This window comes from Aythya ferina (assembly GCF_964211825.1).
Source record: "Aythya ferina genome assembly, chromosome: 3".
NCBI lineage: Eukaryota > Metazoa > Chordata > Aves > Anseriformes > Anatidae > Aythya > Aythya ferina.
In genome coordinates, this window is record NC_140298.1 from 71,890,000 (window position 1) to 72,149,910 (window position 259,911).

Consider the following 259,911-nt stretch of genomic DNA (forward strand, 5'->3'; position numbering starts at 1 on the left):
TTTCTGTCAGCTCAGTCCCTGAAGGATGGGTGATGCTGCCTGAGCACGGTGTGTGGTGGGGCCCTGCGGCAGGTGGGGACCCGATCACACCTCAATGTCACACAGTGGACACTCGCTCACCAACACGGTGCCAACCACATTTCTTTGAAATCAGGCCCAGTCGTTAGCAGGGAACTGGCTTTGTGTGAGATTTGCTCCTTTAGGTAGAAGGAGGTCAGCAAAAGAGAAAGGGCAGGGCACAAAAACAAGAGCTCGGAAAGGAAGGGCTGTAACTCCGCTTCAAGAGGCGCTAAGTAGAGAGGCAGAGTGCATAAAATAAGAGCCATTCCCTTTCTCCCATAATATCATATAACTGCCTCCGGAATGATAAATGGCTTTTATCTCTCCTGAAGCTTAGGAGAGGTTTCTTTAAAAATTACCATAGTTATTGGGCTCTTTTCTTGCAGGAGATGTATTTGCTACAGCCTAAATGGCTCCTGACACTACCTAGCAATCCTGAGCAAGAAATGTGACGAGGGTACACTCAGCTCTGAATCTTGGGCACCAGGATGGCCCTCCAGTCCTTTTCTATGATTTACATATACATGTAATTTATGGTTTTTCTTCACGACAATAAATGATGAAAGGTTCGCATCCTTTTTGAATTTTAACACCTGAAAGAGAGCGTCGCTTGTCTTTCTACCTCTATCTTTTGGTTTCTTAAACAAATGGTAATAAGCCACCAGTCCAGGTACTCCAACACTTATCAGCAAGAAAACCCTATGTGGTGCTTGAGCCTATATTTCTGTGCTTTATTAATAAAGCCTGGCCTTCTGCCATCCCGTTATTTGAAAAATGGAAGGGGCGCCATTCTCTGATGAACAAAGTGTGACTGTTCCCAGCCAGCTTTCTAGCAGCTTAGCAAACCTGGCACCCTCGCATTTTAATGCTTCTCCTTCTGGCCCTGCCTCGTGGAACAGTCTTAGCACTTAATGTACAGGGCACGGCTGTCACAAAGAAGGCATTTCCCACTCATTTTCGGAGGTCACAGCTCTCTGGGGTTACCCTGGGGTGGCAGTATGTGGGCTCTGCTCCACCAGGCCGCGAAGCCCTCGCTCCCTGGCCCAAGCAGGGTGTGCAGGAGCAGGCCCAAGCCACATTTGTACCAGAAACAAACAAAAAAAGCAGTGTAGGATAAGTCCTGCTCTAGCTGTCCCTGCTTGAACAGGGAGGGGGCTGGGCCAGATGGCCTCCAGAGGTCCCGTCACGCCTCAGCCATGCCGGGACTGCATTCCCAGCCTTGTGGCAGGGGCTGGCCGTGCCTATTCACCACACGCTGAGCTTCCAGCGCAAGGTGGCTGCATCCGAGCTGGCCTTGGCTTGGGCTGACTCCCAGGAACTGTCTGGGAGGGTCCCTGGTGGCCTGAACCAAAACTGTGCCAGGGAACTCATTAATTTAACCAGGCAGCCACGGCCAGGGCCTGCGATCGCTGCCTGCCACCGCTCCATTTTACCAGCAGTCCTGGCCTTCCTCCTTCTTCCCCAGCTGAGGTGTTTAATGCGTGAAACTCGTACGAAGTTGCCTTAGAATTAAACCCCACTTCAGAAAATCCCAGTGCACCCAAAGAAGCGGATGTGTTTGTTTTTAAAAGGTGATAAAAATGGGATTAGAGAGGCAGTAACTCCCTTCACACAACACAACAAGGTGCTGTCAGCAGGACTGAAAGGCAGCGGATTGAAAATCAGCATGCCTTTGTTAAAACAGGCAGGGTTTGACATTTATCACAAGTTAAAATTTTGGATGTGACTGAAGGAAGGCTGATACGCTCCTGAGTGCAGGAGGGCACAGAGCTGGCTTTCACTGAAGAGATTAAAATCCTCTCCACTTCCATGAGCCCTGCACCATCATCAGAGCAGGGTTTTTCTGAAGCATCTTCCAAAGAAGCCCAAGGTGTGTGGCCTCCATGGTCACCACTGATGCTCAAGGTCTGATTCACTCAGGCAGTTTCGGGACCCACGAAGGGCTCTGAAGGTCCAGGTGGGGAGGTGGACGGGCTGTGTGGCTCCGTGCCACCACAGAACAAGAGGAGTGGGAGGAAGGCTGTCACCACAGCTTGCTGGCCTCTTCTGGGAGAAAGGCAGCTGAGATGAAATGCTGAAGCTGCTCCTGCTGGGGAGAGCAGACCTTGCCTGCACTGGGGTAGCAGATGCCCTCGGAGAGGTGGGAGAGGAGGAAAGATTCAGGAGAGAGAGAGGAGAATGACTTGATGTCATTTACCTGGCAAAGCATTGGCTCTGGGAGAAAGCTGTCTCACCTGGCTGGAAGGATGAGCTCCTGGAGCTTTTTTCCCCTCTGGAAGCTCGCTGAGGTCCTGAGGGCATGGTGGGAACAACACTGGGCCCTGCTCTGGGAGGGAGCAGGTCAGGGAGGTGAGGCAGCAAAGAAGGTGAAAGAGGAATGAAGGGTATAAAAAGGAGAGGGAAATCAGAAGATTACAAGAGAAGGCACAATACAGGGACAATGAGAGAGACCTCCTGAAACACAGTGCCGGACTGAGAAACACCAAGGGGAGGCACACCGAGCCCCATGGAAGTTTGAAATCAAAGGTAGTCACAAAGCACATCTATCAAAGACACAGAAACGGTGTGATCTGGTATTTCAATGCAAAGTTTAATGTCAAAAATCTTTAGAAAAAGAAACAATTTGCTATAGACTTTTTAGCTCCCTGCATTGCTTAGCTTCTCAGGGAACAGCCAAGCCTGGCTGCTGGCAGCACCCTGCAGGCAACCTGGTGCTCAGCGTGCCTGCAGAGCAGGGCACGTCCCTACACCTCCGAGGGCAGGTGGCCACTGCCTCTGTGAGTGCCTGTGCAGCTCTGAGGTCTGTCCTGCCCTTGTCGGGGAAAGGCAGGCTGGGCCAGGGAAGCTATGTGCTGAGAAGCAGCCAGGTGCAGCACTGGAAAAGGCACGCCGCAGATCGTTCACCCGAACCCAAAACCAAGCTAAAAAAGAGCAGGTTTCACTTTTAAATAAGCATCTCACTAGATGAGAAACCATTTGTCACAGCCATTGCAAGAGCAATTTAAGACGAGCTGTTCTTTGAGCAGGTAAACTAGTGAAGCCTTGCCTTCTGTGGCTGGCATTACACGGAAAAGGTCCCTGGAGGGCGAGGAGAGGGGCTCTGGCGGCAGCTTCTCCTGCAGCCGAGTGTCTGTGTCCCACTGCCAGGCGTGTGAGACAGGCTGAACTCAAAAAGCCGCCTTTAGCTTCCCCAGACAAACCTTTGCAGAATGCCTGTCCTCTAAGAAGGTATCCTTGCTGGCAAATACACTGCTATACCTACAGATTTACAGCAGGCATCTTCTCCTAGTGCCAGATCTTTTGACAATGCCCAAAAATAAAAGCCAGCCCATTTAATCAGCAACTGCTGTATGCATATTTAGCAACTTTAGCCAGTGACTCCAAGGTCCTCTTCAGTAATGGACAGATGGCTCGTGGTCACACCTCATCAATTCCTTCCTGCTATTGCCACCTCGTATTCACCCAGCTCAGCGTGTAACAGCTACTGGCATTGAAGGCTGCCTTTTTCAGGAACATCTGTGGTTTCGATAGGTCTTTGTAGGTATGGAAAAGCCTGAAGTCCTTCAGCTCCAGTTCCCGGAGCAGACTGTACCAGTACCGCACCACGGTGCTGTCGTTGCCGCTGACCTCGAAGCCAGGCCAGTGGATGTGCACCTCGAAGACCAGCTGCCCGATCTGCTCAACAACATCCTCCAGGATCAGGTTTTCCAGAATTTTCCACTCGGCGCTCTCCACGTCTGCCTTGAGGACATCAATCTGCAACAGAAATGTAAGTGCTAGGTGGAAATGCTTTGCATTACTGGCAGCAAGTCTGAGGCCTGGCCCTCCCGTTATACCATATACGTAATTACTCCTATCTACAGTGGCCTTTGTGTTTAAAAATAATTATCTCAGAGCATCCTAGGGCTAATAGTGACAGGACAGCACGTGAAGTTTCACAGCCCTTCTCCTCCTGCCTCCGACTCCTGGTATGAGGAGCTTTGTACTCTGAGCTGCTCTTAGAGCCAAGGCGCGTTATCGTTCCCTCACAGATCTTGTGGTGGCGGCGGTGAAGCTGTGGAGAAAATTCACCCATCTCACTAACCAAAGACACTAACGCATCGCTGTCCCTTGTTTCTCCACCACAAAACCCTGTGACAGAAAAAGGTGAAATAGCAGTGGTTACGTGCACCACGAGCAAGGAGAACGAATTCAAAGGAAAGTTACGCAAAGGCCATCCTGAGTGTGATGGGCAGCTCCTCCAAACAGTATGGGATGACAGCAAAGAAGCCATGAAGCCTGAAAGGAGAATATTACAGCAAAGTACAAAATACAGGTGCCTCATTTTGATTTTCAGCCATTATTTAATGTCGCGGTTGGCTATTCAGAAAACCAACTTGCACGGCCCACCTCGACTGCAGACTGGCTTTGCGTTGAGCTGGGGGAGGGGAGCTGGATCTTCTGCAAGCAAAGAAAGAGGATTTTATCCCAATTTCACACCTGGCAAGACGTGATGACCTGCCACGGTGTGCAGATGCCGCCAGGCTGAAGTGTGCTTCTTCCCCAGAGCGGGACCGGGGAAACTCCCGGGGGAGCGCAGTTTTCCTGCGCTGTTCCACCTGAGCTGCTGCTCGTGCCCATCTGTTCACGCAGGGGATGCGTTTGAAGTGCAAACTGAAGACTTTATTTAGAGAACAGCAAAAAAAAAAAAAGAGAGAAAAAAAAAAAGAAAAACCTGCAGAAATGTTGCAAGTCAGCAGGCAGGCCCCGTTACAGCTGATGAGGTGCCATTAGCGAGCTGAGGCAGACCCTGAAGAGGCTGAATTTAAGGGCACAACAACACAGCTGTGAGCAGAAATATCAAAGTTTCATGAGGCTGTGCTTGCTGTGCTTCTTTGGGGTGCTACCAGCGGGACTGGAAGATGAACTGGTCTGCATTGATCCCACCTGGATGCCCAAAACTCTGCAGCCTGGGCTCCCTGATTGCCTGAGGCAGGCAGGGCTGGCAGCAGAGGGAAGAAGAGACATTGAGGACGAAAAGTGCAGAGGCTGAAGAGGCTGGGGGAGGCAAAGGGCAGTGGAAAATGGCCGCGGGATTAGGGAATTAAAGCCTGTATTAGGGAATTAAAGCCTGTAACGTCTGCATGGGGAGGGGAGGAAAAGGTTGCTGTGGTCCTGGTTAAAGGCAGCCTTTCAGCAGCAAAGGATGCGAACCTGCAGAAAGAAGACTTCCATCTCCACCCCAAACACACTGGCAGATGGCTGCGGCTCTTCTCCTGCCCAGAAGTCCCAGAAGAAGTGGCTCTGTGAGGATCCCATGCTCCCTTGTCCCTCAGACCTCCCCTACGGGCATCTCCTTCCCTGGGGACAAAGGACATCGGTCTGGGGCTGAGGCAGGCCCCACAAGGGCTGGGATCTTTGCACAGCTAAATTAACGGCCAGGGAGGGAAGAGAAACAAAAGCTAGGGGACCAAAGCAACATCCTTCTGCTAGCCAAACGTCATCTCACAGTCAGATGACAAATTTCAGGGGCAGGAAGCCTGCTCTGTCTGCGCTCTTACGAGCCGTGTGGTTTGTAATGCACTGTGAGTAATCGTTACAGAGCTTGAAGCATCAACCTTTACAAGACATTTATTCTCTTTTTCTCTTCCAAATGTAAGAATGTGAGCAATTAGAACTAACTAGGTTAGGAAAGTAGAAAAATGGGGCTTTTTTAATGTTTTCTCAACGCTTTGCTGCTCTGCAAAGCCTTGTGCCGGTCCCACTTGAGGAAAAAAACGATGGCCTTTCCTCATGCACAACCAAGCATAGAAAACATCTGAGAAGGAATGGGTTTCAAGGAGTGGAAGTTACCACCTGCAGCACCAACGCTTGTTTCTCCTCTTCAGGGTAATGACTTGTCACTGAGAGTGCCTCCCGAAGCACAGCCCGGAGCTCTGTCTGCCCTGATGTCTCTTTGAAGCACTGGGGTTAACAGGGATCTCACCCTGGGCTGCCCCCTGGGCAGCCTTTAAAGCTCCTGGTGGAGCAGAGTCGATTGAGGGCGAGCAGCCGGGAAGCAATTTAGCCACGTTACCTCCAGCACCAGCTCAGCATGGTGAAACGGCAGCCAGGAAAGCAACAGGGTGTCGGTCAGGCAGCCGGGGTCCCTCCTGGCTGGGGGCAGCGAGAGGAGACGTGGAGGTGTCTGCAAAGCAAGAGGGGAGCTCCCAAATGCCCCATCCTTCTGCATCAGCACCGTTTCCTGTCACAAACATCTTGAGCAACTTGCTCCTCCACCTCTTCAAACAGAAAACAATCTCCAGGACAAGCAACGGGCAGCTCACTGCTAGCTGAGGGCTCCAAGTGATGCCTCCCCGGAGGAAACAGGGCGAGGAGCCACCCAGAGGACACGGGGGCTCTTTAGCACTTCCCCCAGCAGCAAGCTCCTCGCCTGCACAGAGCATCAGCAACTCCCCAGTGCACATCCCCACTCTGCCCCAGCTCCTGGTTGCACCCTGTTACATTTTCTGCTTTGTGCAGCTCTCCCACCGCAGAGGAAAAATCCAAACGTTGCCTCATCGGGTCCTTAAATCCCTGTGGAGAAGCGGAGAAGTGGAGAATTCCCACCAGGCAGCTCCAGAAAACCTGATCTTGAATTATTTATCAGCCTGATCACCAGCAGGAGCTCTGCCCACGAAGCCAGGAGGAGCTGGAGCTGCGAGTGTGTGTGTGAGCAAGGGATGGAGGGCTGGGGCTGCTGTGAAGTGGTTGAGCACAGCAAACAGCATCCCGGCTGCCAGACCCTCTCGTGGGGTGTTGTTGCTGATGCAGAAATGATGTTGGAGCACAGAGCTGTGCTGGGGAATGAACACAGCCCGTGCAGTGCTCCAGGGAAGCCGGGGGAAACAGACTCTGAATACCTGATTTTTCTGAGGGGCCTTCCTTAACAACAGCAAAGGCAACAAAGATAGAGAATGAAAACCTTACAAAACCCTCCTCACTTTCTAATTTTTAGCAAACGATGCCATGCCTTGAGAGTTGTGGGGTTCCCTTCAGAGCAGACCCACCTCATTTCTGTTTCAGGAGCAAAATGCTTTCATTACAATTCAGGCACCGCACCAGCCTTTTTCCTAGGGGAAGCAAAGGCTACAGGTTGTAGCTCTCCCAGCCAACATTAGCATTTAAAAGATCTTCTCTCCGTGCCTGCTAATTGCGTACAAAACACCACCTGTCCCCAGAAACACCACTGCTCTTATCGATACCTTGAGGATCGGTGGAGAGAATTTAAAGAAGGTGCAAAGATCTGCAGGAGAGGAAGAGATGACCCCGCACAGGAATGCACGATGCATTTCTAGTGCCTGATACAGGTGGTGGGAGAGGTGGTGAGCAGGAAATCACCGATCAGAGACCCAAAACCAGCTGGAAATGGCTGCGCCAGCTCGATTGCCACTTGGTTTTCAGCAGCAGGACTAAAATTCACAAACTCACTGGCACACCCACACAGAGAAAGGCACACACACCAGCTAGTGCTCGAATTGCAGCTCCGGAATAGCAATTGGTCCCATTACACCGCCAATGAATTGGGCCCAGCATGTACAAACATAACCTCAAAGGGCCTGAGTGTGTGTGTTACGGGTAATAAGCCTTGCCTGAACCCATAAATCAATTTACAGAGCCCGAGGCAGATGCTTATTGTAGAATAACACGCTCTCCAGCACTCCGAGCCTTCGCTTTAATGGCATGACTTAAAAAAAAGATCCTGCTTTACATTTTCTAGCTAGCTTGACTGAAGTTATTATCTCTGGTGCTCTCCCTTTCAGCACAACCAGCACAGAAATCAGGCGTGTGAGACATCTGCAGAACTCGGGACTTGTAAGACAGCTGCTGAGCACGCAGCTGGGTTTGGAGGCACCGCCACAGCTCCCCACGTCCTACAGTTTTTCCTCTCTGCACGCCTTGAGGCTGCCATCCACCTTGCCTAATCCCTCTTGAATTCATCCTTATCTTTCTGGTTACACACAGAAATCCAAGGCTGGAGCTGGAGCAAAAAAAAAAAAAAAAAGAAAATCAGAAAAGGGGAGGTGTGGAATTAAGACAGAGAATTTTTAAGCATGCTCTCCCTCCCTGTGGTCTCCCCAGGTCCCCTTCCCAGCCCCGTGGCATTTGCTTGTTGCACTGCTCACCGCCCGCACCGCTGTCGGAGCACAGAAGCAAGTCTCCCTTTTTATCCCCTCTGTTTTTCCTGGCTCACTCCCACGTGCACGCATTAGCAGCGTGGCACAGGTCACATCTGGTAGTATTTCCCTGCTACTCGCTCAAAACACAACAAAGGCCCCAAAACACACGCACGCTGTGTGCGACACCGCAGCAGAGCTGGGCCGCTCACGGCCACGTTAAACTCTGCCTTTCTGCAATTACCACCCCTGTAGTGAATACGGAGCTGCAAATCATCTTCTTAATTAAAAATGATTCCAACGATCACGTCGGAGGGCTGCTGAAGTAATTCCCTGCCAGGAAAAATGAGACGGAAAAGAGAGTCCTCTGGATACCTCCGTAATTTCATCTGACTCTGATGAGAGAGGAAACGATTCTCGCAGGTCTGGGGAATTTGTTTCTCATTGTGCTCGTCGCTAATGGAATTTTCTCACGCTTCAGCACTTACCCTGCTTTGTGGTGACACTCTGAAGTGGTATTATTTAAGAAAGAGAGGAGAACAGGATGAGGAGGCTGCCTGACTCAGCTGGACTCTGCCTCTGTGCTACTAGGGCAAACCCCTCGAGGTGGGATGCACCTCGCCCAGCCTTAGCCACAGCAACCCAAACCAGCTCTCTCTGGAAAGACCACAGAGAAAAAAAAGGATCTTCTGAAGGGCAATTTGGGACGGGCAGTTCGTGCCACCCAGCCCATTTTACGTGCCCACCCTTGCATGGGATGAACTGCACCTTAAAGGTTTGCCTTGAGTTTACGAGGCCCTCAACAGCTATCTCCAACGCAGACGTGTGAGTTAAGGGAGAGCTGCACGCTTCTCCATCCCTTGGCAATCCATTTGTTTAGTTTGGGGTCTTTGGGTTATGGTTTTGTGCCTGCCTGACTGATAAGAGGTGGCAGGGGAGGCATTTCCAGGGCAGGAAGAGAAGTATGGCAGTGACAGCCTGAGACCCCACCAGGGCTCTGATCACTTGTCTTCCAGCTGCAAGAGGGCAAAAACTAAGAAGATATTATGGAAAATGCAAGATCTCTCCTGTCAGAGGAGACTTAGAGGGCAGTATGACAGCCCTACCAAAACGAAGGCTGTTCTGCACAAATACATCCGGGGAGTAAATGGAAGCCACAGAAAAAGGGCCACGTAAGCCTACGGTTCTGAAAATAGTGATGCTAGCATCAGATGAAGGCTGTCTTTCTTCCTTCTAGAACTAAGACTCCGGAAAAAAAAAAAAAAAAAAAAAAATAAGCACAGTACAGCAAAGAATAATAATATTAAAAAAAAAAAAAAAAAAAAAAGCCCTTTCAACAGAACTCCAAACAAAACATCCTGCAGTCCCACGGCGCACATGGTGATGAGTAGCTGCATGGATCCGGTTGCTCCAGAAGTTGAAGGTGGGCTTCTCCCAATCTGGAGAGTTAATTTTTTGATTGGTTAATCAAATCCCCACGCACAACTAATTTGCAATACAGTTTTCCTGGGCTTTTATTTTGTATTTATTTATGTCCTACCACCATGGAGTTGATTTTAAATCAAAAAGGTAAATTGATCTTTAATCTTTGCTCTTCCACACCACTCTTCACAGAACTGGAAGTGCAGCATGAAACGGAGGCTGCAGTATCTGCTGTAGGAGATGAGGCAAGGGATAAATCACTTGCTGAGGAGGAGATGAGGTTATTAATCAAAATGGCTGCAGGGTGTAAGGTTTTGGGGTTGTGTTGTATTAACAGGTGAAAGGGAGGAGTCTTTTTTTTTTCTCTTAGCCAGGTTGTCAAACAAACGATTCTTCACTCAGACACCAGCATAAATTAAAGCCTTCTAATCAAAACTGGGACTTACAGATCTCTTTGCATTTCTTTTAATAATAAACAATGGCACAGTTTGGTCTCCTATGATTTGTTCAAGATGACTTGAGTGGAACAAGTTGAACGCAACTCTGACATCCCCCAAAAGATATGCCTATGAGCACTTCCTGATTAAATGAAGATGATATTTTGCATGCTCAGATTCTCCTCTCTAGTTTAATTTGTTTTCCAGGAAAGCACCTTACCCACTGCTGCCTTGTGCCAAAAGAATGCAAATTCACAGCCCTTACTGATGGCAGCATGTGAGGTTTGACCTGCAGAGCTCAAGAAGGCGGCAAACGACTTCTTAATTGGGTTCATGGTGCAAAGAAGGTCAACAACATCCTGGGATGCTTTAGCAGGAGCACGGCCCATTGACCAAGGGACACGATTATCCCCCTGTATTCAGCACTTGTGACAGTACATCTAGACACCGTGTCCAGTTTTGGCTCCCCAGTGTCCTGGTTTCAGTTAGAACAGAATTAATTTTCTTCCTAGTAGCTGGTGGAATGCTGTGTTTTGGCTTAGGATGAGAAGAGTGCTGATAACACCCCGATGTTTTAATTGTTGCAGAGCAGTGCTTATACCAAGCCAAGGACACCTCAGACTTTTGCTCTGTCCTGCCAACGGGCAGGCTGGGGGTGCAGTAAGAGCTGGGAGGGGACAGACCCAGGACAGGTGACCCAAACTAGCCAAAGGGGTATTCCATACCATCTGACGTCATGCTAAACAATATATAGGGGTGGCTAGCCGGGGGGAGAGGGCCGGACTGCTCGGGGTTAAGCTGGGCATCGGTCAGCGGGTGGTGAGCAATTGCATTGTGCATCACTTGTTTGTACATATTATTAGTAGTAGTACTATTATCATCATTGTATTATTATTATTATTATTATTATTTTCCTGTCTTATTAAACTGTCTTTATCTCAACTCACGGGCTTCACTTTCCATTTCTCTCCCCCGTCCCAGAGAGGGAGGGGGGAGGGTGAGCGAACGGCTGCGTGGTGTTTAGCTGCCAGCCAGGTTAAACCACGACACCCAGATATAAGGAAAATTTTTTTTTCCATGATGAGGACCGCCAAGCAGGACAATAGATTGCTTGGAGAAGTTGCATGGTCTCCACCTTGGGGAAAACTCAGTGCTTTTCAAGATTGGAGTGGAAAAAACTCTGAACAACCTGATCTGATTTCATAGCAGGCCTTGTATTGGGCCGGGGATTGAACTACAGGACTCCCAAAATCTCTTCTGACCTCAGTTACCCAGTGATCCCATAAGAATGAAGTTCCCCATCCAGTTATCAATGATCCGTGGGGAACACCAGTACCATAGCACCCTCGCCCCAGCAGTCTGTGAGAGAATATGAAAAAGCTAGCTTTCACAAAGCCGAACCGTGATGAAATAAGAAAGGAAATCTTAAGCATTCGGTGTCTTTCTCCCTTTTCTGCACTATTCATCAGCAGTGCACTGGAGAGTACCCATACTCAGAAAAAAAGGAAAAAAAAAAAGAAAAGATTAGGAAAAAAATATATGAGAAAGATCGATTCTTACATCTTTATCCTCTCCAGTGGCTGATAAAATACTGAAGATACAGGTATATGAAGATACTGAAAATACTGATATATCTCAGAAGATATACCAGCAATTTTTCAGTCTAGATCTGTGCGCCAGGAAACAGGACTCTCACTACATCCTTTGGAGATTATTCCAGCACTTAAAAGATTTCTCTCTCTCATAGTTCCCCAAAATAGTCTGACTGCATGTCTCCCTCTTCAATCTCATCCTATTACAGAATGAGATGATTCCTCTACCTCCAGGCTATTTACACTCCTCAGAGAACAGAGGACTGTTATGTCACGCAGCCCTTTAGGAAGATCAAGTTCATTTTAACGCTTCCTCAAATCCACTCCAACAGCAGAAGAACTGTTTGTGTTCCTTGTCATAATAACAGAATGGGTTTCCACTTCTGTGGGAGGGCTCTCAGTACTGACTGCAGAATAGCAGGTGTGCTCTCATTCGAGCCAGAGAGCGAAATAAGCCCGTCTTTGATGTCTTTGCACACAAACCCCCCAGACAGCATGGTTTCCTTTTAGACTGCAGTGGTAAGATCTACAGGAGGCCTTGTCTGTCCCCTCTTCAACAGTCCCTGACGTCAGTGGAAATATTCTCATTCACTTGGAGGGTCTTGGATCGAGTCCCGAATCTTTAAGAATAAAAGCAAGGAGAAAATGAGGCATTAACTTCACATGATGTTGCTCGGAATTCCTCCCTTGAAGTGGGAAGAGAGCAGCTTTGAGGGTAGGCGTCAGGATTTTTAAAGCTAAAAAGAAGGGGCCCAAGAGCATGTTCCAAATTTCTAACTGAAAAAAAAAAAAAAGTGCTTTGGAAAATATTATGGAAACTGTTTTGAATTAACTTATTTATTTAGTCAAGGGAACATTCCACTTGCATTCACCGGAAAAACGAAAATGTGAGTGTCACAGCAGTTACTTTGATGTCCCTGTCGTAAATTGGAGTGTACTGGTGTCTTAATGCAAGACACAACTCTTCAGGTGGCCTTCCAAGCAGACAAAAACTAAGTAGAACAACATAAGTAGAATAGGTTTATTCAGGTATTTCCCAAATAGGAAGCATCAGAAGGCTGCCAAGCGTGTGATGGCTGCACACTGACTGGGGAAGTCAGCTCCTGACCTCACTAATGGCCTAATTTGCACGGGGAAGCCATGTGAATAGGCTAAACGGCCACGCATGGTGTTCACCAAACAAAATCCTCTGCTGTGTGTGCACAGCTACAGAAAAGCCCGACCCCACACGTCATGTGTGCACTGTGCCCTGCAGCTGGGTGCTTTCATGTCAGGCAGCTCTCACCCAGGAGGTCGCACGCTCAGACTCGTAGCTACGCTCCTCTAACTCACAGCAGGTCTCACGAGCCAGTCCATGACAACCAACTGACTGTTCCCAGCAGGTCTCGTGTGTCACAACATTCGTGGGCTTTTTCTGGATCAGGTCATTAATCATTTGCTCTGTGAGTAATTCATCTACAATCAAAACAATCAATGTGAGGCAGACGTCAAAGGGAAGCCATCTCCGTCTCTCCCCAGATGTTTCACTAGTGCACAACCTAGGACAATTACGGGATGACTAAGAAGCAGGAAAAAGATGCTTTCTCTGCTCTTCTCTTCAAAATGGTTCAATCAGGAGAGCTGAACCAAAAGAAAATGCTAAAGAAAAGCGAGAAATGAACTGAAAAGGACATCTTGAGTTTTATAATAACAAACCAAACAAATGTTGCACTGCTTGCTTGCTTTGTAAATCCTACAGAAAAGCTCATCCTTAGCTCAGGCTGCCTATTTCTTAAAAAAATGAAAGAAAAAAAAAAGAAAACAAAGACATGCAGAACTAGCTGCAGGCAATGAAGTATATTAGCATTTCAATTCATGCTAGTATATCCTCTGAGGGAAAATCTCTCTTGAAAGCAACCTAATCCTGTGTGTCAGGAACTTCCTCAAATGTCTTTTGGCAACAGTTAGTTGAGAATTGAAGATTTCTGATGTATTTACAGTTCCTTTAAAAAAAAAAAAAAAAAAAAGAAATGTTAAAAAAACAGAGCACTGCCAATTGCAAAACAGGATGTTTTTGTTGATGAAGACTGTGGCTGGGACTAGTAACCCTGAAAATGTAAACAACTCATCCATTACTTCTTCTCTTCTGATTGTTGATGCAAATATTTTTGTCTTTGTAAACTGTGCTGCTGGAGGAATTTAGTGCTGTTACCCAAGCGATGACCAGAACTTCCATAGGACCAAAAACACAAATGCCCAGTGTCACCAGCTAGCTGAAGGGAAAAGGAAGGGAGAAGGAGGAAAGTATTTGGCTCGTGATTTAAAATCAAAGTGGCTGTTTCCAGCGCACAGGAAAAGCAAGGTAGAAAAGACACCCCTAGAAGGAATGCCTTGCAAGTGTTTCTGAAGAAAAAAATGTTGTCAGGAGATAACCTTGGAAAGCTCCTGAGCTCCTGAGACAGCAAGAATCACAGAATCACCTTACCTTCTGGTGTCCAAACTCGTTCAATATCGTGCCCAGCTTCTTTGTGTTGCTGTGAAGTCTGTGAGCAGCAATGGCTGGGTTGGGATCCCTCCAGTCCACGGAGAGGCGATGGTACCAGAGGCGCCGACCCTCCTGGATGTGCGCTGACTTGATGCTGGGGTCGAAGCGATGCACCTCGCAGCCACTCTTGGCCATGCTGACCTCAAACTGGTTGTCATCATTGCCCAGCCTACGGAACAAACAAGATGCAAGTATTAATGCTTCAAAAAGGCCTGCTGGTGAGGAGAATATCCAGAGGACTGTGGCACGTAAGAAGGGAAAATCCAACCTCTTAGATTCTGAAGCAAACTGGAAGAGCTGTCATGCTGCTTCTTGGGATTTTATCCACAGTGCTGAGTATAACCTAACCCTAATTCTGATAACCAGAAATAAGGCTGAAGGACAACACTGCCTGCTGAAGATTTAGAATAAGTGCTTAGATAAAGAAAACTTAGAGGAACATGCAGAAGAACAAATATATTTAAAATGCCTACAATACTGTTTTGTAAAAATCAGGCATATTTCCTACCACATCAATACAATGATGACCCACAATGGCTATCGCTAGGGTTAAGAAGCAAAAACCAAATTCCTCTCCTTCTCTGTGCACAGGAAGACACAGATTAAAATGCAAATTTCAAAGCACCTCCTTCTCAACAGCAGCAGTGTTTCTACACTTAGAGAAAGTTTGATGATAATTTGAAAAAGACCCCAAAGAAGGACAAACAGCCCCATTGTACAGAAAATAGTGCCATCACAGTCCCTGTCACTGCAAAGAGATGATGTGCTTTGTGAGCCTGGGCCACACTCCCACCTCCCATAGCCAACTGATTCAGACAGGATACAACAAACCTAAAAACTCTGGTATTTTCCATTGAAATCACGTATCTGGACCTGAGGCTTTCCCTGCTGTGTAAAAGATGATGTCCTCTTCACCTCTTCCCCTCCAAGCCTGTTCCAAGTGTGGTTCGAAGCATAAACTAAACCTGAAACTTAATCAAAATCAGGCTGCTGGATTCACACATGTAGCACTGGGAAGGGAATCAAGGTTTTCTAATTCTGCACTTCAACCAGTTGTACAAACTGAAAATATCCACTCTGTACGAACAGCATGGCCTTCATCTACCACAGAGAAACCTTTGTAGGGCACTACTCTTAGAGGTACTGACAGAGCACCTGCTATATGGCAACACAATTATGCTTAGGCATATTTAAATTGGTGTGAAGCTGAATTAATTCTGGCTATTTGCATCAATGTGTAAAATGTGGTAAATTTTACATCATGCTACACTGGGCTACCATGTTAAGGCAGCACTAAATGTTCTACGCAGGTGACATGTTGGTAAAAATGAATCCAACTGGTAAAGCTGGCTTGGTAAAATATTGGTAAAGTGAATCCAACTCCTGACGCAAAGTTTGGATATGTTTTGGGAGTTACCAGCACAGTGTGACATCTGCCAAGCCCAAGGTAACAGTGCCCTGCTCGAAGGTCCTCCACTGAACCTTCTTCCCCTTCAGGAGTCCTGGGTGAGAAGAAGGATACGGGGATTGCAAGAACAGCCCAGCAAGCTTTTAAGAACGATTGTATTTCACACGACTCCAGCCCCTAGAGATGTGTAGGAGGGAAAGAGGGCAGTTTTCTGTTACTGCATTCAATAGACACCAGGAAAAAAGTTCAGAAGTTAACCAAGTGAATCGGCGTGTTTGTTTGCACATGGCATTCTACAGAAGGGGCGCAGACGAACAAAGGGCAGCGTAATCCCTCCGGAATGAGAAGCTGGCTGAAAAGGAACAAAATACAAATTGTCTGGGACAAATGCAGCATTAGAGCAATGAGCCTACCAGCGACCCATGGACACATGCATCCGTGACACACTTCCAACAGTTCCAGCTGGTGCAAGCCAGATGCTTTGGATGTAGGCAGGCTTCAAGCTGCCTCCAAGCAGATTGTTGCTCGTGTGTGGACTGCAAAGGGAGGCTTGCAGTGGTGCAAAACAGAACAAAAAATAGTTGAGGGTGAAGAAAGGGCTGGTGTATCTTCTGACACTCAGGCTAACGGCTCAAATTTGTGCCTGAAGAGAGATCTAATCAATCACAAGCATTTACAAGACAAAATAAGGTCGCTACAGAACTGCAAACTGGCTTGAAAAATGCCAGGCTCACATGTGATCATGCCAAATGAGAATGCAGCACAAGAGAAGTAAACAAACGAGGTTTCTTAAGAAAGCTTTTGTGATACTTAAAAAGGAAAAAAAGAAAAATAAAAAAAAAGAAAAAAGGCAACCTTAAGAAATATGTTGAGGTCACAGAAAAACAGCAAGGCCATCAGGAGAGACCAGCTGCTGTCTCCAGCAAGAGACAAATAAAAAATGCTAGAGACACCAACCTATTTATACCGCAGAGAAGAAGACAGAGCTTGGCTACAGAGACCGGGGTTGCACGTGGTCCCCTGCAGCAGGGGTAAAGGTGAGCCTTAAAAGCAGCAGCAAACATCCTGCAGATGAGCCCTGTGCAAGAGGAGCAGAAATACTTGCTGGCTCTGCTGCCAGCTCTCATGGATAACTGCAGCTGCTCCAGCACGGGGTGCTCCAGCTTCCAAAGGGACCACAGGTCAGAGGTGTAAAAGCATGCATCTTAAGGTCCAGCTCTCCCTTTCTGGCCTCTTTTTCTTCCCCTCTCTTTTCTTTCTCAAAGGCCGAAAACCAATTCCTGCATCTCAGAAAAAAAAAAAAAAAGAAGCGTCCCCTGCCTGGATCCTAAAGCTACAATTTAAGATCCTCCTGAAATAGGCTTTTACGTGGTGTTGCAGCGAGACTCTTCAAACCTCAACTGTTAAGTTTCTGAAATCCTATTAATTTATATTATCCCAGCTTGAGTGCCTGCCTGTTGTGTTTGTAACAGACTTAGCTTAATCTAAGCAGATTTAGCACTAATAACTACAGCTCACTAATGCACACTGCAATTACACATCACACTGGGAAATCCTACCCCCGAGCACAAACATTGCTGCCTCCCAGTAGTGGAAGCCACTAAAGCTCATCTAAAAAGACCTCCAGACATTTCAGACAGTGCTTGCTCCCATTCAGAAGCAACCTCTTCTATAGTATTCACGAGTGCGAAGCCTAAGCAGCATGCTTTCTTCAATTTTTAATGATTTATGGATTTAATTCGAGATTCCCAGCAACACTCACACTGAACTTTCACATTTGTCCTCCATCCAAGCAGATGCTTCCCATTTGCTCTTTATGAAGCGTATGAGATAAAGAAAAAAAATGTTTAAAGAGGATTTTTGTCTTACTTGGAACAAAATTATTTTTCTGCCTGTCACAAACTAAAGGAAACGAGTCTGACAGAAGAATTATGCAGCAACCAGCTCCAAAGGCTGCGGAAGGAATCCGAAGGATTAAAAACTGCTCCTCCTTAACCTCAAATATTTCTCTTTTCTATTTTAGCTGTTTCGTTAGAGGCTGGGTACTCACTGCACATGTGTATCTGATGATTGATGGAAGAGCCGACATCAGTCTCAGTCTCTGCTAAGCCCTGCTGTCCTGCCACTACAGAAAATCTGGCATTCAGGCTCCCTGTACCATATCAAAAAAGCACCAGAGCACACACACCAGTTGAGATTTGTTCAAAACCATCTGCAAGTTACCTCTGTGCTGCTCACCTTTGTGCTCACCTCTGTTTCCCAGCGCAGACGAAATCAACTCTGCATTGTGTCTACGTGCTAATTCAACAAGAATTTCATTCACAATATCGAAAATACCAAAAGGCGAGAGGCTCGTTAATAACAGAGCTCGGGTCTAATATTAATGATCATGTAACTTGAAAGGTAAGGTCTCTATCTTAATTCCACTGAGCTACAGGTACTTTGCCAAGACTCCTGAAGCCAGCAGCCGTGTTATCCTAGACTTCTTCTATAACCAAGTGAAGGCTGCAGCTACCTGCAGAAGGTTACTCAGCTCACCTGGTTTTCCACCCAAATGTGCCCACCTCTCCCTGCAGACTGCCTGAGGCAACGAGCCAGATCTGCAGCTGAGCAGATACAGACTGTGCCTACGTGTGGGATAATACAGCAACTCTCCTGTCTTCCACAGGAAAGTGAAAAACTGAGCAAAACCCTTCGTGTAAACCCATAGTTTGCATTAAAACCAAGTAAGCATCATTTGAAAAAGGTTCAAAAAAACATCAGCAAGGAAGAGCAGTGCTCAGAAGGAGTTTGCTCTCTGCAGGCATGATTCATCCCTGAAGGGCTCGGTGGTGTTGTTCTGCCACAGCAATATTCAGCAGCATAGCTGAACAAGACCTGAGAGCTCCTCGCTCTCTGAGGAGCTTGTTCTTCACAGCTCAGTACAAGACTGATCCAAATAAAAGCCCACACAAATTAATAGAAAGCACTCCCTGTGAAAGCAGCGTACCCTGGATCCACTTCATGTTAATTGCCGGTGTTAATTGCCATGTGCTCATCACTGGGAAATGCCACCCAGACACAGGCTCTTTGCCGTGGACCATTTCTGAACCCACAGCAGCAAAATCACAGAAACAGCCTGTGCTGGTTTAAGGGAGAAGCCCTCCAACACGCCCCCAACCTAAAGCTGGCTCACGGGACCCCAAAGTCGCATCGGGCAGCAGCCACGTGGCCACCTGTGTGAAATGAGGTCCCGCTGATCACCCTCCTGATGCAACTGTGCACTGAGGGACAATGTAAAGGGCCAGTGGCTCGACCAAGCCTGAGGACTGAATTCCCTTGTCCTTTCAAGAGGCAGAGGCATTATCATCAGGGAAACAGGCTGCAGTTGTGGTTTTGCTACCTGCAAATCCACTTCTACTGTCGAGAGGGAAGACTTCAATCTCAAGTGTTGTAAACATCACGCACACTACAAACGTTTTCAAATCAGGCCACAGTCACCTTCACTATTATCACTTCGGCACACCTCACCCCTGAAGTGCTCAGCAACCACGTTCTCGTCTGGAAATGTACAATTTCGTCCCAGGGGGAGTTAATGAAGTTTTAGAAGTAATGCTGCTGAAGTACCTGGCAATTATGCAAGTCACTTCTGCTCAGGGAGACGCTGCACTGCTCCCCAGTTTATCTCACTAATTTCCATCTTCCTCTGCTGGAATTACCACTCACCGCTCACCGTGAGGCAATTTATTCTCATACTGACAGAAAAGCGAAGGGAAATGAAGACCCTCCTGCAGGAAGGTCTCTCCCTAAAAACAGAGTTCACAGAGGCACATCAGCACATCCTAAACACACCTGAACGGAGCCAGTATTTTAAAAGACAGCTTTGGTGCAGTCTGTGCTACATTTAGAAGGCTCTTTGATGCTCGAATGCACCACAGAAAAATCTGCTGTCTATTAAACGGAGCGCTTACCCAAGGGAATAGAGCCGGCACTGCTTGCTTCTGATCCGATGGACGAGGCCAAACCTCTCATCCAGGCAGACTGACCAGGGCTTCTTTGTGGTTTCGGCGTCCCCTCCCAGGCTGCTCAGGTTCATGCGTTCACACGAAACCTGTTGCAATCCAAGCATGTTTTATTTTAAGACAGAACTTGCAATTTGTTTTTAATTCGCCTTCTGGGGAAAGAGTGGAAAGAAGTTTCATTTAGATCTGCTTGTCAACCTGATCCGCAGCTATGGAAATTGGACCGCTTGTTTCCTTGTTTGTCTGTTCTGCTTGGTGAAATTTAAGGCTTACGCAATCCCCCAGAGAGCAACACCGTTTAAAAAGCAAATAATTAAACATTAATATTATACCCTGAAATCAATTTTCCTGAGAACATGTTATTGCAGCATTAAAATGCTTTTTTTTTTTTTTTTTCCCCTTTCAAACCTTGGAGTAGGTTCCTCATTCTGAACCATGCTCAAAGCATGTCACAATTCAATGTTTTAATCACAAATTGCAGTGTCACTGCAAGGCATGCTATACACTACACCTGCAATGTCCTGGATTTCCCAAAGAGGTTTAATCGTGACCTTACAACACCCCCTGTTCAATTACAAAGGGATTTAAGCAAGGGTTTAACTAAACAGAGGAATCATAGCACGTGTCTGTGCTCTGCTGGCTTATATTTCGAGAGCCTCAAGTCAGGATAAAAGCATTGCAAAAGAAGAAGGGCTACAGACCCTGCAGGAGCCCTGCTGAGCCATCACAATGAGAAATTGTTCTCTGAACCCAGCACCAACTGTGGCTGCAGGGATGGGAGCTGGCACTGCCAGACAGCCAAAAAAAAAGGTAGAAAAATGCCAATAGAGACAAAATCAGAGGGGAGAATGACAACTGGAATACAGCCTTTGCTGTGGTAGGCAAACTCCACCACGCTCCTCAAAACAAGTAAATAAACCTCTAATTTTTCAAGTTGTTTAAGCTTTGAAAGATCATTCTGCAGAGCATTGCATCCACAGTGCTGCAAGCTGCTCCACCACCTCCCTACTCCTGCTTCGCTCCCGATTCTCATGGAAAATTCATAAAAGCTAATACAGCATCTCCTCATGCTGCTCTCGGGATTTACTAAGTTTTAAGTGCTGATTTGCACTGCACCCCACTACCCATTTGCCTTCCGTCACTTCACAGTCAAGGAATAAATGGCATTGTGATAACAAGCACTAATTTTAAGCTACAGAAGAATAATGTGCTCTCTACAGAAAAATAAAAGATTCTGCAGTGCTGCCACTTAATTGACTCACGGTATTATGAGCAATTCCAACCCTCAGAATTCGGAGCAATTTTAGCGAGCAATAGCTCTTGCTATTAAAATAAAACCCCAAATCACAACACCTGAGCCCTACCTTTAGCACCATCACCCGTCTGTTTACAGACACTGCTGCGCTCAGCTCACATCCTGCTCTGGGCTTCCCCTCGCTGCTGTCATGCAGCACGTGTAAGGTGGTTCTTCTGGTCGCCAGCCACTGGCAAGAAAAAGCTTTCTCTGGCCATACCCTGACCCGCTGACACGGCATCTCCTGCCCCCAGCAGTGAGAGCTGCTCCACGCTGTGGCAGGGAGCTGGACTCCAGCAGAGCGAGTAGCTGACACTTGCTCAGCAAGCAGAGATAACGAGAGCCCATCCTCATCTGCATAAGCAGGATCCCATTTCCAGAAATGCTCCCACTAATCATGGTGTAACCCCATCAGCTGTTAATCCTGGAACAGCTGCCAGGGCAGAAACAAGAGTTTCCCTCATTTTTTTTTGGTTTTCACTTAGGCTTGTCCCCAGGGTCAGTTACTCTGGGATCAAAACTTCTTGATAAGTGTGTCAGAAGCGATAAACTCCCTGCTAATTGATGTCCTTGTGGGTTTTGACGCGACTAGCAGAGTTTAGCAGCATCTGCCACTGTTTATTAAGTCAATGAGATGAGGGACGTTCTCAGCTTAACAGTTTTCCTCAGCCTAAAGTTGTGCACTGTAAAACAAGCAGCCCTACGCACATCTCCTGCTGTGTTGTCTTGCCTCCTGCCCTCTCAGTGCCAGCACCAGGGCAGACAGAGATGCCCTCTGAGTTTCTGAGCATTTAGCCAGAGGTACCATGAGCAGGAGGATAAGTGACTGCTCTGCTGCCCTCCCAGCTACCAAGCTGTAGGCACAGCAGCAGATTTTCAGATACGCTTCAGGTGAGTCTTCTGTCTCAGCCTTGAAAGCACTGCACTGACAAAGAACTTCTTCTGTGGATGGCATTTCAGTGTGCTGCTTTTCAGCGTGAGCAAATGGTGCAGTTAAATCTGCATTCAAGGGCCAATCCCTGATAGACCCAGGTACCTAAAGCACCCACCCCATCAGAACTGTGGGTATCTGGTACCTTTTCCATCCTTTATTACAGGAAATACATGCAGAAATGCTGCTGTGCATGAGGACCCAACAGCCCAATTTTCACATAGGTTGAGCCCTGGAACTATCTGTCAGTGCACGCTGGATTTGGAGATATCACCTTTGTAAAAACACATAAAAATACCAATTCTCCAGGTCATCATCCCCTTTTTCGCCCTCAGGCAGTCAGAGTTCTCTCAGCACTATCTGGAAAATCCATCCAAGCTAGGGACTGATGCATTGCTCTCATTTTACTGTGAACCTCAGATGCATCCTTTTTTAATGAACAGGACCAGGGTTATTGCATTGTTACTGAGAACAGAAGTGGCTAAGCACACAGCCCTCTCACTACAGACTGCTCAGTGTTTTTCTGTCTGAGAAAGAGTGAGAAAGAGACAGCGGCTGGGAGAGGAACCACCGCTGGGATTTCAGCCCTTTTGTACTTCTGTCAGGACACAAATAGGTCTGTAAGTAAAAAGCAAGGCTATAATGCATGTTTTCTACCCTGCATTTTGACCTCGACGTTCACGTTTACCATCACTGCAGCGCTGAGCGACTTTAGAAACAAAGCATATATCCAAAAGCAATTGCAAAAACAGTTTGGTGTGAGATTAATTCCTTGTCTGAGAGGGCACAGCCTGCGTCAGGCAGAACCATTTTCTGAATGGAGGCTGCAACGCAAACCTACCTGAGAAGTGCTAATGTACTTCAGGAACCTCAAGGCCTCAGAGGTCAGGGAAGGAGTTGGACTTGCCCATGGTTGCAGATCAATGTGCCACCTTACGGTCTGCAAAGAAAAAAAATAACACAAAATAAAACAAACCACTTAAAGGAACAGCATTCGTTTCTCAGCACAAGCACAAAGTGCAAGGGCTAATAAATTAAGGAGATTTCCTTTCAAACAGAAAGAGTTTCCTAGGGGCTTGTCTGCACATGAAAGTTATTTCAGAACAAAGTAGGGCTTGAGCTACAGTGAAAGAGCATCTAAGTACGATTTATCATAATCAACTTCAAAAGCAGACGCAGCTAATTCAGCAAAGAGGGTTCTTTATCCAGAATACAAGTGTCAACACAGTTATTCTGGGACACCCAGGTAAGCCTTGGCTTATATAAATGCAGGAAGAAAAACAAACTCTGAATATCTAAACCCCCTAGCAAGACGACTGAAAACAGGGAAATCATTTTTATCTCTGTTGTATTTTCTGCCCATCATATCTCTCTGCTCCGGTGTCCGCTGAAAGAAGGATTTGTACTGCAAAGAGCAATCACCAAAGGAAACTTCTGCAAACAAATCTCTTTCCTTTTTTTTTTTTTTTTTAATTCTAAAAGATTTTAATCTCATTAGAAAAGATAGCTTCCTGCACTCTTTGAGAAAAGCCTCCTTCGCTCCCCACACTTGCCTGACAAGATACACCAGAATCCTTTGTTTTCCCAGAAAAATACCAGCGTGGCTCCCCTACAAATCCTCATTTTCATAACCACGGGGAACTAGCTGCAGTGGATGCTCTCTGTGCTCCCCATGAGGCCCATCAGCTTTGAACCTTGGGGACCCCATCACTTTTCCAAACAACACCTCCCATGCAGACAAAGTGGGACAGAAAAGGTCTTCCAGGCATTTGCTCACACACCAACAGGGCTCTGCGCTCCCATCTGTGGCACCTTCCCCAAATTCTGCCTGCTTTTGTCATGCTAGGAAATGTAGACGTGTTATCTCTTGCCCTCAAGTAGATATAAATACAAGCAGGGTGTTGAGGTGAACTGAATTAAGATCGATTCCTTGCGACTCTTCATCCTCAGGTGGGAGAACTCACTGCTGTGGCTGGGTAGGTAGTTTCACACTTCCCTTTAATCAGTTGTGATTAGCTGGGCTTCCATAATGAGTGTGTTTTCTATAAATTAATTTCAACAGTCAATAAGCTACAAACCGAGCCCCCTGGACATGGTCCTGGGCAAGCAGCTCTGGGTGTCCCTGTTTGAGCAAGGGGTTGGAGCAGATGGCCTCCAGAGTGTCCTTCCCACCTCAGCCCTCCTGCGATGCTGTGAAAAAAAATATTTGGGATTCCTACAGGATTTTATTTCCAAAAAAGCCCTGGAAAACATACAGGGGATAACAATCAACAGGCCTGGGATGGAGTCAGATGACGGAGGGGAGCAGTGGGGAGGCAGCAGCCAGCCCTGCTGGGGACCACGAGCCCATGTGGTGACAGCAGGCATCCTCTGACACCAGGGAGAAAAGCAGAGGGCAAAACCAGAAAGCAAAGGTGATGAAAGAGGACCGTCAGACCAGATGGAGCTTGCCTTGAGCTGATATTATGAACTGGTGTTTCTTCAGCCAGAGTAAACATAGGCTGGAGTGAATGCGAGCCAGGAGGCCTGCATGAGCTTTACTGTTCCTTTAGGGTTTGCTTTGTTTTGTTTTGTTTTTTTGTTTTGTTTTTTTTTTTGTTTGTTTGTTTGTTTGTTTCTGTAAAAGAGATGCTAAAAAAGACATTTGATAACATATTTTCCAGAAATAAACAAAAGCAGCATCTCCCACCCTGAAGCTTGCTGCCCGCGGTAGCAGGGGACCGCTGTATCCTGCCTAGCACAAGGCTGAACACCAGCCAGCCCAAAAAGCTCTGCAGCAGCATGTACCCCAGCACGCTGGCTTCAGACAGCAGCCTGCAAGCAGCTAACACAGCAGGAGGATAGGTGCACGCTCGGGAGGGAGAAGTGTGCAATCTTTCAGACTGAGTCGCAGTACACACGGCTGAGGACCGCTTGCCATGGCAGGAATGCCGCTGTTTCAACAGGCTGGAGAGCTGAAATGAAAATGAAGACTGACAATCATTTTCCAGCAGAAGAAACCCCAGACACCTAAACATCTGTGCCCATTTGTTCTGAGATCTATTGGTATGAGAAGGATCTCATTAAGGAGTGGAATTACAGGGCAGCCATTGTGGGGACAGGGAAGAAAAAGAAAAAAAGAAAAAAAAAAGCCACACTATAATTAATCACATGAATGAGGTTCTTTTTCAGAAGCGTTGGGGTATCAAAGAGCTAACACGGCTTACTCTCAGCTCCTTAAAATGTTAAGGATGACAAACTGTCCTTCCACTGATAGGTCTCCAAAATTTACCAATAAACACACGAAAAGGAGGTTAAAAACACGGTGGCTTAGTAAGTCAGATTCACTACAAAGAAAAGAAAGAGACCAACCTTTTCTATAGCCCTTTATATTTCATAGCACCACACAAATGGTACTTTTGTGACAGAGCTCGGGATTCACGGCAATGCTTTTGAATCGCTTCTCAAATGTCACCTTTGGTCCCTGGCCCCTTCCAACGAAGAAACCCATTTCTACTCGCTAATTAACACATTTAAGGTGGCTGCTCAAACATCTACTGCACACCCATGCTGGGCAGATCAGTGGTTCCAACACAATGAGATCCACAAACGATGAACGGGGATGAAAACAGAGCACGGCTCTTCAATCAGGTTGCCTGCGGGGGGTAACCCGCTGCTTTGGGAAAATCAGGTTTATTCCTGACAAACTCACACTCCTGATTTCCCTACAAGTTCTTGCCCTCTAGATTTTGTACTCTGTCTCCTGATGGTCAGGACTCATCCAACAAGGCACCACGACACCTGAACATGAGGATGTCCTGAATCCATCATATAAAAGATGACACCAGCTGGAAAGTTACAGCACCACTTAAAAATATCCTACTAAATACCCCAAAGTATCTCTATACATCCATCATTTCACTTGTGGGTGCTTCACCTGAAATTAGCACTGTAACAAAAGTCAGTTTTCAGACAGACTTTATCGCAAGCACTGGTCAGAAACCAACTTCAGCAATCCCAGAAGTATAATGGGTATCAAGAAAATGCTACCCAGAGTCATATCTAGGTTTTCAAGAGATGAGCTAACCGGAGAACATAGAAAACCTTAAATCAATGCCATTGCTTTCTTACAAAAGCTAGTATCCATTTGAAGGTCTGACTTTTTTTTCCACATATTTCACACATATGGACTGATGTTTCCTTCAGACCAATTTGGCAGTAGTATGTGGTGACTTTTCCCCACAGACCACTTATTTCTAGTTTTTTTCCTCGCCAGCCATCTGCAATAATCATCTGATAATCCCTTAATGATCCATAGCACACATACGGCACCATTGTCAGAAAAAAAAATCTGAAATTATAATAAAAAGTTTAAATAAGCATGTGCAAAAGGCTCACAATCAGGTGTAAAATTGTAGGTCAACAGAATTTCTGGCTTTTCTAGCATTAGCTTGGGCACAAAAGTGTAAGTCATGAATTTTTTTCCCAGATCAATTGTAAAGTTTCAGTCCAGTAATTCAAACAGCTTCCTTTCCCTTCTGTTTAAATGTGAAAGGGAATTAGTCAAGAACTTTTTTTTTTTTCTTTTTTTGATTAAACCGTGAAACTCTATGTTTTTATATTTGAGGCAGAACCAAATATGAGTGGAAAGCGCTTGTGGCAATAAACTCCATCAATAACCGTAAATATTTGCTAGCCATAGAAACGAATGACATACACATCCTCAGCTTCAGCTGTTCCGGCTCTGCCCTAAATATCGCTATGTTCACCTCCTTTTTGGAGTGTATATCTGAACAGATCTTGCTCTTGGGTGAAATTTTGCAGAATTCTTCTTCTCCTTTTAAAATGCAATGGGTGGGATTCAAATTGCAAAATTTCAGACGTCTACAAAGCAAACGTGTAATGACTGGGTCATGTTCCCGAAGGCTTGAGAAGGATACCCCTGGACATGATGGACACGGCTTGGTCATCTTCTTTGGGCTGCCTGTGGAGCCCTTGAGCATATCATCTTTGTGGGTTTTGGTGGTGCTGTGGTGTTTTTTTCAATTCAAAAGCTCTTTGAATGCTGAAATTATTGTGTGGCAGCCCACCAGAGTACTGCTGTACGCCTTGCAGGGGACACGTGCCCAGCGCGAAGCCTGCTGAGATGCGTGGGAGGCCTTCTGAGGCCGGAGGCAGCCAAACCTGGTACATCGCTCCTCACGCTGCCAACGGAGCAGCTCTTGCAGCAAGTGATCCCTCCTACGTCTGGGTTTGGAGGCAATTAGCTCGTTGACTCCCAGAGAGAGCCAGGAGTGAAGGAACACGAGGACAAGCAGGGCCCAGGCTCCTGCAGGCGGCTGGGAGGCCGGGCTGCGTGACAGGACAGATGAGGCAGACGGGCTCTTTGAGGGTGTGATTCATCTCACTACAGAGCAGACGTCTAAAATAAGGAAGATGAATCACACACTGGAAAGCTCCATTTCTCTCCATTAACTGCAAAAGCAGCCTAGAGGACTGGCTCAGACACCTCGACACCGTAGACATTTAGCTTGGGAGACGAGGAAGCCCAGACCAGAACCTCAAACATGCCACGCTGCACAAAAGCTACACCCTTGTGTTTTATAGGGCCGGGTCTACTCGTCAGCTGCGAGCCCGACCTAATGCTTCACTGCACTTTATTCCTCAGCAGGGCCGAATAACTCCAAATGTTTTACATCTGGAGCAGCAAGATGTGGCACAAGGAAAAAAACTCCACCTCAGAGCAGAGGTGTCAACAGGAAAGAACAAGCACGCCTCAGCCTCAGCACAGACCTCCTTTAGAAAAACCCTGGAGAAAGTTCCCCTTTAGCTAAACATAATCAGCATTACGGAATACAACACACAGAATTACAGCACACACAAGGTTCACAAGAGGTATTGACTACAAAAATTACTACTCCACATCATTAAGGTCAAAGTAGCTGGGCCAAGCACAGGTTCAGTAGGCTGTAACTTAAAATATGGACTTCTACCATGACTCTTATTTGAAGATCTGAGTGAAATAATTTCTAACATGGCTGCTTTTATAGGTATCCCATCTCTACATGTCTGACCTGTTTCTTTTTTTCTTTTAAAATTAGTATTATTTTCTATTTTTCTTTGCTGTTTGGCTTCCTTAAACATGAGTTTTGCACCAAAGAAACCATACTGCAGAGATCTCATTTGAAGCATAAGCTATGGAGAGTGTCACAGGGCAAGCACAGCTGGCATCTGATCTTGTTCATGAGCTTTATGAGGTCTATAATGAACTGGGGGAAAAAAAAATGTACAGGAAAGATTTCTATTTCTCTATTTTAAGCTGACCACGTATGGGGTCCCTCCCTGCCAGACCCCAGTGCTATCAAACTGCCGTGCATTATCCTGAGGTTTGACCACGGAGCATCAGGCTGAGGAACAGAAGTCCTGTGCCAAGACAAGCAAGCAACGTAATTAATGCAGGCTGGTTCTCCCCTGCAGCAAGGCTATTTACCAAATCAAATCCCGCCGATGGAAAGCGGTACTGCGATAAAAATGCTTTCTGCATTAATAAGGGAATGCCTTCAATTTAAATGAGGTTTCGACGTGACTGGCGCTTGAAGAATTTCAATGGCCAGGGGTGTAGAGATGCCTGGATGGGTGTGTTGGATTTGATTGAAGAGGGAAACCCTAGGACGCACCTAGCTCCCAGGCACTGTGCCCAGGGGCCTGGCAGGACCCAGCACGCATGGGGAGAAAAATAAAGGCCACTTGGCACCCCATTAAATGGCAGAATGTACGCCACTTGAGGAATATAACGTGGCTTTGGGGAAGTTAGGAGTCCTTTCCCAAACTAACACAACAGGGCCTGATATGCAGAGGATTTGGGGTAACTGATGCTCTGTTGAATTCAGCGTGAATCCCTGGCTTCAGTAGGTGTTGGGAACCAGCTTGCCAGCCTTAAATTGGCTGCTGTGGACACCCCCTTTTGTAAATCCACCCGTGGGCCTGGACTCTGCTTACTCACCTGCAGCAGCCTGGGTGCAGGCCTGTGGCTTGCAGTAAACACCTGTATCAGAGCTCCAGCCCACACGTTATTTTGTAGATGCTTACGAATTCAGAAAGCGCCGCATCTGATTTATTCTTCATGCAGCACAGCAATTGGGGTTTCTTTGTTCTGGTAAAAAACACTAACAAGTCGGGCAGCAGAATTCCAGCACTATCCAGAGGCTGACAGGGTGATAATTCATCCGATGGAGATAAAACCAGGAGCTAGAACAGACTGAAATTTATGGAGGCAAATTCTCCAAACCGCTTAAGCAGTGTAATACTCAATCAGCTGAATTATTTGCAGTACCTGCTTGCCAACACGTCAGAATAAGAGCCAGAAGCAGACAGAGCAACCACTGGCATTCATTGCCTGTCAAACTTATACTTTTGCTAAGCAGAGTCAAGACCAGGGTTTCAATCAGTGTGCCCACCTGCTTTAAATGAAGTCAAGATTCCTTGGTTGAGAGAATAAGGTAGATGTCATAATCCAAAAAGGGAAAGAAAAAAAAGAAAAAAAAAGAAAGAAAGGGGAAAAAAAAAAAAAAAAAAAAAAAAAAAGCTGTCTTCCCCTAGGTTGGCTTCATCTCAGTATTCAAACCACAGGCTACAACAAACAGAATTCATCAGTAAATACTCAGCTAGCCAGATAAGCCGAGTTTATTTTGTGCAAATTCCAGCACTCTAATCACGATTTACAGATAGGGATGTTTCTGGCAGCCTGTCTGTTGGCTTTGCCTAAGGCTAAGAACCTGCCAAAAAATAAAAAGTGCTTTAAAATAAAATTGCTTCCACGGAAATACGAGTGTTTCACACTTGCACAGCTTTCTCTCTCTTCCAAGTGGAGTGCAAGTGTCTAAAAGGAAATGATCCACCACACTTCTTAGCCCACAGAGCAACCTGAGGCATCAAAAAACCCCTTCACCACCAGCCTGTACTGGTGATATACCCACACCAGGGGCAGATCAGTAGGTCTGTGTAGCCCCAAGCACGCCAGCTCATCCCTGAATCTCATCCAACAAAGAGATACAAAAGGTGCCACAGCCATAAGCAAAACATCAGCTCCAGCAATAAATCACATGAACAGTCCTGCTCCTACTGCTACCAAGGACCTTCTGTGCCTTGGGAAGGGAAGGCGCTATTTCCAACTGAACTTCTGTAAAATCACAAGGGAAGTAAACATTAATTCTTAGCACTGGGTAGACTAAAAGGCTGCAGGACTTTTCTGCTTTGACAGCATAAAACATCTCATCATGTAGAAGTCTTTCAAACAAAGCAAGACTGACCAGCTGCTGGTCAATTATTTCCCTCCTTCTAGAAGAGGAACAAGAACTGGTGTTTAAATGTGAGATTGCACATCGCTGTGGTTTAACCCCGTCAGGCCGCTCAGCCCTTGTGCCGTACCCCGAATTCCCACAGGCATCATAGTGAATAACAACCACGAGATCAAACTACTCACCACGACATCTAACTGAGGAGAAACACAGCAGCCAACTGACACATAATTGCTTCTTAATTTTCTCAAAAGAGTAAGGGAAAATGAACAAGATGCTATTACTTTGCCCTATTCAGGATGAAACAAAGTTCACTTTTATTTTGAGATTTCCAGTGCTGCAGAACATAAACGAGCAAAGTCCAAAAGGAGACACATTGGTATTAACAAATTTTATCATTCCTTTGTTGTTTATCTTTTCTGACAGACTTCTGACTTTGTCAAAACCAAGCGCACCGAGCATCCCCTGTTTCAGCAACATCCCCAGGAGACGTGCTGCCTCACTCCGCAGGCCTCTCCTTGTTAGGCACACCAGGTTTGTCTTCCACACGCCACAATGGGCAGCGTGTTCAATTTCTTTTGCCGGCAGGAGCCCCAGATCAGTCCTGGAAACCATCCAGGATTCAGTCACCGCCAGCAAACCTGCAGCAGTGCACCTGAAGCTGCACCTCAAACTGATCAGGGGGTGGAACCTGAAGCCAGCTCTTGGTTAGCTCTTCCCACAAGCAGCACATAAAACCAGAGGTGTTGCATCTAAAACCCCAGGATCCTCACAAGGGTCCCTCAGATTTGGGTTTTGTGCAGACAAGGCAGCTCTGTGCTCCTGAATTTCAAAGAGCCCCGCAGAGCCATTTTCCTCCCATCTGCAGAGCAGATGGAGAAGACTTGGGTAAGAAACAAGCTCTCTGCACACGTGGGAGCAGCTGCTGGAACTACAACGTTTATCATTACATAAAGAGACAAGGAAAGGTTTATTTACCGGATCTACAAATGTGTCACGGAGGGCGTAAATCACAGGGCTGGTTTTTAAACATTGCAAAAAAATGAAAAAGAAAGGGAAACAAATAAAAGGAGGGCCCCCCGCAGAGCCAGCGAGCTTTCCAGGCCCAGGTCTTGTGATCTTCAGGCCAGAAGACACCACGGACACCCTGTCACCCCCTCCCTGACACCACAGCTCCTCCTCAACCAGCTATGGAAATGCTGGGGTTTGTGAAGTGACTCACATCCACTGCGCGCAGCTCCGGATTGCTGAGCTGCCCTCCAAGACAAACAGATTCCCGAGCTAATATTACAACAGGCGATATGAGGGGCATGCTGTAGATGCCATGAGGATTAGTGGTGGTTTGCACCGCCTCTCTCACCTACGCCTTCGGCCTTTTATCCAGGCTGTGGTGTGAGGGACAGCCATCGCTGGCACGTGCTGGTGTCTCTGGAGCACAAGGCCGCCCCAGGTCCCACCCTGCACCACCCACGTGGATGGAGGCTCTGAGGAGATGTCAAAGCACGTGGAGAAAATCCAGGGGGAGTCGCTGAAGCCTTCCCTTCAGCGTGGCAGAGACGTTTGGCACACCAGCACCTACCTCTGCTGACAGATGGGTCAGTGCTGACGTGAACTGACTGAACGCGCCAGGATGAAACCCTTGCTGGCTCCCAAGTTAAATATTTGCTCCATCCCCACCCTTTTTGGGACCTACAGGCCATGCCCAGAGGTCCTCAGCCACTCACTGCCCAGGCTGGAGGACAGGAAAGCCGGTCACTTCCCTTGGCAGCAGCCCAGTTTGAGCTGAGGACAGCAAATGGGATGGGGTCAGCATGGTTTTCTTCCTCCCTCAGCTACCACAGTCATGAAGGATCCAGTTTCTGTATGAGGCTCACAGACTGCCCAGGTTGGCTCAAGAAAAAGCTGGAACAAGTGTCAAAACAGCCAGTTATGGAACAAATTACCAACAGGAGAATTTGCCACCTCCAACTCTGGGTTATGTCTTTAGATGGGGAAGCTTATATACTCTAAAAACAAATTTTCTGTGCCACAGCTCTCTAAGAAGAGTTATTCTCTATACAGGAGAAAGAAAGTCTGAGTAGGTATTGGAAAGAAACCTGTGTTGTTGGATATAATTACACCTCATACAGCTGTAATGACTTTCTGAAAGATAATATTCCCCAGGCAGTTCTCCAAAATTAACGGAGGACAAACCTATTTCAGGTAACACAAAATGTGGAAGAATCAAGGTTATTCTGGGTGACCATCTACCTCACAGGCCTGCGAGCAATATTGCTGTCAGAAACAAGACGACCACCTCCTCCTGATGGTTTACCACAAACACATTTATTTGGTGGTTGAAATATAGCAAAAAGCCAGCGATGTTCTTCGTCAGAGGCAGCAGGAGGGATCCCTGTGCTCTCCCCGTACCTTCTGGTCCCTCAGCTGCCCCCACGCAGTGGCAGAGCTGCTCCTGAGATGTGATGGTCGGCTGTTGAGAACTGCTTTCAACAAAAGTTTGGTCTTTTCTTCCAAACACAATAACCTCTCCCAGTCTGTGCTATTAGCCTGAACATCTGAGCAAAGACCAAAGCTCCCGCAGCTGTTCCCCAGGTACCGATGGCCCGAAGCAGCCAGATTTGCTGCCTGGTGCAAATCTTACAAGCTTAGCAACTTTGGGGCAGTTTATCCTTGGTGAGAGACCTCCAAGGAAAAAAGTTGTCAAGTAATGCTCCTTCGGGGGCCACTCAGTCAGCACAGGACAATTACGGAGGAGCCTGGTCTCTCCTGTGAGGTATTAAGCCACAGCAACGACCACTTAGAGCCTTTAAAGACCCCATTACCTCTTTTTATTATATTGACGTTGGGTCATTGTTCAGGCTCAACTCCAGACTGGATAATCACACTGCTCACCAGCCTGCTCCGCTAATTTTGGGGCAGGTAAGCGTGGAAGTGACCTCAGGAGGCTGGCTCAGCTCCACCTCCATGCCGGACGTCTCGCCAAAGTTCACACTTGTGCTGAGGGCCCTACCAATTGCTTACCCAACTGGAGAGTTACAAGATTTTCCTAACATCTTGCCCGAAAACGAAGCCAGGTACTTCCTGTCCCTCTTACGGCGGACCTAGGGAGCAATTGGTCATTATGTCCTCCAAAAAGTAACCCCTATCCAAGTCGCATCCAAAGCTTACCAGATTTTTGAAGACTTAACCTGACTTTACCTAAAAATCTGAGTGACCAGATTTTTGAGGACTTTAAAATCAGCGAAAAACAATTAGTCTCTGTCTTTGAAGAACAGAAAATGTAGTTGTTTCCTTCTAGCCTTAAAGAAGGTACGCTTCCAGAAATCCACCTGTGGCTACAGCCTCGTGGCTTGAAGCATTACACCAAGTCCAGCTCCTAATCCAATCCTAGACTGCAAAACCCAGCTAAACCCGTGCAGAAAGCAGGAACCTGAACCTCAGTTTTTAGGAGAGACGCAGTCACAGAGCTTGCCAGCATTGGCAAGGACAACTACAGGAACTTAAAACATCTGCCCAGACTAAAATCTGCTTTTTTTTTTTTTTTTTTCCCCCTGTGCATAACTATACTGCACCATGTAAAACTTTATTTTCCCTCTCCTCCTCCTCCTACATGGAAATAAATCTGCCTGCAAGTCAAATAACTCCAACTTTTCCTAAGCAGACTAATGGAAAAGGCTCCTCCCCGTTTCAGAGCCCAACACGGCTTTTTTACTGCGACCACTGTGATAAGAATTTGCTGTTACTTCAAATTCCAAATGCAATATTTTACTTGGTTGTTGTTGTGTTGTTTTTATGTGTTTGTTTTTTTGTGTTTGTTTTTTTTTTTTTTTACGGTCACTCCCTGCAATAACATTTTAAAACTTGCCCCCTGTGCCTGTGGCATTATGTGGGTGCAGATCTCACCGATGCCTGCCACAAGAGCTGGCACACGTGTCAGACTTTCAATTGCTTACATGTAGCTGGAGTTTTGTTATCTGCTCTGTACATTCCCATACCAATGCCCAACACAAGCAGAGCTCAGAGTCAGTTTATAAACATATTTGGTCATTTTATTATCAACAGCACAGTCCTACGCACTCCCACCAAACTGCAAATGGGATTGCAATCTTCTGTTTGCTTTACATTTGCAGCACATCGTGTGACTCTCCACGTTCTTCAGAAGACCATCAAGAAAGCCAGACATTGACTATTATTTTCCAGCAAGAGCACCAACAGCGCCTTTATTCCCTGTGGCTTTCCACGAGAATTTTTCATACGTGCACCTCAGGTGCTAAGGAACACACAGCCACTTGTAACCTCGGTGGCAAACCCCTTCCATCTGCCATGCAGTCCCTCCATCCACTCAAAGAGATATATCAGTGATCAAGAAAAGCACACGTTTACACCAGCAATCTCCTGCAGGCACAAGGGCCACTTATGGGCGAATCTCCACCTTTCCCACCCAGTCTGGGTCTTTTTTTTCCACCCTTTTGGTGTTGTTGTTTGCTTAACTGCAACTCTGCTTGGGAAATAAATGACAGAGCTCTGCTTCAGGAAACTTTAAAGCGATTCAAAGTAGCCACCAGATAATTTCCCTGTATGTTTTTGCAATTTCTTTTATAAGGCCAGCAAGTAGGATATTCAGCTAGACCTGTGGAAACTTTCTGTTCATCAGCCTTTTCCTTTAATTTAGTGCTGTAAGCTGAAGCAGGGTTGTAATGAAACAAGACTAAGGAAACAGAGCAGGGCTCACCCTACCTGATTTCTTACTGCTGCTGTCCTGCTGGCTCACATATCACAATATATTGCAACAACAAAACCAGCAGTGAAGAAAAATATATCTGAAAGCCTCTGCAGACTCCAGAAACGGACCAACAGTGGTTTATGGACAGAGGGAAGACGCAAAAGCATAGAAAACCCATGGCAAACAACAATCCCAAGCTGGCACAGCACAGCTGGGCTGGCTGCATCCCTCTCCACCAGCACAAACCTGCGCACAGCAGCCAGCTGCTGGCAGCAGTCTGGTGCTGCCACCTCTCTCCAACAGGGCTGGAAGAAGCCGCAGACCGCTGGTGGGAGCAGCCCTGCCTGAAAAGAGCCCTCACCTTGTCCTAGAACAGCCTGAAGTGACCTAGGGAAGGATTTCCTGGCGACAACTCCAAAAATAAGAATAAAAATAAAATGAATCAGTCCTCCTCTTCAAGCTATCGTACCTGATCACCACTTCAACATGGAAAAATGGCAGTATGCAGACCACTTCCCCTACATCTTCATTTACCAACTCTCTCCCCAGACCAGAAATTCCCAGAATTTCACTCCCACTACCTCCACAGCCTTATCTTCACTTCAAGGATTACATTTCCTTAGCCGGGATCAACATGCTCCAGCCAAAGGGCTGAACATGGAGACAACTTTGCGGTCTCAGGCTTCACCAGGCGACCCCACTGTACTCTATACTTCCTAATATTTCTCCCTTGAGTTAATTACTGTGATTCAACTGAAGCCTCATCAGCAATGTGCCAGACACCATGACCCCACAGCAGCGATGCTTCAAGCACCTCACCTGGAAAGGCACAGAAACATGATGTGGGATGCGTGAGCCTCGATGTGAGAGCCTCTCCAACACCACAAAGCACTGGTAGGTCTCCAGTGAGACGAGAGCTCTCTCAGATTGCTAGTTTTCCCCTTCGATTTCCTCAAAAAGATCATGAAATTGGTTTAGGGCATGGTTTACTGTTGTCTCACGTGTCTGATGCTGTGCTGAGCGCGTCTTCAAGAAGCTACCTGAATCCACGTGATTAGCATTTTTTTCCTATGAATGCAAAAATTATCCCTTAATGACAACCGTTCAGAAGCTGGGCTTTAGGAGAACACCGGGTAAGCCGACATGGACCAGAAAAGCCCCAAAACCCGGCACTGAGCGATGCAGACACAGCAGCGAGGTACCATTGCACCACCACAGCTCCCTATGAACAGACGAGGCGAAAGATGAGAAAACCCAAAATTCACACAGTGCAAGCGCTCACTGACCCTCTCTTCTTTCAATAAACTATTAGGGGAACGTGTACAAAGAGCAAAAAGCGGATTTGTACCCAGGATCACCAGGGGACACCTGCCCGGGTGGTGTCCAGAGGGGACCACGAGGTCTCTCCGCCCAGGCGGTGGCCGCACGTCCAACCCCCCGAGCTGCCACAGAGCCACCCCCCGGCTCCTGTCGCGACAGGGCTGCCCTCTCCCGACCCCTACCTTCCTGCGGGGGCCGCCCGGGGGCTGCGGGGGGCAGCAGCCGGGCTCGGCTCCCCGCCGCCGGCCGCTCCGCACGTAGGTGACCCGCCGCCGCCCGGGGGGCTGGGGGGGACCCCTTGGGGGAGCCCGGGGGGGTCCCAACCCCGCAGCCGGCCCCCGGGGCTTCTCCTCCGGGCACCAGGATCGCCTGACGCCCAGCTGGAGGCAGAGGAAGAGAGCAGCCGAGAGCAGGCAGAGGCGGAAAGCCGAGCCCCGCCGCAGCGGCCGCTCCGTGGGCATCGCGGCCCCGCCGCAGGGCTCATGTCGCCGGCCCCATGGGGCAGCGCCGAGTCCCCGCCCCGAGCGGGGCCGGCCGGGGAGGGGCCGCCATGGGCCCTCAGATCCCGGCCCTCAGCCCTCAGCCCTGAGCTCCCAACCCTCAAACCTCACAGCCCGGCCCCTGTGGGTGCCGGTGGGGCAGTGCTGGCAGGGGGAGGCCCGGTGGTAGCGGGCTTGGGGCTGTGGGGAAGAGCCCGCAGCAGCGTGAGGGGAGCGAGCGCCCCGAAGCCGCCCGAAGGTTAAACACTTGAGGGAGCAAAGCTGTGCCAAAGGCTCTGTCAGAGCACAGTCAGATAAATGGGGTCCATCAGGAAAAAAACATCGGGTCTTCCCCATATCTAACATCAAATATCTGCTTCAGTGGAAAGCTCTGAACATCTTCTGGCCTTTGCCAAGCCACAGCCCTAAACAGCGATCTCCTCTGGGTCCCCGCCAGGCTGATCGGCCTCCCTCCGTTCGTGAGGGAGCAATCCTCCTAAAGATCAGTCCGTTTCCTTTATCCTTTACGTTTTAACAAACTGCATTTCTCATGCCTCTCCCCCATCTCCTTTAAACATCGTCTGCCCGTCCCAGATACTGCGGAGGGTTTGTAACCACAGAGAAAAAAGCAACGCTGAAACAAAGATCTCAGGAAACCTCGGGTACCTGGACTAGCACAGGAATCGATGGGACAGAAAAAGTCTTTAAAAATCTGAAATCCCAGCAGTATTCCTGAGTTTTCCTGGCAGCAGAGTGCTAAATTTCTGGAAGGAGGAGGTTTAACACTAATGGGAGTTCATTGCTTCAGTCCTGTCTCTCCTGCTCATAAATGAGATCTCGCCTGGGATGCTGTTGTGTGGCAAAACCTCTCCTGACTCTGGTGAGCTTTCCTACGCACACACACCAGACTTCAGCAGATCACATCCTAGTTCAAAAAAAAAAAACAAAAGTCCATGTGAAGCAAAAGCACACCAGGCTGACAGCACTAAGGGCAGCACCACCTTGCTGGGGTTGGTTGTGGGGCTTATTTAAAGGGGTCAAGGTGAGGCTCTCTGTTTGCTCCAGAGGACCTGCTGCTCCGTGGCCAGCTGAAGCCAGCCAGCTCAAGGAAAAGGTTGATCTTGTGGGTTTGAGAACATCACAGAAGAGGCAACACCCACTGCCATGATTTGTGTTCATCGTCTGGCTCGGCAAAATGCCTGCCCAGACCTCTATGCAGAATTAAAGCCCAGGCAGGAAAAACACCACTGGGAATTTATTGGATTCTCCAAGGGCTGTTAATGGAAGTAAAGCATCTATAAAATGAGAGAATGATTAAAAATGCTCTTTTCTGCTCAGCTTAACAGCCCCATTTGCTCTGAGCCGCATGCCAAAATCTACAGGACAGAGCGAAGGACGACCTTTTTTCCTCTCCTCCCTCCTACACTCCTGGCTCACGCTATGAAAGCTGCAGTGATGTTGGTCCGTGTGCCTGAAAACAGAGAGCTTTTGTGCAGAAACTTCCACAAGGTTGCATTAAAAGCAGCTGCATACAGCCAAGCACGGCGTCCCCCTGCAGAAGACGTGGAGCTGAGCGTGGGGACTCAATCCTGAGCCTGGAGGAGGCAGAGCTCCGAGAAGGCTCTTCGGTAAGAGATGCTCTGCAGCTCTCTGCTGTCCCCAAGCCTTCTCTTTGTTAATTCAGGCCCAATCTTCGTGGCAACTGCAATGAGACTGTTGCCTCCAGCAGCTGTGTTTCTCTCCTAGGAAGGAGCAACAGCGATTTTGCATTCTGAACGAGCAAAACTCTGCCTGCTCTTTGCAGTAAGGGCTGGCAATTTCATTGAACGGTTTCCAGTCTACAAATTGAAAACATGTACTGTTTTTTTTTGTTTGTTTGTTTTTTGTTTTTTTTTTTTTTTTTTAAAAAAGGCATTCCAGTTTACAGGAATTAGGCAGGCATATCTCAAATTCAGTTCAAGTGCTATCGCAGAAAGATTTTTGCGATATGAATTTCTTGTCTGTATTCCCCCTGTATCTCAGTATCACTGTAATCCCAGACAGATGTCCAGTTTTGCTTAAAAATTACCCTGAGTTTCTACTAGAAACTCCATTTTTCTGTATGTTTTACAGATTGCCTTGGTCTTAATCTGGGTGCAGCTTTCTCGATGCAACCAATCTTACAGGCATTTTCGCACTTCTGAGCCTGAGGATGAGTATCTCGCATTAAAACACGTGGTTTGGCAAAAGGATTAATCTATACCGCTCACAGGTCTGCCAAGCACCACAGCTGGGTTAGTAATTATGGCTTTAAGAAGTTACATAAGCCTTTCTACTACGGGCTTTTAATGGGTTTACACAGCGCAGCCCAACAGGAGCGCTTGTGCAGGGGGTGGTCACAGCGCTGGAGTGGCGGAGCAGATGTCGGAGTGTCCAAAATCTGCTCAAGCAGGGACACCCAGAGCTGCTTGCCCAGGACCACGTCCAGGTGGATTTTGAGGATCTCCAAGGAGGAGACCCCACAGCCTCTCTGGGCAACCTGTGCCTGTGCTCTGTCACCTGCACAGTGAAGAAGTGCTGCCTGGTGCTCAGAGGGAGCCTCCTGTGTTCCAGTTTTGCCCACTGCCTCAGGAAATCAAAGGCTTTTTGCTCAGTCTTTGTGCCGGAGTGCTCAATCTTCCACCAAGACAAACAGCAGCAAGATTGCTCTCAGAAACCCAGACAAGAACATTTTCGGGCATGATTATGTATGAGATGCAAGGGAATGAAAAAAAAAAAAAAAAAAGAGAGAAAACATCTGTTCACATGGAGTTTATTGCCATTCACTTAAGAGGCCCATTAAATGCCACAAAAAGCTATTTATCCTTCTGTTTGAGGCAATTACCCTGCTGCACGTCTCCGTGGCAGTTCTCCCCGTGATTGCTGCTGGAAGCCTGGCGTTGTGCAGGCACACGTGCAGCACGGCCAAAAGCCCGGCCACAGCAGAGAACCAGGATGAGAGTTTTCCAGGGCATGGTCAGCGGCTGAAATCCAGCAAGGAGGTGGTTTAGAACAGGGACGTGAGGATGGCAAAAATACCTTGTCCGAAATACCTTGTCCCCTTGTGGGTAATGCACAGGGGAGAGTGAGCGAGTGGCCACCTCAGCACCTGGTTTCTGCTCTCCTCACATTTCTGTTTCCTTGATGCTTTTTTTTTTCTTTTTTTTTCTTTTTTTTTTTTTTTAAGCTCTCCCCATAAGATTTGAGGGCCCTAAATGACCGTTCAGCATCACTTCGTTTGGGCTTTGCGGGTTTGGCTGGGCAGCTGCTCGATCCAACACCTCCCTCTGGTGGAAAACAGGGAATAAAGCAGGATTAAAAAAAAAAAAACCACCGCGCAGCGTTACACAACTCTTTAAAAGAGCTGTGAAAAACATCATCCATCTCGGTCCGGGCCCTGATTTCCCCTGTAATTACTGCATTGACTCCAAACCAAAGGAATTTGAATGTGTCACACTGAAGTTTAGTTTATTTCAAGCTGTACTCGACGAGGAAAAGAATTATAATGAATGGGGAACTCCGATTTTCCCACGTTTTTCAGAAATTTGGCGATTTGTCTTAAATATAGGCAAAAGCCTGCATCAAGACAATGTGTCTTTATGGCTTTGTTTTCACAGAGAAAACCAACAAAACCCCCCTCCTGCAGCAAACTATTATTTTGCGCTCAAGTCCCAAACTCCGCCAGGCAGCCCATCTGCTGTCGGCGAGTCGTAAGGACGGATAAAAACGCCTCGCAATATAATTGTTCCTTTTTCTGTGCCATAATTACGCCTCTGAAGTTCATTACGAGCGTGGCAGATTGGTTGCCATCTGCCGGGAGTGCCTAGTCAGCGGCGACGGGAAGGCTCGGCTCCAGGACGGTCCCGTTAGCTCCACGGGCTTAGGAGCAGCTCAAGGTTGGTGTTGAAACCTAATTATCTCTCCCAGGGATCTGGCACAGCCAGATTTAGAACCAAAACAGAGCTTTGAAAATTGTTTGGATGTCGTCTTCAGCTGGAGCTGAAATGCTCACAGGGGCCACCTCTTCGCTTCAGCTGCTGGCAAGGACCTTGGGTGAGGAGTGGAGACTCAAGGATGCCTGGTGAGATATCACACCGACCCAACAGAAGTACCAGAGACGTTCCAGAAGAAAGACAGTTACTGGTTTATCGTAATACCATGATAAAAAATTACATGGGCAAGAAGCAAAATAAATCACGTCCAAAGGAAGAAATGGAAAATAACTTGAACTCTTTCAAACGAGAAGTAGAAACAGGCAGAGTGAAAAAAGACTTTGAGGAAATCAGTTCCTAGTAGACCAAAAGCTTCCTCTGACCCGCCAGGAGCAGGGGGCTGCCAGAGGGGCTGCAGGTGCCCAGGGAGTGCAGTCAGCAGTTGATCAGGGTATCAAAGGCGTTTGGGAGCAAACAAGCCCTAAGAGAACAGCCAGACAGATCACTTGTCTGCATCCAGCACAGAAAAGCTCAGGGAAATTCCCACAGCACAACCATTTGCTAAGGGGATAACGCAGAGAATCTGCCTCGGATTGAAGGGCCATTAGAGGAGGTTTTAGGCGAAATAGATGAGAGAGATAGCAACAAATTCAGGAGAAGCAGATGTTACTCACTCGTGGGTCTTAAATGAATGCTAAGGCGGGGTTGTTGTGCTGTTAGGGATGGTGTGCAACCTTCTACTTACAGCAGCCACGTCAAAGAGGATGTGACACTGGAGAAGGACCTGGAGAAAGGCAATAAATCTGACTCCCCATGGCAGGCAAGTGGTGAAAGCCATGATAATGAATCAGTTGCAAGGGTGGATGTGGCCTAAAAGGGAAGGATCAGCAGAGCTTTGCAGGAGAGACACAAGGGTGAAGAAGTGCCTCCCTTTATGGAGCCGTGCAATGTCGGGGACTGGCTTAGGCTGATCCCAAGCACTAACTGCCCCGTGATTTAATGGGATGCTGCTCCTTTTGGCAGCTGTCCCCTGTGCAGGGTGACTGTCCCCGTTCCCCACAAACAGCAGGAGCTGGCAGCCACTTCTGAGCCTGGCAGTTACACCACGGCCTTGCTTGGCCCTCTCAGGCCCCTCCGAGTGAGAAAACCCCTTGTTTATGAAAAAAAAAAAAAAAAAAAAAAAACCTACAGAAGTGACCTCTGCTCTGCTATTAGAATTTTATTTATCGGTCAATTTTAAGCGTGCTTTTTGGAAAGATTTTGATTCGTTTTGTAATTGTAAGGACAAAGAACTACCAACACTTTAATAAGCCATTTAAAGTCTAACGAGCAGTTTAATAACTAACAGAGATTCATCTTGCACGTGTCAGTGCTGCTGTTGGGAGGAAGAAAATATCTGTGCCTGAGAGTAATGTCTGCGGTATGTGGAGCAGAGGAGTTGCAAACAAGTGTGAAAGATGCTGTAGTTCACATGGGTTCACACCAGCAACTTCCTCTCAAAGAAATGTCAAGATAAAAGGCGTTTAAAGGTGTTTAACCTGCTCTTAAAATCGAGCTGTCTGGTCGGTGTGCCTGAGTGGCCTAGTATTGCTTTCTGCAGGAGCCAACCCGGAGCGCTGTAACGCAGCTCTAGGCAGCGTTTCCTTTTTATTTTAAATCATAAAGTTTGTCAGCAAGGTGGCAGGAGAGAGGGAAATCCTAGATCAGATTTGGTGCAACAGGAGAGAAGGAGATTTCACCGAATCTGAACCTAGCGCATCCAAACGCCTTTGCAGGCAGATGAACGGTGAAGATTCACAGCTTGGCCCTGCACGAGGAGCCCCGCAGGGCAGCAATGCACTCTCCCACCAGGCGAGTGGCCTCTTTGGCTGTGCCTCTGTGCACCGAAAAGCCACCTGCCCCGTGCCCGTAGTTGTGGACCACCGGGAGCTTGGCTCCTCCCCAGCTCAGGACCTCTCTCTGCAGTCTCACAGCCGACCTGGAGGGCCTGAGGCCCACCTTCACCCTGACACCCTCAGCTCGCTGCAGGGACGGCTCAAGAGAACAACATCTGCTGAAAATATCCCTGGTAGTAGCAGGGTCCGGGGACAGGCTCCAGCTCCCCTTCTCCCGGGTTCCCCCCAGCGTTACGCTGTGTATCCCCGGGTAGATGTAAGTCGAGCCGTCCCCGTCCCGGATGAAGTGTTTCAGCCAAGGAGCGTGCACCTGGAGAACCTGTCCCCTGGTGGGGAGCAGCTCCCGGTCCCCCACGAGCTGCTGGGCTCCGACGCCCGTGCAGTTGACCACGACGTCGTACTCGCTGCGCAGCTCCCACAGGTCTGCAACTTTGCTGGTGCGCAGCTGGACACCGTTTGCTCTCAGCCTGAAAAAACAAACAAAAAAACCCACAGAAGTGAGGTAGAAAGGAACCTCCTAGAATCATGTGTGAGTATTGTACACACTGAGTAGGTGAGATTGCCTCTAACCTACAGAGCAAAACCAAGATGGGACAACAGATGGAATAAAAAATAAAGGAAACCACCTGGGGCTTCTGTTGGTGACTTGATTGATTTGGCCTGATCAAAGCTATTTTTAAAACTTGTTTGGAGAGGAAAAGGTCCAGCAAGTTGATGGGTATTACACAGCAGGGTCTGCCATACAACCCTAGACAGACAGACAGATCCCCATGGACTCAGCAACCCATTTCTGTAATGATCCCAAGCTTTAACAGCAAGCTGAGGGGTGAACAAGGTGCAGATCCAAGGCACACCTCGTGCTCTGGGGACAGGGCTCTGGGTGCAGCGGGATGCTGAAATACCTGGTGAGACCTGGGGAGGTCCCACGCAGCCACCCTGGCTCAGCAAATTGCTGGGAGAGCCCCCGAGCACTGCCCTTGGGATGCTGCCATAAAAAACACACCAATAAAAAGCTGCTGAGAACTCCTGAAGTCAGGCAAGCGAGCAGGAAAAAATTCCTGAGGTCCATTTTTGGAGTGGCAAGGTGGGCACGAAGACAATTTTCCTCGTGGATTGCCAAGAGAAGGGTTTATAAATACAGCTCAGATCCCCGGGGTTTTGAGAATTAGTTACATGTGTTAGCACGTTCTCATTTCTCGTCACCAGGGAGAAGAGAGCGAAAAGGAGCTCGAGCATCTTATTAGACTGCGTCCTTTGAGGAATAAGAGGGCTGTAACAGGAATAAGGCGAGACTGGGTATCACGTGGCAGATCCTCAATGGGTTTAACAACTCGCTCCAGCAGAGGTTTCCGACTCGGTGAGCGATGAAATGTGACACTGTGTGTAGAGGAGAGGGCACGGCCCTGGTGTGGCCCTGGTGGCACTGCTGCACGCCCTGCTGGGCTGCCTGCTGGAGCAAAAATGTTTTCTCTCCTGACCTCAGACCAGTGTGCAGCCTGTCACCTCCTCTCAAGTGCAGACAACCGCTCTCTCACTTCAGAGGCACTCACACGGGCTAAATGCACGCCCCAGCCCTTCTCCAATTTTGCCCAAACCCAACAAGCTCCCCTGGGCCTGGGCTTTTCTCCCCAGTCCCATCCTGCAGCAAACCGACCTCCTCTCCAGCCACAGCAGGTAGGGCGGGCAGTCGCACTTCAGCGTGGTGAAGGCCTGGCCCCATCGGTGCTGAGGGAACTTCTGCAGCTCCGCCGTGGACATGGGTCGAAACCCCAGGACGACGTCAGACCAGAAAGGCACCTCGTCCTTGGGAGGGGTTTTAAAGACCTGCCAGCTGGAAGGACACGGAGAAAAAGCTGCCAAACTTTGTAGCTCTGCCCCGTCGCTGCAATCTCAACGCAAACCCGAGGATTCAGGCGCCTGGGCTGCAGCAAGGAAAGCCTCTGCCTGCTCCAAAGGGTGCCCCCGGGGCTGCTCTTACCCAGAAACCAGGTGGATGCCAGCCTCTGACGCCTCGGCTGAGTTGCTGATGGCAAAAAGGTACGCGAAGGTCTCCTTGAACCACTGCTTCTGCACGTGGATCGGCGTGCCTGCGTGCAAACACAACCAAACACACAGTGAAAATGCAAAGAGGAAAGGCATGCAAGCCAGCACCGAGGAGATAGGAGAGGTGGGGATGCAGGGAGTGGCACTTTTCCTCCCGAATCGCTGGGCGTTGCTGCACCCCGAGCGCCGATTCGCACGCACCTGGGTAAGTGTGCGGGATGAGCATCCCGGCCGCCACGTCGCCCGTCGTGTTGGGGCTGAACTGCTCCGCAAGGACGCTGAGGGGGCAGCTGGGGAAGGCCTCAGAGATGCAGAGCGCGGTGGACAGGCCGACGAGCCCCGCGCCCACCACCGCCACCTTGGGTGCTGCCATCTCCGGGGCGCAGACCCGCACCTACAAGGCGAGGAGCAAGGCACCAGCACCTGCAAGGCTCCCAAACTGAGGACTAGAAAAAGGCAGAGCTGATAAAACCTCCAGATTTAGCTTTAATTAACTTGCTAAATCAATTATTAAAGTTTTCTTTGTCAAGGGGCACCTGCTGGCTCAGGCATCCCGGGGTGGATTCCTGCCAAAAGCTGAGGATGCAGCCAGGGGAGAAGTCTCCTTTGCCTGTGCCTCACATGTTTTTCTGGATCATCTCACAATATCGGCTCTTGGGCGGGATGCTGGCTGAGACAGACCTTTGGTCTTGCTCCCTCTCAGTCCCCTCTCCCCCTCCCTGTGTTCCTGCGGGACTCGCTCACCACTGCCTGCAGAAATCCAGCCTCATGACTGCTCTCCCAGAGCCTTTTCTGGAAAATGGGGCCTGCAGTGATACGAGAGGGGCTGATTTCACATTTCCCTGGGGCTTTCAGCACCTTTGATGCAGGTTTGGGCAAGAAAACTGCAGGATCACGTTTGTTTTCAGGATCCTTGCTCGTAACACTTCACGGCTTCTCTCTTCCCCCTGCGGTTTTCCTGCTTAGGGTTTGCTGTCCCTGCCGCGTGGGAAGGGAGGGGGCTGTTCAGAAAGCACGACTGAGCTGCTGGGCAGATAATGGGCAAAGGGGGACCTAAGGAAACCCAAAATGGTCATTCTTGCAGTCCCGCGGTTGTTTTTAACCCCACTCCCCTCAGACCCAAGTGCTGAAGCGTGCCCTTAGCCCCTGAGGCCTGCGGTGCCTGAGGTGGGCTGGGCGGGCTGCTCGCTCCCTCCCTCTCCCTGCAGAGCAGGCTTTTTGCCTCACACACCGCCCCGCTGACAAAACCCCAAACCCCAAAGAAGCAAAATCAGAGGGAAATACCTGGGGTGGAGAGGCCGGGCTGGCCGGGAGAGCTGCCCCGGCCCCGAGCTGCGTGCGCCAGGCCCAGCGTTGGCTCCCGGCCCGGGCAGCCGCCGAGCTTCGCTCTGCCCCGCAGAGGAGGCTCCCTGCCCCCCCGTCCTGTTTTAAGGACACGTACATAATCTCCAGCCTTTATTTTTCCTGCATTTTTCTTCCTTTGGTGGTGAAAGGAACAGGGAATAAATCTGTGAAAATTATAGCACAGCTTGATTGTTCTGCAAGTTTTGAGAAAATAAAAAAGGGAGTTGTGTAAGGCAGGGAAGGGGGCAGAGGAACAGAGAAGGCTTGCATGGTTAGGGGTGAAAATGTTGATGGCTTGATGTCTGTATCATAAAACATACATTATTTTAAATCACCGATGGGTATGTACAGTTTTGGAGAGGAGCCTTTTGTCTATGGAAATCTCTCCCCCTTCAGATATCAACAGAGGTCGCAGTGCCAGCTAAGATTAAAATTGCCTGTGATTTTCCATCCTGAGATTCTACCTCTAGATGCTTACAGATTTGCCCAACTTAAATGACTTGGATGGAAGTTTTCTGTATCAGATGCTTACACACGGCTGAGCGTTTCAGGGAATTCCCAGTGAGCCTTCTCCTGAGAATGAGATTCAGAAAACACACGCTGGGTGGTGATGCTGACTCTTGCAGTAATCCCATTAAATAACTCGCCTCCTTCCATGCACTCAACTATTTTGGAAGGATGAACACACCGTGCTTTGCTGAAGTGCCCATAAGGAATGCATGCCGTATTTTAGGGTGTAGGAGGAGCTCTGTCTTCTCTTTCTCTGTCATCTGAGCGTGTGACTTCCCACTGCAAAAGTTTGTTTATCCCTGCAGGGCTTTAGTGCTGTTGTTTTTCTTACCCCTGCTCTTCACTGATACGAGCAGCGTGATACAGAACGTCTTTGCTCTAACTCCCAGAGCCCCAGCTCACCAAAAATTAGCCATTCTGTGCTGAGGCCTTCAAGATGTGTCTCAGAGCACCGTCAGCCCAGCTCCAGCGATGCTCAAGAAATGTTGCTCTTTGTTTAACTTAGCAATCGCCTGGCTTTGTGCGTGCTCTTGAAAACAGCAGCAATGACAAACAGAACCGCCCTCTGTGAGCACAGCAGTGCTAACCTGCTGCTGATCTTATCAGTGGTATGGATCCCTTCTCTCCCTCTTCTTTAACCAGTTCAAAGATCAAGTCAGCATCAATGTCCGTGGCGAGTTCGCCTTTCAGCACAGAGGCTACCCTGCTCCTCATTTTACTGTTTCCACATGCTATTTACTCACTCCTTGAGTATTTACTCAATATGAGAAAGACACCAGCAATACTGACTCATCTACTGAAAAGCTTTGTGAAAATATTGCTCAGAGATCATCCATTTATCACTGGTTCCTTTGCTATATCCATCATCATCTCAGTGAAAACCACTTTTCATTCTCATCAGTGGCAACGAGACCATGGAAATAATCAATTGCCCCTTGGTGTTGGTTTTTCCTAGCCCTGTGCAAGCCCACAAGGAACATTAGGAGGCAACATGAATAACGAGGTGCCTGTGAGCATTGCAACTAACACCCAAGCAGCATCCGAGCCTGGGTCAGACAGGAATGCAGAAGGAGAGTTGATCTGTCACTAGGTGGGGAAGTGATTCCTCACTGCTTCTGGTTATCCATAAACCTAGGCTAGTAATTTATTTGAAAGAGCTGGTTTTGTGTCCAAACCTCTTTGCAGTCAGATTAATATATCAGACATATTAAGAAAAGGACACTTCCCCATTTTTAGGCTTTTTCTCAGCATCGTTGAACTCTGTTCTCTTGCAATCAATATCAGAGATTATTCAGATGTCTCATCTTTAGCAAGCAAATATTTGAACAGGCTTTCAGTGAGCTGTTCTTATTGTTTTTTCTCATCTCCTGCATAACGTTTCTCTTAACAGAATCATTCACTATGGTTACCTTCAGGGAAGAACCTAAATCACCTGGCAGGGACATAAAAAGCCATCAAAAATACGCACGATGAAGCCAAGTGACGGGTGTAACTTGATCAGAATAAATAAGATTAATAAAATCTTGGTGCAAACTGCACTAATTTGAGAGTCACTACTGAATTTGTCCTAGAGACTACTGCCCCAGCCAGCCTATACAAACACTGGCAAAAAAAAAGACTGACACAGGTTTTGTGGCAGGAGGAGTGTCCATGAAACACCAGAGCACCAGCCCAGCTCCTGCCAGGAGTTTGCACCAAACGGAGAGCTGGTGAGTGTCGGAAGTTGATTAAATTACATCCGGGTGTAACGATTAAATAATGTGCTTGTCTTTATTATTGCATGTGGCTGCAGATAATAAATACACATTTAAAAACTCATTAGTCACGTATATTGCATTAAACCCACATAGTCTGGGCAAATAAACTCTTCCCCAAGAATACCTACTTCTCCCGTGTTTCCAAAAGGCACACTTCGTCTGGTACACAGCCTGGTACAAAATGGGCAGGTTAGCATTTTTTATGTGCTCTAATTCTTCTTCACGAGAGATGAAGCAATGTAATACAGCTTGATTGCATTTCCCTTGATGGCAAAAACTTGTTCTTTTGTCCACACTCACCATTTTCTTCTTAATCTTTGAATTTAATTTATCTTCTACAAATCTGTTGCAGGATTCAGGCAAGCATCTTTAAGATATGTTTGTGCAGGTGCATAGGATGAATCCAGACTCTCCTTTTAGCAGCCCCAAATGCCGTTCTGGCATCGTGCCTCCACAGTACATGCGACCTTGCATTTCATAAGCCCTCGTGAAAGGCACACGCAAAGGCCTTGCGTGTTGCTCAGCCCCCCGCTCTGGAGGCTTCCTGAGTGACTGCACGTAAGGAGTTGGTAAAAATAAACCGGGAGAGATGCAGGAGGATGCCAGTGAGACCTCCACCCCTTTTCGCCCAGAGTGGGGGTGCCAGACTGTCCTGGGTTTCCACAGAGCTGTTACCCAAAACCCCTCAGCCCCCAGGCAGGGTTCACTCCCTTGTTCAGACACTCCCGAAGCGTTCAACACAGAGTGCACATAGTTTGCAGAGGGTTTTTTTTTTTTTTCTACATGGTTAAAATTTTCTTAAATCGAAAATCACGTCAGCTAGTAAAGTAGAAAACAAATCTTTTCACATAGTTTTAAAATACAGATTCATAATAGCAAATACATTTCCTTAATCCTTTCCTTTAGTTATCATTAAATTCATGGTAATTGCTCTTATTCCTATTTTTAACTCAGAAAGTATGTGCCTAAAAAATTGCAAGCCTGTTTAATAAAATATTATATCAATTTTAGGATAAAACAAATTATTATTGTTCCAATAATGACCAGCAATTAAGATAGATGAGAATTCTAATCCAATATCTCATAAAACCATTATATATCTCCAGAGCCATTGACCAGCACAATAAATTTGCACTCAGACAGAGATGACAAATACAAACATAAAAGAACTGAAGGACTCAGATTCAAAAAAAAAAAAAAAAAGACAAAAATGAATTCTTTTCATGAGCCATGAGAAGAAAATATGCCCCCAAGGAACTTAGAAGCATTTGTTCTCAAACCCAGTGCTCTCCTCTGAGAGGATTTAGATCATCTGTGAATATTTAAGAGAAGTAAATCAACTCGCTCTGCCTATGCTACATTTATAATGTATGACTAGTGTTAAACATTCTTCTCCACGTGGAAAATGCAAGCAAACAAATTCTGCCGGTACATATACACACATGCTATTTCCTTTTTTTACAGTCATATGCTTCCTCAACTGAAAGAAAAGGATACCCCAGAGCATCCTCAGAGCTGGTCATGCATAAAGTCACAAAAAGTGTACCAGGAGAATGATTAACATTTTATTTCCAGGGGAAATATGTAATATATATATATAGGATCATTGGGTTAGGGAAATTCAGGTCTCACTTAATCAAAGATCGAATACCAGCTGACTTCAGTGACAGGATGAACTGGCCTTAAGGGCTAAAAACTATCAAGCTGCACTGTGTTTTAGAGTCATAATTAAAATCGTAGCCTGTAAGGATTACTTGGTGTCATCACGCATTTAAGACTTCTCTATTTTTCTTATTTTCTCTACCTCAGATACACCAATGACAGATGACCTGGTTCTGAACCCCTCAGGTGACAAGAACATGTAACTGTACTTTAGCAGTGTGACCCCCAGATGAGTTATTCTGCAGCTAACAAAGCAGACAGATTACTTGCTCCTTGTTCAAACACACTGTACTGCCCCCAGTACTCCAGACTGAGGAGTTTAAGATAGGACCATGTATGACAAAATAAAAAGGATCATGTGAAAGAACCCCAAAATACTGCAATTGCTTGGAGCTCTGACGGGACAGCGGTTGTAATGCCAGACAGTATCAGTTTCGTTCCCTGTTAGGGATATTGCATGACATTCTTTGGTGTGGTTAAGCCCTTGTTTAAGGCAGGGTTTGGCAACAGATCCTGCAGATAAGGACGTTTGTTCTGCTCTGGGAACCGGGGCGGGGGGATCTGGAAGCAGTGGAAGAGTACTGGGTCTGCTCCTCGGCAAAACAGAAAGCCACAGCCTGTGAGTAATCCTATCTGTAGCCATCAAAGGGTGATTTCAAGTGCTCCTCTGAATAATGACGGGATTACTCACATGGGTAAGGTTAAGCACATACTTTTGCCGAGCAAAATATATCTGGACAGAAGCCATAGTATTTATTCTATGCAGTTCTCTTCTGAAGTTTTCTCTGCAGATACCGGGACACTCACATAACTGAAAGGAGAGTACACACCCCCTTCTGCTTTACTTATCACCCAGAAACACTCTAAACTTAAACTGCCTGACTTTTGCTGGGCTTCAAAGCACGTTAGTCCTCACACAGTATAGGATCAAATCCGAAGTGCAGTACCAAAAATGCTACTTCCACTCCAGGACAGTGCAGTGAAGAAAAAAATATTTTACAAGGGGATATAAATCATTATTTTGGTTTCAGAAGTCACTAAAACTAATATGCCTCTGCAGATATAACAGAAAAACATGAACAATACAGCACACAATATTTATCTACAGTAATTTAGATGTCTGAATTTAGGGTACATGTCAAAGAAGTAAACAGGGCAAGACGTGTTTTGATGAGATCGTGTCAGCTAGCATATGAGTAGGTGCCTAAGATGAGAAGAATTTTGTTTTCAAATCAGGGGTGGCAGGGCTCACACAACCCAAGCTGTCTGAACCCCAACATGCAGAAGCTTCCCGTGCCAAACTCCTCAAACAAGGGTGGCCAAGAGGCTACAGACTCACAAGCAAAGAATAAACTCTCAGGTCTGGAGGTAGACCGAAAAAAAAGAAAGCTGGGACAGAAATCCATAAAACTAGCAGCCAGAATGATGCTTTCCTACCTATCAGTTTTCTGTGGTCCACAGTCACAAGGCATGGTCGCTGCACCTGCAAGTGAGTGTTGACACACGCATGAGGTGTAGCCACAGTGGGACAGCTACAGACACTTGGACAAAAACTGCCAGAGTAACTGGTAACTCGGTGTCCTCAAGCTACCATTTTTTTTAATTTGTATTTTCACAACTGATTTTGTGTAGTGTAAATTAAAAATTGAGCTACAGACTCAATACAAGACTGTGGAGTCTGATACAAATGGCGCACAGATACCACGTCTACTAATCTGTCATCAATAATTAAGCCCACCTCTGTGCAGAGAGCCTGAATAAGGCTCATGTGCCACTTGCTCTGTTCCACTGAGGACTAAGAAGGGCTGAACCTTTATAGAGGCACGTGGCAAAGTTGCTGGTGTTGCTCTTAAACCTCATTAAGAATCTGATGCTAGACCTGAGCTGAACTAAGCGAGAAGGGGTGCACTGAAATAACCACCTGGAATGAGTAAGACTTTCAAACGCATCAGGCATTTTAGTTTTACCTAAACTAAAAAGAATTTACTAAAACAGCAATAAACCCAGTGAATATTTTTTTCTAAGCCTAATAAAAATACATTTGCCATTCGACAGAATGAATAGTATACAAACTATTTGCACATTCTGCAAACTTAATTTTTCAATCAGAAGCTGTTCCACAGAATACTTCTCTTTGTTAGAAATGGCAGCTTTTCTAGTAGCAAATTTGAAAAAAAAAAAAAAAAAAAAAAAAAAGGAAAAGAAATCAATTTAACTTTGAAATTATTGGTATGATTTGATGCAATGCTAAGGCTTCTCTCTAGAATTATAACTGTGTGTTGAGTTCACCGTGTTTTGAAGTCTCAAGTCTGTAGCTGTCAACTGCAAAAGGACAAGAGTGGACAAGGCACTTTGTGGTGGGTTTACAAGTGTAACTGCAGAAAATGTGAAGCAAGGAATTGGCCTGTTTTTACATACGAACAATCAGCTGGGTTCCAAAATTTAGAGTAATCTTTCCAACTGGTCACAGCAAGTCAGATAGGTTTCCTAAGGGCTAGGTATGTTTGAGAAGGGATCTAGAAATCTCATCAAATTTTCTGCAGCACCTCAGTCACGTAGAAAAGGTTTCATAAATTTGCTCTACTGAAAAAGCAAGACTGGTTACAAATTAAAAGGCACAGGTAGTATAGAACAGTCACATTTCTTGAATAAAATGATCTTATAAGTTATTTAACTGTTAAAATTGGGAACAGCCATTTTGTTCTTGCTTTATTTCTCAGGGCTAACTGTTTCTGGACCACACATCTCTATCTTTTCCAATGCTGCACCACTCTGTGCCGGAGGAGTCTTTTCTGAACAGCTTTTCTCGTTTCTTCCTATTTCTGTAGCTTCCTCCAAAGTATTAGTCAACGGTTTTCCAAGTGTTTCTGGTAGCATTATTGTTAATATTCCACTCAGCAGAGCCATGATTCCAACAAGTAACTAGAAGAAACAAAAAGTAGCTGTAAGGGTAGAAACGTCTTTCAAGTTACGCACATCTTTGCTTTTGCTTGAGAGTACACAATATAAAACTCAAGGAACAGTAATGTAAAGATCATAAGTCTAAATGTTGACTGTATACTGTATAGAATATAGTATACAGTGAAAATACTTTTTTTTTTGCTGTTGTTTTGCAAATGAAAGATATGCAGCAGAATTAACAAAGAGAAAGTGAAGTGCTTTGTTCCGTAAGGGATCAATACAGTGCAAGGAGCAATAATTCTGTTTGAGAAAAGAGAATACGTATATTTTCATTTGGTATTTCTACTACCAGGTATGTATTTACAAATGGATTCTAGGGTTGCATACATTTATCTTTACATGCACGTTCACAGATAAATCCCTGAACTATCTCTGCCACCTGCAACCTCAATTCTTACTCTAGCTCCTGAACCTCTGCCCCTGTACTTGTGCACCCACTCCTCCTTTGTGCAGCCCCAGCAGAATTTTTCAGTACAGACTGGAGCTACGGGAGTGTACATCTCAGTTCAGGAGAGCACTTCAGCAGATAACGTAGCTCTCAACAGGAATAATTTGCTGAATTGACATCAAAGATCCGATAGGGGTGCTGACACATGTTGTGGCAACCTCTTGGATTTGTCCACGGTGTACGAGCTACCTCAACAACAGCACGCTTCAGCGTGATGGAGCAAGGCCCAGGACCATGTGGGGCAGATGCAGAAGCATGCACATGCTCCAGGACTCTGTCTTCTTCCCTTGCATTTCTGTGCCATGTTCAGTGAGAACAATTTTCACTTTCCTCCTTTGCAGTACAGAACAGGCATTAAAACCCTGACATTCTTCCAATCTTAGATGATAAACGATCCAAATCTCTCTTGATTCAAATGCTTCCACACAATACATCATGCCTGGCCTCAGTGTTTTTCCATTTCATGGCTGTGTACTTTGATACTGTATTATCTTTATCTTGCCCTAATTCTCAGGGCTGTCCTGTTTGTTTAATACTCGCCTTCCAAGTGTGAGAGGGGACATTTGGAATTACTGTGCTTGTGTCCCTCACACAGTGCTTGAACCACCCAGCTACCATCTGCATCTAAGTGGGATTTTCTCCTCAGGTCAGAAAGCAGCTTTAAAATTGGAGTTCTCCATTGTGACCTTGCACAGAGCTGTTTTCATGCAAATGCACCGTCCTGGTTTTCCTTCCCCCTGAGTGAAGGGGACAGCTTGTTTCAAGCAAGCTTTTGAGAAGCAGAATTCACTCTGTTCAACAGTAATAGGACCAGAGGAAATGGTACTGAGTGACAAAGAGAGGGAAATCCTTGCAGACTGCAGACATATACATGGCAGGAGTGATATTTATAAACATAGTTCAAACCATTAAAGTCTCACCTCTGAGCGACAGAACTCTCCTGTTAAGATTTATCTCCTGCCATGGTTAAGACAGGATGAATTGCAACGTGTCAGCTATTCCACACTAACCTCTCTTATGCACTTCCTTTAGGCTGTCATAAGATTATAATTGAGAATATTGAGGAATATTAAGGACATTGAAACTTAACCATTACTAATTTATTTGGATACCCATACATTTTGAGTTTATGAGAACAGGGTCATTATTGACACCCGACAGCAAGATTAAAGCAACACTCTGTGCTTTGAGTATGTGTCTTCTCTGTTCCAGTTAGCTTTTCAGACATTTTACATTCTTCTCATGTTTCCCTTCCTTATGAAACTACGTCTTTTTCCCCTGCGAACTCCCACTGTCCTGGATGCCTGCACACTACCTCTCCTGCCTTTTAATCTCAGCTCTATTCTTTTCTGTATTCCACCACCATATTTTAGGTTGTTGTTTCTTTTTTTTTCATTGTGAAAGCTGCTGCACACAGACTTATTCCCTGTGTTTCCCTTCTCCCTGGCTTTATAAAGCATTTTCCAACACTTCCTATGAAAGACAAAATATGAAACAATTAAGTCACAGTTTGTTAATGAATAGACTTTTCAAGCAGCATTTATTTTTTTTTAGGAGCAGTATCCAAACTTATCCATGACATTACATTCAGTTAAGCAGCAGACTTTAGATCTTTAGCAGACTTGGCATCCTTCTTCATAAGGCATTGGACAGAATTTAGCCCTTTGTTCATAACAAATGTATACATTATGTATGTGTGTAATATTTTCCATATATAATTCAGCATCAGAAAATGTTTTTCTGATATAGCTAAGGAGCCAAATGTTTATGGATTGAAGTGTACTAGTGTGCAAAATATTCATCAAAGTTTATGTGACAGCTATACCTATTTAATTCATTGCTTTTTTCAGGGTCTAAAATTGAAATCTGACTTTCTGCTTTATCAAACTTTCAAATTATTCCCAACACTTCAGTGAAGTCAGCAGCTTCTAACACCTATCACGAGTAACTTCAAAAAAGATTTGCCACCATTTTTCATGTCTTCCACCCTGCCTGGAGCAACAATTTTAATTTCACACTGGTATAAGGCCAGAACTTAATGTACTTGGACTAGAAAGAGAGATAATTTGCATTAAATATTCCTACAAAATAACACTTTTACTTCTGAGAACAAATTATTTTTCTAGTCTGCCAATCAAATATATTTATATCCACCACATCTGATTGCTCAGGACCAATCTAAAAACGTGACCTTATTTACAAAATCCCTACACCAGCAACAAAAGAGAAAAGGTTAAATTTTGTCCTGAAAACCACTGATATTAGATTTAGGCTTTGCATTCATGTAACTTTACTGACCTCGGTGCAGTTATTTTTTATTTATACTTTATGTTCTGAACAGCCAAAAAACACCAAGTTTATACATAGAACAACTGCCTTTGCGTAAGTTTTCTAGAAAGTTGTCACATGAAAAACATATTTAGCAAGTTATTCAAGATTTATAGACATTCAAACGAGATGCTTGCATTACTTGCAGGTGGCTCAACTGTACGTGAGGCAGGCTGTCAAACAAATAGCAGTATTAACTGCTCGACAGTGTGTGGTGTACACAATAGGTCAGCGTGATGCAGATCAGTTTACTCAGAAATGTAATCCATTTCATTTCACTTTCATTCCGAAGCACTTACGTTACCTGAGACTTGGCAAGCTGTGCTCCAACCTCAGACAAGCCTACTTAATAAACTGACAAATGCTTTATAGTAGGAGCTAATAATGAAAATATATTCACAGTTAACTACTACACAGTTCTACACGTACTATGGACACTTTTTGTACTCTGAGAGTTGCTCATAGCTGAAATAATTCCTCTGTTTATACTGCCATTTGCACTGTTCTCTGGCATGTTTGGACATTCATCATCTGTGGTTTGACTGCAGCTCTTCTGCACAGATAAAGCTTATCTCAGCTAGTAAAGGAAAAACATTGACTAGAGAAAGAGAATGTTCTCCCATGGCTGCTCTGTTGTGCTAATGTTGTTTTCTGTGTAATTTCTGGGATGCTATCCTGGTTAGTATGGAGGCATTACTAAGAAAGACAACAGTTTTTAGGAGCTTGAGGGAATAAATAAATTTGTGGTCTGCTTCATCTTAATAATTTTCATCCAAAGCAACTGAAAGTAATTAATCTAACTAACAAAACAAGTTCCTAAGACTTCTCTCAGACTGATCTCTAGCATCTATAATTTAAGATTTTATAGTTGCAAAATCAAAAGGACAAAATGCCATTTTTTCAGGAAATTCCAATGTGGTAGACAAAATTAGTGTAAGAATCTAGGCCAAAGACACATTCCATTACATTTTCACCTTCTGACATGCATAATCTATATATAATGTTGATGTGCTAGTCACAGTGAATTCTAAGGGCTTTTGAAAGAACTCAGACTGTTTTTAAACCATTAATAAGATCCTTTCCACTTTGATCTTTAATGTAAGCTTTGTAATTGTTTGTATTTTTGCATATATGGGCATAAATTATCCTTCAAGAAAAAAAAAAAAGAAAGATTTCTAAGCAGCAAATGCCTCACCACAGGATTGCAATGAAGAAATACAATTCATTTGTGAGCAGGAATATTATATTATATTTGTGAGCTGGAAATATTTTGTCTAAAATGTATTTGAAGCTACATAATGCAGAAGATCCAAGAAGGAATGGTCCCACCTGTTTTTTCCTGGGGCAATTGGAGGTAAGGATCCAATAGTAATATGATCTGGAAATCATCTACGTTAGGGTGTGCTCAATGAATCCAAGGTTCTTTTCTTTGCCAAAGTCACCATTAATTTCATTAATATACCATTTGTCTCTCTTTTTCCATCTCATATATTGTTTTCTATGGTTCATGTAAATGAAAAATGCAAAAAAGGAGCTATGGGACAGATTTGAAGACCAAGCAGAGTAATTCTTCATCTATTGGAAAGCTGCTCCAAAAGCGAAGTATCCCAGGGAAGCCAGGGAAAAGATTAAAGAAGAATATTAAGAAAAGATAGCCACCGTGGTGAATTCCATGAACGGAAAAACCATGCCTTTGAAAAAGGGTAAGAGTAAGTTATGAGCATGGTCAAGAACTGCTAGGCCTGCAGAGTAAAGAAGTATAGACCAAGACACCTCTCAAATATTATATAGGAAATAAAGTATCATTGTGTGGAATATATTTTTGTCAAATTTATACTAGGATTCAGTGCATGCATATGTTTGTGCATCCTAGCAACTTCTCAGATTTCAGTGATTCAAAGTCTCCCTCCTGCTTTAGCTGCATTTTTTTTAACAATAGGAAGTTACTAAACTATGAGACCTAAAATTCAGAATAAGAATGGTTCATTCAACTTCAAAAGAAAAGTTCAGCCTCTTGTCCTGAAAACAAAGTAACATACATACTTTTTCAATATGAGAAACATTTACCGTTGAATAAATACTTACAAGTGGCATGAAAATCCAAACACTTCTCAAATACACACAGAAAGGAGCAACCACACTGCCTACACGGCACATCATGCTCCCGCTTCCAACAGCAAGTGATCTACACACGAAACAAATATTTGTTAAGAATTCTGGCAGATATAGCCAAAAATCAGAAATGCATAGACACTTATCACATCATTAGGATAATACAAAATTATACTAGGAAGCTATTGCTATGCCAATGTAAATTTAGGTTGTTTGTAGTGAAATTCAGCTACTTCTATAATGATTAAAAATACAATTGGCATTCAGCATAGACTATGAGATGAATGAGAACTTTTAAGAAAGGTATAACTAACATATAAGAAAATATGGAGTATTCTCTTTCCTCACTGAAAGCAATCAATGCATATGGAAATTAAAAATAAATTAAAAATTACAGTACAGCCAAATATTAGGCAACTCTGAGGCAGCAAAGGAACTCATCCTATCCTGTCTTTTGGGCCACTGCCATTAATGTCAAGAGCTGCTGGATATGGCCCAAGAGTGTAAAAACTGAAATAACAACAAAACAATAAAAAATACCTGCCTGGCAAAAATTCTTACCTTACAATTGTTGGGTACAGTTCTGCCGTGTAGAGGTATATAAGGCCAAATGCCACACCTATTGAAAATTTTCCAGCCATATTTGCCAAGATAATTAGTACATTAAAATCCTATTGAAAGAGATCACAAATAAATAAATAACCTGAAAACATCATTGTTTCAAATGTGAATTAAATCCTTCAAAAGATGTGACTCTTCTTTAAACACAAAGCAGTATTTATTGCTTGCTTTTTTAAAAATTGGTTTCAAAAGGTAACTTAATGTCCATAAAACTTTACCAGTCCTGGTTCACTGAAGCCCTAGGAACACTTTACATCTGACTCCAGCAATGATAGCGTGAAGTCTGTCTGAAAATACAGAAATCTATCCTTGACTGGCAGCCGCGTTTTTAAAAAAGCCTTTAATCAGCCATATCATTTAGCAAGAGCAGCTGCATCTACAGACTTAGGGTTCTATAAAATAAATGTCTAGTATAGGAACACTTTCAACAGTATGTGACTAACCTGAGGTATGAACATAATTAAAACACAGATCAGTGCACTTAAAATAAGGAACGGAATGAGTGTGTTTCTCCTTCCCAGTTTGTCCATCCCAATGCAAGCAATGATATAGCAAGGCAACTCCACAGCACCTGTCAGTATGAAATTATTCGGGTTTAAATCATGATTACACATATTCATTTTACATTCCCCATTCTTTATGGGGATTCATTTAATCTAGGAAGTTAGCTTGACCTTACATGTCACGAGTACGTCAAATCTAGAGGTATTCAATGTGTTGGGCAGCTCGTTTGGTCACAGAAATGGCAACAGACATCAGAAAACATGGCCTAGGATATGGTAGTGGGGGGTGAAGAAGGACAAGTGGAGCAGGTTTTACAGCACAGAGAAACTCCAAGTCTCTTTGGGGTGGAAAATTACTGAAAACAGCAAGGCTCTCTTTGAAGGGAGGGCAGCTGCTTACAATATCCCACGTGTACACAGATTTTCTCTTCCTTATGTCTCTTTCCGTGGAAAAATTTCTGCAGCCATAAGGGAGTGGCATTTGGTGAGAACTGTTCACAAATGCTGTTTAAGCACGGTTTGCCCCTAGAAAAATTATATTGAGCCCATGTCTGTCTGGACATGTTTTAAACCAACCTGCTCATGAAGAATGCTCCTATGTCTGGTGTAATGACAGGGAAGAATATAAGAACAAATATGCTGCATGCCTCTACTGAGCACGTGTACTGTGTTGATGCACCTATAATATTGGGAAACAATCTTTGAGGTTGGTATCGGTAAAAGAAGAGGCAGCTAGTCACTGTATGCCAGTCTGCTAAAATATTTTTGGAAGAGGTGGGTACAGTGATTTACACACTGCACTCCATCACAACAATTTAATTATCCACTCATCCACTCTTCACCACACCAGTCTAACAATATCCAACAAAACATGACAACCCAAACTGAACTCCAGAGAGTCCCAGTCCTCCTGCGTGCTGATGTACCTGGACAGTCACATGCACTTCACTGAGAGCACTGGATTGCATAAAACAAAGCACATGACTTAATCCTCTGCTGACTCACAGCTATGTGCCCTATTTGAAGTCTTCTGAAGTCAATGGGATATTTCCACTGATCTTAATGAGCTTCAGATCAGGCCTTGAATGCACCAAGCAGCCTTTATAAACAACTGACATACCACAGGACGATTACAGGCAGACCAAAAGAACACCCTGACTAAATTAAAAATACATGGCTGAGAAAACTGAAATTATTATTGCTTTTGAGTACTGTGATTCTATTTTCTGGACTGACTGACGTTGTATGTTATGACTGCACATGACTATAGCAGTAACTTTTTCTGTCGTTTCCTAGTTTATGCTTCTCACAGAACAGTATGAATTTTGTGCTGCTGATCTGCTGCCCCTGGCTTTTGTGTGAATCTGCTAGATGCTTGCAGGGCAAAGAGGAGAAAAATAGAACATGGTTTTACAATCACAAAGAGAGAGAGAATTTTGTATGCCAACACATTCTCAATTCTTCTTTTTTTTTTTTTTTTCAGAAACAGTGAAATCAGGCGTGCATGATATCCTTCCTGTGTTAATCAGCTTTATGAACAGTTAACATGAAATTTTTTGATCAAAGTCCATAACTGAAGGAACAAAGTTTAAAAAATAGCCATCAAATCTCTAGACATTTCTGAATTTCATGTTCTAGCTCTGTCAGAAACAACATAAAATTCAAAAAATATTTACCTATGAGAAACAGATTTAAATATTCATTGCCTCCTAGATTGACAGAACTCAGGGAGAAGACGTAGTACCCCAGGCTCCCAGTGAACCAGACCAGCCAGACTGTGATGGTCCTTCTTGCAATGTACCAGTTACAAAATAGATCTAAGATGTTGTGCTTCTTGGCTGAGGGCGCGTCATTGTCACCTGTTCTGCCACTGACTGGACCATCGTGTTGGACTGAGTACAGTTCAGCCACTTTGCAGGGAGTGCTTACTTTGTTCCATCTTGCCATTGTATTGATTACTTTTTGTGCATCTTCGTATCTTCCCTCTGACAGGAGCCAAAAAGGTGTTTCTGGGAGCATCCAGCAACACAAAACAAAGGGAAGAGTTGCTATGGAGAGAAATATCTGATAGACCCACCAGGTCCGAACCAAAAATCCCACGAGTGCCACAACCATAATTCCTATAGCAAAAAAAGCATGGACATGCATAGAAGCCCAGGTTCGTGCTTTAATGCCAACAAATTCAGTCACATAAACAAAAGCCACAACCAGATAGCCACTCGAAACCTGGGGAAGGGAGAGAGAAAAAAAAAACACAGTGTGAGGTTTGTATCTATTCTCCATGTGCAACAGCTAGCAGCGTTTACAAATGTACACATTTGTGTACATTTACTTGGCACTGCACTGGCATATTGCTCATTGACAGAAAAAAAAAGACAACCCTAAAAACAAATCAGCTGGACAAAAAGCTCGCTCAAATTTTCAGAATACCTGGCACCGCGTTTAAAGATGTGAAGGGCTTTTGGATGCTCTCCTTTAGTGGGGTAGAGCCAGCAAGAGATACCTGGAAAAGAGCCTAATTTGCTGGTGATACTAAGTTCTTCACCTCCAAAAATCAGGTCCTTAATCACATCACAGACTAGACACTCAGAAAAATGAGGTCCCCTGAAGTAAGTGCCATTTCTGAAAATCTTGACCTTGGCTGTTAAGCTGACTATTAAGAGTCTGCACGTTACAGAGCAACAAATTTACTGAGAATCACCTTCCATACCACTTTAAATTACCTCATTAAATCAATTTTTTACAATGTTACTAGAGAATCTCATTTACACAGTTGCAGGTTCTCATACATTATCTAACCATGCTCACAGAATGGAATTGCTGGCATATTCTGCATTTAACTATTTTTTCATTCACTGTATATATATTTGAATATATATTTCAATTTCTTTAGTAACACTCTAAACTCAAAGCATTTCAAAACACAGCTAGAAAATCTATGCTAGAAAATACTCCAGTATATTATTTTGATTAATCAATTCAAAAATTGATTTTCTGGTTACAAGTCTTCCAGTTAATAAATTCTGATTCTTAACCCACCGATGCTGACAGGAAAGCTGCACTGATCTCAGTGGCACAGAACTAGAGCTTCACACCTTCACCTCTCAAATCTATCCTAGCGAGCAGTTAAAAAGCATCAGTTTGGTCAGAGCTTTTTGCTTGTATAAACTAGCATAGTCCCTAGAATCAACAGCCAGAGAGTCAGCGGAGGGACTCCTGCTGATCTCACTGATCAAGGGTGAAATGACCATGCAGTTTTCCTGCTGGGAAATCATTCTGAGCTCTAACCAGGCAAAGGGAGCTCCAGGTGCAAGCTCTCTCTTGACTACCCACTCACAGGAAAAAAATAAATGATGGGATTATTTTCAAATTTCCAATCTCTTTTAAATAACTTATATAATTTTTCTTGTAACAACCTTCTAATTTCTTTCTAACATAGGAAGACTATAAATATACTTCTGGATGTAAAAACATAATTTAAAGTTGTTTACCATACATATATTATACAGATGTTATATATATGTGTGTATAGATCCACATACACACATATACTGGAACAGCCTTCAGTACAGCATAAACATCTAGGTGCTAAACATGTCTACCTATATATGGAGTACTTCAGATGTAGCTTAAAAGAACAAAGAGATGCACGGAAGAGAAAAAGTGCATCTCTCCTCCATCGCTGAAAATGGCAGAGATAAAGATCATACTTATATTAGATTTGTTACTTTCAGAAAAATATACTCCTTTGGTAACAGCACGGAGAAATGCAATGCCAGCTGCAGTGCAGAAACCAGAATTCGCTGCTCACACTTGGTATTTAATTACCAGTCCAGCAGAGGTTGGGATGGAGGAGGTACCAAACATTGCTTCATACAGATGCTTTCTATTAATTCAAAGAGGAAAAGTGCTGTAGTCCAAGAATATTCAGACTCTCCCTGCTCTGCTGAAATAAGTGCAACAGAGGGGGCTTTAGAATAATGAAGTAAGGGAGGGAAGAAGGAATAAAGGGAGGTTTTCCTGAGAAGGGGTAGGAAATAACACGTAAAAGAGACAGGGTGAGCATCCTTTCTTACCATGGCAAGGAGAAAGCGCACAATCACGAAACTGTAGTAGTCAGACGTGAACGCCACTGCGACGCCAAATACAAACTGACCAGCACTTGTGAACCATATGACACGCTGTCTTCCCAGCCTGCAAATCACAGCAGCAGGAAAATGATGAGTAAAATGATAAACATCCTGTCAAAATAAAGCTGCAACTTCAGAGACCCTGTCTGGAAGTGAGTCTGAAAATACTGTACTTAAAACTTTCACTCACCACAGAAACATTGGATTAGTTTCCTGTATTTTCCTTACCATGCAAGAAAGAAAACTCTTAATATTTCAGTAAATTTCCAACGAAACCAAAGAGAAAGGAAACTCCTCTGGAAGGAGCTTCCACTCCAGAATTCTTGGCTGGAATCAAAGTGCAGAAGTGGTGTTACATATGCTCATGTCCAGTGTCAAGCTTAACTTCTACGTAACTAATCTACAAATTTACTCTGTCTTATTTATGACATCAGTACATAAGAGTCACTTTTTCAGATATTTTATATTAGATAATATCTAGTTAATAAGTTAGTAATTTCTAACAACAGTTATCTGTGATGACATATGCCTAGCATAGTCACTTGTACCTAAACAAGTGAGTGTGTGCTAACAATGAGAAGCTCAGCCAAGAAGACATAGAAATCTGCAGTAGATACACAGCACCCTACTGAGGAATCATTTTATTCCATTTTGTCTACAAAATGCGCAGAATCATTTTTATCCCGTGATAATATTATATCTTGGGCTCTTCTTACCTACTCCAATGCAAACAGCTTTTCACAGATGTAGACATTACGTTTAAATGGAGAGTTTGAGGACTTTCAGGGGTGGGGGCCCGTTTGTCTGTTCTTCTCTGTGAGTATTTGGTACTCCAACAAAACAACCCTGGGAAGTGACATTGTGAGCAGGCGACATGGCACAGCTCTTCCCAGCGCCCTCCCATTTTTCTCCAGCCCTGACCTGGAAGGTCTGGGAGGAAGGAGTCATCGTTCACATTTGGGACTCTGATCCCTGCCAGAAGAGATCCCAGTGAGTCCCAGCTGTCCGGGCTCTTCTGTTGGGAAATCTGTTAATTGGGAATGGGAGGAACCCACAAACTTATTTCTCAGCAGCCAGGATGTGTCAGAAAACAATAACTTTCAGCTGTAAATCCATGGTTGTAAATCTGCAACTCGGGATGTGTGCATTATCTGAACTGGCTGTTCATGGCTTGAATTAATGGAAATGAGAACAATATGGTCGTAACCTCATAAATCATGTCTGGGTATTAATTAATAAAGCCATGAATGATTTAAAGGGACACAGAACAAATGTTGGCATTATATTCTGGTTTTGTATTAAATACGGTTTTACAAATCCTTGAATAAGGAGGAAGGATTGATTCCATGTGCTCCAGAAGACAAATTAAAGGAAGATCATCTTTGATTTGCATTCCCATGTTGTCACACCACAGTGTTGTGATAATGAACAATGTGCCTAGTCTTCTTTTCCTGCTTATGCTTTAGCTGTCCACTTAACAGAGCTGTTAGTCAACAAACTCCTTTATGGAATGAGGTAAGTAACACTGAAGGAGTCTTCAAATCAAAACACAAGTATAGAAAGGGTCTAGGACAGTACAATGTAGCTTTGAAATTAGAATAGTCACATGGACAAGTACAGCTAGGCATTCTTCTGAGGCATTTGTGTTGGGAGAGAAAACAGAGACGCAGGAGGACAGAGACACACCCTCACTGCTGCTCCTGAGTCTGTCTGTGAAGCTGGCTCTCAGTGCGTGACCTCAGAAAACACCGAGGGAGGCAGAGCCAGAGGGGGCTGGCTGAAGGATGGCCTTGGCACCACGACCACGGGACAGTTCTGATGGAGGCACTGCACCGGCTGCCACTCCTCGAGCCCAAACAGAACTCTGATTGTGCTAGGAAATAACTGGAACCACTGCAAAGCTCGCTGATGACCAGTTTTCCTCCTGTCTGGACCAACCTTCAAGAAACTGAAGCTTAAACTAACCTAGTAGGGAAAAACTGCAACTGGACAGTAAGGAAAAAAAGGGGCTTGGTCAAACCCTCAAAGCCTTGGATCAGTCCCACAGAGCTTTATGCATGACGGAAGTTGGGATGAAGCCCTTCAGCTGTTCATCATATCCAGAAATAAACAGGAGGAATCTTTCCTCATGGAAAATGAGGTGAAAACTCACTCCCAGGTTTTATTGTTGCCAATACCACTATTACTATTCCTGTTAAAAAATAATAACAATAAAAAAAATAATCTAAGGGCAAAACACTAGCTGCATAGGACAATTAAAGGGATTAACAGTGGATGATACGAAGTAGGAAATAAATTTGAAAAGCAAATGATTTGCAAACACATTTTAAAACTTATACTTGCAATAGGAAAAAAAAAAGAGTTAAATGTATCTGTGAATAAAACAATATCAAAACCTCCTAAATTCATACACAATAAATAAACCAACAAAACAGATAGATACATGTGGAGTTACTGCAGTCTGAGCCTACAGTGTTCAGAGGATGGAACTTTACCTGTCAGCAATATCACCAAAAATCACTGCTCCGATCAAGACTCCAAGCATGAATGTAGGCTGGATTAATTTTGCAAGCCATTCTCGGTCACAGACCAGATCCCACTGCGTAACAACAGTGCTCTTCCATTTTGTATCATCATAAAGAAATCCATCAGAACAAGAAAACACGGACTTGTTGCCTTTATATTCATATGCTAGATCCAAACTGACTTCTCGTTTGGCCTTGCTGCATTGATTAAGCTCCCAGATTTCTCCACTTTCCAGCTGGACTACAATGTAATTCTCCGTTGCTGTCCATACTGTCCAGATGTCCTCCAGACTTGCTTCAGAGGAGTTGTAGAAGAGAACACTACTCACGTTCCCAGGGATCCCACAGACGAAGTTAGGAGTAACAGCCATAAACACAGATGCTAAGTAATGGATGCCACATGACATAGCTTGAAAGACAGATGCAAAATAAACACATGCTTGAAATCTGCAAAGGGAAAGAAAAAAGGTTTACTGAAGAAAAGCCCTCTGTATGCACAGAACCATCAACACAATCATTTTGCTAGAGTCAGCCCAATCATCTTGGCAAAGTTGTAAATGGAGGCATCATCTAGCGTTCAGTGGTTTGTTATGTTATGGCTTCAAAATTAGCTGAGCTCTGCAAGAGACCAAAGATGAGAAAAGATGCTCAGCAGAAGTCACCTATCCTCAGGAAACATCAGGTGTCCCTTTTGTCAAAAAATAAATGCTCTTAGACACATGTAGACTAAAAAGAAACAATTCTGACCTTAGGAACACGATCTGAAGTAACTCCCCACCCTGCGATCCCATCTAGTCCATCCCTCAAAACAAGGCCTAAGATTACCGGAATGGTTAGAGGAGCCAAAATGTCACAACCTCAGTTTCTGAGGGATAGAGATGTGCCCATCAAATAAAACAAAGCAAACACATAATGCCCTTCATTTCACCTCATGGTATCCACGTACCTGTACTCCACCTATCTCCTACCTCACTTTATTGCCTCTGAAAGACAAAGAGAGAATGCATGCAGACACTTGTAAGAAGAAGCCAGAATGTGAACAGTGCGAAAGGCTTTGTACCGAAACACAGCTGTAATCTGGGCTGGGTTTTCTCTTAAGCAGGGTGTGCAGTTATGCATTAAAGATTGTATCATAAAACAAACATACTAAAAAAATGTTTTCTACATAGCCTGAATTCTGGCATTTTAACAGCTTTTCAAATATGCTTGAGGTGCAAGCAAATCTTTGTGTATAAAATGCACATGCATTCTGAATGGCAAAAGACTTGCAACGAACTAGCATCACAGACTGCAAATTCTAGGATAGCTTCTGATAGCCTAAACATAAGGAAACAAAAAGATTTTTTGAACATGGTCAGAGTCTCTGCTGAAGTTATGGGAAACAATGTCTAAAAACCAGTTGCCATGAAATGTCTTGTGTGCCTGTAAAAAACGCAACTCCTTTCTGATATGTATCCAATCTAGCCTTGAGTTCCTCTGATAAATTATGCAGCAGGACCAGGCCAAGGACCTTCAGTCATCTGTCACCACAGTTTCTAACAAATTTCTAAACTACCCAGAGCCAAGGTATTTACATAGAATTTGCTGGATACATTGTCTTAATGTCCAAATAACATTTTCATGGAACCGTTCTCTAGTATAACCTAACTCCACTCACCATCCTCATCTCACACAGCTGTTTAAATGCAATGGGTTTTGTCCCACTTTCTCTTGACAACAGCTTTATTGACTATTAAGCCTAGTGATACTCTGTCAGGAGAACAGCTTCTTGAGGACTAAGTACCTAGGTGTAAACTACAGCAAGGGTAAACCTGCTCTGAAAGGCTTTTGGACTATCTTAGACCACCCAAAGACAAAGGTTATTCTGAAATGTTACCTTTGTCCCCCTACTAATGCAAATATGGTTAGCAACATTTTTTAGTTCTTCAGTGTCAACTTAATTGCAGTGGCTCTCATCAAAAGATAAACCAAAAATAGCAGAGCAAGACCAAATTCAGTAACTTGGGCTATTTTTGCCGCATGCAGAATTGGCTAAAATCAGGACTAGATGACCTCTAGCAGAGCAGCAAATTAAATCCCTACAAACTGTGCTGTTACATCTTCTGCTAGCTAGTAAAGAGTAGCATGCTTGGAGCCGGGATGTTTTGGCAACATTTGTCATTATGCAACAAGACATCGTAGTGCCAGATAGCCCGGTTGGTATTTCCCAGACACAGGAAGAATGAAATAATTTCAAACTCCCATACATTTATCTTGAGCTTACTAATTAGCTCTCCCAGCACAAGAAACATCAGGTTCATCATCTCTCTTCTGCCCAGTAAGAGTGAGAAAAAAAATAAAAATGATTGCCCTTCCTGTTGGAGAGGCTCAAAAGAAGATACAAACCTGTTAGGATATGAGCTGAGAAGATGGCATGAACCAATGCTCTGTAGCATTTTTGTAAAACCCAAATCCCGAGAGCATCGCTGGGGCCATAATTTGCATCATTTCCAGCTAATCTCTGCACTAACTTCTCCCTTGAGAGTTTCATTTTTTATCTTCCCGAGCACTTGTGATGGCGCTTCTATAACCATTTTGACAGACTGCTCTGCTATCAAAGCTTTCTGTTGGAAAGTTTCTCATTAAATCTAATCTCAATGTTCCCCTTTTCAGTGTAAGACTATCAGCAGCTTATAAAACATCCTTGTGCAACCTTGAATAAATCTTCCTTGTCTTCTATCATTTATTCATACAGAATTATCAGTTCTCCCCCTCTGGTTGCTATCTAAACCTGTATGAATTGCAATCCCTTGCCCTTTCCTCATTTTTCCTTTGTGTGCTATAGAGCAGTGTCCAACTCTATAAAAAGCAACGCAGGATTTATTTTAGAGAAATATCTGTGCCGTGCCACTTTTCACCCATCTTTCAAGGGTTTAACTTAGCACTAGGTATAGCTGGTTCTTGTAAAAGTGTTCTTCAGTTTTCAATGTTACGAAAATCTTATTCGGCTCCAACAAAGAAATCCACTCTACGGTGTCGTTATTTTTCTGACTTCAGCAGGCAAGGGAAGCAAGAAGAGGAGAGCACAAGGCCAGATGTGAAGCTACACAAGTGTCTGGCAGCACTGGTGGCTGAAGGCACCCCACAGCCCTGCCTCTGCACTGAGCTGCTGCTTCCCTGCCTGTAAAAGCTCCCTGCTGCTCTCTCCAGTAAAATTCCACAATGCGCTGGCCAGGGCTCTCTCCGTAAGTCCAAACATAATGAAAACCTGAAAGCCCTCCTTTGCTGCAAAGGGAAATTCACTGCTGAATCCCTGACGATGCTGGATGAAAAGCACAAGCTTGTGAACTGTGGCGCACCTCCTGGGGGCAGGAAGAGCTTTTCTTTTAGAAAGACTGCTTGTGTAAAGGTCAGGAAATTCATTAACCGGCGTAGTTAGCAAAAAGGAGTTAATTCGGCTGTCAGTGACAACATATAGAAAGCATGACAAGTATGTAAGGAGGATGATATGTGGGACGGGAGAGTACTATAGACGCATTGAGCTTTGCCTGCCAGAGCAGCTGCAGAGTGGATACAGGCCAGAGAAAGCCACAGCAGCAGCCTCATGACGGCCACCGCTTTGCCAGACGTGTGGACAGGGCAGCAGGTGGTGCTGAGCAAGCCGCAGGCTGGGCTGTGGCGGTAGGTGACGGCGGAGCCTGTGCACCTCGCTGCCCACGAGGCATGGGTTAAAGTCTGCACTGTCCTCGTTACCTGCTGTCAATGATTGACTTCTTCCCCTAATGCTTGAGTTGAGAATGCTGGGTTGGTAAGAAAGCCTCTATTGCTAAACTGAAAGCTCTCGATCGCTGGCAACCATGTCATATAACCCTTTGAGTAACCACACCTAACTGCATTTTAAAAGTTAAATTTCCCTGACCTAAGCGAGTGTTGCTCACACCTCAAAATGTTAAGAAAATGACATTGCTGGAGGAATAAATACTACCAACATTCACCAAGAGCAGGCAAGGCTTCTCTCAGCAAAGTCTGAGATCTGTTTTCCTGGGCTGATTTCAAAAAAAAGGCAGGTTTTGGAGAGGGTATTTTACATGCCAGTTATCCTCACATACACACATCAGATTGAGCAATGCATATCATTGCAAGCAGTAATTTTCAATAGCTTTTTATATGTTATTTTTCTTTTTAAAACATATCCTTTTTGCCATTTTTAAGATCTGTGAACATGATGACTGTCCTAAAAAGTATGATAATCTCTGGCTCTCCACAGTATTTTTCCATCTCTTCAGTGACTTGCCATGGGAGATAATTATTTGGCAAGTACATTTTGTCACTCTTGCCAGGAGTGTCAAATATAGAAGTCAAGAAGACTTTGTAGGTTACTGCTCCAGTGTAGAGGCGCTTAATGAATGCCAGAAGTCAAATGAGCATAAAACTGTCTTCAGAAAAGTTTGAGCAAGACACAGCATGAAAATGTGCCAGTCCTTCCTAAAATATTTTTGTGAAATTTCTCCCCGGTTATTCTTTTTTTTTTCAGTTTCCTGCTTTCAGAAAAAAAAAAAAAAAAAGAAAAAGAAAAAAAAAAAAACTTTGCATTTTCTGACTCTTCTGCACAGGTTTTATGATCTAAGAAAAGCAAAAGTTAATATTGCAATTTCAGTACCTGAAATGAAACAGCCTTGCATAAAGATAATGAACTAGATCTCAGACCACTGGCTGTATTCTCATGACACAACGTACCCTGTGGCACTGTCATCCTAAAATATTTCCTTCCTTCTCGTTTCCCACTGTTTGTTTACCCCCTGAGACACAGCGATCCCCTGAGACTCCCCTCAGATGTGGTGGTGCTTTTTATGTGGCCCGGCTGTGGATTTTATCTGGAAAACTGATCTCACTTGAAAAAAACATCAGAACAGATGATGATTAAAATAACAAAACCAAAACCAAGCCAGATCAGTTGCTTGATCTGATTTGCTTTCCATCCAGGCAAACGATCTGCAGCAGTCTATTTGCAAGGTGGTACATCTGGGATTGACACGTCGATGTTAGAGAATAAAAAGGCAGATTAGAGATAAAAAGATAACAGATTAAATGCAAATATATTAGATTCTCCTCAAAAGCTAATACATAACTTTAAAAATCCTTTCAGTGCATGATAGAGAGACAAGGCTGTGCTGCGATTAGCAAGAGACTTGTACTATTCCTCAGGTTTTACAAGAACTATTTTGACTGTTTGCCTTTTCAACCACCTTGTTAGCAAACCGCTTAGTCAGAAAACACAGTGTGTTTCTGCTGTGCAGTCTAAACTCAGCAGGATGGCTTCAGCATTTACTATTTCTGAAAGAATTTGTGTTCAGTGACCACTTTCAGCTCTATATTCCAAGCCTTTTTTTTTTTTTTTTAATGTGAAAAAAGCCATTCAGCATTCTTTCCACTCTAAACCAAAAAACTGTTTTGCACTTACATACACTTACACGTTTATTTTTTGAGAGGAAAGGAGCTGGATGAGACTCAGGAGCAGTATTTGTGCTGTGGTACAGAGAGGCAGATTTGGAAGCAGCCTTAAATACACAACTGACACGGCCTTATTTGCCTTGCAGCATCAAGAGCAAACTTCCTTCCCTCCTAGGTAGGGGTGGTTTAAACTCTGCAAAGACTTGGGCTCAGCCCACATCAGCAAAGTGGTCGTTCCCAGAATTGGTGTTCAGAGGAAGAAGGTGCTGTGTTGGATGCAGATAAACACACCAACATGCACTCACCCAATAGCAGCCACCAAACCATTCTTACCATCCTTTTAGAAATTATTTTCTGAAGAACTCTAACACCTCTATCCCGACTATCATTTCTTTATGGATCTGTATCTACATGCCAGATGAGCAAACTCACTCAAAGTGATGCCAGCCTTTGTTGAGTGGCATGAGGAAACGCTTTCCGTTTACCCAAACAGCCTTTTCTCATACACTTTTTATCCATATGCATCAATTTTACGTTGTCTGGAAGAATCGTTAAAAAGACAATGTTGCCAGCTACCATCACAAAGTGGTATCTAAGATACGTTCCCTGTGCTTGGGTTTCAAGGTTTTGCAAGAAGAGTACCATTAATTTTCATACTATCTTTTGGGAATGTTTACCTTTAACAGCGGCTATGGCAGGTACTTTTTATTGCAGTGCCTATGTAAATGACTCTTGACACGCACACAAACACGAGAGGAAAACTCTGCTTAAATTAAAGCAAGTATAAATCAACCATCAGAAGATTCCAATAATTACTGCCTCTGAAAGGTTTTTGCTTCTCATGAAGTCTCCTGATTTTGTTTTTATATGTTTTTCTGTATAAGTCTGAAATTTAAAGAAAATCAAGATTATTTTCATTTTTTTTGTATTGCATTACTTGATTTGAGGTAATTGAATGCACCCCATTACTTATGACACAGTACTCCAAAACATATTAGGAACTCCTTTTTGAATGCTGATTCAAACAAATCACATTGATTTCTAACTTTCTTCGGGTCAACCTTATTTTTGATGACCAAAGTCAGCACGAAGCACCTTTTTGTAATTTTTGTGCATTTGCACCCATCCAGGCGCCAGCAAAGCAGCCCCCCAGCTGGCGGTCGTGGCTCCATGTGGGGCTGCAGCAGGATGGATATTGGCTGGAGTCGGCCAATTTCATTCTAGTTACCCACGTGTCCCTTCTGCTTTACGTGTCTCAAGGACATGTACCAGGTAATTAAATTAAAAAAGAACATGACCATGCAGCTTTCAAGTTATTTCAGTTTGGTTTGGAATTATTTGGATCGGTGCTAAACACAGTAGGTAACTGTTCAGGAGTAACTGCTTCCAGCTCTGGACTTTGATGCTTCCTTTCCAGGGGCAGCATTTGTATAAACATCTACCATTTAGAAATACAGCGTGTACTGTACTTCATAATATATTAGTAGTGTTACTTCTTACAGGAAAAACTGAATTCTAATATCTTCAGTAACACTGTTTCCTTTTGGTCAGCCTCTTTTTTGGGGACAAAGCCAAACTATGTCCTTAATTCCCTTCTGTGCTGTAGTGTTTCCATCAGCTGACGTAAGGAAATCATTTCATGCCACAATCTCCAAAGTGTCTACTAGAATTTAAATGTTTTCACTGACATTCCACCCAATTGCAGGCAGAGGCACTACTTTGCCTATAAACTGTTAGCATGTTTCATTCCTCCTTTCCACTGTAGTAATTCAGATGTTTTCTGCTGTTTAACCTGATTACACCTAGCACTAATTTTGTTCAAACTATGGAAGTTTATTTGATCTGATTTTTTTCCATCTTTAGTCCTGAAATAAAACTCATCAGTTTTCATATGAATTCTGTGCTTACTTATTTGTTTATGTATTCCTATTGCGAGACCAAGCCTGGTATAACTGAAGGTGCAAACACATGGAGTGAACACTTGCCATTGCAGTGATTAAATGATGCTTCTTAAGAATTGTTTCTTTGGTCTGTATTCACAGTAATGCCTAAGAAAATTTGGATGGAGACAGCTCATTTTCAGTCTTAATTCCACATAAATTCTCTTGCCATGCCACATATTAGTAAGCAATAAAGGCTATAAATTTCTATATAGGAAATCTAATTCCTCCCCACTTGGAATATGATTATAGAGTTTCTCATTCGTCACAGGTTTTTGAAAGATCTCATGGGAAAAGGTAAAACAAGCAAGAAATCTGCATAATCAATTCAAGCATACTGGAAGCCACTTTCCTAGCATGTGTTTATAATCATTCTCGCATATACTAGTATATTCTGAGTTTCCGCTTAAAATAATAAAGAATATTAGCTCTACAAATCAAATTATATTTAAACCATTTCTGTGAGTTTCTTCTTTAATATAAGCAATGATTCTACCCATAACATGACTTTTGCAGCCAAGAATATGATTAAGATGACCTAGGCCATTTCGTGGGCTGAATAAAGCCTTGTATCACCTGGGTAATGGGGCATTTTTCTATCCCTTGATCCCTTTGAAACTTTTACAGTGTTCTGGTGTTAACTGTGACTTTCAACACAGTGAGTCGTCATCAAGAGCAAACAGAATCACTTCAGATGTAATTAGTTACACTGCAGAAATTAAGTGCTAGATAATACGGTGCCTTCTAAAATTTGCGACAACATATAAATCAAAGTATTGCTGGAGGAAAAGCAACTCGAGTTCAGCCAGAGATTCTTTGCTGCCAAAGACAACACAGCAAGTTGCAATTCTCCATGCATACAATTCTACATATGTAATTCTACAATTCTTCAACTTGGAGAAAGGGAGGCAGAGCAATCTGCGGTGTGATATGGCCTACGTAATTTCTGTTCAACTTGGCTCTTGGCTCTTGCAAGGTCAGATGGTGGGTCCCACCCATGTTCCTATTTCTCAGCCAGGTTGTTATCCCCGACGGGCTATCTTCTCCAAGACAAGCCAGGTTATCTCTACACTTACATTAAAAGAGGTTGCTGAGCTCAAGATGACTTTCAGCTACTTTTGCAGGCTCACAACTCACCTTCCCTCCAAACTGCCCCTACTCACTGTAAATGTGCAGCCCACTCTGATTAGAAGTCCTCAATTGCTTCTCCCTGGATGGTCATGGGAATCTGCCCCTTAAGAAGACGTGATTAAATGATTAATTCCCACTGGGGAGTTTTTCAGTTTGTTTTGTTTCGCCTAGCAGCCTGGTTGTGAACTGCTGTGCAGTCCTTATTTCTTTAGACCCCTTCCAGTTTCACTGTTGGTATTGGTTCAGCTAACCTAGCTGTGTCTTCACAGGACAAGAAATATATTTCTGCTCTCTCTCTTTGTAGATCTCTCTCTGTAAATCTCAACGATTTACATCGTTGACTATATAGAATACTATGAAATGTCAGAAATTGATTTAATAGACCTTGGATATTTGAAATACTGCCATTCATTTTAATTAGACAGAGAGCTTTTTCACAACCTCTCCAAAGAAGAAAAGTCAAAATCTTAACAGCATTATTGATCTTTCCAAAGAAAAAATATTTTCATTAGTTTTATTGGTCATTTGTCTCTTCCATCACCGACAGACTGATTTTTTCTATACTGTTCTTGATTTCTTCATGGAAAGCAGACAACATTTCTATTTCTTCTCATTCAAGGAAAATGATCCTACCACCTTTCTCATTAAACGCTTAAAATTAATTTAACTTAAAAACAAAGAAATACAGATGATGGATTTCACTGTTTCCAAGGCCACTTTAACATCTTACTAAACATGTTCTGTAATGTCCTTTCATCTGGTTATACCTCCACAGTAGAGTCAGGTGCTTTCTTTGAGTCTTTCTCTTATGGTAAAAGGGAGTGATCTGGAATAATGCTGTTTTCAAACCTTACATAACTATTTGTAAGAAATACATGGGGCTCCCATTCTCCACAAGAATCCAATAAAGAAGCTGGATTCTGCTCAGACCTGCCAGGACTCTTCTGCACAGATCTGATTTTGTACCATCCGCATCCATTTAGAACAGAGACCAAACAGAGCTCACTCAGCTCCACTGATCTACAAAGGTCCCTGGCCCAAACACAAACTCTCCCTCAGAAGGGTGGAGCTGAAACAAGTTTCTGGGTAATTCCCAGCTCTGCTGACCGAAGCCAGTTCCAAAGATCTAAACAGCAGAAAAAAAAATCCAAATGGTAATTTGTTTTGGAGTCTGAGAGATGAATAAAAGTTATTTTAATGAAATGTGGTCTTATCTGTATAATTTCACCATATATTCAGTGGCTTTGTGTCAGAAAATGCTTTTGGATATTGCTTGTCTTATTGCTTATTTTCCACCTTTCATATTTGACTTTCTCTCTAGTAGTAGACAGACATTCAAATGAAATACTACATCATAGATATGGTAACATTTACTTCTTGAGCAAAGGCTAAATGAATAGTGTCAGTAATATTTTCTAACTTTTCACCAAGGACACAAAGATCTATTAGCAATTTAAGAGTTTAAAAAAAAATGTATTTTTGCCTACTTTGTAAGTTCTAAATGACTGTATTAATCTTCCTTCTTTCCTTTCCATGAAATCAGTTGCAGGTTTTGTTTCCTCACTTTCCATCTCCTCAGGACCCCACTGTTTTCAGAATTGGCTTGACCGCTTTACTCTGATCTTAATGCTCTCAATTCAATCTCTGGCCAGAATCAATCTTTCCTGGAATTACCTGCGTTCAAGGAACTGACAGCAGGTGTTGCTGACGGAATGCCAACAAGGTGGCAAGCACTGTAACAGCAATACAGCTGCATATCTGATGGGTTTTCTGCGATCTGACATACAGCAGAGCAATGCAAGGCTCACGGTACCTGCTTTGAGTTGTCTTGAGGGAAAGATATTGGCTAATGCTGTGACGCAGAAAGTGTGCTGCCAGAAGCATCTCCCACATCCCAACCTCCTCGCTAAGCCTTAGTTAGTTAATATAAGTTGGAAGTGAAGAAAGAATCTGGATGTATACCGTACACTCGGATGCAATATACGTTATACAGTGTGCAATCATACATCTGCAATTCTCTAGATCCCCTTTTCACTCAACGAGGAAGCACAGACAAATCTAGGAGCAGCACTCATCCTGTCCTAAAGCACTCATTGAAAATCAGACATGAATTATGCCCCTAAAGGGCATTCTCCCCCTTGACAAGGTGACTAATGCAGGTGTCTGAAGTTTACACTGTACACCTGTAAAGTCAGTGAGATGAGCTCACTAACTTTATTTTATTTACTCTATTGAGCCTTGATTTGAACAGCTAACTTCCCTGCATAGCTAGCATGGACTTATATGGATGGATCAGGTGGGAACCTAGATCCTTCCAAATCTCCTTCACTGCTTAGAGAGGAGGAGGCTGCAACATGGCTGGAAAATGCCAGGCTACATCCATCCATGGAGACAGCATGCTGAAGTGACACTGAGCCCATCCAAAGTGTGGTGCTGACTGCTCTTTATAGAGCAGCAAATTACTCCCAGCTTTCTGAAGCATCTGTATTCTTCTTCCTGCTGTCTTACCTGCTTTTTCCATCTGTTCTCCAGGCTGCAACCTCTACTTCTGTCCCAGCACCACTGCTGCCTACAAATAACAGGAAGAGGAATCCCAACTTCTCCTCTTAATGAAAACGTTTTCTTGAGGAAAGGGTTCAGTCTCTGATCCAATGGATGGTGCTTCTAGATTCCTCAAATCACCTTTTTGTTGCATGTGAACTTCAGAAAACACCTGGTCTGAGTAAGCTAGGCAATACAATTTGTTTGTCAATGCATGATATGAAGGCATACATCAGCTGTCTAGGTAATTTCAATATTTTTCAAGGAGATGAGATTTCTCCCCAAGTATGTGGACAGTCTGTCCAAGCAGCCACCATTAGTACCTGTAAATCTCTGTCTCGTTTGTCTGCACACTGTTTCTAGTCTTGCCCTTGTAATAGAGACCTCAGTTGGTATTTTCTGTCTTGCTATTTTTTCCGTATTTCTGAGAAGCTGATAAGCTCATGTTCTTGCTCAGCCGCTATAACTTAATGCCTCCAGCCACCTGAAACGAAACATCAGCCATTCTTGTGCTATTCATGTGCCATTCTTGTTACATACAGCAACATGGTAGCACAGAAAATTTCACAGCATGTGCTGAAGCTTTTTGGGGCCTTAGACAAATTCTCTAAATATTCTACTGGAATCATTTCACTTCCCACAATAAACTGCTCAAACTTCTTGTGAGTAAGCTCTTTCATAAAACATGTCCTTCCCACTTTAGAAAACCTTTGTGCTGTTGAAAATTGTGACAATTATGAGAAAATTACTGGCAGAGCTTTTACAGAAGCAATAGAGCTTTCACAGGAGTGACATATCACGCCCCAAATTACAGAGAACACACTGTGCAGTGCCTTGCGTGTTTAATTTTCATTCATACCATAATATTTGGGGATGAAACAGCTGATCATCAGCTCCTTGATGCGTGTGATAATCGCCTCATGCTGTCATAACCCTGTCCATGCTACAACTTTGTCCAGAAGCCACCCTGGCAGGCTGCTGACATTTCAGAGGTGCAATCTGAATCTCAGCGGCTGGCTTACAAATCTTAACTGATTTACTATCTTCTGTGATTCTACGATTTTCTGGTATCGTGACCTACCTTTTAATTTCCTGTTGTAATCCCCTTTTTCACTCCAGACACAGGCAGGGTGAGGTTGCCAGCACACTCGGGTGCAGTACAGATTTGTCTATGCAGATCCTGTGCTAGACTGGCTCCGGTACGACCTGGATCCCAGCAAATGTTTGTCAGCACCTCTTGCAGACAGCACTGCTAGCGATTTTTACCATTACCAGGAGCACTTGCCAGTATCCATCTTTGGTTCTGAGCCCTGAGAATATTCCTACTTTTGCCTAGTCAGGCATAGATAATAAGAGCTTTGTTTCAGCTGCTAGAGCCTGCTCTGTGAAAACACATGGCTTGTCTCACTTCTCCAAAGCTATGATGATGCTATGCAACCAGTGGGATCGAGTAATCTGTGCAAAATATCCAGACACCAAAAAAAAAAAGTCAAAACAAAATGAAAAAACAAACAAACAGTTCTTACTGAAATGGAACTAAGTCCACTTATTTTACCCAATGGGCACCTGAGATGAGCACAGGCTGCTTCAGACGTTACAATATAGTACAGTTATAAAGCTGAAGGACTTTTATCAAGCATTTCTGACAAACACCACCCCTGACTAGGAGCCAAAGGAGGACTTAGATTTGAGATTCTTCTCTCTGGCACATTCCAGTAAACACAAACAGCTGTCCACTGACACAGTTTGAAAACCAAATGGCAGATACGTTGCTATAAATTTGTCCACTGCATAAAGTACCTAGCATATAGGGGAAAAAAGTTTTTCCAAAAGCAGTATCTATACCACCAGTATTTTGCTCACTTTTGGGGAAACTACTCAAAGTTTAAACAGGGACTCACATTATTTTGTTTACAAATACCAATATTGTGTAGGATGCACTAAACACTAAATGTATTAGTATTCAGAAAATGCTTGTAATGTTTCTTTCTTTAAAAGCAAATCATGTTTTAAATGCTGAATATGATTACCTCCTTCTCCATACTATCCTGGAAAAGAAGTGATGTTTTTGCATGTGCAGCAAGAACACTTCTCAGCTTGAAAAATGTAGTTCTGTTGGGAAAAAAAACTTTCAAGAAATCTATTAAATAAGTGAATTTGAAAAATCACTGTTTGAAAATATTCTTATTTTCTTTTCCATGAAAAGCAATGAGCGAGCATGTTCTTTGAGGTACTCAGGACTCTGGTATTTGATACACACCCAGAAATTCCTGGAAAATTCCTGAAAGTATCATGTACACACCACAGTTTGCAGAAGACATAATCAGATCTCTACAAGAGCTGGAAGCTATGAAACAGGAGAGGGAATATGGGCATCAGCCTGTAACTAGGAGCCTGGAAAAGTTCTGAGATGTGAAGACAGATGGTTTGGTGAAGGCAAGAACTCTACAAAGTGGAGAGAAGAGAAACTGTGTTAGCACCAAGAGTTCAGACATTGCTTTTATGGCACTGACCTGCAGGGACTGCATTGCAAACACCCATTGCCTTGACTTTTGTAGAGATTCTTTCAGTCTTTTATGAGCTAAGCATGGTCTACAATCTATTTATGCACACTAGAAAAGTTCCAGGGCAATTAACAGAAAACACTGAAACTGCTGAAAAATGTGGCCATCTCTCCTGGACTCCATGTCTGGATGGAACAGGTGGGCACCCTGTCCTGCTTCCCTCCTTTCCCCAGTGCTAATCCTGGTAGGGGTTGCTTCTGAAGTCCAAATTGTAGCAGCTCCACTGACCGGGCAACAAGCTTGTATAAGGCAATAGCGTGAAGGTGTTAAAGGCTGAAGAAATGCACTAACATTTCACTAAAGATGAAAAGCAGTCATTGCTAATTTGTTAAATAGCCTAACTGCTGATACAACATTGCATTTATAAAACCAACATATGAAAATCTGGCTAACGTCATTTTGTTAAAAAAAATAGTTTAAAAGAAAAGACATTTTTTAACAAGATTCTAGAAATACTTCATTACAAAACCTGAGAGGCAGAGAGGGAGAGCCCACAGGGACAGCCTGGCAGGAGGTGCTGCATGGGAGAAGGATGCAGCCTGATGCAGGTAAATCGGGAGCCTTGAGGTCCAGCAGCTCATTAGAGATGAGGCCTCTTGGGGCAGACAGGACTTTTTTTTTTTCATTCACTTCTGCAACAGCGAGCAGGGATCTCATGCTCCAGAGACAGACTCAAGAACAACGTTTAAAACAACTGTCCTGAATTTATGGGCCACAGATACCTGAATTCAAAGATGGGCTGCAGGGGTGGCCTCTGTGCAGAGCTCAGCAGCTGCCCCAGGTCAGAGCAGAGTCAGCTCTATCCAGCTCCAAAAGGTACCCCCTGTTCAATTTTTAGTTTTGTTTCTCACCATCACACTCTATTTTAATTAGCAATCAATTAAATGAATCTTCCCCAAGGGGAATCTGTTTTGCCTGTGACAGTAGTCAGTGAGCAGCCTCCCTGCCTTCACCTCCACCCAGGGCTTTTTTCATCAGATTTTCTCCCCCCTGCCTTGCTGTGGAGTGGCAGTGGGCACCTGGTGGCCAGCCAAGGGTAGCCCTGCTGCAGGCTTACAGTCTGCTTGTAAAGGCAAAGGGACACAGGAACTGTTCCACTTTTGTGTCTGTCCACGCACGTCTCGAGACCCCTCTGAGAATTACAGCATCACTGAGACTGCTGCGGGAGAGTCTGAGGGAAAGCAAGATGTTGTCAGCATACGTGTGAATGGCAATTCTGCAAAGGGGAAGGTTCACACATTATATGGAGATGTGCAATTATGTACGTGTAGTATTATAGCTATATATATATAATGCATACATGCTCTCTCCAAATATATATTTATATAAACAGCTGGCCATTCTTTACTGCATCTGTCAGAGTTTTGGATAATCAGAACAGTCCCCAAATGCTTGGACTGCTCAGAGTGCTTGGACTGCTCACAGTCTGACTGTGGCAGACCCACCAGATCTATGTGTAGTGCCTGGCTTGCACGGGTCTCGTGAGAATTGCTTGAAATGAAGAAACTATTGATTGCCTGTGACTGTCACAGTGATGCATAAATGCAAACTAATCAGAACTTGCTGCAGCTACAATTGAGAATATGTTGTAGCAGACATTTTATATGTAGCATTTATCCAGCAGTATTGAAGGAATAAACAGATTTTTTACAACATTTTAAAAATAAATTCATCCACTATAACCCACATTATGTTTACTTTTAGTGTGTGGTGTTTGGAATCTTGAACAGCCATGAGGACAGCACGGCTGTGTGCGTTTCAGCAGTCTGCAGTTCACTGAAAGGTCCTAAAGTGGGTTATCGTTGTAGAATTATTCTCCCTTTAATTGCGAAACGTGGTTTTATCAGTACTTCAGACAGAGTTTTCAAATGATCTCAATTAGGAAAACTACTTCATTAGGAATAACTACTTTCGTGTTATGTCAGCATTCAGTGTCAAGTGCTTGTTTTTCACAAACAGCATGCAAGACAGAAGAGCAACAGCAACATAAACAGTTTGCTAGGAATCCCCTCCTAGCTCACACACAACAAAATATTTTTGTTGCTGACCCAGAACGGATCATGAATGAGATACTGTTCAGAGGGCTACGCGTGGAGATCGCAACTTGGCAGGTTTCATTTTAAGCTGAGATCCCAGTTAAGGAAAGAACAAGTCCTTCCATACTACGCAACCACAGAGGTTATTGATACCGACACTGCTTGCACGTGGCGCTAGGAGCCTAGGCTGCTGTGGAGCACAGGTATGTGCTGCTACCATTAACAGGAGCTCCAAGGCTTTGCTGAAAAGGCTGCTGCCTGCCCCTGATGGGGACCAGATCCCCACCGTGGTGTGGGCTAGCCATTGGAGACTGAGCCAGAAAGCACAAAGCCGTGGTTCGCAGGCAAACCATAACACGAGGGGCTGCTCCAGCAGGACACCCTAGTGAACTCCACACTGCTCAGTGCATCAGGACAGCAGCCACGGAGGGTCACACGCCTTTCAGTCGCGTGATTGTGCATCCTGAAGTGTCATCTCCGTGTCCAGCGCTTCTTTTCCATCCCCTGCCCTACCCACAGCCTCACCCCCGCGTACCCCCTGCAGCCTGCGCGCCCCACCTCACAAACCGAGGCTGCTGTGTGCACGCAGAAGACCTGCCGCGTGCATTTACCACACCAGTGTCCGTGTGCTGGTGTCTGTGTCCCCGCCCGCAGCCCCGCTACCTGCCGAAGTGTCCCAGCGAGTCGAAGAGCCGCTCGGAGCCGGGAGCCATGGCGGGACGGCCGCAAGCCGCGAGCCTTCAGCGCCGCTGCCCTGAGGAGACACCGGGAGCCGCCCGGCCCCTGCCCCACGCCCCCTGCACGGTCCCAGCCCCGGTCCTGATCCCGATCCCGGTCCCGGTCCCGGCCCCGGCGGGGCCCCGCGGCCCGCCCCGCCCCTGCCCCGGGCCCCCCTCGCCCTCACCCGGCCCGGCCCGGCGCAAGGTGGCGGCTGAGGGGCGCCCGCCCAACGGTCGCGCCCCAACGGTCGCCGCCCGCCGCCAACCGTCCCTCGGCCGCCTTCACCCCCCCCCCCCCCCGAGCAGGGAGCCCCCAAATTGAGCTAAAGGAAGCCCTGAGGTGCCTTCAACCCCCCCCGAAACAGGCACACGATGTAAAACGCTATCAGCATTCAATAAAAGTGAAGTATGGGTCCCATGTAACACGGCTGTCACTCGTAACCCAATTTAGTACGTTTTTTTTCTGACAGTTTTTTTCACTTTTTCAAATAGTAAGGCTTTTTTCACCCCCCAGAGCACGTAATTTCCCTTCTCGGTTAGACCCAGCCACGCTCCGAAATCTCCTTCAGAGCCAAGTGCCCCTGCGGTCCGGTGAGGCGAGACCCATCTCCAGCTCTGACTGGGCTGCTCTCCTGAAAAACAGGAAGAAAAGTAAAAAAAAAAAAAAAAAAAAAAAAAAAACAGCCAAAACAATTCCATCTTACCATATTTGCATTGCATATTTTATTATTTCTTTTTTTTTAGGAGGCGCAGAAAAATCTCCACAGAACAAACCCAGGCAAGTGCCACAGCTGCGGCTCTGCACGGGGCAGATGTTCGTGCTACGTGGTGGCAATCTGCCCCGCTGCAGACCTACAAAAAGCAGATGTTTGTCGGCCCCCTTGGCTCCGAGCGGCTCCCGAGCGGACCAGCAGTGAGCAAATAGCACAATACGCAGCCAGGAATCTGGAGAACAGGGCCAGGAGAGGATTCCTCCTCATAGCTACTGTGGTGTATTCCCCTCATCCCACACAAGCTTTGAAGCATCGCTGTTTGATAATCTCTCTGTGCATCTTTCTGCATCTGCAACAGATTTTTTTAATACACAGCCTGGAGTGTGCTGCTGCTACCTCCTTAGGGTACGTGAACCAGCAAGTCCAAGGACTGATTTGTTGGTTTGTGGTAAAAATTTTTTGTATTTGTTGGTTTTTTTTACCTCAAAAATATCAACATTTAACTTAATCGACCTTGTTTTTCTCTGGAGAATGTTTTTCAGGTCGAAGTGGTACGTGCTGGAGTGCAGCACTGGTACTTTCACAAAGCGTTTCTTTCTCCAAAGAGCCACACTAGTTAAAGAGTTATTTGCAAAGCCAAACAGCAACGAATAGTAAACACTCTGGCTAAATATTGCATTGCTGCTCTTCTGCCTGGTTTTAGTGTCTTGCCTCCTACAACAAGTAAATTCATCAGGTTTCAGCAGGAAGATCTTTTTTTTCGGTGTAAAGGTCAAGCAGGAAAATAAGAGAGAAGTCCCTTTCAGCACCATTTTTAAACCTAAAAACATCCAGAGTTCTCCCTTTGCAGAATCTCTCATAGACATTCCTGCACACATTTCTCTCTATGCCTGCATCTTTGCAAATATCATGACTTTACTCCCTGTATCGGGGTAAAGATAGGAAATTGGAAATCTCTCCTGCTGAAGTTAATACCAACTCCCCCATGTCTGCATTTCCAAAAGTTATTAATGTAATGTCTGCAATGCCAGCTCTCTTAAAAACGTGATGGTCACATATTCACCTCCTTTCTTTCAAGCCGCAGAAGATGCACTACATGCTTTAAGGCTGCCTTCCCCCTATCCTGTTACACCAGTGCTACATGAAGCAGTAACTGTGCTTTTAGCCACTGTCTCTCCTCACCAAGTTGGTTTTCACCAGAACCACCTAGAAACAGTTACAGATGTCCTTCACTGGCTTTGTTCACAGACAATACATGACTTTCTTTCACTTTTTGCTGCATGATGAACTCTCGTGCTACAGAAAATACAGGGAACATCTGAGGAAGAAACGGAAGATGTCTGTAATTAATATGCTGTCAAAACAAGACCATCCACACCCATGCTCTACTTAGAATTTTAGGGATTTTGTTAGCAGAAGGAACTGAAGGGAGTTTGTGTTCCCTTTCCTACAATATCTCTAGAAACCACTGGGATGGGATGATTGAGGGTGTTTGCAACACTATCCAGGATATTCCAGAGGTTTAAAGTGTTGGTTTTTTAATCCCACAAGGGGAATATTCTGCCGCTCATCTCAAAAAAAAAGAACTTTAGTTACAGGTTTAACCTCATTTCTGGCACTTGCGAACAAGTTGATGTTCAACAGAGGCATTCAATGTTGCACAATCCTTGAGGAAGAAGTGATCTTAGCAACTCATAATGGGAGAAGAGAAGGCTTGCAAAATAATCTCCCTTGGTTTGTCATTCCCACATGGAAAAATCTGTTGTCTGCTGGTACAGAGTGTTCCTGGCCTCCCCTTCTGTAAGTCAAATTACAGTGTCACCAAAATACGGAAAGTGTATGAGGAACATGCCTCTGGTGTGAGTTTACTGTACGTGTTCTAATGCATTCATACATGCATGCTGAGCTTCCAATTACAGCTGAACCCCAAATACCAAAGTGGTGCGGCCAGTAGGCAACTGGTAGCATCACCAACACCTTCTGGTAGACACAGCTCTGTTTAAGAACTCATTACCTAATTTCTGACCCAGCTGTTTCCCACTCCTGACATGGCTTGCAACCCACAGATGAGGTATTACAGGGAGCGCAGGAACTGCAGCTGTGTCAAGCAAGAAACACAGGTGGTCTAACTATTGCCACCAGCACTCAAGCACACAGGTAGAGCCCATCCCTGAGTGGTCTCCAATGCCTGTTTTTGTCACACTAATGAAAACCAAACCAAACCAAACCAACAAAACCACTGAAATCAGCCCTATGATAGTTTGAACATAACATTCTCCCCCCCTGTTTTGAAGGTACCTACCTCTGTTCCCTTGCAAGGAAAGCCAAGCAAGGGACTCCTAGATGTGCTCTGGACATCTGCAAGGATACGTTTTATCTATGGCCCTTCAGTGTGTGCTGCTTCAGCTTCATATTTTAGTTTTTTTCTTCCTCCACAGTACTTATAACTCTGTGATATCTTTAAGACAGAGTTCTTCATGGGTGCCTTATAAAAGTCAGAGAAATCTTGTAGACATCTTAAAAAATGCATCTTTTAGCAAAGTTCAATGTAAAGAGAGTTCCAATTAAACGTAACATGGTACACTCAAAATCCCAAGTCTCTAATTTTGTTTCAATTATTATTCTCTTAATGTGTTTCTTCCCTTCCCGTGAGCAGAGGGATCACATATGAACTAGGGCACAGCATCAGAAAGCTTCCACGGGACACAGGGCTTAGTGGCAAGGTCTGGGCAATATTTTCTCCAGCTCTGTGTGCTCCAAGGTTTTCAGCACAACTCCCAAACGTTAATGTGAGACCAGGAGAGTGACAGCTCTGCCTTGTGAGCTCCACAGACAGCAGAACATTTGCTTGCAACAGCAGTGTTGTCAGGGTTATAAAATTGCTCCCTGCCACTCCATATTTAGCAGGGGAACAAAAAAGGCATCCTTAGGATATGCATCATCTAGAATACCCTGCACTTCATACTGGAGAGATTTTGCTGGTTTGTACTTCTTACAGTTTTTTATTCACAGGAGAACAGAAATACAAGGTATTGGGAGGAAAATGCTTGCAAGAGGGGGAAGGGAGCTCACAGTTTAATTCTGTAATCTCATTAAAGGTTAAATAAAGAAGTGAGTAAAAGTTATGCTGCATTAAACCTGAGTAAGGAAAACATACAAGTACCAAGAGGCTCTTTATACTATCAGAGACTGAGATAAGCCAAAAGGTAAAAGTTAAAGGCAGATTTACTGAAATGAGAAAAACAGGTCCATGTCCATAGCAGAAAGTGTAACTAATAATTGGAACCATGAACCAAAGGAAGTGGTGGATTGTCCAACCCTTGAAATTTTCTATCAAACGTCATCAAACGAGATGTTTTTCTCTTTTGCAAGTAGGCAGCTACTCTCATATGTACAGACCTTCCCTTACTTATGGGTATTCCATTACACGGAGAGCGATGTGTCAAAACAAGTCAGTACTAAAACAAATTGGAAGTCTACGTCCTTCACTATGCAAGCGATCAGCCGTGCAAGTAGAGCCTTCCAGCTTGTGAATACATTTAGTGAGAAAACTGGAGAGAGGACAGCTTTGCTGCCACTGATTGATGAGTTAAACTGGCTGATTGGTGGTGCTGGCAATGACTGAATTCCTGTTGCAGCTTCAATGCCGATACGTGGAGCTGGCTCTGAGAGCTGGAGTGTCTCCGGGACCTCACAGGCAACCGCTGTGGTTTCTTACCAGTGCAGAGCAAACACGGCCGGCAGCATATCATGTTAGCTTGAACTATTCAGCACAAATAACCAAGGACTCAGTCAAGAGAGATCTGACAGATTTAGATGGAGTGACTGAAGATGATACCAATACCAGCTGTCTGCTTCGTGGCCCTCTACTTGATGCCTCAGCGAATATATGGTCTGTGAAACAGGCTGGCTGAGGCACAGATTTCATATTATTTGGCCCTGCCTATGCTGGCAGAAAGGTGGGTTGGACCCGAGTGCCAGTGATGCCTCAAACCGCTGCATTTTGGGCTCCCAGCGCCTGTCTGTTGGTGGTCTGCAGTAATGAGGATGTGGCAGCACAGATTTCGGAGCAGGAAGGACGCCAAGCACAAGCGCCTCGGGGATCTGGAGTGCACACTGTGTGCGCTGTGTGCTGGGAAACAGCACCCGGGCTGACGCAGCAGACAGGCAGAAATTACGCTCTGCACATCAGCAGGAGCTACTTATTCCCTCACGTACAATGACTTAAATGCGATCGTGAAGAGCAATGAAGCAAAATGGTTTGAGAAAAACACTTCCTTCTTCCAGGAAAAGCACTAGAAATGAGAGGTGTGTTTTGTGTGTTTGACAAAAATCCATCAGAAGCCTACACCGGTAGGCAGCCAGGTAATGTCAGGTGCTCTCATGAATAATCCACATTTAGAGGCAGAAATGTTAGGTAACTTTGCCAGCAGATTCAAAAGCTATTGCTACAGAGAGTTAGAGAATCATTCCCCCCCTGCACACCAATTAGGGGCACAAAATGCTGCTGGTGAGTTTGTATTCACTGCACTGATTGCATTTAGGCTACGAGGAGGTGAAGGAAAAAGAAGCTGAATCTCCAAAGACACATCCAGGCATCCCTCAAGCCTGAAAATCCAATCTCAGGCTGACGTTGGCCGTGTAAACACTTTAAATCTTTAAAGATTACTGCGAAACTGAGGCAGGTAAAATCCACAAATGGCTAGAAAGGAAATCCAAAATCTAAATATTGCCATTTCGTCCGAGCACAGCCCCACAGAAAACCTCACGCAAAGCCCTGTTGCAACAGCCATCGCTTCTAAAGAGATGCAGAGCGGCCGCCCTCATCGAGCAGTGCTCCAGATGGGTTTCCCCACACAGAAGTAGTGCAAGTAAAGCAGGAGCAGATGAAGACAGTGCCAAAGAGATGCTGCACAGATGGCAATGCTGCAGCACGGACTTTCCAGAAGTCCTACCAAGCGACAGCCTCGTCTTTCCTCAAAGCCTGTAACCCTACACTGTTTCTGCTGTCTTTACGAGGGTACTTTGCTTTCCCTTTGACACGCTTGCTCCTTAAATCCTGCAGTGGAAATGAACTGGCTTACACCGATTTTTTTGCAGGTGTTTTTCTCCCAGTTGACCCAGTTTGTCTTTTACTGGATGTGCTGTGTGTCGCAAGAGCGTAGCGAGGCAGGTATGCTCAGAAAGCTCTTGCCAAACCTTTAGGATTAACAGTTTGTTCAGTATTCCTCCTACGGCCCGTCACGCTGGCCTGTGTGAGATTTCAAGCAGAAAGCAGCAATTACTTAGCATGCTGCCGCTGTTGCTGTTAAATTCGTTTGGCTGACTTGAGAGGGACCGAACGAGGTCTGCCCATGCTCGGGGACTTCCAGTCCTCCCGAGGCAATTATTTTCAGGTCCTAAACATCGTTTCTGTTCAGACCAAATCACAGACAACTGGATTTTCCAAAGGATAGCGTCAAAGCACACAAGGCTTAACATAAGCACTTGATTGCAAAAAAAAACCAACAAACCAAACCACTTGGTTTTTTGACACCTGTAATACAAGCAAGTCAGGAAACCAGGGGAGTGACTTTGTGCACCAGCTGTACAGCTTGTGCTTCTCTGAGAGTCTCAGGGGTGCAAACACAAACCGTCCCAGCTCCGTTACTCCTGCCATAAACTTGGGTGGAAGAAACTTGAAGAATCAAGTCCCCCGCTCCTGTTGCTGCTTCAGTTCAGGTGGAGAAAACAGGCAGCATTGTGAAATGAAAGAAGAAAAATAATGAGACTCCGGATTTTTATTTTTTTTTTTTGACAAATATCAAATTATGATTGATTTCAAGCCCACGGAAAAGAGGGTACAAACTCAGCTGGTTTTGGCTTTGGCTGTGTTACTGAAGTCCCTGTTCCAGCAGGCTGTGCCCCTTCCCTGGCAAAGCGCCCTCTTCTTCTGTTTCCTTTTGTGCGTCCACATAATTTCCTGATTATGCAAGTGCCCAGCAAAAACAATTCGCCTGAAAATGAAAATCAAGACAAAACACAGGACTGAGCTGGTACAGGAGGTTTTCGTGTCATCTGCCTGTCATGCCACAATGGAGAGCTGGGCAGTCTGAGTTCGAGGGGACAATATTTGAGCGTGAGGGTGAGCAAAAGCATAAAGAGCAGAAGCAGGTGATGTTCCAGCTTTCTCCTGTACCCTTTTCCAGCACAGCTCCTGCTGGACTGCTGAAATTTCTGTGATATTCCCCAAGGGTTTCCCATGTTTTGGCTTGTAAGTTAATGTAAGTAAGTTAAGTAATAGGTAATGTAAGTTAAAGTAAGTCAAGATGACACAATTAAAAGGGGCTTGGAAGTGCCCTGTCAATATTAAAGCAAACTGAGCATGGAGGCAGGAGGGCATTGAGATAGTCCCCAGAGCCTGGCTTCTCTGCCTAAACCAGAAGTGCCTGCAAAGGGATTTTTCTCCTTCAGCTCTGTGGCATCTAAATGGAGCAGATGAAATTGAGCTGCCCTGAAAAAAAATAAAATATATCCCTTCTGTTTGGAAAGCAAGTATAGTCCATTTAAATCACTAACAGGGCTATTAATTGCATGTTATTTTTAGTGCTGATGGTGATGTGTAGACAACTAAGAAGCAGCATTCCCATGCATCGCTTGAAATAAGATCTCCATCAGGATTTGCTAACGCATCTGAAGGACCTGTCAAAATAACAGAAGCAATATTTGCATTTGCTGACAAGATTTGCCTCTTACGAAGATAGGGTTAACGTGCCTAGCCACAGTTCTTGGCTTCACAGTCACTTCACAAGAAACGCTGGGGACATCGGATAGGAAACATATCTGGAGGCTGAGCTTACCAGTTTTCCCAGATGCCGCGAGGATGATAAAAAGAGGCAGGGAGTGCTGAAACATCTCAGCAATCCATTTTCTTGCTAACACTGAGTAATGCCATTTTTTTTCTCTCTGTTAGAAAGATAATGGCTCTTTCCTGCCTCCTAGTTCTGGAGCAAATCCTTTTAAATAATTTAATGGGAAGCCTTTTTCTACCGAGTTTCTGAAAATCTGCAAGGAAACGCTAGGTACGATAACTCTTAATTACACTATATGGAACTAGATCCCTCCTAGAAATCAAGTAGGTAATTATAACCTAAACCGTAGGAGGCACATTTTTAATCCTAGCTACCTGGTATATCAACATCAGTGCTACTTACATGGATGTTACCAGCACAATAATATGAAATCAGTCCTCTGCTAGCAGGGAAATTGTTTGGATTTGTAGCAGAGCAGCTGAAAGCAAGTCAGAGCCTCATTTATTGAGCTTATTCACTTCCAGGGCAGCCGTTGACACCAGGGTAGCCATAAACCCTCCTGCTGTCGTTAAGCGAATGAGCGAGACTTTCAAATGTATTTCTATTCATAATTTTACAGCTTGCTGTTTGAAGCAGACAAATATTTATTTCAGGGTTATTGTAGTAGGATTATAACATGTCTAGAGACAGATGTATTTTTTTATTTTATTTTTTTTAATATCAGACAAAATCCTTAAATCCTGAAATATTTCTTCTGCCAGAGAGCGATTTGTAGTTTGCATCCTGATTTCACCACTGACTCAGCAGAAAGGTACTCCAGGGCAGCTTTTCCAAAAGCACTTCGCTGTTTTTGCAGTTTTTTACCATCAGGGCTTGGGTTCCTAGGCCACTGGGGAGCTGCCAAAAAGCAGCTCTTCCTGGGTTCATGTCCATGCACTGAGTGGGGCGGCTCCACAGCTCTGAAGCACCCAAGAAATTCATGGGGCCTGAAAGCTTTCCATGCTCTTGCAAATATCCTTGTGGTGGAGACATTGCTTTGCAGTGAGCAATACTTTGGTTGAACATAACAAGTCACAGTCACACCAACCATAGCCACGGATGCTCACTGAGAGAGGGACACTCATGGGGTTGAGAAGCTTGGTGTGAGGACCTCAGGTGAGGCACACTCTTGTGCCCGAAAAAAGATGTCCTGACAGCACTCTCCAGACTATTCTTCCTCCCTGCATTTTGAAGCAACGAGGAGAAGGAGAAGGAGAAGGAGAAGGAGAAGGAGAAGGAGAAGGAGAAGGAGAAGGAGAAGGAGAAGGAGAAGGAGAAGGAGAAGGAGAAGAGGACAAAGCCTAAATTAAGAATAAAAAATCCTGCAAGGCAAATGGTAGTGTTTCAGGGTTGTGTAACTGCTGAACTATGAGCAGCTTTAGCTAAAAGCAAATCTTAATTTTCAAAGCAAATCTTACCCAAGTGGTCATGCCCAGCGTGGAAGCTCTGATCAGCTCCTCTCTCAAGAAAGAGAGCAGGGCATGGCTGGCACTTCCCTCATAAGCATATATATGAAAAATGTGTCAAAATAATTTCTAGCCTACAGCTGTCCTTAGCTGGCCTCCTCAAAGATGGAGATTTTTGGGAACATGGTGAAGTCCCAGCTGGTCATCTCCACATTATCTAGAAGTGACAAAATGACCCCGTTCCTGTATTACATATTTATTTTCTTCTTCACTACAGGAATCAAAACACTGTTATATTTTGTTTCCAACTGTTGTGTACCATCCTCGTGTACCACCCAAACCCCTGTGCTTGCAGGGTGCATGAGTTGGAGATGTGGGCATTTGTTAAAGTGTCTCTCTTTATATTTATGGTCTTGCATTTTTCTTCTGCAAAGGAGTGAAGAAAGCTTTATTAATAAGGTGTTTTGAATGTTGATCTGCTTGGCACAATCAAGTGGGCAACTGAATCCAAAATAGTCACTGCAAAATATATTTCGGAACATATTTTCCCTCTGATCCAACATCAGCAGTTGCCAACAAAACAGTGAAAGATGGCTGAGGCGCAAATTTTCATATTAAAAATATGTGTTGTTTTTTTTTTTTCAGTTGTTGGGCATTTTCACAATGCTTTTATTTAAAGTTTATGTTGTGGAGCTCTTCAGAGAAGCCCAGGATAACCCAAATTCTCAAAATAATGCCTGATTTGTTGATGCCCTTGAAAGCCTGCTATTTTTGTTTTTCCTTTAGAGGGACAGTGAAAGTGAACTGCAAAAAAAAAACACTAGTGCTGGAAAAAATAACAAAGTGGACGTGGACAAGCATTCCCAGTGCAGTCCCTGGGATAGCGAAGGACTTTTTCAATGTGTAAGGAGCACAAAGCTGGAGCTAAGTCTCCCTCATATCTCACAGTGGTACAAGGGGGGAAAAACAGTAAAGAAATGCAGCTCTAGCCCTGAGATCAGGCATTACCCATTTGCAGTTCTCATCATCTTCATTTGGCTCCAGTGAAGATCAGTCAAAGCAAAATAACCTGAGAATAACAAAAAGCTTAATGGTTGTAGCAGCAGCGACCTGGTGAAATGCACCTCTGCCCTCCTCTGCTCCTGGGAGAGGCAGGAGGCTGCTGCAGCTGCCCTTGCTGTGGGGTAGGAAAAGCTTTGCTGCACTTCCCAGCCTGGTGGGGTGTCCCCGTGTCCCCACACGTGCTTCTCCACCATCCCAGGACGGCTGCATCGCCAGGAGGCTGCAGAGCCAGGAAACGTCGAGAAACCAGATTTAAAGCCATCTCCGTGCTCTTGCTCCTACACCTTCAAGCATTTGCCCCGGGAACTGACCGTGTAGCAGAGTCCTGTAGTTCAGTGCCATATCATAAGGCGCAGGTTGAGCAATTTGCGAGGGTCACCTTTTAAAGTTAAAGAAAGATTTTAATTTGCAATTTCAACTCCCTCTTCTCATGTCATGTGCTACCCACAAGAGAAGGGTGGGTGAACTGGGGAGCCCATGAGTTCCAGGCTGGGAGACTCGCTGCCTTCCCCCAAGAAAAGTTGATATACTGGGTTTTTTTAGTCCATTGAAACCCAAAACATTAAACTGTGCTGTGACAACATCGGGGGAGCCCCCAGCACTGCCCACTCCCTCCTGGCTCAGCAATTGCTTCTCCAGCTGCCCGGCACAAGGGGCAGCAACTGCTCGGGCCAGGGCAGCAGGCTGTTAGTCCCTTTTTTGTCTTGGGAAGAAGCAGCACATCTCCTGTGCACCTTTACTGACACCTGGAACCAACATAGGCACAGCGTTGCCTGCCCACACTGAAACCTGGTTGCTGGTGGCAGCCTTGCAGCAGTGACATGAAGATCAGCAGTGATCACGAAGATCAGCACAAGCTTCAAACGAAGAAGCACACGAGACCAAAGAACTGCAGGGTGAGGAGGTGCAGAGCAGAGCTCTGAGCTCCTTCCCTCCCTCTCTGCAACATCTCACACAGGTGCCTGGCCGAAGCACGGCCCACTCCATCATTTCATTACCTGCTGCTTTATTTCACCGTTATCCTTTTGGCCGCCAGTAGATGGTGATGGTTTATCTGCATCCAAGATGCGAGCCCACATCGGGGAGGCAGGGAGGCAGCATTACAGCCTGTTTGGGGAAAGACTGAGAAATAAAAAAAGAGCATATAAACCCAGGAGTCAGTCAGGCAGTCTCCAGGCAACCTCCTGCTTTCCCAGAGCTGCAAAAACTGCAGCTTTGACGACGTCCTCGCTTCCTGGTGTGTTAAAAGGAGCACGTGTGAGAGGGCCTGGAGGCCTCGCTCCTCGTGGACACCTTGCAGTCTGGAGGCCAGAGAGATCAAGCAAGTGTGTGTTTTGCTGAGAACGCAGACAGCATCCATCTCCATCTGCAACGAAGCAAGATCCCGGAGATCACGAGAAATAAACCCAGCAGACCTAGCTAAATGCCGCCTGAAAATTGCAATGGCGAAACTCTCGCCATTCCTGATGGACTGATACGTCATTTATTTCAGGACGAGGCTGCCGTGCTCACGAGCTACATAATTTTATAGGGCCAATCATTTTAGGATACCATAAAAGAGGCAGAAACACAGCCAGGCAGAACCTCACAGAGAGACCTCCAAAATACAGCTACAAAAATAGGAGGCAAAGCAAAATTCAGTCCCTGGGAGCTGCTGCCCATAGCAGTGAGGTGGGGCTGTGCAGGCCAGGCTGCGCTGTGGCGATGCTCACCTGCCGCGACACTTGGGAAGAGCTCGCTGCAGCAGCTGGCAAAGGGCTCTTATGAGAGCTGTAGGAGCCACCATTAAAACTAAAAAAAAAAAATAAAAAGAAAGAAAAAAAAGTGAAGCAACAGATCCGTTTGACAGAAAAATCGCTCTGGAGGCAGGTTACGGGGAAATGCCTGTGGAGAAATTGTGGCCTGGGGCTGAAGCAGCACCTGCTGTGCCCATCGTTAGCTAATTACCTCGGCCCCCAGCCCTTTCCTGGCCAGGGGTCCGGCCCCAGCCCCTCTGCCTGCCCCTTTCAGCTGAGAGCCCCGCCAGCAGGCACTCAGCATCGGGTTTATTATTAATGACCAGCGTCGCTCTGACACGGCACCTACAGGCCCCGGCCACCCAGCAGAGCCCCGCGCAGAATATTAAAATGCTGATTTCCCTCTCAGATGAGGCCTCGCTGCTGCCTCTCTGCTCATTTGCTTGCAGATGCTGTCAGGGCCGTGCTCCCTGCAGGATACATGGCCGAGGGTGCCGTTTTCTTCCACAGAGTGTGGCGTGGCCGCCCATACAGAGTTATATCAGGGCACAGCACGTTTCTCTGCCCCATCAGAGGGCCCCGGTGCAGCAGCAGAGCTGGGGAGCTGCTGCCCCTTCCCCACACACACTGAGCTTCCCCAGAGAGCTGCATGCGAGGTGCTGACGTCCTGAGCATCATCCCAGCATCAGCCCCCCAAGGTTGGGGCAGCCGTGCTTGTCCCCTCCACAAATTTCCCCCCCCCAAAATCTCACCAAAATCTGTTCTGCACCACTGGCACTGCTCACAACCAGGGTCCGGCACTACTCCAGGCTGTCCAGCCACAAAACCCATCCTAATTCAGTCCTGGTTGGGGAAAAAAAAAAAAAGAAGAAAAGGGAAAAGAGCAGAGAAATAAAAAACCAAACCCACAACCACAGCGGGCAGCACTGAGTGGTTGAGTGCAGCCCAGCTTTTCACGGAGGGGGACGAAGGGAAGCAAGAAGGAGCCAAGAGTAGGACCAAGGTCTGGGTCTTCTGCTGCAGCCCCTACATGAGGGCTGCCCGGTGTCCTCTGTCACCAGCAGGATGCTCCAAGCAGCTGGCACAGCAGGAGGGGCAAGCAGAGGTTTTGCTTTTTGCAGCTCCCTGCCGAGCCCCAGCCATCCCGTGGGATTTGCCAGCAGATGGCAGGCAACCCCTGGCAGAGGTCCTGCTCCCCCTGCCTGGCTGCCCAGCTCCTCAGCCCCATCCACACGGCAAAATCCTCTCCTTCCAGCCCTCCTGCCCCTTCCCCTGCGGCCCGGTGCCAAGCACAGCACCCAGCCGGCCAGCTGGAGGTGAGGATGGGTGCAGGGAGGCTTGGTGGGAGCTGGCAGCGCTGTGAGGAGGTGGGTGAGGAGCCAGGAGAAAAAGAAAAAAAAAAGAAAAAAAAAGGGCAACTGCTGGGGCATCTATTTTGTTTTCAAGCCTCTAGCAAAAGCCAGATCAGACTGCAGCAGCTCTGCTCTGAGGCCAGGCAGCGCAGCCAGCACAAGCCAGCTCTCCAAAAGGCTCTGGGAAAGCAATTGGCTCCGACCCGTGCTCAAGCTGCTTGTGGTTTAGGCGATGGAGAGCCCTCAGCCAAACTCCTGTCAAGAAACGTGAATTTCAACATCGCACGGAGCTCTCTATCAGGAGGGAAACCCACAAAACACAACCCCAAACTGATAAACAGCACTGGCTGCCTAAAGAGACACCCGCTGCTGGCAGGGCGGCAAAGCCCCGGCTCTCCCCGGCTCTGCAGGAGGACGTCCTTTTAGGAGGACATCTAGGAGGACGTCTAGGAGGACAGACATTTCGGGGGGCTGGTGGGCAGCAGGGTTTCAGCTTGCACGTGCTCCAGTGTTTCAGTGTCCAAATGTTTCTTCCAAGGGCTTCTCAGGAAGGTCTGGCTATCTTCTCGTGGAGTGGGAAGGTCATTGGAGTCGGTGCAGGTCTTTGGATGTTTGTCCTGCCCAAAGCTCAGGGTGTGCACTACAATGTGCCGTAACCTTATGCGTCCTGACCAACAAACACCAGAGCTGTCAGGCAGCTCCCCGAGATCGCCAGGACCCAGCAGCACTGGGTCTGGGATGCTGCAGGGAAGCAGAAGGACATGCTTCAAATAAAAACCCTTCCAAAAGTCCTACTGCCACCCAAGCACGGGACTTGCTGGGCCTTCCTAGCAACATCAGCTGGCACATCGCTGCGGGCCCCAATCCTTCTCACATTTTCAGCTGCTTGCTCTCTCCTTGGCAAAGGCGGGACTCACGATCAGACTTTGGAGAGTTCAGAGAGTTTGCCTGAAGAGTCAGAGCTTGCAGAGCGTCCAAGAGAACAGACCTGAACACTGGGGCCTCTCCCGCCCCAGCCGCAGCCCCTCCCGGCTCACCTCGGGGACTTCTGGCACCTTTCCTGCGACTCCCACTCACCGCAACGTGCGTTGACAGCTTGCATAAGGTGGGCCCGTTGCTCCCGGGGCTTGGGTAATCATCTCCCTTTTCCATCTCCACACGTGGGCCTCGCAGCTGGAGCTGCCCCGTGACCGCGCGTTGCATTGGAGCAGCAACCCCAAAGGCAACATCTGTGCCACCCGCACCGCTCGTGGAGGACCAGCTCACTCAATGCTTTGCAAACACCACAGCCAACACCCAAACGACTCTTGCAGACAAGATGCTTTGGGCTCAGGGCACTGGGGGCTCGCTCAGGACACCGAGTTTCCCAGCAGCAGCTCCAGCGTTACGCGGTGGGGGACGTCTGGCCTGCAGCACCCGAGGCTGCCGGGCATCGTGTAAACCTGAAACCCGCCCGAGGACGGCTCAGCACTGTTATATTTAGCGTGCACTGCTCTTCTGGCTACGCAGGGTATCCGGTTCTGTCACTGCATTTTTGGGGAGCAGACTATTCCTTAACTCCGTATTCGGACATGTGCACGAGAGGAACGAGACATAGGAAATTTGTTTTTTTTTTTTTTAACTCAACAGAAGACTCTCAATGTCAGCATGGTTTTATTAGCCACACCAACCGAAATAAACTCAGGACATTTCCTAATAATTAATATAAGCACACTACTGAAGTTCACCTGTCTGGCAAGAGCCCAAAATCCCGAAGCACAAGTGTCTTTTGCTTTGACATCCACCTGTGGCATATGCAGAAACCATCCCCGATCCTGCAGAAGTAGGGATCCTTCCCACTCCCTTGCCCTGTCCTCTCCACATTCGTGTCACATCCCACGCACTGGAACCTCAGGCCATACAAGGGCAAGACTGAACACCGCTGTGGTGCTCTTTGGATTTGATTTTCCAGGTAGTCCGCAGGCTACACAGAGCCACAGACCAGTGGATTTGCTGTTGTCCCCACAGCACCAGGCAGAACATCACGAAGGAGCCAGGTAGAACACAGATGGATTCCCTCAGCTCCGACACAGGAGAAGTTGCAGCGATAACACGGTCTGGGAACAGCAGAGCCACTGTGTATTAATAACCGCATGACGCACCGCGGCTGATATACGAGTTTGGCACGTTACGGGGGGGAAGAATATGCCTGCCTCTGATCTCGCTGGCAGGGCATTTCTTACATCTTCCAGCACACGCAGCCCACTGACAGCTGTTTTATAAGGCTTCCACTAACAAACCCGAGCCGAGCCTTTCTCCGCAGCCCAAATATACGTACGTGTTATCACGCCAGGCTGAGCTCTCGGAGATGAAAGCGTGCGGCCAGCGCGCAAACACGGCACACATCAAGATCTCGGGTGACTCAAATACACTTACACAGCTCCAGCATCACGCGGGCTGATAACAGAAGTTACTGCACCCCTGCTGCCCGGACCTGTCTCCAAGGCACAGGGGACTTCCAGCTTTCGCCCAGCAACCCTTGTAAATCCCCGCTGGGACGTACCCACCAGGGCGTGTTCGTAGATGTCTCCATTGTTTTGTTTCATGGGTCGGGATTTGTTTTCTGTGCTTGCGGGATACTGCAAGCTGCAAAAAACACCCAACAATAACAAGAAAAGCTCTTAAACAAAGGCTCTATTATTACCAGCGGGAGCATTTTGAAACCATAAACTATGCAAATATTCATGCATTTATGGGCTGGTAAGACCAAAGTCCATAAGCTTTTTGGCAAGAACGATTGAGTCGGTGTGCTGGCTGTGTGCACAGCAGTCACTAAAGGTTACTCACTTAAGTCAACTTACCTATGTATGGCTTCTGCAGTTGTGATCCTATTCTTGACATAGATGATGCTCTTCAAGACCCAAATGATTTCAAAGAACTGCAGTCATTACACAATGCCATAAAATAACTCTGCCTGCCTGGGCCTCTGCTGTAACAAGAGGGCACCACCAAGGGAGAAGCCCTCATCTCTTCGTTAACATTCAGACTTTTAGTGCCAAAACCAAAGTATTGGAAACTGTCCTTCTTTCTCGTGCACCACTGCAAGAACGACTCACACCGTTCCAATAGGTTGAAAAGAGAAATCACAATTTCACAAATGACTCGTTCTACATCATATTAGATAAAGGCAAGACCAAAACCAGATGTTTTTGCGCTGTACAGTCTAGCAGTAATAACATGATCTGACGATCTACAGACATCTTCTAGCACTATCTATCAAAGAGAGCTCCAGGAGACTTGCGGTGAGACTTTGAGCCTTTTATTTTGCAGTTCCTTGGCTCCCTTTTCAGCCAGGAAAGTATGTTTTCTTTAAAAATCAATCGCTCCTCCACAGACCCGTGAGACCTAAGCGCAGGGGTTAAAGGCCAGCGTCCACTTGTGTAAATTGCCTACCAGGCTCCGAGCTGACAGCCGTGCCCCTGGCCGGGCCACGCATTCAGAGCAAGAGGTCATCTTGCCAGAGCTGGGCTGTGCCACGTGGCACTGATAGCAGTGGGAAGTATTTTTAAGAATGTATATGTTAAAAATACATTTTCAAATGTATTTATTAGCTCATCGTGTTCTGGGGAACTTCTGCTGCCCGAACTTGATAGCTTTATAACGTATATGGTGATAGCACTGTAACTTGTATGACCAAAAGGCCACAATATTGTCACTCCTTTTGCTTTCTAACATCCCAAGAAATTCCTGCAAGTGGAAGGAGGGAACTATCTTACCAAGCCATGCATCAGTCAGCAGGACCTGGTCCATGATTAGAACTATTTGCTGAGGAGAGCTGCAAAGAATTCCTTTCTTCAGTGCTTCGCATGCTGTTTTTTTCATCGTGTAAGACACTTCATTAGGCTTGTGAGACGTAATTACATTGAGGAATCGGTAAAAGGCACCTGCTTTCTTCGTTCCTTATTTTTAAAAATGGTATTTTAAAAATAATGCAGATTCTTCTTTAATAATGTGTTATATTTTTAATAACCTTCACTGCTAATGTTCACAAAGCAAAATTGCATTCTGAAAACAGACTGGGATGGAGTTGGAGGTTCACGTAACTTCTTGCCAAGCAGCATTAGAAGATGTATTAGGTAAAGGAACATATTGCTGAATATTACCTGTAGCTGTGTGTTCACTCCATGCAACATGTGTGTATGTACACGCTCCCAAATTCTCTGTCCCCTTCAAGAGACTTTGAAGAACATGCTACAAATCAATCACAGAAACGGCCTCTTACAGACCATGCAACACACTTAGCAGCACAAAGCTGGACAAACATCCTATAGCATTCCAAGAGAAGCACATTACATAAAAATTATTAGGCAGGTTGGCGTTGCTTTCAGACTTTAAATCCTAATAGCTCTATTTTTCAAATGTATCTACCCTGGGTTATCTTGAATATCTGCAACACAACGCTGCGGTACTCACACGGCAATTTCAACAGCTCAGCCATAACCACACACATATCTTTCATAGCCTTGGTGGTGGTTTTAATCTACCTCAAACAATTATTGCTCCAGTAAGTATTTATTTGGCCACTGAAACAATCATCGTAGTCATCGTGCAATAATATTTTTCTTTGTTCCTATAAAATAATAAAATAAAATTAAGCTTTTTTTTTTTTTCTTTAAAGTCTTAAACAAGGACATGAAGTTCTCTGGAATGCAAAAGAGCAGTACCTACCTGTTAAAAACATAACAGGTAAAGCACCAAAATGTTTTGGCTATTGGAATGATGCTTGCTGAAGCTCCAAGCGTAGTCAGATCAAACTGATAGTATTTGGCACCAAGACCACGTTTTCTGTGTTCAAAGAGCACGTGAAAATTGCTTCTCACGCTACTCCTGCACATTGACCTGTAGTAAAACAACAGCGGGTGTGCAGAGAGGTGACGGATGGATGGATGCAGACAGACTGGGGGGTACAGCGAAACGCCGAGGCAGCATCATTAACACAATAGGTACGTACGACTCACACCACACCAGTGGCTTAAAAGATTAAGCTTCCATAGATATCAAATTAAATATTGGCATTCCAAAACACGCCACTTTCCTTTCCTAAAATTACAGCTAATGAAACCTGCCATTCAGCTGATCATTTAGGATTACATATGAATCCTTCTGAGGATCCTGCGCCCTGTAAGTATGGCCTAAAATGCATTTCCATACTTCTTGGAGAAAGACATTACAAGTGTAAAATCAATCCCTGGAAATATTATGGACAAATCATTCATAATTCCTCTGTCAGTATTATCCTTGTGCAAAAGGCTAATCCTGATCTTACCTTTGTGCAGGGAAGTGAATCGTCTTTATTAACGTCATCTCTAGTCCAAGTAAACCCCAACCACTCTTACCCGCGTATCTGTTACGGAGAAAACAGTGGGATTTTTGGAGTAAGTTTACATTCTGTCTGCAAAGCAACGACTAGATGGGATAGAAATACACAGATAAGCAAAGCACACAAAAATCCCCTTTGAAAAACAACAGTGTGCTCTACCTCGTACTGTCCACGTTGCCAGCTGAAATCCTTGAAACCCTGCAAGGTCCGGTGGGAGGAATAAACAAGAGGACATTTAGGCGCAGCATGCAGTAACAAAGCGTTTCTTTCTATCCCATTTATTTATTTGTTTCTCCTCCCAGAAGACAAATCTGTAGGATCGTCACGCTGGTAACAATGAGCCTTGACAAGCGGCATCAGCGTGGCACGCCGGAACAACTTTTCAGCAGAGGACAAAACCTAAAGAGAAGCGTCCCGTCCTTTCTGTTTTCCACAAGGCTTCATTCTGTTCCGATAGACACATCACCATGAATATCCTCGTGGGCATTTTAAACGCTATAATTTCAGCTCTGAGGTTTCGCAAGCTTTGTTTTGTGTGGTGCATGCGATCATAAACATCCTGAATATAATTACAACTGCAATTTTGCGGGCTGTATTTTTCCCTCTTTGTAGCCCAAAGCCAATGTTTACAGAAACTTTTCAGCACGCTGATGTGATTTCAACTTTTTATTATTATTACAAATGTATATTATTTTATTAAAAAAATTCACACTGAAGCAAAGTCAATTCCATTTCATTACAACCAAGAATATAAAATAAATGCGATGAACTCAGAGTCTCGTTTTAACAGTCATTTTGAGAGTGACATCGGGACAACTTAAAAGCAGTAAACTCTTCACTCTAGAATGAGAAAAGTATTTCGCTTTGTGGCTTGGCTAACCCACCGGCACGGCCATCGCCGAGTGTGGCCACCACTGGTCGGAGGCGGCAGCGCTTTGCGGCAGCACAGGGCGCGTACACAGCAGCTCCTAACGAAAACTACAGAAATGAAAGATGCGTGCACGAAGGTATTAGGAAAAAAAAAAAAAAAAAAAGTAACTGAGTAGAGACAGGCACACTTCCACAAAGAGTAAACATGGGAAAATACAGCTAGAACAATTTTGAAAAGTATACTACCTTACATATATAAAAAGTTCTTTAAATTGCTGTTAAAAAGGACACGTTCTGTCCACATTTTGTGTAATACTTTTTAGTGTCTACACAAGACAAATTTTTAAAAAAATTAAATAGTATTAATTTACTACTAAATATTTAGGAGATAACAGTGCATTAAGGACTTCTTTTCATATAGTAATACACATCGCTCCTGTCTGGCGACATTTTTTTTTTTTTTTTTTAGAAGATTACGTATGGCCTTATGTACAATACATTTATTTAATCCTAAAACAATTCTTTGCTTCATGGTGTTAAAGTACCATTCCTGAAGATTACGAAGGGGAACTAGGCTTATTATGTTCATATAAAATATTATACATATTGGACCACTTCTGGCTTCCCGCCACCCCTCCCCGCTAAGGATGCTCTTCCCTCCCCCTCCCCGGGTACAGTGTCACAGCCACAGTGCAGGACTCGCAGCTTTCCTTGTTATTTCTCCTTCCTTGTGCAGTTCAGCAGCCTGCCCTGCCCTCCTGCACACAAAAAGGAGCGACCACCCCTGCTGGGGTCCCTCGCCTCGCCACGTCCCGCTGTGAAACACTGCGGCAGGGACAGAGAGCTGATGGGCGAAGGCAAAGCTGGGAGTACGAACCGAACTGCAGAAACTAGCATCAAAATGATGTGGTCCTGGCTTCCCGTGACACACCACACCGTTCACTCCCTAAAACCTCAAGACATGACCCCTGAAAAGCAAGGCTTCTTTCACAATGACTGCCATCGCCCCCAAAACGCACAGCAAGCACGCAAGAAAAGGCAAATTATTCCCCAACCAGGAGACAGAAAGAAACGAGAGGAGCGTGCACAGCGCACATTTCCCAGCAGACTCCTTTGCTTTCGCTCACTCTCCTTCCAGTTGAACCTTCGAAAGCAACAGGAGTCAGCTCAGCTCCGTGTGTGTGCACAAAATCTAGAAGGGACTGGGCAGGGTCCGTCTACCTGGTGTAGCAGATGCAGAAATATCCGCTCAGCTTGGGCACAGGGCATGGCAGTTGCTCTAGAAGCTGGAAGCTCACTCAATCGAAGGACCTTACAGTGCTGGGAAGGCTCACACTACACACAGGTTCATCTACACCGTGGTTTTGCCTTGCTGGCACAAGAGCCCGGCACAACCACACGGTAAGGGGTCTCCCCGCCGCTGCGTGAACGCTGATCCTCAGCCTCAGGTCACAGCAGGGAAAAAGAAACGTCAGGAAGAGACAAAAGGATCTGGGGCAAACTGAGAGGCACAGGAGGGGACAACAATTACTCTGCCATGGGTTAACTTCCAGAGATGTGAAATGCATTTCACAAATATATTAAAAAAAAATGATGCTTCATGGCATTGGCCGAATGTCCAGTAGCTCAAGGTACCTCAGCTAACATCAGTAAGGGGTGGGACGTTGGATTTACAGGAAGGATGTAACCCCAGATTCACTGCAATGAAATAAACAATTAAAAGCTGACCTTCCCAACAGCCCACTGGGGTGCATGTAGCATTTCAAGGGCTACACATCAGAAATATCCTCTGGGAGACCATTTTTCCCCGGAAAACAAATGTGATTATTTTTCTTTCAAATTGCTTCCTTTCCTTTTCACCACCTTCTTACCTATTTGATGACAAAAGCAGGTTTTGGTCACTCTTCTAGAGAAGCTGGGTGCGGTCGAAACCACAGGATGGTGGACATGTCCAAACTAAGCCAACAGCTCGCAAAAAAGCATGAGAACAACACATTTTTGAGGGGGAAAGGGACAGTAAAGGTGATCAGGAGATCAAATCGAGTAGAATTAAGTTCCAGCCTGGCTGTGATAAAAACCATTCTCCTGACAGCAAACAGATCCAACAGCATTTTGCTGGGGCTGATCACAACTTCAGTGTGAACGTGTGCAGGTATATACAATTATTATTATTATTATTATTATTTTTGTATGGGTACAGGACAGAGGAGGGCACAGTATTATGATTGTAACATTGACTGTTTACACATAAACTCATCTCACTGTACCTCTTCTCTGAGCACCAGCTTTAGAAGCTCACCGACGTGACATTGCCGGTAGCTTTCTAACCGCATTAATAATTTTTTTTCCAGATTTTCTGCAAGAAGAATCAGCCTTATTTCTGAAGGCTGAAGGAAAAACGAAGCTGTCCCAAATTATATGTTGTGTCTCTCCGAATAACTGTGGTTACAGAAGTTGGACAATGATCCTCTGATTATGCTTCTGAACTCTGCTTATTTACTGGGGATTTTCTGCCAGCTACCCATCCACTTACAGTCCTTAGGCACAATCAAAACATGTTTGCTCTAGGGAAAAAGAAACATTTCAGTGCAATCAAGCGCATCTGGTGTAACTAATCTGGGTTAATCACAGCAATGTGAGGGACACAGAGTATGCATTGCAAACATGAAAAAGGAAGAATTTTCAACATGCTTCTCAAACTGCACAAGAATTTCTCTTCATTATTAATTCTAACATAAAACGATTAAATGTATTTGTTTTTATAAGTCTTGGTATTTCTGTCACACTCGGGAATGTGAAAGAGAAGCTACGTTGATAGAACTCTCGCATACATTAATCAGCTGCTTAACAGAAAAACAAGCCACCAACCACATTCCTCCTGAAATTTGAGGGCAGTAAATACATTTTCCTGACTATTTTGGTGTCCAGCCTGGGAAGACATTCCTTTCTTCTGTTTCCAACAAATCCTGAAAGCATCTCCTTGTTCTGTGACTGTCCTGGTTTCATTTAAAACAACGCTTAGTTTAAAACTAGTCAGAGCATGATCACTGTGATTTCAAGAATTCAATGTGAATGAGTTAAGAAATATCAGCAATCTTCTGTTTGGTGTTCAGTCCAGTAGCAAGAAGCATATCTGTCGCTGCAGAGACTTGGGTTGTTTTTTTTTCTTTTTCCTTTTTCTTTTTTTTTTCTTTTTCTTTTTTAATTTTTATTTTTTTTTAAGACCTCGCCTGAAAACTAGACTAATAAAAACAGAATAGTAAAATACTCTGGAACAGTAAAATTTTGCTGTTCTTGACATCCATGAGCAAAACAGTAATATCCTGTGAAAATAACATAGTGCTTTAAAAAGGTGCAATATACCTGTATAGCTAAACTGGTTTGCCTAGTATAAAACTAACTATATACAAGCTTGAAAGCCTGGGAGTTCAAGATTTTAAAACTTTAAAATCCCATCAAAGAGATTGAAAAGACAGATTTATGGCAATCACTACAGCATAAGGAAGGTGCACCAGGAATCCTTCAAAATTCCAAAGGTTAAAGAAGTTAAGTGCTGGGTTCAGATCAGAAGGGTTCATTAGAGTAACCACAATGGAGCACATGCAAGGGAGGGAGGAAGGAAAACTTCACGAGAATCTCCTTTATGGCAATAAAGGGGCAGGAAAAAAAAGAAGTCTTCAGTAAGTAAAGTTTTCCTTTTGCAATTGTGAATTTTAATTCTGCATCATAGTTTGTGTTTTTGGTTCTTCTCGTCGTTATGAACTTCATATTGCTGGAGTCTTCTGGCTTTTAGTCCATTCTTTTTTTGAGTGCAGTCTCTTAAGCCTCTCAGTACCTGTGAGACTGGTGAGATTGATGGTACTGAGAGCTCTGCTGAGATGATGTGGAATAGCCCATTGTACTCTGGGACTGAGAAGATCCCTGAATGTTGCTTTGGTAACTCAGGCGTGAGCTGGAGTGCTGGAGAAAAAGAGAATGGGAACAGGGGAATGAAAACCAGCCTGTTAGGACCACGCAGCACAGGAAACTTTCAGCCTCTCTGAAGCTAATTAAAATTTGACTGTTGGAGAAACTAACTAAACAGTGTTGCTGTTTAAAGTCCCATAAAATCTGCTCTGTAATCAGGCTTAACACACCACAGAAAGTACACCACGTCACTGGCAGATATCTGAAAGTACTGCATGGGCACACCTATTTCTGAAGGAAAAATACACAAGACAAAGCAGAAAAAAATGCACAAGACAAAAGAGAAAACAGCTGTTTCTTTAACTCACGTCTCTCATTATTGTAAGCACTATTAATGCAACAACAAACAACTACCAGTACCAAAAGCACCCTTTTCAAGATAGGCAATACTAAAACAGTACAGAGAAATACCTTACTCTGTCCCTTAGAAAAAGAAAATCATAACTTAGGAACTACTTAATTTATCTAACCAAAAAAATGTCCAGTAAGATAAAGTATTATAATTTTAGGTGAGTCTTTCAACCTGCTGCCTTATCTACTGGAAACAAAAAGAGCTTCTTAGTGATGGGCACATGTATGTTCAAATTTGTATGTATGTGCTAAATATTTTTTCCCCCTCCACATCTTTGAGATGTTAGCTCAGTGGACCTCAATCTCAGCAAGCCAAATTCATGGATCATTTGTGACCTCCAGCCTGCTTAATTTGCATGTTTATTACCATATCCATTCCTCGTTAAGAATTAATAATGATCTGCAAAATCACTTGTATGAAAAGAACTGCTCTAGCAGTACTTTTAGGAGACTCTCTAGCAAGGTAAATCTCACCCCAATCCACAAGAATGGAGCGTCTACAAAAAAATATACTATTTAAACAGCTAACAATTTCTTTTCAACAAAACTAAGTGCAGGGTCCTTCAATAAAGATCTCTGTTCACTGTCTAGGGGATTGTTCTACCTGGCTACATGCAAGAGTCATCAGCAAGACTGTGGGAAACTATGAACATCATAAAAAGAGTGTAAAAAACTATATTCTGATTAAATATAAAAATTAGGAGCTACAGAAAACCTCTGGAGAAGTTTGAATTCTGAATGGAAATCCCACAGATAAAGCAGGTCCATAACACAGCATTCTCCACAACTGCTCAGCAAAGGTAAGAGCCAAGTTGGTGGTTTCATCTACCCACCAGATCCCAACTAGGAGAGCTGTGGAAGCATCCTGGCAACTTCTCAGCTGGATGATGAAGAGTAAAAACCTAAAGTTCAGGCAATGTAAAACTTCTGCCCTTTGTTTCCAGGTGAAACACAGCACTGCTAGAGACAGAACTGTCCAGTCCTGCAGACCACCGTATCTCAATGTGGTATCTGGATAACCAGTAGATTGCACTGAGTAACTTCACTTGTTAGCAAGGGTCAGTCTGGGAGGTAACAGCTTTATAGGAACTAGTTCTGGATGGAAAGCATCAGCTTACTGCGATAAGCAAAAAACCTGAGGTCTCATAAGGAATGCTCAGTAAAATTCAACAAAAATTCCTACTGTCGTTTTTAAAAGTAACATATATTGTTGCTGGTGAACTACAAAAAAATCTCAAGTGCAATTTTAGATCACTGTCTAAAAGAAGCTCAACACAAGAGGATTCTTCCTACTTTTGAGTAAGATAAAAAGGAGTAAAACTAATGCCATAAGACTACAAGAACATATTAATTTGCCTGTGCTTATTTTTGTTCTGCAGAAGAGAATTTGCTGCCTTTTTTAAAAAAAACAAAGTCAGACTTGTACAAATTGCCGACATTCCTTTTGCAAACAGAAGACAGCTAGAATTTAAGGGCAGATAGCCAAATACAAGTGCAAAAAAGGATAATCAGACCATATAATTTAGCAAGTGACGTAACGAGAACATACAGATCATTATTTTGATGCCTATGCTGTTAAAGTTTAGAAGGAAGGACCACAGGGGGTAAAAAGGAGTCTTAACTATCTCAAAAAATGGGATTTAGACTGCTAAAAACTTGTAAGTGGGAAGCCTGCCAACATTTCAGAGAGCTCTGTAAAGTTTCTATAATGGACATCATCAAATGCAGCACACCAGTCCTCAAAATACAGACCAAAACAGGCCAGCCATAAATACTGTGCAGTCAGACAGCTGTAGTGATCTGTCCAGACCTCAAGGCTGTCTGCAACTTTTCAAAACAAAAAAATAAAACAACAAAAAAAACCAACCTTGCTGTCTTTACCCTTAAGTTGCCCTCAATGCCCTTCATGATCATTTGTAATTAGGAGTAAAACAGAACTGAGAGAAAAATGTCTGGCACTGAGAAATCAATTGTGTGTGGAGGAGGTCTGGATGGGTAAGTCGCAGCAATTCCAGAGCTGCTTTTTTAAAAAAAAAATATCATCTGCTTATTTAAGTTTAAAGTAGCCTGAACAGCATTCTCCAAGGTGGTGTCCTCTTGAAGCAGACAGAATCCCTAACATCTGTCAAAATATACTCTTACTAGCTACCTTTCTATTATTCTGCTTTCAACTTATTACTGTTCTGGTGAGCAAATATTCACCGGTATTGAAGAACATGGTTCAATCAACACTGACTGTGTTGATTTACAAACATACATGATTTTATAAACACACAAACTGTATGTTTAGTGCAAGTCACTTTTTCAGTGGAAAATATTTTAGTAAGCACTGACAAGCATGCGAGTCAAAAAAAAACCTCAGTGATGCTGCTTTTACTTCTGAATGTTACTGTGCTGGAAAACAGGAAATCCATTCAATGGTCGCATCAGAAATAATGCATGTTTATGCCCTGCTTCAGCATGAATCATACTGATGAACCAAAACATCATTCCTGTGCTAACACACGTTTTCTCTTTAACTTTAGAAGTAGATTTAACAAAATATTAGAATAAACTACAGAATTATTCCATAGGTTTGATGATACGAGGTAGAACGAAGCAGAAATCAAATGGAAAAGCCTAGCTCTGATTTTGCTTTTGCTTCTCAGGCTCTGCTTCTCACACAGGATTTCATCTTTCCAAGAGCCAAGCACTCTGAGCTTGATCTAATGCAGCATTTACATTCATGAAATAGTTCCCCTGGTTTCAGTATGATTACTTTCAAAGAAACCTAAGCACATGTTTAAGTGCTTTCCTGGAGCGGACCAGTCCTCAACCCTTTACAGGGCGCAGCGAATCTAACTCATATTCCATTGAAAATTACTCACCATAGCACAAAACCTTTTTACAGCCCTAATAGGCTTTAAGCCTGCATTTTTATCTCATGTATCAGAGCATGCCTGCTCAGGTTACAAGAAAAAAAAAAATCATTAAAATACAATCCCTTCTCGCAGCGGGGAAGGGAGAAAACGACATTCTGGCTCTACGTTATCGGAAGGGGCACGAACCCGAGAGGTACCTGATAATCTGAAGGCATGACAGGCCCGCCTGAGTTAGCGCCTGAAGGCCCTATGCGTGGTTTCTTGTTTGGAGGCACCTGGTTGAGGCTGGAGTCCTGGCTGTGCTGGAGCCCGGCGCCCGCGCCCCCGGCGCCCGCGCCCGCGCCGCCGGCCGTCCCGTTGGTTTGGGTGCTGTTCTGCTGCTGCTGCTGCGGCGGCTGCGGCGCGGCCTGCGGCTGCTGCTGAGGTGCTGCTTGCTGCTGATGTTGGTTCTGCTGCTGCTGATTCTAGGGGGAAGAAGAGACACCACGCCGTTACCTCCGCCGGGCTCGGCCGTCACCGTGATGGGGTCGTGGCGCCGTGCCCACGGGGCAGGCCCAGCCGCTCTCCAGGATAGCACGGCAAGGCTTTCAGGCCTCAAACGGGGGTGTTCAGCTCGTGGTTCACCTTCGTTTTTTTGTTGTGGTTGTGTTTTGTGAACGAAGCAAGCTCCACGAAAACTGGAATGAGAGCCTGGTGATTTCTGCAGCGAGCACTCAGCCCTGACGAGCAGAGAGGAGGGTGGAAGGAGCTCTCTATAAAGCAGTAATCACCTAATGAGCCGAATCAAAAAACCCCCAAATTTCACTAGTGCTCAGCGGCAGATGTGGTGAACCACAGTCAATTATTCTAAAGTGCTTCAACAGCCCCGTTCGCTCCGAATCCAAACCACTTTTCCAATTTTCACAAATGACACAATAACGCAGTCATGCAAATAATCCGAAGGAGGCTGGCAGCGACACTGCCAGAAAGGTAAGCAAACCGAGGCCGGGGAAATCACATAATTTCTTCCAGGTTGCGAGGAAATTTTGTGGCAGAACCAGTGTGGTGCCGTGCCCCTTTTGCTCTCCTGCGTTTTCAAAAGCACCTTGGAAAAAGCGGTGCGCTGGGAATGCAGTCCATGAGACTGCATCTCAGAAACGATGACGATCAATTGCCACCAGCACAAAATTGATGCTCTCAGCCCCGAGAAGGCTTTTCGTTACCTCAGACAAATGACATAAACATCTGTGTCTGTGACATTCACCACCACGGTTTCCCAAGACACATTCAAATCAAATTTGCAGTGATGTATTTATTCAAGATTACAAAGAAGCCTTGCATCTCCAAGGAGTTGGAGATGGCTTGTATTTCCATCCCACATTTAGCAAGAAGAGTAATATATCCTGCCAGGAGCAGTCCTCAAATCCCATCCCGGTCAGATTCTGCTTCCAGGGAGACTTACTCTTAAACGTTTACGTCACGCTAGCTTGTCATAAAATTTGTTAAGAAGCAATTTATCCTTTAAATAATGGTTTGGGCTTCACTTATACAAACAAGCACCTATAACTAAGGCAGTGCTTGTGCTAGATTCTGAGCTTTGTGTTTTCATAGGGATGTTGGGATGCGAGTGAGGTGATTGCTACTGTGCGAGCTGAAAAACTGCAGTTTTGTTAACTGTAAAAAAAATACAGCAGGAGCTCTCAGAATCAAGCACCATGGTTCATCATGGGTCTGATGTTTGGCTCTTTGGACATTAGCACAAAGTTTAGCTGACTATATATATCCACAGGTCAGTTTATTTCATGGTGATTCTTAAACAAACACTACACAAGGGCTAAAGTTAGCAACATATGCCCACGTGCCATTTATCAGACACGTTACCAAAATTAAATTCTGATCCTAACACAATTTTAATGAGGGAAGACTCCTTTCATTTTGTTTTACAAACTCTCAGCTTAGCTTTGCTGACTAACAATTAGCCACGCTGAAGAAAGGATGCTTATGTTAAAGATTATTCAATTAAGATGGGAGTTCCAAATAAACAAACAAAGAAAACTCCTCTGTGTTTCCTAAGGCTATACAAGGGCTTTTGTTTTAAAAACAAATCAGAAACTAACTCTATCATAAATAAATAAATAAGGCCTTTCACTTGCAACATCATCAGAAAGAAACAAAGCATGGAACAGATCCAGTTTTGAGGATATTCTTTACCTTCGCATTTTCTATGCTGTGAGAACAGATTCAATGAGTAATGCAGAACTTGAGTTACCTACACGGTCTGAAAAACTTTTATTTGGAGTGTGCATAAATACGTGACTGTCCCCAGCGATCTCAAAGATTATTTATATAATGGCTGTTTTAAATATAAACATTCCATTGTTATTTCTTCCCAATGCTCCCATGGAAAAGACAGATACTTACTTTTAAATACACTGCCTAAACAAAAGCTAGAGTCATTTTAATTCATAAGGCTTGTTCTTATTTTTAAAGTTGTGCGAGTTAGAGCAGCACCAGTAACTAAATTACAACCAAATCAGTATCGTATCATGACTTTGATTTTATTTTTGCTTAGGTCTTTCAGTTTCCTCTTTTTGAATAACTATCTGGACAAAAAAATCCAGGACATTACCACTTGTTCTCAGTACAGAAGAATCCACAATTTCTGTTCTGAAAACAAAATCTGCTGTCTGAAATGCATCATGAGAGGCACCCGTTTAAACTCAGCTAGTTTCTCATGCTACAAAGAAAATCTGAAAAGAGAAGGTGCACGTAGTCTAAAAGTTTCTCAGAACAGTAACAGTCCTCTTGTAGCCCTCAGATAATTACAGTTTATGGTTGTTTTCTTCACATTTTGCTAGCCATACCTTTCAGTTGGTGCCTCATGGTACACTATCACACACTATAGCAGTCTTGTTCAGCCTCCACACCATGATGGGGCAATCACTGCTGTCACGTAGCACGGCTGAACTCAGATAAGTTGCAAACACACCACAACTTACTACGCACGCAAACAAGCTCTTACTCGTGTCTAAGGGGACTATGGGAAAGAGGGTATTCAGAGTGGATTGTCACTACAGAACAGTTCATGCTCCCTAATACTCTTTTGTCTGAGGGCCCTTAGAACACGACCAGGAAACAGCGTGCAGATGGATGAAATGTTCTGATGTAGTGCCAGAAGCAGGCTGCCACTATTTATTGGAGACCCTGACAACCATCTCCTTTCAAATGGCTGGATGCATGCCATTCATACAATGGAAATGCCATTCTTTTCTTGTGAGCGCAGTGTATTTTCATTGTGCAGGAGGAGGTAGGCAAGGTCCTCCTGGAATGAAGGCAGCTGAAAGCAGGCAACCGCTGACAGAACTCAGCCAGCTCATTCCCCGCAGGTCAGGGCAAACTCTTGGTGATACCACCCAAGACACCCCAAAGTCATCTGACACTTCGAATCTCACTGGAAAGTGGTTTTAAGACGGCCTTGCCTGGAAAACACATTTTTGCTTAACTGTTCACGTTTATTAGTTTTCATTTCAGTGCCGTAACTCTTTCTTTTTGCATACTTAAAAAAAAAAAAAAAAAAAAAGCTTATTATACCTTATCCCCTTTCTCTTCAGGTTCATCTTCATTAAGGAATTCTCGTTTAGGATATGGAATCTGACAGCCAGCAAATACACTGGAACACAGTAAACACACAACAAATGCATATGACATATATTTACTTACTGTTATATTAAAATTATGAATATAACACAATTTAAATTTCTTTTATTTCACGATTCCTGTTTCCATGAGCGAGTGGCACTGAACACCCAAGCTGCAGATCCCAGCAGCTAGATGCTGATCATACTGCCTTATCTCTTTGCTGTTGGCACGAGACCATCGTTTAGAAATCGTGGCGTGGTTGAACATGCCCAAATGCCACAGCAACCACTTGTTGATTCCAATGGCAAAATACAGTGTCACAGCAGCCAGATGTTCCACAACACCTGGTTGGAGCATGCATGGCTCACTGAGTAAAGAGCCTGATCCAGTGAGAGTTAACACCTTGTAAGCCCCTACTTGATTTACAACGATCTTAAATGTATTTGCCAAATGTATTTGCCAATCACAACTACTGAGTTACGTTCAATTAGCTTCTCAGGTCTTGCGTAGAGGGAAAAGACAGGTTTTAAATTCACCTGGCTAATAGGATTTGGAACATTCCTTTATGTTTATGGCAGATACTTTATCATAATGTTATCCTGTAATCCCTGAGGAGCTATAGACCTACGTAGGACAGCATAAAGTAAATGCTACGTAGAAACTTACTGGTAGACGTTGACCAGTATCAATTTCTTATACTTCTGTGCCAGCATTCAGAATTGCTAAAGGCATTTAGACTGTGATACAATCAACATGGCATGATTTTCTGAAGTGTCTCAACAGTGCCTAACCCAGGTGCTAAGTAGTGTTTTGGCTCATCTAATCAGAGGGGAAAAAAAATGAAGGAAAAAAAACAACTAGTTTCAGCTCAACTTCATTTGCACTCCAGCGACTGCTCCCTCCTTCCAGTGTTTGTTGCCTGCTTGCTGAGGAAACAGTGAAAGCAAAGGTGGAAGTCCCTCTGCATCCAGCTCCTACAGATCATACTCCTCCTGAAAACTGGGAAGAGAAACTAGAAGAGGAAAGTCTGCCAGTAGCAACTGCATCTACCATTTGAATGTATGAGAGTAAAATATATAGATACACAAAATGTGTACTCTCAAGCCCCTTGAACAAGGAACCTGGGGGACTTGTGGTAGTCATTGATCCCTTTTCTCTCCTCATACTGTTATGACCCTGCACAAAAGGGCATGGGAACAGGCTGTAGATCAGAGAATGGTCCTAGTCCTAGTGAGAGAGACAATGAAACCAAGTAATGGAGAGCAGGGCTCTGTGAGTTAGAACAGAACAGGGCACAGAGGAATTCTCTAAATACTGGCATAATACTGTCACTGGCTTTGATAGCACACTCAGAATTACAACACCAGTGCAACAGGGGGTTGTTGCCCATGACCACTCAGTTCTGGCACCAGTAGATAAAGACGTGCAGCTCTACTGAGCTACTACATCTTGTGGACACAGGTGGGCACCTGTGAATTTTTCAGTTGTCATCTCGTAATAGGGACTGGCATTTAGCAGAAAGTAGGCCTTCCTGAAAAGCACAGAAGAGGGAATACATACTCTGATGTAGGCAGAGGATCCTCTTGGAAGTAAGGGTCCTGCAAAGCCTGCTCTGAGGTAATTCTCTTTGTAGGGTCCATAGTAAGAAGTTTCTGAAGCTGCAAACATAACATTAAAAACAGCAAAAAGCTCATCAAACTATCAAACATACACAATTGCACAATTGCAAACAATTACACAATTGTTAAATTATCTGCAGCTTTCCCAGACAAGCCTAAATTAACATTTCTTGTTAAGTACCCAAGAACTAGAATGCATATTCCCAAAAGCCACAAAATACTATGGCTGTGAATGGCTCTCACATAAAAACAGCTAAATGTAGCAGGCAGTATTAATTGCTAAGGCCAAACCACTGTCCTAAAGTAACATTAAATCCAGCTATTACAGGTTCATAAAGCATGATTTCTAAATAACAGTGTTGTGACACACATATAACTTTTATACTGTTCCCTAGCACAGGAAAAGCGTGTCAGAAGAGACCGAGTGTGACCAGACTCTCCGTATCACTTTCAGCCATAAAGAATAAATCTTTACCTCCCTAACCAGCAAAATTTCAGAGTCAGAGCACACAGGTCCCAGCCCTACTCTAATTGGTTTTGAGATGAGAAAGAGGAATGTACCCTTCCTAGTAACCTTTCTTCCTTACCAGGAGGAAAGCAATAACAAATTTATTAGCTAGAATGCTGCTGAATGCAGCCGGCTATAAAAGAGGATTATAATATATTAGTAGTATTAAACGGGAATTATAGGGATAACATACCCTTTCTAGTCATTTATCACATTCTGATAAACTCACTGTGGGAAATTTGGGTGCTCAGATTATATTGCATGGTGTCATGCTTTCACATAAGTCTCTCCTAATACAAGTTAACAGTGAAAATAAAATTCCTTCTGTGAACGGCACTGTAGCTCAAACTATCCTCCATGCCTCCAACACAAATACTCTGGAAAGCCAGCAAAAGAAAATGGCATACATGTATTTCATCCTCATCAAAGGCTGCCTCCAAATATGTTTTGTATTCTTTTTCATTTAAGGACAGTGTTATTGTACCACAGCAGAAAACGTAAAGATATCCAGGACCTTTTAGTGATCTGCTCACAATCTTAACCATTCCCCTCTCACCCAGAGGATATAACGAATTTGTCCATCCCAGGTGATGCCACACACAACATCACTCTAAGGGAGGCATCCTGCCTATCAATGATGCTACTGTGAAACAGCGTTCTTTGTCTGTTTTTCTGTAGCTTCTAAGAAAATGATTTTTTTGAAAAAAAAGTCTGGATGCAATTTGCTTGCAGGTTAGCAAGTGCTAATACAATATAGAAAGCCTGTGAGACTGGACTTCATCAGAGTCTTGTACATCTCAGCAGTTCTCAAGCTCACTGATTGTCAGGCTCTGGCTGGCCTGAGATGATAGCTATAAATACTATGCTGGTGACTTTTCCAGAGCAGCAAGAACAGATGGATCTCCCTGGACAGAAAACATTCCCCCTTGCACGTGGACATGAACATTCAATGTCAGTCAGCAGAGTGGCACAGTATCTGCCTCTTTGTCAAGGGTCATTTGGTATCCTGAACTGTCTACTTGGTACCATGTTCACCTACTCTGTACGTGCCACACATTCTGCAAATATTAGTGCAAAGTCTTGCCCAATGAAGCAGATGTCTTGTAGGTCATCTTGCAAGGTGCAGGTTACCTCAAGAAATAGCATTACTACCTTTGACATGAACAAGGAGCTTCAGGGAGTCTGCTTCAGAAGTAGATGCATTTCTAGTCTCTCAATTTGGAGGCCTAATGCACACCTTACCTTCAAACTCTGCTGTTTTGAGAATCTTTCACAAGATAAAGCAACTACTGAGGCCCTTTGCTATAGAATGGTTAAGGAAAAAAACCTACAGAAAACCTACCTTGCTAAGTGAACTAAGTTTTCTTCATGATGTTCAGAAAGAACCCTGAGACCTTAGGAAATCCCAGTTCTCATGCTCACGATTATACAGCAGAATACATGGGTAGGCACCTACCTGTTTCATCACCCTGTAATAACCCTGCCTCACTACTTCTCCATCATGAAAAGCTTATTTGCTTTTTTAATATATTTTTAACACCCTATGGTAAGTTTTTATTCTTCAGAGATTTAGTTAGTATTTGCCCCTGGAAAAGCAGCCTACCCACCCCAGATGATTCAACTTGGCATTCACAGCCTTGATGAATTAGCCATAAAATCTGTCAGCAGCCCATTTCCTTCTTTGCCCTGCCACAAAAGTAGGCTTTCTGGTGGCTTTCACCATCAGTAGGAAAGCAGGGGAATTCAGGGGCTTACTAATTATGTCCCTTATAACTTATTCTCTTCAGTTAGACTCTTCCTCCAGATCATTCCAATTTTAGCCCAGAAAGCTGAGTTCAAGAAATTTTAATTATTTTTTTCTTGAAGTCTCACACTTCATATGTGAATGCCTCCCTTCACAAAACAAAACAAAAAATTCTTCAAGATGTTCTTGAACGTGCACATTTATTTTCCTTTCCTCTTCCCTTTACTTCACAAGAGTTTTGCACTCTTGGGAGCTTTTTAGCTCTCTGAAACCACGTGGGACCAAGGGTTTGCTGAGGCTGGGTATACAAGTGCCTTGCAGATAATAATTACATAAAAGCTTCAGATCTGGAGTACAAGCAGTTTAAGCACACCCTCAGCACAAATGTAAATGAAGAAAATAGATCTCAAAACTACCCAGTTGGTGATAACTAGCTTTGTTTTATGTCAGTGTTCAGTAGAATGAGGTGGTAGAACAGACACAGACATTAACATCAGAAATGCATTTCACTCCTGTCATCACAGAAGAATAAAGAACTAAAGAAGACTTAGGTTTGTACCTACCAAAAGAAAAACTTTGCTGTCAGGCTTGACTTTGTGTTTCTCCATGTATTTTATGAGGCTACTATTGGCATATCTGAAAAATATTGTTAAACAAAGACATTTCTGAAATAATATAGCATTAAAAATATAGGAGTATACCAAGCGACCACAAAACCACCAGCCTTTAATAAGTGAACTGTAAAAAGAAGTGCTATCAGAAAATACGTCAGATACTTATCAAGCAGTTGACACTGTGTATGCTTTTCACTAATAGCATTAGTATCGACTGTGCGCAGATTATGTCCACAGACCATGCAACTTTTTATAGCATATGGATAAGCTGTTGACATTGGCATATGACAGAGAAACTCAACTTGAAGTTCACACTTGTTTTCCAAAGCAACTCCACCACAGAAGGTGTACAGCAGTTTCTAACAGTTAAGCTATTGTTTCCAGTTGGGATTTGGCAGAGAAGTTAACCTTTCTGTCTCCCCAACCTGCAGCAAACCACACAGTCCTTATAGTTCCCAAGCTCAAAAACGCCCCAACCATGTATGACCTGTGCCTGGCCTTGAATCTGCAAATCCAGAGGTTAACTACAGCCACTTTCAAAAGAAAGAAGCCTTGTGTACAGATAAAGCTTCACATCTTGTCTAAAGCCAACATAATGAATCCATGGCAAGCTGGAAACAGAACCCCAAACTCCCAAATCCCTGTCCCCTGCATTATAGCATAAGTCTGTGTTGTTCCTTCTACCTTCTGATCTATCATCACCACTACTGACTAATTTAGCCAAAGCCCTTGGCAACAGTAAAAGAAGGAAGTTCTCAGATCCCAGATAGGCTTTATATCACAACCTATTGAACGCATGACCTTTGTACAGAAACTTCTGCCACTACTTTACTGTCTCCAGGTCTATGCTGGACAAAAGGACCAAGAGGTGTTTCCCTCTTCCTTCTCTCACAAAATGAATGAAGTTACCTTGAACATGTAATACAACTGGTTAAACCAACTCTGTTTGTCTGTGCCTGCCATAAATTGCACTTCACATGATCCCTTCTAAACAAATAAGGAGGTAATTCAGCTGATGCTTTTAACAAGTACCTGAGGGAGAGAACTCCATTCAAGCAAAACAGCTAATTCAAAACAGAACATCTGTCACAGCTTTGGAACCCCAACACTCCAAAACCCCACCCCCCTGAAAAAGTTTCAAGACAATAGGGGCCAATTTCTGCCTCTCCCCCACATTCACTGAAATGTGCTTTTATCATCACTTACGTTGTTCTTCTAAAATCTTTCTGAAGAGTCGGGTATTCTGGCATCTTTCGTATGTCTTCCCAATCTTTATCTTTGGTGGGGGGAAAAATAAGAGAAGTATTTACAATTCTGGAAGTGATGTTAAGTAACACTCAAGAAGGAATAACTACAGAGATTGTTTAAGTTTGTTGGCATGTGCTATTGTTCCATACCCGTCAGCATTTCCAAATCTATCAAACTGACAGTTTCTTCACACCTATGCAAACAACTAGTCATTTCCTTTAGGGAAAAAAAAAAAATCAACCTAGTAGCATTATGCCTGAACCTTTAATGAAAATAAATTACCTGCAGGGAACCCCATTACGCTGAAAATGCGATCTAGTTGATCGTGATGAAAGGGATTACTTGTTTTGATGTCCTCCTGACGACAGTGAAATATAGGTTCCGATGTCAATAGTTCAGCAAATATGCAGCCAATTGCCCAAATATCTAAGGAAGAAGGAAGATCGTTCATGTAAATTTACTGCACATTATCACTCAGATATTCATTTCTGTATGGTTTTTCAAAAATCTGTATAATCATAGTAAGATAAAACGCCTCACTGTATGATTTCATATAGTATTTTAAAAAATAATACGTTAGTATAATAAATTAAAAAGGATAAAATCTGGGGAGATGGGTGTTTTTTTTTTCCCCAAGCAAAATTAGACAATCTCCAAATTCTGTTTCAAGTTGTATGCTGGCAGTCCAGCACCTCATTAATGTATTCACAGTTAAGGCAGAAACCTATGCAGTATTTGTTGACAACATACCTTAAGCGACATTAAACTGACCATCAAAACCACAACATTAATCCCCCACAAACATACATTGATCTAAAAGTTGTAGCACATTTCAGAACAACTCTAAACAGATAATTGGTAACTAAATACATACTAATAAGGAAAGAGCCAGTGATTCACATGCTTAGACAAATAGCGTAAGCTACTTTAAATGGAGAAAAAAAAGAGCCTAATTTTAATTAAGAGTAGAAGAGTGATTAATAAATTAAAAAGAAAAAATCATACTTGACAACTAACTCCCAATGGAACAACACTGGAACCGTTTCATCTGTATCTCATGCACATGCACAGAACAGCATAATTTACTGATGCTTTTATGAAGGTATCAACCTCTTTTTCATAAATTTCTCATTAATATGCTTTCCAAAATTAAATATATTGTGGACAAGAACAATAGCTTCATTCACAGGAGAAAAAACCTCTCGGTTTTATATAATCACTGCAGCTATTACTATCACCACCATCTTAGTGTTCTGCATGACCCAAGTGCTTTACTATGCATCGGAAAACAAAAGTGTGAATTTGTCAGTGAGGAAAAGGTTACTAGCAGAAGAAAACAAAAGAAAAAAAAAAAAAGGAAAGAAGAAAAGGATTTGCTACATTGACAAATGCAATGTGTCTGGGGTATACCTCTGGAAAAAGATGTTGAGATCAGATGAGTAATGACTGTGGAGCCTTGCTTAATAGTTGAGGTTAAACTAGATGACACTGAGAAACCTTCTGGATTTTATTAAATTATAGGATAAATGCAGAAAACAATTTATTCCTATATTTAAAATCTAATAGATAAAAAAAAAATACCTAACTGGAGTTTGGTTTATTAGATTCAGGCCAAAGAGAGCACCAAGAAAAGTCTCTTGGTTTTGTTACCTGTTTGCAATTAACCCAAGACCCAAAATCCCACCTCCTGTCACTGGTGCTGTTTAGAGTATGCCACCTAAGAGAAATGTGGTCTTCTGAAGAGAGGAAAACACAGCTCTCTCTATGAAATCATAAGGAATGAAGAAGAGATTACACACTCTGTGCAAAAACATGTCTGTTCCCTTTCCATTATATTACAGGTATGGAGTTTGGGCTTTTAGGGCTGTCCCAATATCTAAGCCTTTCCGCCCACTTCTTTTACTTTACAGTTTCAACAGGATATAACTTGCTCCGTGCGTTACATCACTTTTTCAAGCTTCTATCTTCCTTTGATTCTCTCATTAGCCTTATCTGCATGAAAACAAGATCTCCAGCTCTTGAGATTTTATCTGCTCCGGCAGGTAATACGGCATATTAATCACAACTCCTACTTGGGCAGTAGGTATAACTTATCTACTCCAGTATGGAAATTATTTATTATTTGAAGAATAACATGTTAATTTAATGACATCTATTGACTCATTTTCACAGTAGATAGCAAGCCCTTTTGGAGATGGCTTATCTAGAGGCCCAAGAGGTTTTAACCCCACTGGTTACCCTGGCTTTCTGCAGTGCTCGTTGTCATAGTTAGGGAAAATCTGGGCCTCTGCTCATTCTTCTATTTGCAGCTGCTGCATCCAGACTGATCTTTTCCATCTGAATAATTGGAAAAAAAAAAAAAAAAGAAAAAAAAAAAAAAAGAAAAAAAAAAAAAGACAAACACAACTAACACCTAGTATTCTTGTTGACAGCAAAATTGAACTAGGAAATGTCCCTGACTTGACACAGCAAACTCTGCTCATCCATGAGATGAACCGTGCAAGAGAATTGTCACTGTGGCAATGAACTCCCACTCCTGCCTTTGTGATTAATGCAGAGAGCACATTTTAAACCCTCTGAGAACTCAGTATTAATAAAAAAAAAAAAAAAAGACATCGTAATAACTGGTAACTGAAAGTTGCATCTGAACAAACACTGACAGCTCCCAAGTTGGTGTTTTATTTGCTCTGGGATGGCATTACTAGACAAGTCAAGCATGAAAACACTTCAACCAGTCATCCAGGAGGTCACAGTGCTGGGGCTCAACCCTCCAAGTTTCTTGCTAGATACTCTGCAGCTTCAAAGTGCTTGGGATAGAAAACCTGAAGCTTTCATTTCCGTAGGTGAAGATTAAACAGCTGGAAAAGGCCTGATAGCCTTGTAGCACAGGCAGATCAGGCTCTTCCCTTTGTCAACCTAACTCCTTTGTAACCTGATCTGGAGCACATCCTTGGCACATATTGAAACCATTCTCACAGTTCATGCTGTTCTGCCAAATTTGTCTAGGTTCCCCCCCCCTTCCCTTTTTTTTATTAATAGCATTCATAATTTACCGTGATTATTTACCACATGTGGCACTCTCCTAGCAGGAATACCTTGTTAAATTCTGGCCAGTTTAAGAGCTTCTTGAATGCAAACATCCCTAATTGGTATTTATCTCCCACATTGCTCATGTTAGGCAACCGAATACAAACTTCAGATCTGACTGCGGAAATATGTGGCAACAATTAGAAATTTCCCCACCAGGTGCCATTTCAAATGGTTTTGGTCTGTGGTCCTTAATAAAGATTAATGACTGTTACATCCTATTAGAATCAAACAATGTAACCCAAATAAGAAGTGCTGCCCCTCAAAAGATGGCCTTTAGTACTTATGTGTTTTAAGCTGTAATTTTCAGCCCCAGTGCATTATTACTCTAGTGCACGTCTACCTCTAACACAACAGGAATTTCTTATAATGTTTTATAACAACAAAACTGTGACCGTGATAGCTTTATAGGTCAGCAACTAAATCTGAGAAAATCCTACATGACCCGCTCCACTTCAGTGCTGTAGCCAAGGAGCAAGTACAAAAGGATGCCAGTAAAGCTCATGTAATGATAGGGCTGATTAAACACACAAATGCTCGTGTATTCTTTCCTTTCTACGGCAGAATAATCTCACTGCTGCATTTGTTTCAGTATTTTGCAAACATTCTTTAAGAATATTAAGGCAATTTAAGACAATAAGACAATTCATTGAGCAACAGCCTTGATTCGCAAAAACGAAACATCTTTTCCCATGCATATTAACTAAAATGTTTCATTTGAAGACAGGACTCATTCTTTAATAAAACTGTTGAAGAAAATAAGTTAAGAAATGGGAAAAAAAATCATTAGTTCAGCTGCAACCAATAGGGAGCTCAACTATGGCGAGGTTTCATTTAACAGCATCAGTAGCTCAACCAACCTGGAATCTTTTCTTCTGGTTTGAATACAAAGTCTAGATTTTAGAATATGTGCAAACACCGGTAAAGGAAGAGAACAGAAAAGTGGTGCCAGAATACAGCTTCTCTACGTCTGTCGAGGATGAATTGGTACCCTGGTTGTAGCATTATTGTTTTCTACTCTCTTCATCAGTTTTGTTGTTCTTTGAACGTGTTTCAGTGACTCAGTATCCTTTGAGTAGTGAGGGGCCCAAAACTGAATACAGTAGTCAAGGTGCAGACAGTAAAGGGACAATCACTTCCCTAGCCCTGCTGGCCACACTATTTCTGATGCAAGCCAGGATGCCACTGGGCTTCTTGGCCACCTGGGCACTCTGCTGGCTCACGTTCAGCCAGCTGCCAACCAAGAGGCTAGCCCTTTTCTGCTGGGCAACTTTCCAGCCACACTTCCCCTATACCACTGTACTTACAAGCACAGAGACCCTGTAAGAGTTCATTCATTTTTAGCCTCATTTTAAATGCCTAGACATTAGATTTAAGAAGAAATAATACATTTTTAAAGAGAATTTCTCTTTTTTTTTTTCTCGATTATGGTGAATACCTGTTTCTATCACATGCACACACAAAAAGGGTCTTCTCTTTCTTACGAAGAGGTCTCAGTTTTTGTGTATTTCACTTAAACTTCAGTCAGCAAGATAGAAGGCTGAGGAAAGAGAGGTCACTAGTCTTAAACCTGACACCTAGGAAGAATTGATAATGGGTCGAGCATTTAAACGCAACAGATTTTTCCGAGGGAAGCAAAAAAACTGTGTCAGGCGGTGAGCAAAGGGTCAGAAATTGGATATCGTTTGTTTACAGGTTAGGCAACATCTTACTGATCTTTAACAACCAGCACTGCAACAGCACTTCAATGAAAAACAGTTTACACTGTATTATTTTAAGTTGTCAGATTATTTACACTCCCATTTAAATTTCTATTTTCTATTTCTAAATTTCCTCGGTATATTTGTATTAAATGAAGAACCTGGGATCATACGACTTCAGGCTTCTGCCGTGCATTAGACATTAATTGGCAAGACTACACTTAACTTATTACAGTAAGCATGACAACACAGCTATAGTAGACTTAGTATGGGGAGTGGCAGTAAGATGAGGGGCACCAGTAAGTCCTTTTGTGAAGCAAAAACACAACTGCAAAGAATCCACATTAAAGAACTTAAATTTTAATTTACAGACATTCACGTCCCAAAATTTAGAAATTCCAGATTTATGAATTTCTATGCAACTTTCTGTTTTCCTTGTGCAATCCATGTCCTGCTGCAGACAGGCATCCTCGAGGCAGGCAAAAAGGCAAACTTAGCAGCAGTTGCAGCACAAAGCAAAAAACCTGAACTTTTACCAATATTTTTCTGATGTAGGGCAGGGAATTAGGTCACTGGGGCAAGTGCTGAGCTCTGGGGAGGGCAGCGTGTTACAGCCTTGTTTTCTCCCTAATCCTAAGCCTTCGGATGCGTCAGAGAAGGCAGAGGGCTATGATTTTTATGCCAGCTACGGTACCTCCAAGACGTAGCGAAGCACGTACTGCTGCTTTTGTTCCAGCAACTGCAGTGCTTGCACCTCGCGGGGTCCAAGCATTACGCGGGCAGGCTGCCAAAGCTTCGCGGGGAAACAAAAGCAGAGGAAAAATGTTCTTTTAGCGACAACTCATCAAAAGGAGGAGAAGTGTAACGGGTGACACAAAGGGCAGCTTTGTAGCCCGAGGGCTGCTTCCCCCTACCAAATCTCAAACAAGCGCAGCAAGTAAAGGAAGTAGGAAAGAATTAAGGACTGGCAAGATTTGCCACCGTTTGGTAAAACAGCATTTACAAAGCTTTTCAGGGAACACCCACAGTTGTGCACGTTTGCTTCATCCCATGCAAAAATGCTCAGTGGTGTCACCTGGTCACAGGGCTGGAAGGCCAGGAACTCCTGACTCCTAATTACAGGGCTTTACCATTCATTTCCATTTCCCACTCCACTTTTTTCCATCTTAGTCCATCGCTGTAGGTAACGTCTCCAATCCTGTGCAATCTCTACTGCACAAATAGCATAGCACATCAGAGAATTGTTGCCGTTTTCTGCGCTCTCCTGAACTGCAGTGGATGAAAAGACAGCAGTACGTGCTCTTTGAAAGGGAAATACACTTTTTTTTTTCCTCATGCCTAATTAAATGCAGAATTCTGTATCAGAGTATCTTAACAAACCAGCTTTCTGTTCACAATGGGGCTCTTTGGAGGTGAACTCCATGCTAAAATGCAGAGGGACAAGGAGTTTATGGCCTGTCGTGTCCTCTCATTTGGTTTGTGTCAGTAACTATTACAACTATTTTTACTAGGTCCAGCATGTCGACACCTTCTAGTGCTAACATAAGACGAGCAAAAGCCCTGCTATCCGGTACTCTGAGTTATTACAAGGAACATGTGTGAAGAGTATTCTCATGGCCTCTTCCATTCACAAGTCAAGACAGTCTTTTTTGGGAATCACTAAAGGTTTTGATGCCTACCTTATTTCAGTCAACAGGGACTGCACATGAAGGAGTCTTGCCCCTCAGATGCCCGGAGAGGCCCCTTTTTCCTTCCCAACAGAACCCCTCATGATCCCTTAACGCTTCTGTTTCTAAGGAGCCCAACCTCACAGCTATTTCTAATAAGGCACTGGGAATCACTCCTACATAATTATAAGCCCCTATATTGGCCAGGCAACGAAGCGAACGGCTGTGAAATGCAATTCTGCTGTCAGTCACAGCTAGTGCCAAGGCGTCTGCTTGTGAAGCAATCCCAACTGTCCTGGTAACGAGTCGTTCTGCTGAATCAGCGCTGCCGTGCTGCAAGTTTCAGTTCATGTTGCTGCAATAGCTGTGCCTGAAGACCAAACCGATGAATTTACCAAAATATCCCCCCGCACCGCAAGGATTCACCTAGTTACGATGGTAGATTGAAAGTCTGAAAACCAACTGTTGTGAATGAACTGTCTGGATTTGGCAGTAGATAGGGCACACTAAAAGCCTTCACTATTGTATTAGTTAGCTAGAGGAAAATGTTTACAGAACCAGGTTTTGTAACAGACATCCTGTTGGATCTTTAAATGAAAACCTTGTGTTTAATTTAAGAAAATAAGATTAGCTTTTGGTGCACTGTCTTGTAAAGAAAGGAAAAAAAAAAAAAGCAGTGCCAATCTCTTTAAGATGCATACTTGATTCTGCACCAACCCATTCACCTGTCCATATATACATTAAAGGAACAACGTGCTCGCAGTACATTCCAAGGAATCACAATTTATCCTGACACATACAAACTGAGTATGAAGAGAAAGTGGGCAAAAAAGGGTTGTTAGACATTGGAACGGGCTGCCCAGGGAAGTGGTGGAGTCACCATCCCTGGAGGTCTTTGAAAGACATTTAGATGTAGAGCTTAGGGATATGGTTTAGTGGGGACTGTTAGCGTTAGGTCAGAGGTTGGACTCGATGATCTTGAGGTCTCTTCCAACCTAGAAATTCTGTGATTCTGTGAAAATGAAGGGAAGGGAAGGGAAGGGAAGGGAAGGGAAGGGAAGGGAAGGGAAGGGAAGGGAAGGGAAGGGAAGGGAAGGGAAGGGAAGGGAAGGGAAGGGAAGGGAAGGGAAGGGAAGGGAAGGGAAGGGAAGGGAAGGGAAGGGAAGGGAAGGGAAGGGAAGGGAAGGGAAGGGAAGGGAAGGGAAGGGAAGGGAAGGGAAGGGAAGGGAAGGGAAGGGAAGGGAAGGGAAGGGAAGGGAAGGGAAGGGAAGGGAAGGGAAGGGAAGGGAAGGCTTGCTCCTGAGGCCCCATGATTATTAACAGCTGGGCAGAACATGAAACCGACAGGCTGAGGGGAAAAGAAATTAGAAAGAAAAAGAAATGGGCAGATTGCTGTGGGCAAGGAGGGTTTTTTGGCCCACAAATGTCAATTTTTGATGTACACAGTGCTAAGCATAGCTGGATGTTTGAAGGCATCTCTTGCTGAAAGTGGTTTCTCAACAAAGTTATCGCTACAAAAGATATTCTGCCTTCTAAATATTTGTTATTTTATTATTTTATTTCTCCTGCTCTAAAATAATCCACATACGGTTAAGTCAGAATAATCACCATGCAATAGCAAATCTGCCAAAGTATTGAATAAAAAGCCTAAAGCATCTGTTTTTTCCCTTCAAACATTTTGAAGGAGAGGAGAGAATCATAAACATATAAAAAAAGTATAGGGTGACCACAGGTAGAAATTTTTAGATTAATTTATAGAGCAATCTAAATCAGAATAATTGGCAGATTCAAGGTGTGACTGACAATTCAGTGGGATTTCTTTGCTTGTTTTTTATTAATAAGTCCATAATGTGTGTATTTCTTAACAGATGCTAAATAACATCCCAGTTTCTCAGGCAAATTTTTACAAAAAATTTACAAAGTTAACAACAACCAAAAAATTGATAACACTTTTATAGGAGCTCCCTATTATCATTAACTGGTTCTATCTTCAGGAAGCTACCATTAAGTAGCATCCCCGTTTTATAGATAATGGAGCAGCACGGGGGATGGATTAAATGACATGGTGTGAACTACACACAACACTTGGGACTGAATTCGTATTCAAATCCATGTCCCCTGAGACCCAGCTTATTGTCCCACAAGATAAACCTTTTGTCTGCCCCACATTACAGAACATCCCCTGGATTTACATCAGAGACAGGTCTGACCCACTGCACTGAGAGTCAGTTCTCATTCTCCTAATTCTTAAGCAACTGGACACTTGAACACATATCCCAGGCTCTTTGGAGTTGACAACTGCCACAGGCTTTACCAGCTTATTTCTAGACATCAATATCTTTGAGAATATATAATATACATGAGAGCAACAGAGCAGTTAGAAGAACTTGTATGCTGGATCTCAAAACAGTTGAAATGTGTTGAGCTGTGTATCAAACCTGTGGATGATATCCCAAGGATGATATCCTTGGGATGCTGTCAGCATCTCAAGTTTCATAAAATACTAATTAATGTAGCTTTCAAATGTTTTACTCAAATAACCTAATGACCCTATACAAAGCTTCACTTTTTTAGGTGACGGCTATGGTAAGACTATGGAGGATAGTAAATGATTTTTTTATTATTTTTTTTAACAAAGTGTATACTATTTTAGAGATCACTGTCAAGCAAGAGGAAAGAACCAGCAGTAAATCACCTAGTACCTGCAATAACTAGATAAGAGAGCAACAATTAATCTTCGGTATTCAAATGTTTTGCCTCTCAGAAAAAAGAATGAGAACAACGGTGATAATCAAAATGAAGAAAGTTTACCGCATGCCAAAATAAGTTTACCACAAAATATCATCTGAATCCAATTACTTCCCATGTCATATAACGTTGCCTAGGGCATGAACAAGGCTCCCTTTCCTAGTGTATCGTGAGTTTTTCTTTTCAGAGCACGTAAATTGAGTATTTTTTAAACTTCTCTTTTTCTTTTCTAGTTTTCCAACAACCCCTTTTCCCCCAAAATGAAAGTCTTTAACAAACAAGGATGCAGATCCCTCTGCAGCAAACAGAACTGACTATGGATTTGCCCTTCTAAATGACCTCAGGGCCATTTAAAAGCACTCCCCATACTCCTATGGTCCACAGACCACAGGTGGGGAACCCCCCTCCTGCAATCTTTTTCTTCCTAAAGACTCCTCAGTCTTCTGGTTGGCCCCATTTGTAGTTTCTGGTTCACCAAGATTTCCCAGATAGGCCTCATTCTGATGATCGAGGCATTCAGATACCCACCTATACCTTTCCCACATTTCCAGCTTCCATATCCAGATGTCAGTCTGGAAACAGAACAAGGTGACTGTGTGCAGCCAAAGCTTTAAATTACAGCTTTTCTATATGTAAATCTTGCTTTGGCTGGAAAACACAGTTGCCACATGGCCCTGCTGACTTACAATCTAGACAAGTGAGGAAAGGGAACTAAGCTGAAGAGATACCTCGGGTTCTCAGGTTGGTTTTTCATAATAAACAACCCCATCCTTCTCTGGGGCAGGACAGTGTTTTAGTCTTACCAAAGGGGTGGTTGAGGGATCACGCTGAAGAACTTTTTTGACAACAAAATCCAAACTATCTAAAATTCTGTAAGTCGATACCATTCATCAAATATACTAATTCATTAATTAGGGCAAGTGATAAGGAAAGGTAAGATGATGTTACCTGATAGCACTGCTAACTATACAAGCTACAACTTGATAAAAACAAGCCCTAACCGTGCTCTTTGCTTGGTATAATGCTATAAGATGTCCCAGAATGAATCACAGTAGAGACTTATATGCTTTCTTAAAAGCTTATGATAGAAAAGTCCTTACTTATTTTACTTGCAAAGTCATTTTATTGCCTATTTTGATATGCCCAGAATGCAAAAACTCTGACTAATACCACTTTTCAACCTGACAGCCAGTTTACTTTGTCCTTCATTTTACATCAATCATTTCCTTTATTTTTCCTTAAAATTGTATTGCAGAAGTCTTTGCCCATCAATGAAAGGAGTATTGAACCGTGAAGCTTCAACCTTGTTTCTTTAGTATTTTTCAACATAACAGCATTTTCTGCTGTACTGCAGAATTTTTGAGAGTTCAGTAATTTTATTAATGTTTCCATGATCACAAGCAGTTTATATTTTCCCATGATCACAAGCATTTTATATTTTCCAGGTCATGTGCTTTCACCTGAAGTTTGTTCAAGTTGCTTTTCTCTGCATATTGTACGGAGCAGTAGGATCTAATGAACATATGGGAACAGATTCTGCTTTTGAATGATGGTGCTGGAAATTCAAACCAAGGCTTCCACAGGCTACAATAAATTTAGTACACGTTTATATTGTGGTAATAGAATAGAAAGTGAACCTTGACTTCTACAACACCATTTCTCCCAGTTTGCATACCTCTGGTAAATTAGTTGCTTGTAACTATGGTAGCAGATTATAGAGGAAACTTTATTAACAAGTAGGGCTTAGATTATAAATGTTCACAGTTCAGGAAACTCGTATTATTCCCCATGAAACTAACATAGACTTTGTACTATCCTTTTAACATGCAGAAAGCAGAAGATACTTCTCTGTTTTTAGCAACAGTACTTTCCTGACTCCCGGGTCTTCCTCCTCAAAATATGATGTTATACTTGTTAAGAACGACTTCATTTATTTGCTTGCTGAACAGGAAAAGTACAATATTTCATGAGGATGAAGGGACATGCTAAATAAAGGGAAAAATGTCAGTAAAAACCCTACCACTTAATTTTGCGTAATACCTAATTATTTCTATACAGACTGTATTGACTCCAATTTTTCCCCAGAGTTAAATCCACAAAATGTAACTGACATCAGGTCCATAAAACACAACAAAAGTCAAATTGTTTTCATTCTTTGATCACGTACAATAATTATTTAAATGCAAGCAAGCATATACAAAGGCTTTCATACAAGAATAGAAACAAACTGGACACTATAGCTGGCAGTGTCCAGGATATTATGAATACTCTACCAATAATTTCAGAAGCACACTCGCTGGTATGCACACTATATGTGAAGCTACAATAAAGAGAAGTATGAGATACAGACTATAGAAAATACACCAAAAAAAATTAAAACTAAAAGCCAGTAAAAATTATGCAAACGTCTGAATTTTGTAGCAACTGTGCAGGACAATGTTCAATGTTTTGCCATAGAGAACCGATGACAATGCATTCCTTGTAAATTCAAACAAAAGCATTTCTCACAGTGACAACATTGGAAAAGAATAGACCAAAGTAGATATGACCATGCTTTTAGCCTGATTTTATTGATATTTATTATATTTATACAATTTTTGGTACTATACATAAGGCATATGAAAACAGCTATGTAAAATAAATGATGCCGAGTATCCTGCCATTTACCTTTTCGTAAGTTGCTGTATCAAATCACATTTCTTTTAAATGAGTATGTTAAACTGAACAGCAGTTAAATTAGTCTTATATAATTTATGAACAATTACGCAAAGTGATACATTAGGGCTCCTGAGGATCATGTAAATTTTAAGAGATGTTAAAATTGTATTTCTTGCATGGAGATTTAAGAGAGCTTTAAGAATTGCATCCTCTGCCAAAAACCTTCACGTTAAACTGCAACTCTCACTAGTGTGATTAGCTTATTAAGTCTGCATTTTATAAGTACACATAATGCCAGAAGCAAAATACAAGTCTAGACTCATTAAGCGCGTTAACATCACTGCTGTCATTTTGTTACTAACTTCTCCCCTTTACTGAAAGCTGCAGACAGATAGCCCCTATTCATCTTTTTTTCTTATTCTCTTTTGTCATATACTCTTCTCATCTTCTATTCAACACACAAACCTTACCTTGCAGCTCTCCTCATTTCCATTTCCATATTTTTTTACTTTGCTACCGAAGCCATTTTGAATGCCCTCAATACCACACTGCATGCTGTGTATTACCCATTCACACCCCTCTTGGAGATTCACGGGTGTGGGTCTGCTACAAGAAATACAAGCCTTAGAAATAAGAAACTGCTAAGAAAAAACACTCTGAAGTAGCATTAACCTCCAAAATTTCACAGGGACTCCTGTCTGTGTTATAGTATAGACTGCAAATCCCTCAGGACAAGAACCAAGCAACTTAAGACATAATAATAATAAACAACAACAAGATAATGGCATTATACTAATTCATTCTTCAAACAGAGATCCTGAGATAATGTTACTCACCAAACCTGCAAACAATACACTACCTATCAAAAATGGGTAACTGCCAGGTAAGGTAACTCATCACTATCGTGCACACAGATCAGCCAGTACCCAGCTCACATCAGTGTTTCACAAGATCAACAGGGGCAGGGCAGTTAAAGTATCTCATTAATTTATAAGCATTAAAGTAATTCCAATGATATTTTCTTTAAACGCTCTTAGTAACTGTTTTCACCCAACACAAGGTGCATCAAACAGACTTTAGAGGTCAGCTGGCCGGTCTGCATGGTGGCAGACGCAAAGCAGGCCCTAAAAATCTGCTCCAGACAACGAGGGATTGTGCAACACTAAGGAAGGAGCAGGGGGACACACTGCAAGGCTCCATTTCCAGCACCCACTGGAGAAGATACACTGGGAAATCAAAGGCCTCAACAAAGGCAGAGCCCCAGAGTGTGGTGACAGAGTGGTGACACCCAGGACCCTGGCTGCAGGGTGATGCTAGTGACCCTGTACAAACAGGAATGATTTCTTTCAACAGAGGGACACTGCTTCCTTAGCAGTTCTCTTCTGATACACTCACCTGCACAAACAGGACACCTCCTGTGCATCTCAGTGTTTTTATTCTCTGAATATTTGGACACTAAGGCTGATTGTGCTTCTGGAAGTAGGGAGAAAGACGGGAACCTAGCTACCAGCATTTCCTAAACATGGAGCTTCAGAAGACCTCAGGAATGAGTGATCTGCAGACTGCACACATTGCGGGAGACTGCCCTTCTCTTTATGAAGCCATCCACTTCACTGAAGCATCTGGATATGTAGCACTCTAGATGAAAACCATTTAAAGAGCCAAACTCTTTCCCTTTTGAAGATTTTAGAAGACTGTTCAAGTCCATAACAGAAAACCATATAGACCAATCCAAAGAATATTTTAATAAAAAAAATGAAGAACAAAATACGTTTACAATATGTATCATTAATCTTAACTCATATTGAAAAAATAAAAGCACTGACTTTTCAAAAATTTTCGATCTGGGTTAATTTTTTGTAGATTGGATCTATCCACTATAAATTGGATCTAACCACTCTATATCTACTGCTACATCAGGGAAAAAAAAAAAAAATTAGTTGGTCAGCTGATCATCATATCTACTATAAGGCCACCTTCCAATAAAAATTTAACAGGTAAGCCTCATTCTTACACCAGAACTTACCAATAGCCTTTGTGTAATGTCTGGCCCCAAGAAGCAGCTCTGGAGCTCTGTACCAGAATGTCACCACAACTGGATCCAAGTCTGCCAATGGCTTCAAAGGTGAGTTGAACAATCTGGCAAAACCCATGTCAGCTGGAAAATGCAAAACAAAAACAGAACATTTACAATTTTTATATAAATAGCAAGTCAGAATTTAACAATATTGCAAAAAGACTATTTGAAGAAAAAAAAAAAGCTCAAAAACATTAGAACATACAAATTGAAGTTTCTAAGTAACCAACACGATACTCATAACAATACTGGGCCAAATTTATCTCAAGCTAAATTCCATTTACTTCCTTTATAAGACTATGAAGGAAAACATTTAACTTTTAAGTGCTTCCACCATGGCACTGTTAAAACTATTCATAACACAGATGCCCATTTATTTAAATAGAACTGAAATAGAAACCTGCCTAACTAAATTCAATAGGATCAGGTCTCTAAATCCAGCGTGCCTTTTCTCTTTCATACATACAAAGCTATTCTGAAATGATATGCCTTGTGACTGCTACGTGCTGATCTAAAGTGCAAAAACAAAATAACTACAGCATAGATTGTTTTGCCTCATCTTTGATCTGGATGGACTGCCGGCAAGATCAGGAAAAAAATATTTTCTCTTTCAGAGGATCAGAATAAACAGAAATTAATGAAATTAGCTAGAGTACACAGCTACAGAGAGATATTTGAAATGTTTGCAGGGATTTTATATAAACCAAAAATTCTCTCTAGAAACATCCTTGTAAGTAACATTAAGAAATGCTAGAAGGGAAAATACAGAATGCGTGTGTGTATTCAAAAACACACATTTTATCCAAATCTGAAACTTATCTTTTACCCAAACTTCACCTCTATCTTTCTGCTTCCAAAGTTATGAAATGCCACGTATGTTTTTCTTGCAGTTACCTATCCTAATACAAGTATATGAATACGAAACGGTTAACTGAACATTTTGAAATATGACAGAAGTAAATGCATAGAAAAGAGGATCCAGTATATTACTACTTTCTTGATGATTGCCACATGCTTTATTAAAAAAAAAAAAGTTTATATCCATATGACTAAGGCTTAAGTTCTGCACAGGTAATTAGATTTTGGATAAAATCCATCACAATTACTGTGGTTTTCTACCTTGATACCCAATAACCTTTTCCACAGAAAATCTCTGGACCTCTGCAAACATATGCATGATGTTTATATAAAAATAGTTCAGGACAAACACAATATATAAATAGCAATCCTATAGTAACTAATCTTAGCTGTGCAATGAAACTTTCTCAGGATGTTTACCTATTTTGACTCTTCCTCTTTCAGGACCTTCACCCATTACCAGAATGTTTGCTGGTTTCTGGAAAACCAAAAGCAGAATATTTAGTTGACCAACTTTTGATGATTACCTTTAGGAATAACAACAACAGGTGTATTTATTTTGCAGAAATAAGCATGTGCGTAAGTGAAAAATAAACATTTCTCTAAGTACTTTTAGATGTCTAAAATTACCACACATCAGTTTTGCTGACATTTGGTTTTTATTCCTAGCTACCAATTTCACAATTAGAAAAACTGTGAAGTACTTCAACGTTTCACAGCAAGAATTGCAATCTTTATTTAAATTTTCACTCCCATTTTTACCTGAATGGTCAGGTTCATTTGTGAGACTTTATTCTACAGGAAAATTTTATACCAGGTAATGTTTATCCTACACATCCATAATCCAGGAAGAATTACTTTTGCCAGTATAGCTTATTGAAAATTATGCCAAATCTTAGTATGCTCGAAATGTATGAATGCTAGAAAATGACCTTAGCAAAACCAGTTTTTTTTTCCACAAAGTTGATTTCATGTGAATTTAGAGAGATAATTTGAGAGATTCTGAAATGAGAATTCACTTAAAACAAGAATATAACACAGCTACATCCAGGAGCTTTTTTGCACTGTAGACAGAAATATTTACAGGTAGAACAAAATCTTTATGGGCATTTTGTGCAATCTACCGTTGTTCCCAACAAGCTGTTTGTGAACACCACATAAAATCTGCACAAGGCATCACAGCATTTGTTCTGCATTTAGGATCTAGATTCCCTCAAACATCAACAGGCATTCCTTGGAAGCTTTTGCCCTATTGTGCTAACAGCTGTAAAAAAGTGAACAAGATTGAAAACATTAAGTGGTTTGAATGAAGAGATACATAAACTTTCAAAGCAGAACTTTTGGAAGGTTTTCATACAACCATTAATTATATTTTAATACACAATCTACAGTCTCTAGTGCCCAAAGAGGTCTGCTCAAACAGGATTTGCTCAAGGATCAGAAAGAGACATCAGAATCCGACTTCACTTCTCAATTCCTAATGTTTGCCATCATTTACCTGAATTAAAGCAGTCAAACTAGGATTGCTAGTTTGGCTCAAAATTGCATGCAGCAAGTTATTACATTTATTACGATTTTTTTAAAAAACAACAAAAAAAAAGCTCCTTTTGCCCCCACAAAAGCAAAGATAGCACTACTTCAGCTCTTTTGCTTCAGTTATTCTTTCTCCTTACTATCTGGCCCCGTGAAGTTGTTCCCCCTTCTCACCCCTGCCCGGTGCCAGACATGGCCTCTTCCCTAGCTCCAACCATGGTTCCTCTTTTCCCTCTCCTTCTAACCCTGCTCCAGATGCCTCAGTCCTCCTCCACTCTTTAAAAATGAACACTACCTGCTGTTTTGTTTTGTTTGTTTGCTTTACACATCTCAGGATAATTTCCTGAGGGAAAATGCACTCCCTTCTTGGAGAATGCAACAGGTATTTTAATTACCTGTAAGTTAACACTCTTCAAATTAACTACTAGAAGTTTACTCATTAGACACTCCTTTCCTTGAGTTGATTAACACTGATGGATCACTGATCACTTAGAAATAGGTTAATATTGGTAAATCAATAATAAAAATTTAAAAAAGTAAGGAAGGGCTTTTCTGCTAACTTATCTTGAGTCATCTGTCACCAGCAAACCTGGGGAACATAAAGATGATTCTTGCTGTCAGCAATATTTAAAGATAATGAAATAAAGCACTTCAAGGCAACTGGTCAAACTCGGTTTTTATATTTATGTATTATGCTAGATTCAATCTTCTAGAGAGCAGAGCAATCCCATTCTGCAGCAATGGAAGTACACAGGTTTGTAAGACATGATCTCTGTCAGGAATCACACAGCTCTAATTGTCCCAACCAAGGCAGCAAAATTTCAGTTCCCTCATCAAAATTCTTCCCTAAACTCCTACCCAGCACCCTTGGTTGAGACTTGAGTAGAAGTTAAAACCACTTCTAGAGACCTTCAGATTCAGGGTTGGATTCTAGGAACTACAAAATGGATTTATTTTTCAAATAAACAGAGCTGATAAGAAAGTGGTTATTGCACTAATTTCTAATGATTTTTTTTCTATCAAAGAATTTTGTTGGGAGAAATAAACTGTATAACACCAGGAGTTGTGCTAAGATAAAACTTAAAATCTAAAACTGGCCTGTAGGCCGCTGTCTCGCAACAGCTCCTGTCATGGCAGCTGAGAGGCCTTAAGCCAGGAGGACACATCCAAACCTGCTTCTTATTTCCCACATAGTACATCAACCTTTTCTTTTTTTTTTTCTTATCAGCCACTAATAGATTATAACTTTGGAAGTTCCTCGTGGTAATCATGGCCATTCTGGTTAGAAAAGCATTTGAACTGCAGGAACACCGAGCCACATGAAGAGGAGCGCTGCCCCGATAGGTAGGACACGCCTTCCTGAGATGAGACACGAGATAGCCAGTTCCTGTGCCCACAGAGTTTTATTTAGCCGAAATAAACCACTTCAAAGGAGCTCAAAGCATAGGCTGTGCATTTTGTGGTTGTTTTTGTATAATGATGGCTCAAATACCAAGCAGTAACCCCACACGCACACCTCCCCAGTGTCTTCATGACATGCAAGCTACACCACAAGGAGCTCAGGCCTTGGCTTCGCTGGCAGCACCACGGCAGGGTGGCAGACCTTCAGGTGCTCAGGAACAGGGACAAAACTGTGTTATTTCATGGGTTTTAATTTGGTATCAGAGAACCTCATTGCTGTCATGAGGTAGGAGAGAGAACTGCTGAAGGGAACGTGAACAACTTCTGCTTTTTGGAGAACCAAGAGTGTTGGTCTCACCTCTGGGTATGTAGGAGTTGTAAGTGACAAAACATTTTCCTCAGAGATAGTCACTGAAGAGCCTATTAAAGAGCCTATTACAGTCTCTAATATAGTTACTGGACAACTGCAAAAATCTTAGAAATGAACTGGCTCCATGCCTCAGGTACATTCTGAGTACGTGAAGGTCATAAGCACACTTCAAGTTACAGAAACAAACCTCACTGTTACCCATGTGACGATGAAAACTTCACTTTAGGTGGAAAAAGGCCCAAGCAGCTGTAAGATCCAAATTGACACACAAGAGTAAATCACGTCTCAAAAAAGTTTGAGACACCCTACTTAAAATCCTTAACTAACTCCTCTGTCGAAGGTGAGGTAATCCAACGACTCCCCTTCTGAACCAGTTACGTCCCAATTAAAACACCCCCTATTTTCATAAAACTCCCCTCTTGCTGGGAACACAAAAACCCCAGCTGCGAAGCGAAGTGATACTGCTGCATTTCCACATCTTCAGTTGCTATAGAAACTACCGAAACAGTACGGGTTCGGGGTCTCACGTGTAAGATCAGCTATAAAAATGAACAGGCTAATCCCTGCAGAGAAACGCGGTTGAGGTCTGACTGTCTACAGAGCACACGAGAAAAAGAGCAAGGTCAACAGCAACCAGAGCAAAAACCTGAAATATCTGCAAAAAAAAAGTGGATGTAGATGACTATGATTTAATGGGTCCTGTAGAAGCACTGAGAATAGATACTGGTATTTACTTCTCTGCATCACGGGGACAGTGGGAATAAAGCAATTAGAGGAGCTTGGTGGGAGAGGACTGACAGCGTTGTGCTAACAGGCATGTTTTTATAAATAACACAAGAAATGAATCCTCATTGACATCCAGATCATGTGAATCAATGGGCTCCCCATTTAAACATTTAGGCAGGGGACTAGAAGAAAGGTGAAGGAAAAGAAGCCATCTCGTCTTGAAAGAGTAATGGGTCAAAACAGGAACAACAGCTGAACAATAGATGGCAACGCTTCGGTTTTAATGGTTATTGTTGTTATCTCCTTGAGTGCAGTGGTGACACAATTCTTAAGAGATTTGGTGCAGAATTGCATTCCTATGAGAAAACCTCCGCAGGGACATGCCACTTTCCATACACCATTCTGTATTGTTTATATCCAAACAAATGTGTTTCCCTTTTGGAATGTATCACTGGACAAAGAACGGGCTGAAATTAGGAGGCTTCCATTGTAAGAGATATTGCAAGTCTTCTAAATAAAAGCTCTCCCCACAATTAAAGAAAACTGGCTTGTGATGAGGTCCAAGTCTTAATTATTTAAAAAATTGCAGACAGCACAGTGTCACACATAGATGCACTTTCAATTCACTAGCAAAAAAATTAGAGAAGAAATGTAGAAATGTTCCCAAAGAAGATGACACTGTTCCACAGCACGGGCACTGCTCAGAAGACCACTGAGCCATAAAGTTCAAAATGCAGAGGGAGCTGCAGAGTTTTCACATAAATTTGAAAAAAAAAAAAAAAAAAAAAAAAAAAAGGCTTTTGCTCTTCTCACGTGCAAGGAAACGTAGGCACGTTTCTGTTTTCACCCAATGCTATTCAAAGCCAGACATTCTCTTCAGATAAATATTGCGTACTGCTACTACTGCTTTTGATAGCAATCAATTATAGGATTTGAAAAAAAAATCTTTCTTTAAAGCTTTTACCATGTACTGCAAAACTCCTAACCATTATCACTTCCATTTCATTTTCTTCCACATCCTGAAATACATAAAGAAAATGTGTTATCATCACTTCCCTCTCCTTTTTCAGAAAACCATTTGGTCAACATTTTTCTGATACTGAAGCAGTAGACAGAAATGAACCACGAAGAGGAGCAGATCTTCACATCTGTTTCTCTTTAGGACCCCTACATAGTGTGAACTCCTATCAGACTCACTGCTCTGATCACACAGCATCACTCCCAACTCATTTTTTCAGCTGAGTTAGCCTTAACTTCACAAAAAAACATTATATTATCTGTCTAAATGTGTAACCCATACTGTTTTTTTCCTCTATTTCTCTATACCATTGAAATTCTTTACCTGGCAAAGCACTATCATTAACAAATCCCAACAAGATATTTATCATTTCATCCCAACCAATAATGTTTCTACAGGTATTATCAAATTGAGCAAGGCCCAAATATAAAATCGATCACTACAGCACATGGACTAAAAAGGCAGTGAAAAAGGACTGCAAAAATGTTTTGAAGTAGCACTCATTAAATGAAATCAAAACTTGTTTAAATCTAAAGAGGAGAAAAAGAAAACAGAGGCAAACAAATTAAGTAAATACATGACAACACAGGAACCAAAAAATACCACGGAAAGCTTTTAAAACTAAACTAAAAAAAAAAAATTTAGAAACAGTCCAAGAGCCACTATGCGATAACAATGAAAATACGAACAAATGTGGACACGTAAAACTTTACAGCTAAGTGTTGCCAGATTTCTACCTTTAAAATGCTTCACTGGCATACTTGATAATCACCAGAGGGATACCGGTGACAACAAAAACATTTTCAAATGCACTCACAGCAGTGATGCATACAAATGTTTTTATTAATATAGTAATAAATATGTGCTAAGACTATTTTTATCTCCACGCTTGCTTCTTATAAAAGTATTTTTGATATGAAATGTATACAGAGACACAGAAACGTGTGCCACTATTTGAGAGCAAAAAAAGCCTTTTGCATCTTTCTGAGCAATGGAAATTAAATGCTCCACCACAAACCATGGTGTCAGAGAATGGTAGGGGCTTCTTTATTTCCTAGCTGCTGAACTGCTATGGTCAAAATAGTCATTAGCTTCAGATACCAGAAATTCCAATAGCAACAAGGAGCACAGAATTCATCTGGGGCTCCGGGACTACCAGTGAAATGAAGTACTGCGAGGAGCAAACTGCGGAGAAGATATCTGAGACATTTCTTTGGAATGTCTTAGATAAAGATTTTGGTTAAACACATTCCTCGCCCGTATCCGTTACGTGTTGAGAGGGGAAACAGAGTGTTTCCATATCAAAGCCTATCTATCAAAGAAATATTTTCATGTTTATATATTCCTACAGAACTCCTCTATGCAAAGAATGCAAAAGCAAAGGAAAGCAGGAACACCAAAACCATGCCCACAGTGCAACCACGGATCTGCACATATTAAAAATAATAATAGTAACTGAAAAAATATTAAAGAGGCCCTGCAATAAACTTGATATTATCTAGCCTACAGCAACAGCAAAGATGCCTACGTGGGCTTCAACATGGACCGATTTAAACAAGCCTAGGTCTTTGAATATTTATCTGGAGAATGGGTTAAAAATCATACAATACTTCGAGGGGGTGGACCTTGGGAGGTCAGCTGGTCTCCACCCTGCCCAAAGCAGGGCCAGCTTCAAAGTTACAGCTGGCTCTGAAGCTGCATCAGGTTGCAGACTCATAACCAAGGCAGCTGCAGTTCTCCAGGGCTGGAGTTTTCTCAGCCCTTCTGGGCAATCCACGACCACCCTCACGATGAAAAAAACGTGCCCATCACCTAATCAAAATGCCTCTTGTTGCAATTTGTGCCTGTCCCCCCTCTGTCCTCTGCATACCTCTTGAGATTCTCTGTCACCTCCCACTGGGCAGTTCAGCCCCCACCAAAATGCCGCATGCTGCTGCCTGAGCTCAGTGGCAAACGTATTTCACCATGGGAAGGAAGGACTTGCCCATCTTTTTACCCAAATCATGTATAACAGACTCATACAAGCTAATCCGTTCTACTCAAGTTGCTGTGCCTTCACTTACTCATAAATATCCATCCTTATGATAATGAAACCAGTGGGTAAGTAAAGTATTAATTTCTCAGTTTTACCTCATTTTTCATAGGTTGGATGTTCTCGTGAGAGCTGTTCAAGCACATACCTCAACTGACCGTAATTCTTTACATTCACTTCCATCAGCACTACCCAGGCACTCTCCAGAAATGGCCAAGATATTCCTGCTCCTTGTAAGAATCCTCTGCTTCAAAATTGATTTGAAACAATGGCTTTGTAGGCAATTGCTAGAAAGAGCATTTTATTTCTAAACTCAAGGTGTTTGGTCATTGTTGACACAGGAGAAGTCTATTAGCCAGACTCTATCCCCTGGCTAAGCAATGGATAATGAAGTTGCAGCTGTGTCACTGGAGAGCGGGCTGCCAATACAAGGGTTATATGAAATAGGAGTAATCACAAGAGGAGAATATAATGTTGGGCTACATAATAGCTCAGAAACGAAACCATCTTCCTTTCATACACCATTTCTTGCAGGTTTCTTATGGCAAATGGTGCATTAAATTACTGCAGGACAGAACTGAAAACTCCAGACGACTCCGGACACCGGGCACTGCTTCCACTGAAATAATCTGCACAATGCACTCGTGGTTTCAACCCGATCCATGACAATGCAGTTCAAGAGAAGAAAGAAGAAAAAAATGAATGACAAAAATGCACATCAGGAGAATGCCAAAACATTTGACACAAATTAAAGTTTATGTTGCTATGCAACATTATCCAGAGCCTTCTGCTGGTTCGCAGCAGCACGCCTGAAGAGAAAACGTTACGTGTAACCTTGAGAAGGACAAAGAAGGGGAGAGCCAGATGGAAATGAAGAAAAATACCGTCATAAATCATCAACGAAAACTGAAATGTCATAAAGCAAACGTTTAAATAACACGCTGGATTCACATGGCTCCTGGGATTTTCCACACGAAGGCCTTGCTGGGCATCCTTTACCACGGGCTTCACTTGGAATAGCTACCTGAAGGCGAGCAAACTGAGAAGGCATTTGCACGCGTGGGACACTACAAACTTCTTTACCCTTTTAAAAGCAAAACCTGAGACCCAGGTCTGCTCGAATGCCAACGTCAGAAAGCTTACGATTGCACTAAGCTTGAAATGAGAAGCAAAGGACATAGGGTGCTTTATACCTGTCTCCCTGCTGCTGGGGCTCTTTGTTTGCATGACTTTGTTTCTGCTACAATATCCTAAAGATTACAGGCCGTAAGTGCTACGTCTGATAACTCTTCCAGCTACAGCACTGAGCTCCCCTATTGTCAAATTCTGGTATTTGTTTTACACAACACGCTGACTACTCCTCCCATTTCAGCAGGGTTATTGAGACAGACAGACGAAGCCGCTCGCCAGTCAACGTACAAACAACTGACAATGAGACTACTGACACGGCCATAAAACATTTTGGTAATTGCATTTCACAAAGTATCTTCGGCAGTAAAACTCCAATACCTCCGTTCCCCCGGGACCCTGGTAGAGGCAAAGAATTAACAAAGCTTTGCAGAGCGCAGTAAATAAACAGATAGAAATGTAACCCATTTTCATTACAAATACGATTCTGCTTGGATAGTTTAGATTGATTGAATTAGGTTGAAATATTAAATGTCCTTTCATGGAAATTTCAAAGGAGAAAAAGAATAAGAAGGTAGCACAGTTATTTAGAGAGGTCGCTTCCATCTTGAGTGGGTTTTAAATGTGCCTTTTTGTTTGCACATAGACATAGGAATATAGCTTGGGGGATACAACTACAGAATTATTTTCTTTTATTTTAGGGTAGAAAGTTTCAGCAAGATTTTGAAAAAATAAGTTTTGAAAAAATCAAATATTTATGTCTAATATTTCATATTGTTAAATTAACTCGTCAGTTTACTACATACACTATTATGCAGTATTACAGTAGATTATTTAACCACTTTTCATATATGCTGTCTTCCTACATTCATAATCTCCAGGAAAAAAAGATAAGGATCCGTCTCCCCTTCCCTTTTTTCATGGTGAGTATGAAGACTAGGAAATCTAATCCTTACAGAGGTGATCAATGTAGATGTCTGTTCTACTGTACAATCAACTTCTCCTTCATGTAGAAATAATTTAGACCAGCAATTTGCAATGTATTCCCAATCTTCCTGCAGTCTTTCTCTGAGGATCTTCTTGAAGCAAGCGCTTGCCTTCCAGTATCTGGAGGGGTTTCTCATCATGGACCACCCAGCAGATCAGTGCCCAGGCTTCAGAAGAAATGCTATCACCCTAATACAAGCCTTGACACCTACAGCAACACCAGTTAGGATTTAATAGTCCACCGGAGAGCAAGGGCTCAGACTAACAATCAGATTAAATCTCTCTACATCTCTCTGTCAGTTTACACTGAAACTATACCTTTACTCCTCAAGTTTCCTGACTTTTGGGGGATCCTCAGGCCCATTCAGGCTCTTATTTTTAAGAATAGCACCAGTGGCCATGTTCTTTAGCAACAGTGATACTTCAAATCCAGTCTAGTGTCACCAAGCTGGAGAACACTGCTTCTCCTAGTTTCCCTCAGAAGCTGTGTTTCCACTGGAACAAGCAGCTACGGGGTTTAAAAAGTACCTGGTAAATTTGGGCTGCTTAAAGATGACCTAGTTCCAACCCCAATCTTGAGAGGTTCTCTCAAGCTAAAACAGTCTGGGAAAACAGCAGAGTTGGCAGGAGCAAGGGAAAGACAAAGAGAATGAAGGATCGTGTCTGCAACCACTGGCTGAGCTGGTAGAGATGGAGAAAGGGATATGAGCAGGAGGGAAAAAATGGCTCAGAATACAGAGATTGAAAACCCGAACTTGGTTCAGAAAAAAACACAGCTATTTGAAGTTAAGATTTGGTAAGTCAATTTAGAAAGTAATGGAGACCACAAATTATCTTTAAAAAAAAAAAAATCAAGCATTTACTACAGTTACTTGGCTGCCATATGTATAGCCCAAGATAGCTGAGTTTTCTTATCTAGGAAAGAAGAAATATTTTGGTCTCTCAGTTACCATAGTACTTACGCAGCTTGATAAATATTGATTTTCAATATCTTTTTTTAATATAAAACAGTTCTCACTTTGTAGAATGGCATTGGTAACTTGTGTTTCAGTACCAACAGTCATAGTCCAAGGCAAGCTGTAATGCCAGGACGTATGCCGGCATCTTGGGCACGAAAAGTACGTTTCCCTACCCATAACTGCTTCTACAGCTCCCAGGTTTTAACTCAGAAAAACACCCCACCTTTTCTGTAATATTTTCTCACTCAGAAGCTGTTTTTCTTTAGAATACTTTGCAGCCATTCATTTCAAACATGGGTCTCCAAGATTTCAAAATAAAGACTTTTCATATACCATTTTCGTATGCACACGGTATTACCATTTGAAAGTTGTGAACACTGCTCCTTCCTTTCTATCCCATGCATCTCTTACTAACAACTGAAAAATGAGACTGTGTTTGCACAAGAGCCTAGTCCTCCTGTTCTTGAATCTATGAACGCTGAACACGAACAGCTCACAGGGCACTCTAGTGCCTTGTAGGAAAGGCACTGTTCACTCATACCTTTGGTAGAGCAACCAAAATGCAGCAGTCTTTGTACGTTTCAACAGCATGAATGAGGTTAAATCCCTTTAAAATGGTTCATGTATGTATCTGTTAAATAGTCACAGTTACATTGTTAATCTTTTCCACAGGCGTTTTTGGGTGCAAAATGACCCGGTTGGAATAGCCTTGGAAATTCATGCAGCTAGATGAAGAAATTATCTGGGCTAAGTGAAAGCGTGAGCTGTCAGCACCTCAGCTAACATGTGGGGAGCTGCCATGGGCACACTCTTATCCTGTGGTATCTTGCAGCAAGCACTCAACAGCCTGCTTCTTTTCATGCAGGAATAAAGGTATCTCTTATTTACCACAGGATGCCACTGGTAAAAGCGTGCCCACAGGCAGGTAGAGCAGCTAAGAGGCTTCCAGCGCATATTCTCACTTGTACTCACAATAAAGTTGTCTCCACCAAGAAAACATGCTTCTGTTCTGACCTGCAAGACTCAAATGAAGAGGCTCTCCAGTTTAGAGATCCCATGTGTCTGATAATCAAGTTGCAGCAGAGTAGGGGAGAAATCTCTTCGGAGTAATAATGGGTTTATCTGTCTGCCCCGGTTTCTCACTGTATTTACAACGTCGATGTATGATTGATCAACAACACTCTGTCAAATTCATGAATATTAATGTAAGGCTTGCATAATATTTACAGCATCTCTCAGCCGTCAAAGTAAAAATAACCAAGGTAAGTTGAAGACGAGCATTTGTACAGAGCATATTTGATAGAGTGATTTGAAGTGTTTATAGAAATGGCAACAGGTCATTAAAGTTAAAAGCTGCGCAGTAACTAGTAAAATGTTAATCTTTCTGTCCCAAAACTGCATCTTGACTCCTGAAAGAAAACTGAAGAAAAAAAGATGTTGGCAATCAAGCCAAAATAATTTATGGAAAGAACAAGTAATTTCTTTGCTTCCATTTTGGAGAAGTGCAAAAGAAATTAGGGGGAGGGAAGAAGGAGATACACTAGACATACTTATTTCACAATATTCAGACTTTCAGATTCCAGAAGTTTATTTCCTTAGTATATTGCTAGTATCTTTATTTTTTATTTTACTACCAAATAGAAATGCATCAAAATACAATTACGTTAACACATGCTTTTATGAACAAATATGATAGGTATTACTCGTACTCATTAACGTAAACCAAAAAGTAGTTCTTGGCAGGATATAAACGGGTGGTGCTTAAATATTTTAGGTAGCCAACTTAAGAAAAGTTAATAGGATCATTCAGGTTGGAAAAGACCTCTAAGATCATCCAGTCCAACCTTTAACCTAGTACTGACAAGTCCACCACTAAACCATGCTATGAATTTCTACATCTAGATGTTCCATGAAGACCTCCAGGGATGAAGACTCCACCGCTTCCCTGGGCAGCCTGCTCCAACGTCGCACAACCCTTTTGGTAAAGAAATTTCTCCTAATATCCAACTTACACCTCCCCTGGCACAACCTGTGGCCATTTCCCCTCATCTTATTATTTGGTGCTTGAAAGAGCCCAATTCTCACCTTGCGATAGCCTCCTCTGAGGTAATTGAGTGTGACAAAATCTCCACCGAACCTCCTGTTCTCCAAGCCAAAGAACCCCAGCTCCCTCAGCCACTCCTCTTAGGACTTATCTCGATCCCTCACGAGCTTCATTGCCCTTCTCTGGACATGCTCAAGCACCTCAATGTCCTTCTTGGAGTGAGGGGCCCAAAACTGAACACAGTACTCGAGGTGTGGCCTCACCAGAGCCGAGTACAGGGGGACAACCACTTCCCTAGTCATGATGGCCACACTATTTCTAATACAAGCCAGGATGCTGTTGGCCCTCTTGACCACCTGAGCACTTCGCTGGCTCATATTCAGCTGGCTGTCAGCCAATATCCCCAGATCCCTTTCACTGGTCAGCTTTCCAGCCACTCATCTCCCGGCCTGTAGCTCTGCTTGGGGTTGTTGTGCCCCAAGTGCAGGACCCGGCACCTGGCCTTGTTGAAGTTGGCCTAGGCCCATGCGGATCCCTCTGCAGAGCCCTCCTATGCTGTGGGAAATGGTGTCAAAAGTTGTGGGAGTCTTTTGAAGATTGACTACTTTCAAATGACATACGCAGCACACACACAAAAAGTCAAAGTCGTCTTATAAGATTTTAACCTACCATTTTATCAATTTGGTTATTAACTTGATCATGTCTCCGGAGTTATTTGCAATACTTTTGTAAGAGTTTTATAGTAAACATCAAGACTCCTCTTATATCTTGTACTGCTCCGTATCTAATGCCTTGTGAAAGAGCCAGTTAATTATTGATGTGGAACACCTTTATCGAGTTTTCAGCAGAAAAGAGGTTTTAAAATCAATCACTAATCCAGGCCAGTTCTGAACTGAAGTCCATGGTTGAAGATTTTCAGACACGTTTACAAACTTGCTGCACAAAATGTTTACAAGTTAATTAATGATGATTTGGGATCAGCTTGACACCTGTAAAAATAGTTTTCACGTATACTTCCCATAATACAAATACTACAAACATTTCTGGAAAGTTAATTGTTATTGGGCATTTTCGTTAGTTGCTTTTTGTCTTTTTTTTTTTTTTTTTTTTTTTTAAATGTAGGACAAAAAGTCCACAAAATTTAAAATGGATAGACACCTTCTCATTTCATAAGGGATTTTTCCAATACCAATTTCCAGAACCACCATGGTCAGGCCCATCACCAACTTCAGAAAAACAGAACTTAGAGACCTTCTTTGCATTTTAATGAATCTTTGAAGTTTTCAAATGGTAACTTTTAACTGGATCCTAAAATAAAGGAGGATGAGTGCACCTGGAATGAGCAAGCTTTCCCTCCCATATTGGTCAAGGTAAGAAATGCAGAATTCTACCTGCGATAGCCACCATAGAGCTCGAAGTTGTGAATGCCAAAGGGAGGAGCAATAATTACTGCTGTGAAGATGAAGAAAGGGGAATATTTCAGGAAAGTCAAAGCTGAGTCAAGGTTATATGAGTAATGTTAAAGGGATGGCAAAAGGTAGATCAACAGATACAGGAACGTGGGCAGAGGAGCAGGAAGTTGGAAGCAAATGAAAGATTTGTGTCAAGAAAGAAAACAGAAAAGAAGAGTTGTGAAGAAGGCTGTGCCTGCCAAAACCAAAATCTGAAATAGTTCAAAACTAATTATAATATTTTTCCATTCAACAATTATGCCATTTTTAAAAATGAAAAACAACTTGCATAGGCATGCAGTGGCTGTGAGATACTGCCAATTCCTGAGAAACGTTCTGTGATTCACGCCAAAAACATGAGCGTGTTCAAGTGTGGCAGGTCAAGCTGTCCTAATTTTTTATTTTATTTTTTTAAATTAAACAACTCCAAACACTTTCAAAGAAAGACGTGATTGTCCCAGCAGCAGCAAAGTGGCCTCAACTTATCAGGAAAAATTCTGTGTTGTTAGCGCTCCAGATTTATGCCTTACCTTGCTATTGATGTTGCCGGTAAGTCCTTGGACATTTTCACAAAACACTGAACGCTTAAAATGCAAATAAACTCCCTGGGGGATTTTTTTTATTATTATTATTTTTCAAACTGCATAAATAGGCTAGGGGCTCAACTCCTATTCCTCAAAGCCAGATTATAACTTCTAAAAAGCCTGCTGTGCAACTAGTTATCTCTGAAAAAAAACTACCTTTCAGAACATACCATAGGAGCACTTTTACTCTACAGACGTATGTCCTGGTTTCGGTTGTGATAGAGTTACTGGTCTTACTCACACAATGCCATGCTTTGGATTTGTTATCACCCATATTTTCATCACACGGGGATGTTCCAGTTGCTGCAGAGCAGTGCTAGCACAGAGCCGAGGCCTCTCCTGCTCCTGGTGCTGCCCGGCCAGCGAGGAGGCTGGGGGTGCCCCAGGAGCTGGGAGGGGACACGGCCAGGACAGCTGGCCCAGGCTGCCCAAAGTTTTACATTTTTTTCTGATTCTCCAGATTTCCAATTCTGAGTGGGATTCCTCATCCCACTGAGGAGGGAGTGAGCGAGCATCTGTGTGATGCTCAGCTCCCTGCTGGGTTAAACCACAACATACTCTGTTGTCTTATATTTTGCATATGCTGTGCCCACCAGCTAAAATTCTTCCTTGTATTTGCAACAAGCATTTTGAAAATAGTCAAGTTACAAACTTCAGAATGGGGTGGAAGACTAAGGAAGACTTACCGACTCTTTACTAGAGTCGGTAAGAGATTTAACGACTGTAATGTCGCTACTATTAAAAATCCAAAAGCTATCAGCTGACACGGCAACTTGAAATCTGGTATTAGTAAAATGAAAAGGAGACTGAACCCTGCTCCTGAACACCATTTTTGTGAGACTGAAGTGATTGTCACATTAAACACTAAACTAGACGTGAACTATAGGACTGTGCCCTAAAGGATCAGTCAAGCTGAGCTCTACAAGCTCAACGTATGGGCACCAATCAGAAAAAAAAATATGCCATGAAGTCATTGGTAACTAAAATATATGCCATTTTAATGAAATAACCATCAGAAACAATGTAAAAGAGACACTTGAACAATACCACAGTATCTGTCCAGTTTTAACACTGGTAAATATTGGGCAGTTTTATCTTACTCATTAAGCAGTGCAGTATCAAAGGACCGTGCATCTTCTGCAGGACAGAAACACGCGGCGAGCAGTCAGCACAGAGCGGCTACCGCCGTGCAAACCCACGCCCTCGGCTGCCTTGCTGCAACTTGTTCACGCAGCCATACCCTCAGCGTTAGGCTAGGATTTTCGACTACCCTAAATTAAGACTACCTACATGCCGAAGGAGGGTTCCAAGTTGCGTGCACCAAGGAAAACAGCTGCAGCAGGTGAAGGCGTTGCTGCCTGCAGCAGCCCGCACCGTCCCTGGGCTGGAGATGAGCGCCCCGACAGCAGACGACTGATGCGAGCGCAGAGCAGGACGGCCCCAGACTTCAGCATCTTCAAGTGGGACAGCCAAATCGAGCACCTCTCGGGTTTTCAGGCTGCTCAGAGCAACCCCAAAGAAGGCTAGTGTGATTTAGGTGACCTATTTCAACAGTTAATTAATGCTTTCCTGAGCGCTGCTGTGCACGCAAGCCCACAGAGGGAGAGGTGAGGGTCTCGTATTTTCCCAATGAAGCAAAAATAAAAATGATGAGTGACAAGGACTGTGGGAATCTTAGCAAACTACATATTATTGAAGAAGGAGGAATAAGCAAGAAGAGACTGTGAAATTATTATCCTACCAAGATAACCAGAACTGGGAGCACACATGATCTCCAAGAATTAAATGAGTCTGCAATTTTCTTTATTTCTACTACCAGGAATTCAAATTAATATTTGCTTGACAGGCAAGCAGATCTAGGGCTGAGACTGAAATTCGCATCTCGAATTTAGAGAAGTAAAAACAACTTAAGGGTCTCATTTAGAGCCTGACTTTCAGCTGAGCTGGCAAACAGCTCATCATGCCCACAGTTGAACGGCCATAAAAATAATTTTCATAGCATTACAAGTCGATATCAGCTCATTAAAACGTAGCCTACTGGATTTCGCACACATACTTCTAAGAATCACCATCCGCAACTGCTACATCAAAAGTAATTATATTAAAGGCAAATCAAAGTAAGAATGTACAAGCATGTTTCATGGAATCAAGGAAAAATTTAGAACAGAAAGACACATTTGTGAAAAACCCCCTCTTTGGCAGCGATTACAGCAGAAGACAAAATGGCTTGGGCAGCTGAACACCGAGGGGAATTTAGGAATGCAAAATATTGTCTGCAGAATTATTTTCACAGACATGAGTTATATGTGAGAACAGCAGCTATACAGAATATAACCACGTTACAGGTTGGGATTTTGGCTCAATATTTGAGCAAGTACAAACACTTAATACCATCTTATTTAATTTTTATTACTATTTGGACTTTTTTTTTAAATAAAACTCTATAAAGAAGTGGTTAAATAGAAATAAAACTAATATAAAAACCCTTTCATTCAAAGCTTATTATACCAATGAGAATCAAAGCAACACAGTGGGGGATTACCTCTGGGGGTGTGACATTTGTTTGAGACTGCAGTATCACAATCCCAATATAAAAAAGCATTTTTTAGATGTTATTAGCTTCGTTAAATAGAACAAAAGAATCTCTACACCGCTTTTTGTGTTTTTGTGATGATTTTTCTTTTTGTACTTTACAAAGTAGCACAGGAAGCTAGTGAATTGCTGAGTAAGTGCTCCCCCAAGACACTAAAAAGACAAGCGAGGATAAAATTCAGTTGTGCTTGGGTATCACTGGGGCACTGAGTGAAGGGGAATAGGGGCCTATCTAAACGCCTGTCACACATCCAGATGGGCTTTAACTTGCAGAGAGCAGAGAAACAGAAGAGCAAAGAAATGGTTGAAGAAAAATCCTGTTACCACCTGGGTTTGGTGTACAGAGAGTTTGGTAGCGCAGCTACAGTAGGAATGATGATTTCTGAAACATTAGGCAGAAAGCAGAAAAGGAGGGATGCTGGAGGAGCCAGCGAGGCCTTGAGATGAGCTGTCAGTGAAATCCCAGCCCATCAGCCACTTACTGCAGCAGGGTGAGTTTCTCTGACAAGGTTCACACAGAATCAAACTGAGAAAGAAATTAACGGCCTTTGTTAGTCACTGCTGCTTACTGGATCCCGGATCAAAGATGCTTCATTGAAATGCAAGACAATTTGCAACGTTATTACAACATCTTAGCAGAGCACTAATGACTTCGGCATGCTTGCAAATGAAGAGAAATGTGTAAGAGAACGCACAAGAAGGCAAGCAACACGAACAAATGCAAGGAAAAATGAAAACGCTGCATTCTCATCTGTATGTTTCATGTTCTTGAACATTCCCTTGTTTCATGTAACTTTGAAGTGTGTTAAAACCACTGAAGATAGCTAAGCTTCACTAAATTTTATTATTGTAAGTAAGAACATGTCAGCGATGTGGTGACAACCCTTTTAACCCTGTTCAGAAAGAGCAGCGAATCCAAAAAGAAAAGACCTGACAGATAACCTTGCAGCCATTGATATCAGCCCAAAAAAAGCTACTTTCTCCAAGGAGGAAAAAAAGTGATGTTTGGTTTTTTTATAAAAGAAAAACTTCTAAAAGCTGTTCGTGAACTTTGCATTTCTCATTTGGAACATAAAGCTCAGTTGGCTCCCTCCAAGGGTCAGCTGCACCAGCACGATAAATACATCGTGGATTTACTAGAAAGCTTCCCAGAGAGGACAGGTCCTGAATTGAGGCTATCGGAAAAGATGACATTTTCCTTCTGTTTTCCATTTACCGGAAAAATAAATAAATAAATTCTGGCATTACTTTCGTATTTTTGTTCCTTTCTTGCCCTTTTCCTACCTCAGGAAAAGAGATACGAAGCTCACAGGAACCATATGTCATCTGTTGACTTTAGCAGCAAGCCCCAGCCAAAAGAACATTAAATCAGTACCTTTGTTTCTTCTGACTCATCTGAATTTATATCCAGTCAGGGCTTTATGGGCGTAAGCTTGTTTCAGAACCTGGGGCAAAACATTTTTCTTCAACTGCAATTATTTTTATTAGTAAAAATTAATCTACAAACATCTTCTTAATACTCCTGCCAGCAACCAAAGGTATGCATTAGTCAATCTCTGAAAAATTGTTGTTTCCACGTACTCAATGGATGCGATAACTGTGTGGGTCTTCTCAAGTTGTTCTACACCAGGTGACGATCAGTTTTTACAATTGAAGGGGGAAACAAAGCTCTGAGTAATGAGAAATGTGTCATTTCTAAGTGCCCCTCAATATATAGAGTAGAATAGCTCAGTATGAAGGGACCTACAAAGACCATCCCACTTCAGGGATGAACAAATGTTAGGGCATATTACTGAGGGCACTGTCCAAACGCCTCCTGAGCACTGACAGGCTCGGGGCATCAACCACCTCCCCAGGAAGCTGATTCCAGTGTTTGACCACTCTCATAATACAGACTTTTCTCCTCATATCCAGCCTGGTTTAGCTCTGTGCCAGCCCCATGCATCCTGTCTTTGGTTATCAAGGAAAAGAAATCAGCCTGAACATTTTGAAAAAGAAGAAAAGCATAGGCTGATAGAACTGTTTGCTATTCAGCATGTAAAACTTTAGGTTTATTTATCTGTCTGGAAGCACACATGCACACTGACAAATATATAAGCACACATACACTGTTGTTCCTCAGCAGTAAATTAAAAAAAAAAAAAAAAATGTATCTTCTCTCTCTAAAGGGATTTGAAAGAAGAAAATTGTGTTAGTCTTTCTTGCGTTAATCTTTCAAACACCAAATTCAGATCACTTTCTAAAGCCTCTCTCTTTGAATACAGACAGATTTTCCTTTATTTTGGAAAATCTACGAGCTGGGTATAATCACTAATAAGGTTTTTTGACAGCCAACAGCCCCCTTCACAGTAAAAGGATCACACAGATGGAGCAGTACCAGCTTCAGAGGCCCTAACCCTGCCTGCAGAGCAGCACACGGGGCTAGGCAGGAGCGTCAGCCAGGAGCACGTGTAGGCCCACGTTCACCCGCCCTTCTCTCACACACTTACACGCAGGCCCTGGCCATAAAACGGTGAGGATGACAATTAGAAACCATTTATAAGAGTGCGAAGACACTGGCAGGCAGGATGACCTGTTACTTATTTATAGGAGCTGGGCTGCCTGAGGGCGCATGTGGGGCCAAGAGGCTTCCCGAGCCAGCACAAGGTCCCTGGCAGGGGCATTCCTGGCTGGCAGGAGAGGGCTGCAGCAGCCCACAGCTAAATTTACTTCTGATATCAGCCTGGAAAAATCCTTTTTTTTTTTTTTTTAGAAAAAGGGGTTCCCGCACGCGTCGTTTCACGGTTTGTCTTTCAGAAGCACAGTTCGCTAGCCTAGTTATATACAAAAGCAGTGTGTTCAAAACCCACGTCGGTCCCACTGCAGTTGTGGTAGCTTCAATTATTTACTGGCCTGGAAAAACTTCTTGGGAGGGCCAAGGGATTTAGAAGACAGAGTATTTTAGTGTTATAAACCAGTAGGAATAAGCATTGGAAGTCTCTCCTCATTTCAAAGGCTTTGACATGAAAGCAGAGGTAAAGCGTCAGTATCCACTTAAATATATTTTTTTTCTATTTTTTTGATGTCTTCATACAACGTGTAATTGACTTTAATTCCTCGCCTTTGTTAATACTTCCGTCTCATTAGGGTAAGAGTATCAAACAAAAAAAAAAGCTAACGACATAAACCACACATACGCCGCTTTCATTCAAAGATTTGGTAGCACGTAAAGCAGTAAGCTACAAATTAAAGCCAGAAATAGCTACCAGATTGGGAAACGGAGGCTGAGGCAGGTTAAATGAGTTGTGTAATGTGAGAGCAAAGTTCAGAGCAGGGTCCACGATACGAGACTGCAGATTGACATCACGGCTGGAGGAGCATTACTACGAGGAAATGATGACTGCCTTAAAAGCCAGCCGGTCAACTGGAAATCTGAGAAGCACTGGAGCTTTATTGGATTTATTAAAATTGAAACGATGAAAGCCTACTGAAATGTTGCTATCCTATACAAATACCATGAAGGGTCATCGAAAATACTCATTTGGATAATTTTCTGAATGATTTAATAATAGATTTTTTTTTAATATCAGAAATTATCAGCGGAGTTGGATGGAAACACCGATCAGCTGAAGGATTCCTGAAGACGCTGAGCCCTTGAGGGAGGCTGAAGTTGCCGATCCCCACAGAAAGTCACCTGGCTGGGTCAATTCACTTCAGGCTTCCCCCTTCCAAGAGGGGGAAAAGGAGAGGCTTCAGCTGGCTGCAGCCTCCAGGCAATCCCGTAAGAGAACAACCACTGCATCTTCCAGCTTCACAGGAGATGCTGGGCTGGAATAGCAAAGCTTGCTCCACACACCATTCAGGCAAGGTTGAGCCAGCACCAACCACATCACTGGCTTCTGGTGGCTCTGCTAAAGATGTCCTCGTTGAAAGAAAGGCACTGGGCTTGTTGCTGCAACAGCTGGCTATTTGGGGGTCCTGTTAAGAAGCCTGGATCTGGGAGCTTACGTGTCTGTCTGTATGCTGCCTCTAGGATGATCAATCTCTATATGAAGAGACACGCTGGCTCAAAATTATATCAAACCTCAGCTGTCTGCTATGTCCTTCCACCAAAAATCACCAGATTAGCACTCCCTAAATTCTGCAGGTGACAGAAGCACATGAGCGCTTTGTAATCCACTCCGGGAAGAAACACAAAGTGATTAGCTTAAGCACTCAGTGAAAATAGCATCAGCTAATGCAGATGACATAGTGCAGTGAAGAACGCGATTCCTCCCCCCTGCTTTAAGAGATATGGGGATGGTTAAATAAATTAAAAAAAAATGGAGATGGAAAACTAACAGCAAGGTTTTAATCCACCACCGTTGGATTTGTCCTCTGTCCCCTCCCCCCCAAAAAAGAAAAAGTGGTCATCTGCTGTCTGAAATTAAAACCCACCTCTATGATTTTTAGCTGCCGTGGAGGAACTCTGGGATGAGTTGATCAAAGCAGGGACGCACAGTCAGGAAGGTGCACTGATCACAGCCTGCTCCCCAGGATGCTGCACTTGCTAGGAAAGGGAAACGATCCTCCCTACTCATTTTTGCTAGTCTGAAGCTTTACACTGGCCAGGGAGAGGCAGCGAGGTGCAAACGATGAAGAAAGCAAAAAATGAAGGCAGGGAAAACAAAAAGCTGCACACTGGGAAACCAGATCTACAAAGTGAATTTACTGAAATGAAAGGCAGAAAGTTGCTTTGGAGAGAAAAGGTTACACTGAGAAATACACATGGGCATGGAAGTATCACCAGCTCAGCCCCACCTTGCAGCTGAAGTAGTGAGGAATGGCCAGTGCAGGTGAGATTTGGGTGTGACTGGCATGATGGGGTGGAACATGACAGAAATCCTTAGAAAAGCAAGCCTTCAGCGAGGAAAATGATGCACAGTGGTGTAGCTCACAGGGCACGTACACAGAGACCGCTGGAAACCAGAACTGCAGAAAGAGGAAGGCTTTCACTGGTTCTCCCTCCTCCTCGCTCTCTCCTATAGCTGTCTTCTGAAAATACCCATCTTTGTCTTAGTTTCTCACGGAGAGTCCTTTTACCTGTTTTTCTTCCCCATTTTTGATTTCCATCCAATATCTCTTAGTCATAAACCAACAAGACACTCAGCTGATGTGCGCATTACCTTCAAAACCCTAAAAATTTGTTCTCTAAGTGACAAAAACAATTCTTAAGCTTTCACTACAGCTGCCTTTTTCACTGCATATTACCACTAGCAGTGCTGTTCAGTAGTGCGTAAGGACCCTACAACCAGAATTTGCTTCAGGGGGAGGATTATAGATCCTAAATGTAACACTGCCAGCAAAATATGACAGTGGCACTGAAGATGGAAGATGAAGATCCTTGTCCACTTGGTTCCCACACACAAAACACCTCGCCCATGTATCCATCTAACGCCAGCATTTGTGTAACTGCACGCTGAACCAGATCAGGGAATGCACTCGCACGCAGACCGACACTTTCCTTGCGAGTCTCCTTTTAAGTCAGCTTAGTTTTGCAGCCCCCAGCTTGGAAGGAGAGGAGCGCAGGGGAGCAGGAAGGAGCAGAGGCAGCACGGCCTCCTGTGGCATCGCCAGCAACTCGTACATCAAAGAGCTGAGGGAAGCACCTCGTCTAGGATCTCCGCCGCCTTGTGCTTGAAACACCTACAGCTTCTCCGAAGGAGGAATCACACAAATGATTGGGATGAAATGGAATGCTGTACATCCCTGCAACGTTACGACTCACGGACACCTTTTGTCGGAACATGTTGACTCTGCCCTCTCTATGCAAATCAGAGCTGCGAGTCTGCAGGCGTGTCAGCTGCCGAGCCTTTTCACCCATATCGCTTTGTTCCATCTCTTCAGAGATTTTTTTTTTTTGCTCTAAGCGCGCCTCCTTAATTGTAAAATGACACACGGTGTCAATTTAAACGTTCTCAAGCTGCAGAGAGGCAAAGGAGAAAAGCTGGGAAGTTATTAGTCAACAAGTATTTAATAAAGTAACAAAAACACTTCAGGAGGGTGGCTCATTTTGTCAAGTTAATCTTACAGGTCTACTACAACCAGCAAGTTTCCAATCTCAGAATGCTGAAAGCAACTATTTAACACGATCCTAGGGGAGAAAAACAAAATCCTTGTTTCTCTTAATCTCCAACATTTGTTTTCAACCAGTAGTTTTAACAACATTAGGCATTATTCTAGAGACAGGCTCAAGGACATGAGCAGAATCTTAAATGAATTCCTCAGTATGGTTTCCATGCACTTAAAGCATCTTGTAGATAATGTCCCCCTCCAGGAGGATACATCCTATTACAAAAAGAAATTACTTTTATCAAGTTCGAAGGGAAACGGTCTCTGCCTGTTTTTATCCATGAGCAACTAACAGCATCTACCAAAGGGTTCTTAACACAAGAAAAACTGCCAAATTCCTTTCTTTTGTTTCCATGAACCCACACTGTGAACGGTACATGGAAGATCTCCATTTGCAGATGCCTCTGCGAAGCAGGAAAATACAAAATTATCTTCCCCCAACACCACACAATCTGATAACCAAATAGCATTCCAGGTGACTTGAGAGGACAGCAGATGTATGTGTTTTTATAGACTTACATCAATTCCACGCTGAATAAGCGGACACCATGCTACCCAAACCTATCAGAAACCCTAATGATCCTGTCCCATATTCTGCACTGATTTCAATCTAGAAGTACAGAAAGTTACTGCAAAATATTTTTTAAATGACAGATTTTAACAGCTTAGTAAAAAAAATTATACCTGAAAGCCAGTGAGCTCTTTCCACGATGAGAAAACCAGAAACAAAATAGCCCTAACATTACAAGAAATTAAACTACACACGACCTTAAATTATTTTTATATTTCTAGAAGTCTGAGTACAAGCTTCTCTGGTACTATCATTTGCCTCAGCTTGGGTGCTTTCCTGAATTTGGACTTGTGTTGACAGTTTAATCTGACATAAATTTTACACCAGAAGAGATTAAAGGCAGACACAAATTTAGAATTGCAATGGAACGAGATCTGTTAAACACACTTGCACTTTCCCCTAAGTTTAAAAAAATGCATTTTAGCAATAAATTGATCCGTTCTACTTGTAGGTGATGCCAGAACAACCTGTTCTGCTTTCTGCCACTCTCTGCAATCTCATGCTGCTCTTGCACCAAGCAGCTCCTGCACACATCCCACTTTCCAGGGAGCTAACCCCACAGAAAATTCATGCTTTGGGAGAAAACTGAATGCTTTCTCCACATTTAACTCCCTAAATGAGCTTACCATGAGTTAGACGAGTGTCATCCACCAGCTAATTAAAATGGGTGGCAATGCCTTGGTGGTACTGAAGAGGAGACTGAGACTGTCTCCTTGTGGTGGAAACTATCGCTTAGCTCAACCCAAGGACATGATGATTCGTATTGCAGGTCTGGATTATCACTCTATAACAATTTTGCTGATCTTAAAAATAACTTTAGGGTAACAATTTTAAGGTATTTAATAATACGGATCCATTGAGGATGAGACTTTTTTAAAACCACATGTGGTGTTCTGTCTTCTTTAAAACGTCTTTTGATTTCAGACAACACCAATTTAAGATTTAAACCCTGTTCCTGAAATACCCCCAAGCAAGTACCTAACCTCTCATGCCTAACCTCTCGTGTTTGTTTTTTTATTGCAACACTTGTTAAAAGGTCATTTCTGTGGCTGAGGAGAATTTAACTAATATTACATGATATATTCTTAGAGAACCTAATTTTCAAATAAAGAAAAAGCAATGAAATAAGCATAACACGACTTTTATGGATGTCACCATCTTTGGTCTACATCCAAACACATGCTAAAAATAGTAGGAACAGAGTTATATTAAACCAGGAAAGTACAAGGTGTCTTGATGCAAAATATTGGCTTGTATGAAATAGAAAAATATTTTTCCCGTGGAACTAAAGGAGCTAAGGGAAAAAGCATCAGATGAACTGTGCTTTGTCTTAAGACGACACTGAAGATTTAGTTCTTGTTATCACACAAGAAGCTGAACCTAGTGAAATTGGGCCTGAGGTATGATTCTTAGAAGCAAAAATCAGAGATATGAGTGTATAAACAAAAATAATACATATATAATCACTTATTTGAATTAAAATTGATTACTAACTGATCGTATTAATACTAATTTCAAGAGCAGACATGACACATGCAGAATACCATCAATTGGTTGGTGTTCCAGATACAAACCAATGATTTGAAATACCTTCAGAGATCTGCAATGATTAAAAAAACTAAGAATTGCGAATATACCTTTAAGTCACCACTGTACCAAAGCAATTCTTAATGTTTTTCCTTTCTCTCACTGAGGGAACCAAGAATTAGTTTAAACTTACTTGCATAACAAGAACACACTAGACTTCACAACTTTCTATTCTTCTCCCTTTGCAAATATAACATCAGTCAAGCACTATCATTCCAGTGATATGAAAAACGGTCTTTTTCATAAAAGCAGCCCTTAATTCCCAAAGTTCAAATAGAAAAGTGGGAGACAGTATGCACCAGCTTTGCTGTAACACATCAACAACTAATACAACCTGTAAAGTAGCAGCACTGGTCATGCAAAACACGGGGTGTTGCAGGCTGGAAATACAAACACTTGAAAGAAAATTCTCTAGGGTATTTGTTGTTGTTATCCTAAATACCATCTTGTATTTCCTATCAAGATAACAAGTTCATGTATGGCATTTGACTGCATATATGAATACATATGTTTCCCTTACACATAGCTGAATATAGACTTCTCAGGTGTTCCTTTTAACTACATCTTACATCTCAGAAATCAGGCAAAACAGCAGCTGTCTCCTTAGGAAAGCAATAATTGTAGCATGAGAGCTGAAGATGTACTTGCTTCCTGGTTTTGCTCATGGCTACTCTTCCAAAGGAAAAAAAAAAAAAAGCCTACAAATATACTAACATCTGGAATTTCACAGAAAGATCAACAACAAATCCCAGAGAACAAGGTAAAAAATGATCCATACCAAAACCTACGCCCCAATTCTGGCCACTGTTACCAGGTATTATGACTAAAATTAAATTTATTTCAGAAGACATCTCTAACTTCCATTCTGGGACTGTCTTAACTTACTCATAACCTTTTAACAAAACATTCAACGTGCATCCAAAAATGAATATAAAACCCCTTAATTATTATTAAAAGACTTGAGAACACTCTATGTTTACTTATTAAACTACAACAGTGATTATAAGCTCCTGGACACGCATCCCTGGTTTGATTTACCAAGACAACTGAGAAATATCCAACCAAATGAAGACAGTGGCTTCATACACAGATCACATTTTATTTCCCACCATACCTACTACTGATCTTACTCTACCAAGGCAGCATAACTACTAACAGATTTATCGTATTAACCACCATGTTGTTTGTCTCACACCAAAAATTCTCGTTATAATGTACGTGGCAGCAGGCACTCTACCCATATGAATATTCCTCTTTTTGTAACCATTGAGAGCAACTCGCCTAAGTATTAGGAGTGGTGGGAAACTTCAAGGGGAAAGGGTAACTAAGACAAGGCAACTGGCTGCCCTCGTAATCTGCAATCAACTTAAAGAGCCACTTCAGGTCATGAGAAATTTCTACGATGACAACTCTTTCAAAGTTCTCTTCCCACGGTCAGAAAAAATATCACATGGAAAAGAAATATTCCACGAAAAAACTCCTCTTTCACTAGCTTTTATGGTAACTTGCACGTAAGCCAAACAATGTACAAGAGTATCAATCACTTCCCTAAGTGCCTTTTCAAAGTAGTGCACAAACCTATAAGAAAGTTCAATGAATGTATACCAGCTGGCTCATATACTGTTTTCGGATATTGGTATCTGCAGCCCTTTCACCGGATCTAGCGTCATTGTCCGGGCTCAGATGACTCAGACAAGAACAATGTAAAAACATTGTTTGTTTTCATGTTTAAAACCCCCATCGGTCTCCCACAACAATAACAGGAAGAGTGTACGGATCGATATGCAAGATTACTAATAGGGACTTTTCTCTTCCTACCCCATGACAGGCAAGTGAAACTTCCTTAACCAGGTGCAGCATGCAACACTTACCAGATCTCTGTGAAGCACCCAGTTTGCATGGAGGTAATGGATTCCATCAAGGATCTGGTAGAGTAGTGATTTAACCATAGATCTTGGCAGCTGCATGGGCTTTTTGTTTGCTTTTGAGGCACGGTGAAACTTGATAATATGCTAGAAATAAAACAAGTAGATACATGAAGCTTGTTAGATAACAACACTTTTTTTTTTTTTTTTAATAGTAACACTAAATAATGAAATGAAATACAAAGTTTGTTGAAATTTGCAATTAAAAATAATTGTGATGTACTTTCAATTTTCTTAAATCATTTTTAGCTTCCAAGTTGCTTTAAAAATAGGTGTCAAGCTTTTGGTAACTTCTGAAGACTGGCTACTTACCTCCAGTAAAAGTTCTTGGACATTCTCCTCCCTCCCTCCTACCCATTGGGGATCCTCTTACCCACACCACTGCTAGATCAGAAGCTTCCAAACCAGCAGCATATACTGGAAAGAGGCCTGTGCTCTATGCTCTCACCCCCTTCCTTACCCTCCAAAACCACCCAGGACAGAGTACCTATCACTACACTTTAACATTTCCCCCAAAATCAGAATCCAGCAGAGAAAGATGAAACAAAATCCCACATCATTAGGGTGAGATTATGTGAAAACATCTAAAAATGGTTACATTCCCACTTCCAAGTTTTGGCCGTATACTTCATTGATGGTGACAAGGAAGTCATTCCTAGATTACAGAAGTCAGTCAGTCCACAAGAGGACAAGTATCACTTGAAAAAAACATGGAATGCAAAAAGGGACCCTCGCATTAGTCAGTTGAAATAATGAAAAAAAGATAATGAAAAGACTGCTGAGAGATCATGAAATATTCATACACTAATTAATATTTATTGTAAGATCAACATGGAGATGATGGGTTAGTTTTGGTTTTGCTGCACCATGTAACGAGCGGGGTGAGGCCCTTCTACCTGTTCAATCCTCAGGTGAGGTGATGTTACTCAAGGGGCTATGCAATCTCAACATACTTTCATTAAGCAAACAATGAAATCCATTCATTCAGATGAAAAAATATGCACCCTTTTTGAAGGAGGTTCAAAGAAGCATCACAAATAACAAAATAGTTTCCAATTATGTGCTTTTTGTGAGACAGAAGCTGCAAAAGCAGCTTGCATTTTTAATGAAAGTGATTCAAAATGCTAATCTGTACAGCAACAAGACTACTGATTACCCAATTTTTAAAACTGGATTTGTCTAGCTCGAGATCATCCCCCTCCAAACGTAAGAGATAGTCAATGGCCGTGCTTTCATTAGACCTCTGCTCCCGCCAGCAGCACCCTCCACTACATCTGTCACTAACGATCCCAAGGAAAGTGGTTACAGGTTAACGTCACCTCTGGCTTTCACCGAACTTCAGCCACTCCTAACGCTTCAGTCACTGTTAAATTGCACCTGGTAAATGTGTAGATATTGTTTAAAGAGAATTTTTTTAAAAAGTAAATTTAAAAAAAACTGCTTAGTCCCTATTAAAATGAAAGTGTCCATGGATCTTTTCACTGCTACATGTAACACAACAGTGGCTGTCGGTATATTTAAAAAGTTTTAAAGAAATCTGCAAGAGTATTAGATTAATATATAAATGAGGACCAGCAAACAAAGCTCTCAGTACCTGATTCTGTAATTATGCGATCACTCTGAAAAGTATACTGGAAAGCTTTAAGGAATTACTTCTCCAGAAGAGTTTTCTTGCTGTCATGTCACAAAGTGATCTTGTGTCACATTTTCAACTGGGAGCCCCTACCTTCCAGTACTGTACAATGCTCACAGGATAACCACCTTCACAGGTAATTACAGTATGATTTACAAAGCAGTAACCATACTCTAACATCCACAATTATTATCTTTATTAATACACAGTATTAAAAAAAAAAAAAAAAAAAACACAAAAGCACCAAAAGTCACGGGTTACATACAACACACAGTGCCCTAAACCAAGCTCAACCCTGGTAAAACAATGCACATGCAACCACTAAAACGGATTTTTATGCCTATTTAAAAACTGTCTAGGATCCACAAAAAACATTGTAATACAGGAACACAGAAAATGAAATTGCAAAGGTTCTCCTAGGCCACCACGTGACTACATCAGCACCTGGTACTTTCAGGAGGAACTCTACCCTTCTGGCCCCAGTAGAGCTGTCTCAGCTGCATCCCCTGAGTGCAAAGGCACTAGGTGGGCCCCCTGCTTTCTGTCCCTGCCCTCTCGTTGTTGCTAACTTTCTTCAAATGAACCATGAACCCTGAGCTGAAGGCTTTGTCCCTTGAAATATTAAAGCACTAAGACTTTTAAAGTAATGGGAGAGCCACAAAGGAGCAGGATGCTATTTATTAATGAAGCAACTAGTAGCATGCCAAGGCCACCCACTGGAGCAAGACTTTTTTGAGGGTACAGGATGGGAAGGTTTCCTCTTTTTCTGCTGTTCCATGAGCATGCCTACATGAACTTTTGAGGCACGTATCCAGCCTTATGTTGAATGTGAGGTACCTCTAAACCAGAGCTAGCACAACTGTATCAATGCAGAGCTAAGGTAAAGCACCCTGCCTCTCAGCCAGACCTCCTAGCTCAAGCTACCACTTCAGCACATGGAAAGGACGAGCTTGCTCTTTCTTGACTGTCAAATACCACCTAGATACATCATCCTACATCATCTTGCTTATGTGCTGGTTTGTCCCAGTCAAAGGCTCCTTTCTGTCTGCTTTCAGCTCAGCTACTTAAGTGACCTTGTTTCTCTCAATCCTCATAGCGTTGTCATTTAGTGGGGATCCTCAGGGCTCTGAGGATCTGAAGGGTCTGGAGGGCAAGACATGTGAGGGGCAGCTGAGGTGCCTTGGTGTGCTCAGCCCCGAGCAGAGCAGGCCGAGGGGAGGCCTCATGGCGGCCTGCAGCTCCCTCACAAGGGGAGCAGAGGGGCAGGCGCTGAGCTCTGCTCTCTGGGGACAGTGACAGGACCCGAGGGGACAGCATGGAGCTGGGGGTTAGGGAAAGGGTCTGCACCCAGAGGGTGGTCGGGCACTGGGACAGGCTCCCCAGGGCCGTGGGCATGGCACCAAGCCTCAGGCATAGTCTGATTTTTGGGTGGTCCTGTGTGGAGCCAGGAGTTGGAATGACGATGCCTGTGGGTCCCCTTCCAACTTGTGATATTCTGTGGTTCTATGATTAAAAGCCCTGCATGCTGCTGGCTGTGAGCTTTTTCCAGTCTTCTTTTCTTGCAAAAGAATTAGGAAAACTCTTGCTTGCAGCTATGGACAGCCCCCTGTCCCCAGGTGCTTCAGCATGAAGAGGGCCCCTGCTCTGCCAGAGCCACACACAGCAAATGGCCCACGTCATGTCTAGCGAGACATCCCATGGGACAGGTTTACATCACCTTCAAAATTTCCTATCCTCATTACAATGCACAGGGGAAATAAATGTCAAAAACACCACAACTTTGACAGCAGCAAGATCTTCAAAATTAATAATACCAAGATAAAGATAACATAGCTTTATCCAAACAGGGTTATCTTTACATGTCTAAGTTTAAGTCAATGTCTACTGTACATATTTCTGAATTTCAGATAATTACATCCGATAGTTTTTCTTTCTAGCAAGCAATATCACCACTAAATAACATTCAGTTTCCTACAAAAGTAAATAAAAATTATTATTGCATACTTACTGATATAAACTTGTTTATTTTAGTCACAAGAGCTAATTTCACCCCATCACAGTTTAATTTCTGTTCAGTTCTCAAAAACATACCACAGGGCCAAATAGTAAAAGGAACTGAAAAGCTGTATTTGCCCCATGCCACTGGAATGCACCCACAGTGCTTGTGATCACGGCCAATTCTCAAGGGGGTTGTTTAAAAAAAAAAAAAAAATAGTTCCCCAAATTTCTCATATGCAACTACCCAAATATATATTTTTTAAAAAGAGCATTACACACAAGCAGCACTGAACAGCAATTTTAATGCTGCTTTAAGAAACAGAAGGGGAAACTGGTGCCATTACTCACCGGCATCTTTTCTACTGGTGGCAACAAGCCCAAGCTTTTACTTATTACTCATTTCCTTGTAACTTCAGAAATATAGCTGTATAGTCCCTACCACTGTTGTAGGAAAATATTCCTCATATAAAAATTAGAAATGAAAAATAAGAGCACTACAACAGAAATAAATGAATTGTCATAATTTGACAGGAGTTTCTCAGATCAGGCAGGTCAGGCGCATAGCCAAAGATTCTGTACCACCACAGCTATACATGTACTAAGGGAATTTTCACCTGAGCAATTCTGCTCATTTTTGCATGGCAAAACCATTTTAACTTTAGCAAATCCAAGACCATGCAAATGGCAATAGATAAAGAAATGAAATATAATTAAGCATTCTGAATGAAAATACAATTGCAACTCATGAAACAGTATCCAATCCAGTAGTTCATGTGCCTTCTGTGTTGCCCACAGTATTGGAATTGGCTTGAAAATTGGCTCATGAGGAGCTACACACATTTTCTAAAGTTTCCATTGTAAGTAATACAAACAGAATGCAAGAAATATAGACCAAATTGAATTAGTTTGTTCTATGAAACCCCCTAGCATTTACATCAAGTAGTTAAATGAGCATTCAAAAAAATCCTAATTTTATTTTCCTTGTAAGGAAGTCAAGCTGATACAAACACACACTGTTTGTTTCATCCCATTCCTAATTTCAAGAACTGCTGTTCAGTATGACAGTGGTTAAAACAAAGCTAGATGTGGAAAGTTTTCATGGAAGCGAGTCCCTAAAGGAGACATTTCACATATGTCTTACTAAAAGAAGTTACAGTACAAGCTGTCACCTCAACAGACATGAGATGATCCCTACAGGAGCTTGACCTCAAGACACAACTCCCTAGAAAATATGATTTTTTGAGTTCTACTGCTGAAATAAATTCTTGTTTTAAAACTACACGCATTTCCATCAAAATGAAATTTTATCTTGTCAACGCAAGTGCTTCTCCCCGCTGATGGAAATTGTCTGCTCTGCTTCAGCAAAACTCTTCTTTCTATCCAAACCCTCACCCAACTTTTGAGAATAAAACACAAGCATGTCAGACAATTCCAATGCACCAGTAAAAAGTAAAATTAGGCTTTATAAACAAAAGTGATGGAGGTTACATACACATTAAATCTGTGCCAGGGTCAAGAAAAAGGTTCAGAATATAAAGCTTCAAGTCTCACTTTAAACCTCTCTTCAGCAATCAATACTCAAATGAAGGTGATTAGCATTGTTATGTGTTAAAGCACTTCAAAGGATATGGAAAAATAAAATCCAAAAGTGGTACAAAAACTAAACGTGCATTGTTTGCACAATTTTCAAAAACATGAAGCAAAGACAGAGCCATGTAACCTGACTAACATTTCTTGTTGCAAAAATAAATCACAGCTTCACAAGCCTAAGCTTAGAACTAATTTCAGACACCAAAGTTTAGACACAAAAAATCTGTCCAGGGTATATCACAAGCAAACTAAAATCATATCAAAACAAAAGCGGGTAAAAGTATTTCTACAGAGATTAAGTCTCCAATTTGGGGTGCATTAAAACGTCACACAGTGGTCCTTAGAAAGAGGAGGAGAAAAAAATAAGCTTCAGCACCCTCTCTCTAAACAGTGCTGTTCTGCCGCCATTCTCAAGTATTTTCTTTAGAGTCCCATTAACCACACTGCCTGAAAAATAATCTATTTCTGAGTGAAAAGAGGTCAACATTTTAAGTAATTTTGAAAGCATCTTTAATACATTACGTTTGCTAAACGTTACTCTACATACCTAAACTTTGAAGCAGAGAGTAAACGTGAACAGAAAACAGATTCAGTATTGGTTTCGCAGAAGTCTCTAGTTTTTCTAGATCTTTAAGAGCTAAACATGTTAAAAAAAAAAAAGTCCATACAATAATCTTAAGAAGTCAGGATTCAACTATCCTTTCAGTATATATCTGAAATACCAAGTATTCCTGCTACTGTTAAACAAACTACCCTCAACTCCCTACAGCTTTAGCAGAAGAAGACAGCAAAATAATCTAAGCCTTTCGTGATATGACAAGTGCGTTCTCAGGCCAGACAGCTATCAACAAGGAATAGTGTTGCTGTCTATAAGCCCAGCTACCACTTTTGTGTCAAAAAAAACCACCCTATCTACTATAATTGGAACGGATAAATCATGGTGTAAAGAGACAGCCTTCTCTAACAATGGCTGATGATAGAAATTGTAACTTCAAAGCAATCAAAAACTATTCCAGCCCACTCCCTTCAATAAATCTTACTTTCTTCCCTCATCTAGCAGAATCCTGTACTGGAAAATATGTACACGACAGATGAGGCTACAGGAAATTAGAAGAGAAAAATTAAACTGCTACACTGAGAAAGCTATCTTCAAGTAAGTAAAAATCTTTGTGATTGACTAGCATTTGGATCACTCTCATGATTAAAAGCTAAACTGAAGCCTAAAGGAAGTTAAGAGTTACAACCGATTGCACTAGATCTGAAGACTTAAAACCTCAGATCTATTAGAAAATATTCACATGATTAAACAAATTTGCAAGGTTATTGCACAAATCAGTATGCAACACCCTCACCATTTTATTTAGTATACAAGAACATAATTTCAGTTATTAAAGTATATTTTTTCAGATATTGAGCGAGGAAGAGTGTTATGAAATTCACATACAGGAGTATTTTCTCCTTTTCATTACTTGATGATTATTTTTTTAAGTACACGTGACTACCCTTATCCTAAATTTAAGTACACATGACTACCCCCTATCCTAAATTTTTAAAAAAACAGAATATATATGCAACAAGTATTCCATATAGCACAAAAACAGTCTGCCTATATATTTTTATTATTATCAAAGCTAACTTTGAGCTGAATTTTTAGTTTCTCAGTGATATATGCTATTAAATAGTTACTTCTTGGAGATCAATAGAATGCAGTAAGATACAAACATTCAACAAAACCTAGAAATGCCCATTGTTTAACTGGTCTTTGATAGCAAATGTATGATCACATTCAATATCATCCAATACTTTTCAATAATTTAATCACTTATTAAGAACCAGCAAAGTTTTTAGAGTTATAAAACACATTCAACACATTTTACCATGATAAAAGTGTCACTAGTTTTCAGAAGTTAAAAAAATAAATTTTTTGAATCATTCTAAATTGTTACAACACAGATTTCCAGAAAGGGGGGGACCTTAAAGCTTTGAAATTACACATACATGTTAAATAAGACTGTGAATTAACTCTGTACTCTGCAAGAAAAGGAGACACCCTACTAATTCAAAATATAAAAATGAGTTACGATATCTTTTTTTTACAATGTTAAAATCCTTTTTAAAGATACAGAGACTGTGGAATTGAACACATTGATCACATTGTCTGCAGTACTTAAAAAATGTGCGCTTGAATTACTACCAGCATTAAAAAGCTGATGGTATAGAAGTATAGGGGACTAGTTGAGAGTGAAACACAATCTCTCAGTATTATAACCTCTCCAATAGCTAAAAGTAACTACACTTTCAAGAAATAGAATTCATCCCTAGTGCAGATCTCACATCAATCTTTAAGAGAAGTCCAATTAAGTAATCACCATGCATTTAATGCTTTTAATATAATTTTGAATAATGTCTCAAAGTTTTACATAGGAAGTTCTGAAACAGCAATACACTACTTAAGACATAAAGGAACATACATGAAAGTTATATACAAATGTTATTCCTTACTGATAAAACAACAAAAAACATGCATTCAAAATAACTTGTTTTTTCTTTTAAGTCATTAAAGAACATAGAAGTAAAATAGATGTTATCAGTTAAAGAAATGACACTTGTTCATCCGTGCATAGTTTTACTGTAAGACTGTGAAGTCTGCGTACTGGAAAAGGTAACTTAAAAATAGTATCAATTCCACCCATAGACTTAAGGACTTAAGATTAATTGAGGCATATGTTAACTATTAAGTTGCTAATATATATATATATATATATTTAATCTAAACATTAATTAATCGAGAGAGAAAATCTGGACACAATTTGAATGAAAAGCATCTAAGACATTATGAGTAAATATTAAAAAGGGAATGTTCCTTGCTAGAGAAGTAACAAGAGACAGTTGGTTCTCTGGCTGTGAACGTCTGCAGCTGAAGCTTTCAGACAATCCAAGCATATAGCAAAGGTGTGAGACTGAAGCAAATTATCAAGAGTTAAGAAAGGATGTGGCCCATAATGGATGAGGTATTCAGTAACAGCTGCGGCCATGCACCTTTATAAACCTTGTGTCAGATGCTTCCTTTGCACATGGTGAGGTACAAGCTAAGGAATCCTGCATTTAATTCATAGCGTAGGCATATGTAAGCAGTGATGACAGTGTAGACAATAGGCTGTAAGTTAGCATATGTGGCACATTCAATATCCTAAGAACTTTACCAGCTGAGGCTAATAGCCCAGAAAAATCACAAGGAAATCATTTGTGAGTTACACTGAGAATTTTGGTAATTAAAATAAACACAAAGTATAAATCGTCAAACGATATACTAAATTCTTTGACAATCTCCGCTGTAATCTCATGAATCGTTTACACATTGCTTTGTATAATGTAACTTGAGAGGTGATGAAGGAAAAATCCGTGATAGGTTTAGCAGTCAAACTGAGCATGTTTGTAGGCAGTAACAACACAGTAAGTCTTCATCAATACCTGTCAAAACTAGTTCTAAATAAGCATAAGCTTTCTTCATCCCCTGGTAATGATATCAACAGGAATTACAGCACGTTATAAAGTATGTTGCTATCTTAAATTTCAGATTTGAGCAGTCTGATCCTTGGAAATTAAATGCAAAGTTTAAAAAGAAAAAGTTGTTGCTCACCATAAAAGAACTTTTTAATAAGCTTAATTGGCACCATCACTTTTCCTCATTAGAATGGGACAGTTTTTTTCAGCATTACAAAACGAACAGAAAAAGATAGCATCTAATACAGCTTATTCATCTCTTGCCAAATGGTTCCAGTACAGAAGCTGAAGATGTAATGATTTTAATTAATCTGATGCTTATAAGTAACGAGCATCTACTCCTCTCATTGAAGCCGGTAAGAGTTACTAAAGCCGGGCAGCTTTGAACATGGACAATTCCCATGCTTAAAGACAAATCTTGGTAAGTAACTCGAAGATACCTGCATTTTAAACTGTTTGCCTTTGGGAATCCATGTTTCTCTAGAAATGGCACATCTATCAAAACTTAAATCCTGCACTGATACCCACGATGACCAAACTTACTTTGTTTTTAAGTCATGCTGGGGGAGCACGTGGTGCAAAGCAGTAACACAACGTGCCAATCCCCTCGTACAATTTCTACCCCAAACTGCTGAGAGGGCACAAGCTGTAAAGCACAGGAAATGCAAAACACAACACAACACAGACAGAATGGCAAGTGGTTGGTATTACTGAAATGCGTTACAAGGTAAGTGGATTTTTAGGAGGTTTTTGAAGGAGGATAGTGAAGGATCTTTACGTACGTTAATTGGGAGGCTGTTCCATGTGTAGGAGGCAGCGTGGAAAAAGACACAAAGTTGGGAGTGAGCAAAAGAGACAAAAGGGGAATCAAGAGTGATGCTTGGGAAGTGCTGACGGTAAAGGAAATGAGGACCAAGGTTAAGCCAGAACCAAGAGTGCCTTGAATATGGCCAATTTTATGCAAAGGAGGGAAAAGAATTCCTGTAAAGGCTAAAGAAGCAAGGAAACATGGGCATTTATACAGGAAAGGAAAAATGATTTGTGTTGCATGTCCCATAGAAAAAAAAGTAAGAGTGTTAGGAAGTAGGAGACCAGTTCACATCAAATAACTAGTACAACAAACATTCAATCTCAAAAAATGGAAAAGAATTAACTTCACAGAGATTATGACCAATACCCAGCCAGACGTAACAAGTGGCAAGAACATCAGACCACAGCGATTCTTTATCTAAAGCGTTAAATGATGTGAAAAATCACCATGTAGTGTAAAAAGCACATGCCCCAAATAAATTCAAATGGAAAAAGTTTAGAAAAAAAGGTGTTTTAAACAAGTCACTCAATGTAGCAGTAAAATGTGGTTGCTGTGGTTGGTCTTTAAGATGAGTAAACCCAGCTGACGCACAAATAATTTCTATCCATACAGGGTTTTATCTGCTGCATTTCTGTTCATCTTCACTGTCACCAGTTGTGAGAAATACACAAACTCTGTGTACACTGAAATTTGATGAAGAAAACTAAAATACAAAGCTGCTGCCGTACAACCAAAATCCGATTATTTTTAAGCATAAGATGGGGCTGAAATCTCATGACTTCAATTGTTCTGAGCCAAAAATATCTACTTGCATGGTCCAAGTTTGTCTTCCAGATTACATTTTTGTGTCATTTACAAGTGCACATGCTCTTGAACAAAAATGAGCAACCAGTATCATTATTAATAGCAACTTGTGTATTACTGAAGCCTTGAAAAAGCATTATCAAAATTAATATTACCACCTTCTCTCCTTGACAGTACTATCAAAGGAAGAACAAACATATTGGCTACTCTTAGTAAGTGTTCGATATCTTTTGGGTTTAAATTCTAACCCAGCTCCAAGCAACTCACTTCATTGAAAGGTTTGAAAGTTTTAGAGCTTGAGTATTTGTATCTGAGTTCAGCTCATGCTGTCATTCATGTCCACCTGTACAGTAGATTAATCAAATCCTATTGCACTTTGCTTGAAGTTTACAACATTACATGGTTGAATGTTGGTCACTTCCACTGTATCTCAGTGAGAGAACTCAGTAAAGTAATTCCTGTCCTTTTTTTTTTTTTTTTTTTTTTGGCAAAACTGGAGGGAAAAGAAAATATTAAATGCACTTCCAATCCCTAGTTTGCAAGATTTAATTTATTCTCTTTAACTCCAATTAAATGTTAAAATAAAACTGTTTTAGCTTTAAAACGAAGTTTGACATTAAATTAAATCTACAGAGCTTTTTGCATGTTTTAAAGGAAAGATCAAAGTATACTAAGAACAGGATGTCAGTCAGACCCTTAATTACAGAGCAAGAAATGTATGCATCTGTGTTACATGAAGGTACACCACACACACTTCAGTTTGTTCAAGCTTATATTACACTGTCTCAAATGCTCAGGGAAATCTGTACTTACCCACAAGTCATGCTCAGCGTAATCGAACAGCAGCCAAACCTTTCTGTCACTGTGGGAAAGGAAAACCTTCTGTAACGCAATCACGTTAGGGTGCTTCAACTCTCGTAAAAGCTGCAAAGAGACAGACAAGCCGGTGTTATTTCCATGCGTGTTAAAAAGAACAACACAACAGAAAAACAATAATGGTGTCCTACCACAACTAAACAAACCAGCAATCCTGAAACAGGCCCTAGAAGAAAAGCTGCCACTGACTCAATACCTTGCTTAGAAATGTCAAAATTAGGATACAGATAGCCTCCATAGGATGGGCTTCTTGCTCTGCAAGCACAGGTGGCCATCACTAGCCATGCTGCCCTCTTCCCAGGTTATCCCACCTGTCCCATTCACCCTCAGCTTCTATCTTACATATGCGTTAGACAGTCCTCTTGCCAAAAGCACACATCAGAATTTAAAAATGCCAACGTGAAGCTTGTGTAGCTTGCCATCCTTCATGTGAACAGCACAGTTCCTGATTACCACATAATTCCTGCATTACCGATCATTTTTTGCATTGCACTCCTGCCTCACTTGCCTCAAAGTCAATGAGGTTCTTGTTTTCAGAAGGGAAGTTTATCAAAAACTGTTTTTAATGGTTCTTTCAACTACTCTTTGATAACCCAGAAATAAATCCGAGCTTATTTTTGCTTGCCAGATTAAACTAGGTCTCGTGATTATTACGCTGATAATTAGAGAGCACAGTAAAGCACACACTGCTGCTGGAGTCCCGGCTCTGACAGATTAGATCAATCCTCAGTGGGAGCTAGGAAGAAATATTTCCAAAAATATCATTTCCATGGAATCTTTTCTGAGACACTGTCTTCCCAAAAATGATTGATCACTTCTGTTTTATCTGGAAATTGCTTGCATCTGCAGCACTACTATATAAATTGCCAAGCATCCATTTCAAATGGCTGAAGAGTAAATAGAGCATGTTACAAGGCACATCTGAGAGACAAATCTACCCTTTTTTCCACAGAAAAAGTCTTCATCTTCTGATGCTTATTTCATGGGAAAAGATAAAGAAAAAGCTTAATTATAAATTAGACTGTCCTTTGGCTATAGAGATATCTGCCAAGACAAGAGGTCTGACGAGGTCTTCTAAAGACGATTAAAACTGTTTAAATCTATTCCACTTTTCCAACAGATGAAATCATTTAAATATTTCTTCTACCGGGCAGGAAATATTCTTTGTTTCTTTGTCTCCCTAACAGCAAGGGCTTCTAGCTCTGAAAGAAGTTCCTGCCTAACAAAGTGATCAGTAGTCATTCCCACGTATCACTAATATGATGCAGTAAAAAAATGTTATCACCTAACAAATAGTAATATTACTTCTCAGAATTAGAAACTACCAAAAACTTAGAGATTAAAATTGCAGCTCTTTGACACGTAGCAACACATATTGCCGTATTTCCTTGTTTTCAATAATACTCAAAAATATTTCCAGTAGGGATTTGATGTGATGCTTCTGCCTTTTATATAATTTAATAAAATCTTTTAGAAGGTGATTTTATTATTATTGCTATTAGTTTTTTCTTAAAGACACTGTTAGCAGCAATACTGATCTAAAATAATTTCAAGTTTTCACATCATAAATGAGACGAAGGAAAGCAGTCTCTCAAAAAAAAAAAAATATAAAAAAACAACTTTGCAGGAAGAAACAGCCCAAGAACATACAGTTCCATATGCTAAACAACAACGCTGCTCAAGCCAGTCTGAACAGAGGACTTTTAGGCAGCAGTGGTCACCTACCAGAGCAGCCTGATTAATAAGCAAAGCCTGAAACCTTTCCTTTTCGTGGAAGTCATGAAAAAGGAGGATGTTTTCATATTAACAAAAGTGGTAAGTTCCTTATCCATGACAATATGTGCTCATTTATAAGGAGCAGATTATTTTTAATGCATCTTTTGATTCACTTCAGATAAAACATCTTTATTTAAACAGAATTTTTCAGAGTCAAGCTCCTATTGATTTCTACAAAAAGCATGGGGAAAATGTTAGCTTTATGTTAAACGTGTTGAGCTTCTATCAGAATTTGTGTGTCAGACCTGAAGTTGAAGAACAGAATGCTGTAAGGGCAAAGAAAGCAAAGAAAACGTATTACATGTGTTTTTAGCTACTGAATGACAGTCTACAGTTGCTTTCCATATCTACAGATACGGAAGGAGTTTTCACCAAATTGACCAAGTCTGCTCATGCACATTACAGACACTCTCTGCCTGCCTGCTTTTTAAGTCTGCTCTGAAAGCAAATCAAGACTCCTAAAGAATTTCAAGAGGCTACCTAACATTTTTTTCCAAGTCATATTGTAAATGAGCATATTAAAAGCAAAAATATTATTTTTGAAGTTGCGATAGAAAAGACTCTGAGATGTTCCCAAAGCTTTGATCACAGGGGTTACACCAAGCTTATAAATAAAAACATATTTTATCCTCAAGAGAAGCAGTCACAAAGCACACTTCACAGGCATAAATGCTTACCAAAACCTCTATTAACAGCCGTACTTCAGGGGATGTTTATAATTTAATACAGAACATTTGCAGAATTGATTGCCTGACCTTAAATCATTCTGTAGTTATATTAAACACCAACAAATGTTAAAAACTAGACCAAAAACTTGTCAAATCGCCTTGTTCTATCTAAAAATATGTAACAGAAATTAGCCATCAGTTATTATCAAGAATATTTAAACAAGGTTGTTACCTACACTGTGCTGCAAGAGATGAATAAATACATTGAGTAAGGAGAACGACAACTCAGTTTTTGTGTTAGTCTCATATTTCTACCTCAAATGAATGCTTTAGTGCTTACCATGGGTAATAAATAAACATTTACATGGATTACCATGGATAATAAATAATTACCACGGATAATAAACAAACATTTACATAAACATGGATAAATAAACAAACATTTTGGAAGTTCTTTTGTAGTCTTAGAGAAAAATAGACCTTTATACCTTCATCTTCTGAACCACAACCTCAACATAACAGCAGGCCAAAGGAAATTTCATGTAAAACTCAAATCTTCAAGTGGAAGAAAAGCTTTTCAAGGCTTTGTTGCATTCTGGCCATCAGAAATATTGGTCCCAGAGCAGCTGCTGCATTACTGGCAGAAGCCAGACCAAAGAAACAGTGACTTTGAAGTCCAACACATTGAGTCAAGAGCATGAGATCTGTTTTTGCTAAGCTGGGTTTGCAGTCATGCTAGATGCCAACTAGAAGAGATCAAAAACTGTAGCTTAGTATAAAAGCTTGAGTCACGAGTAGAACTGTTAGAGGGACACCTAAAAATCATCTCCTCTGGAGATGGTCTGCAGGTGAAGAGAGGGTGGCCACAGGGACCGAACTGATATTGCTCATGGGTGTTCAGAGAGTGAAGGGGAGGAGAAGGATTCAAGAAGCACTGGGAAGATATGTTGGGCAGAACCAAAAAGCACAGCCATGGAAATCAGCACATCTGAGACGACTGTTTCAATGACAAGTATTGATCTAAGACGTAGCTGTATGAAATCACAGACTTTGGAAACAGCATTTTCATTACAGCTGACAGGTAGGAGCCAATGATGTATTTAAAGCTATTTATAACTTACTTGTACCAACTACATACCCTAATGATTTCCATGTTTAATTAGAATTTTGTCAAAACACTTACCCACTACGCCAACCATTGAATCATTGTTTTGTGACTAACTGGCTTTGAAAGCACGTGTTACTTTAAAGGAAGCCAGGGTAGCATCCAGTTCTTCAGTTACCCCTATCTTGGGCAGAACAGCCTAACTCACCTCGTGTCAGATTTGCCACTTGTGCTCTCAGTTTCTGCTCTGATGGGCAGGGGTTGCCTCTTGCCTTCATACAGGTTGAGAATTAACCCAACCCGAAGTTCTTCGAATGAGGGAACAGAAGTCATTTCTAAATGCATTATCCAAACAGGAGATACAAGGCAGAAAAGGAAAAAAAAAAAAGATTTGGAAGACTACAGTTAGGTAAAATTGCAGCCTAGGGGCTCTCTAATAGCTCTCCTTGCAGTTTCACCCCTCCAATACCCACTTTATGAGCTGACACATGACAAATACGTCTACCAGTGAAGCCATGCACCCTTTCTCTGAAATGGCTATATGTCATTCCTTCACCATAAACACACTTCACAGATGTGCATTTTAGTTACTCCTAGAATCCTAAGGACAACTTCAGAGCCCCAGTAAATCACTCTCTACAGCTTTTCTGCACCACGGATTGCTGTATAAACTTTAAACTTATAAACCGGATTAAAAAAACAGAAAACCATTTTTCTTAGGTCTTGTGCTGCAGTAAATCAGCTTGGAGATTTGATTAATTCAAGTCAAACACCAGAAGGAAGAGACTAATACACTGTTATAGTACTTGAAAGATTGCAGTGCACCTGATGCACCTTAATACAAGGCAACAACCAGAACACAAAATGGATCTGCAACTGCTCGGGTTTATTACTAAGGGAACAGAGCATCTTATTTCAGATAGCCCAAGCAGCATGAAGCAGCTTGCAGGATTCCTGGCAGCTTCACAGTGTATGTGGAACTGGCGGTCATTTCTGCTATTTGATGAGTCAGTTCTCTCACTAGGGACATTCAGCATTTCCCTCATATGTGAGCATCTCTTATAGCAGGGGAGGGGTGGGGGCCACGATAGGAAAGCCTGCCATGTTGGAGAAAACATTCAGCTGGCAACAGAATTGGTACAAAAGCAGAGAGGGCTGGAAATCCGAGCTGTCAGGGGTCAGGCAGAGCTGGACTTGGTGTGGAAAGTCAAACAGAAAAGACTGTCTAGCCAGGGAGACAGCATAAGAAAGAGTGCAAACACAAGAATAAAAAAGCTAAAGTGGGACATTATCTTGTTAAAAGACAAAAATAAGTATCCAAATTAAAAAGTCTTCTGCGATACAGTTTTGAAATACTACGTACAGTTTTTAATTATGTTCAAACATCTCCCCATCCACACACACCAGAGATTAACTCACCCTTATACAGGGAAAAGGTGATTAAAGGAGCATACAGTCCATCCCTCAACAGGGAAGGAAAAAGCTTGCTCAATTACTGTAACAAATCAACTATTGAAAGGAAATTAGATTGATATCCACCAAAATACAAAGGCGTGAGCAGCAAAGACGAAAGACATAATTATGCTGAATGGCAACAATGGTTGGAGAACAAACAGATACAACTGATAACAGATGAATTTCCCCTGAAAGATGGCATCTCAGGAATATGAAGGCTCAGGAACAGCTTCTCAACAGCAGAGGAAATGGCATATCTCATTCGCAGCTCGATCATCACAGGAAATTCATTACCTGATGAATTTGATTTAACAGTCCGCCGCTAGATTCAGTGATGCAACGTCTGTGTAGTACCGTGTTTTTACAGAGGATGAACAAAAGGTGGGTTTGGTGGGGTTTTATTGATGACACCTCCAGCAGATAAAAAAATAAAAGTACCAACAGCCAGCTCCTACAGGAATTTGTTTAAAACTCTTTGAACATAGCCTGCAAATTGTCTATCACTGTAGTGTACAAGTAATGGTTGCATGACTAGCAGCTAGGAAGTCTCGTGCTCTCTGAGGTATACAAAGTTATTTATTTTTTTCCCCCAAAAAATTAAAAACAACTTCTGGGAGAAGGATGGAGAAGAGTAATGCTCCTACTACTATAAACAAAACGATCAATTAGGAAGGCGTTCAGCGCTTTAATAGTCAGAATGTACATTCCTCAAGGAAGTAACTCTCACAGAAATTTTTTTCACCATTGGATAAATAATGCTTTCTACCACCTCCAGAAGTGAGGTGAAGACAGACACTTTCAACTTACTGTGAAGGTAAACTAAGAAAAATCAGAGAAAACAGCAAGACTTACACCAGTAAATCTTACCATAAACATATATTTCTGTGTCAGTGAAGACAAAACTCATAAGCACCTTCAGAAAGGCATTCTGAGGTCAGATCATCTCCTCTAAGAGGTCTTCCACTTCTTCCCCACAGTTTACTCTGGCCTTTTGATCTACTTCGTTAATCTGTTCGGGAAAATTTTGGTAGTTTCTTCCATGGAAATGCAATGGGCGATACATTGACTTGCTTCCAAGGTTAGAAGCAAGCCCTTACACTGGCAGAGATGTGGATCTAAGCCATCACAGGAAAGACCAAAGCATAAACCTGATGGCTCACAAGAGACACTTGGAAGTTGCAAAATTTTAAAGCCATCTACTTGTGTGTTGAATATATTCAAAGCCCCATAGGTCACAGAAATTTACAGGCTGGATCGGGCTTTGAGCAACCTGATCTAGTGGGAAGCGTCCCTGCCCTGAGAAGTAGGGGGTGGTGGCGGGGAATTACATGGTCCTTAAGATCCCTTTCAACCCAAACCATTCTGACTCTACGATAAATTGGTTTTAAGTTGAAGTTGAGATTTTCAAAGGAACAAAGATCATCATGTGACTCCCACACAGGCTCTTTAAAAATTCCAGCCTGTTCAGATGCCATTAATCAAGCCTCCATCCTTTCCTCCCTCTTATTAATATTATTCTTTTCACATAGACCCTCTGATGCCTGTTACCATACTGAATTCATGCTGCAGCTTTTCCCTCGGGGAAGTAATACGGACATCTCTCAAAATTAAAAAACAAAAACAAGCATCTATTAATTTTACTAACCATGTAAAAACCACCCTTCGTTAGCTTCAACAAGGATGCTACAGATCCAAAAATTACCAGTCCAGAAGAAAAAAAAGAAAAAGAGGGAACAGGGACAGCATGCCACATTAAAAAACTCCTCAAAATCCAGCTTTGTTGAGCAACCGAATTGATTCTCAAGCTTGCGTTTTTCCAGTTTGGATTCCCTTTTCTAGCTGGGGAAATTCCACTTCCAGAGCTACTGCAAAGCTGAAGTAAAAAAAGAAAAAAAAAAAAAAGTCTTTGACTCAGTCATGACTTGAAACCAAACTGGTATAGAGGTTGGTTTGCCAGCCCATACAGCTGTAAGCTGCCTGTGGCAGGCACACATTTTAGAGGTCTCACAAAAAGTTGTGGGCAACATATACAAATGGATATGCAAAAAGAGGGGGGAAAAAGGGAAAAAAAAAAAAAGAGAAAAACTGCCAGAGAAACTTGAGGAGAATGCTCTGCTTCAGAGGGGAGATATCTTCTGTGTGCTGGTCTGTTTTCCCCTACCCTTGGATAGCCACTGGCACACAAAACCCAGGTGGGAAGGCAAACTGAAATGCCAAAAATACAACTGGCATTCGTACATGAACTGCTCTGAGTTATGCCTCAGTTTACAAGGCAGACTTCACATGAAAATTGACAAGCTGAAGTATCCTAAAGCATGAGTTTAAGCAGTCTCATTTGCTCTAATTCTCCTATTTTACCCCAAGCAGATCCTTGAAGCATCCCCCCAAGGCTGCTTTAGCTTCCTTCGGGCTTTTCCTTCCACACTTCCATCCATCTAAATCAAACAGCCCCTGAGCTGCTGGGACTCCAAACTTCCACGAGAGAAAGACAAAGTAAATTCTACAAAATAACTAAACACAGAAAGACCTTGAAGGGAATTCTAGCCAGTAACTCACCAAATGTCAGGACAGGAAGAAGACAGAAAAGCTGTCACACCCTGCTCCTATGACAAGGATCAAGCAAGCATTTATAGAATAAATATTTTCATTTCAGGAGCTCAAAATGGTCTGGCATGGCTAAATAACATTATTCAGAAACAAAAGCTTGGCAAAAGACTTCTCCAAAATATTACATTTTAACTAATATAAATGAATAGAAACTAGAGGAACTGCATTTTGAATTCTTGAGGTTCCCAGAAAAAAAAATAAAAATAATTAACTTTAGCCTTTTGCTTTAAGAACATATGAAGAAATACTATTCTTTCCATTTCTCAGTAACCAGTATGGTGTAACATGGCATGGATTTTCAAATAGAAAGAACTATTATAAAATTACACCTAAAACAAGGAACCTTCATTTTAATACACCTATGTAAGGAAATGCTGACGTTAAGATCATACGATGTTAACTTGGCTCCAATGCATAGGTTATGTGTATCACTTATTTTCATGGCTTTGCTGTGAAATAAAACACATCTAAATGAATACTGAATATCTGCCTCTGGAAAAATCAAGCTTCCTTTATGATGTTTCAAATATATTAATTTATGAGGCTCAAGAAATACATTATTTCAAGCCATTATTTCAAGAACCAGCTTAGTTAAATCAACTGAGGGCAAATTTGCATTTTTGGAGCAGAGGGAAGAAGAAAGGCACATTTTAAATGGAACCTCTGGTTCTTTTTTCTATTTTTGTTTTGTTTTTAAATCAGATGCCATGCTCTCTCTTCTCTTACAAGACCGGCTTTGTAGTCAAACTCGGTCAGCCTGCCACAGAATTAACAACCATTTTCCTTCCAATGGAAAAGTATAGAGAAACTTAAGCTCTCTCTCTCTTCTGTACAGAAGATTTTTCTCCTTAGTGGGCCTACAACAAAATAAAATAACATTCTTCCACTCAGATTATACCAACAAATAAACTGAAGACATTTAGAGAAAGTAAACTGGTGAAAAGCAATATGGCTTATTTGTCATTCCTGAAGATTTTCAGATATTTTCAGATTTTTGGATTTGCCTTTCAGTTGATTAGAAGAAATGCTCCTGTTACTGAAAAGAGAAAGGACTTTCCCATCAACGTAACAAAGATACTTAAACCTAAAGCCATCTAAGATCAGTCTGCATAATGAGGGGGAGGAAAAAAAAACACTTTGCTAACGTACCTTTAAAATTCAGAGGTACATAATTCCACAAACCTAAACTTTCAGTCTGGGTTTTTAAACTGCAACTAGCCTACACTTAGAGTGCTTATCCTAATGTTTCTGCACTTTTAGGATTCCTGACAACCTCTGCTCTTCACTGTATCTCCCTACGAACAAACAGGGCCAGCAACTGATGTTTTCCAAAACACCTGTAGAAGGTCAATGAACAAGATTAGATACCAATTATGATCAATTTTCAATTTTTCTAAGGTTTTCTAAGGCACTCCCACGAAGGGGAAACCTGTGTTCCATTTTCTTCTCTCCTTCACTGCTCTGCTGAGTGAAAGGACACAGTGGCTGGAAGGACTGGGCTCAAGTGCAAAGACTTCACGACAATATTTCCCAGAAAAGGGAGGTGACTCCCTGCAGCTTGAAGGAAGGTAGCCCAGCCCTGGGAAGGCCAGGAAACGTTGCACACACAATGTAACTTAAACCCGGGTAGCAAAGTGACACACCTCCTCAACTGGGCATGATGAATGTGGTGAAACCATCTCCAGAATTTAGCTCTGCCCCTGCTTTGTAAAGGACAAGTGTATTACTCAAGGTCAAAGAACACCCTGCCGGGGAGTACTGTCACTGGAAACAATTATCAGATACAAAAACACAGGGGAATGTAAATTAGGTGGTGTGATTAGGAAACGGGCCAACAATAATTTTCCAACACTACACGAAAAAGGCAGTCTCATAATACAAACTGTTAATTCAACACTCACCTACAATTCAGAACTATCTGAAAATTTGTGATGGCTTAATTTCATATTCACTGGTTGCATGCTAGGTCAGTATCTGCTATCTTGCATAAAGCCAGCAAAAAGCCCATGATTCATGCTCTAAGAAACTAAAAAGAAATGAAATCAGGTGTTGGTGCCCCATCTGGATCAAAGACTGATGGGTGACCCAGCAACACAACAGCAATCTCCAGGTAGGGTACACTTCTAGGTTCTACTTCCATGATATTTAACCATAAAAATAGCAGATTTTTCAAGAAGAAATAATAAAATCTTGGATACTTAACTAAGTGTTCATTGATAGTACTACATAGCATAAATTTCACATACTTTTGTTCTTCAGGGTTAAATAAAAAAATATTAAATTATTGCAGATAGAGAAGGAAAAAAAAAAAGGAAAAAGGAGGGAAAAAAAGGAGAAGAAGAACTGATAGTTATTCTTCATATATACTCCAGATTTGGAGGCAGAAGTTTAGATATATCATTTATAGTTCGAATCATCATTAAATGGAAAATTAAATCAAATCAGAGCTATGAATTCAAATAATATTAAGCACAGTAAAACTGTGTTCCCTGCATGAATCAAGTTAAAGCTCCTTTAGCTCTGAATGACAGCATCCATTAAAGTTTGATGTACTTCAACTGATCTGCCTAATGTCTTACCTCTCGTTAAGCAAGCTAGTAGACAAGCCCACAGCTACAAATATAAATTCAGTTTAGCACCATGCTCACAGCAAGGAACATGCCTGCAGACTTGAGGAGAGAATATTTTGGGGGTCTTGACTTCTTTTCGTTAATTTGGGTCTGCTTGAAATAGCAAAAATTTTTCAGATAGTTTTACAATCAGGTTTCTTGCTTGCTGTTCAGGATAACACTCGTTTAAGAATATTGCTCTTTCAGAGCTTTTATTCAAGAATTATAGAAGTGATTCGTCTGTTGACGTTCATTTACAAGAAACTCAGCATTTCTCTCTGGAAGCACAAGGCTAGAACGTTCTTTGAGTTTATTAGCACAATTACCCATTAAATTCGTTATGCTTTTGCCCATAGGTTTTCACTTCTTACCCAAATCTTCGACAACCTTTTAGACACACGTTAGATAAAACCAACGTGCGAAGCAAGCTAAAACAAGATGTTCACTGGCTGTCTCCCAAGTCATTAAACGCCTACCACCAGATTCCTCTCATACTCTCAGGATCAGACTGCAACTGGAAAAAAAAAAAATCCGTTTGTAATCTAAAGCCTGCAATTTCCTCATTCTTCAATTAAATATGAAAAGTGCTTCGATGAGGCGGTAAATGCAGCAAAAGCAGCATTTCCCCAGTAAATACTGATCAATTCGGGAAGGCTTAAAAGGTGGCTAAATGCAATTCATACAATTCAGTGAGCAGAGATGAAAATAAAAGCAATGTACTTAAATATGGTCTTATGGCAACCCGTGAGGACTCAAAACAATGCCAGTTTTCTGAAAGAGATTTCTAAACATTAGGTAGTAAGATGAAGAAACTAGTAACCGGCTAGGATTTAGCACCATGACAGCATGTGGTGTTCTGCATTCAATCTTGCACTGAATATAACCTCTCTCTGAAGTAACTTCTGCTGCAAAGAAATGGGTACTGAGCTGACTTCTTGCCCAAGGCAGCAAAAGCAAAGGGGAGCTGAAAATAACATACTGTGAACACTCATGTTAGACTTTCTTCCTGAGAACCAAGAGCAAATACTTTCCCAGATATTACGCAGAAATGAGTAATTGGAAGAAGTCACTCTTGAGCCCTACAACAGGCCCGGTGCATCTCATTAAGCGTGCAATGAGCAGTACCAAACAGCATTTTCATAATGCCAACCAAAATGATCAGAGTTCATTTCTCTGCACCATCCTTCTGAAGTAACTTCAGACTGCCTGCAGAAAAAGAAACAAATCTGTCAGAAATTAGCAAAGTTTCTTACGCAATTATGCCATAACCCACTACTAAATCCCTGAGACTACAGCAGGCCTCCTGCCTTTTTGCTACTTCTAGCTTGGCCAAACGAATTGTTTGGGCTGACGTTTTCCAGCCTGGGTGCTAGTGAACGCTGATTGTTCGCAGAAGCCATTTAGGAGCACACCATTGAGGACAAAATATGCAGTGCACGCGTGTTCTTACTCAAAGAAAGAAAAGCTGCTGTACTCGACTCAGACTCCAGATTAGTTTTGAGCCTGCTTACTGTCCTGTCCCTGATGCAACTGAGGCCAACGCCAAGGAAAAGAACCCGTAAAGCAGCGCGGCCGCAGCGCGAGCCTTCGTGGGATGCAGCAATCCAGCAATCCTCTGCTTCAGGGACATGAGAACCACAGGTTAAATCAAGGCCCTTTGCTGGTTTTGCTTGATTAGCCCTCAAACACATATTACATAAAACATATTCTTAAATGTAGCCCTATCCCTGTTCCCTACAATTCTTAGAGCTGTATTTCAAAATTCACAGTGTACTGGGGAGAGGTTTTCATTCAGTTGTTGTAGTTGTTCTGATAAACACTGAATGACCATTCCCTAATTCACTTTCCCATATAGTTTCTTCATTTGTAGACCTACTTTTTCCTTTGGTTTTCCCCCCTTCCAACACATTTTCCAACAGAAGGAAAGGTTTGCTTCCCCATCTGCAGATTCCCAGACAACTTTGTCTCTGTTGATAAGGGGGTAGTTTTGTATCTCCAACTTTGTTGGCTCCCCTTCTCTTTACTTTCTCTAGTGCTGGTGTATCCTTCTGAGGTGGAAGGGGATCTGAGTGACAGACACACGAACACACAACATCTGAATGCACCAGGGATTTATGAGGCAGACCAAGTCTGCTTTGTTCTCAGGTCTTGACTTCAGTAACTCACTTGAAAGTAATTCTAGTGACCTTGAATTTGCCTTTTTGACTGCTCCTGAACTTGGAGCTGTGTGCAGAGGAACAGCGATAAAAATCCTCCCCCTACTCCACCAGTGATGATCATTCAGATCCATCCCTGTCTGTACGTAGATAGGGTGGTTTCTCTCATTTCCACTACACGAAAATTCAACGCTGATACACGCAAGCATTTTTATCCCACAAACTATGTATTTTTGCACTTCTACATAGGTTAGTAGAGAAACACAACTGAGGAGCGGTTCTGCCTTCTTCTGGAGCAAGGGCGATGGTCACGTCAGGAACAGGAGAGGCAGGAAGAAGGCGTAGCAGGAGCAGGCGAGGAGAACCACCCCAAGGAGGAGGAAAGACAAGCAGCAGGCAGGAGACGAGGACACAAACTGCAGCCACCAGGGACAGCAGGAATGGCAGAGCTGGAACCAGCAGTGAAGAAATGCAAGGCCTTGGAGAAGGGCACCAACTAGAAAAGAGACTGAACTGGGTTGAAAAAGGATTAACTAGGAAAAAAAAAACAGACTGAGGCAAAAAGACTAGTGCAAAGTGAAAATAAAGGCGAAGATAGAAAATGTCAAGGGGATAGAGGCACGCAGAAAAGCATCCAATACAGCAAATCCCCCTCCTACCCTTGGTGCAAAGTCCAAAGCCCCACCAATCCTCTGGCAAACATGCCCTCCTCCTTTCTTCTTTTACACTTCAGCTACTGTCAAAGGAGGGCTTCTTCAGCCAGGATGCTAAAGTCTGTGTTGAGCGCAGAAGGGCAGAAAGAAGAACAGAAAATGGGGTATAAGAGAAGGGAGGCACTGCAGAAAAAAGTGGATGTATAAGGAAGAAGCTTCCATTTCCAGGATACACAGTGGAAAAATGTACAGTAACTGTCAAATTCTCTTTTTTCCTTACAGCTTGACCTTCAGAAATGAAATCAGTCAGATTCATACAAAAAGGGAAGACTGGAAAAGCAGACGGCTCAAAGAATGTGTCAAGGGTGATAAGAAGAGTCTGGGACTGAATATATGTAATACAATTAAACTGCAGAAATAAAAAACACTTGTGAAAGCAGGTGCCAAATCTGCAGAAACGGATTGTAAAATTTCATTAGAAGCACCCTGGCATAGAAATGGAGAAGCCAAAGTAGCAAATCTTGCTGCTGACAGACCCTGTGACAGAATAGGGAAGCATGAGGAGAATCAGAAAGCACATCAACAGAAGAAAAGCAAAGTGGAGCGAAAGGATATGAGAAGTCATGAATACTTACATACCAGAAACCATAAGGAAGTCTAAGCACCAGGGTATGAAGGATACACCGTGTTCCCAGCCATTATACAACAAGGTTTTAGACTAGGAATGTGAGAGACAAAAATGTTTGACCAGGACAACAAAAGAGCAGCTCTGCTAGTAAATGTGAGCGTTTAAGTAGTGTTTCCTCTGACTGAAGAGGCAAATTCAAGCTAATAGTCATGGCTAAGAAACCAGATGCATCATCTGTATCAAATTATAGAGGATGAACACAAGAGTTCACAGAAAGAGAACCAGGAACCAGAATCAGGGGAAGGATAATAAGCAAAGAAGAGCAGAAATTACATACAAGTAGCCTGGAAAGAGGATTAGAAAACCCTACAAGTCATATTTCTCCCTACTCCGACCGCAAATGTTTTACAATGGTTATTGAAATAACTGAACGTATTAAGACATTTTGTCCCAATCAACATGTCACTACTATACAATGGGACAACTTGGCCAAATGATCCAAGAAGTGCAACATGCATTTTGTTTCCACTCATTATGACATTTTGCACAGTTAGATAAAAATCAAAACCTCACGTCCTTTATCAGAGCCGTATAAAAAGAGAGCAGGTCAAGGATTCTTCCTTTATCCTATTATTGCCAAGACAGAAAACATGTTTTTGCAATGCCCTTCCTAAAAACATAGAAGGGACCTTTTACATTTGGCAAGAAGCGTGGAAAAGTTCAGGCAAGGGGCCAGATGTTTTGTTAAAAATGCATAATGGTATGGTTCAGCTTTGCTGAGGACCCAAAACCATGCCCTGAGAATCCGGCCCCACCGCCCTCTGTTCTTCCGTAACGCCCAGCATCAGACTTCATTCCTAAGGTGTAAGAACAAATTTTATAACAGCTTTTGAGGAGCTTACATAAAGACAAGAGCGGAGTTCACTAACCTGGGCTGGAAAGGCTACAGTAATTAGCCAGGAACACAAACCTGTATTCACAAGCATATTAAATAGTGTAATTTGTACATGAGCTTACCTGAGCACAATGTATTGCTGAGGAGAACTGCAGTGAGAGTGCTTTGGTGCTCCTTGTTCCACACTGCTCCTGTCCCTTGCAGGTCTCTCCTTGTCTTTTTAACCACTGTAATCACCTGCTTTTCCCACCAAACACATGCTATGTCCCCACCTAGTAGGGTTTCACGTACACACCTCTGTTTGGCTCTACGTGCCTCTGTTGCTCCAGCTTTGGATGGCGCAGCCCCTATCAGAGCAGCCGTACCTGAATTTTGCCACTGAACACCAAAATCTCAGAAGAGATTTACCTAATTCAGAAAAGGCCCCCAGTCTCCATTCCAAATGTCCTTTTACCCAACTGGCCTCAGATTTTTAGGAATTTTAAATAACGAAGGTCAATTAACGTGATATTATTACACTGGCTTGATAGAGCAAAAGGACTCAAAAATCGTGAAGAAGACATTATAAAGACTAAATAAAAAGACTGCATGATACTGAAGAAAATACAATTATAAATGCAAGTGTGAAAAGCAACTCTGATGAGTGCTATTTTAAAAATGGCATACATTTTTCAAATACCTCATTCAGAACATGGCACGGAAGGAAGATCCCTTCCTTTACATTTTCTTTACTATTCATAGCCTGTGAATCGGACCGTAGGCAGCAACAGAGCAATTAGTTTCAATAGTGCCCATATTCTCCCTGGCGATAATTGGCTGCTTCTTGTAGGAACATCTGTTCGTCTTCCCTAAGAAATGAGGCACAGACCCTGTTACCTAGACAACAGAAGCCTTCGGAGCATCGCTCGCTGCAAAAGGGTAACCCCGACCCAAGTCTCACTTCTTACTCCTTCTCCCCGCCGTTCCCTCATCACATAACCAAACATCACTTTTGAGCATGTCCTACCAAATCTTGACATTTCGGCTCTGTCTCCTTCAATGTTGTCCAGAACCATCTTTGCCACCGTGGCCGTGGATTACTGGAGTTAATTCATCCCATAGGGGTGGGTGCTCACAGTGCCCCCCAGGCAAAATTAAGGAGGGTAGCAACAGGTTAACCTTTGGGGGATGTCTTCTGCTGCCTGAGCAAATTCACCACAACTTCATAAACACTGATGCCAGATGAACAACGACGTGCACCAGACGACAGATTCCCTCACGTTTTAGTTAGTTGGAGAGATTATTTTCCCCTTATGTGCACGTGATGGAGAACCAATGAACACAGAAGCTCATCTGATGTGTGAAACCTAAGAACTAAGCACTCATAAAGGCAAAGACACAACCAACTCACCATCTCTAAATTCATACCATTTCATCCTCCTCCTGGCAATGCCCAAAGCTACTTTCCCTCCTTTACCTTCTTCCCTTCTTGGCTGAAAGAAGAGGAGGAACACCATTGTCCTCAAATGCATGTGCTGTCGTTGTCCCTGGTTGGGATGGAAACTTCTGTAGGAGAACCCTATAGTTTTTAGGGTTGGTTTTGCACACACAATAGCAAATCAGGCCTTGCGTACGTGTTTAAGGCTTCGAGTGAGTCAGACAATATAAGGCAACAGCAGCAGAAAATGCCAAGTAAGAAAACAAGGAAACACTATTAACCCAAAATATAAACAAGCAGTTCACCACAGACCACAGGAGAGAATTTAAATTCAGTATTTTAGGACTCTCCTAATGCCAACATGACTGATACTTTCGGGAAGAGCTCCAAGAAGTTGTATTTCCACGGACTTCCAGCAGCACACAGAACAGCACAGACGCAATTACTTGAACATCTGATAAGTGAGGAGATGACATTTTGAACATTCACTAGAGTAACCAGGAATATGAAGTTTAACCATAGAAAGTAAGACTGGCTTTCATTTGTTTTGCACATTTTTGCGTTTTTAGAGGGGTCTTCCAGTCACTTAACTTGTAAGAGAGAACGGGAATGGTTTAAAGGAAGACTTCTGTGGCAGCACCTTATGCAGCACTGTTTTATAGGAGAAAGGTAGCGCTGAAAATAAGACAAGTGGGATTCTTTTTTCAGTTCTATATGCACCGAAATAAAAAGGATTTCTGCAAGCACAAAAAAACAGCGCCAAACCAACAATGCAAGAGCTAGAAAACGGTCCAGATTTGAAATACCCAGAAGAAGGAGAAATGAAATAATCCTGCTGGCCTCAGACTGAAAATCTGAACAATGGAGATAGCTGAAAACCATTAAAACTTAAAATCACAGAAGAATTCCTTATTTAGACTGCAAGACTTTGAGCAAGTTCAGAGAATTTCAGATGTGGAACAGTACCAAAGGAAGTTTGCTACTGGTAAAATATTTAAGCCACAAGTATAATAAATGGTTATAGACAGAGAATGTAAAGCTGCAGTGATCCCTCCACCTCAAATAAATAAATAAATAAATAGATAGAAACCCTAGATAAAGCCCAGGCAAAAACAGAATCCCTAACCCATGACAAAAATCACGTGTCAAAAAGGAAGGAACAATTATTGCTCTGAAACACAAAGATGCTAAGGCAGACAAGGATAGAGAACAAACCTTGGAGTTTGGTCAGAGAAAGGTCATTAATCACAGTAACAAGAACAGTTTCATTAGAGTAGAAGCTCAGAGAAGTCAAATCAAAACGGATCCAAGACGGAGCTAGTGGACAGGAAACCACTGTATTGCTTGCAAATATTAAAGGCATTTGGAGATAAAGGGCGAAGAAATCAGGGAAAATAGTACAAAAGGCAACTGAGATAAAAAAGAAACTAAGAGTAATTTAATAAGTAAAAATACAGAAAGACAATGAGAGTTGAGAAAAGCTCTGCAGGGGCCAAGAGATGGGAAAAGCTTGTTAGTAGAGAAAGAAAAGGCTTCCTCAAATGACTTCAAGAACTGGCAGCATGTGTCATACTTCGTAATTTGTCTACAATCAAAATTATTTTACCAATAACTTCCTTTAATATGCTGTTCACATACTCCAAAAAACGACTTCTTTGTCTAATGGTGTGGCCTGTCAAGACTACCCTAATTTTAATATCCTCAGATGAATGCATAGAAAAAAGCTCAATGCCAAGCCACTGACCATCAATGCACAGCCACAATTTAGTGCATGCACAACATACAGGCAAAGAGCAGGTGTAAAACAACATCCTGATGCTGCTAACGAGGGTAGGAAGGGTGAGCATGATGGTATTTCTACAAGGCAGGAGCATTTAGCTAGTCAGATGGCAAAATGCAGCAGAGAACAAATCTGTGATGCTCATGGTTTTTTATTTTTCAAGCTCATCAAATGCTACACAGTAATAACAGAATTTGAGATATCCAAGCAATTTGGATATTCATTTGGTGACTGCTGTACTGTTAACTGGTTTGCACACAGACTTCGGAGAGCACCCCTGTGTCTCCAAATCCCCATACAATAATGCATCAAAGCCTTGCGAAGACGAGGAAAGTCACAGGAAGATTTAATGGAAGCTGTATTTAAACACAGCTGGTTTTCAACTTACAGAAACAGGCACAGAGGTTCCCATGAAAATGAACACCATACTGAAACTTGGAACGTAATGAAATTCAAGGAGGTTAATAAAGTTTCAGCGCAAGGTACCAAGACATCTTGCCTTCAATAACAAGGCTGGCTACAGCTTAAGATACAAAACCTGTAGAGTAAACACAAACATAGACCCCATTTATTTAACCATACACAGAGTTGAAACCAACACCAGGTGAACTACTGAAAAAAGTTACCTTTCCATTAACGTTTGATCAAGACCTAAAGATCTCCCCACTGATGTTCTATTCTCAGTCCAGCCATCTCTGTTCTGTATTAGTTTATCCAGCTAAGGAACTGCCAATACCATTTTATTTCTGCCTCACAGACTCCATGGGCACAGAACAAGAATGATGAGCCTCTCTATCCAGTGTGTGGAAATACAGGAACACTGATTTTAAGAACTGTTGTTATTACATATTATTTTAATAAGAACGTTTCATCTCTAGCCAAGTTAACTAGCAAAACAGTTGTAGACTTGATAACACAATCACAAATTTTAACGGTGATAAAATCAAATGTAAAGAATGTAAAAATCAAGACTATTACCCTTTAAAAGAAAAAAGAAAAGTGCTCCGGGGCTCTAACATTCAGTACTCTATAGATTAGCAACTTATTCACAGCACAAAGTCGTTCTTATTTTACAGTGTGGGACAAGAAGCCACGAACAGGGATGCAAAGCAGAGGGTGCACGAAGAAAGGATGGCACCCCTCAGGACCAATAAATCAGAGCACACAGATGCCTATCTCAAGTATACACGCTGATGTGTGCCGTCTGGGGAGCAAGCAGGAAGGGCAACACAACAAGGAGCAAGTAATCCAGGTGTTTTCTGGAGGACATCAGGGACAACTTCTTGATATACTTAGTGGATTGACCAAGAAGCCTGGCACACAACTCTTCAAATAATGAAGAGCTGGCTGGAGATGCAACAACCAAGAGTAGCCTGGTGTGTAGCAGCCAGCAAATAGTACAAATGAAGATCCCGAGTAAAGGAGTCAAGCAGCAGAGTACAAATCCAGGGCTTTACGAGAACAGACTTCAGCTTGTTCAGGGAACTGGCAGGTGGCCATGGGAGGCAGGCTCCGAAGAGCAAAGGAGCCCTGGAAAACTGGCAGGTCTACCCAAAACTACAAATACCACAAGTCTGGCTTCCCTAACCTAATTGTCAAAGTAGCAATGGGCAGTTTAGGGACAGGGCTGAAAACAGGGAGAGGCTACATAGGAACAATTTCAAAGCATCACCCATGCATGTAGGGATCACACCAGGAAAGTCAAAGCTCACAGCTGACACTCACAAGGAACATCAAGGGCAACAAGAAGAGCATCTGCTACCACATTAGCTGTGAAAGGCTGAACAAGAAAACGTGAGCCTGTTGCTGCAAGAAGCGGGCAGAGTAACTGAATACAGATGATACAGAAGAGTCCTGCCTTAAAAAGAATCCGTCACCTGAAAACCTGTGCGCTCACCTTCCAGTCTGAGGCATCAAAACCACACGTGTTAAGTTAAAGACTCACAGAGTTGCACAAGTCAAGATACCATGCAAACAATTTTACAAAGCCCCACAAAATTAACTGAAAACATATATAAACTAATTTTCATATATAAACTAATTTTGCTTGACGACAGAGAAATCATAAATGGAAGAACAAAAGGACAATATGTAACGAAAAACATACAGAAGTGAAAACAAAGGTATAGGACAAATTCAGAAAGCAAGATTTTTAAACTGTACCATCTGAAGCATTAAAACATATACAGATATGTTTTTGTACACACAATCTTGAAAGGAATATTTAAGTTTGGCAAGTAAGTATTTAGATTTTTTTTCCTATGTTATCTGTGACTCTTTTCTTCTTTATCTGAGCGATAAGGCAGCTGTTTCCTTTCAGTGTGTTGCTGCCTACACCTTAACTTAAAGAGGCTTGGAGGTGCTCTTTTTGTTCATTTCTGTCGAAGTCACCATCTGTTTGGGTGCTTCAGAAAGTACTCGGGATGCCAAGTCAGTAAAGTGAAAACAACCAAATTGCAACAGCATTAAACATCAAATTCCCCATCTCAGCTTCATGGGGAATTTGGATGATACCCTAAATGATGTCAAGTACCAAATTCATCGAGAAGGGAAAAGCTTTCTTCTTAAGAAGGTTGCCACTGGTTTGTTGATGGTGTTTTCCTGCTCTGAGCGCAGAGATTTCAAGAAAATGCAAATAACTTGCCTGAAAAGTTTCATATATGGTAGTTGGAAAGCAACTGGGTGCTGAAAGCAATGCTTCCCTTTTTTTCCCTCCGCACGCCCTTTTTGTTCACTGCTGAAGGAGGTGGTTGTAGTTAGATAGTGGAGCTGACCGGCTTCTTCAGACGACACTCTACTTTTGTCATAAATGACAAAATATTATACTCCAAGCCTGTGAAACCTACTTTCATAAACGTTACAGTGCTTTTATGTGCTGATAAAAGTCAACTTAATTGATTAAAATAAAAAATCTCTTTTTATTCAGCAGATTTATTACCTGTGTGTTTTTTCTGTTTTATGAAGTCAATTTTTCTTTCAGATAAAATAGAGAAGGACACAAAATGTCCACAGAACCCTTTAGAAGAATAACCAAAGCAGGAACTCCCTTACACAAAAAGCATTTAAATTACACAGATTATACAAGATTAGGGCATGTAATTCAGAGAGCTCTTATTCATCCTATGGCATGCAAAACATGAGTTGTCATGTAGCTGAACCAAAACCTCCCTTCCAGCTGATTCATACTTATAAAATCATGATAGGCAGATACCTCTAGCCAACACATGCCCTAATTTTCTAATAAAAAAATCCTTTAAAAAAAAAAAAAAAAAAAAAAAAACAGCACACGCCTTACACTTATTTCACTACCTCCAGCTATTGAAAGAGGGAGCAGAGTTTCAAAATTTCCACCAACAGAAATGTAGCAATCTTCTCTAATTAGGTCGTAGAGAATTTATGGTGAGATTTTATACTGCCAAATATTTTACATGTTCATATTATCTTGGCGAAGGGAAAGAAGTTCTGACATTCAAAAGGAATCTCCTACAGCAAATGTACTGACAGAGGCACTTTTTTTTTTTTTTTTGAACACCTTGTTTTACCTAGAGTTGTCTTAAATGAAGACAAGGGCCAAGGTTAAAAGCCTATTTGTCTACGTAACAGTAAATATTGCAAGCTGCTGTGATGTTTAAAGTCAAGGAAAGGGTCATATAACCAAATCAAAGGAGTGTCAATTATGAAATTCGACGTAACTGTACTTGCAAGGAGTCAGTGGTGCTCCACATCTTCGGAGTGATTTATTGATACCCAAATGTTATCATTAGTCCTGTCCAGCTGACCTCCTCTACATCCCTAAGAGATGCAGACAGGTCAAAAGGTTATTAGGCCAGCACGATCCGGGGGCTCAAATTAAGTAGCCTCATGCTTAGCTCATTTGACCGTGTGATTGCCAGCCCATGAGGCTCTCAGCAAGGCACGACCTTGAGCACCGTGCACTGTGCTGCCAGGAAAAGGAAGGAAAAGGAGAAGAGAAGGAAAAGAAGAATGCAAATATTGAGGGGACTGAGCCTCACTCAAGAGATTTGAACACATAAAGATTAGAAAACCATCGTTTAACGAGCCAGGCTTCTGAAACCTTGCCCACCCTCGGAAACCGAGGAGCCCAAAACATTTGTACCCTCTAGCACTTTGTAATATACTTTGCATCAAGAGGCAAAAGGCCTGAGAATAATTTGTGCAGGCTAAATTGTTTGAATGAGCTTTCAGTAACTCATTTAACGTCGGCCTGAATTATTTTAGCCTGTACCCATAAATGCAAGCCTGAAGACAAAGGGCAGCTAATGCTCCCACCAGCGTCCCACAGCGCGCTGGCACCACGTCAAGGTCTCCCAGAAGGAGCAGCCTCGCTAACAGCCAGCACGCAGAGGAACGGGTTACGCATCCCAGACCCCAAACTAGCACAGGGCACAACTGCAACAATTCAGAGAGCTCATAAGCAAGGCCAGGAGAAAAATGCTGCCGTTTCGTGGCTCTGCTTCTCCCGTTTCAGCCATATGGAATAGCCTCATCCCCCCCGCCCACAAAAAAGGCTACTGAGCTATAAAAAAGTGCTGAAACAGAAAAATCCAATGAAGCTCCAAACTGAACTTACTTCTGATTTCTCATCGACTTCTTTGAAAATATTCTTAATTCATACCAGGGAGCTGCTATAAATGTTAGATAAATGTGTGTTTTGGTGAGAAATAGATCAGGACAAAAAATAGGGAATAGAGTTCAGACCTTCAGAAAAGTTTCCAGGAACTTTGCATAAGATACCTGATTTCAGTGACCAGGCAGAAACAGCAACTCAGGGTAGGATCATGAGACCAAAGGGATCCGTGTCTTTTATTGGAACTTATCAAATGTTTCTTCATTATATTTTACTGCAAAGTAGTGTATAATTATTCTGTTTTGTTAGTACAAAATATTTATCTGCTTATTAGAAATACATCTTAAAGGTGTGGCTCTATTTCCAATAAATGGAGAGAAATACTAGAAAATTGTTTTACAGAATCAGAGAATGTTTCAGGGTGGCAGGGACCTCTTAGGATCTGGTCTAACCCCCTGCTCAAGCAAGGTCATGCAGAGCAGATTGCCCAAGGTGTGTCCAGTCAAGTTTTGAGCACCTCCACCAGTGGAGACCCCACAACCTCTCTGGGCAACGTGTACCAATGCTCAGTCACCCTTGCAATAAAGAAGTTAAGCGTTTTGTGGTTGTCATTAAATGTTCACATGGAATTTCATGTGCTTTAATCTGTGCCCGTTGCCTTTTGTCTTGTTACCGGGCTCCACTGAAAAGCACCTGACCCCCCTGAGCAGCACAAGGCTCTGGCGTACCTACTGCTCCTCCAGTGTGCATCACCTACAAACCTGTTGAGGGTGCGCTCTGTCCCAGCATCCAGGTCACTAACGAAGGCTGTGAACCTGCTTCTTGCTGTGCTCACTTCTCCTAGGATCCCAGACTCCACCAGCTCACCTAAATAAGCCAGTAACAGCCATGCTGCAGCTCCCTGTTGTTCAAGACTGGAATCTTTCTGAGATTCTCCGAGCACTGAGAATCCTCTGCTACATTCAGCCTTTGGTTTCTGCAATCCCTCATGTGAAAAGCAGCAGAAAACCACAAATTCTGAGTGACTCAGCCACTAACTCTCATTTATATTTTCCAGTTTTACTTTTCAGAAATATTCATGCTTAAGCCCAGCAATAAACTGTCTGACAAGAACACACAAATAGTTGGCATTTCAGTTATCTTCAGAGCAGGCTCTAGTTACAGACAATAAATTTGCTTTTTTTTCCTTTGTTTTTGTGTGTGTGTTGTTTTTTTAAGATACAATTCTTTACCGTATAGGACTGTCCTCTACCATTTGCACATTCTGGCACAACAGAATTGGCTGCAATACGGATTCCTGCTTCGGCAGGTATCACCCCACAGTCGAAAGAAAGCAATCATCACTCGCCCCGGGAACCACTGCCTGTCTGATGTTATCACTGACATACGCCTTCTTCCGTGAAAAACCCATCGTAATAATGGCAAAGAGGCTTGATGTTTTCCAAAGTGCTAAGCAAAGACAACCCAATTCGATCTGTAATGCCAGAAGAGATGAGTAGTCTGCCTTTTATCTCAGGGAAAGATATCCAGTAGATCTTACTGTGAGTGTGTAGGCAAGACTACACACAAACCAGTCTTGGACCACAACTCTGAATGCCTTCCAGTTCGGCAATTTATTTCTCAAGTACATTGGCTATGTCTACAGGTTGTAGGACTACTGAAATATTCTGAGTACACACAAGAACCAAGCACATGGATGTTTCTTCCATGTGACAACTGGGGGCGCTTGTTAAGTTAGACATCAAAAGAACTACCCACAGTATTTTAAACGTGGCCTTTCTGGCTTATAATCATTATTTAATCAGTAAACACTACCTGTTTTGTTACCTGCTTATGCTTTTAAACACAAGATTAACTATTAATGCATTAATTATAAGTCTGCTTCTCTTTGTGGAAAATACACTTGATCCTGCTTGTTTTTGTAAGGAAAAGAAATCAGATTGTGGTTCTTTTTCAACTATTTCACCTTTACCCTTTACATATTTCTAATATTTGACTAGCCTGAAAATTCACTGAGGCAAGCAGTGATTTGCTACATTATCTCAAGTTATAGTTTTACTCTGAAGTTTGGAGAAGAGTAAAACAGAATCCATGGAAAAATTAAAGGAGGAACCATTCAGGGGATTTAAACAATTTATGGTATTTCCCATGTTTTATTGATCTTTTTGTACAAAGCTCAACCAATTTTTTAAAATTAAATAAATAATCAAGAATGAAATGCTGATGTACGGTTAGAGGACAAAATAATTTGACACTATTTCCTCGCGATGTTGCCTCCAAGTATGGCAGAAGCAGCTCCATACCACAGTGCTATCATGGCAACAGAAAGGTCTCCTTTGGGCTATATTCCACACACTGATTCTTGTCTTGAGACCGGGCTGCATGTGGCTTTGAGCAACCTGCCTAGTGGGAGGTGTCCCTGCCCATGGCAGGAGGTTGCAATTAGTTGATCTTTACGGTCCTTTCCAACCCAAACCATTCTGTGATTTAGTTTTTTGTCTGTTTTAAATTACACCACTATGGAGACAAAGAAACTGAATAACACTCCACTGCTGTCAAAACAGACTGTAAAATAAAAAGAATATGACCTAGTCTTAATGTTAAAGGACTTCTTGTTCCCTCCAAAGGGAGAAATATTACCCAAAAGGTGACTGAATAGACTCTGTATAAATTAATGGACAGCAACGGAGCCACCTCTCAAATCTAGGAGTGACCTTGACCTTCTAGTGACAAGCCCTTTGAAAAGATAGCACTATTATCTGCCCAGTCTCTTGATACAGCACTACACTGAACACAACACAGCATTCTGTTCAGTTCATGAACATCACGAGTTCCTAACACCTCACGATGAATGCTGTATTTCTGTGCAACACTACTAGATCATAAAAGGCTTTGGGCACAAATCCTGTGTTACATTTCAACAGCCCTCAGCATACTGACACCATTCAAACAAGGTAAATATTTAATCAAGAAAATGCACTTCTTTTGCAATGCAAGGAATTCTTGCATTGCAAAATTTTACTAAGTGACTCAGCACTTTGACAAGAATCAAAGTTTTATACTTTAATATAGTTATAGAATAAGCATTTAAAGATTTAAATAGATTTAAATTCTCTCTTCATATAAGAACACCTGATTCTTACCACCTCGGAAGGACTTAAATATATACACACACACATGCATGGACACTACTGTGCGCAAAAGTGAATCCATTTTTTCCTCTTAAGATACATGCAATAAAAATACAATTAAAGGTTTTTTTTTTTTTTTTTTTTTTTTTTTTTGCTATGAAAGTTCTCTGTACTTAGTAAAGCACATAAAGAATGAGGGGAACAAACTGTCATCAGGTACCAAACAACAGTAAGCTACCATTAGTCTGAAATAAAACACACTGTTAGCAAGCTGACTGGTAATGGCAGTTGTAACCTTTCAGAACCTTTTTCCTTCAAGTTATTTTAAAAACATCCAGTTTTAAAATAAATCTTCATTAAAAGACTCTCATTTATTTCCCTCTCAACACATAAAAGCATATAAAACACAACAATACCAGAAAGAGGCGTTACCATTAACCTAGCAAGAACACCTCTTTCCACACCCAAGAAAAAAAACTGTAATATGTACAAAGCATTTTATGAAAAGCGCATGTTTGAATAACTTTCATGCTTGCATACTTCAAGGAAAACATTTACATAACCTTTCTGTTATCTGGTGTAGAGAAAAGAAAATATCTGTTGAATAATAATGTCAGTAAAAATACTTTCATTTATGCACACTTACTGCAATCTCTCTACAGGCCGACATGGATATCCCTGTACCTTCAATTTGCTTCAGTGCATACTCCTTTTCATCTTTTCTGTACGAAAAAAAGAGAGAAAGAAAGAGAGAGGGGAATATTTTTAGCTCTGATTTATGTTGCACCAATCAATACAAGTACAATGATTTATTTTGATTTTGTCTAGATCAAGAAGCTGAAAAGCTAATCTGTTTTTATGTATAAATTACACTTAGATATTAAAAGCAGGTTTCCTTTTTAAGAGACTTCAAAAAATACAAACAAAAACTCCTGCGTAAATAAACTTCGTTAACCTATTTCCACTTCTCTCTAAACCATATTGTTAATGGCAAACACATCCATAGGGTATTTTGATGGACATTTTTCCTGAAATTTTTGAATCCTATAGGATATTTTGGTATTTTCTTGACATTTTCAAATACTGTCTGTCATGAAACAGCAGCACAGTCGCATCCCATGCCTGGAGGACTCCCCTGGAAGTACCTAGAAACTACAAGGATCTTACTTGATTTTATGAGCCAGTGTCAATTGACTTTTAAATTTAAAACATAACAGTATTTCATAAGTAATTATACATTGAAAGAACATGAGTTTCACTGGGCAAGTCTGTGTTTGCCAGCCACAAGTACAGGACTCCTGTCAAGGACTCACTACTACAGACCCCTACACAGTACGTGAAACTGCTCTGCCTGAACAGAGCATTATCCTTTTAAATAAACATAATTGGAAGTAATTTCTGGCTGTCAGGGAAGACAACCAGAACAAGAACACGAGGAGGACCTCAAAGCCCTTGTGACACAACATAATCACTTTAATACCCATGGTAAATTTGGGTAGGATTCAGCTGGAAGCAATGGGTGTTGATGAGCAGCATCACCCTCAGCGCTGATGCACTTATGTGGGCCCACCGATTACAACTTCTGGACCACTCAGTAACCCAGAGTCTCCCGTCCAAATTCCCTACAGCATCTCAAGTTTCCCCCTTTTCCAGTCCCACACCATTTCATTTTGCTGCCCTGGTTTCAGTTCGTCTTGCTTCCACCTCCAGGTCCAGGTCCTGCCCAGCTCCAGCCTCCTCCAGAAACCCCATCTCTGAAACTGATGGGATGAGCAGAGCGATGTGGGGAAGGCATGGGACTGACCAGAAATTAAAACCACCTACACACGTTAGTAACTACAGAGGATCATTTTTATCAGCAATTTTCAGTAGCAATTACATCCATAAAACATATCTGTCGTTAAGATTGTGGTTAGCTCCCAGCTGACCAGTTTCACACCACATTTTTTGACGTGAAAATTCAGCAAGAAAAATTCCAGTCTTGCTCAAATTACAAATTAAGCTGGTGCATTGCAAGATTTGCAAAAAGTAAATCCACCTCTGAAGATGAGTCATCCAGCAGCTGTTCCAACTGGAAAACCTGGGCGCTGTTATTCCACCCTCGCTCAAAAGCAGTTGTTACTCCTCTCTCAAACAAGCACCTACCTGAAGTCTTTGTAAATCACTTGCTATGTTTGAAAAGATATCCCCTCCAAATTAAAAACAGAGAAAAATCAGTTGTGATGGGGTTACCATCTGCTTTATTTCAAGCTGGGCGTTTCATTGTGCTTGGGATTTGATGCAGCAGTGCTCCCAAAGCAAGCAAGACGAAGCACGTTAGGCTACAGGCTCCAACAGGCCTCTCTCTACTGATAGGCCTGGAGTAACAAAAGGCCCTTCTGCAGCTGAAAAGAAAGCAATGTGTTACTTTAAGGTGACCTAAATGATGCTAGAGCTGCCAAAAGGAAGAAATACATGCATGTCCTCGTTGTGCACTGATCTTCTGTGGAGAAATACAACGGCCAGCAGCTTACACCATGCCTTGTAACTACACCAGAAATATTCGCTTATTCGGACACTTAGACACAAACCTCAACAACACATATGACAAACAAATATAGCAAGATTAGACCTTCCCCTTCTAAAAGAAGCTTTTGTTCCTTTATGCTAAATAAATTAAGTGCTTTATAACATGCTATTTTGAAGGTATAACTTCAGATTCTGCACTGAGGGGAAAAAAGAGAGTTTCAGAAGTTACCGTTACTAAGATTAGGCCAAACACTGCATTAACAAAGATAATCCGTACGAGCTGCTCACCAAGGACCCTTTCAGGAATAACTTCACAGGTTTATCTCCTTCCTATGCAGGAGGACTCACCAGGATCTACTGACACGATAAACCAGATTCCATCTTTGCTCCCCATAGAGCAGCCATTTATTTTTGTGAATGTCATTTACAAGAACTTGGATCAAGACACCGATACAGAACCAAGAAATCTGTGCATTTACAGGTGATAAGCTCATATTTTGTCTTTTAGAAATTTAGATTTAATTTTTTAAAAAGTGAATAATAAATGGTCGTCCCCTCTCATAGAGGGTTCTACCTATGCAGACAGATTTACATGAAGTGCAAAGTATTAACTTCATTATTCAGATCATGCACTGAAGCTATGAAGACAAAATTGTGTTGTCAGCAGAACCAAAACCAACTCCAGATATTTAAAATTGCTCACAGGTTTTGAACTACAGTCATGCTCACACTGCATGGTACGGAATGATCCTGTGCTTACCAGCTGAAGTCCCAGTACAAAACGGTCACTGCAGAAGTGAAATGCCCCCTTCCTTCGGCACATCTCCTGAAGAGAGCACACCGCCACACGGGTACAACTACAACTAGCTCGGCAAGGCAAGCATTAAATTCAGTTACCCAGGCTTGGGCAGGCTGAAGGACGCTGCAGAAAACGGGTAAGCTGTTTGGCACATGCTGCATTGAACAGCATGGCTTAGCACCACTGCAAGTCTGTCATCATCGAACACCAACCGCTCTACGTAGGATTTTAGGAGACAAATGAGAAATTATGAAAGATGCATAAAAAAAAAAAAAAAAAAAACAACACCATATTGCCATAAGACATTACAGCATGTGGAATAAGAAGCCAGTATCACCAAGCAGCAACCAGCATGCTTCTAGGACACTGGGTTTTGTGAGCAGTGAGTAAAAATGGGGATAATTAAAACACTTATCTAAAGTAAATGGGCATCAAGTACAAAGAACTCCAAAACTAGCATATTCTAGGTCTCAAAAAACATCTGTTTGTGTTTTATCAAAAATTTCAAATCATAACCTCCTTTAAGTACATCAATATCATTTACTAGTTTTGGCAGAGAAGCAAGGTTATATGAAAATGTTTCCAAAGCTCAAGGTTCTTATTAAGCAAACATAATGGCTGCTTAAAGCACTTCCCAAAAGATCTCCACCAACTGGTATTTTAACTAACAATATTTCTCATTTAAGAGTAACCTTAAGATAATTTGAGACAGGAATATATTTAAATCCTCGACACTGAGTCGGTCAACGCAATCTGATGAAATCCACAGTTCTGTTTACTCAATAAAACGGTCTTAAATGGCCAAAGAAAAAATAGGTACTTTATTAGCTGTTTCTCTGCTGTAAGAGCTCCATAAATAATGTAAAACGCAGTGATATGCAAGTATACTGTTCGACTCCCTAGAGACCTGTGCTCTTAAGAAACACATTGTGGGCAGAGGGAATTATTTCTGCTTCATGTTGAATACACAGAAAAGCTCCAGTGAACCCGGAACATATTTCAAGAACTCCTACAGAACAATACAGTTTTCATTTTCCTAAATTCTTCTCTGACAGGTGCTACATCAGTGCATTTTTCATTCGAGAGCGTAGCAAGCAGGATCCAGTTTAAAAAACAAAGCAGAACAATGAGCTTCACAGGTCTGGGAAGAGGCAGAAGGCACCATGATGGAGGTAACCAAGCAGAAGCAAGGTCCCTGTATGAAGATACCGCCCTGGGGTCCACACTACCAGTGTCCTAGAAGCCAGCCAACGTGCCAGGAGGTCCTGCTCTGCCCATTTGTGCCTGAGGGCAGGGGAGAAGGGTGCATGGCTAAGCTGGACCAAGAGGGGTCAATTAGACAGCCACCTCAGCCAAAAAGTGGGGTGCACTCTCAGGTCTGTATTCCACAGTACCAAGCTCAAGGCTCCCTCAAAGCCTAGCAGCAATCGTCCAGAACATCTCTCTGTGAGGAAAACCCATACCGGTGTAAGACTGCAGCTTGGTCTTTCAGCTTAAGCTTTCCTCCCTCACCAGTAAAGATCCCATTCTTTAAGTCCTTCAGGTTAATGCTAACATTTTCATTTGTACAGTGCAAAGGAAATTTCTGTCCTTTCCCCACAAAACTGTACTCAGCTGGCTCTATGTCCGATTACAGCATTCAGTGCAGAATGTGAAAAATATGATGATATCACCTCCTGGGGAACACTTTCAGTTTTCCTTTCCCGCATGCTTTTAAAAAAAATCACTTTAAAAGGGTTCAGTTCGGATGACTTAGAATACAACAAGAAACAAGTCAATGGAAGACTAGAAACAGCTTGCCCAAGGAAAAAAATGGAGGATCTGAAAATAGCACATGGTTCAAACTATTGTTTTATCCATATTATTCAAATTTTTAAACTTCTAATGATGGTCCCTCCTGAATTCATAAAGTATTTAACATACCAAAATCCATAGTTTATTAGCCACATCAAAGAACTGGCCTGGAAGCCTATAATCACGCTTAAGCTACAACTGTAACTATTACACCAGTTAATACAGATATTAACATTATACCATATACTAATTTTCTTAATTAAGAGCAGAGCATTGAAAATAGAAAATAAAGTGTGCAATGCCTTAAACAAATAAAGTACACAATAAACATCCCAAGACCTAGCTAGAAAACACCGACAGAAGACAACAAGTCACCCTTGTACGCAACACTAATGGAATAATCACATTTTTGTGGCACGCATAATTGTGCCTTTACAGGGCAAAGACCGGGACCACTACACAGCCCAGTGGCCTCGAAGCAGAGTACTGCAGGAAAAAGTGAAAAATCCCTCTGTGGTATTTGGCTCACAAAGCTTTCCAGGAGCAAAGCCACTGCAGGGATCCCATTCGGCACTGGGAATAACAAAAATACAAGAAATGGTGCATTCATTTTTCCAGGGGGCTATGAAAAAACAGAACAGCAATTACAAGCACATGCTCAAAGGTGAGAGACAGAATATCACAAACCATTTTAGGGGATTTTCTTTAAAAGTTGCTATCAGTGAAATGGAAAATGATACGCAGACTTAACCGAAGACAAGACCAAAAAGAGCTGCAACAGAAAATATGCTATTGTGCCCCCTCTAGAATTAGAGAAACTATTTCTACCTCTAGAACAAGAGTTAATGTCTCATTACTATTAGCTTCATTATACTAATAAACATTTTCTAAACAGAAGTCTGCTATGGTTTAGAGCTATTTCGATCAAATGCTCTTTTTACTAGCACAACTAAACAATTTGTGCCTTTTGCATGTAACTGTTGGAACACCAGATCAAAAATCTTGGAGTTGAGAAGCAAGCAATAAAGACTTGCCTAGCTTAAAAAAAAAAAAAAAAGTCAACATAACTCAAACAGAACTCAGTTTGCACCCCAATATATACTGAAGCATCTCAGTAGCATGAATCTTGGAGGGGTAGGGGAAAAAAAAGCCATTCAAAGTTGAGTTTGCTTCTCCTCTGCAACTACATGGCTAAGTAAAGATATTGCAAGAGTTGTGCAAACATGGAGCAACTGCTTACAACAATTAGCCTTAAAAAGAATAATAAAAAAATTAAAAAGACTTTCATTATCATTACATGCATTATAAGAAAAAAGACTCTCATTACATGCATTATAAGAAACACACAGGAGAACAATCTCCCAGAGCTTAGCCTGCTGGAAAATCTGACGCATCCCAGCGATGTAAAAGAGCTCACGTTACAAGTACCACTGGCATCAGGCTATGAATAGACACTCGGTGTTATCACACTATCCTATTAGAAGTTGAACTATGCCCTGATTTTGTTCTGTTATCTACAGCATATCCTGGGGTGTACCTTTAAAAACCACTATTGATACGGCTGCTCTTCTGTCTATTTATTCCTCTGCAAGCCAGGCTATGAACTCAGGAGGAGATATGCCTGTTAAAGAAAAAGGCAAGTTCTTAACGTGATGCTGGGGTACTTGCCTTTAAACGTGACACCCTTACACTCTGTCCTTCCACAGAACCTCACAAAGTATATGTGAAGTAAGTATTAAAAAAGAAGTGATCTTCACAACACCTGTAGATAACAGACAGATACTGTCTGTTAACAACAGTTCGACACTCTTTCACAGCCACTGACAGATGTTCAAGATCTCTCTAACAACAGACAACTGGAAAACTTATCAGCCATAGCTAAGCCTTTACAAAATAAAACATCTTATAAGGAAAAGGAGCACAACTTCAGACACTGAAACTCCACAGCCACTGGAGAAGACCCAGAGACCTCAAAGAGCTACAGGGCTTGTGCCACTGCCAGAACTGAACTGGCTCCAATGAATGACCGAGAACCATCAAGTTCACATGAGTAGGTTTATTTTATAACAGACTGGCATAAGCAGACTTGACAGCATATTTATAAACGCAAAACTTGAAGCGTTCACATTAAACTTGCAAAGCAGTAAAAGTATTCTGTCGCTCCAAGTAACTTCTTTCAGCATTTGTTGCATTAAAACAGCAGATTGATCTGTACCTGATCTTATTTACAGGTTCGATTACAGCTAATGAACACATTTAGGAAACACCTCCTTTCTGGAAAGGCTCCTGATTATTTGTTGGATTTTAAGGATCCATATTTGAGGATGTGTTACCTTGAAATAAGCAGCAGCAACAAGAAGAAAAAAAAAATAAAAAAAAAAATAAAAAAAAAAACAACGAAATAAGGAGAAAACAAGCTTTTATTTATCAGGGAATTATGTATCAAGGACACAGATACAGGGATACAGGATCCTTTAGACTACGCCAAAAAGGAATCTGCCTTTTGTTTCACAAAGTCACTTTGAAGGAGCATGCTTGTGACTAACCACAAATGCCAATAACATTAGCCATCTGTTTCTCAGTAAAAGTCCTAAAACCTCAGTGTAAAACCATACTGTAAATACACAGCTCAGCTCACTGCACACCAGGTCTTTCTCTGTAGCGCTTATCTGGTTAAATACTGCAACTTGGATAGGTGGGAAATGGCTATTAAAACAACAAACACTAAGAAGCCTGCAATTGTTTTAAGTCTCTTCAGCAAGAACCTCAAGTTTGAAACACAGCAGTTTTTTTTTTCTAAATTAATACGATGCATTAGTTTCACCTACAGCAGGAAGAAATTATTGACTCAATGACCTAGACAACAGCCTAAAAACTGCACTTATTTAGTTTTCCTTTCCTGGTTCATGACACAGTGTGCCTCCCCTAAAGCATGTAGAAAGCGCAGATTGAGCAGAGATCTGTCCCACTTCTGCTCTTCTTTTTCTCAGACGTTTCAGCTCAACAGATTGAACACGTGAAATCTTCAACTCTTTACTAAAGCTACACGGAAGTCCACACGAAGCGAATGTGAACAGAGTTAAGTCCAGCTGGTGACCGGTCACGAGTGGTGTTCCCCAGGGGTCAGTGTTGGGGCCCATGCTCTTTAATATCTTTGTTGATGACTTGGATGAGGGAATCGAGGGCACCAAGTTGGGGTGAAGTGTCAATCTGCCAGAGGGTAGGAAGGCCCTGCAGCTACCAGTGTGCCCAGGTGGCCAAGAAGGCCAACAGCATCCTGGCTTGTAGGAGGAACAGTGCAGCCAGCAGGAGCAGGGAGGTGATCGTCCCCCTGTACTCTGCTCTGGTGAGGCCGCACCTCGAGTGCTGCGTTCAGTTTTGGGCCCCTCACTGCAAGAAGGACATCGAGGTGCTTGAGCATGTCCAGAGAAGGGCTGCAAAGCTGGTGAAGGGCCTGGAGCACAAGGCCTGTGAGAAGCAGCTGAGGGAGCTGGGGGTGTTTAGCCTGGAGAAGAGGAGGCTCAGGGCAGACCTCATTGCTCTCTACAGCTACCTGAAAGGAAGCTGTGGGGAGCTGGGGGTCGGCCTCTTCTCACAGGTAACCAGTGATAGGACCAGAAGGAATGGCCTCAAGTTGCGCCAGGGGTGGTTTATGTTGGCAATGAGGAGACGTTTCTGCTCAGAAAGAGCAGTCAGGCACTGGGATGGGTTGCCCAGGGAGGTGGTGGGGTCATCATGGCTGGGGGTGTTTAAGGAAAGGTGCTTACAGACATGGTTCAGTGGGTAATAGTAGTAGGGGGATGGTTGGACCAGGTGATCTTGGAGGGCTTTTCCAACCTTGGAGAGCTTTTCCAACCTCTATGATCCCATAGTGAAAACAGGCTGCTCTTGAGCTCTTCCAGTAGCCTTTAAGGATGAAGTTTTACACCAACATTTTCTCCCTGCCACTGAACTCATGCTAAAGATAGAATCCATGGCATTCAACTGGCAACGGACTAAAGGTGCTGAATCTCATCATGAAGCTGTGGCAATCCGTGGAAGCATTAACACTGATTAGAATTTTCTCTAAATGCCTTTGAATTTGCAGAATCCATGAACCAGAAGACAAGAGGCTCCTCTTCCAAAAGAATCTGCTTCGGAGTCCAACAGCTCATCCGACGCTGCCAGAACTGCACGCGTGAGCGGCCTTTGTATCCTCACATCTCTCCAGGCACAGGGGCACCGGGAGATAGCAAAGCCACGGGAGAGCCAAGGGCACTCGTGGTCGGAGCAGTCCCAGAGCTACCAGTCTGGGTGCTCCGAGCACTCCGGTAAGGGCAGGGGAAGAAAAGGGGGAGAGAAGAGGCAGAAAACCTTTTCTGGCCACACAGAGGTGACTAACTCTTTCTGCAATTAATGCACGAAGAAACCAGATGTATCACTTCAAAGCAGCAGTGTCCTACCTCACCTCTGGATGTCGTTTCCTTTCTGGAAGATCCACTTCTGCCTCCCAATCAATCGCCTGTAACATTTATTTTCACTTGGCTGTATAAAGTCATCAATAGCATCTTCCACTTCAGTCAGCAGGGAATGGCAATCGACAAAAAAACCTTACTGCACACGAGGCCCAGTTTATGAGAATGTATGTTTAAATCCATATTGGCTACGGCCGTCCACAATTCATACCTGTGCTCTTACTTACATCAGATCTCATAGCTGTAGGTTAGAAATCCAGCACTCCTAGTAGCTATAGCTCCTCATGTGTGCTGCTTTGCCTACTGGAAAGCCTGACACCTAAAATATTCATTAAAAAACTGCTAATCCCAAAAAAGACAGAAGTAAACAGAAGCAGTGTCCTTCAGAGATCACCTGCTCCAGTAAGCTCTGCTCCACCTATCTTTCTCATGGTAAGAAAAGATGCTTCTACTTTCCAATTCAAAAAAAAATGAACAAAATAGGACACCCATTTTGCAAAGATCAGTTTACACAACCTCCACAGCACTCCTTTCATCCTTATCAGATACACTAATATTTCAGCAATCCTCTAAGAAAATCCTGCTAAACCAAAGCCTTGCAATCCCACAGAAAAGCCTAAGGAACCATTAATGAGAAATTCAGATATTAAAGATATTCAGATATTAAAGGCTATCGCAGGACTTTGCTAATAACAACTAATTTTGATTTAAAAGGTTTCATTTTCTGTAGTTTATTTCTTCTCAAATCTATCAAGATAACTCAAGCTCAGAAGAGTCATTATTTCTAATACCCTCACAACTAGCATTTTTAGCTGTCAGTCATGGATCTTATAGTCAAGTGATCCATATAAACAAAGTCCCCAGAGCAGGGAGGTCTTTTATAAACTTAAATTATTTAGATGCATTCACTCATCAGTCAAGCCAAAACAGTCAAGGTTGTGTCTCTGCTATACAAGTAGAAATTGTTCTTCATTTCCTAAAGTGACATGCTGAGCTAGGCAATTTAATCCAAGAGCAGTTGCCCTGGACCAACTTCAGCATTCCTCCAGGCAAACACGCTGTTATTGAAACAAATAAATCTTTTTTTTTTTTTTTTTTTGAAGTTCTGATACTTTGCAAAAGAAACTAAAAAAAAAAAAATGCAGATTGTGTCAGTTCTTGAATAGCAGCAAACAAGCTCAAAAAACAATACATCTTTGAAAGGCAAAGGTAAGAGCTGAAAATCACTTCTAAAGATCCTTTTCCTGTATCATACACATGGACTGGATGATATCCTGAACTATACTTCAAGCAGCAGTAAGCATATGTAAATATGAACTTATTTTGCAGCATAGAACTTTTGACCTTAAAAGAGAAGAGAAAGATTTGGGTCAGGCAGCATCTGTACAAGTCACAAGATCGATTAAGGCCACAGGAAAGGCAGATGCTCTTTCAGGAGATATTTCCAAAAGGTATAGGAAAACCTTACGTCACTCATTTAGTCTCTAACAAAATTTGGTCAGAGCATCTCACAGAAATTCGGATTACACATGCAATATTTAGCCCCTCTATCTTACTTTGCACCTTTTTACCAAGTGGGGTGCCAAAAGCAGTCTCTTCTCCCTCCTCTGCTCTCACTGCCTTTTCATGTAGCATCATTAGACAACTCTTAACCCTCTCTCTCTGTATCAGGAAACTCCTTTTAAAATGAGGAGAAAAAAAAAAAAAAAAGCTAAATCTTGAGAGATTTTCCTTCATAGCTTATTCTGGGCTACCTTATACATGAGTACTCCTCTGCAAGCTTAGCAAAAATCTTCATCTGCTTCTCTCTCAAACCTAACCTCTTCTGTTTCTCATCACCCACACTCATCTCGTTTCTTCCTCAATCTCCTACCACCACCCCAAAGCCTTAGCAGAAAATGAAACACCAGCTGAATGCTGTTTGCATTCTGGCAGGCCACGGGCCACACAGCTCATCCCTGCACTCAGAGGGCAGCAGAAGAAAGGACAAAATCACTATGGGGGAGACCATAGGCGGGAAGCACTGAAAATTACTCATCAGCACTCACACTGTCCTCCTGGGCAGGAAGCAGAGCCACCAGCATAGCTGGACTACCAGCTCTCAGCGTGGCTCAATTATGAAATACTAATGAGCTCTTCCTACTTGAGGGGAGAAGGCATTGCAGACAACTAGTTAGACAGGTTCGTTTTAATTCTGCTGCTTCTTCTCACACACATTAACTGTGTTTGCTGCCATAAAGTGTTCTCGGTGTTTGCGTGTAAGCCTCGTATTTAGGCTTCCTTAGCGAGGAGAGATCATAGCGAGGCATGAACACCTTTACCCTTTCTATCTTCCCCAAGATAGCAAGTTTCATCAAGGAGGAAAAAAAATGATGAAAGTAAGGAGCAAAACGCTGCTTCTCACATCTCATTGCAGGCAGAGATGTTGCTGCAGAGAAAGGGAAGCGTTCAGGAGCCATCGCTTTCTGACTTGGGTCAATATTCCCGTGACGGAGCCTGTAAGAACAGCAACCACCGCTGACAATTCAATTCACTTAAGTTCACGGCAATGTCAAACAGAGAAACTGAAAACGAGGTAAACAGCACATCACGGGCTTTCAAACATCTCACAAGCACTTACTTGCAGTGGTACAGAACTCCCCAGCTTCACATCCAGGCGAGTGTAACGCTTGGCACATCAAGGAGCTGCCTCTCTCTACAGTGAACGTAACTGCAGTACCCCAGCTCTGGGTTCCCTGGGATTTTTCCCCCCCCAGCACTGCTCATTTGTAGCATTTAGTCAGCTCCGGTGCGAGATTCATTTCCTGACACAGTTGTGCTCTATTACTTCAGCAGTTTAAATGCTGAAGAACAGCAATAGGGGGAGAACTGTACACAAATTCTTGCTATACTAATATTGATTTAACAGAATAAACAGACTGCCTCGGCCTGTTCGGCACTGAAGGTTTTCTCCCACCGCGGTGATCTCAGCCCTAAGTGTGACCAGAGGCAACCTCTGAACAACCCAACTCCGTTCACTGAAGCCACGGTGAGTCGCAGCAGGAGAAAGGCTGCTTTTCCAAGGCAGCTGTGCCTTGCAGCATCCCTCTTCTTCTCTCTTTATGAATTTTTTCACTTCTGCTTCAAGCAAATAAGAGTCATAATATAAATAAATAAATGGAAATGAAGGTTACTTGGTTGGCACCAAAACCGGCATTCCTAGGTTAGATTAAACACTTGCTCTGGCTACAGACTTCCCCTTCCTTTCTCTTCCCATGCCCTTTCCCTGAAGTTCACCTGACCTCAGGCAGACTTCGATGCTGTAAGCACTTCAGATCAGCTTACAAACTTCACATTCACGCTTCTACACACCAACAGCACACAGAAGAAACAAGGCTCCCCTTTAGTTACAGATCTACAACACTCAAAAACGGGGGAGGAAGGGTGAATTTATTCATTTCCCCCCTCCTATGCCTGTAATTTACAGTGATGTTTCTGAATCTGTGTCACTGCTCCGCAGTTTCCAAGAGGGAATTCTCTACTTGGCAGTTAAGGGGGAGCCTGTTTTATGCCAATTCTTCTTGGAAACCTCAGTATATTAATAACAGTACAACCTGACAACTTACAAACAGACTTAATTTTAAAAAGTGTATTACTCTACCAGCACAGAAATCAATGCTCTTCATTCAGCAGATACGCTGTATTAATCAAGAGTGAGTTTATGACTGCAGCAGAGCACGGGGCAGTGCCACACTATTTACACTTGCCAAGTATTAAATGGCAGGACGGTCACTGCTCTCATTCCCTGCACTTACATGCTTTTTAAAAGGTGTTTTGAAACACGAGGATTAAAAATATTACATGCATTGTTATTTAGGAAAAAAAAAATCTATCATTTGTAATTGTATTTTAGAGGTACACGAAGTCAAACGACTAAACACACCACGGTGGCTTAAACGGTGACCAAAGTACCAGCAAGGAATGTAAGGAGGAGAGGTGAGACGTGGAACTAATCACACCTTCCTAGCCACGACTGGGAAAATTGCATTCTTTGTTTTACTGGACAAATGCAAGCCAGTGTCCAAAGAAGTATTTGAGGCAACACACACACAGAAAAACAACAACAGGTTTTCCAGCGACATGAAGAGCTAAAGACTTAACGTTGGCAGCTGAACTGCCATCACAAGGTTTATCTGTGCATCACTGTTCCCCCAACCAGTGACTTCAGTGTACGCTGAAGCAAACCATGGGACAGCTTATACAGAGCCCTGTTTTCTAGCCCTACTGGGCTACAAAGATATCACTGAAAGTTCTGCAAACCCAAGTGCCTCATTTAGCTAAACACAAAACAAAGGTAACACTCCAGACCTCGTCAGACCACACAAACACTTCTGAAGCAAATGGAAGCTGCAGGTGCTCAACATCTTTAAAAAATACGCTCATTCAGTACATGCAAACATCGGACCAACATTGTTGTTTTTTTTTTTTTTTTTAAAGGCAGTCAGGTTTGAACAAAGTCTTTTAAACTTTCACAGAAATCAATCGGCTCACTGGAAACACGCCCAATGATACTGCATTCTGAAAAAGCCAAACTACGTTGCCACTTTGTTTAAAAACTGCTTTTATGCCCAGGCCATTCACTGAGATCTAAGCAACGCAACCACTTTTTTTCTAAGCAAGCATTTTATCCAACAGCTTGCCAAGCTCCATATAAACACATTTTACTATTTCATAAAGTTTGTACGCCAAGTTTTTGAAACATGAAGTGACAGGCTCTCCGTGGAATTTCTGCAGAGCTACAAGGTTCTTACTGCTCTCAGCCCCCCGAGACTGCAAATTGACTATGAGAAGCAAGGAGCCAGGATCTTTTCAGTTGATACAAGAATGCTTCGCCAGCTTGAAATACTGAAACAGCCTCTCTGTGATCAAGCAAAGAAGAATCCCTTTACATGTGCCTCAAAATCCCCCAGTGATCAGCATGCTATACACATGCATCACTGCTGGGTTTCTGTTGTTGCTAGCACTGGAAAAAGTTTCCCTCTGTCATCAAGAAACTCTTAAATTTAAGAACTAATGGTAAATATGTTCTGCTGCAAAGAGATGCGATAGGTAGTTTTATTTTGTAAAGAAATAATCTCATCTTAATGACTTAGGTTGTTCTCTACATTTTTCTAATGTCACATCTCCTTCTCACCCTAGGTCCAAATGTCAAACAAAAGCAATTGAATGTGAGCTTACTGATGTTGTAAAAAAGGGGATAATAACCCAGTTTCCATGCTTCACGAAGTAAAACCTCTGACTACAAAGTATGGTTGCATTTGTGCCACATTATATAGCATTTCAATCGAACTGACTGCCTACTGAAACTTTTCACTTCCTTTTACCAGCAGGCCTGCTTACAGCTCAAGGTCTCTCTTTGCTAATCAGTCAGAGCTGGAGATAATTTATCTTTTTGCCATGTTTACTTTTGGTTTATTACCCATTTGTATTTCCAATACTATTATTTAGGGATTTTGCAGACACGTTCTTCATGGTGCTTCACAGCATCCATGCAATCCTTGCAACTACTGAAGGGAATGAAGCAGATAAGTTATAGACAGCCATCAAACTTCTTTTTTTTTTTTTTTTTTGGTCATAGAAAGAGCAGACTCAAAGTTCCAACTCTTTTATGTTTTTCTTACAACAGTAATTTCAGGATTACTGCATCAGAGAGCAGGAGCAAATATTTTATCAGCATCCTGGGTATTTTTACCACAGCTTCCTCTCATATAACTTTTCTATATGTCATATATTCACATGTGAATAAATAACTTAGAATTATAAAACCAGGAGGAGTAAACCCACCGATATTAGGAAAGCTTGTAATACCCAGAAAGGCTTTAAAGTTTCTTTTTAAAGTTCGTTAGGTGTAATTATTTATTTTTTTTTAGGCTGCAGAGCCAGACTCAGTCAGAACCAGAGCTCCTTTCTCAGCATTCAGTCCTCCACCTGCGCTGGCGCACGCTAACTTTCAGCTACTGCTCTCTTTGATACTGCGTCTTCTGGGCTGAGAGCTTAGAGTTGAGACACGAATGAATGTGATTTACTCCTATAAAAAGAAGGAAAAAAAGAAGGATATCTGGGTTTTTCTATTAAGTTAAGGCAGCATGCCAGAACTTGGTAAAAAGGAAAGAAGAGGGTGGGTTTTTCGTAACGAGGGGTTTTTTCTTTCGAAGTTTCGCTTGCCTAGAGTGGTGGGCTCTTCAGCCTCCTGCCTGACGGGTACGGTGTGAGACCTGCAGGTATATTTTGCAAGCCTTCACCCAGCAGCCTGGCACGCTCCTGCAGCCCCGGCCTGTGCCACCACAACGCACGGGGAGCGCTGGGCGGCTGCTGGGGAGCAGCGGGGTCACCGCCAGCCCCTGCACCTGCACGGGGGGGGCCTTGCTGAGGCCTCAGCACCGCTCCTTGAACCCCACAGGAGGAGAAGGAGGAAGAGGAGGAGGAGGAGGAGGAGGGGAAGGGGGGTGGGGGGGTGATGAGGGAAGCCGTCGGCCTTACCCGTCCTTGCGGCGGGCCTTGTAGACGTGCCCGTAGGTGCCCCTGCCCACTTTGCAGCCCTCGTACTCGAAGAGGTCCTCCACCCGCTCCCGCTCGGCCGCCAGCTTCGACTTGAACTCGTAGTCCATGTCTCGCCCATAGGGGGTGAAGGGGGGAGGGGGGGGGGAGAGGCCGGATCAGCACCCCCGGCCGGCGGAGCCCCCTCCGGCCGCCGCCATGAGGTGAGGGGTGAGGGGCGTGAGGGGAGGTTTTGGGGCGGGGGGGGGCGTTTTCGGGTTTGTTTTTGTTTTGGTTTTGGTTTGCGGGGCTCTGAGGCAGGCGGGCGGGGGGGGGAGGGGGGGAGGGGGCGCGCGCCGCCGCCGCCCGCCCGCTTCAAGTCGGCTCCCGGCGGCGCGGCGCTGGGGGGTGCCGGGAGTCGTAGTGCGGCCGCGGGTGGCGGCCCCGGAGGCTGCGGGCGGGATTTCAGCGCGGCGGGACTACAAGTCCCAGCGTGCCCCGCGCCGCCTCCCCTTTTTTACCTCCCCTCCTCTCTCTCCTCCCGCCGGGGAGCGCGGCCGCTTGTTTACCCCGCCGGCTGCCACTCAAGGCATTAGCCCCGCCCCCACTGCTGGATGCCGGCCTCTGATTGGCCGGCCCGGCCCTGCCCCCGCTGCCTGGCCTCGGGGAAAGGCTTCGCGCCCGCAGCCCTGGGCCTGGGGGCGGGGCGGCCGTTGGGGCCGTTACGGCCGTTGGGCCGCGCGCGGGGCGGGAGGGTGCGCGCTGAGGGGATCGGAGCGGGCTGGGCGTTAGAGCGAGGGGCTCACAGGGATCACACGGGATCACCCTGAGGTGCGGTGGTTGGGGATCCTGACAAAAAGCTGCAGTAGCAGCCCCAGAGGTTTGGGGCAAAGGTGGTGCTACCCACAGGTTCACGGGTATAAATCACATTCCGGTCTATTATCCCTTTTAAAATCACATTTCCGTCAGTTACCTGTTTTAAAATCAGATTTCAGTCAGTTATCCCTTTTAAAATCGCATTTCAGTCAGTTATCCCAGGAGCTTGGTTCCCAAACGACGCTGTGAGGTGATTATTTCTTCCCAAAGGCAATGGCTGGTCCAATGTGCCGCGTATCTAACAGTCAAAATTCTCAGAAAACCGTCACTCCGTCACCAAAGCAATATTGCCCAGAGAACCACAAGTACCTTTTATTTTTTTCAGCTGCAGATACGGATCTTTCTGAATGAGACCAGATCATGAGCTGGCAATTATCCTACACACAGCGGAGAGAGGGCCATTTATCTTTCAGCATCGACGTTAAAGACGTTTACTAAAATTAGAGCTAACCGTTTTAATTTTGCAAAGCTCTCACATCTTTAGTCACCTGGTAATCAAATCCAGTGTTGAGAAGAAAGGGACACAGACTCACAAGGACATGCATGCAGCTGCTGCAGGAGGTTGTGCTACCTCGCTGCATTAATCCAGACTTAAAGTCACAAGGATTAAGGAATACCTGGCTGTCGGTAATAACAAACTCTACGAGTTCCCGTTGCCCTCAGAGTAATAATTGTTATTTCCCGTTTTCATCAGTGACATTTGTTTTCTTCTCTTTCCATTACACCATGTGGTGAAAGTCTGCCTCTTGCTATAACTCGCTGCATGCCCGCAGCCCTGGGTAAGAGGGCTGACAGCACAGCCGGGTACAGAAGGTCAGCCAGGCTGACATTTGTAAGCCAAGGCAGCTTAATTCCCCTCTAACCTGTACTGTACCTGGCTGCCTGGTGCTGCAAATAGTTTTATCCTTTCTTCCATAAATTGATTATGCATTGGCAGTCAATATTCTGCCACTCACTGCTGCTCCTGGGAGCCTGCCCGGTAGAAACCTCTCTGCCAGGTGGAAGCCTTTTTTTAAATTCCAAGCCTGTGTTTCCTTCTGACCAGCCTACATCCATCTTTTCTTCCCAGGCAAATAGTGCCCTGAAGTAGCCTTTCCCTCTCTCCTGTGCGGGTCCCCTGCCAAAAGTATTTATAGACAGCAATCTCATCCCCTCACAGCCTTTATATTGCTGGACTAAACCGGCCGTGCTCTTCTCATTCCCCTCATTAACTCCCAACCCCTCTGCTTTTGATCATCCTGTTGTTTTTTCCAATCCTGCAAAGGAGAATTTACATTAAACATTTCATGCAGCAAGCATGCCATTGCATCTTAAACATGTGTTTTGTTAGAATCTGAAATGACCTTATGAATTCTCATAGAAACGGTTAAATAAAATGCATTCCTTTTTATTTAGAAATTCATTTTCACTCGTTTTACCCTTGAGAGGTTTGTGTCTGTTTAATAATAACACAAAATGGGACTCCCTCTGATCACTGTACCAAAAATGGGAGGTTGGCTGATTCTAAGCAAGATACGTAAAAAGCAAAATGTTATCCGTGCTCCTGTTCCTTCTCTCATGGCATAGCCTTGCTTCCAGGTTCTGAAACCTCCTGCTGAAAATGTAGATGAACATGTAAAGCACAGCATCAGCTCAGCATCCACCAAGATTAGGCCAGCTCAGAGGGCAGCAGGAACGAAGGTACCTTCTGCAGAGGTTTTATCGGGTCACGGTTAGAGGACGGGCACATTTGTCTCGTCTGGACGTTGGGGTACACGGCAGGATTCTGCCTCAGCTCCATACAGACGGAGAATGTCACTGAGAGCAGCTGCCTGGCACCGAGCAGCCCTGCACACATCCTGCAAGCAGCAGCAAAAGGGGTGAGGGAGGGAGAGCGGTGCTGTGGCACGGCTGCTGCTCTTCCTAGCATGGTCATACACACAATGATACTGGTCATAGGCATCTTGTAGCATTCACTTTTCTAAAAAGTCCAGCAAACCAGACTTTGGCCGAGTGGGAAATACGGGTGGGAGGTAAAAAGACTCAGATTGTGTTTCTCCCCTACCTGGACCGTCTCCAGTTACTGAACTCCACTTTGCCACTGATCCTGTTCTGAGAGACTGTACTCCCGTGGAATGGCTGTTGCTTATTCAAAAGGTTTTGCTGCCATTCTTGACTCTGGTTTATTATCATGTTATTCCCTCCTAATCAGAAGACAAACGAATGTAACACTAAACATATAATGCCCTACCCTTTGCTGATTGTGCTGATGCAGAAATTCTGAAAAGCCACATCAAAAATAGAAAGGGAGAGGCTTGCAGACTGCAAGCATGGTTCCTGAGGGGCTGACAGCCTAACTGAAGATGCAGGGCTGTTGCTTGGTAGAATCACCATTTCCTCACAGTCTCGAGTTGCTGAGGCTAAGGAGTGCCCAGGCTGCTGGACAGGAAAGGTGTTTGAAGCAAGTCTGAAAGACGAGGAATTGCCTATCTTCACAAAGACCCTATTTGGTTCTCCCAAACAGATAAGACATGCATTTCTAGTGAAAATAATACTACTAATAATAACTAAACTAAACTAAACTAAACTAAACTAAACTAAACTAAACTAAACTAAACTAAAATAAACTAAAATAAAACAAAACAAAAAGCAGAATTTGGTTTTTAACACTTCACCATCAAGAAAGTAGCACAGACCATTTGTCTTCTTTTATTCATATTGCCTTGCACATAAAATATACTTTTTTTTAATTTTATCTCCAGCTTGTTTTAAATTCATTCCCTGTCTTAATTAGTTGCATTTTCTGTCTTAGCCAATCTCTTACTCTTTCCTATTTGTGTATTGCTGAGACCAAAAAAAATAGTTTTTAAAATTTTTTTCTAAGCTACATCTGGAAGTGGTTGCACCTTTTGTTAACTTAACCTTTGTAGATTTTACTTGTTAATCCAGTAAGACATTTTGAGTTCTTAGGGCTCAGGGACAGATTATTTTTTTTCCAGTAGATCTTGAGTGGGACATTAATAAATGTACAGAAGCAATGTTTACTGATGTCAGTCAGATTGGAGTTGATGTTGCTTCTCATGCATCTCAGAATTGCATAAACTACATTATTATCTCTGCAGAAGCAGGGAAAAACTAATGGTTCTGCTCAAAAAGTGTAGAAATATACTTGGGAATTTCAAACATATTGGCATGGAAGTGTGACGAGGCTAATTAGAGGGACAGCATGTCAGAGGATTTTTGGTAGGCATAGCTTAAGAAGTCTTTGGCTGTAAGTTTAGGTGTTTTCATTCTCAGTAAAACTCTCTATTTTGGAACCTTTTATGTCAATTAACTTCAAAACACATATAATAAAAGTATTAACTTACACATTTAGAAAATAAAGTAAAGAACTAAGGTGCTCTATCAAGATTTTGCAGTAAATCTAGAGAGCGTGCTAGAAATGGAAGATGGGAGTCCTGACTTCTGCTCCCATTATATAATTATTTGGCTAGCTCTGTGTTTTTTAAATTTGTTTTTTTTTACAGTACCTTAATCCAAATACTACTAAAATAGAAACCTTGTGTTGCTTTTCTTGAGTATAATCCAAGAAACTGGTCTCAAAATAGGCAGCGCAGCTTTTAACCATTTTTTTTTTTTTCTTGAGAAAAAGAGAGCCCTCACAAAAAAAAAAGAAAAACTCACAAAAGCTGCTCCCTACCTTCTCTTTACAGACAGGCAAGACTGAACAGTTACCTCACAGAGACAAAGGACTTCAGTGTTCAGCAGGTAAAAAAGTGGGACACAGCAAAGTACAAGCAAAATAATTCTGCGTTGCGTGGTGTGGGGCTCAGCCTTAGCACCGATCCACCAGTGTCTTAGCACATCCACTCACTCCCTTTGAATTGTGAAGCAAGATGTGTGAGCTTATTGCAGCTGGAAACACAGCGTGCAGTACAGCGTGCTTGCTTCAGTTTGTCAGAAAAGGCAAAAAGTCAGAGGAAACAACAAACTAATGCCATCATGTTCACATAGCGAGCCTGATAGCTGGTTTAGCGGGCCAGTCATTACCACCAGCATAAAGCAGGGATTTAGAGAAAGGCCTTGAACTCTAAAAATGTAGAATCTGCACTTCATTACAGAGAAAGCAGAAACTCTAATTCTGAATATAGCAGCCAAAAATTTGGAACTGGGGGCCGTGCAGTCAGCATAACTGAGTTTCCTCGGCTTTTCCAACCTACTTGCATCATTGGCATTCCAGCACCACCACACTCCACCTACTACTGCTTCCCTGACGTTGGCCACAGTTTTCAGAAGCTAAAATAATTCTCAACTTGCCTGTAGAATACACCTTTTTTTTTTTTTTTTTCCCATTAACTGGGAAAGATGGTAGTGTATAATGAAAAATGAAAGATGTTTCTTTAATTTCTAGGGAAAATACACTTGAAGAATACAGAGGAACACATCAAAACAGCCCAGTGGGACAGCTTTCTGAAGTTAAATCTGTTCCCACAGAAGAAACAGAGCTCTGGTAAACAACCTCAGCCTTATCGAGTTCTATTATTCCAGCACAATGGTAACTGCTATGTTTTCAGCTGTTTCCACTGAGTATAATAAGTTTTATACCAATTTACTGGGAGAACCCATCCCATGGATGGACAGCTATGGCTATGGAATGGTATTTCATGACAAGTCTATAGGACAGTATTTCATTCTTGTATTCCTTTTGCCCATATAGATTTTGATGCCCTTATTACAGCAAATGTTCAAAAGGGCTTTAATAAATCGTCAACAGAAAGGAGACACTGGACAAGACTGGACAAGACAAAACAGAATTCGGTTGTACCGAGTGAGATTTATGTACAGGAAAACGTCTGAGAAGTAAAGATATTTACATAGTGGAATTTTCTGGAGGTACTCTTTAATCATTAGATTAAAATCACTAGATGTTTTTTAGAAAAGATTAGATAAGCCTCAGACAGAAATCTTGTAGGTAATAAAGGTCAATATAATGAGAGGAGAGGGGATAGAAATTAGATTTTAGTGGGGTTTTTTTGTCTTGCCCTATTTTTCTATGACACTGATTCTATACGACGTACAAGGGGTGTCATCTCATGGACAAAGTTAAAAGACAAAAGACAGAAGTAAACCCCGAGTTTCCGTGGCAGAAAGGTTATCCCATATGGATTGCTTGAAGCTGAGCCATTCACAGCTCATAAAAGAACTGGGAAAAGGAATGAGCGATGATGTGACAACATTTGAAGAACATATATAATACCTCAAATCGAAACCTGATCGAAAAGTGCTGCAAGAGAGACTCCCGTGAGTAGTGGTAGCTGAAAAGCACTGTTCCAAAGTGCAGTGTAATGCACACGAGGGGGAAAAAAAACTTGCATACATGATGATGGGCTCTAGAATAGCTCGTATCAGTCAGGAAAAGTCTTGAAGTACAGAAGGGGTTATGGCTATGTGCTGGCATTTCTTGTTCTCTTTCATTTTTTGCTAGATGGACCACTGCTGTGGACTACTACAGCCGTTCTTATCATCCAGTGAGGAGACACTAAATAAATTTGGACCAATTAGATGGGGAAATAAATGAATAGGGGGTGAAGAATGATCAAAAACTAAACTGATTTGAAAGAGGCTGGATAAACTTGGTTAATAGAGTGTCATTTGTGGCTATTATATACAGTGTTTCAGGGGAAACTACCAGCTCCAAACAACTCAGCTTACTAGAAGCTGAGAAGATGAACTGGCAAAAGAAACCAGCAATGCAAGAGCTGATTCCATCCTTCCTGGGGATAATTTCAAGCTTTGTGAAACTATGGTGGAATTAGACTTAAGAAAACCAGGGAAGAACTCCTATGTTGAGAGCCTTGATATGTTACTGAAGTTCTGTTTTTCTTCTCTGATTTTATTATTACCTAATTCTGTCTGTGTCCCAGTGGCAAAATCCTAAATTATCTAGGTTCCAGAACTATATTTACAGCCAAATAGGAAATGACAGAATCGGCTGCTGGCTCATTATGCTGAAGAAGTTGAGCAACTCTGAATTTTAGAAGAAAGCCAGATGGTCTAATGGGAGCAGGAGCCAGAAGTGCCATTGCCATACATTCTTTGATTTCTTTTGGGTCCAGGCTTTCTATCTGTAATACAAGGCAGCATACATCCCCATCTTCAGGAAAACTTTTGGATTAAAGTTCTACCAAAACTGTCACTTAGCTTTACTAGCTATGTCCGTCCAGCAGTAAAGAATTTGCAGTAGGCCAAATGTCAATCAGCCTGAAAAACAACAACAGACCAAGATCTTTTTACAGTTTAGACTGTGATCTTGCCACTACAGCTCAGTAAAAAATGATTCTCCCGAGACAAATGCCTATTGCTAATGCCATGGAGAGAGAAGACTAAGCACCAACTATTGGAGCAAAACTACTTCTTACAGCCTTGCCACCAGACCCTCAAAATTTTATTGTCAAACACCTGCAGTGCTTCTGTGTTGTTCTTACTCCATTGTACGCCTAGAGACTCAGCTAAATTAAAGAAACCAAAGGTATTAAGTTAATGCACCTAAACTGAAGCACTTTCAACTGCCACATTAATGCTTCTTAGATATATAACATGCCTTTGGTTCTCCATAGCCTGTGAGAGCATACTGCATCTGGCTGGGATGGAGTTAATCTTCTTCACAGCAGCCCGTACAGTGCTGTGCTTCAGATCTGTGACCAAAACACGTTGATAACAAACCCAAGTTTTGGCCACTGCTGAGCAGTGTTTGCCCAGCATCAAGGCTCTCTCTGTTTCTCACTCTGCCCCCGCAGCGAGTAGGCTGACCTGAAGTGTCCAAAGAGATATTCTGTGCTGTATAACGCTGTTCCCAGGAACAAAACTGGGGCGAGAGGGGGTGGGGGGGGAAAGGGGGAAGTTTTTGCAAAGTAGCCATTGCTCATCAGTCCTTGACTTCTTAAATATCTTTGTCTCGACCCACAAGTTTTTCTCACTTTTGCCCTTTTAATTCTCTTCCCTCGTCCCACTTGGAGCAGTGAGCAAGCAACTGGGTGTGGGTTGAGCTGCTGGTCGGGGTCAGCCCACCGCGTCTGGGAAAGAAAGAGAAGGAGGGGGATGCATCCTACCTGGCTAATTGCCTTGCCTGGCATTTGTCTTCTGCAGTGTGTATGGAAACTACCAAATCCCTATTACCAGGACTGCGTGGAAGAAGTCACAGTTCCTTTTCTCCTTCCCATCTATCCTATCAGTGAGAAGACAGTATGGATCTCTAAAGGATTCACAAATTGGTGGTTGTGTGAAACAAGCAAACAAAACGGGTTAAGTACAGAAGTTCCTGCAAATTCTGTATGTGCAGCTGTTAGAAAATGCAAACTCTGGAGCTGCTGAATCTGAAATTACCCTGTTGCCTCGAACCTAGCTCTCCTCTACACTGAAATGTCTGTAACAGACAAGTCTATAAAATCATTTTGCAGTTTGACCACTCCTTTGGCATTGACAAGATGCCAAGTGAACTTAAGCTTTCATTTTTCGTATTCCTCATCTGAAACTTTGATACTGCACAACCACACGCTGACCCCATGACAGCCAAACCACAGTCTTCCTCTGATGGAAGTTTTCTTATCATTGGGTAATCTTGCTGCAGAACAGGCTCCTCCACCAACTCTGTGACTCCTGATGAACTGTAGGAATTTGGATTCTATGGGCACGTGAGCTTTTCAGGACAGTCTGGAAGAAAAAAGAAAAAAAAAAAATGGAAAGTTTGGGGATTTTTTGGTTTTTGTTTGATCATTTGTTTGCTTTTTTGCTTTTTTGTTTGTTTGGTTGGTTGGTTGGTTGTATATTTTTCCTCAAAATGGAGAAACTTAAGTTTTAAAGAGTGAAATTCATACACTGAGCTTCAATAGTAACTTATCAGAACTGCATTTACCCCGGATTCTATACAGAACCTCATTTTTACCATTGGAAAACTCCATTATTCATGTTTTGGCTCTCGTGTCTGTAATGAGGAACAATAGACATCATTAATAGGACTGTGTAAATTTAATTGATAACCTTGGACAGAAAGCTCAAAGCTCAAAGTATTTACCATTATTTTATTGCCATTACTTCATTATGGCAAGGCGATAGTTGGGAGTGCAAACAGGACTTCCTTCATATAAGCTATAAGTCCACCACTTACAGTGGATTCTTTGGTCTAAGGCCAAACAAAGGAACTGAAACTGTATAGTTTATTAGAAATAAACCATTATTGTTATAGAAACAAACTATATTGTTATAGAAACAAGCATGGCTTGACATAGAAATTAGTGCGTTATCAGTGGTAACAAACAGTAACAGTAGGCAAGTTTCGAGTTAGTGAATTGCTCATGAGAGGTCCCAAATATTGTGTGTATTGAGCTGGATGCTTATGGAAAAGAAGATAAAGTAATAGAAATAACATGTCTTTAAATGGTGACCATTGTGCTGGTTCTTTTTGGGTGTCAAGCCCCTTCAGTCTGTTTGATTTAATCGTGCTGCTTTTGACTCGGGTCATTCCCATTCAAGTTGTGCTGTTACAAAGAGGCAGAAACGAGACCTTGCCTTCTCTTCATCCTTTGTCCCTCCCCTGTGCCACAGCTCGGGCTCCCGGCCCATCATCCATCTTCCCTTCCCCCAGTGCCCCCAGCTCCCAGCTGGTGACAACCACTGGGACGTGGCTGCTTTCTAGCCAGGCATGTGCTGGCTGGCAGAAAAATAAATACAGTAAGTTTTGAGCTCAGGCAGCAGCCTCTCCTTCACAGTAGTAATTAGAAGGAAGTGATCTTTCTTTTACGATTCACAAACTTGAAGGAATTTTGGTTTCTGTTTCAAACGAAGTTTCCTGTTTCTGTGTCAAATGTAACTGAAATAAGCTCGTGGGTTCAAAAGTTATGAGAGAGGGTTTGACAAGAGCAGTAGGCAAACGGCATTATCACCTCAACCCTGTTTCCTAAGGCTTACAGTCACAGAGAAGTGCCCTCTGATGCTAAAACAAATATAATAATGTTGAGGACAGGTCTGGGCAACAAGGAAAATATTGGTCTCTGGAGTTTCCAAACCATTTAGAACATTCAAGGGGGATCTCCAAAACCAGTTAGTGGCATCACAGCAAGAAAACTATTGTTGTTTTGATTTATCAGGATTAATACAGAATTTAGCAGAGACCAGGACAGCATTTCAGGAGCCAGAACTTGAGTCTTTGATATATGTCCTTGCATCAATTCCCAAACAATAAAATTGTAGTTTGTTGTCAAAACCTAGGGCTTTTTATTTGGGGAAAAATAATAATATTAATAATAATAATATTTAAAAAAAAAAAAAAAAGCATTCATAGGTGCTACTATTGGGAATGAAAAAATTCATTGGGAATGAAAGATTCCCAGTGCCTTTAGAACTTCCTGCGTATGAAAGATCTTCTACTCGACCATCCATAGATGAGAATCAGATGCCATGTACGGCTGTGTTTTCTGCCTTTATTAAGTGCATTCTTCTTTCATGTTGCCAACATCCTAGACGGTATCCGGCTTAAATTCAGATGCAAAAAGAGCCAGTTTTGGCACAGTGCAGGTAACAGATGGTACCTGTTCTATAGTATGATAAAATTGAATGCTTTCTTTTGTGTGTAATCTCTTTTCCTTGATATCACTTAAATATTGATACCACATGTCATCCTAACCCCTCCCAGAACACATTAAAAGTGAGGAGGGGAAAAAAAGCCAAACATCAAATTCACCTTGATATGACTTTGATGGAAATAAGACAGAGAGATTAGATGAACTCAGTGGCTTTACAAATGACTTTATTTTTGTCTGCCAATAATTCAGTTTTCGTTGAAAGTCTGCCAGGTCACCGAAAAAGCCATCTAATGTCAAAAAGATGTGTAAGAAGAACTTAATGTGTGAAAGTAGTATCATGGTTATACCGATTATGGATGAACTGGAAGCAGAGAGGTAGATGTGATACACTCCTGATGAGCAAACAGCACGCAGTGACTATAGCTCGTATTGGTTGGGTGGTCGGGCACATAATTCACTTTCACAGGGAAATGGGATAATAGAGAAGTTCTGACCATCTACATGACAAAGGCTGAAAATAAAGATAAAAGATGGAGGAAAGCCCCAGAACATGGGGAATTTAAGTTCCCAGTTCAGTCTGGTCAAGCAAAAAAAAAGCAGATCCAAGTGCTGTGATGTGAATATTGCAGAGCTTTAAGTGGGACAAATCCTGTAAAATCTCCTCCAGAAACCCTTTCCTACATCCATAAGCTATATGGAGTGAATTCAAGCCATGTTAACTAAAAAACTTCAATTGTTGTGTGTGGTTTGTCTTCTGTTCCCTTAGAGCTGTTTGTACCTGTTTATTTTACAATTATACCTCGAGGCCATAGGCACGAAGTTTGCAGACAGTTGTGCCCTTCAGAGATGCGACCACTCCCTAGCTTCTCCTCACCGACCTTTGCAAAACGCCACCCAGTCCTGCAGCTCTGCCAGCCTGCTCCAAAACGCGCCAGCCTGCATCAGAGGAGAAGCTCCTAATGATGAAGTCCCCAAGGGGACAAGCCAAGGAGCACCAACACAAGCCCTGCCACCAGGAGATGTTGGGGGTGACAAGCCACAGGACGTGTTATTTCTTCAACTGTTCTGTGTTTTTTTTGGAAGGGAACAGCAGCCCGCTGCCCTGCTGACAGCTAAACCAGTACAAACAGATCTAAACCATGCTAAAACCTTGTCTACACACAGCTCTGTGTACTGTTCTTGCCATATTGATCTGGAAAATCAATACAGCTGACCCTCTTCTTGCATAGAATATTATACATAAAACGTATTTATAGTATTCTGCAGTTATTTTTTCCCTGATGTGATATTCCTATAAATTTAGCTCCAATACAATATTATTTTACCATGTTCTACAGCAGGAGGTTGTGCTGCATCCTAAGCCAGTGCAGAAACATCCTAAGCCAATGCAGTAGCACAAAAGAAGATGAGTATCTCATCTTTGCTAACATCTTTTATTTATCTATCATCTCAGAAGACATTTTAAATTTAATCTCATCTTTAATTGCACTGTAACATAAAGGAGAACAACTCTAAGCAGTTCTAGGAGGTGCTTATTACCCTGCTGCACAAAAGGAACAGCAGGAAAGCTGCGGGGCAGGGCCAAAGGGGGCTGCAGCACAGCTGGCAGGGGCTGCGGGTCGCGGGGTCACTCCCTGCTAGGTGGCACAGAGCGTGCCTGGCTCTCCTGAATGCCTGCTGGTGGCATTGGGGTGGATACAGCTTGAAACCAAGTAAAACAGCAGAAAAAATAGCAAACTTCTCATCTTAAAATCCTTCAGCCCCAGCACTGTGTTTATTACACAACGTATTTCTAAATGATGCTCCATTTCTAAACAGGATCTCTTTCTTGAGAAACCTACCCAGAAGTCACGCTATATATAAATATATATTAAATACACAAATGCGTGACATAAAATTATTTCATTTCTCTAATTGTAAATTTTCATTAGCGGGGGTAAGATTAAAAAAGGCTCCTTACCTGCTCTGATTCTTCTACCTGTACATTCACTTTGAGGGTGTACCCTATGGTTGTATTGCTTGTTATCAGCTTTACAGCTGAGGGATTATTGCCCAAATTGTAATCTCCAGGTGCAGTTTAGCACCATGCCACCCACGTATGTGCGTAGTGTCATCAGGGGCTGCTCTTCCTCTTCAGTTTCTATGAGTCATGTACTCCTCAGGACTTATCTTCCTGCAAAAGGAAGTGAGCTGTAAAGCTACACACACAAACAGACCTGCAGAAACAATTCTTAAAGGCAAGTAAGGCCATACTCAACCCAAGTCCCTAACAGAGTACGAACTGTGTGACCGAACTGTGTGACCATCTTCCCAAGGGCAGCATCAGTCAGAGGCTTCAGAAATGGCTTAATACCTGGTAAAAGCTCCACCTAGGCACTCCACACATCTGAGGAATTCAAGCAATTTGCAGCGCTCTGTTCCTGGTAGGAGGTTCCTTCTTCTAATCTCATAACAAATCCAAATGCAACCATTTTATTCTGCGGGACAATTTCCACATGAAAATAGCAAACTGGGATATCTTTCTCAGTCAGAGGGCTTAGAGCTTAAGTCATTCTGAAAGCCCCACTCTAATTAAGAGAAAAAAGAAAGTGCATGCTTGGCACCCAGCATATGCAAGCGAGAAGCTTTTTTTCTTGATTTAAGTAATTTAGATAAAGCAGCAATTTCATTTAGGTGAGGTGTAAGAAAGATCGTACATGAAGACGGGAATCCATCTGCTATTTCTAGCCAAGGTTCAGTGTACCAGAATAAAAACATTTTGACAGATAGGTACCAAAAATGGTGGCATGAGGTGATACCCTGCTAATGATGGTACGTTGTATCAGGGTATCCCACAGGAGAGGCAATTTCTGGGACTGCACACTAAGGGCCATAATAGTTATTTAATCCAGAATTACTCTGCCTGCCCTGGAGTTAATGGGATTGCCACTACCTTTTCCTGTTTTTTTCCTTTAGAATAACTTTGCATAAACAGAGAGTTTGATGGAGAGTGTACATAGCTTCCCAGCTCAGGAATCAGAAACGCATGAGAAGGACCCTGAAGATAAACTACTCCTGCAGCAAAGATCCAGCGCTTCCTGTGAAAATCCAACGTACAAAGAAAGCTCGACATAAACCCTGTGTTGGAAAACGTTTCACAAATGTTGACTCCACGCTTCCCATCCGGCACCTGAAAACAACTGGAGCGCTGAGTGCTCGGGGTGGGAGGACTGCAGGGGATGGCACTGCCTGCACACTCTCTTGCATAGCAGAGGGCACCCTGCACCACCCCATCTGTTGATAGAAAACAAGGGAGTGGTATATCCCTTCTTTTTTTTTCAAAACAGATGATCTCAGCTCCTGGCACAGGACATTTGACGTGCATTTCTCTGAGTTCAAGTAGATCAACGTGCGGTGTGGCCTGTGCCATACCTGGGACTGCAGATCCCGAAACTGCCCTTTACCTCTGCGAGATGCTTATCTGCCACCGCTGCGATGTTTGTGCAGAAAATACAGGAACTCTCAGCAGTTCATCCAAGGAGTGTCCCTGAAAGACATAAATACCTTGTAGTCACTTGCATGAAGCCTAATGCACTGCATTCAATCACTACAGGCAGACTTGTGCCCCAGAAGAGCTTAACAAACCCAAACCTGAGCGAGCTGAATTTATACAACAGCTTTGCTGTTCCTCGAAAGGAGTCCTGCTGGAGATGGGGTTTGAGAGGCAGATAATCTGTTGTTTAACCGGCAGGCTTAAGGTGTGTGAGAGTCAGTGGTGACTTCCAGAAATTTAGCATGAAATCGATACTGGTGTACTCCATCCTATGCACTTGTGTCATTAAAAAAAAATAAATCAATAGCTGCATTATCTTTAGATTGCCTCCTATATTGTGGCACTGTGAGAAACCAGGGGTTGGAAATAAAACCTTAAGCCACCCAAAGCCACTGCAGTTAATCATATTTAACACCTGACTAAACTGGGCTCACCCAGAGCTTTTGGGAGGGTTGGGAATAAACAATCCTGCTAGAGTCGCTCTGTTGTGTTACCTGGGAGCCCATTAGTAGCTGCAGTTTCTGTTAGAGCTGTATGTAATTATAGAAACCATGGGTCCTGAGCAAGTTTAGGATGATTTTGTACTTCTCATCCCTCTGTTCAAGCACACAAACGATGCAGCAACTCTTGGAAGGGCCTCCCATTAATTTTTCTATGACCTACAGACCGACTGGCTATTGATCATAAATCTATTTCCTTTTAATTAATATATTTTAATTAATATATCATTATGAAAAGCACATGAGAGGAAATTGCAGAGTCCTCTCTGCTGGTCAATCTCCATAGCGATGCCATAGCACCGAGCTGCAAAGGCTCGGTGCTTTGAGATTTTCTCGGTTGCAAAAGAGTTGTTTACTCTCCTTAATCTATAGTGCAAACGCACGTACTCTACAACAATTTCCTCCAAACTGATATAAAAGCTCAGCTTTTGTCTTGCCTGAATACCATAATTTCCGTGAACAGCTCACAGGTGAAGAGGAACAGCCAAATCCCTCTGAAGAGCTCAGGGGAGAACAAAGTGCCCAGGTAAGGCAGGCACCAGTGGGAGAGCCAGTTCTTTGAAACAGCCTGGGACCAGGGACACTTTCCTGGAAGAGCCAAGATGAGTACAGCGAGGAAAGGGGACAGGAGCTCAAGGATTTCCTGCATTTTAATTTGAAAAGTGTGATATTTCATTTGTGGTAATGCTTGAACCTGACTTCTTCCTCTCAAAAGGACTGCCTTTTCTTTTTTTCCGTGGCTTAGCATAACAAAGGGGCAGGCTTTTAATGGCAGCTGGCTTTTCTTTGGCTTTCAGACAAGGGGAAAAAACTGATTACCTCAGAATATGCATTTTAACTGCAGAAAAATGTCCTTTCTATCCTCCTGGATCCTTACTGATCCCTTCCCATACTTGAGTTCCCAAGCTGTTTTATCTTTACTCGGTGAAGTGGGCCCTTGTCACTGCTGAGGACATTCTGGTGGCCAGAAGCACTGCTTCCACATTAGCATCGCCTCCACTGCCCCAGTGTTCATATTTCAAGGTCCCCTATATCCGCTCTTCGGGCTCACAGGCAGTCCCTGGCAATTTCGCATCCCTGCAGCAATGCCAACACCCGGAGCAAGCTGTCTGGAAGGAAACAGCCCCTCTGTCTTGTACCTGGAAGACTTTCACACAGGGAAAGTTATCTAAAGAAGTTTCCAAGTTCCTTCTCCTTCCTGTTAACGAGCAAATCTTAACGATCTCTCATTTGACAGACGGTCCTAGAAAACCACGGCGTCAGTAACTGCTGAAAGACTGACATAGATTAAGGAGAAAAAGGGGTTAAACAAGGGCTACCGTGCTTCCAGAGCCTCTTTATTCCACGGAGAACGATGATACAGACGAGCATATGCAGCAGAGGGACAACATCCTGGGGAGATCACAGAAAACACGTCACGTTGCTGAAAAACAACATCCCCCAAGAAAAGCAGAGAGGCAGATAGGTGCATCTGTTAGCAATCAGCGCTTCAGACAACAGGTTGAGGAGTCACGGAGCAAAAGAAACAAGCCTTCCCCCCAGGCTCAAATTCCTCCTTGGAATTTCTGAAATTTTCGTGTCTGCAGAGCTGGATTTCCTCGTCCACCCCGTCCACAGCAGCTCTTGCCAGCCTCTTTCCCAGCTTGACTGCCCAGCCAGGGAAACCAGCAGCATCTCAACAACAAAACGCACTGGCTGGCTACAAAAAGCCACAATTGCCTTCACAGTACAGTAATGGCTTTAGCCCATTAATCTAACGATCCCAGAAAGTGTTGATCTATTCCCGATCACATACAGATTTGATCATTGATTTTTTTGTTTGTTTGTTTTGGAAACTTTTTGGAAAGGAAACCTTTGGAAGGCAACTTTTGCTTGTCCCCATTCTTTGTACTGTGCTTTAATACACGCTGTAGAGTGGTCCTACAGTACACAAACTAGATTTCTATAGGCTAAAACTGTATGTGAGAGTGCTCTGCAGGAGGACACACTGGGTTTTTTAATGGATATTCAGTTTTGGGATCAGACTAGAACCAATCCAAAAGTAAAGACCCCTGAGATTCACATAATCTGGATACCGAGCTGTTAGAACCAGTTCTTATTTTCTGCATATCCATTCCCAGAGACATGCATTATGGTCGTGTGTTCTTTTGCTCCTGGATATTTCCAAACCTTCCTCCAACCCACAGACTCCAACCCCAAACTGAGGAGAAGTCGGTAATGAGTGTAGTTAATTTGAAACTGATTATTTTTTCTAAGGACAACAATGGGAAAACCGACTATCCAGAAAGAGCCCTCCTGAGAACACAATACTACAGGGATCCAATGTTTCCCCTAACAAAGCAATGCCATAACAACTAGCCTGACGTGTGCCTGCTCAACCTGACAACCTACTGCCAAGCTTTCCCTGTTGCTTACAGCAGGCTTCACAAAAACAGAACTAAAAGTACCCAGTGGTTACAACAGCATGCTCTCTTCACTGCAACCAGTCTCAATAGGACGTGTTGCTTGTCAGTTTGAAGTCGTCCGAAGTCACCTCGCATTTGCTGAAATGAGTGTTGAATCTCTTGAATCTCTCCTTTTTGCTTTCTGCATTTGAGAAGGAAAGGCTAAGTTTCACTGCCCATGCTTCAATTAAAACAAAACAAAACAAAACAAAACAGTTAAAGAAAAATGTTTCCTGTAAGTATTGCACGTCTTTCTTGATCAGCCAGGGTTTGCATCATGGACAAATATTCCTATTTGTATTCAGAGGGTGCAGACTCAGGATGCGTCCCGGCTATTTCCCGACCGCAATCTCACCATCCCCTCCTTCAGACGGCTCTGCTCCCCAGGCACCACCCTGAGTCCTAATCTTAGGAAAGCAGGAGACACTTAATGGTCTTGCAGACCTGCATGACAACTGTCTTCGCTGTGGATTTTCCAGCCCAATTGATCGCCCACTGTCTGGTAAGCGTGCTAGCACTGCAGACTTCTAGAGCGTGATTGGTATTTGCTTATCTGTCGTCGGAGTGGCTCTCGCTCTGGTGTCTCTTTGATGAAAGGCCAGAGCCACTACCTCTTCGGCATGCAATTTCATTTTTGTGGCTTCCTTCATACTGAATTTCTTCATCTCCCACTCGTCATCCAAAATCTGCAACATGCACTTTCCCCCTCTGGCATGTTTTTCAGACCCGAAAACATTATTCCGTGGTCTGAACTTTTTTTTTTTTTCTCCTCCCCAAAATTTCACCATTCTTCTCCCTTCACTCATCTCATCACCATTTTAGAAGGGGTTGCTGAAGTCCCACATATATCAGAGATATGCAAACCAGAAATGGCACATTAGCCTTTACAGATCTCCTGCTGATGGCAGAGAGACAGAATAGCAAAACGTGAATTTTTAAAAAACTTTTCTAAAAAAGTTTTGTTTCAGAAAACACCGTAGAACAGAGAATTGCGGGAGACTGATCCTCATATCGTGACACTGGAAGAATTCTGCAGAGAGAAGTGCAGTACAAGTTGGTACAAGGATGCCTCCTGACATTTTGCTGGGGCTCCACCCAACACAACCACACAGAGTGAGGCTGGGCTGTGTCAGGCGAAGCGGCTCCGGGTAAATGTACTCTGCTGATGCAGCATCAGCTGTTGTAGGCTGACAGCATACTTGCTCGTGTAGTCATATCTTTAAACCTTGGGGTTGTCAGTTACAGGCTCGAGGTCTGGAGAACTAGCAGAGACGCAGACAGCAGTAACGCAGACATCTCAAGGCAGATAAGACAAATCCCAGTGCTGATGCTGTAAAGGCAGAAGACAAAAGCTCTCAGATCAATGTAGGGGTGTACACCTGAACAGGGGTATTTGTAGCCATTCTTCATAAGTTTTCTAAGAAAATTAATATGATTTTCTCTCCAGAAAAAATGCATCAGTCTATCAATCCCTGAAACAGAAAGGCATGCTTTGATGCAGCTATTTCATGCAGCATTCGTTCAAAATCTTTGGCAATTTAAATAGATTATATTAATAAAATAAATTATTCCATGTATTTTTTTATATAACATAGCTTGTAGTGCTCTTGAAAATGTGTGAAAAGATCGTTGCTGTTTCTGCATAGGAAGTTAAGTTCTCTGCTCACTCTTCCCAGACTGGCCATAGAGTTTCACCACCTCCCTGATGCCTGCTCCTCCATTTTTTTAATCCTTTTGTGAGCCCTTCACAAGAAGCTACTGCAGTCACAAGAAACTGTTTGTGGGACTATGCCTCGTTTTTGAACATCAGCAAACACCACTCTATTGAAAGAGATTTGAATCGACTGTGACACTTTTCCCTGTTTTGGAAAACTGCAAGGTTTCAAATTAAACTGAAAATAAATGCCCCAAAAACTAAGTGATTGTATCCTGAAAGAAATGAGAGAAAGTTTATACGCTGTACAGATGGACCTGTAGAACAAGTAGCCCCTTTGGTGTACCTAGAAAATGTAATGAAACCTTGTCTAAAATAGATTGGGTGATTCATGCCCTAGCCATACCTGTTCTTCTGTGCTGACCACCAAGTGAAGCCCTGGGTGACAGGCTAAGTTATCAACATCTACATTGCATATGTAAAGTTAAACGTTGTGAATTTCTCTGGTTGCATCTGTAATCACTTCAGACGTCTCCTAGCAAAAAAAAAGAAAAAAAAAGAAACATATGGTGCCTTCCAAAGAGCTCAGATGCACGGCTTTTCTAAGACAAGAAAGGACTTGGAAGTTCTTTGACCAAAGGGAAATGTTGATCAGCTTTTTCATGAGTAGTTTTGCCACAGAGCAACTGGACACCTTATAAGTGTCCTCAAAGTAAACAGACACGGACATTGCTGAGAAGAATACGTCAACAGGGAAAGGTGCAAAAATATGGAGCTGATAATCAGAGGCAAAGGAAATAGGCAGAACCTGGACAGAACTTATTGAGGGTCTGTATGAAGAGTATTTTCTATTTTTTGTGTCAAATTCAAAATGTGAAGTTTCTCAAACTAAAACGTGTTCTGTTCTAGGCTAGAAAATTAAACTGAGCAACCAGTAAAACTTCACCACTCTAGTAATCATAGGAAATGGCACAGTGATAGCATCCTGAATTACATTATTCTTCTGACAAAAACAGATCTGATACGGATGTAGAGGAAGGTAAATAAATTCTTAATTACCTGTCTGTATCTTGCCTTTCTACTCACAAAATTAGAGATTGAAGAGAATGGCTAAATTAACACCTTTAAATCACAGAGAAATCAAAAGAAACATTTTTACATGATGCTTTACAATTTGAAGAAATAATCTTAAGTTATTAACTTCTTGTACTGCCAAGTACATTAGGTGATTGTGAGTCAAGAAAATGTATACTGCCTCCTACCATTGTCCATGTATGTCACTTGCTACAAGGACCAAACTACCTTTTCTTGGGCAAGTTTGGGTATAGAGTATCCAGATCAGAGAATTTCTTTGGATGAAAAGTCCTGAATACCTTGTTGGAATATGAACTAAAGAAAACAGAGAGAAAATAGGAAGGAAATGAAAACAGAATTACTGTTTTTTTTTTATAGCATGCTATGTTATATGTTGTGCACAAGTTCAAAGCTGCAGCCAAAGAAAGTTGTGTGTTACAGACCTTAGCTAGTATTTTGAAAACATAGAGGGAAGGGCAGTATTAAACTACTAAAGAAACATCCGTGAATGGTAAGGGCCCAAAGTACTCCACAGTTTAACTGAGGACTACTGATCCATGGTAAAAAGGGCAAAAAGGAGACATGAAAAACTCATATTATTTTGCCAGAACCTTGTTGGATGTTATCAGCAGCAGCTCCACTTATGTACAAGCTTTGCCTTCCACCCTTCAAACTGGATTGCTTCTTTCTGTCATACAAAAGTATGCACTCTGTCACGATTTATCCTCGACCAACTTTCAGAAATGAGTCACAACCTTTGTTTAAAGGGTGTTGGGGTTTTGTTGTTTTTTTTTGAACTGCTGACACAAGCTCAGCTACTGCATTGTCAACAGGGAACACTACTGCAGAGAGACGTAAATGACAGTAGCATAGAGTAGAATAAATTAATTCAATTGTAAAACAGCCAATTATACATTTAGTCTGGTAGCTACTCTTCTTTGTTATAAGAAAGCTTTTTTTTTTTTTTTTTTTTTTTGTACTATGGATGAAATATAGCAGCCTGCATAAAGCAGTGGTAGAGCCATTTTGCTCTTATCATATCAATATTGTTCAGTGTCTTATTTTAAGGTTTGTATTTCTATTCATCTGACAGCCTCATGTTTTCTTTTGGCTTCAGTTTCAGAGTTTTAAAATTTTGCATGTACACACTGAGAAATACCCCAGAGGTCAAATCCCAATTTATTGATGTCTGAAATCTCATTATTTTTGAACAAATCTCATTAGTTCAAGACCTAACTGGTGATTTGTTATTCTTAGGCTTATTAACATTGATAATAATATAACTAATATATATTTCTTCTTTATATAAATGAACAATTAGAAACAATACAAGCAATTGCAAGCAATATAAATATTTTTTTTCATTGCTTTTGTGACAAACGTGATGAAATTTTCCCTGCAGAGGGTGGATTATAAATCAATCACAATCGGATGTCTCTGCAGAAACGAGCAGTACGAAGAGCAGGCAGCCTGGTTTTCTTCAATCAATTCAATAAAGAATGAACATGCTTCACCGCCAGCTCAGACTACATGAAAACAAAAGGAACATTGTCTCAAACTGAACTTTGGGCTTACCTGTGCGCTCTTTAGGAGGAACATATCTTTCACTGTTTCAGCGTTGTCTTCCTGAGAATCCTTTTAACTTCAACTACAGGCCTTGCATGTGGGGTCATAAAAAAAAAGGGGGGGGGGGGGGGGAGGGAGAGAGAAGGCAGGGTGCATCTTTGTTAACTCTGTGTAAATAAAATTCCTCCATGTGGTTGAAATTCCGCCCTTTCCAGGCTGGTTCCTTCAGGTAAAGCTCTTATAAAGTCCAGACTGGGTATTTGAAAAGTTGGAGTTTTGACTTTTCCTTGAAGTACAAATAATTTTGGCACTTTTTGCTGAACCAAATCGTCTGTTTTCTCTTTTGACTGCTACAGCTTTCTTGGTTTAGCTGCTATCAGAACATGATGGAGAGAGGTCTCAGATACAAACTGAGACCTAAATGATCTAAATGAAGGAATTGAGATGAACTAATGAAGATCTCTTGTGTTTTCATTTAGCGTTTAACTACAGCATGTGTCAATGCGAATGTTAGAATCTATTTAACTAAAACATCTAATTTTGGGGTGATGTTTCTCTTGTCCTCTGGGGACAGGTGGGTAGAGTAGTGGGTGGGTGGGAATGTAGATGCAGCCTGAATTCCTATTGTGAATATAATTCCATTCTACTTGTTATTTGACCAAAAAAAAAAGAAAAAAAGAAAAAGGACAGCATCCCTATTCCTCTGTGGAAGCCCTCTTTGAAGCTCACCTCTGATTATCTTGTATCCTGGTGACAGAATATTATAATACTAAAAAATTACCCTTTTTTCCTCTTAACAACCAAAGAGGAATCTGCTTTTCTCATTGTTGCCCACGCTAATACTTCAGTACATGAATAGCATCATAGATTCGTGTACCTCTATTGATTTCAAATTAGTTTAAATGTTAAACATATAAGTGTTTGCAAGAGCAAGGCCTTTGTTTTTGTATTGACCTCCTTTAGACTGGAATCTCATGACCAATATGATCAGGACATCTGGAGATTGCATTTGGTCTTAAAGTATGTAAGATTTCCATTGACTGAAAGCTTTGTTTCCAAGTGCTATAGGAAGACTAGAGTCATAAGAAAAGCTCACTTAGAAAGGTAATCTTGGATATTTTTAGGATCTCAGATGGTAATTTTCTTGCTTTGTAGCACTGACTGAAAATCAACATTGCTTCAAAGTTACTACCGATGCCATACCTCCAAGTGAGGGAGGTTTAGGAGAGTTGATTTATTTTCAGGAACACAACTGCAAAACATCTCAAGCAGCAGTTTCTCTGTGGTTTTGAATTATCCCAAGGCAGGGATTGATACACAAGTTTTCGGAACACTGAAAAAAATAATATCACTAGGGAAAAAAAATGATGATTACCTGAATCTCTTTCTTCAGACCCTCTCCAAAGAACACCTATAAATGCAAGTTTAGAATACGGTTAAATTAAGGCCATATATTTAATAGATTAAGTATAAATTAAAAAGTGAAGTAGAATATAACTACAATTCAGGTAAAAGCACTTATGAGCAATCTTCATAAAGACAAAACACTTACCTTGTAATCCTTACATTGTGAATTACATTCATCATCGCATTCAGTGCATTATATTAATTAATCAAACGTGTATAGGCATGATAGTCAGTGCCTAAAAAATAGGAGTTCAGATTAATGACAGAAGAGGGCTACAATAGATAAAACAATTTGCGTAGGTCAAAATTGATTTGGGGAAAGATGGTAAAAGCTCCTACTCCAATAGTAAACAAAATTCTCAATTTCAAAAAGACAAGCTTTGATAAATCAAGGGAACTTACATGTGAAGTCAGGGACTGATGGATACAAATGCTGAGGATAATGTAATTATTTTCAATGAAAAGGATCGTGGTATGTAGACTTTTTGTCTTAAGAAAGCAGGGAAAGTTCTACAGAAGGGCTTCAGAGCTAGTTCAATAAATAACCATAAGCAAAAACTGAAACACTTAGAAAATGGCAAAGAGGACCAAACACAAAGGAAAAGTTATCTGAGGGATCAAGAAAAGGAAGGACAAAATGAGAATTGCCAAAAGTCAAGCTGAGTTAGACTTCAAAAAAGATATGAAAAGCAAACAACAACAAAGATTCTTCATCCCCATAAAAAAAACGACACTAAAAGACTGTAGCTGCAGTGCAGTACAAACTGGAGAGAGATGGAAGATAACCTTGGCAAAAGATAAATTGTGCTTCATTATTGATCTGAAAAAAAATAATATTGTTCCTCACTTTTTAATGAGGACAATGACCAATCGTTGGAGCAAAGATGGTTTAGATAATAGCAGGAGTATGGAAAAGCATAGCTCAGAACAAAGCAAAATTCAGGGAAATTAATGCAGTCTGTTCAAGAGACTGCATCTTGAGAGAGACTTCTCCATCTCCACTCCATTTCTGAAAGGAAATAGCACGTAAACTCAGGGGTCTAATACCCAATGAATGAGAGAAACAAATTTTATACCTATCACCTATCAAGGTGGCTAACACCTGCAGTGGTGATTTTGGAGCCCATCACCATGACGTGTGGGCCTCTAGAACACAAATGAACCAATATCAACTACACTTCAGGTCAAAATTGAAATATTTAGCATGTTTATTTCATTCACATTTTCAAAGTGGACTCAAGCGGTTATTCTATTGGCCAAATATTTGCTCCTAGACATTTAAACTAAACTTTGAGAGTCTTCAGTAAATTATTATTAAAACATAACTTTCAATGTCCACGTTTTAAGTGAATGTTACCTCTACTGTTGTTATTCAATGTATCCAGAATTTTACAAAAAATAATTAATTGTCAAAGTTTCCTGGTTTTGATCAGCAATTGCCATTAGTCGGCAGACAAAGTGAGTATCAGCTCTACATTTACAAGTTCTGTCAGTCAAATCTGGGCTAACTGCAGGGGAAACCATAATGGCATCCTGAGAAGGATTTCACAGCAGGACAATTCTTTGTATTTATTTTTGTCATTTAATTTACAAGGTTTGCTGGTTGTAGACAAGAAGTAGGAAATAACCATAGGAGATGCTTGCAATCCTAATTTTGTGCTAAAAATTGCTCGAGTTACTAAAATGTTGCTGTTGCTTGTTCCTATAGTAAAACAACAGAACTTCCATAACCTAAATGAACAGCTCAGATTTGCTACAAAACTGTTCCTGACTTTTGACTCACTGAAATGTGAAGTTGGCTGTTGTTGCCATCCTCCCTGCAAGCAGAAATCTGAGAAGTGGGGCAAGTAAATTGAAACAGGAATGGAGGAGCAGGGCCAAGTTGGCCATATTAGAGATGAATGCTTTTGTTCTTTAAAAAAACAGGGGGGAAATGTCGTGAAAGTCATGCATTCTCTGGGCATGCCCTGGCTTTCTAGCAACTTGCTTTTTTGTTCTGGTTGTAGTGACCATCAAAATGATTGAGGAAGGCAGCAAAGGTGCTCCTCCTCCTCACAGCACACTAGTTTTTGCTTCTCGTGGTCACATACCAGGGTTGCAGAGAACTAGCATAACATTAACCTTTGCATAAATATTACAATGAATGTTCTCCTTCACAAAGAGCGAGCATGAGCCTTTGCTGCCCGTTGGGTGGAGGGCTGGTAAATGAGGCTTTATTCCATATTTGAATCTTCATTATTCTTGGCAATGCCTCTCATCTAAGTTGGCAGCTCAGAATTACTTTGCTGCCACAGCCCCCTATGGATCGTTGCAGCGGCTCAAAATAGCTGTTCAAAGTGAGGAAACCTCTGCACAAGGAGTAGCCTCGAGGGAGAAATTTCAAGAACTCTACAGCCCCTTTGTGCTACTGGAAAAGCGTAAAGAGGCTGGGTAAGAATACGGGATTCATCGTTGTCCTTTCCTCACAATAAAACATTCATACTTCCTCATCTTTCTTTCTGGACGTGGTTATTTGTTGACACTAAGCTTGCCAGATTCGAGAATATGGCTAAGAGCAAAGGCTGCTTCTTGCTGGCTCTGGGAGCTCTGTGTCTGGCAGCTGGTTTGGTAAGGAAAACGGGGAGCAGCTTCAGCGCCACACAAGTCTGCATCCTGTTTTGGACTGTCCCGAAGCTCTGTGTTGGCAAGCAGGAACTCTGAATCATGCTGACTGCTGGGCTCGGTTACTCACCTAACAAAAAACACCGTAAAACCAAGCTGATACAATGACATCAGTTTTGTACTACACACAAATTCCTCCTGTTGACAGGGTAACGCACCTGGCCAGTTGCAGCCTGCTGCACCAGCAGATCACTACAAAGGAGCCAGATGATAAATAATTTTTGGCCCTATGTCTCACGATCATATGACGATGCCTAAGCCTTCCTGACTTCTAGAGCCTCCTTCCTCCAGATTCAGATGTTTGGCTAAGGCTATTAAATTAATTTTAAAACTGCTGTGGTTAAATTAGCACAACCCCTTTGAACAGATATTTTGAAACCTGCAAGTCCTTCAGCTCCATTGCCATCCCTTATCTGTGGGTAATCTCACTTGTAAACATGAATTCAGCTACCATCTTTCCAACGATGACTCACAGAACATCTCTCTAATCCACAACAATCTCCTTCTGTCCTTCCTGAAACCTCAGCCTGTCCCTCAGACAATACTTTGTTCATGCCTACTTGTCAGTCAGGCTGAAAAAAGGGCTTTCACTGCTCTTTTCTCTCCTCCACCTGCTCGCTCTCTCTGTGTTTTTCAGCAGGCAAGCCTCTCATGAAGGAAGGCCTGCAGCCTTCAGCAGTAATATAAATCACTCTTTAGGTGTTCGTGCCCACACTCCGGCTTCAGATATTCCACATCGCCCTGCTGCTTTTCCATTACATCAAACAAAGTACTCGTCTTTGTTTCCAAATTCTTTCACGGCTTCGTCTTGCTCGGTGTTGAGCTCATTTCCCTCCTCTCATCAGCTGGTGATACTGGGACACATTGTCACTTGTTAAACTTCCAAACCAGCGCTTCCCACCGCTTCTTGGGTTATTCCCTCACATTGAGAAGCTTCCTAGAAATAAGAAAGTGTGTCTTTTTTGTTGTTGTTTAATATTGTCCTTTTCAGCAGTGTCTTAAAGGTAGTCTTATGGGTGATCGGTGTGCCTTGAAACCAGGAGACAACTGCCACAGCCGGTGGGCTAGGCACACTCAGACTAGCATCTGGTGGCAGGGGGGGAAGAAATTGAAGCCCAAATTGGAAAAGTAAGAGAAGGTGGTAGGTGAATGGGGCACAGTGAGCCTTGGGGAAATGCTGGAGATGGCACATCCACGGGTGGGCCAAGTCATGGGGTGAAACTATATGGCAGTCAGGGGTTAGCAAGGCAAGGGCTCCAGCCAAAGCATGCCTGGTTGGAGCAATGTCACAGGGACCCCTCACAGCCAGAAAGTGGGATCAGCCCGATGACTGAAAACTAGCCCTAAACTGACAGAAGATGGGATTTGGGATTAGCGTGATGGATGCAGAAACACGCGTAGGGGGACGAGCATTAAAAATACAGGGGGGCTGGGGCCGGGCAGAGTTCACAGCCTCTCGGCTCTGGTTTTGTAGGCACTTTGAGGCGACACAGCCCTCATCACTCCTGGAGCAAGCGGTCCCCACGCGAAATTCCCCGCGGGTGCCCGAGCACAGCCTCTTTCCACCAGCAGCGGGAGCGCGGCTGGGACACGGACCCGCGCGGGGACCTGCTGCAGGTGAAAGCCGATCGTGACTTAAAAAAAAAAAAAAAAAAAACAAAAAAAAAACACACAAAAAAAAAACAACTATGGACCACGGTTAGCAGCGAGCGGGGAGCGTGAGGCGGCGGGGGGCGCGGGCAGCGCCTCACGGCCCGGCGCTGACAGCTCGCGGCGGGACCGCCCCGCGGGAGCCCCCCCGCGCCTGAGGAAATGGCAGCGGGGCCGGGTGGGGCCGGAGGAACCGGCATCGCCCTGACGGGCGTCCGCGCCAGCCAATGGGGAGCGGCGGAGGGCGGGCCGGAGAGGCGGCGGGCCAATCGGCGGCGCCGCCCCGCCGGGTATAAAAGCGCGGAGGGCGCGCACGGCCGTCGCTTACACAGTATGGCCGGCGACATTAGCTAGCGCTCGCTCACCGCTCTGCTCTGTAACAGGGGAACGCACGGACTGCAAGGAACCGCACCGCATCGCCCGCGCCCCGCTCGGACTGTAACCCACGCACGCCCACGCCGCGGTTTAAAAAAAAAAATAATAATCATCATCCTTTTTTTTTTTTTTTTTTTTTTTTAAATTAATACTTTAAAAAAAAAAAAAAAAGGAGAAAAAAAAAATAATCCCCTCTCCTTCCCTCCCTCCCACCCTCCCTCCATCCCCGGCGCCCCCTCCGGAGGTGAGAGCCGCGGCGGGGCGCGCCGTTAATTTCTGTGGTTGTTGGTTGCCGCGCTGTCGCACCATGAAGGAGAGCGGTGCACACTTCTTCGAAGGGACCGAGAAGCTGCTGGAGGTGTGGTTCGCCCGGCAGCCGCAGGAGCCGCACCAGAGCAAGGGGTCCGGCGACCTCCGCACCATCCCCAGGTCCGGTAACGGCCGCCGGGAGCGCGCGCGGGGCGGTTATGGGGGGGGGGGGGGAGTGGCGGTTGGGGGGGAGCCGTTGTGACCGTTGGTCGCCAACGGCCGCGCTCGCTGCCTCAGGGCTGCTGCTGCCTCTCGTTTTCCCCCCTCGGTGACAGCGGGGGTCACCTTGGGCAGCTCCCCCCCCCCCGGGGTCTTTCCCCTCCTTCCTCCTCCTCCTCCTCCCCTGAGGAAGGGCAGGCAGGAGGCCGCCATTCCGCGGCGCCACCGCGTGCGGCCCGGTGCGGTCCCTGCTGGCAACATGTGGCGCCGCCCGGTCCCCTTGTGCGTCCCCCCCTCGTCCCCTCCACACCCCGAGGAGCCCCCCAAACCCGGCGGTGTCAGGAGGGAGGGATTCCCCTCTCTCCCCCTTCCCCGTGGCCGGCAGTGGGGAGGGGGGGATGGCCCCCTCCTCCCCCCGGAGTGCGGCTGGAGCGGCGATTTACACGTGAGTTTCTTGGCGCGGCTCCCAGACCGCGCCGCCTGGCTTTTTTTTTTGCTTTTTTTTTTTTTTTTGCCTTTTCCCTCTTCTCCCCCACCCCCCCCACCCCCTCATTGACAAGTTGAAGCCAATGAGAGCCGGGCGCCGCCGAGGGGTGGGCCCCCGCCTTGTCACCCAATGGGCATCTGAAGAATGTGCTGGCGCTTCTTTCGCTACCACCCAGCGAGGCAGGAAGAAAGGCCCCGGCTGCACACGTGTTCCCCAGCCGGGCCCCAGGGCAGCCCTCAGCCCCCGGCCCTGCTCACATTAGGCAGATGGGACCCGTTGGGAGGCCGTGCTCCTGTCAGTGGTTCGTTACCAGGCCGGCACCGGGAGGATCTGGTGTCCTCGGTGTGTCCAGATTTGCACGTGTATATGGTCTCTGGTCAGGGAGCTTGGAGATCTTGTGGTGCATCGAATGGATGGGCTGCCATAGTAGTTTCTCCATTCAAAGGTGCATACTTAGGAAAAGACAAATTCCGCCTGCTTTGTATTGGTATTTCTCAGCATCTTCCCTGTGTATATGTATTGCTAGAGATAGCTATCCAGAGATCTGAGTCGCCAGTGAGCAGATAACCGCCTTAACTGAAATAATGTGTGTCCACCTTGTGTGTGTCTGTCACAAGCTCGCATGTAGAAGCTTAATTTCTGCCATGACAAAAGCAATGCGTGATACATGTTTGGCTCTGACCTGTTGCTGTGCGCTGTTCTCACATAACTGACTTGCAAAGCTGTTCAGACCCCTTTGACTTAACATTTGTAACATGGCAGTGATGAGATAGGTGGTTACTTGGCTACACAGTGGTGCAGCAGATACTATAAGGTTAGAATTTGTGTAGTTAATGTCCAGGCAATCCAGAAAGAGCAAATTCTCGCTGAAACATGCACTGCTGATCTGAAATATTGCGTAGGCACTTTGAGGTTCCTGTCACGTTTAATTTCTGTAAATGTGAGAGATTCCGAGGCTTGACTTTGCATTCCTGTGCTGGCATTGGAATATGCACATCTTCTAGTTTAGGGATGGCATTCTGCAAATGCTTTCCTCATTGCCGCATTCATACTTTCTGGGCTGCTTGTGTTCTGAGGCTCGCATTAAACCAACAAACTGAATTTTTAAAATTGCTTAATACAATTTAATGGAATTGTAAGGCAGGTACCTCAACAATTCCTTTACGAGGCTTAGATATGGCTGTAAAGTTTTAATAGGGCAGATACAAACTGTTAAGTGCTGAACACGTGGCCTTGAACACAGTTTCAGAGCTGGGAGCAAGCTTTGAAGGCGGTTGCGTTAATTGGGTCTTAATACAAGATGTTGAGTGAAGCTGTCTACCTTTTTGGGTAGGGGGTGCAACATGTTTGAAAACTGCTGTTAACCTGTGTGCAGGAGTAATGGTGATACTGTGTTGCTGGCATAAAAGGGAGTTTCATAAACAGCCTCTTGTAGAAGAATGTTAAAAGGAAATTATTTTCACTACAGTTAATAGATGCAAATGAGGAAATCCTGAATAAGGTATACCCCACTATGCTAATTCCATAAAGGCAATTGAATAAGCTAGTTTGTTGAACAGAACTTGGAATCAAAGCTGAAAAAGAGAACAATAGCTAAATTAGAGTCAAGTTGCAAACCAGTCAAGCTCGCCTTTTGTATGGTAATACCTGCTTAGTAGTGAAATGCTAGCCATTCATCTACTGAATGACTAAGCTGGTGTTCAAAGCCAAAAATTTCCATGTTGTGTGTGCTCGTTAGAGATCAGATAGTTTGAAGTCTTTGCTGGATATTACCAGCTACTAAGGAAGAAAGTTCAAGCACTGGGTAACTAAGAAAATTTTTGCAACTTTCTCTTATGGGCAGGCGGGTGTTCAGAAAAATAATTTGGATAGAGGTGTTTCTGAAATTGTTTCAGAAATAGACCTGTAATTTACTCTTCTAGTACATTCAGTAAAAGTCCCAGCTAAAAACTCAAAGAAAATGAATTACGGGCTTGGCTTTGTTGAGATTTGGGGGCTTTTGGTTCGTTTGCTGATCAGTTCTGCAAAAATGTCTTGTGGTTGAAATAATGGCCAGCATCTGAAGATGCCTACCCCACTCATACTCAGAAGTGGAATGAAGTTAACGTTTTTGTGGTTTCAGAATCATTTGCTTTAACTTAGTGCCTGTTCTCACTATGCTATGTAAAGCACGCTTGTTAAAAATAGTCTCCAACTAAGGATGAGAATGAGGGCTTGCTGGAAACATGACGAACACGCTGTGAGTGGAGTTCTGTGATGACTGAGTAGCGCCTTCTCTCTCCCCAGAGTAAAGCAGTTTATGCCTTCAGATGATTGAGGAGCTATGCATTTCCTCATCTCAAGGCGTACGGCCTTGATTGTACAGGCATTTGAAGCCGTAGGTTAATGATTCTGGTATTTGGGAGTCCATTTCTCAAGCATTCGAATCTGAAAGGTACTCTGAAATAATTTATGGACCTTTCATTTGTTTCCTTGCACGTATGCGTGTATTATGTGGCCACGTGATAAGAACCTGGAAAAAGAACAATGCAGAAATGAGCAATAGGGAGTGACACTGATACCATGAGATTCTCAGCCAGCGCTAGATAAGAACTGCCAAGCAACCGTACAGTCAAGCATCAGAACCAAATTTGTGCAACACCCTGCAGCCTGAGTCATCTCACTGCTGTTATGCCGTAGTACCTCCCTCTTCCCCCAGCCCTGCAGACTGTAGTGGGACTCTGCGTGTTTCTCCACGCAGCGGGGCAGCGGGAGGCTGGGAGTCTGTCCTGCTGTACTTGTGCTCTGCCGAGCTTCCCAGCGGTGCAGAACTGGGCGGCACCTGCGGAGGGCAGTGTGGGGAGGCGATCAGGGCTCTGTCACGGTTCTTTCTGAGCTCTCTTGCATGCAGTTGAAAGATAATGCGGAGAACTTTATCAAAGAACTCAGTCTTCCCCTCATCAAACTGATGTCCGTAGAAACTAGATTTTTGCAGACAAGTTCAAAATTGCAGATAACATAGCCTGTAACTCTCCAATGATAGATAGGAGCCCCTTTCCACTCAGTACTACTACTGATTGTGATACCGCTTGCAGAAAGTTAAGGCTTGCATCAAGGCTTTTTGACACTTTCCTAGCTTACCAGTGAAACTTGAGAAGGACTTGGTTAGTCACTTCCTGTCAAAGATCTGGTCCCCCAGTAAGACTTCATAAAGTATCCTGTTAACACATGTGGCTACTTGTATATTAAAATGGCTTTCCTGATGGCTGTTTGTTCAGCCAGCAGAACAGGAGGATTTGAGGCAGACACTCGCTATCCGACAGCATGTTCCTTCTGGAAAAGGTTAGACTCACACTTGCCCTAAATGTTGCCTGTAAGACTTCAGTGGAAGTTCTGAAGTACCTGTTGGGGCTTAGGTGTCCTGACTCACTTTGTGTCAGGTGAGTTTTCTACTTTGATAGAGCAGGACTGCCCCTCAGATATCTGTGGTTATAATGGATGGAGTCCTATGATAGTAAAGGACCTGTGAGAGTAGCAGTTGGCAGCCTTTAAAGCAATAGGATTCTCTTTAGTAGTTGGCTCAGCATCTTGTAGGCAAAAAGTACGTGGTGGGGAGTGCTGCTCAGAATCACTTGTGCTGTGGATGTCATTTGCCATTCAGGTGCTCGCCTTTAATTCAAGATCATCTGTGTGCCCCTGGAGAGTTTCATAGGCTTAAGATAAGGGAGATGCAGATGGTCTTTCTGTGCATCTGTGTGCAGAGCATATAGAGGGCGTGTAGGTTTTGTGCACTCCACAGATACTGCAGCAGTACAATTATCAAGTCACAAGTGCCTTGTGTCTAAACTCAGGGTGGATACATGATTCAAGGTAATCTGTATTCAGCAGCAATTTATAAACTAAATTACTGTTCTAATAGGAAATAATTCACGTAATTCACATCAGTCAGTTTGTGGGGGGTGGGAGGGGAAATATCAGCTGCTAAGAAATGTTTTAAGAAGCTTGATTTGAATAGTTGGCCTGTGCTGCTTCTGCCTGTTTCACAATCCTCATCAGTAATGTTGCAGCTCCAGCACTGGTCTTTAGTCTGCTTCTGTGCTCCTCACCTATAGCTGTGTGCATAAGGGGGTTAGATAAGGCATTGTACTTTTGACTGTTCTGGATCTTTAAACTGGTGGGAATTTGCTTCCCAAACTGTAGCCTGCCAATGAGGTAGCTAATGCATCTGTTGGCTCCTAAAAACACTTAGTGAACAGGTGAGGGGATGAAAGGTGCTGCTCCTGCTCAATGCTTGGCTTTAAACAGGTCTGAACAATAAAGTACAAGACAAATTGGTTATTTGATTACTACTCAGTTGAGTTGTAATTGAGTTGTCTTACTTTTGAGTTTTTTTACAACTCAACTATTGAGCTGTTGTACTTTCATTGGAAATTTTATAGACATTTTCCTTAGAATTCCTGCCTTGCTGCAGAACAGTGGTTGTTGGTTTTTTTTTTTTTTTCCCCAATGCTATCTGGGTTGCACTAGTGCAAGGTACTCTGACTGGATGGGGGGTGTATATATTTGTGGAGGCTGTTCTCTGTTTAGAGGAGCAAGTGCTTGGGATGGTTCTAGATCTGTTAAATTGCTGGTACCCCCTTCCTACTTGGCCTGAAATGCTGTGAGCAAACACGATGGTTTAGAGCTTTACTGAGATGGACTGTTGACTATTCATTTAATTGTGTGTTAATGCATATACCCCCTAAAAGTAAAATGCCTCTGAGTTCTGATAGGATTTCCTTATGTGCCTGGGTGGCAGATTGAAAGGAAGTTATTTGCATTCTGGCAATGAGTCCACTGATAAGACACTGAGCTTTGCAACACAGGTGTAGGAGTAGATTGCTAAACTTGATATTTTTCCTTTTTAGTATATTTTGCTATTCAAGTGCAGACCAAGTAGCTGGCTATCATTTAAGCACAGACAGTTGTTCACACTTGAGCACATGTATTCTGCTTTCAGTTCATATTCTCTGGGCAGGTGTGACCATTTAAGAAGTATGTTGCTTGCCTACTGGAGAAGCTTTGGACTTCCAGTGGGTGTCAATTATGTTTGAAAAAGAGGATTTTACAGATGATGTCTGGTTACAGGAAATGTAGTCCTCAGTTCCCTTAAAGGGAGAATTTTGAGGAGCAGAAACCTGTAATGGCATCTTATCAGAAATGAGTCTTTTGCTGCTTTTTCAGTTGGAGGTTTTGCTTCACAGTTAAAAGTTAGCTAATTATGAAATAGGATGTAATGTTCTCAAGTGTTTCACAGTTACTAACTTTGAGGTTCTTTTGCTTGACAAAACATAATGGGATTAGCTATAATACACTTACTGGTAATACTGAAATGCTGTTTTTGAGGTGTTGTACATCTCCAACCTGAAATGCTTAATTCTACAGATTAACTGGAAGGAAGAAATGCAAGAGTTAGAATTTTAACAAACTTGGTCTATGTGGTACAAAGCAGTCCCAGATGTTCTTTAGCTCTGCTTTAAACAGTGGAAAATGTCAAATACTAAGGTCACCTTGTTTAAAAAGATTATATTGACATCAAATCCAGCATGTTAGTGGCCTTTCCGTAGTTGTTTCCTGTGCCTAACTTTAAAATGCATAAAGATACAGGCCAGTATCTCCACAAAACTCCTCAGTTTGGCCAAGTTTCATCCCAGCTGCTGCAACCTGGTATTATTTATATGTATGTTTCTGGATCAAGCTTGATATCCTGTGTATTTCTCAATATGAAGGCTTTTTCTTTCTCAATGCAACCCTTATCAGATCAAATCACAAACTTCATTCCCAAAATGAATGCATGGACATGTAGCGTATGCTTAGCTATGGTTTCTGTACTTGGAGCAGTGAAGAGTTGAGCAAAGCTTTAATATTCAAAGATCTTGTGCAACTGTGGTTTTCAGCAATAGAACCTAAATAGCAATTACAGTTCTAACCTACATAAAGGAGGCATGCTATGCCTTGGATTTAACATGCAGTATTGCAGCTGATCCCATCACTGTTGGGTTTCTTGAAAGCCAGAATTGTTATATATTCCACTAATATGATTGAACCTTTGGTAAGCCATTTTCCTGAAATGTGCAGTGCTTTTGACCAGCTGAAGAAGCCTGTTAAGGCAGAGACTTACGCTTTTGCAATGCCTGAGATAGTTACATATCATTAACGCTCAGATGAGTATAAAATCAGGTCTGTGGTAGTGTACCTGTAGGCTTACTGCAGCTCAGCATCAGGCAGGGTGAGGGAAATATACCTCAGCTTTCCCAAATGCTGGGTTAGATGCTGAGTGTTTCTTTAGTGGCAGATAGAATATCAACAAGAGTGCTGCTGAAATGTTTTCAGTGGTTATTCCATGACAGCAAATACAGATAACACATCACCTAGTTCAGTTTACAAGAAGATTATAATAGGATGTTACAAGAAAGACACTGAAGCTAGCAAATACGTGCAGATATGCTGTAGTTTCCAGAGAAAACCAAATCCTAAAGTCCTCACCAAAATTGACTGGTTTGTCTAGGATTTTTTTCAAGTTTAGCATCAACTATTTCAGTCTCTGCATTTGCCAGGTTGCTCAAAGATGAGCAGACTGTTGCATTTTCATAGACACTTGAGTATCAGAAATGGGCACAGCCCATAGCAGGAGTGTAGGATCTAATGAATGTGTGAGTGCATTAAAAACAAGCTGGTTAATTTGATCTGCAGATCTGAGTGGGCTGTACTTTCATGTCTCTCTAGTTGCTGAAAAGTGTTTCTTCAAGGTTCGCTAACTAGAATGGTAGGGAGAAATTCACTTTGAGTATCTGGATGGTTAAAAATCAGTTTATAAACTGATCAGATGTGTGCTTAATCACAAGGGATTTTAAGATGCAGAGAATTCTTTTAAACTATCTGAAAGGAGGCTGTAGAGAGTCTGGAAGTTAAGTATGTTCTGGTTGATTCGTATAATGATTTAGTCTAATACAGACTTTAAAAGGGAAAAATTCTCAAGTGTTAGTAGCAAAGGTGCAGAGTTCAGTTGTAGGAAGCATTCTCAAGTGAGGGAGAACTGAGAGGCATTTTTGTTGGGGTGTTTAGAAAAGCAAAGTGCATCTGGATTACAACTGTGATAACATCTAATAGTTCAACTTTGCATTGAGGTTTCACTTCAATAAATCGACCTGTTTTCTAAGGGTAGAGATAGGTAGCTGCTGGAGGAATCCTGCTGAAAGAACTAACAGCGAGTGCATTGTTCTGAAGTACAGCTACGGAGCTTTCACAGTGCCAAAGGGTGAGAAAGTCTGACTCCTGAGGAAGGATTAGGCTGATGGTTATGTGAGCAGCTGAACCAATTTAGGAGCTTGCCTGGTGATCAGCAAACACCATTCTTCCTCCAGTTTCCTGGCTGTGAGGAGTCACCTACCTTCTGCCTGCTGGTAGAAGGGTGCTCAGTTCTCAGTTGGTTCAGCTCTGTAACCTGGTGGGTGGCTCAGTTTTATGCTGGGTTAGTCAGTTCCTTGGCTTGTGACAGGTCTGAGCACAAGAGCCAGCAGAAACCCACAGATGGGATAGGCTGTGGGAAGGGAGAGACAGAAGTGGGAAGCTGACAGACAGTCTTAAAATTTTCTGACTTCAGGATGGTGTATCTACTTCTGCCTGTTCTGTAGCAAACTTCTGTATCGGACTCTACTAATCTGTGTAGACAAGACCGAAATGACATGCGTGGGTCATGCCAGTCTGTCACTTCTCATGAGTGCTTGGGAGTTTTCTGTCTCAATTTGAGCCTTTTGATTTTCAGTTTCTTAGAATTCCTTGTAGAATGAATGATAGTAAAGAATTGAAATGTTAAACATACCATGTTGAATCTACGCTGCTAGATTTCACTGTCTTCTAGAGGTAGAAGGAATTCTGTCATCCAGATTCCTCAAAGAGCAATTCAGATCACTGAGGCATACTTGTTCTTAGGGCTTATTTTCAGTTAAATTGCAAATTTGAAGCTGTACAAGTGTAATTTAATGTTAACTTGCTGTTGTATTGCATTAATAGCCACCAATGGCTTCTGAAACTGCAAGTATGTGGATATCCAATTTAAAGCATACATGACTATAATAGTGAATTTTATTTTCCTATGCATAAAATGTAGATCATGAGGCTTATCCTGACTTACATCGTTAGAAGCTTGGCTTTGCTGTTTGACAGTTGCACTCATGCAGCAGAATTGGGTATTGCTGTATTGTGATACATACAGTTCCTATGTGAAGTCCTGAGTTGCTAGATCTGAGAGCGTGAGAGATGTGGATGAGAGCTATAATCCTGTTTGAGCTATGCTTTTTTAATCAATGTTCCCAAAAGCTTCAGTTTAACCTGTTTGGGCTCTTCTGTAATTTCTTTACAGGATTGAGTGGGACAAACTTCTGGAGAATGTGCATTGTTTGATCATAAGTGTGACAAAAACTGACAAGCAGGAAGCTTATGTACTCAGGTAAGCCAATGGTGGCAGCTTATAGATTCCCAGAGGTAAAACACCTAAAGCTGTTGTATGGGATATGTTTGGCTAAGAATCCAGTCTTGGGTTGAGATCCTGCTGTTAACAGCTACAACTTGCAAGGGCCTCCTAATCATAGTACTGTCACGCTTCTGTAGCAGAAATGTTTTCATAGTAATTAGTGTTTGTACTTTTACTTTCCTTAACAGGATTAAGGACAGGTATTTCTACACCTGATCGTTAATTTTTTTCTTTTTGTCCTGGGATAAATAATTCTTCCCCAGTTAAGAGTCTTAAGTTACAGAATTACTTCAGCAAAACAGTACATATAAGTATTACTCTTAGATCAGCAAAAACTATCAATAAATTGGCTTTAAGGCCAGATAATGCAATCAATGGAACAACTACTACAGCTGAGGTAAGGATATCTGTAAAAAAAAAAAAAAATGTAGCTTTCCTGAAATCTTGGAATTCTGGTCTTGTGCTGTAGTTGGTCATATGGATACTACTTTTGCCATGTGTTTTTCATCTTGCGAAATATTTTCATGCTTTTTCTGCTTGAACTTTACAGACATTGATATTTTCTGCTTTACTTCGTATTACAAAAACTGAAGCTTTTGTACTCTGAAAGACTGCCTGGAGGGCAAGGTTGGGTTAACAGCAAGCCAGTCAAAAATTGTGCTGAAGCTTTGTTTCTGCAAACTTCATATTTAAAACAAAATTCTAAAGAAAAAAATGTAACAACTATCTTGGATAAAATATAACCTTTACTTTGCAATCTTAAACAGCATTCCAAACTGAGTTAAAGCTATTTAAACTAGACTTTTTCTACTGTCTGGTTTACTTGGTGAGAAAATATTTGCTATACACTTAAGCATACTGGGTATAGCATCAGTGCTAATCTCTAATTCGGTGGGCCTGTAGATTTCTGTAAGTCACAGCTATGTGTGAACTTTATCTTATGCATAAGACAATTGATAGAGCTGTGGTTATACTCTGGGGTTTCCTGTTCCTGTGGACAGGTGCTGATTTACTACTTTCTAGTAGTTAGTTTTTCTTAGAAGATGCAGCCAGGCATACTGAGTTCTGTTACGGACTTTGCTTTCTCTGAGTTGACTTTCTCAAAGGCCTTATTTCAGCTGAGAAAGTCAGCTTCCAGCTCTGACCCTGTTCTGCAGCTGGGTTATGGATTTCATGTGAAGTGTACCCACTTCACAGCACCTGCGTTTCTTGGGTAGATTGAATAAGATTTTTCTGCAGTGTGGTAACTGTGATAATGCGGCTAGGGCAGGTAGTTTTAGGAAATCATAACTCATGCTTGTGAAAATCTATTCATTTAATCCATTTCACATTCAGCATATGGTACGTAAGTACACTGTTCACTTGCAGTAGTGCATTTGGTTGGGATGAGAACCAAGATTTAACCATTTTCTCCTGGTTTGTTTTAATAGAGTGCTTAATACAATCTTCTTGCATCTTTTACAGTGAGAGTAGCATGTTTGTCTCCAAGAGACGTTTCATTTTGAAGACGTGTGGTACCACCCTCTTACTGCAAGCACTGGTTCCCCTGTTGGAGCTTGCTAGGGAGTACAGTGGGTTTGACTCAATTCAGGTGAGGTCCTAAAAATGCATCTCCCTTGGAATGTACAAAATGCTTTTTATTATTACAAATTCTGTTCAATATTCTGAAATTTTTGCCATTTGTGTATGGTTCCTGTAACAGGCTGTATATTATTGACTGCTCTGCTAGGGGATTTAGCTCTCTATTTGCCTGTTAAAGGATGGCACACTATGAATGCTGCTGTGTTAAGATTACTTGAGACTGAAAGACTTCAATGATTTTAGCACTGGCAAACATGGGCATGGATTTCTGCTTGTGGAAAACAAATTTGGAAGTAAGCTGTCTCTTGTAGCTTACTAATCAAACTATGAATAACTATCTCTGAAATGGAAGCCTTAAATACAGGTAGCAGTGTTTTTGACAGTGAAAACAAATGTCCTGTGAAAGCGTATGTTAAATTCTCTACATTGTTTGTAGATTTCTAGGTGGACAGATCTACTTAGTATCTAAAGTGCACACTTACTTTTTCAGAGCTTCTTTTATTCACGTAAGAATTTCATGAAGCCTTCCCACCAGGAGTACCCACATAGGAATTTCCAGGAAGAAGTAGAATTTCTTAACGAAATTTTCCCAAGTAAGTTTATAAAACTTGAGCGAAGTTGCATAGCTTGGGTAAAGTGTTGATATGAAGTGATAAGCAGTACAATACAGAGACTTGTGAGGCCATTGATTTAGCAGACCTTGCACGAGGTTCAACTGCATAAAAATAGAAAGCTATACATAGCTCTTTGATGCTCGCTTGTCAAGATTGAACTTTAAGTCATACTAAAAAATCATACTATGCTTGATATCTAGCACCTTCTTTTAACAGAGATTATATTCAGACTTCTAAAGGGAGTATAGTGAATAAGCCTGCAGAATCCGGTTCATGCTGAGCCTAAAAGCCTCGTAACAAAGGCAGAGTAGTAATGTAAGGTAACCAGTGCACTGAAGAAAAATGTAAGCTTTGCTCTAAAGAATCACTGCACTAAAGATAGAATTCAAACATTTAATAAGATCTCAAGCCTACAAGAATAACCTTGAACATTAACTATTGGCAGAAAAGGTTTTTGAGGAAATGTGGAAACTGTAGTACTTTTGAAAACAGAAGCCCTAGCATTCTTGAGCATCTGTCTGTGCGTAGCTGAAGCTGTAGTCTGAATTGCTTGCTACTAGTAGGCTCTGAACTGGGGTGCTCAGACAGCCTGAAGGAGCCTGTTCTTCTGGCTGTTGGCTTTATGTTCCTGAAGTTAAATGCCTGCTTAGTTGATACTGATGCTAGCTGTATCAGCAAACCTCTTAGTGTACTGTGAAAGACTTTAAACTTCCTTTAAATATAAAACGAGGCAAATCTCTTACGTAAGGGATCAGCCATGGTAAGTTAACTGGACTCTTTTTGTCTTTTCTAGATGGAGCAGCTTATTGCATGGGACGTATGAATTCTGATTGCTGGTATGTATGACAAGACAAACTTTTGGGGGCTTAGAGTAAACCTGGTGCTGTTAATATTTATTACATGAGTGCTTTGTATCATATATAGGTACCTGTACACCCTGGATTTCCCAGAGAGTCGGATATCCAATCAGCCTGATCAGACACTGGAAATTCTGATGAGTGAGCTTGACCCAGTTGTTATGGACCAGTTCTACATGAAAGATGGTGTTACTGCAAATGATGTCACTCGTGTATGTTTGCTTGGAAGCTAAGTACTTTGGGGGTGGTGGATATTAGCTAACAGAATGCTTTTTTTGCATTTGATGTAAGCTTTCTTTTATGGTAGGAAAAGTCTTATAGAAAATGTCAGGTTAACATTTTGGGGTTTCTCTGTAGTGTTTCCAATGTCCTTGCTTTTCTATATTGAAAGGAGCGATTTGCAGTGCTTTGACTGGAAGCTTACTCCCCTGGAAAATAAAGGAACAGGCATACAGACGCAGTTGAGTAGCTTCCACTGAAGGATGGAGATGACAAGAAGAAAGATTTAGACTGAAGATAATGAATGGCAAAGGAGTCTAGCTGTCAAGATTAAATCATGGAGCTGCTTGTATGGTTCAGGATATAGTATGAGGAGGGTTAGGGCTTAAGCATAACTTGATGGTTTTGCCTCCTTTCTTCTGATTTTTTTTTCCAAAGAGTCAAGTCCTGTTACATGAGTTTCACCGATATGTACGTGGACTTCATCTGTTTTTTTCCCCTCTTAAGCCTTGATTCTTATTCCTGTATTTGCTACAGAGATTTGGCTGTGGCTCAAGTACTGTGTGGGGAATCAAGTGCTTGGGATTCAGAATATAAGGAAGTATGTCCACATTTGAGTAAATGGCCTTTTGTGGGTACTTGATCAGGAGTGCCATTTTAGTTGCACAAGCACTTCTGTGCTACAATTCTAGGCTGCTCCCTCTTGGAGCTATGCAGCTTGGTTCTGTATGTGTCAAAATATCTGATAACTTGCATGCAGCTCAGCAATTAACAGATAAGTGACAGGATGCAAAGCTTTATCTACAGACAGACCTCACTGCTATTGGAAGAATTCTGGTGTCATAGTTTCTAAATTGATATTCATTCTGTTTGAGTTAAAAAAAAAAAAAAAAAAAAAAACACAAGCTTAAGGATATGTGATAAATTGAGAGATAAATTTTAACTTCTCTTTCAGATGAGTGGAATTCGTGACCTGATACCAGGTTCTGTTATTGATGCTACAATGTTCAATCCTTGTGGGTATTCAATGAATGGGATGAAATCGGATGTAAGTTGTTTTTTTTCTTTTGTCAAGTAAAAGAATTTGTAAGTTTTAATTATTTGGTGGTGCTAACTTCCTTTTTTTATTTTCTTCAGGGAACTTACTGGACTATTCACATCACTCCAGAACCAGAGTTTTCTTACGTTAGTTTTGAAACAAACATAAGTCAGACTTCTTATGATGACCTGATTAGAAAAGTTGTGGAGGTTTTCAAGCCAGGAAAATTTGTGACAACCCTCTTTGTTAATCAGGTGAGTAGCCTTGCTTGCAGTAGCTTGTTAGCTCCTGATATGCATATAGAAATATGAAGTGCTAGAGATTTTTACTGGGGTACTAATAGTCTTCAAATTGCCACTGTTTGGACACTAATCTTTCCAGAAAGTAAAAGTACTCTTCAGTACTACTTTGGCGTGCTCTAAATCCAGCATCCAGAAAACTTAAATTTTAAGATAAGGCAGTCCAAATTTAGTATTCTAGTGATGTCCTGTGAAGTCCTTGCACTTTTACTGAATTGGCTACTTCAGTTAGTTGTAGAAGTGCTGCTACCAATAGTAGCGCTACCAGCTACTGATTCGTAGATGAGCCATACCCTATGTAAGGAGCAAAACCACTGCTTGGGATTGAAACTTCAGCAGCATTGCCATGCAACAGTTGGAAGCATGTTAGGTGTCACGAACCACACATTAAATACATACTGTGCTAGCCTTAATGCTAGATTAAAACAAAATAAATGTCACTTCTTGTTTTCTAGAGCTCTAAATGTCGTACAGTATTTTCTTCCGCCCAGAAGATTGAAGGGTTTAAACGTCTTGATCACCAGATTGCTCAATTCAGTGATTACAACTTTGTTTTTACCAGTTTTACGAAGAATCGCCAGCAACAGCACAGTTGATTAAGAATGAAGAAAAAGCGCAAAAAGAGATCCCATAGAGAAGGTGGTGGTTGCTTTCTAGTTAATGATTCAGGGGGCCATGCTTTCCACTCCCACCACCTTGTAGTTGTGGAAAGCCCTAGGTGTAATCATAGTATAACCATTTTGAATTGTATGCATTATTATATCAAGGAGTTAGATATCTTGCATGAATGCTCTCTTCTGTGTTTAGGTACTCTATGCCACTCTTGCTGTGAAATTGAAGTGCATGTAGAAGAATCTTACTGTATGAAACTTAACAACACTTGTAAAAATGATTCAGGTAGAATTACACACAGTATAGTTTTTCTCCAGGTATCGCCAAAAATTCCCCACAGACAAGGCTTTCGTCCTCATTAGACTTCAGCCTCAACCTACTCACTGGGACAGTTCTTTGTTAAATCGTCACTGTTTTTTCATCTATGTTGTGACTTCAGTCTAAAACAATTTTTGACAAACTTGTATGATTTGTAATGAAACTGATTCCTAATACTTTCATGTTTGGAGAAAGTTCTTAAAAACAGTTACAAATTGTTTTGCTACTACAGGTGGTGGTTGATTTATTTTTAAATCAGACTGACTTTTCATGCTCTGATCAAGCTTATAGGAATCTGTTCAGCCAATCTGTTCAGCTGTACTGTAGCACCAGGCTAATGCATTGGTCTTTCACTTTTTAGAAACGTGGGTACAGGTACTAATGCAGGTTAAACTTCATCTTAGCTTAATGCTGATACTTATCTGTCCACATCTCCAAGCTGTCACATCGCTGCACAATGGCAGAATTTGAAGAAGGTCAAAGACTTCATGGGGGAGAGCTGAGTCAGGATCTGAGTGCTTTGGCATAGTTGTGTGACAGCTTTGCAAAGTGCAAGTTCACGTTGGCACCAGACGTTTTTCTTTCCTAATCACCAGTTGCGACTGACTAAGAAGCTGGTGCTCTTGAGCGCTGGCAGGTAGATCTAGCGAAGGAGTGGGATTTGCCAGGCTGGTGTATTGATTGGTTCAGATTTTCTCGGTAAAACTTCTGACCTACCATTTTTGACTGTAAAGAGTGCTTCTAAACTGCTCCAGTGTCACTTCATTTTGTTGTTCCGAGCAAAGCTAATGCCTCTATCTTGTGACAGTCCTGTGACATTGTTGTGCATGTGACTTACGTTGTATATGAGTGTTGTGACTTCATCTGTTTTTTCCTCCTAATTTCTAAGGTGGTTCCTCTTACTGTGACTTGAGGGCATTAAGTGAAGGCATAGAACAAGAACTGTCTGGCACACCTGGACAGAAGTGAAGTAGAATGCTATTCATAGACCATGAATAAGTGTGTAATTCAAAGTCACTTTAATGGGTATTGACTAAAATGCAGACCTTAAAGCTGGCAGACTTTCAGCTATGCAGTTTGCAAGTACTGGGATATTAACAGCTGCGAGACCAGCACATTATCTACAAAATTGAGTGTTGTTTTTTTCTCTTGTCCTTGCAATGTTTTGACTCTTTCTGGTTTGACACAATGGTTTTTTGTTCCTTCTGTATTTATAAATGAAGCACTTTTTCAGTGCTTCTAAACTAAAGTCTGCTTGGTTAGAAATCAAGTGGTTGGAACATTTTGAATTTTTTATTTTAAGCGTATTGTTGATGTTCTTTACCAATGTTATCAATTACATGCTGTAAATGGCACTAATGCTTTTTGGTGTTAATACTGAGGACCAATATTTCAGTGGTTTTTGTTCTTTAATGTTGTCCTGACTGATCTGACATTTGGCTTGAGGTCCTTCAAGTAGACTGAAGATCCCTTTTCAAGTAATACTGAAATACACATTTTATAAATAGAAGCATAAGCCTCGGCTATAAAAATGAAAGCTGTTGAACGGATTATTGAACTATCTGGGGTGATCAGGATGGGGGGAGTATGGTGTTTATAATTTCTGTGGTGTTAGACTTTGATCATTTAAAAATATCTGTACCACAACTTAATGCTTCAATAAAAGTTTGCTTAAATTGTTTGTAGTGATGATCCAGCAGTTTTGCCCCATGCACTCACATGCTTTTTGGTACCACTTGGTTTAATTCTGAAATAGGATTATGTTTTCCTTATCCTGAATTACTTGACTGAATTCACTTCTCCTTTGTAGGAGATGCATCTCAGCTGTTCATATTGGTAGTTTAAAGTGAGGTGACACATCAGAGGAAGCCAGATGAAAATGTTAAGCTGCTCTTGAGGCTAAAAATGTCTAAGTGAACACAGATTTGAGATCTGTCATAATCTAATCTGTATTTTTTTCCTTGGCATTAAATATTTAAAATACTCTTCTGAATTAAGCCAATTCCTGCTTCTGCTGGTCTTAGGTAACAAGCCTTGGCATGCGCTTATGGTACTTTAACCTTAGACTGACTCTGAGAGTTGAAGATGAAGCTTGTCTCTTCAGATGAAGTAGGCATGGACCTCGTCTGGAGAGTAAACTAGGCTGGAAGCTAGTGGTTAGGGTTCTCATTGCTCATCAGATGCAAGAAACATTAAAGAAACTTCCACATTCCATGTGAACAGTCCTGTAGAAATAGCAGCATCAGTTTAACCCCACTTGTAGAGCTCTAGCAATGCTGATACCCACAGCAATCACCTAGGTGTTTAACTGAAGTAACCAGGTACTTAGCACTGTTGAAAATGCTTTAATTAAGGCACTTTAATTCAAATAAGACATTCTAGGTTACAGCATTGAGATGCCGTGTAAATTAGTCTCAGCTATGACAAATTAGCAGTAACTTAGCTCTGAAGAATGTTTTCCGGACTGATGTCTCCAACACTGAAGATCCATCTCCAGTAGTCAGTGTTTCTCTGGTTTTGGCTCACTTTGCCTGAGGTTCCCAGATTTCCTGTGAAATTACTCATCTTCACATTTTTCATCTCCAGTTGGTTCTTCAAAAGCACTTTCACAGCAACCTTTCTGTCTGTAAATGGTGCTGGTGTCTAACAACAGAATGCAAATCTTTGTTGTTCTACTTACTGCAAAGGTGAAACTGAGAGACCAATAGAAGAAACAATTGGTTGTGAGGTCATGTTTCTTCTGCTGTTTTACAGAAAGGACCACTGCGAAGGGGTGGGTGTCCTTGAGGTAGCAAACTGGATGACAGTTAAGCCAAGCTGTGTTTTTAACTCCTAGTGTAACTCTGGTATGATGGGCGGAGTGGAAAATGTTGTAAGGGGAAATGTTGGAAGGGCTCCCCGTAGATTACTCATTCTTCGATGAATTTCATCCAGTCTCATGGGTTTGTGCAGGTCTATTTTTAACACCCTAACTTCATACCATATGTAGTGTAGGGAGTGTATCTCTTCCCACAAACTTTACTACTAGGCACAAAGCTGTGTGGTATGAGAAATGGTCTTGAGACTATCTTAGTGTTTTTTTTCTGTTGCTGTCACATGCTTGATTTAGCTGTTCAAAAACGACTTGGCATTCTTAGTTTCATTTCTGCATGCCTGGGAGCTTCCATCTTTTTCTCCTTAATAGTCTTTCTTCCTTATCTTGTGAACTTTTTGCGTTCAAGCCCCATCCAACCCAACCTTGATTACTTCCAGGGCTGCTCTCAGTCCATTCTCCAAACTGGACTTGTGTTTGGGACTGCCCCAGCCCAGATGCAGGACCTTGCATTTGGCCTTATTGAACCTCATGAGGTCCATGTGGGCCCACATCAGAAGCCTGTTAAGGTCCCTCTGAATGGCATCCCTTCCAGCTGGTGTATCAGCTGCACCATCTGTAAAGGTGCTGAGGGAGTGCTCATTCTGCTTCCTCAGATAATTCATATTCAACTGGTCATTAAAAGCCATCTGTTTTTCAGTCCGAGGTCTCCACCTTAATGTCTTGGCCAAAGAGATGGAATCTGCTCTAATATTCAAACTGAAGTGCAGAACATCTCTAGGAAGGGGAACCTGTCATCTAACTTCTGTGGTGGTGTGGGTTGAGCTGTTGGCAAAGAAATGTTGAATTGATGGCTTCTGTTCAGGTTTCCCACCTGGGGTGGTACAAACCTAATTTGCCTAGTGCTAGTCCTACCCACAGTGCAACATACCCAAAAGGCACGAGGCTTGGAAACGATGCTGAGGATTTTTTCCAGAAGTGAAATGTTCTCCCCAGCTGTATGGCCAAAACTGTTAGAGGTGGAAAAAACTGCTTCCAAATCCATTATGCATAACGTGAAGCCTGCTGAAGTGTTAAAGCAGAGCCTGCAGCCAAAGCCTAGAAAGAACAGGACAGTTGAGCAATGACTTGCTAAAGTTCTGTGCAACCACAGTAATGACAATTCAGTGGGAAAGTCAATGAGCAACTGAAGCGCTGCTCTGACTCAGCTACAGGAAACCAAGCAAACAGGGTTCTTGGGAAAGGAATGCAGAGAATCATCATCTTCCTAAATACACTCGAGTAAAAACCATTTGGATCTCAAATGCTTGCAGAGCTGCAGTGGGATTGTACCTACAGACAAGCGCTTGGAAGAGAAATCTGTCACTAAAAAGCTACTGAGACACATCGCTTAGAAATTTGTTCCATTTGACTTTCTATTATGATTTAGTGTAAAAATTGCTTGTAATATTTGCTGTTAGCACATTTCATGCCCGCAAGAAAGTACCACTGGAAACAGCAAGGTTTAGCCAAATTCCAAGTTAACGGTTCAATTTTCTATTAGCTCTTGTTACACGCTGTACTTAATACCAGAGCTGTTGTTACATTAAAAAAATAAAATAAAGCAGGCCTTGGAGTTGCTTCTGCAGCTGCCCGAGAGCTGTATCTTGATAAAAAGCTTAGCTGCAAGATGCTGAACTCTGCCCTTTGGCAACTGGCATCAATTTTAAATACATATATACACATATATGTGTAGTCACGTCTAAGAGCAAATTCAGACACACAAATATAACAATCTTTGCCTTTTTCATTCCTGGATTAGCTGCAACACGAAGCCTCATTTTTGCTATTATTTAGCGCCTATTGTGCGTGTTTCGTTTAAGCTGTAAATTCAAGTTACGTAATCTAAAACATCCCTGTTATTTTCCTCATGCACTTTTTTTCTAAATTATGCCAAGTCACTCAGTCCTTGCTCTAAATTCATCTTAAATATTTAAAATTGATGGTGCCTGCCTATCTGAAGACAGGCACTGGAACTAGTGCTTTTTAAGCCTGGAATGAGCAAGGGTGCCAGGGCGAGGTTGCTGATGCTCTATCCAAACCCTCAAAAAATCCACTAGCCCCAGGAGAAGTCAAACTGGATCCTTAGCCGGTGACCTTTTCAGGCAGGGAGCAACGTATTCTGTGACTGACATCCATTTGTTTCATAACTTGTAGGCTTCCTTGAGAAAAAAAAAAAAAAAGTATTTTGTCAACACCTTGAAAAAAGAGCTCAGTTTGTTACCAGTCTGAGCTGTGTTCATTCCAGCTTTAACTTTTCTACAGTCTTAAAATATAACAAAAAGTGCAACTTCTTCCTCTCCTCCCTCCCTGCTATCCATTGATTTTTACTTCACTTGTTTTAATGGGTAGCAAAAACTTATATTTAATTGCAGTAAGCAGGAGTCCAAGTACAAATTCCAGATTATCTATGGTATGTAACATAATATTTTCTGACTTGAAATGATGTTTATCTTTTAATTTCTCTAGAATATGTTCTTGAATATGTTCTCCAAAATATATTATTATATAAATTGATTTATAATATATAATATATTATTTATAATATATATTGATTTATAATACGCAAGGTGTTCGACCTCAGAAAGGCTAAATCAGAAACCCATCTGGTTTTCAAAGTGT

At 42.4% G+C, this 259,911-nt stretch overlaps 5 protein-coding genes and 4 long non-coding RNA genes across 11 annotated transcripts; 2 read left to right on the plus strand and 7 right to left on the minus strand.

Annotated features, from left to right (window-relative positions):
* Window positions 1-2,631: 2,631 nt before the first annotated feature.
* On the minus strand, window positions 2,632-36,615 carry METTL24 (methyltransferase like 24). Its single transcript, XM_084515646.1, has 5 exons — window positions 36,306-36,615; window positions 22,646-22,744; window positions 19,529-19,668; window positions 14,111-14,339; window positions 2,632-3,816 (listed from the first exon to the last, which is right to left on the minus strand). Exons 1-5 carry the CDS (start codon window positions 36,582-36,584, stop codon window positions 3,502-3,504), a joined length of 1,062 nt encoding a protein of 353 aa, XP_084371772.1. The 5' UTR covers window positions 36,585-36,615; the 3' UTR covers window positions 2,632-3,501.
* Window positions 36,616-41,758: 5,143 nt separating this feature from the next.
* DDO (D-aspartate oxidase) lies at window positions 41,759-45,898 on the minus strand. 2 transcript variants are annotated; one of them, XM_084515647.1, is made up of 5 exons: window positions 45,775-45,898; window positions 44,692-44,884; window positions 44,426-44,534; window positions 44,102-44,278; window positions 41,759-42,914 (listed from the first exon to the last, which is right to left on the minus strand). In XM_084515647.1, the coding sequence occupies exons 2-5, from the start codon at window positions 44,861-44,863 to the stop codon at window positions 42,347-42,349; spliced, it is 1,026 nt and encodes a 341-aa protein (XP_084371773.1). In that variant the 5' UTR covers window positions 44,864-44,884; window positions 45,775-45,898; the 3' UTR covers window positions 41,759-42,346. The 2 variants fall into 2 exon arrangements, with proteins under 2 accessions (XP_084371773.1, XP_084371774.1); XM_084515648.1 differs by having other exon boundaries at window positions 44,692-44,936; window positions 45,775-45,857.
* A 2,191-nt stretch (window positions 45,899-48,089) lies between these two features.
* SLC22A16 (solute carrier family 22 member 16) lies at window positions 48,090-81,836 on the minus strand. The gene is made up of 8 exons (XM_084514730.1): window positions 81,697-81,836; window positions 65,362-65,838; window positions 62,813-62,930; window positions 60,413-60,962; window positions 58,677-58,804; window positions 58,174-58,283; window positions 57,586-57,685; window positions 48,090-52,685 (listed from the first exon to the last, which is right to left on the minus strand). The coding sequence occupies exons 1-8, from the start codon at window positions 81,744-81,746 to the stop codon at window positions 52,473-52,475; spliced, it is 1,746 nt and encodes a 581-aa protein (XP_084370856.1). The 5' UTR covers window positions 81,747-81,836; the 3' UTR covers window positions 48,090-52,472.
* LOC311434524 lies at window positions 77,538-78,801 on the minus strand. The gene is made up of 3 exons (XR_014691563.1): window positions 78,736-78,801; window positions 78,464-78,545; window positions 77,538-77,888 (listed from the first exon to the last, which is right to left on the minus strand). It is a non-coding gene; the product is annotated as an uncharacterized lncRNA (long non-coding RNA).
* Window positions 81,837-82,183: 347 nt separating the features above from the next.
* Window positions 82,184-82,585, minus strand: LOC311434944. Its single transcript, XR_014691849.1, has 2 exons — window positions 82,457-82,585; window positions 82,184-82,384 (listed from the first exon to the last, which is right to left on the minus strand). It is a non-coding gene; the product is annotated as an uncharacterized lncRNA (long non-coding RNA).
* A 5,791-nt stretch (window positions 82,586-88,376) lies between these two features.
* Window positions 88,377-93,264, minus strand: LOC311434410. The gene is made up of 3 exons (XR_014691462.1): window positions 92,762-93,264; window positions 91,710-91,770; window positions 88,377-88,461 (listed from the first exon to the last, which is right to left on the minus strand). It is a non-coding gene; the product is annotated as an uncharacterized lncRNA (long non-coding RNA).
* Window positions 93,265-100,863: 7,599 nt separating this feature from the next.
* Window positions 100,864-212,420, minus strand: CDK19 (cyclin dependent kinase 19). The gene is made up of 13 exons (XM_084514562.1): window positions 212,161-212,420; window positions 196,733-196,808; window positions 170,556-170,666; window positions 159,349-159,489; window positions 132,825-132,882; window positions 131,496-131,627; window positions 117,892-118,035; window positions 117,568-117,637; window positions 116,311-116,383; window positions 113,437-113,534; window positions 111,829-111,907; window positions 108,456-108,722; window positions 100,864-105,040 (listed from the first exon to the last, which is right to left on the minus strand). The coding sequence occupies exons 1-13, from the start codon at window positions 212,286-212,288 to the stop codon at window positions 104,909-104,911; spliced, it is 1,509 nt and encodes a 502-aa protein (XP_084370688.1). The 5' UTR covers window positions 212,289-212,420; the 3' UTR covers window positions 100,864-104,908.
* On the plus strand, window positions 212,249-223,207 carry LOC311434385. 2 transcript variants are annotated; one of them, XR_014691442.1, is made up of 3 exons: window positions 212,249-212,381; window positions 216,726-216,780; window positions 217,424-223,207. It is a non-coding gene; the product is annotated as an uncharacterized lncRNA (long non-coding RNA). The 2 variants fall into 2 exon arrangements; XR_014691443.1 differs by lacking the exon at window positions 212,249-212,381 and adding an exon at window positions 214,629-214,713.
* Window positions 223,208-239,398: 16,191 nt separating this feature from the next.
* Window positions 239,399-256,119, plus strand: AMD1 (adenosylmethionine decarboxylase 1). The gene is made up of 9 exons (XM_084513604.1): window positions 239,399-239,882; window positions 248,789-248,875; window positions 250,364-250,490; window positions 250,971-251,073; window positions 251,888-251,930; window positions 252,019-252,163; window positions 253,126-253,218; window positions 253,308-253,463; window positions 253,964-256,119. The coding sequence occupies exons 1-9, from the start codon at window positions 239,761-239,763 to the stop codon at window positions 254,102-254,104; spliced, it is 1,017 nt and encodes a 338-aa protein (XP_084369730.1). The 5' UTR covers window positions 239,399-239,760; the 3' UTR covers window positions 254,105-256,119.
* Window positions 256,120-259,911: the final 3,792 nt, after the last annotated feature.

Bases quoted from the DNA above. Each gene is read 5' to 3' on its own strand.
- CDK19 (XM_084514562.1), bottom strand. From the start codon at position 212,288: ATGGACTACGAGTTCAAGTCGAAGCTGGCGGCCGAGCGGGAGCGGGTG. The intron at 170,667-196,732 runs GTAAGTGTGCAT...GTCTCTTTGCAG, and splicing joins CGGCCTGTAGAGAGATTGCA to CTTTTACGAGAGTTGAAGCA. The intron at 116,384-117,567 runs GTAAGTGATGAT...AATATTTTTCAG, and splicing joins AAAGATTTTAGAAGAACAAC to ATATGCCAATAGTAGCCTCA.
- METTL24 (XM_084515646.1), bottom strand. From the start codon at position 36,584: ATGCCCACGGAGCGGCCGCTGCGGCGGGGCTCGGCTTTCCGCCTCTGC. The intron at 22,745-36,305 runs GTAGGGGTCGGG...TTTTCTTTGCAG, and splicing joins CGGGCGGCCCCCGCAGGAAG to ACCGTAAGGTGGCACATTGA. The intron at 3,817-14,110 runs GTAAGGTGATTC...TTTCTGTTGCAG, and splicing joins ACGAGTTTGGACACCAGAAG to ATTGATGTCCTCAAGGCAGA.
- AMD1 (XM_084513604.1), top strand. From the start codon at position 239,761: ATGAAGGAGAGCGGTGCACACTTCTTCGAAGGGACCGAGAAGCTGCTG. The intron at 248,876-250,363 runs GTAAGCCAATGG...CATCTTTTACAG, and splicing joins CAGGAAGCTTATGTACTCAG to TGAGAGTAGCATGTTTGTCT. The intron at 250,491-250,970 runs GTGAGGTCCTAA...TTACTTTTTCAG, and splicing joins GTGGGTTTGACTCAATTCAG to AGCTTCTTTTATTCACGTAA.
- SLC22A16 (XM_084514730.1), bottom strand. From the start codon at position 81,746: ATGGCTCCCGGCTCCGAGCGGCTCTTCGACTCGCTGGGACACTTCGGC. The intron at 62,931-65,361 runs GTAAAGTTCCAT...TGTGATTTGCAG, and splicing joins TTTGGTGATATTGCTGACAG to GCTGGGAAGACAGCGTGTCA. The intron at 60,963-62,812 runs GTAAGAAAGGAT...TCCCTTCCCCAG, and splicing joins TGCGCTTTCTCCTTGCCATG to GTTTCGAGTGGCTATCTGGT.
- DDO (XM_084515647.1), bottom strand. From the start codon at position 44,863: ATGGCAGCACCCAAGGTGGCGGTGGTGGGCGCGGGGCTCGTCGGCCTG. The intron at 44,535-44,691 runs GTGCGTGCGAAT...GTTTGCACGCAG, and splicing joins CATCCCGCACACTTACCCAG to GCACGCCGATCCACGTGCAG. The intron at 42,915-44,101 runs GTCGGTTTGCTG...TTGTTTTTTCAG, and splicing joins CTGCTGTGGCTGGAGAGGAG to GCTGAGAGCAAACGGTGTCC.